Source organism: Podarcis erhardii (assembly GCF_964252035.2).
Source record: "Podarcis erhardii genome assembly, chromosome: 2".
Taxonomy (NCBI): Eukaryota; Metazoa; Chordata; class Lepidosauria; order Squamata; family Lacertidae; genus Podarcis; species Podarcis erhardii.
In genome coordinates, this window is record NC_138498.1 from 70,992,255 (window position 1) to 71,234,587 (window position 242,333).

The following is a 242,333-nucleotide window of genomic DNA, read 5'->3' on the forward strand; positions in this document are numbered from 1 at the left end:
TAGCCCATTGCCCCTCCCCCGGACCCTCTCCCTTACACAGGATTACACACGGCTTGATAAAAAAACCATAGTAAATTACATTACTTGCCCAGAAATAACCACCATCTCATGCTAACTAGAAGTGGAAACAGTCTACCAAAAATTTACTAAAACCTCCAAACATAAAACTAGATGTATTGTTGAGAGCAGGTACCTTTTCAATTTATGTAGATCCCTGTACCCAGATTGCCTGTACAGGGTAGGTATGCAAATTGCATTGCCAATACTAATTCTGTAAATTGCTGTCATCTACAGTGGATTAGTATATACGCGGCATAAGGTTAATATTCAGCCAATGCAAATATTCCCTGTTTCAAAACATTTGTGGCCCCCCATGTCCTTTTTATTGCACATTTCTGATGATTTGTGCCCATTATGCTATTGGGTTTCAAAACATTTGTGGCCCCCCATGTCCTTTTTATTGCACATTTCTGATGATTTGTGCCCATTATGCTATTGGGTTGGCCAAATGTATTTCTGGTTTCAATACTGTTTGTGCCTGCAAAAGTTTTGGGGAGGTCACACTGCTTCATTTCCAGTCTGTGCATGTCCTGTAGCATCCAGCTGAAGACCTGTTACTTTTCATACCACATTCCTGTATGATTGGGGTGGGGGGGTTGGCCCATTGCACTAGAGTGCCCTTCTAGACAATAATAGTGTGATAACACTGGGGAAGCATCAAAAAACAACTAATAAAGTGGAATAATGTGCCAAGCATAAATTCACCACTAAAGCAGTGTTACTGTGTTTTCGCCATGTTGCAGAATACACCTGCCCAAAACCTGCTCTAGTCTGCAGAGGTCCTATGTGACTCTGCCCCAGGGTGTTCACAGCTTTCTAGCCAGTAGGGCGTCTTACAGCTTGGCAACTTAAGAGCAGTGAGGAAAAAGAGAAATAGGGAATCTATGCCAGGTGGCCTCTGCTCAGCAGAGGTTTTGAGCTCTAGCTTCTTGTTCCATTGCACTGCTCTTATGTGTGAGAGACGAGTATGTGGTTCTGCATAGCTAATGCAGAAACAAGGGGGGCTTTTTGAAACTAACTGGAACTAAAAAAAACCCGCTTCCAGCTTTCACTTCTTGATTGAAGCTCTCATTTATTTGTCATTCTGGGGTAACCAAAGGTTATACCTGTGGTTCCCATGGCCCAGCTCACCTTACCTCAGCCAAGAGAATTTAAAAGGGAAGACAGATACACAAATGGGGCATCCTGATGTTATAGAAATGTCCCTGCAATAGAGCTGTCAGCAGATTAAGGTGTCCTTCTTTGATCAACTCTCTGTATGTAACAAATGGGAGTGATTAACTGGTTTACTAAGTGTCATTGAACACTCCTTAACATTCCAAATGCCATCCTCTATATATAACACATTAGTAATCAATCCTTGCAGTTGTATGCTTCATGGGAGGGTGTCCAAGTTTCTTCTGACCCACCTCACACATGAAAATTGTTGTCAGTGTTCAGTGTGGTTTGATGGTAACATGTCATCAAATTCAGGAAACATCATGGTGCACAAAATAATATGATGCTCTCAATACCACACATGCCAATTTAGGGCATTTTGTTCAGGGAGCTGGGTCAAGAGACAATGATTCATTTGATGTTAAGGGCAAGCCACAAGGCTGGCTCCAAGTTGGGGTGGGTTTTTTTTTGGGGGGGGAGCTATTAGGAAAGACGCACCCAATAGGCTCTGCTCTCCTCCTCTTATTTTAAAGATAACATCTTAGCTCTTCTTAGAACATAATGGAAACACACAAATTTAGAACTTGCTCTTTGACCTGTTAACCTCCCTACCCCTAGTATTAGATATTTTGGAAATGGTTGTGCTAACTTAGTAGTTAGTCAAAGAAAGGCTTTCTATACACAATCAAAGGCACATCCTTTATTATGGCACAATTTTCACAGAGAACATAAGAACACAAGAGCCCTGCTGGATCAGAACAAAGTTCTAGAGCAGGGTAAGAAACAAACGTAGCAACCCAAGTTGTCAGATCTTGAAGTTTATCAGATGAAGACTAGCAGGAGGAAAACAGCTTGCCAGTGAAGAGGCTCTTAGAGGCTTCTCTGATTCCCCAGGAACATGCACAAGTCAATGTAAACAATTAGGGGCACGTGATAGGAAAGGCTAGTTGCCAGCCCAACATAAACAGCAGGTAACAATTTTTTATATGTATATGTAAATAACAGTATTGGTGCTGTGCAGAAAACCCTGTTTCTCCTTTTTATCTATGTACACCTGTGCCTCGCTCCTTAAGATGGAATAGGGCATACTCACACCCAGCGCCGTGCTCCAGTGCTGCTGTCAAACAGGTAATATTGGCCAGTGACTAGGGACATAAAACAAGGAACAACATTTGTCCAGTTTAGCTCCACGTCCCCATCCTTTGCCTTCTCCATCTGCCCAACAACAATCCCACACTGTGCACTCACACTGTCTCTGCTTCAATACTTCTAGCCTGTTTTCTGCAATGGTTTCATTCATGCCTGATTTTGTATGAAATAAATTTTTTTTAAGCTACAAACGTGGAGGTTATAAGTGGCCTTGCTCTGTGGCATCTGTAGTTCATACCTAGCATTTGTTTCATTTGGAACCTTCAAACTTCCCAGTTATGGCATCCTACAGGGATCTACACAGCCTGATAATATCATTAGACCCACATGGTTCTCAGTCTGTCATCTTTGCCAGAGAGCCAGTTATAGATTATGGGTTCGCTGACTGCTATGACATGTAATCTTTCTGTCTTATTGCAGATCCAGGTCATCAAGCCTGAGCTTTCACAGCCGCCATGAACCACTATTGGCAGGATTGGCAGCAACAGCAGCAGATATGTTCTGTGCTTATGATAATATTTCATGCCCCTGCTAATTATGCTGTTTTGATTGTGCATTTTATATGTGACTTCCTTTAGCAAGGTTTTATTTTGAATCTTATAAGTTCATATTTTAGTTTCCTGGTCATTATGCTGCTTTGAATGTATACTTGACTTTCTTCTGTAATATTTTATTCTGGATTGTTTTATTTGATGTTTTAATGTGGGTTGTAAACCGTTTTGAGTTTTTTTGTTAAAAATATAAAACGGTTTCTCCTGAAACCATGCCCACCTCTTAATCAGGTGGCATCATCCCACTGAGCAGCTGGCATCAGCTGATGAATGGGGCAAATTGATCCCTAAAGAAGCAGGACTGAACCACCCACTTTTAAGCTGCTGAACTGCAAGGTATGGCTGAATGTGCCTGTTCCTCGTGGGAACTGATGTGTACAGTTGGTTCCTGTAGTAAGTAGTATTGGCTTCCCCAACATCAGTTGATATGCAAAGAGGTCAGCCCTGCCCAGTTCAGATATGCTCCCAATCCCTGCAGAAAGCAAAATTGCTGAGGTGTGGGGAAGTCAACCCTGCACTCTTCCAATGCAGGAGGTTGTGGCATTATTGCCCCTTTAAGTCTGGTTTATGGGAATGGGTTAGAACCTCAGAAATTATGAGCTTACATACAGCTGTCTCTCGTTAAGGTTTCAAGGCCGGTGTCACAAGGTAATTAGGTGGAAGAGGTGAATGCCCACCTGTCAACTATCCAACAGTATGATAATGTCATGTGACTGATGGGTTGCCCTACTCACCTGTCAAAATTGGTCTTTGGTGTTGGGTCCAGAAAAGGATCTGGCTCACACAATCTAAAAAGGTTGTGTTCTCACCCATGTGCTAATGAAATCAGCTCTAGCTGAGGGAAGCATGGCATGGCCGTTCTTTCAATGACATGAAAAAACATGTGCATGTCGCATTGATTGCTTGATGATTGATAAACTGATTGAACTGCTATACTGTCCCCATGCTATACACCCCATGAGAGTGCTTTGAAACAATTACTAAACAATGGAGAATGAGCTTACCAGGGTCCTGGGCACGACCATCAAATTGGAGTTGCTACAGCAAGAGAGGAAGAGAAATAGATGAACTAACGTTATAATCATAGTCCCAACCTTGGGTACCAAGGGCAAGGAGCACTATGAGGGAAGGAAAGCTGCTTTTGAACTGAGCATTTCACCAAGTAGGCAGTCTGCACATTTCTGGATCCCAATGGACACAAGACATGCCAGGCTCTATGTCATGCTCTATAGATTGTACACTGTTAAAACAAGTATGGTTGGTCACAATCTAGAAACATTAGCACACAGTAGAGTGTCACACAGCTACTGCTGAGCATAAAATCCCTGACAAACTCATGGCCCCATATCAGTTTAGACCACTCTCTCCCAACCTGGTGCCCTCCAGATGCTTTGGACTATAACTCCCATCATCTCTCATCACGGGTGATGCTGGCTAGGGCTGATGGGAGTTGTAGTCCAAAACATCTAAAGGGCACCAGGTGAGGAAGGCTGCTCCACACATGGAAGTGCAGAATTGCCACAATTGCTGGTGACTGATAGCAGCATGTAGAAGCAAGCTAAGTACAAACCAACTGGGGAAATTGAAAGTGGACTATGCCCTACCAGACTCAGTGGCTCAGTGGAATCTTTCCCTTTCTCCTTGCTTGGCTCTTCTGTTGTGACGTAATTTCTTTCCACTCCTTTGTCCCTACAGAATGAGAAATGTGGATCAGAAGGAACTCAGCATCCTTGTGAGAGTCCATCAAGGCTAATGGCAGACAAAGCAATAGTCTGGATTAATCATTAAGATGAAGCTCTGCTCCACTGCAGGGAAACCAGGCTGTGTTATTATTAGGCTTAGCCCTCCCAAATCTGCCCAATTAACTCTGCCAGCAGCATCTATAGTGAAGGCTTTGGACAGCTGAGAGAGGCCCATTCTTGAGAGCTGCATAGGCCTTCAGTCTCTTGCTGGCCAAGGAAACCGTAGTTCACCCTATTGCTTCTGATATATTAAGGCTGGATACAGGAGTTATAAGAGCTTATCACTGAGAGTGACCAGAGGTGTGTGTTTTGACAGTGAGCACCTCACACAAGTTCAGTAGAATTCAAACTTCCCTGTTTGATGAAAGAGACAGAGAGAAAAAGAGAGATAAAACAAGATCCCATAAAGCTGTGAAACCAGGCTCAAAAATATGCAGAACAATGTCTGGTGAAACTTAAAAAGCTGGGAGGCGTGAGGAAACTCCGTAGATTTCCTCACAGCCATATGGTGAGGCTTTGGTGCACAGCATAGCTCATTATGTTTCTCTCCATGACTGGGAGAAGCAGCAGAATGATGGCAAATGAGCAAATTTAATGAATCTGCATAAAGAATGAGGAGTGATATAATTTGTTTTTCTTAGTGCAGTTTTTGCATTGCTAAATTGGCACAGAATTTTGACAGTCTGTATTTGCTGTATATACATAAAGTCCCTGAATGTTGAACAAACTATGAAACCCACCCCCCACCATAGCAATGACATCAGCTGGGCCCTTACAAGTAGTATGTGGTCAGTGGCTGTTATAACTCCATCTTCTTAGCTGAGATGTGCTTCAGCTCATTTCTGTACCTCCTACAAGACTTTGCCCTGTAAGACAGACCCTTCCAAGGGGTGGGGTGGCTAGCTGGGGTCTCAGCCTGTGCGAAGCCTCTAGAGGGGCGCTTCTGTTTTTGGAACTGTGTGTGAAAGAGAAATCCTGAAGAAGGTTGCTCTCCAAGCAAAGATGAAAAGGGGAAGTTTTGTTGCTTTTTTCTTTTGCTTCCCACAACATCTCAGAGATCAATTAAAAGAGCTCTCTCTCTCTCTGTGTGTGTGTGGATCTAAAAGACAACATACATGTTTGCACCATGTGAATACATAAAGAAGGCACTGCTGCATACAATCAGCTATAAAAACTGAGTCCTCTTCATACTGAAAATAAAATACCTGCAATGGAAGAAATGTGATGCTGGCATATGAAGCACTTTGTATTTATCCCGTCCTGTAATTTGGAAGGAAAATGTAGCCAATCCACTTTAAATTATTTAATTGCAATGGTTCAGCATCCAGCATATTTTTAAGGAAACCTGTGGAGTATTTATTCTTTTATTTCACTATTTAGAACCTTAAACTGCAAGTCTTTACTACTCAGAAGTAAGTCCCACTGAATTCAATGCAGCTTACTCCCAGGTAACTGTGATTGCAGTCTTATACTGCAGTCTTAAGCATTTTTACTCAGAAGAAGTAAGTCTCACTGAGTTCAATAGGGCTTATTCTCTGGTATGTGCCCGATCATTATCACAGCTTCCATTGTTGTTGTTGTTGTTGTTATATCATACAGTCATAATACTTCTTATAATTCCTCAGATCATCTATTACTCTCTGAGGAGATCTACTTAAGGCTGAATGAAAGCCAGATACACACACAGACAATTTTACTATTTGGAGAGATTGTCTCTTCTCCAGCCTCTTTCAAACTACTTTTTATTCCCTTTATGAAGAAATGTGTTGAGGTGTGTGTGTGTAGGGGTACGTGACAAACTGGGTCTTTGACCCGAGTAACAGAAAGCCTAGTTTCGGCCCTGTCCAAGTGATGCCATGAAAATCAACACTCCCCCAAGTTGCACAAGGCTCTGTGTCATGGATACGGGTTCTTACTTGTTCTGCAGTAGGGGCTGAGATGTCTCTCCTGGTGCTTTCCTGAAATACAAACAACAGTGAGAGTTCTGAGAAGGTACTTAGCAAGCCAAAATGTTCCTTGAGCTCAAGAGGGCAAGAGAAAGGTTTTGGTGGCATGCAACAGATTGTAAAAGCTCACATTTTTCAAGGTAGCAGGGAGGGCAATAGAGCATTGTCTATGGGATCAGTTCAGGCTCTTTCTTGTTAAAACGATTGTTCATATTTGGTTATAGATTCGACAGGTCCCCTTCCAGAATATGCCTGGGTAACAGCCACTGCTAATGAAGACACCACTGACATCAAAGCTGAGTCAGGAATTGATATGAAATAAGGTATAGATAGAGAAGTTTCACTGGAAACTCACCTCCAGCAGAGTCGCCAGAACAATAAACCCAAGGCAGAAAGGAGGAGAGCTCCAGTGAGCGTAAGAACCACCACGAACCAGGGATCTGGTGCCCAGTACCTCAGAGTTCTGTGCAAAGTGATGGGCTCCTTGGGCACTGTCTGAAATCAAAACAACACAAATCTAGTATGCAGAACCACACAAGCTCAGGCTTGTCAGACTCCACTTGAGAAAGCCCATCAAGTCATTGGAACAAGTGGAATTATTCAAATCTAAACCTTCCCATAATTTTTTCTCAATCTGTTCCTTCATCAATGAGTGGGGATGCTCTTAACCTGTAGTAAGAGGCTACTGGACTAACTAAGCCCTTCTGACCTGTTGACAATGTACTGAATATTTTTCCAGCATGGCATGCCGTGAAATAGATTTATTCCCAAATTATGATTAATGGAGGCTGCATACCCATGTACTCCCTGTTCTAAAGGTTCTTAAAAGCATTTTCACTTGAACCTGGGAGCTGCTACTATTGACTCATGGGAATATTATTCCAAAATATTTACCAAAGCATTCTGCACCAATAGAAGCTTCCAAACCATCTTCAAGTCCAGCTTTTCATAAAGTGTGTTATTATGAGGATGAAGTAAGATGTCCCATACTCATGAATGCCACTCTCAACTTGGGCACTCTAGCAATTATTTCATCACGTCTGCTCTGAAAAAAAGTCCTGGAACTGTGTGTTCTCTGTTCTCACTGCACTGCAAATAATCAATGGATCTCAGTGACTACTCAGAAACACTGAACAGTAAAGAGTTAAAGGTGGAATGTTGCTATAGTCCATGCAATAATTGCAACTCAGCAGAGCTAGCAGCCATCCCTTGCTACTCTGAGATCACACAGTCACTAATTTCAATTTCCAATTCCAATGTCTAATTTCAGATGATCCAGGTGGCTTCCAAATGCTGTCAAATTCAAATTCAAGGTGTCAAATGCTGCTAAAAGGTCAAGTCATATTAGGAAGGTCGCATTCACCTATAAATGGAACTTATTAAGTAACTTATTAAGCTACCATAATGCAAGCAAGCACCCTATAGCAGACACACTTCATAGCCCAGGGAAAGAGCTGTGGGTCTAGGGGCCCTGGTGCAAGTGTGACTACTCCTGTGAATCAGATTGACTCAAGGCTTCCTGGCAACAGCATGTCCTTATCTGCCCCCTCACCGTGGTGGTGGTGGTAGTAGTAGGCACTGTCGTGGTCCAGGGAGTCACGTAAACGAGAACGGTGGCGGTGGTGCTGAAGCGAGGTGTGCTCCCACCGTCTGTCACTTCCACCAGCAGCTCAAAAGTGAGGGGATCAAAAATGCCAGGACGGTCATAGGAGAAGGTATTATGGAGCATACAATTTCCGTTCATGCGAAAGCGCCCATTTGTGTTGCCTGAAAAAGAGGGAGGGGAGCACATCTACACTGCAAACCTTACTTACATCAGCTGTATATCACTTTAACTTGTTTTGGCTTCCCCCAAAAGAATCATCGGAATTTTGTAAGAGTATAAGGAGGTCCATTTGAGCTCCAAAGCCTGCTTCACATAACTACAGTTCTCAGGATGTCCTAGGACAGTGGTTTAGTGCACTTCAGAATTTAAGTGCAAGCGTTCATTATTAGCTGTCATAGACTGGGGGCGGGGGATACATTGCCATGACCCAAAGTAGAGTCTAATTCCCCCCCCCCCACTGTGCTGATTTATTTATAAACAGCATACAGAACAGCAGTTCAAAGCCCAATACCAGTTTATTAGGATAAGTGTGACTGTAGACCTATGCATAATTACCTGGGAGTGAACTCATTGGTGCTTACTGCATAGGTGTAACTTGTAAAACACATCTGAGCTGAGATGTAACTTTCAGTTTTCCATTGTGAATGCAAACCATCTATCTAAATTGTAACCATTTACCTGCTAATGTGAAGCAGGAATCTACTCAAAGAAAAAGAGAGAAGTATGTAGCCTCTGTGCAATTATTTTCCTCGTTCTCTGATCTCCTCCCATGGTGATCTGTCAAACTTGAAAACCTCATTATCACCTAGTCCCAGTGGCGTAGCGTGGGGGGTGCCGGGGGTGCCAGCCGCACCAGGCGCAACATCTGGGGGGGGGCGCGAGTCCAGAGGGCCCAGCCCCGTCGTGCCCTCGGCCCGCCCCTATTGTCAGAGCGGCCGGCCAGCCTCCGCCTGCTCCTACCTTGCCCACCCGAGGACTGCGGTAGCGCCCGCCCCCGTGGCCACCTACCCCCGCCTCGCCCATTCGCTTGCTTCCCTCGGCCCCGCCTCTCTCCGATGGCCGCGGGGGTGTCCTGCTCGGCGGCGGCGCCTTTTTTCAGGAGGTAGGGAGGCTGGACGGGGAGGTGGGGTCGGAAGCGGGCAGAGAAGGAGGGGAGCTCGTAGCCAAAAGGGCTGCGCCGGCCGGCAAAGGGCCGGGGAAAGTTTGGAGAGGAGAAATGCACCGTCATGATTTCCCGGTGGAAGCGGCAGGATTAGGGATGGCGAAGCGTAATTACGCACGAATTTCGCTGGGTGAGAGCTTGGGGGATCGATCGGCCGAAATGGGAATCAATTGGAATATGAGAAAGAGAGAGAGAGGGGGGCCATCATTCATAGGCATAGATTTGTAGGGTATTGGGGCGCAAATCCACGGGTTAGGGGGCGCAAATTACTTGCCTTGCCCCGGGTTAGGGGGCGCAAATTACTTGCCTTGCCCCGGGTTAGGGGGCGCAAATTACTTGCCTTGCCCCGGGTGCTGACAACCCACGCTACGCCGCTGCCTAGTCCACTTGGCAGAGCAATGAGAACCAGTCAGTTATTCCTGGCACTCTGGCAGGTTATGCCATTGCTCCAGCTCTGAAAGAAGCTCCAGAACTATGCATTCCCTCCTTCTCTACACCACTGACCTGAGGAGGAAGGACTATTAAACCTGCTTAAGTGTATGGTGCACACTCAATATTTGCCATCAGAAATGCAACCTAGAGCGGTCCCTTGCTGCCCTCTTTGCATAGGCTTGCACTCTCAGGCAGACCTTCTCATGTTTTCTGCTGCTTCAGTTCTGCTTTGAGAGTTCCAGCTTCAGCACACCATTAAGTTCCTGTTTTCCAGCCCATACATACATCCCTCCACTGACGGCTATCTAGCTCAAACAGTAGCCCATATCTGCTAAATCCACCTCTGTCCTTCAGCAGCTTCACTCAGGAGTTGGAACCAAAGAATGTCACAGTTTAGAGTAGCCTCTTTGTTGCCTATTCCCTAGGACTCTGCCTCAGCCATTCCATACCTCCAACAATCCTGTAGGCGAGTTCACTTCGTTCATTTTTTTCCGTGCATTGCAGATTAGTGACACACGTAGTACTTGTGGAAAGTATGAAACTCTGATAAAAGGGTGGATTACACACAGGGGGCTCATCATTTATATCCTAGGAGCAAGGAAAGGGGTCGTGTTTATCGGCACAGAAGTCCTGGAAAGGATTGTTCCCAAACTCCCATCTCCCATTTGCAATTATCACTGGTGCTCCAAGAAGCGAGGTTCCATGCAAGGACCCCTTCATGTGCTGGGCTTCTCACATTACCCGAAGTGTTAAGAAGCAATTATAACCCATGCTTTTGCAGCATTCTGTGTGAACCAAGCAACAGCCAAAAGATGGCATAGAGCAGGTGTCTACAGAACACAGCACTTGATTTTGGCAGGAAAGGGTTTACTTTCTGCAATTTCATTTCCCAAAGTTCATTTCAGATTCCGGTCTGAGCCAATGAAAGAATAATTTAATGTCTTGAATGCTAGGGCCTCAGTGGGTTGATCATTTCATTACCCATAAAACTACCCATTGGCACCAAGGGGAGCTTCCCTTTTGGGGCAAAAAAACTGTTTTGAGGACCATTGATATCCATTAGGACTATGACCTAGGAAGAAACAATTAAGCAACTTTCACTGTATACTGAGGTCAGGATCCTGAGCAGGCTGTTAACAGCTGCTGCATGTACTGTAGTTTTATTTTTATTTTATTAAAAAAAAAATTCCCAGTTTTTCAAATTTTAAATAGTAACCATCAAATTTGATCACATACACAATTATTTACACTTCCCTATTCCCCTTCCTTGGTTTTTTATACAAACATTTTCAAACTGCATTTCCTCCTTAACTCAACTTCCTCCTTAACTTGTAAAAAGTGCCGATTCTGCCAATCAAAGTGGTTGAGTGGACACATGTGGGGTAAGGTGATCTCATAGATGACCTAGTCCCACTCAAAGCTTTGCAACAACCTCACTCTACTCACCCACCTGCCAAGTCCAGTTACCTGCACATTAATGGTGATGTTACACAGACTTGTCTTCGGCGATTCAGGATTTACGCCATTATCAAAGTCCCTTAGGTGGATGACCAAATGATATGACTTCTGCTTTTCATAATCCAGTGGTCCCAACACATAGAGCTCACCTGTGCCACAAAGATAAAATTGTGCGTTTATACTACAGTGGTACCTTGGGTTACATACGCTTCAGGTTACAGACTCCGCTAACCCAGAAATAGTGCTTCAGGTTAAGAACTTTGCTTCAGGATGAGAACAGAAATCGTGCTCTGGCAGCACAGAAGCAGCGAGAGGCCTCATTAGCTAAAGTGGTGCTTCAGGTTAAGAACAGTTTCAGGTTAAGAACGGATCTCTGGAATGAATTAAGTACTTAACCTGAGGTACCACTGTACTTTGTAATAACGGCCACTCCCAGGTCCATATTCACAGCTGCCAAAGCTGAATCCCCACTTCCATTCTTCCACCCCTTTGATGCGAGTATGGTAGATAGTTAAAAGGGTGTTAAATGATATGCTTGAGATGATCTTGAGTATGGGCCTTGGGAAAGTAGAAGGCAAAGTGTTGTGAAGCATGGGCCATTATTCCCTAGTAAAATCCTCTGGAGTTCTCTAGGCTGATGGGATCAGTCCCAATCTGGGTGTGTGTGAGAGGGAGGAACCTTCACCTAAATCAAAATGCAAGAAAGCCCAATTAAGTCAAGAGCTGAAGAATAAACCCAGACAAGTGGTGTGTTATATAAAACCAGGGAAGTAGGGCTAAGAGCAGGTGACATAGGTTTACCTGGATACGTCATACAGGATTCCAATCCCCTTCCTTACCTGAGCGACGGCCAATGTAGAAAACAGAATCCTCTGAACCCAGGATGCTGTATATGATGTTGTTGAAAGGATAGTCTCGGTCAGTGCCATTGATGCTGCCAATGAAGTATCCAAAGGCTGCATTTTCTGGAACACTAAAGAATTGCCTTGAGCACTTTGGTTTGTATTCATTCACTCGGCTTACTGTCACCAACACCTGCACTGTGGCTGCAGGGGACAGAAACAAATCTGAGAAGCCTGCGTGACTAGGGACACTTTCAGACTTACTATTTTACAGGTGAGATTCAATCACATACCGGCAAATTCAAGTTGCACAGCTACAGTTGATTTGATGCTCTTGCACAACACCTCCCCCACCCCTGGGGAAAAATCCTAGATTTGTTGTAGTAAGGAAAGTGATGTGGAAATGCACTGGGAATTATGGGATAAATACTGCCTGATATGACATAACCTCCCCATTAAAAAAAATCAGGGAGAATACTCAAGGAAATGGATGTCATAGCAACTCCCCATATAATTTGTACAAACCAATCAGGATGCTCAATAAATATGGAAGCAAAATCTCGAGCTTCAGGAGGCGTTGGCTAAGCATTGGCTAGGAACTGAGAAACCAGCCTACATAACCATTAGCAAAATGCCCGGCTCAAATTGTACAAGATAGCTGCAGGCTTGCAGGTTTCAACTTTAATTTAAACCCAGTTACATGTAACCAGAGGAAGTGGGGTCTGATTTTTCAAGCAAGAGGGATGTGTGAACAGAGCACTGCATACCTGTCACTTACCTCCCTGTAGTCTCTCTTGTCAAGGTCTTTTGCCCCAGCTGGGAGGTAGCCCTTGCGTAGAGGTACTCAATACAAACACACACACCCCATATACCTACCCCATTCACTTTAAAAACTGTGTCCCTCTAAACACTGCTTGAAATGTGATTGGGGCAGATCCAGATTTAAACCAATTGGTCATCACCTCGTGTGTAGTTTTAATTATTTGGTGATGGGCCAGAATCTGGTGTGGTATGGCTCTCACAACCACCCAGTCAAAGAGCTCACTGTTTTGTTCTTACAACCTGCCTCCGTGACCCTCATCTAGCCGGTTTATACACTTATATATTCAATGTTTGCAATTATTAGACATTAACTGTCTATGAACACATCGTGGATACCACATTTCTCTGCACATTCATTTTAACTGTTTTTAAAAATCCAGAAAATTTTCCGAACAATTCTCATGTTTGTGTGCTTTAATTATTTCCATTTTATTGGATGTTTGTCAGTTTGCTATTTGTAGTGTGAAGTATGTGTCCCTTTGAGGGTGGTCCGTGCTGGGCTTTCTGTTTGATCCTCTGTTTATTTTTTGACACAGACCACATGCAGTTGTTGCTTGTCCATGACAAATTTGTTTAGTAACAGTCTGCCTTCATGTACCACAGAAGACGTTTGTGGGACTTCTTCTAAGGTCAAATCAGCCAACAACTGTAGTACATGACTGTAGTCAACAGCCCTGTAGTACATGACTTACATTTTCTCTATCAAGAAATATCAACACAAGTCATTATTATCTTCTTTATGCTATTGATAAAAGTATGATTATTTATCAACCAGCCACAAGTATAAGGGCAGATGATTTGCAGAATTTCTACAGCTGCTTTGAAAGTTTCCCTTATTGTTTAGCCATGACTTTTATGGTATACAATAATTGGTGGTTCTTATCTTCCTGTACGCCCAGGACACAATCAAATTAACAATAAGCACACTGATTTCAATGCAGGGTGGCAGGCATAGTCTTATGTCATGTTCATTGAATTCAATCAAACTTGAAAATACTTTGGTTGGATGGCACCTTTGGTTTTCAGTGGTAACCCGTTAACAAAGTTCATTGTTGAGCTACTACTTGGTTTGTTTTCAGTCAGGTTTTTACAAATTGTTCATTAACCAATGTGGTCAGGCAACTAAAATGTTCAACCTGGAGGCTTCTTCCAACATGTTTTCTTCATTGGAATGCTTTTGAAGGCACTTGGAAAATGTAACAGAAGGATTGGTCACTGTGTCAGTATTTGCTATTCTCTGTAGGGTTGTGGCAAATCAATGTTCACTACACTTTGTTGCCTCTTCAGGCTTGTGCAGAAGTGGAATGTGGATTGCAGCTTCACACAAACACATCCTTTCCTTGTTCAAACATCCCCAAAGGAAGAGATTGTTTGCAAATCTGTTTCTTTATTCCTAGTAGATGGCTGTATCAAGATGGGCCCACGATATGGGTGGCCAAGTCAGGTGAGGTGGTACGGAGAGGATGCTCTTAAGAACAGAGCAAAATGGTAACAATCAAGGCTGTGTATATTCTGTGATTCCACTTTTGCACTAAAGAAGCACAGAATGTGGGCTCAGAATTTAGCACCCTAAGGCTCTTACAGCACCAGCCTAACTATGACTACACAGAGGTAAGTCCTATTGAATTCAGTAGGGCTTACTCCTGGGTGAATAGGGTTAGGATTGCTGCCTTAGATTTCTTTTCTTTTTCTTTTTTAATTAAGGGAGATTTCTAGTTCATCAGGCTGCAAAGTACAGAATCATAGAGTGACAGAATTGGTGCTTCAAAGGTCTATAGCCCAACCCCTCAGCTGATGCAGGAAACTGTCTGCTACAGCATCCTGGACAGATGGCCAGCCAGTCTTTCCTTAAAAGCCTATAATGAAGGGGAGCCCATCACCTTCCAAGGCAACCTGTTCCACTGTCAGGTGGCTCACAGGGTGAAGAAGTTATTCCTAAAGTTTAATCTAAATTTTATTTTATTGAAATTTGAACCCATTGTTCAGGTCCTAAGTCTCTGGAGCATCAGAAAATAAAAGTGCTTCATCACCTATGTGACAACCATTCACATAGTTGAAAGATGGCTATCATATTGCCTCTGAATCATCCTCAAAGTGTCTGGTAAAAATCTCTGAAGCCAGAGCAGAAGCTGAGTAGAATTTGCAGTGGTCAGCAGCTGACAACAACAACAACAACAACTTGTTTTTTTTTATCCTACCCATCTGACTGGGTTGCCCCAGGCACTCTGGGAGGCTTCCAACAGAATATACAAAAACACAACTGAACATAATACATTAAAAGCTTCCTGATACCTGGCTGTATACAGATGTATACAGAAGGTTGTATAATTACAGTGGAACCTCGGTTTTCCAGTGTCTCGGAAGCTGAACAATTCAGAACCCAAACGCTGAAAACCCATAAGTGAATGCTTCCATTTTCAAATGCACCTTGGAAGTCAAACGGCTTCTGAGGTGTGTTTCTCCTTTTTTGCAATGGAATTTGCTGACCGCCCATTGTGCCTCTGTTGCTGAATGTTTTGGAAGTCAAATGGTCTTCCGGAATGAATTACGTTCGACAACCAAGGTTCCACTGTATATCTGAAGAATATCTGAAGAATCTGTGCATGCACACGTGTATCTGAAGAAGTGTGCATGCACACGAAAGCTCATACCTAGAACTAACTCAGTTGGTCTTTAAGGTGCTACTGGAAGGAATTTTTTTATTTTGTTTTGACCAAGGTTCCACTGTATCTCTTTGACATCTCCTGGGAAGGCATTCCACAGGGCAGGTGCCCCTACCGAGAAGGCCCTCTGCCTGGTTCCCTGTAAATTCTTGCAATGAGAAAATCACCAGAAGGTACTCAGAGCTAGAGCTCAGTGAGGTCTGAGCTGAGATGGGACTTTGCATAGCTTTTTACATAATATACAAAGGTAAGAGAACTCAAGTTTCTTGGTACAGATTTTGGATTCATAAAAGCCAAAAGCACCCAAGTGGTGTGTGTGTGTGTGTGTGTGTGTGTGTGTGTGTGTGTGTACTAACAGAAGCCAAAGCCGTGAGGTACAAAAGAAATGTATAATGGGGGGGGGGGAATGCTGTCTTCTGCTATAAATCCGAACTTCAACTTCTTATGAAACATATGCAAACAGGCTCATTAAAACACTGTCACTGCCTACTGAACACATACCATCTGGCCTATAATTTAGTTCTGATCCTCAGCAAGTACTTGCTTTGTGCCTGCATTTCACTGGGTTCCTAGGTCCTGGTACTAATCCAGACAACAACCATAAACATGATAGATTTACCTTTGCCAACAGAGAGCTCCAATAACTGTTTCTGCAGCAAGGATTTTACCAGGGGAAGTCACCTCTGCCCTCTGATTCCTACCATACCTTAAAGCAAGCCAATCCAGGAGAGATTTTGCTGAAGTCCTGATTTCCCATGACCTTCTGTGTTCAGTATCAAAGAAGACCAAACCCAAATAACATTTGACTGACAGAGCAGTACGCACTGTTTTGTGGAGGACTTCCATCATCAGTCACTAGAATGGTGGCTTGGTACTGGAAGTTAAGGCTGGCCATAGCTTCAGAGTCACAGTCCAAAGTGGTGTTCACCTGCCAGGACCCAAGGACAGAAAGGTCAGGACCATATGGGCACATCTTAAACTAATAGCATCCTCTGCCAAGGGGAGATGCTTTGTCTGGGAAAATGGTAAACTCATTGTTAATTAGAGATACCACACTCATTATCTCTCAGGTACCCAGAAGTGACTGAATTGGAATTAAGCAGTACCCTGAGACATTTTGCCCTAAATTCTGGCAAAACTGAGAGGATGGCTAGGTATGTTGGAAGCTACTCAACCCTTAAGCCTTGCCCACTCTCCACACTCTTTCTCCCTAACATATCTGATGAAAGAAATAAGTCCATTCCAAGGGCTTACCTGTAGTTCCGAGTGCCTCATTTGGAAGCTATAGGGAGGGCTCTGGCTGCCCTCCATTATTTCGTAGTGAAGCCTATCGCTGCCACTCTCTACATCATTACAAGATGGAGACGGCAGTTGCGTCCCAATGGGGGTCGTCTCTGGAATCTCAGTCCTAGGATTAAGCAGCAATAGCCACAAAGAGTAAAAGATGCAGAAGGGTAGAAATGGTGATTTGAAAGGAGAGAAAAATCTCCTCCTCCCTGCTTTGCCTATGTTTCTCAATAACCTCTTTTAGAGCTGATCACTGATGACAAGACAAACAGAAGCTCAAGCATGTCAAGGCTTCTCCATAGGGCTACTGTTCTGTCAGTGGAAAGAAGACAATTCTTGTGCTCTGATTGCTCTGACTCATTAGCCCTTAAGATCGTTCTTACTTCTGGATCAGGGGTGGGAGACCTGTGGCCCTTCCAGATGTTGCTGATCTTCAACACTCCTCATACCTGTCTGGAGTTGATAGCAGCTGAGGCCAAATCACATCTGGAGAGCCACAAGTCCCCACCACCACTCTAGACCCAATTCTCCTCTCAGAGGCATAGTTAATCCAGGGGTCAGCAAACCTTTTCAGCAGGAGGCCGGTCCACTGTCCCTAAGACCTTGTGGGGGGCCAGACTATATTTTGGAGAAAGAAAAAAAAAGAACGAATTCCTATTTCCCACAAATAACCCAGAGATGCATTTTAAATAAAAAGACACATTCTACTCATGTAAAAACACGCTGATTTCCAGACCATCTGCGGGCCGGATTTAGAAGGCGATTGGGCCAGATCCGGCCCCCAGGCCTTAATTTGCCTACTCATGGTTAATACCCATGGATCCTCTTATACCCTAAATACTGCTATACCCTGCTGTGCATAGCAGGTATGGAGAGACCCTCAAACTCTACATTTCTTTTGCTGGCTCAAGCTTGAGTAAGATCCTTTTGCTCTATGGAGACTTACACAATTACAGCAGGGGTGCACAGAGGTCCTTGCAGGTTCTGCCGCTTTACTGTAATGTTGACGGTGATGGTGGCTTTATCTGTGGGATGCAGCATGTTGTAGGCTTCCACTGTGAGCAGGGTTTCAGTTAGGTCTGGATAGCGTCTCAGATTTAGGTCATACGTGTTCCTGATTATGCCTGTGTCTGCATGCAAGCAAGAGACTGTCTGTGATCATTCAGCTCCTTGAGGGTAAGATGGCTGACATAGTTTGAAGACCATTGTTGATGACCACCACGGAAGGCCCAGCCCTCCCTGAGGCTGTGTGGGTTCCATGCCACATTCCTGGATTCTCCTTACCTGGTTCAATGATGAAATGCCTTGTGGGCAGAGAGGAGATGATCCGGTAAAGCACATTTTCCCCACTGGCATTGACTCTTACAATAGGCTGGAGGGGAATTGTGTTTTCTGATACCGATATTGCTAATGATGACTCCCTAAATCATGAAGAAAAGAGTGTAAGACCCAGGTTCTATAAGCCACCCCATCTACTCATAGTTGAATATTCCTGTTTGGGGATAATACAGGAAGCAGAGCATTAACAGGACAACAAGGACTTTTAGAGTCATGTTGAAAAATAGGGAAGTGAGTTAAGGCTGCTCCATGCAACTCCAACAATATGTGTGGCATCAAAGGGAAGAAAGAGAAAAACACACCTGAATGTCCTCCCTGCTCTATGCTTCCTTCAAAGAATTTGACGTAGTGCGGTGACCCAGTCCCCAATACAATGGTGGCTGGTGGTGTTTCAGAGAAGCTCACACTCCTCACTGCTCTTGTTGTGCTGCCCAGGCCCATGGGACAGAGGAGACAGTAAACCTGTCCTGACACTAGAGGGGATTTGCACAGCTCCCTTACAGCAAGTCAATAATCTCTCCTAATTCAGTTTCTGCTCTCAAATCCAGATCATCTCTACCACCTCTACCACCAGGGACTGGCAGCCACTAGTCAGCAATAGCCTCTCTGGCATGGCACTTGGGTGGGAAAAGCGACACTCCAGGTATCACAGGGACCTGCTGTTTGTCTGCTCAAAAGGCTGTCAGAGCTAGGGCTTTCATTCTCTGGTACAAGTTAATGAGAGGGGAAGTGGATGGGTCCCACATGTGCCCTGGAATGGGGAAGCCCAGATCAGTAGCCTCTTGCCCTGGCTCAAATCTCTGATGGCCTGAATGTACATTCCTTACATCAAAAGTGATTGCTTTGTGAGAAGGCGATATTTTAGAGGTGCCAAAAAAGCACTATTTTAATCCTTTGCAGTGTCACAGAAGTGCAACTCTCAGGTTAAGTGTGACCAGACATGATCTGGGAGCAATGCCCCAGGACTCTCTACTCTGTGGTAAAAGTTTCTTAAGCACACCTTTCTTATGATATTGCATAACCATCAGCGCTGGCGGAACATATTGGGGCAAGTAGCCCATGCCTTAAGTTTATGCTGTGGGGAACTTGGAGCCCAAGAGCCTTTGTATCCCTCTCCCCACTGTTTATTCATAAAAGTGCCCTATACCAGCATATCATAAAATATCAGGGTGGCATATAACCATATAACACCATTAAAAACAACATAGTACAACTCAACTCACGTGAAATTGACTTGCTTGTGGTAAACAGGCAGCACCTTCACTGCCAGAGTCCTGCGGCAGCTTCTCCCACCACTGTCCGTTACCACAATGACCATTGAGAATGTCTGCAGGGAGAACGGCATGGCATGAATTTACAAGCAGAAGGGATAGGTCTAGTCAAAAGCAAGTTCTTAGTATGTTGCTGGGTCCAAGAAGAAGAAGAAGAAGAGTTTGGATTTGATATCCCGCTTTATCACTACCCAAAGGAGTCTCAAAGTGGCTAACATTCTCCTTTCCCTTCCTCCCCCACAACAAACGCTCTGTGAGGTGAGTGAGGCTGAGAGACTTCAGAGAAGTGTGACTAGCCCAAGGTCACCCAGCAGCTGCATGTGGAGGAGCGGAGATGCAAACCCGGTTCCCCAGATTACGAGTCTACCACTCTTAACCACTATACCACACTGGCTCCTAGGGAGGGAAGACTGAAGTGCCACAGAAGCCCCAGGAACAGGAAGGCACAGTGCCTTGAAATGGAGAATGTCGTGTTTTGTCCCTACTGCCTTATCATACCAGGAACTGGTTGAGTCAGCTTTCTCAAGCACTATGCTTTTAGTTACAGTTCTGAATGAGAAGCAGAAACCTGCTGCATGGTTTTTCCCTCCATAAACCGTTGTGTGTGTGTTTTTTAGCATCATTTGTGTGGCCCCATCCAAATGATGCCTTTTAATGAAAAGAGGGCCTGGGGTCAGGGAGGTGGGAGTCACAGGGCTAGGAGGAAACGTCTGGTGAGACAAAGATCCACACCATACACTTAAAGCACATCAAATGAATATTTAAAGTGCAGGTTGTCCTCTGAAGAATCCTGAGGACTGTAGTTCCTCCTTCACAGAGATACAGTTCCCAGCTCCCTTAACAAACTAAAGAACACTTTTGAAAGTGGACAGAGCTGGGGAGTGACATGTTATAAGGACAGTGACATTGGCAGAACATATGCATACAGTAAGCAATGGAACACACCTTGCCAGCTTGCTCGCGACTGAAACCCATGGCAGGTGCCAGGACTCTTCCATCTCCAGTTATGATGAAAGGCAGAGAGGCATTCTCTATGGAGAACTGTATAAAAAGAAAATAAAGTTGGCTGGGGAAATTGTTTCTTTAATTGTTTTAAAGAAAATCTCATCTCCTAAGACTTAGAGCCAAAATTGCTATCTTCCCCTCTGCCTGGGACACTGTTAGAATATGCCACCTTCCAAATTCTCAAGCCTTCTCTCCATGGCCAGACACACTACTTGAAAATTCCCTTTACAAGACACCCCCTCCCCAACTATAGGTCAAGGGACCCTTGACCAGTAGGTCCAGTCGTGGCCGACTCTGGGGTTGCAGCGCTCATCTCGCTCTATAGGCCAAGGGAGCTGGCATACAGCTTCCGGGTCATGTGGCCAGCATGACTAAGCCGCTTCTGGCAAACCAGAGCAGTGCACGGAAACGCCGTTTACCTTCCTGCCAGAGCAGTACCTATTTATCTACTTGCACTTTGACGTGCTTCAAACAGCTAGGTTGGCAGGAGCAGGGACAGAGCAACGGGAGCTCACCCCGTCGCAGGGATTCGAACCGCCGACCTTCTGATCAGCAAGTCCTAGGCTCTGTGGTTTAACCCACAGCACCACCCGCGTCCCTCTCCCCAACTATAGTCCTTATTTATTTAAAAGTATTTATTTAAGAATAGTTCATAATGGTTTTATTTTTATTTTTTTAAGTCTTCCAACATTCCTGCTTTTGCAGCAACAAAGGTACTTACAGTCAAGTTGCCTCTGCCTTCTCTCTTCAGTACAATTTGGTAGATGAACTCTCCAGGGCCAACATCCTCTGAAACGCCTACTGGTTTCTCTCCTGCAGCAGTAAAAGAGATGGGAGCAGTCAGACTCTTGCCCTAGTTAGAATCTGCCTCTTTGACAGCACTGGAGCCCTCTGCAGGCTGAGCTTCCCACTGGCACGGGCAGCCCCAGAGTCCCTTCTTCTAGCACTGGCAAGTCTACTATTCAAATCTGCCTCCCCATGGTTGAAAAAAAAACAGCACCCTCCTTGCCATGCAGGATCTGCCACATGTTGCTAGAGAACTCACTGCCTCTCAGTGCCTGGTAGCGAGACCACCACCCCTACCCTCACCACACCGCAGTACTGTACCATATTAAAACTCTTCTCACCATGGCACCCTTGTCAGGGCCTTAGGATGAAATACCAGGGCTATTGTCAAAACAAAATAAAAAAATTCCTTCCAGTAGCACCTTAAAGACCAACTGAGTTAGTTCTAGGTATGAGCTTTCGTGTGCATGCACACTTCTTCAGATTGGTATCTGAAGAAGTGTGCATGCACACGAAAGCTCATACCTAGAACTAACTCAGTTGGTCTTTAAGGTGCTACTGGAAGGAATTTTTTTATTTTGTTTTGACCATGGCAGACCAACACGGCTACCTATCTGTAACCAGGGCTATTGTGATAGCCTTACCTATGTATTCAGGTCCACTGCCACACTCCAATCTGTCTGCTGCAATGACTCGAATGAAGAGCTTAACTTCAACTGGCGTGCCACTTGGGCAACTTGCATTGAATGTCAAAACATACTGATTCACCCGTCTAGCATCCAGGGCAGCACTGGGACTAAGGCTCACCTGGAAGCCAAAAGAAAAAAAAATCTCAGCATGTGTTGCACCTCTCTTCCACATGTTCAATCCTGTTGAACAGCCCAGTGTTGGTGTTGCCATGGGCACCAATCAATAGATGTCCATATGCCAGATAGGTGCCCAGGTGCCAGGTGGGAGGACGTGGCATGTTGGAATGGCCTAATTAAAGTAGCAGCAGCAACTAAAAGTCTCCCCCTTTGCATCCGTCAGTAATATTTGGGGAGTAGTTTTGCATACTTGTGGGAAGGAAAGCAGCTAATTGCTGCTGCTTCATATCGTCCTAATGTAGGCACCAATGCAGTGAAACAGGTATGAAACAGTTTTACACTTGTAGTGAAGACATGCTCTATGCTTCTGCATACTAGTTAAATGTTCACATACATTAAAAATCAGGTTACATTTGCTAAACAAAAGCTGTATTCCATGACACAATACTAGTTAACAAAAATGACACTTAACCTGTTCAATTCTTTTAGTATGTTTAATTGATAGAATTTATTAAACATTCTAGTCCCACAAGAGGCTGGTTCATCTTGATTGGATTGAAATATCTGATGTGCAGTGCAGCAGGACAACAGCACTGTTGACTCACGAATCCCAGTTCAAAAATCCCCACTAAAATGTGTTTTAAAATGCCACGGAGGGAAAGAGTCCCTGTACTCTCATAGAACATGATGGCAGGAAAAGCTTTCCCCTTGCGTACACACACACACACGGAATTGACTACAAATTTATAGGTCTTTTGTACCTCATAGATGTCAGGGGGTACAAAATTTGGCTGATTGAAAAAAGATGTGGTGGGGCTTGTGGTCTTCAGATTTACTGCGGGTGGATCGCTGGAGTCTGTACAGTTGCCGGTGAAGTTGGCCACGGTTGTACCTGGTGTCAAGCTGTCTTCTAGCACCACAGTGTCTGGGATGCCCTCAATCACTGAGACAGAGACAGCAATGAGAGTATTGGTCCCATGGCACCATTAACTACAGCAGAGTAAAGCCCTCTTTGATAAGCATGCATATGACATGGGTAATTTCCATGTTTCTGAAATATAGGCAGCTTGCTTTCATAAATGAATAGTAAAATCATAGAACTGTAAGAGTTGGAAGGGGCCCTGAGGGTCATTATGTTCAACCTCCTGCAATGCAAGAATTGCGATATGGCTCCAAGAACAACTCAGGTAAAATGTCATAAACAAATAAACAAGGCTGAGGATAAAAGAAAGAGAGAAGAAAAAAGATTTGCAAGACACCCAAAAATGGAGGATGAATGAGCAACAGGAACAGATCCTAACAGCACTGATAGTGATCATTCAGCAAACATCAATAAACTGATGCCGTTATGTTCTCAATAGCGGTTTGGAATTGGGCTGTTCATGCATTGTTATTGCTGTGTATGCATTGTTAAATGGTTATGCCAACTCTTTTAACTAACTGTATAAAGGAATATTATTATTTTTTGTATTCATTCAACTCCAAAGCAATTACAGTCTGTCTCTTCTCATCTATAGTGAAGATCTGGCAGCCTAAGAGCAGCCGCTGTTCAAAGGCTTCCTAGGGTACTACAATATTATGTTTGCAGGAGAGGGGCTGCCTTGCTCTGACCGTAGGCAGCTTCCCCCACAGTGTATCATAACAGCATTTTAGGCACTCAGGTGTCTGTATGCCCATCTGGAGGTGCATGTGCTCAAACATACACGCTTGGCTATAACCTATGTTTGCCTGCATTAAGAACAGCCGACTTTGTTTTCACAGCTGTTGTGCATCAAAGCCTGCTTTTGCACTGCATAGGGTGATCTTCCTTCCCCTGCCACTGGTCATAGGTCTGTTAAGTAGGGAAGTGTGGAGGTTTCCTCTCCTTACCTACATCTCCGATGGCTGGATCTAGAGCAGTGGGGTGGGGGGTGGGGAAACACAAGAGAAAATACTGTTATTATCTACCGGACATTCAGTTCAATTAGTGAGCAAACATTCCCTCAGCAAACATACTCCCCAACCAAAAGCAAAGGAGCCTGGGGTTCCCAGATGTTGAAAGAGAGAACTGAGGAAGAAGCAGGTTGTCATATGGAAGAAAAAGCTCTGCCTGTGGAAATGCCACCTTCTACCTGTTATCCCTTGCTTCTGGAAGGAATCATGCATATTTCTGTTTCAGAGAGTACTCAGGCAAACGCATGGACCAATCTCCTCAGAGGGAAGGATTAGGAAACCTTTGACGGACTGGGCTGTGGTAATGCTCTCATGGCGTCTAGGGCTGTCAATTCTTCCCCAGCGCCATGTAGGTAGCCGTGTTGGTCTGCCGTAGTCGAAACAAAAATTAAAAATTCCTTCCAGTAGCACCTTGGTCGGTGCTACTGGAAGGAATTATTTTATTTTTTATGTTACAACATTTTGTGGTTGAGCTGTGACTTTTAATAATACATTGTAAATGGTTGTAACCTTCCCGGGGGCCTCAGGTGAAAAGCTGACTAATACTAACAACAACAACAATAACCCATAGGGACACCAATTCTCCAGTCTCTTGGTTCCCATGTCCTAACAGCGAAATCTAATTTGGGAATGGGGATCCTCTATTGAACAGATATGGAGCAGGAGCTTCATGCATGATGGAGCTGAGACCCCCTCTTACCTATAGTACAGATGCTGAGGAGCAATGTGAGAGGCAAGGGCCACCCTGGTTCCATTTTGCAAGGACGCTCCAGTCCAGCCTGTGTTCTGTGCCTTTGTCTCCCTAAGTTGCCAGGTTGGGTTGCTAAGGACATTGGGCGGGGCAGAGCAGGGCACAGCAAGGCTCAGCTTAGTTATGGGAATTGCCCAGCCCTTCTCAACACATAGTGAGGAAAGCATTTTTTTAAAGAAGAAGAAGAAACCTTGAGGCTACGAGTCAGTCTGGAAAGCACAAAGAGAAAGAGACTGAGGGCTCAACCATACTTACCCTTGCTCTGCTTTTTCTAGGCACAGTGTCCAAACAGGCTTTTTTTCTCATTGGCTTTCAGGTGACCTCTTTATTGAGAATTCAGCCAAATTTGTTTCCACAAACATTAGACAACATTGACTATTTGTTTGTGGGGAGGCCCTAGAACATTGCACCAAGTGTTCTTCCATACTTCTCAGTGCATTTTCCTGTCACTTTATCCCCAAAAGTCTGGTTTGGGGGAGCAATTCTTGTTTTGGTGCACGAGTGCCAAATCCACTTTGATTGTGCTGCCTTAATTTGCTAGTATGTGACCAAATCCCACCCACCCCAAAGGGACAAAAATGCCTTTCTGGCAAAATGGATTTCGTGGCACGCAAGCAGAACTGAAAGCAGAACTGCTTTCAGACAGCGGCTTAATCTGCAAAAGGTTCATTGGCAACAGATTAAAGCACGGGAAATGATAATCCAGGAAATGATAGATCTGGATTATTATTTCTTTTTCCCTGGGGTGGGGATATAAGACGTCTTGTGGATGCTGCAAAAAAAGGGGGCAAGAATGAGGATAAACGCAGCATTCCGAGTGTCACAAGAGGCAGCCCCTGAAGCCTAAAAGGGAGACACGAAGCCCATTTCTCCTGCAAGAGTTTTCTGAGGGAAAAATGAGTTGTGAACAACAGGTCGCTAGGAAAGGACACGGTGGAGATCGGGGCCTGTCCTGCTCCGACTTCTGCTGGGCCACTCAGGCCTCCACCTACTGCGGCCACAAGGGCGCAGCCTTGCCTCATGCTGCCCTAGTTCGCGCGTGCATTTTCGAAACAAAACAGCGGCGGCTCGCGGCCAGGGAGGCAAGGCTGTCGCCTGCTGGGCGTCGTCCCCCGCGAAGCCTTCCTTGCCACTCGCTCGTGCCCGCGCCTCATCCACCCTGCGCCCACCAGAACGGCGAGGGAGGGCCGAGGAAGCGCCTAAGAAATATATAACTAGGAATAAATAAGGGGGCGGGGCGACCTGCTGCTTCCTCCACGTCCCATCCCACTTTGCACAGGGTGGAATAGCCAGAAAAGGTTAAAGCCAGGGCAATGAATAGAGTTTCTGCTCCCAGCTTCATTTATCACGTAGGTTCAGGGTTGGAGTTAGGTTTGATGAGGCCCTAAGCTCCTGAAGGTAATGGGGCCCTTTATATGTCCAGCTGTCCTTTGTCAACAACAAATTGTCGCTGTTTTTAAGTGTTGAATATATGCAATACGGTAATTTATGGACCTCATAGATCCAAACACAACACTAAACACTGTTGCTGTATGTAGGTTTTATTTTATTTGTTTTTTATCTTATATTTTGGAAATGTATATCCAGTTTTTTTCTTGTTTTTTTGGGGGGAGGACCCAAGAGAGTGGGGCCCTAGACTATAGCTTGGTTACCTTATACATAAATCCGGCACTGGTCAGTTGGGCAGGTTCAGGAGGATGCTATAGGTAGGTGCTGCTTCTCTCATTGGCTGCTAGATGGCGCTGTTCTGCCAGTGATACTAGAAGGGTAGCTGTACGCCTCTCTTTGGAGTACACGGGCATCCTGAAGATTCTTAGAAGCATAGAATTGGCAGGGACTCCGAGGGTCATCTAGTCCTACCCCCTGCAATGCAGGAATAGAATCATCTCAATTAAAGCGTCCCTGACAAATGGCAATCCAACCTCCAAAGGCTGATCTAGGGGAGTGTGCGGCCACACTGGGTGCTGAGCTTTGGGAGCATCGCAGTGGGTGCCGCAACCGTAACATCCAATGGAATGCGAGAAGCAGGGGGTGCCAGATTTTGGCATCACATAACGGGTGCCACTGAAATTTGAAGCACAAAGTTCCATCGCTGCAACCTCTGCTTGGAAACCTCCAAGGAAAAAGACCACCTCCCATAGGAGTCCTTTCCACTGTCAAACAGCTCTTACTGTCATAAAGCTTTTCCTGTTTAGTTGGGATCTCCTTTATCGTAACTTGAGTCCTTTGGCTCAAGTCTTGGCCTCTGGAACAGGAGAAAACAAGCTTGCTCCATCCTTCGTGCGACAGCCCTTGAGATATTTGAAACGACTAGCATATCTCCCCTCAGTCTCCTCTTTTCCAGGCTAAACATACCCAACTCCCTCAACTGTTCCTTATCAGGCTTGGTTTCCAGACCCCTGATCATCTTGTTTGCCCTCCTCTGCACACGTTCTAGCTTGTCAATATCCTTCATAAATTGTGGTGCCCAGAACTGGATACAATATTCCAGGTGCGGTCTCACCAAGGCAGAATAATGTGGTACTATGTCTTTCCTTAATTGGGACACCATACTTCTGTTGGTGCGGCCTAGAATAGCATTAGCTTTTTTTGTTGTTGTTGTTGCTGCATCACACTGCAGTCTCAGGTTAAGCTTGTAGTCTACCAAGACCCCTAGATCCGTTTCACATGTACTACTGGCAAGCCAGGTGTCCCCCATCTTATATGTGTGCAGCTGGTTATTCCTGCCTAAGTGTAGAGCCTTACATTTGTCCCTGTTGAAATTCATTTTGCTAATTTTAGCCCAGTTCTCCAATCTGTTAAAGTCATATTGAATTCTGATTATGTCTTCTGTGGCATTAGCTACCCCTCCCAGTTTGGTGTCATCTGCAAATTTTATCAGCATCTCCTCAGTTCCTTCATCCAAGTCATTTATAAAGATATTGAGCAACAACTGTCCCAGGACAGGGCAATGTTTAGGAGGTTTTGTGGGTGGGTGGGGGGAGGTTACTGCTGTTTTATTACCGTAATTCTTTGTTTATTTATTTGAGATCTTATTATAATTTATGTGGAAATTGTTTAATATGGTTGTGTACTTTTTGATGTTTTATTTATTGTTTATGAATGCTTTTGTTATTTTTATAATTGTGATTTTCTTCATGTTGTAAGTTGCCTTGAGCATGGTTTTTTAATCATGGAAAGGTGACATACAAAGAAAAAGATGTATGTATGTATGTCTGAAGAGGGAGGGGGGTGTAGACATCAACCCCTAGCAGCCGCTTCTACTGCTTTGAGAGCTCAGAAAGCAAGATACCCAGAGGATACTGGGAGAAATTGAGAGGGAGATTAGAGAGTATAGGGATGAATACACATCATACATTTAAAGCTCATGACTTCCCCCAAGCAATCCTGGAACTGTTAAGGGGTAAGCTATAGTCCCCAGGATTCTTTGAGGAAGCAGTTTGGTAAACACATGGCATGCAAACAGCCTAAGAATGGAGGGAGGGGAGCCTCCATGGTGCAGTGAGGGTCTGCAGGATGGAAGCTGCCAGGAGAGCAGAAGGCAGAAGAGCTTTGGGGCCTGCATTTTTGTGCATAAATTCTGCTTCCATTTATGGCCACGTTTCCAGCTACTTATTGTTGCACACATTGAGGGTCGAGAGGGGATTATTCTGTGAGCCAAATGACAGTCCTGAACACGATTTGATCTTATTTTTAAGAACCACCACATTGCCATGGGGAGCGTCTTGTGACCTAACAAAACTTTCTTATTTGTACACTGAGCCACCCCAGTCCCTCCCAGGTTTTCTCTTTTTGGCTTTTATGTATATATAGTAAATGTAATTGGAGATGTTTGCAAGCCTGTGATGTATTTTAAAGCTTCAGCGGACTGGATAAATATAGCTGTACAGTACATCTATGCACACGTAGCTGTGACCTGAGTTGATGGGCACCATTGAAGCTTGATGTGTAGGAAATCCAGGCCAGGACCATGCGGGTGTGGGGAGCAGGAAAGGAAACCCTGTAGGCAGGGGTTGAAGTGGACAGAAAATATGATGGAGCCCTGGATAAACATTTCATCCACATTCATTGCTGAGTTTAGATATTATTGAAGTTCGATAAAAGCATGTTCCAACCCTCTTACATCACTGCTTGTAGAAAGAGATTGAGGGATTTAGCCAAAGTGAGATGGCAGGAATATGGGGATGCAAGGAGTCAGCCTAAGCAATGGGTGAGGAGATTGCAAGGCTGGTGTAGAAGTGGGCTGGGATAATAGGCGCTTATGGAGTGCTGCTATTTTCAGGTGGGATTCACTCTCATCCCGGCAAATTCAGTTTTCACAATTATAGTTGACTGGGAGGTCTTCCCCCAAAGATAAGACTTTTTGCACCGGAAAGTGTGGCGTAACAACTGCTTTGATGCAACATCATCTAAGCTCACTGAAAACAAATCTGGATGAATGCTCAACAAACAGATTGTCCAGAAGTACCTGCAAGTAGAGCATGAAAAAAGAGTGAGGAAGTGGGAGAATTGAAATTGACAGCTCATGGGAACTGCTGGCAAGTTGCTGGGGGCTACAATGAGGATCAATGTGAAGGGACTGTGACTTGGATCGTTCCCGTTCCCTGCTTCTCTGTGTGTGTGTGTTTTAAGTATTTATGTGTCCTGCACACATGTGAAGTTGTGGCTGAAAGAGGAAGTTCTCCTGGCCTTGGCTGGAGGCCCTTTGGGGGGATGGGGGGGGGGAGTCTGCACTGGGAGAGGATTTTGTACAGGAAGAGAACTGCCAAGGAGTGGGGGGTGGGAGAGCTGCGTATCCGTTTCTGCAGTGAAGGAAGTGCCCAGCTCACAAGATACATACATACCGTGCAAAGTCTGGAAGGAAGACTTGGCTTAGCCGCTAAGCCTTAGGAAGTCAGGAGACTCTGGAGAGGAAAAATACATCCAGCGAGAAGCTGGAGAACTTGATAAAAAGAGGATGGCTGGTTGGCTAGAACTGAGAGGTTTGTTCTTGCCATGTGCCCCAGGTACACTTGGGGCACCTCCTCACTTCACACAGCAAACACAAGTTCTATATGCACACCAGTGTTTCCCCAGCAAACGTGTAAAGTGTGAATAATTTGCTAGCTGCACTTTCTGTGTTTACTGCAGGAAACACTGGCGTACACACAGCAAAGGTGTGTTAAGCTTCCTTTTCTGATCTTCTAAGGAAAGGGTGAGGAACCTATGGCCCTCCAGATGTCCTTTCTGGGCATTGGCCGTGCTAGGTGGGAGTTGGCTGATTGGAGCTAGAGTTTTAAAACATAATGGAAGTACACCACTGAATGAACACCTGCATACTGAGTCTGTGTATACACATGTACACAGCAACTTGTTTGTAGCACAGAAATGTGGTTTTCTGCAATCTGGAATCGTTCATGTTCAACCTCAAAATGCTGCTTGCTTCCATTCTAGATGGATTCTAGATCCTGCCACTCACAATGGTGGGTGTGGTTACGTGATATGCATTTGAAAACCTTTGCCTTGATTAGGTTCTCTAGGTTATTAGGTTATTTCCTCCCTTAACATGCCCTAGCTGAATGAAGAAGGAAATGGTGATTGCGATCCTGGCATGCACCTACCCATTATGTCATTGGGCAGGTGTGGATATCTCGCTACCATTGCCAGGACTGCCTACACCTGTTTTCATTTGTTTTCAGACGGACACACTGCAGGGTAATGAAGAATCAATCTGCAACGAGCTTTCATTTTCAGAATGAAACCAGTTTTTCAAGGAGTGTTTTTCAGGGGCAAAAAAAAAATTGCAATATTTCTACATTGTGTGTAGACAACATAGAGAAACAAGTACTCAGTCTCCATTGATTCTAGAATAAAATCTCATGTGTATGTTGCATCTGTTGAGAGAATCTGTGTATACCTAGAACCTACTCCTACATTACCTGCATGTTATTTTTAGAATTGCCATTTAACCAGGCGGGGGGGTGGAGGACTGGCCAGTCCTGCTGTTATGCCTTTTAACATCATCTGGATGCACAGAAAACAGCAGATTCACACTATGCAGATAACTACTATCACTTACTAATGTCTGCGCACACACCACACTGCTGTTAAAGACCAGTTGAAAAGTTGCTGACCCTGCATTTATTCTGCCTGAATGTGTTACAAACAGCTGTGGCAGAGCCAGAGGAGGACCCATAAACACAGACAAGCTTTGCTGCAAAGTACATTAGCAAACATTTGTTTTAAACGTTTTTAACAGCAAGGAGAGATTTGGTAGTCATGGAAGACTTCAACTATCCTGATATCTGTTGGAACTCAAACTCCATGGACAATATAAGATCCAACATATTTTGCAATTGCCTCATTAACAATTTTTATTTCCCAGAAGATGGAAGCAGCAGCAAGGGGATCATCTCTCTTGGACCTGGTCCTCACCACCTGGGAGGAACTGATAAATGAAATGGAAGTACTGGGAACCTTGGGAGGAAGTGATCATGTCCTGCGTTTCATGATACAAAGGCAAGGGAAAGCTGAGTGTAGTCAGACACACACTCTGGACTTTAAGAAGACTGATTTCAAAAAGCTTAAGGAACTATAGGGTGTGATGCCATGGTCATAAATACTCAAAGAGAAAGGAGTCCAAGATGGATGGGAGTGTCTTAAAGGTGAAATATTGACAGCACAAAGGCAGACAATTCCAATGAGAAATAAAAGTAGGAGGCATCTAAAGAAACTGGTGTGGCTGCATATGGAGCTTACAGATGAGCTCAGATGTAAGAGGAGCATGTATAAGAAATGGAAGAAATTGGAAACCATGAAGGAGTATATAGTATAAAGGAGCAGCCAACTGTTGCAGGGAGAAGGTCAAGTGGGCCAAAGCTCAGAATGAACTCAGGCTAGCAAGAGAGGTTAAAAATAATAAAGGTTTCTTTGGCTATGTTTGAAGCTAGAAGAAGAACAAGCAAGTAGTACACCCTTTGTATGAAGAAGACGGATAATCAATTTACAGTACAGGTTGGAAATGTAAAGAAGCAGCAGGAACCTTTTTTCACATGTGGTGGACATGTAAAAAGGTAAAAGTATATTGGAAAATGATTTATAATGAGTTGGGGGGAAAATGTTTAAAATTACTTTCTCAAAAAAACAGAGTCCTTTTTATTGGTAATAACCCAGACAGAAACTCCTAGGTGTCAGAAAAGGTTATACATGTATGCAACAACTGTGGCCTGTGTTTTGTTAGCCCCCAAATGGAAAGTGAGTGAGGTCCCAACTAAAGAGGATTGGCAACTTATGCAAGAATATGCAGATTTAACACATTGAATAAGAAAGCAAGAAGAACATATATTTAAAGAAGAGTTGAAAACATTTATTGAATATATGGAAAATAACTGCAGACAGCTGAGAACATTGGCAGCATTAAGATAAATTCAGCCATGTAATTTGATTGATGTAAAAGTGGAAAACTGATCTGAATGGTTACAGTAAGATATGCAGGAATGTATGATATGTAAAATGAACCATGGAAGGAGAAGAAAGGAAGTCACTGGATATTTTAAAGTTTGTAATTTATTTTTTTTAATGTAAAATCGAAAACTTAATAAAAATTATTGTAAAAAAGAGAGGAGGAGGAGACGGATAATTGCTATTGGGAGACAGAGAGAAGGAGGAACTGCTCAACATCTTCTTTGCCTCTGTTTTCACCCAAAAGGAAAGCAGTGCCCAGCTTGGTGATAACAGAATCCAAGTCTCTGCTTGGAAACTATCTGACCAAAGGATTCTGGTCTGAAGACGCTGGCCAAGCTAGCTCTTTCTCAAAAGATTCCCATTCTGTCATAAAGTTCCCAGATGCAATTATATCCATGAAAGGTTTATGTGAAACACGTTGAGTTTTAAATGGCAATGCAGGCACCAGGGTGGTATCTGGAGTCAGGATCTAAGAGAATGAATTCAAGGGCCGGAAGCATCTTGTCAAATTGTCACAGTGGCAAACGTAAGGGCAAGCCTGTCCCAAAATAGTCCCATAAGGGAAAGCAAAACAACCCATGCCAGCAAGACCCATGCCAGCAAGACCTACCTACAATGCAGCTCATGCCCTTCTCTCCCACGCACTCCGCCCCGCTCACAATCTTGTGAGGAAAAGGCCCGACTTCCTGCTATAGAAATGGCCTGAGCCCAGCTGCCCTCAGTTTCTCAGTGGGTGTGTACCAGGGAGCTGCTGCAGCTTGCACCTGACAGCCTGAACCCTGAGGAACGAGTAGGAGGAAAGGAGGAAGAAGAGCCTCCAGTCTGGGTGGGGTACCCAAAGTGCTTCAAGCAGCCTGCCAGCTGGATTTGGAAAAGTGCCCTTTCCCTGTGATAGGGCGACCCAACATTTAGCCACCACCCATCTTGAATGGCACAAGCGAGGATCTGAATTCAAGCCAGGAATAGGGATTGTCATTGGAGGTGGAAGCTGATTATATTACTATCACCAGCAGGGGCATGGGCATAACCGTGGGGGGGGGGGACAGGGAGGTGCAGCTGTGGGTTAAACCACAGAGCCTAGGGCTTGCTGATCAGAAAGTCAGTGGTTCAAATCTCCGCGACGGGGTGAGCTCCCGTTGCTCGGTCCCTGCTCCTGCCAACCTAGCAGTTCGAAAGCACGTCAAAGTGCAAGTAGATAAATAGGCAGGAAGGTAAACGGTGTTTCCGTGCGCTGCTCTGGTTTGCCAGAAGCGGCTTAGTCATGCTGGCCACATGACCCAGAAGCTGTACGCCGGCTCCCTCGGCCAATAAAGCAAGATGAGCGCCACAACACAGAGTCGGCCACGACTGGACCTAATGGTTAGGAGTCCCTTTATAACTGACGTTCTTCACACAACCCAACAAAAGGCCTGCCCTCCCCCACAAAAATCCTGGCTACACTCATGAGCAGGGGGATGAAGTAGTTCCTATGTGATCTTCTATGCTCAGATCAGATGCTGCTGTTGCTACAGCCCCAGCAGACAAGTACCTCTGGGACCTCAGGTATGATGAAGCTCACTGACATCAGATAGTCTTTAAGTAGAAACACGTGTGGTGAAAATTCCCTTGGTTAAACTGCTGAAGATGAGGTCAGTCAAGAGAGGGATTGCATGTGAACAACCCTCCATCTTAATCCTCAGGATTTGCTTCACAGAGCCAGTGGCCAATGTGTCTCCAATTTAGCAAAACACTAAGTACACAAAAATTTGTTTGCTGAATTTGTATCTCACCTCTCCAGTAAATGTTACTCAAGGCTCACATACCCTCAAATATTTATCCGATGAAAATAGGGACACCCTATTCAACAACAACAACAATTTTATTATTTGTACCCCACCCATCTGACTGGGTTGCCCCAGCCACTCTAGGCAGCTTCCAACATATATAAAAACATAATAAAATATTAAACATGTAAAAGCTCCCTTATACAGAGCTGCCTTAAGGTGTCTTCTAACAGTTGTATAGTTAGTTATCTCCTTGGCTCAGGGGGTCGCATAGCCCCAAACCCTCCAAAGAAAATAGGGGTGTCCTGCCACACCCTCCAACATTTTCCTGATGAAAATATGGACATCCTAAGGAAAAGTGGACATTCCAGGATCAAATCAGAAACCAGAACAGTTTCTGTAAATCTGGGACTGCCCCTGGAAAACAGGGCTCCATTTTTGACTGGGGTCCTACACTGTGGCAAATTATTAGTATAATAATTCACTTTTTCATGACAGTGAAATGCTTTCTGTTGGACCAGCTTCTGTTGGTGGAAGAGCATATGTTCACGATTTTTCAGTGACTGAGCAAATTAGTATGATTTCCATTAGAAATAATCCCCCTTTCCCCAAAGACAGGGTGCGAGAAAAAGTACGTACATTTGCAGATAACAAATACATAGTTTTCCAGAATTCTCAGGTGAATGCCTTCTTCTGTTATGAGGATTAGCTAATTATTTTAAAGCTAGCTTATGATGTGTACATAAAGATAGTTTTAATGCTGTTATAAATATTTGCATAATACCGGCAATGCAAAACTCTGGTGCTTTATCCATTGTTTGAGGTAGCATCTGATAATTGAATTGAGGTCAAGCTTTAGCACTGCTCAAATACCTACTTGGGCAGATAGGGTCTGGGAAGTTCCTAGCCTGAATGGTCAAGATAGAGGAAATGACATAGGGATGGATGTGTAAGACTGCACACATTATCCCTTTAAAGCACATTCAAAGCTCACCCCCCCCCAAAAAAATCTAGAAAATGTAATTTTTCTCTTGCAGAGCTACAATGCCCAGCACCCTTAACAAACTACAGTGCCTGGACTTGTTTGAGGTGGAAAATGTACTTTAATGGTATAGTTTGTATGCATCATAGATGGCTCCAACTGGATAGGTAGGATAATCTAGGTGCAGAGGAAGGGAAGACACTGGAATCCAAGGGAATTAATCACAGGAATTCTGATGCAGAAGAAGGAAATGATTTTCCCGGTGAGCTCAGCTCCAAATCAAAACTAGAGGAATCTACCGAACTTGTCTAATGACTCTGGCATATGATGATAACAATACAGCGGCTGACTACAGCAGCTCCTGGAATCTGGTTAGTTATTTGATACATGCAAACATAGAGTACCCTCAGTATTCATGATGCTTTACAGAGTTGATAAATAACTTACAGTAGTTCTCTGCTCCAAGGAGGTTACAATCAGAAACAGACAAAGGGGGAGATAAGAGGATGGCAGAAGGAGACAAGAGTCACAAACAGTGAATGTGAGCAAAGGCAGTTCTACCTACATACAGGTCATTATTGTTCTATCACGCATAGGGGGAAACGGGCCGCATCATGTTAAAGAGCATGAAATATTTGGGCAGATGAAGATGGTGGAGTTGGAAAAGCAAAGGTCAGGAGTCGATAGAAAACAAGACTAATATCAAGTGTGGGGCAAAACCAAGGAGGCAAGGAGGGCTTTTGTTCTGGAAACGGAAGGGGACAGAAAGCCAAGTGGAAGGATTTTAGGAGCACTGCACAAACTTAATGACAGGAGAAGTGAGCTCCTTTTTCAGTGGGATTCTGAATATGCTTTGCTTGGCATGGTCAAGTTAGCCTGGCCTCAGCTTATCTTGGCAAAGGAGCTGTGTATATGTTCTCTATCCTATCACCCTTGTGGGTACCACGCAAAGAGAGCTGAGCAATGGCATCTGGACCTCTGCTGCCAATACATTCCTATCACTTTCCCTGCTTTGGACCAGCAATTTGCTCCAGCTCCCAGCACTAAGGGCCACATTTCACCCATAATCCATCCACTAAAAATACATAGAGATTTATGTTGTTGAAGAAGACAACGAGAAGGCAAGAGTCCTGCTGGATCTGACCCATGGCCCACCTAACCCAACATCCTCTTACCCACAGTGGCCATCCAGGTGCCTTTGAGAAGCCCACAAGCAGCACGTGAGCGCATTTGCCCTCTTCAGCTTGTGATCCCCAGCAACTGGTATTCAGCAACCTTCTGTCTCTGATACTGGAGGTAATATATAACCATCAAAGCCTGTAGCGACTGTTAGCCTTATTCCTCCATGAACTTGTCTAGACTCCTAAGTTGGGAGTTACCATACCTCTTGTGGTAGCAAATCCCACTGTTTAACTATGTGCTGGATGAAGAAGTACAGTGGTACCTCGAGTTACATACGCTTCAGGTTACATACGGTTCAGGTTACAGACTCCGCTAACCCAGAAATATTACCTCGGGTTAAGAACTTTGCTTCAGGATGAGAACAGAAATCATGCTTTGGTGGTGCGGCGGCAGCGGGAGGCCCCATTAGCTAAAGTGGTGCTTCAGGTTAGTAACAGTTTCAGGTTAAGAACGGACCTCCGGAACTGTATTTTCTTGTGTCTGTCCTGAATACCCTAGCATTCAGTTTCTTTGAATGAATTACCGGTAAGTCTTTTGAGGGGAGGAGAAAAACTTTTATCTATCTGCTTTCTCCAGAGTATGCATCATTACATACCTGTATCATATCCGCTCTTACTCACTTTCTGCCTAAATAGCCCCAAATTTTGTAACCTTTCCTCATAGTGGAATAATCCCAGCCTCAAAATCATTCTGTTTGTCTTCTGCCTGCTTCCCGGCACCAAAGTATTCTTTCTGAGATGTGGCAACCGGAACCGCTCACAGTATTCTGCAGTTATTTGTTTGCAAAGAAAGTCGACAACCTTGAGTCAATGCAAGCATTATCTCATACTTTCCAGGGCATTTTCCCATCACTTATCACAAAAAAGTCTGATCTTTTGAAGAATTGGTTTGTTGCGCAAGAGCCTCAGCTTAGTCTTAATTGTGCAACCTGAGTTTTTCAGCATGTGATTGAATCTCACTCAAGAATAGCAACAGGCCGGAAGTACCCAAAGACTCCTTTCCTCCAGTTCAGGCATAGATTCCGTCCATGCATCTTTCACAGTGAAGACAGAGAAGGAGCTTCTGACAGCAAGGCACAGGCCTAATAGTGTGCATATCTATTTGGGACAGGAATGCTTAACTAAAAGCATTTAGAACCCCCAAATCTGCAATTTTTGTCACTGTGAAAATGATTATTTAGACCTCTCTCCCTTTTTTTGCATTTCATATAAATCTGGCTTGCCAAACTTCTAAGATGAGGATTTCAAAAAATTAGTCTAGAGTTCCATGCCAGTTTAGCTTTGGAATAGGTGGAATTTTATTGTTCCAAGCATGTACAGAATGCAATTCTGTCACATAACTGCATCCAGACCTTCCCCTTATCTGGTTGTCTTCTTGAGCAATTAGAGCACTGCCATCCCCCTTAGAAATTAACAGCCAAACTAGACTGTTATGGGTGGTACAACAGGAAGAAAACTGATATTCTCTGCCACAAAAGCATGCCCCAGAATTAGGCACACTAAATACAGTGGTACCTCGGGTTGCATATGCTTCAGGTTACATACGCTTCAGGTTACACACTCCGCTAACCCAGAAATAGTGTTTCAGGTTAAGAACAGTTTCAGGTTAAGAACGGACCTCCGGAACGAATTAAGTACTTAACCTGAGGTACCACTGTACAGAGGCTAATTTAGGGAAGTGCGACTAGTTCAGTCACACTAAGCACTGAGCTTAGGGGGTGTTGCAGGGGGCGCTGTAACTCTGATGGAGACGGGAAGGTGAGAGGTGGGGGGAGGCACCAAATTTGGGTGTTGCACAGGGCACCGCTGAAATTTGAGACCTTAAGATGCTTCACTGTTAAATATCTAAGAGCAAGTAGTACATATTATAAGTAATTTCCAGTAGATGGTGAAGGTAGACATCTCTTTTTCTGGCAGGCTCCTACGCTTTTAAAAGCAGCAAGGCCATAGAAGTTGAGAACGTAAGAGGTCTGCAGGATCAGCCCAAATGTCTATCCAATCTTCTCTCTTCTCCTAGTGCCAACCAGACGCCTATGGGAAGCCCAACAAGAAAATCTGTTGGCAGTAGGGCCATGCAATGTGGGAAAGCATCACCTGTTGGATCTCTGCCTGCTGCTCCACTGTTAAATAGCACAGGGACCCTGCCCAGGAAAAAAAGACGACAACCCTATATGGAGAGTACGCGCTCGATGACAACAAAGAACTTAGGGCTGTGCAGTAGTGGAATCGTTTCTTTTGTGACTTGGCTTGGCCATCATAGCGCTGCGGCAGCTGCAGGCAATCTCCCTGCCGGAGGTGGGCTGCAGCAGCGTAGCAAGCAAAATAACAGCGGCAGTTGCTCCGTGCCCAAAAGGGTCCCGACCCCCGAACAGCCCGTTTGCTGCGCCGGCCCCCCGTCTCTCCACCCGCAGCACCTTTTGGCTCCTAATATGGGGCTCTAATTAAATTACAGAAGACCCGGGGAAGTTCGGGTTACAGGCACCCACCTCGCCTGCTCATTGGCTGTCGGCGGAGCAGAGACGGTGCCGCGGGCGCTCATTGGTCCGCTCGCGAGACGGGGGCGGGGCTCGGCCCGAACCAAACGGGCCGCTCTGCCCGCTCAGGACTGTGCTGGGGAGAAAGTCGGAGTCTCGCCCAGACAGCGAGAAACTTTCCTCGCTGGCGCGCGGGTCTCTCGCTGGAGTCCTTCGGACAGCAGCCGCCCCCTTCCGCTGGCAGGCATCTGAGCGCCCCGGCTCTGGCATGCACAGCGCCCGCCTCGACGCCTTCGTGAGCCACCTCCGCGCAGAAGTGGTAAGTGCAGGGAGGTGCCTGAAGCAGGGGGGAGATCGAGGTGGGCTGGGGGGGGGGGAGAAGCCGGGGGACGCGCCGTCGGGGGGCTCCGGGTGTCGAGAGAAAGCAGCCTGGACGAGGAGCGGTGCCTTTGATCGCGCCTACCTTGCGCCTGCCGTTCCCCCCGGGAGAAAGCCTTCTGCACGGAAAGCGCCGGCGCAGCAAGACCGGGCTTGCGGCTTCGGCGCCTGTGTGCAGTTGCGGGTTGCGTCCCGCCCTGGCTGGCTGGCTGAGGGAGCTGTCAGCGCCGCGTTGCCTCTTTCTTCGGCCAGACGTTGCTGTTCCGTCCTCCGCTCTGGCTAATGAGGTGGCGGGTCACCCTATCCTGGCGCCGATGCCACTGTAAGGCTGTCCCTGGAGGTGACCTCCTTGGCCTCAGAGACCTGATCTCGCTGCGGAGGAGTCGGCATCCCAGCCGCTAAGACTACCATCCCGGGCGCGTCTACATAGGAGTAAGTCCCGTGGAAGTCGTCGTGCGCTCTTATTACAGTACTAGGGGACGCGGCATGTTGGAAGTCCATCCCGTGCAGGGTGACTTGGGTGCCAACCCCGGGGAAGTCGGTGGGGTATGTTTCAGAGTGACGATCGCGCTGCACAACGGACGCCTAGAAATCCGTGCCCGCTAATCCCAGAAGGGGAGGGTCTGGTAATTTTAATAGTGAATGAAATGGGTTCTGCGCGCGTTTGTGCGGTGCTTCGTACGTTCCTGCCAATCAGAATAGATTCTGGGGTTGAGGAACCCGGGTGATCCCTAGTTCAGCTTGGAACAGATCTCGCAGAGTGAAGATGAGCCTTGCGTGCTGAAGAGGGAGGCGGGAGACAAGGAGGCCTTTCTCTATGGGGGGGGGGGAACATGAAACAGGAGGAAGATATGGAATCAGCTCTGAAAATAGAATTTTGCAAATCCCCCATGTATGGAGGAGCCTGCTTTTGGACAAAGGAAAGGCTTGCTTTCGAAGTTTCTCATTTGAACAGCCCAGCTCACTTTCACACTGTTACTTGTGGTGGACAGAGGGAATAGGACTCTCCCTGTTGGCATCCTGAGGTCTTCTAGAAACAAGTCCATCCATGGGGCTTACCCTCTAGTGCTTGGTCTGGGTACTGCAGACTGTAAACAGTCCCTAGAGAAGATTCTGCCACACTAGAGAACTTGGATGGTTTATGGATGTCTCATGTGTGTCTGGAAGGAGAGGGCTTAGGCTTTCTGTATGCACCCTTATTTCTGTGTAAGAAATGGCTGCATGTAGTCTACATGTGAAGTCTCGTGCTTATGCCAGATTAGAATAGTTTCTGAGATTCCCCTGATATTCTGATGATGCGAGTCTACTAGAGTCAGCTCCAGAACTGAAGGGGCCTTTGAGTATATCTCCTCTCATGGATCTCTTCATGCATTGGTGAGTTTATCCTGGAAGCAGTGAGCATCTGCCGGCTGCCATTTTAAATTGCTCGCAATGGTCCCAATGTAGAGGTTTCAGGGCATTGTAGGAAGTCAAAATGATGGCCTAAGACCCTCAGGGAGCTTAGTTCAGGAATCAGCACTGGTGGGCCTTGCTGGAGTCCTGGCAGCTGGCTAATGGTACCATGTCCCAACTGCACCAGGATTCTGCCCAGGCTACCTCTAGTGTTCCACACCCTCTTTGTTCTCATCCCAGTAGGAAATGCTGAGCTTGACCATTGAAGGGCAATGTTAGATAGGTTTTCTTCCCCCAAATCAGGGTGTTCCTAGACTGTGGCATCTCCTTCACAATCCTGAAAGAAACACAGCCAGACAGATAGAGTTCTGTATCATATTTGAATAGGAATCGCAGTTTTCCAAGGTGACACACACCTGAGTATGCCAAAACACAGAGGCTCCATGTGGACCATCCAAATTGTTCTGCATAACAATATGAGAGAGGGGAAGTTCTCATACAGGAAGTGATGTAATGGTGGAAGGAGTTTTGAGCTGCTTAGCTACTGAATTCTCCTCTGAGTCAGAACCAGAAGGCCAGCAGATGTCAGCTCTCTTCAGACTTTCTCTGATAGAGTTCAGTAAACACATGAGGGGGGGACAAGGCAGGCTTTCTCCCTCCCCATTGTCCTGTCAATCGATTGCTCTCCACAAGTTGGAGGGTGATCATCTGACAAGGGGAACTTCCTGTCACCATCCCCATACATTTTAGAACCCTGGAAGATCAGGGTGGGGAACCCACAGTATGTACGAGGGTGAAGCTGGTGTGTGTCCCCTCCCCAGTGTATTTACTGAACTCTGAATGAGGCTGTTGTGAAAGATGAAAGTCTCTAGAAAGCTTAATGAAGTCTCTGTTTCATATTTATATCAGGGAGGGGCACTTTGACAGACACTATGAATGCCGTTCTTATAAGGGGCATGGCAGCTCCCTTGCAAAAGCCATACTGTGAGGCTTGCAGCAGCATTACAGTGGTACCTCAGGTTAAGTACTTAATTCGTTCCGCAGGTCCGTTCTTAACCTGAAACTGTTCTTAACCTGAAGCACCACTTTAGCTAATGGGGCCTCCTGCTGCTGCTGCACCGCTGGAGCATGATTTCTGTTCTCATCCTGAAGCAAAGTTCTTAACCCGAGGTAATATTTCTGGGTTAGCGGAGCCTGTAACCTGAAGCGTATGTAACCTGAAGCATATGTAACCCGAGGTACCACTGTATTTTGTTTTGGAAATCAGACCACTATAGATATGTGTGATAGCTCCTGCAGTGCCCACCCCCCATGTTTCTTTTTGGTTGAAGCTTGTAGGCCATGGACATTACCCCAGCATGCATCGCTGAAAGGCATTCTCTGTATTTTGTGATGAAGGGAGGTTGTATGTGTAATGGAAATTTGTTTTGCTGTATTGTATTGGCAGTTGGAATTCTTATGTGCACTGCCCTGGAATCCATGTTTGGATGAAGGTATGGTTTAGGAATTTCCTAAATAAATAAAAGCTTTTTTCCCTGTAGTGTAGCATTGGCTGTTTTGCTTCTGGCCCAACCCTGGTTTTGACGGTTAAAGGCGCTGCCTATAACGGTTTGAAGTTTTATGGTTAAAGTTTAACCTTTCGAGATGTACACATCCCGAGACCCATAGGGTTGATGTTGCTGGACTACAACTCCCATCACCCCTGAGAATTGCTGGCTGGGGTTGATGGAGTTTGCAGTCTTAACAACATCTGGAATGCCACAGATTCCCTATACTGTACCCCTTTCCTTCATTCAGGACTGCTGTATGCCATTTAAGAGTGGGACAACAAGCTCTGGGCTTGTAGATAATAACTGCAACAGCTAAGAGCAGGACCTTCATGATGATTGCTCATAATCTTTGGAACCCACTGCCAAAAGATGTTATGTAGTCTACGTATTTTGTGGAAATTCAGGGGAAGGTGTCAAGCCTGCCTTTTAAGATGAATGCAGCTGATAGCAAACTGACAGAACTACAGTGGTACAGTGGTTTTCAAACTTAATCCATTCCGGGAGTCTGTTTGACTCCTGAAACCGTTCGAAAACTGAACAATTTGTTCAGCAACTAAGCCATTCGAGAACCAAAGTACCACTGTATAATAATAAAATCACATCAACAAAAACCAAGCATCAGGTCTTAAATCATTCAAGCTTCTGCTGAAAAACAGAACAAGAGTGCCTTAAACGTATTGAAAATAGATAAATAAATGTGAGGACTGAAATGGCTAATGCTGAACTTGGAAATCCGACACCTTTCGGCTGCCAGAGGGAAGCAACGTTTTGCAGGAATCTTGTTTTTTAAACTTGACTTCAAGGCATTTGCAAACAGCTGATTGCTCAGAGATGGTCTAGCGGCAACAGACCTAGTGGAGCCGACCTGTATGGAGCCATTAGTCTCCCATTTGGATGTGCTAAGCTTGTGGATCGATTTCTTGAGTTCTCCTCTGGCATCTGGAGGCCTTGCCTGGGAAATTGTCTGTGCTGACTGGCAGTACATAAGAGGCTCCAGGGCTTCGCAGTCATGAATGCTCAAGAGGCCACCTGGCTCTTTCTTCCCCTTACTCCTTCCCAAACTTGTCCAGCCAGGCAATGTGACATTAACATAGGAAGCTGCCTTATACCAAATTACGTAACTGGTCCATCCAGCAGCTTCAGCAGTATATTTCCCAGCCCTACCAGGAAATGCCAGGGATTGAAACTGAAAAATCAGATGCTCTGCCACTGAATTATGGCCCTTCCCCATAGCTGGCCATGGATGTTGGTCTTGGGAAGGCATCAAGCACCCATGTGCTGTCCTGTTTTTTCCTTCACCCCCAATTAATTATTCTGACTGGTCCAGAAAAGGTAGAAGTTAAGTGGTTGCTAGGCAACTGGAATGCATGCTTCCACAATTGCTTCCTGGCCAGAGATGCAATGGCGGTGGTTCAGGTAAAAGGAGGAGGCATGGCAGGAAGAGAAAGGAGACACAAAGCACAGGGTGGGTCAAAGAGTTGGTTCTCTCAAGAATTGCAACTTATGGGCCTGATCCACAGGTTAGAGGGAAAACATACTGCTTGGGAAGGGACATAGCTTGTTGGTAGAGCATCCGCTTTGCATGCAGAAGGTAGGACTGGAAATGTCTCTTATCCGAAACCTTCATGTTGCCAGTCAGTGAAGACAATACTGAGCTATGTAGACCAAGGACCTGACTTGGTATAAATGACTTGATATAAATCTGACTTAGTATAAATCTGGCTTGTTGGCAGCGTGATCCTTTAGCCAGATCCCAAGACAGGATTTCAAATCTTGGGGGAGCATACTGAGTCATAGCCTATGCGCATGTGTGATACTGACTCAGAAGAATTCCCTCTTTGCAGCTGCTCCTGAGCACTGAAACAACCGTTGTTTCCTAACCTGTGTGGTGTTCAGATAGGGGGTTGTCCTCTCATAAAATCCCATCAACGGCTGACTAACCGTCGCTGTGTAAATAGAGTTTATCTGATGCGGTGCCTAAGAAAGGAGTTTGTGTTTTTCCTTGACAGGAAGTGTTATGCATAGGAGTTGGGGGAGGAAAGAGATGATCTATGGGCATTTCCCCCCCTTCTTTTTTTATGGCTTACATGGTTAGCCTTGCAATTGCGACTGGAGCCTAACCCAAAACGGACGTCTTGATGGGTTCCAGGTTTTCAGCCCAGCCGCTGGGGGACTATTGCAAGCTGTGTCACCATCGGACTGACTAAATCAGTTGTCCACTACTTTGCCTGGAGGGGCCATGGGGACTCCTTACGGCACTGCTGTTTGCTGAACCATGGAGACTTTAGAAAACGACAGGAAGTGGGCCTGGAGGAACAGAGCGGAAGAAGAAATAAGATACCAGGACTCTGGTGGCCTTAGCATTTGAACATTTACCTCTGCACATTTCAACTGTTAGGGATAACCAGGGTTCATTTGTGGGCTTGTGAGAAATCTGCCTTTATATGCATCTCTTTCTGCAGTGATTTCTCTCCAACACACACAGGGACCCTGTAGTAACTTCTGACCATCTCTTTCATGCTGACCCACATTTTCCTTAGCCCCTGGGAGGGGTCTGTCACTATTCAATATGCTTGCCTGTTAGAGACTGAACATATGCACCCCTTGCTTTCCTATGGATTTTTTTTTACAAGTGAACACAGGAAACTGCCTTATACTGAATGAGATCACTTGTCCATCTAGCTCAGTATTGTCTACACTAACTGGCAGTGACTCTCCAGGGATCTCCCCCAGTCCTATCTGGAGATGCCAGGGACTGAACCTGGGATCTTCTGCTAGCAAAGTAGATGCTCCACTCCTGAGCTATGGTCCTTCCTGAAAAGATGGTTTGCATCATTCTGGCTTGCTTGGATGTCCTGCCCTTCTCCTGTGCAACAGGGGGGGAAAAAGAGAGACCCCCAGGTGGTTCTGGGTGAAAGGGGTGCAGGATTGTAATGCTTGTTATAGCTCCCAACTGAACTTCACACCCTTGTTTAAACTGCTGCAAATTAATACCTGCCCCCATTCCAGGCCCAGCTGATTACTCCTCACATTTCTGTGGCCTCCTCTCCCGGCTTTTCCCTCCTCTTGCCTGGCTGGGGGGGACGGGGACTGCTTGTGCAATACCTGGAGACTTCAACACACCCTCTGTGTGTCATCTTCTGCCGGGTAGGGCGGCTCACTCGCTGCAACAAGCTGCTGCTTGCACAGCCGGGGATGGGCTTGGAACGTGCAGGAGCTGCTGAAAAGCTCTGCCTCGGGGCTGGGGGCCTGCCGAGACGAGACGGGGCAAGGGCTTGCGCGTGCGGCTCCAGCTCCCAATTCCACACCTAGGCTAAGTCAGATCTGTGCCCCTCACACATCAAGGTAAAAACTGCAAGGAGGCTCGTGGCATTCGGCAGGCCTTGGAAACGCTGGCACATGCTGGGCTCGAGAGAGAGAGAGAGGCTTGGGCTCCTGGGCTGGGTAAGCCGAGTGCAACAGAGGGCTGCTTGTGGGACACAAGTACGCAGTGCTAATAATGTTACCGGGGAGCCAGAGAATAGATGTGTGGAGGCAGAGGACAGTCATTGGCATTAATTCAAGCAAATGATCTGATTTTTGCCTGAGGAGGCCTGGGTCATGTGGGGTCAGGAGCTCATTTCTCGGCAGTCAGTGATCCTCCAGTTTTCTGCCTTTTGCATTATTTGGACTCATGATCCACACAGGGCTTCCTCTCTGGGAATGTAGCCTGTAGGATTAAATCTACTTGGGCTAATAGTACAACCCTATACAAGTATACTCTGAAGTAGGCCACAGTGGGCATGTAGCAGTCTGTTTGAAGTATGTTTGAAGGCTCCAATCTGAATGCAATTTTGTGTTGTGCCATTTTCCCACAATCTTATGGGCAGTAGATCGTCTATTATGTTGTGCTGGTGGCAGTGGTAGGAAGATGACCATGTGTGTGTCTTCTCCCCTCACAGCTGTGCATGAAGGAGTCAAGCGAGGTGCTGCGGGGCCAGATGCAGTGCATGATGCGGACCCTCCACGACCTGAAGAGGGTGCACGACCGAGACATCCGACTGGACCCCCAGGAGATGAGGCCGCTCTCCGCCATGCCTTCCCCAAAGCAGTGTACCAGCCCACGGGTATCCGCCATTTCGGAAGCAGACTCTGCCTGTTGCCTGGAGACGGCCGTAGAGGAAGAGGTTGCCTTCTCTCCTCCGAGCAGCGAGCGGAGCTTGGAATTTGATTCGGGCTATTCTGAAGTGTCTGGGAGCAGCTGGCGGGATGAGGAAGGGCCCCCACCCCTGCGAGCCAGCAAGCTTTCCTCGGGGGGCTTTCTGCGCCGCCGGGCACCCGCCAGGAGGCCTAGGCCCAAATCTGCTTCAGATGCCTGCTTGGAGCGGTGGCGGGATGTCGAGCCCACAGACGCCGGGGACTGGACCGTGTCCCTTTTGTCACAGAGCCGCAACCGGCAGCCATTAGTGCTGGGGGACAATTGCTTTGCTGACCTGGTTGAGAACTGGATGGACTTGCCTGAGGAGAGTGGGGAACGGGGGCGGCTGCAGCGCTGGCTGGCTAAGCCCCATGGCTTCCTGCTCAACCTCTCTGGCAATGTACGCCGCAGGCTGGCTGGCATCTCGCGCACGGAGCGGGCCAAACAGGACCCTGACGGCACCAAGCGTTTTTCTTGCCCTGCAGGTCTGGGAGGGCGACCTCCATTACCCTACTTCCACCAGTCCTACGCCAACATCAGTGAGCTTTCTACAGACTGTAGCAGCTTTGCTGCCCTCATGAACTGCCGGAGCCGGCAGCCGATCATTTGCAATGATGTGATTGGCTACATCTAGCCTTGCCTCTCTTTTTTTAATGCTCTTTTTCTTAATGGAACAGATTTATATTTTTTACGGTTGTCTGTAAATAAATGTCTTTTTTCTACATTAAATCTGTCTGGTGTGTGTGCATGTAAATGGCATTGCTTGATCCAAACTACATTTTAGCTGTTCTCGGAGTCAACCCCAAGTAAGTCAACACATCCAGTCTTGTCTGTAGCGGAAGCATCATTTAAAATGCCAATGTAATAACATGAGTAAATATAAGAAGGCAAGGAACAATGAACTTTCAGCCCAAAGTATTTCCCCAGAAATTGAGAATACCGGTATGTCATGTTTTGATTCCTTGACATGGGTTGGCCTATCTTAAACTACAGACCTCAAATCAGTCTGGCAAATATCAGTATAGTACCTTTCGATTGTTGGAGAACATGAAGTTTGAAATACAGGATAGTCTGTCAATGCAATTGCAACTCTTGAGGGATTTGATGTTGAGAATGTGCCAACTTGAAACTGGAAGGAGTAGAAGCTACACTCCTAAGATAGTTAATTTAGGTTGATAAAATGGTGCAGAACGTTTTGTGCTAGATTTCAGTACAATTGTTGAAAAGCAGCCAGGAGGAGAACCAGTTTATGCTTCCATCAAGGGAGATTTCAAAAGGGCCAAGACAGGAGCCGTAAATGATGTCAAGAATCACTTGCTTTCCGGCATACACCTGCGATTATAGTGGGTACCATTTGTAGAGCAGGCCGCTAGCTAGTTCTGGTGCCCAAATAAAAATGGTGAAAGGAATAATCATAGCATGGCAATTAGTGCTCACATAAAAATAGGGACTTCATCTGTAAGGGATGTTCATTAGTTGCAGTTATGAAAGAGCAGAATAACAAACTACAACAAATCCAACCAGTTATTCCAAACCAATGTTTGCTGAAGCTTTCAAATTTACCATGTGTCCATACTCAAATGATATTCAAAAATACCTAGAACTGATGGACAAATGTGTTCGCTTTATCATTAAACATAATTGATGGAGCTAAGAACAGATAACAGTATGCAAAAATACTGTCGAACCACAGTAACACCTAACAGTGTTGATTAATCCCATCAGCAACATCAAATACCTGTGAAGAATGGCTAACAAGGACTACTGAAGACTAATTGCATGTCAGAGCCTTTCTTATGTTTCCAGGTTACATGAAAGCTGCAAGATCCAGTTGTTCCTACCCATCCCTTAAAATAATAGTGGGAATGAGTCAGAAAGCACATGATAACACAAATTACAGGATGTCTATCTGGGTAAATATTCCTGGCACAAAATATCAAGGACAAGGATGAAATATGTCAAAATTAAGAAGCATGGAGAAGTTGTGATAGCATAAACATACAGGAGAATCTGCCTTAAAAAAACACACACCCCTGCATATAACAATTGCTTTGCTGGATCAGACAAGATGCTTCCTTCATCAAGCATTTTGTTACCGACAGAAAATTACCAGATGCCCCACGAAACCTACAAACAAGTATGGCTATGATGGCTATTCTTCCCATTATCTTCACTGCTTGGTCCTTGGAGGCTGGCTGCGATGCTGCGGATCCATTTCAACAGCTTTCCCCGATCTGATACCAGCAACATCTGGAGGGTACCAGCTTCCCCATCCACTCCAATCCCTAAAAACTAAACAAAAAACCCCACTGTAAGCTACAGGACATCGCCAGAGTGATTTTCATTGCTTAATTATGCAAATAAATCAAGGGAATTTGGATGTTATGCATATTTCATCAGTGTCCTTAATTTGCATGATTCTGCATGCAATTGGTTTGATGGAGTTAGGAATTGTTTAACAGAGATTTGAGTAGTCAAACTTAAGCTACTGAAGTTAAGTGGTCCTGTCCCCTGACAAAGGAACACCCGGCAATGAAATATTGTTGATAGCTGCCCACAGGCTTCTCAGTCTCATCTCTGCAATCACGAGGACTAGAAAGATAACATTTAAAACAGATTAACAATGCAAGCCCATGCATGCGTACTCAGGAGTAAGTGTATTTAGCGAGGGTAGCCAACATGGTGTGCTCCAGGATGCTGCCGGACTCCCAACTCCCATCATCCCTGGCCATGCTGGTTGGGAGCAAAAGTCATCTGGGCATTGGGTGAAGAAACACTTCCTTTTGCATTTCCTGAATCTTCTGAAGTTCACCTTCATTGGATTGCCCTGATTTCTAGTATTATGATTTGAGAGGGGGACTATCACCGTTCTCCACACCATGCATCTCTTTCACATCTCCCCCTTGCTCACATAAAAAAAAACCACCCACCTAAATGTTGTGGGCAACTTTTCCTTGTAGGGGAGTTTCTCCACCACCTCGATCATTTGGGTTGCCTCTTCCTGAACCTTCTATCTTCACAATATCCTTTTTGAGTTGAGGCAGCCAGAACCCAGTGTTCCAAGTGTGGCTGCCCCACAGAGCCTTATGATGGTAGCAATTTTGTGTTTCAGATGTTTAATTGACTAAATCCAAATATATTTGTGCACATGTACCTATCCAGTCCCATGGACTGCAAGAAGATCAAACCTATCCACTCTCAAGGAAATCAGCCCTGAGTGCTCACTGGAAGGACAGATCGTGAAGCTGAGGCTCCAATACTTTGGCCACCTCATGAGGAGAGAAAACTCCCTGGGAAAGACCCTGATGCTGGGAAAGATGGAGGGCACAAGGAGAAAGGAACGACAGAGGACGAGATGGTTGGACAGTGTTCCTGAAGCTACCAGCATGAGTTTGACCAAACTGTGGGAGGCAGTGGAAGACAGAAGTGCCTGGCGTGCTCTGGTCCATGGGGTCACGAAGAGTCGGACACGACTAAACGACTAAACAACAACAACAACCTATCCAGAGAGGTGTTCTTTTTTTAATTGCTTCTTTGCTCTCTTTGGTCATTTGGATGAGCGTCATGAAATAAGAACGAATGTGAACGTGTAGGCCACAACGACAGGGCCGGAAACTGTGGGAGGACACATCACAAAAGAAACCCAACAAGCCTTAGCATGTACGCTCAGGGTACAGAAATAGCACTGCATTGTTCTCCTAGCATGATACATCCCTGGTGATAAGAAAAACTCATGCTTTTGAGACTCCACTTGTCTGTAGACCCCTGGTATCTGGTTGCTGAATGAAGCCTCTTCTCTTTGAACAGCACCTCTCTTTCACCAACTTGCGACTGAGGGATAAGTGCTAAACCCCCTTCTTTGTCAGTAGCATTGTCCCTCTTAGCACACTTATGTGAATGAGCCCTAAAACAATCCGTTTATGAGCCATCACCCTGCTCATTTTGCTCGGGAAGTTGCATCACAAGCCAGCGAGAGAGCTCCAAAAACAAACCTTTTTCTAGTCATTACACGCCTCTCCCTTGAATCAGTAGATCTAAAGGATTACAAGAAAACACCGTCTAGTCTGACCTTCAGTGCAACACAAGCCAAGGGGATTTTTCTTCTGTTATTTACAATAGCCAAATGCAGGCTATTGGGTGTAATATATCACTATTTCCTCCCCCTTCATCGCAGCTATAGGGCTTTATAGCCAGGATCTGACCCCTGCACCCATGGAAAAACCAACCTCACACCTTTGTTAGGCTTTTCCCTCAATTGTTAATCACCTACCCTGTTAAAAATAGCACCTTTTCAAAATAGCATACTTGATCAGATTTATTTCCCAGGTCTTATCTTCTGCCTTTATCTTTTGCATATTTGCACAGATTGCAGATGCTTCAGTCTCTCACTTTTAGGGGGGACTTCCAGGAGCCATCCCTTACTACTGCCTCCCCCAAGCTGGTGCCCACTATGATGTGCTGGCTAGGGTGGAGGGGAACTACATTCCAGAACATCTGAAGGGTACCAGTCTAGGGAAATCTGCCTTACTGCAGTTCCTCAAATGTCTTCCTTACGTTGTGAACAGTGGAACCATACAGCCAGCTGAACAATACCCAAGGGTGAGAAAATACAGTATGTTTCTCCAGTGTGGTGTCCAGTTAATACTACTGACGACTGCATTTTCCCTTTTCATGTGAATATGAGCTTAGCATTCAAAAGCTATTTACTGTGGCATATTTTTGTATTTCTGCATGCTTACACAGACACACATTGCAGACAATGTTACAGAAGAGTGGTTTCTGAGGTCTGAGCTCATAATGGAAAGTAAAAGGGAAATGTGATCTTCCACCATGTTTATACATACAGTATGTATGTATACATTATGCTGGGTCAGGATGTTGTTTCATCTGACCTGATGTTTCTCATGCTGGTCGGCAGTGACTTTCTCAGAGGGGAGTCTTTCCCAGTGTGTGAGGCTTAGATTGCAAGAGCTACTCAGCGGCGAACACTTATTCACACAGCAGCACATTTTATTTTATTTTTATTTTTAAATCTGTATACCTCGCTTCTTCTGTAGATCTCGGGGCATGTAGTTAAACTAGGGAATTCATTACTATGAGATGCAGTGATGCCCCAAAATTTATGGAAGCCTGTTGCCAAATATGTGATTTTTATTTCAAACTTTCCCATTAATAAATAATTTAAGCTGCTTTAAAGAATGGCAGAAGGATATTTCTAGATTTTTATGGCAGGGGAAGAAACCAAGAATTAAATATAATATATTGATTGACACTAGGGAAAGAGGAAGCTTCTCACTGCCAGATTTGCGTTTATATTATGAAGCAGCTTGTTTGTGCTGGTTACAAGATTGGATAAAGTTGGAGAATACTCAACTGCTAGACTTGGAGGGGTACGGTGTTAAATGTGGTTGGCATGCATGTCTATGGTAGAGTAAAGCTAGAATACATAAGAATTTTATGAATCATGTAATTAGGGAAAATATTTATCAAGTCTGGGGGAAAAATAAGAATCTGCTAGAAATGAAAACACTTTTATGGCTTTCACCCATTGAAGCAATTGCACTGAAAAATTGAATACAGAAAAAGGATGGGCAACATATAGAGAACTAGTGGACTTTACAGACACAAGTGTAAGCCTGAAGAAGACGAAAGAATTCAGTAACTGGATGACAGACTGGTTGCAATACTGTCAATTGAATGAAATATTTAAAGTTGATAAACAATGTGGTTTTTATAGAAGAGATGTCAGAATTTGAGAAAGAGCTGCTAGATAATAATGAGAAGTAAATTTCTAAAATGTATAAGTTACTATTAGAATGGGAGAGAAAGCATGAAATGGTGAAAACGGCAATGATCTATTGGGCTAAAGATGTGGGCCACAATATAGATTTAGATTTGTGGGAAAAGCTGTGGAAAACAGGATTAAAATTCACAGCCTGCTATGCTCTTAAGGAAAATTATTGGAAAATGATTTACAGATGGTACCTGACACCAAATAAATTAGAGAAAATGTATAAGTCAGAATCAGGTAAATGTTGGAACTGTAAAGCTATGGATGGAACCTTATATCATATGTGGTGGACCTGTAGAGTAGTTAGAATATTGGGAAATAATATACCATATTTATTCAAATCTAATGCTCACCTTTTTTTGGCCAAATTACGTTGCAAAAATTAAGGTGTGCATTAGATTTGATGGCACATTTACATTCACCAGCAAATACTTTTTTGGTTTCAAGGTTCTGAAAATTGAGGTGCACATTAGATTCGATGACACATCAGACTTGAGTAAATACGGTATAATGAATTGAAAAAAATATTTTGGAAGCCCTTCCCAAAGAGGCCAGAGGCCTTCCTGGTGGAATAATAAAGTCTCTGAGGTACCAAGTGAACAAATAAATTTGTTTATGTATGCCACTACAGCAGCAATAATCCTATATGCACAAAGATGGAGAGAGGAGATAGTCTTTACAAAGGAGGAGTGGCAGATGAAATTAATGGAATACGCAGAATTAGCAAGCTTAACCAGCAAAATTAGAGGGCACAAAGAGAAAGGTTTTAAAGAGGAATGGAAGGCATTTGTAGACTACCTAAAAAACATTGTAAAAATGTTAGAACTTGAGTCAGTTTGGAGTAAGCTCAGGAGTTATAGTTTATAATGAGAAGAATTTGAATGTTTAAATAGTTAGAAAAAATAGATTATGCAGCAGGAATGGGAAACTTTAGGGAGTCATGGAAGGATGGATGAGAAGTCGATGGAACAGAACGATGTAATGTATCTATTTCTCTTCTTCCTTCTTTCACTTTTTTCTTCTTCAGTTCTGTATTTTGTACTCTTATAAATTCATAAATATATATTTTTAAAACTTAATGGAAGCCAAGACTATTATCATTGGCTACTAGTCATAACAGTTATGTTATACTACATCCAGTATTGGAAATAGTGACTTATCAGTGGCAGAACAGGGGGCCACTTACCTCTGCATCATTCAAAATGCCCATTTGGGCACCTTGAACCATTGATGCACATCCCTGAGAACAGTAGCAACACAATGGGGCTGATAGGCCTGGATTCAAATCAAGATGTCCCTAGTTCAAATCTGGTTGCTTCCTCCCCCAGAAATGTTGTAGCTCAGTGGCAGAGTGTCTCCTTTGCATCAGAAGGTCTCAGCTTCAATCCCCATCATCTCCAAACTCATTCCATGTCTGAAATCCTGGAGAGGCACTTCCAGTCAGCATAGGCAGTGCTTAGCTACATAGAAATCTATGGACTGACTCAGTATAAGGCAGCTTCCTATGCCTCATGGTAGCTGTAGACACCTTTTGGATCTGAGTCATTCACTGTGATCAAGAGAACAGGGAAATTTTGTAGAGGGAGTGGGCAAGGGAGCAGATCCTGATTTTCAAGGGAAGTTCCTGGAGAGCATTTTGTAATGTTGACTTCTTGCAATGCCCAATCTGCAGGAGAGCTCGGAAAAGAAGATGGAAGAGCAGGAGGATATACTGTCCTGCCTCGGCTACAAAAACAGCTTCTGTAGGTGTAGGGTCACTGTTAAAATCAAAGGAGCTTCATTTCCCCAGCAAGCCTGACTCATTACTCTAATGTGTTGCTCAAGGTTTACTGTAAACAGGAGATGCAATCCATCTGAGGGCACGCTGCCATAATGATCCCAACTTAACGTAAACACCAGGGAGCTATGTCACCGAAATTTGATGTGAAAAGGCCGCCACCAGTTGCTCAGTTACCCTTATCTGATGGTATCAGTACTGCTGCTGGAGGAAATATATGTGTGAGACCCTCCCCCTTCTGCTCCTGAAAATCAAACCAAAAGCGTGGAATAGTCAAACACGTTAAGAACAGCTGCACAGTCTTATAAGAATTTATAAAGAGTGATTCTCAGCACTAGCAGTGGCAAACCTAAATGCAAATTCTGTGTATCACTTAGACTCCCTTCTGTGTTATACGTTTAAAGCAGAACCCTACCACTTTAAACAGATGTGGATGCCCCAAAAAAGAATTCTGGGGAATGCAGTTTGTTAAATATCCCCAGAATCCGTAGGAAACCCTTCTTTCCCTTACAGAACTAAGACCTGTGGAGCAGTTTAATAGTTGATCTCTCTTCCTAGGGAACCCTAGGAAGCAGCATATGCTCTGTTGCTGAGCTGTGCCCCTCTCCCTACCTACATAGTTCCTGGCTCCATGCAGAGAAAACGAAATTATCCCATTCCCCTGCAGCTGCTCTGTCGGAACAAAGCAGGCTAATGCCCATAACAGGGGTGGGGAACCTTTTTCAGCCTGGGGGCCATCTTCCATCACAGGCAATGTTCCAAGGGCCACATGCCAGTAACGGGTGGGGCCAGATGGAAAAAGTGGGCGGAGCAACAGATGTGACTCATCCTTTTGTGGCTATATTCCAGCCACACAAAAACCAGAGGGTTTTTTCTACCAACACGCAAACATACTTCTCCCTGTCTTTTGAGCCAGAAGGCACTGAAGGAGGGTGCAGAGCAAAGATTATGAGAGGTGTATCCCAGGTCTACAGAGTCATTTGATGGCTGTACAAGGAACCACATTTGGATCACCCCCACCACCTGGGCCTGAGGTTCCCCATCCTGTGTTACAACTTCATTGCTGCTACACCTTTAATAGTACTGGGAAGAAAATGCTTAATTTCAAAAGAAGCCTCTGGGTTGCACAGTGAGCTCATTCCTATTTAGTCCTCTGCTATGCTCAGACCCCAAGAGCAAGAAAAGGCCTGCAGGCAGACACAGGTTAGTCCCTGAAGAAGATGCTTCTTCACTTTCTTTGTCAGGCAAGGAGCGTGTCTCTGCTTTAAACAGAATTTGGGTTAATCACAGTCAGTGTATACACATTACTCATTCCATATATTACCCACATTTATTAAATTAGTCTGCATCCTGCCCTTCCTCGCAAAGGAGCCCAGGGTGCCAGACAACAAATGGCAACACCACAAGAACATTTGAAAAAACAATTCCAACATAGAAACAGACTGGGAAAGCTTCCAGCTTAAAACCCTTGCTGGAAGGTCTTCAGTAGGCAGCAAAACAACAACAGAGGCTGCCTCTGCCTAACATCCAAGGGGAGCGAATTCCAAAGAGCAGGTGCTACCACTCTAAAGACCCAATTCCAGTGGTGCCAACTTGAATAACATATTTTGGGGGGGGGTCAGGTAGGCCCCATCCTGCATAATCAATTAAATGATGTGGTACACGAACATCATTTGAATGGCAAAGCCCATTATCTTTGGGGGGGGGCTCGGCTCCCTCAAATATTTTACTGGGGGGAGGGCAGAGGGACCTTAGCCTCTAGGAGTTGGCTCCTATGCCCAATGCATACATTGTGAACCTCCAGATAAGAAGGCAGTCACAGGAAGTCACAGGAAGTCTTTGCCTGCACAGCGCAATGATCAGCCGAGTATATAAGGGATGAGACTAGCCAGGGGTCAGCAAACTATTTCAGCAGGGGGCCGGTCCACTGTTCCTCAGACCTGGTATGGGGCTGGACTATATTTTGAAAGGAAAAAAAGAACCAATTCCTATGCCCCACAAATAACCCAGAGATGCATTTTAAATAAAGGGACACATTCTACTCATGTAAAAACATGCTGATTTCCGGACCATCAACGGGCCAGGTTTAGAAGGCGATTGGGCTGGATCCAGCCCCCAGGCCTTAGTTTGCCTACCCATGGACTAGACGATCTTGCAGGTATCCTGGTCCCAAGTTGCATAGGGCTATACACACCAAGGCCAGCACCTTGAACTTAGTCTGGAAACTAGCTGGCAGGCAGAGCAATTCTCTGAACAGCAGGGTAATGTGTTGGTCGTATCCTGCCCCAGTGAGCAGCCAAGCAGCTGCATTTTGCATCAGCGGCAGCTTCCAGACCATCCTCAAGGGCAGCTCCACATCCAGCAGATTGCAGTAATCCAGTCCAAAGGTTTCCATTGTATTACACATATACACAGTTCCCTTTACTCCTCATTGGTTGGATCCCTCGGTCGGAGCCAGACATGAACAGGCGGTAAGATGCTATCATCCTCTTCATCTTCACAGACTATTTCCAACACCAAGAGCCGGCACTCCTTGGATAGAGCCTCTTTGGTGGCACAGCGAACCAGTTCCGTCAGTCTGAGAAAGTGAAAGCGAAGGGTGAATAGGAGGGCAGATGCAAGAGGGCAGGTAACAGGCAATCTCCTGTCACTTACAGTACTGATGTTTGCCACACATCCTTCACCAGGTATGCTCAGGTCCTGAAACAACTGCAGAACCACACCCAAACTATCGTCTCAAATCCAGCAGCTGCAACCATAGGCAGGAATGGCCTAGCTAACATTTCCCAGGGACTGCTACTCACAAGACCTTTTGCGGGTGGGGTGGAGGCATATATATACCAAAGAAGAAAATGCCTTAAAGATGTAAGAAGAGATCCCGACCAGATCAGACTGAAGCCTGATCTGTTCCAGCATCCTGTTTCGCTCAGTAGTTGAGCTGAGACCTCTGGGGACCCCATAATAAGCAGGACATGAAGGCGAGAGCCTGCTGTGTAGCACCCAGAAACTGGCACACCCAGCTTGCCAGTGCTCAATGCTGCCTCCCTGCCACACTGGCCTTGTTCTTTTCCCCTCTCTGAATACAGCCGGAATGGTGGTTCAGAAGTGGGAGCTAAAATCAACGCAGCTTCTCGAAGGAGGGATGCTAGCACTTCTTTGCCATCTCCCCAGCCTCCTCCTCCACTGCACCCATCCGTACCAGAAAACTAAGCACACTTTTGCTCTCTGCTTAAGAAATGGCAGAGGCAGCCAAAGTGAAACTATCCGTCCTGAGCGAGCCTGCAGCCCAGTTTGTTTTGGGGTGGGAATGGGGGGTTGGAGAAGGCGGGAGAGTGAGTGGGCAGAGAGCAGGACAGCCTGCCAAGGAGTCTGGAAAGATCATAGAGTAATGGACTCTTGTTGCCTCTGGATGTATGTGGATGGCAGAGGCCCAGGAGAGCCTGCGTTTGGGGGGTGGGAAGAGCTTGGTCTGCCCCAGGAAGCAGCGGAGGAGGCACTGACAGCAGGATGTTTACCCAGCGTGGAAGGGACAGGACGCAGAGGCTTTGCAGCTGCTGCAGATACAGTAACCCAGGCTGTTCTGGCAGGGGGCCTGTAGTGGGGGCAGCTATGGCCTAGCTATCCCACACTCCTGAGGGTCCCTCTGCCCTCTTCCAGGTCAGTGGCTTCCCAGCCCCTAGAAAACGGGCAAGCAGGGAGGAAAACAGGGCAAATGCCACTTCCAACCCCACGGCAGGCCGGAGGAAATGTGGAAGGGCTCACTGAGAGTCTGACTGCTTCCGGGGTGGTGTCAATGTTGCAAAAATGATATTCAGGTATTGCAAGTGGGTCACTGATAAGAGTTGTGTTTTGTTTTTTAATAAACCCATGTACTGGATTTTCCTGAGAAAAGGGTACACCTGGATTTAGGGGCAGAGGGGAGGAATACAGGCTGGCATTTTGATGTTGAAGGTGTTGTGTGGACTCTGTAAAAAACAAACCCTGCATGCATCAGAAACAGCTATTGGAAGGTTCTCTCTGCCTAAGCCATGCCTTGAGAATACCCGGGGCACTGGTCCCCCTCAGGCTTCATGAGAATCAGGAGCAGAAGGTGGAAACAAGAGGTTTCCCCCAGGCATGCGGTTGGCCACTGTGAGAACAGGATGTTGGATGAGGTGGGTCATGGGCTTAATCCAGCAGTCAGGCTCTTCTTATGTTCCTTTGTGACCCCCAAACTCTGTTCCTTTGGATTCTCCTACCTGCTGGATAGCTTCTGCTCTTTTGCCTTTTCTTCCCAGAAGCCAGCGTACAGAAGAGCTTTTCCATATAGTAGCATCTCCAGCACCAAGGAATGCTCCATCTGTGAAAGTGAGCAGGAGTCAGCACCACACAGAGAAGAGACAATCAGAACTCTCAACTGAAAGAGCTCCAGGAGCACCAGGTTAAGTACAAGTTGTGAGATGGTGGCGTTCAACTAGTTATTCTCAAAATAGATCCACTGAAATTAACGAACATGGTTAAGTTAGGTCCATTAATTTCAAAAGGATGACATGGGAGCGCAGTCTTGGGAACCAGCAGAGGATGGGGTGGGACAATCAGGGCAACCAGAAAAAAGAGCAAAGTAGGAGCAGGGAGCAAACTGAATTGGATTATGGCAATGGGGTCTTTGGGACAGAACAGGGGCATCTCACTGATATTGGAGTGAATGAGGGTACCTGGTAAGGGATACCTTTGTGTTTGTTAATGCTGGAAGGTGCAACATGCCCGTTCAAAGTGCTGTGCCCACTGGCCTCACATGGACCTCAGGATGCCGCAGAGGAGAAGACCCACTGCTGCAACCCTGGCATGCATGGTAATGAGGAGGGTCAGTGGCATGGGCCATCCCAGCATATGCTGCCTGGGTTCCTGATGGAACCTGCCTATGAAACGTTTTACTTGGTCATCCTCTTCACCTGGAGGTGTTTGCAGAGGTCTCTCAAGGTGATCTCCTTTCCCTCGGCATCGACACCTGGCACCTCAATTCTGTCCCAGCAGTTCCATGCTTTCTGGCGATACTGAGATTAAAGCAAAATCAGTGAGGAGTGTTGGGGCAAGACTAATAATAAAACGAACATGCTTATTAGTGCATAAACTTTGGTGGACTGCAGTCCACTTCACCGGGTGCATGAGAAAAGAGCAGATACCCAAAGAAGGTCAGTTCTAAAATTAAATGCATCACCCAACCCAGCAGGTACCATGTCCCAACACGCTTGCAGCACGAACCAGGTAACCTATGAAGGAGCCATTTCCTGTAGAGCCAAGTGGGTCAAGGCCTTAGATCTAGGGTTGCCATATTTCAAAAAGTAAAATCTGGCCACAAAAGTTGTTGAGCTTCCAACGGCAGCATTCTGGGTATGTCCGGAAAATTCTGGACATAAGGCGACCCTTTTAGATCACATATTTTAAAATGTCATGCAGCTAAAACCTTTGTGTGCCGGGCTTACATCCAAGCAGGTTTGCATAGGATTATAGCCTAAAGGCCCATATTGGTAACTACCAATGGCCACAGACTGTTAGTACAAAGTGATTTGAATAACTAGACTTGCTAGGATCTTTTTATTAAACGAAAGCCTTAATACCCTTAACGTTGAAGACACAACTGCTAGATCACAAGCGTGTCTAATTCAGGCTCCACAGTTCATTTACGATTCAAATATTAAAAAACAGAGCTGTTTGTAGCAAAGGAAACCTTTGCAGCAAAGGATTGTAGCAGCTCATTCTGTTCACCTTATCAGGAAGAAGGTTAAGAGGTGAACTGATTGTAGCGCACCTTCAGAGAGGAGAAGTTTTTAAGTGCCAAAAGGGCGGCGCTTTAATCTAGCCAAGAGGAACATGAGAACCTCCAATAAAAATAAAAGATAAAACCAGACAAATTCTGATCTGACGCGGCATTTCAAACAGCAAAGGCAACTAACAATTGCAACACCCAATGCCAAGGATGTGGGTGGGTTCTCCAAAGCATGGAGAGCATTGGATCTGGATACGGGAAACCCAGATTCAAATCAGCCATAGAGTTCACTCTTCTTTCAACTTAACCCACCTCATATGGCTGTTGTGAGGCTTAAACATCTTGGAGGAAGGACAGAGCAGAATTCTAAGAAGCAAAGCAGCACAACCCTCACAGGCTCCAAACAAAGACCAGCCCTCTCCTCAAAATATGTTTTAAGTGGAGTCCATCGCAACAGATGTGGCATATAATATGAAAGGGAAGGGATGTGGTTCAGTAGCACAACATCTGTTTTGCGCACAGAAGTTCCCATGTTCAAGATCTCAGAGAGCTGCTGCCTGTCAGTGTAGGCTGCCAGCGGCCAGCATGAGGCAGCTTTCCTATGAACCAAAGGAAGCCATTCCTCCTGCACTGCCTATAGGAAGTCAGATCTGGATGAAATGATTCTTTCCTGTCGTGACGGCTCTGAATGCGCTAACTGTCAACGGGCCTAACGGAGGAGACTCTTTAAGGCTGCCTTCTGTCCATTCATGATCTGTGGCTCTCTGCTGCACAAAGACACATTGAGATGGCGCCTTGCCTATGCACAATTGTCCTTTTCTTCAGAACAAGGCCCAGGATGTTGTGGAACCTCTTAGCCCCCTGCACTGTTGACCCTGCCTGACTGTTTTGGCCCTGGGCAAGGAGAAGGAGAGAGAGAGGAGGAGGACAAGAAGCAGCCAGTCCTCTTCACAAGGAGCCCTTTGGGGCTAGTTAGCGGTTCATAGCAGGAAGTGCCCTGACCAGAGAGAACTTAGTGGGGTCAGACTGTCGCACAAAGGGATACTGTCCTGGACTAACTCACTGGCCAGCAGGGGAGGAGAAAAGCTGGCCTGGACGCTAGCATTCGCCTGGGTCTCCAAAGCAAATCTGTCTTCTTGTCAAAAATGACAGAAAAATATATAGAGACACATGGACATATATACCACCCTAAATCTGGGGACAGAAGCAGCTGCCAGAGGTACCATCAGACCCCTGCCCAACACTCTCACAAGCCTATAAAAGTGAAAGAACACTTCCCTCTGTTCCTGCGCACAACACTGTGCCCCCAATTGCCCTATACATTTAAAGCAGTGTCATAGAACTTTAAATAGCCATGGCTTCCCCCAGGGAATCCTGGGAACTGTGTTTTGTTACAGGTACTGAGTGTCGTTAGGAGACCCGTGTTCTTCCTCACAGAGCTACATTTCCCCAAGTTCCCCAGAAAGAGGGATTGTTTGTTAACCCGCTCTGGGAATTGTAGCTGTATGAAGGGGTCAGGGCTCTCTTAACAACTCTCAGAACACTTAACAAACGTCAGCTCCCAGGATTCTTCGGGGAGGGGCATGACGGTTAAAAGTGGTATTATACTGCTTTAAATGAATAGTGCAAATGGGGCCCGTGCCCCAGAGCACTGCCTTCTGTTCTGCCTGCTTCTCAACAGGATGGAGACAGAGCTCCTCTGTCAGCCAGAGAAGGACAGGGCTACTGTTCTTTCATGCTAGCTTCAGGGCACAGGCCTCCACACCACTAGGTCTCATCAACTCCAGTCGCAGCAGCAAAGCCATGGATTGTAGGAGGGAACTGCTTTTCTCCCAGAGATACTGTACTCACCTGGGACTCTGTACTTGGGGAGGCTGTACAGCCATGTCCTCTTCCACTAGTCTCCACCCCAAAGTATACTACTAACCCCTTTTCAGATTACAGGTAGGTAGCCGTGTTGGTCTGCTGTAGTCGAAACAAAATAAAAAAATCCTTCCAGTAGCACCTTAGAGACCAAATAAGTTTGTTATTGGTATATTCCTTCCAGTAGCAACTTAGAGACCAACTAAGGTGCTACTGGAAGGAATCCCTTTTCAGATGTTCTGTCCACATGTAGACTGTGGAATGAATGGGGGAATGGATTGCACTGTTTACCCCCCCCCCCCACGTACAGGCCCAGCAGGCTGAGATTCCTGCATTGCAAGGGGTTGGACTATAAGACTGTTGGTGTCCCTTCCAACTCTACAATTCTATGATTTCATCTCTGAAGGGGGTTTCTGTATGTGTACAGCTGCATGTACACACGTTCTCGCATGGGAGCAAGAACCCTGATCAGATAGAGGAGCCAAACAGCTGTTTGCAAGAAGCCCTTTCAGTTCTTCTGCTGAATACAAGCAGATTGATAGGTCTGGGCGGGCTAGCAAGGCCAGCATGGTCGATCCCACACCCAGTCCATGCTTTCAGAGGGAAGGTCTGATCACAGCCACCCTTTGCTTGGGATCTGGGGTCTTGTCCTTTGCTCTGTTGAGATGCTGTTTCTAGTCAACTCAGCTGGAGGGCCAAACATTCTCTCCCAGCTTATTTCAAATTTACACTGAGGTTTTGTAGATTTCATGGAAAGGAGGGGTGGATGCAGAACAATGGAAAACAGGAGCACCATACAGTACTCACTCATGCTTCCTTAAAGCCCTGGGAAGTGCTGTTGGTATTCTGAAGAACGGAAAGCAAATTACAAAAAGGAACAGAACAGAAGCAGGAAGGAGGAACTCATGTTTTCAGCTGGCTGGTGCAGCAAGATGGACAAAAGCTCAGCTGTAGTGTGGTAGCAGCTATGTAGTGTGGTAGCAGCTATGCCCTTCCTATTGTTTTAGACACCGGCTGAAAACTTTTTATTTCAGCAAGACTATCCAAACACATCATTCAGTTATGAATACTTCTTTTAAAAATGTTTTGCTGTTGCAATCTGTGCTTTATTGATAATTATCTTATTATGTACACCTGCTTGGAGAGATTATTCCATCTGAGTGGCCATTTTTTCTGAAAGCATTAATAAGAGCGTGCATGCAAAACCCAAACCCCTGTAAACGAGAGAGGATATGCTTTGGTTTGAAACATGCAAAGTCTCGCTCCTGACCATACCTTCTTTTTTTTTTTTTTTAAGAACATGAATGGGAGGAGGAAGGCTAGAGTTGGAAATTAAAGTTGCCTCCCCGCAAAAAAATCATGGCCATTTGGGACCATATGGTCCATCCCATTTGCTCTTCTATGTTGTTGCCAACCCAGAGGGCAGATTCCCATCCTTCCAAAAGAACCATATGGTTGGGCTTGGCCTTTCACACTGACAGGGGACTCATTAGCACCTTTTGCTCAGCTCTTCACCTTCCAGCACCTTAATGCTGCTTCCACAGCAAAGCAGAACCGAAGATATTCTGGGTGTCCCCCCTCCCCTGAAACCAGCCAGCTTCATGCCGGAAAGGACCAGCCTGCAGAGACTGGGGCAACAGGAGTTGGGTTCTGATCTAAGCAATGCGTCCCCCAGCTGGCTGGATGTCCCAATGCAAAGAAAACCTCCCTTTGCCTGATTTTTTTCCTTTGCTCACGCCTGCCTTACAGTGCCCTGCAAACTTATTATTCTCACACCCACCCGACCCAAAAAATAATTTTAAAAATCGGCTCAGGCACTAAGGAGCAAAGGTCCAATGAATCTTATTCTGGGGGGGTTAGGCGTGAATCCTTTGGCGCCAGGGCAAGAGCTCCCTTCCCCCAGTCGCCAGCCCTTGCTAAGTAATGACTCCCATATGCTGCTTAATCAGTTCCACACGTTCCCGGACCCGGCACTGCTCTCGATTCCCTTTTGCAAATCAGCCCCGTTCCTCATCTGGAGCTGCTCCCTTCCTCCTGATGCTGCGCTCTATTCACTCCACCGGCTCCTCTCCTCTCCTGGTTCCCCACCCACCCAGCTCCGAGGGGAAGCAATTTCAGATTCGCTGCTTTCAGGAATGGATTCATGATTTCACTTGGGGGGGGGGGGGCAAACTCACTCCTGAAAGTGGAAGCAAACCGTCCTTTGCCCCAAGTGGTCCTACGACTGCAAACCCAACCACCGCTGTTCTGGTTTCTTTTTCCTTCCCCTTTTTTTTCCAACGGAGGTTCTATCTATAGCACCACCAGAATGCCCTCCATTCCCAGAGGGCTGACATGGGCAAACTGGGCACGGTGCCACTTCGCTGCAGCCAGGCCCTTTCCTCTTAAAGACTTTAGGGGGGAGAGAGCGAGCTCACACACTGCACAGCTGCTCCAAGATTCAAAAACTCACACACACACACAAAAATCATTTCCCACCCCCGCGTCACAAGGGAAGCTTTGAAGTTCCTGCTTATATAGGGACCGTTCTGCGGAGCTGGGCTGTTAAGAAATCTGAGATGTCCTTTAAAAAAATATAATCACAGGACGTTTGGGGCCTGCGTGCGCGCTCAGCAAGCCCTCGGGCCGTGCAGCGTGATCTGAACTGGGAGCGATGGAGGGGGCGGGTGTGTGTGGAGGAACAGAGGCGCCGAGGAAATCAGTGGCGATAGAAGAGCCGGCCTCCCCCCCCCCCGTCTTTCCTGCCCGCCCCTCCACCCCGCTCCGGTCCCACCAATCTGGTTCCAATCTGCGCTTCCTGTGTAGCAGGAAGCCCCAGCCTCGCACTCCATAAACTCAAGACAAAAAGGCTTCTATTCAAACAGACGCTCTTAATTTAGCTTCTTGCTCTCCCGCCCTCCTCACCGATTCCACAGCCCCCCCCCCCATCCAAGCTCTGGTTTCTTTCTCCAGAAAAGGGAGGGTTTTTTTGCAAGGAAGCCAAGGCTGGCCCTAGCCCCAACAAATGGGAGGAATGTGAAGTCTTGGGGCTGCCACAAAAAGGGGGGGAAGCACCCCCAAAGCCTACGTCTGTGTACATGTGTGTGTTATGCATACATGTGTGCAGGCTCATGCGTGCACATGTACACACATATGCATCCACATGTATACAATGAATGGCAGAATGCCTTACAAAGAGGCAGCTAGCTAGAAGCCATCGTGTAGGACAGTTAATGGCACTACTGGTAAGGCAACCCTATGGAATAAGCGAGGGCTGGCTTAGGGCATCGCCCAATGTGCCGTAATTCCAACTCTGAGCTAAGTAGGTCTGGGGAGTGGATGGGAGGCTGCCCAGGAATCTTACAAATGCAACCCTGAGCTCATTGGAGGAAGGGCAGGATACACAAGTAATAAACAAACATCCGCTTATGTCTTGCTATGTCCTTTCCTGGAAAAGGCTCACCACTGACAGTAGTAAAACAAGATACAGTGATCCAGTCAGCACAAAATAGCTCAGCACAAATGTATGGTCTCCTATAGATGAGATTGTGACCTCTGCTTCTCATCTGATCCTGCTACTGCTAAACCACGACTTAGCGTACTGTCCAAACCCTGGCTCATGTTTCATCGAGCTCCAGATAAAGCACGACCTATAACCAAGGTTTGTCCTTGGCTTAACAAACCATGGTTTGTCTGGAGGAGATAAACCATGAATCCAGGTTTAGATTAAACCCTAAGCTGTTCACATCAGCATAGCAGCAGCAGCAGCAGGAGCAGAAGAGTAACAAAGCAGCTGCAATATCTAGGAGCCTACCACATTTACACTAAGCCATGGTTTGGCTTAATATTACATGGAAACTGAAGCCAGTGAACTGCATCCAAAGATATGTAAGATGTTACAAACGTGAACAGATAAACATGAATTGCAATTCCTAATTGTCAGCATGTATGTCTGCTCTCTATTTCCTTGGCTAGTCACCCTGTTGTCAGAAGATGCACCCCCCACCCCACCCCCCATATATATATATGAAATTTTATAAACCACTTAATAAAAAAACTTAGTGATGCATATTTAAACAGTAAAATAATTATCAATAATATGGTCAGAATTAAAAAAAAGATTAGGCATACCTTAATTGTATGTCAAAATAGGCTCGCTGAAATAATTTTTTAAAGCAAGTCTAAAAGTACAATGAAGGCGCCTGACTGAAGTTAAATGCTAAGGAGTTCCAAAACTTCACAGAAGCCGAACACGTATTAAATGGCACTTGTAAAAGTGCGTGTTCTGTTGATAGAAGCTGCCAAGTAGGTACATATGGGGCAAGGATGTCTCAATTAAATCGGTCCGAAGCTGCTAAGAGCTTTATATACTACCAGTAAAACCATGACCTTGGCTCAGTAGCAAATTGGCAGCAAGTGAAGATCTTTAGGAAGAGGTATAATACGTTGGCACTCCTGTCAGCAATTGTGTTGCAGCACTGACAACTGCACTTTATGGGCCAAGTACAGGGCAAGCCCCACAAAGAGTGCAGTGAAGCAAGCCAATCTTGAAGTTACCAGTGCCTAGACTACTGTGGCCACGTTACCCAGGTCTAGGAGCATATGCAGCTGCCACTCCAGACTGCATGCTTACTCCTTCAGAGGAAGTGCAGTCCCATCCTGGGAAACTCCAATTTCTTGGACACGTGAACCAGGGTCTTGCCAGGATTCCCTTGTCCAGCTCCCCACTACATCTTTGACAGTAATGCCAATCCTACCATAATTATTCATACACAACAACTTGTCTATCGGCTGAAGGTAATACGGCTGGGTAAATTCTATCGCCTTATGCTGCTCTCAAGATGTCCACCAAGTATCTACTGCATGCCTGCAAGGCACAAGGGGAACAAATGTTCACTGCCTTGCATGAGGGCCCATTCAAAGCGGTTCAGAACACCCAGTGGATGCACAGATGCCTGTGCGGAAAGGTCAAGAACCAGCATCTGGGGCTGAGGCTAAAGGAAAGGGGTGTTGAGTTAGGCCAGGGCAAGAAGAGCCAGAGATCCAGCTTGGCACCAGCTGTGTGTGTCAGCTGCAGGTTAAAGACCATTTCCTGTGTCTGACAGCTCACAGGCAGCCTCGTCTGTGCCTCTCCTTCCACACTGCTGCTAGCCTGATACACACGCCAGGCACCGGCTTCTGAAACTAGATCTCCTTCGCCTTCTGCCTGCCAGAAGGGGCTCAGGAAAGGCAGGGTCAGCAGCTGAGTGGGAACAGCCGTCCTCCCCCACACATCGGCTCCTGGCAAGCTGCTCAGTACCCAGCACCCAGACAGGAGAGATGGAGTAGGAAGTCTCCCCCTCAACACAGTCTGGGAGTTGCTGACATCCCTACGGGGCAGCCATTCTAGCACCAGCTCCAGCTGACGAGGCTTGCGCAAGTTCTGACTGCGTGGCCCACTTCCAGGGATAAGGTATGGCTGGGCACCCTGGGAACGGAAGGCAGTCAGGCCTGAAAGCATCACAGCACCATCATCACCGTGGTGCTCAAGGGCTACAGTGGTTGTCCCACAGCTGCTGTAATGTCTTAAGGGGAACTTGGTCAGGAGAGGTTCACAGGCTGGACATGCAAATCTTTCCATACCTGTTTGGCTTTGGGCATCACAGCAGCAGCGTAAGAACTAATGGCATGAGGTGCTCTACATCTGTCTTGAAACGTCCAAAGCTGCTCTTAGGTGCACTCTGCAGCACAGGACAAGAGCAAACCATTGCAGTTTCATTTAGATTTTTAAGAGCTGGAGCGGGAGGGAATTAAGGAGGTACCTGTCTGAATCAATGCCTGTGCCCACACAGAAATGCTCCTAGGTACAGAGCCTCTAATCCAGCTATATGGGATACTGCACTAGCCTTGGGGAAGGCAGATTCTTGTTCCTGAATGACTTACTCTCCACACTGCAGCACTCCATGTTCTCTCTTCTAGAGACTTGGGAACCTCCAAGTCTGTCCCTTGCCAGCCACGGCCCTCTTCCCACGGCACGTCCTTCACCAACCCTGCCTCACTCTCTCCTCAAGCAATCTTGCTTAGCTAGGATGTGTCCTTGAACTCCAATAATGCTTTTTACTTGCCTGGATGGAGGATAGAGAGGTGTGTGTAGACTGGACAAAGTGAAAATGTACATCTGTTGGTCCTCCTCCTTTTGCCTCTGGTTCCACCCACCTCTGGCATGTGGCCCCCAGGTGATTGTCCAGAACAGAACACGGCCCTTGAGTTGAAAAAGGTCCCCTGCCTCTGATCTACAACCTCAACAGAGTTAGCTCTGAGTGTAAAGAACAGCAGCCCATCTAAATGCGCATAGTGTCTCTTTCCTTCCTGCCTTCCCTGCCAGTCTGCTAGGAAAAGCAGGCCCTACTGAGCTTCTTTCTACCTTCAAAGCATGATGAGCCCAGAGCCCAGGCCTCACCTTGTATATTGGTTGAGACGACAGAGGCTGGAAGCAATTGAGCAGGGGCTCCGAGAGCTGCAGGAAGCTGTTGCGATAGGAGCTCAGGCGTCTGTGTCGCCACACCAGCTTGTAAAGCTCCAAGCACACCAGACCAGCTACAGCTGTTGTGGTTGTGGCAATGGCAGGCACAATCCTCCCCACGATCTTCATCGCCTGTGGAAATCAAACTGGGCCTTCAGCATGAAGACAGTGAATGGGAAAGGGCACCAGAGGTTACTGGAGGGAGGGATGCTGCTAGGCCAGAGACAGACACATGAATGTGTCCCGCCCCACTTTATTTCCTGAAGCTGGCAGGCAACTGGGGAAAATGACTCCCAAAGTCCCGCCTCCTTTCCTCACCTGCAGCTTATCAGCCGGAGGGATGCCATAGTTCTCAGCTCGCAGATTGGCTGCTGTCATGACGAAGTTCAAGTGAATGTCGTTCCCCTGAGGCCAGAGAAGGGTGGCAAAGACAGAGGGGAAAAGAGAAGGGATCTTAGTGGAATGAGGATGAGAACAAAGGGAGTGCAAGGTCTACATAGGGTGGCAAGGAAACTTAACAGAGGTTACAGCCAGGGTTTGTCTGCATGGTGTGATTTTTTTTAACGATAGAAGAGATGGGGTGGGGAATCTAGTTCTCCGATGTTGCTAGACCGCAGCTCTCATTGTGACCTGGAATTGGAGTCCAACAAAGTCTGAAGAGCCAAAGGCCTAGAGTCTAGGAGGCAGAGCTTCAGTTCCCTGCAAAGCTCCTTGCCTTTTCCCATGAATAGCAGGAGCAGAATAAAATGTGCTAATCACAAGCAATTATACACAAATTTGCACCACGTGCACAGGCACAGAATCTGACTAAGTAATCATCTGAGTAGCCATGGTACAACATAAGCTTCCCCCAGTGTATGAGGGAGACCACACTACAGGGCAGAGGCCATCCTTAGCAGACAGAAGGCCCTTGGCATCTGCTGCTAAAATCAGATTGCAGGTGAGATGTTAGAGAGCTTCTACCAGTTTCGGAAAGCAGCACTGGGTCAGCAAAACAAATAATCTGATGAGGCAACTTCCTAGTCCTTACGTACGATGATTGGAGAAAGCCTTGTTTATAGAAATAATATGAAAGTGACAAAAACACACAGTTCCTGGCTAAAGGACTCCATTGCCTGGCTTGATAACCATTTTGTACTCAAGGAACAGACTCTTCTGATCCTTCTTGGCTCGTTTGTTCTGCACTCAGAAAAGAACACAGCCTGTAGGAGGGTGGGTCATGCGCTGCAAACCACAAACAGGGTTGGGTATAAGGCTGTGTACGCATTAGCACTTTAAAATATGTCTAGGTTGTCCTTTTTCTCACTTTGGATTGATGTTGGTTGTGGAGGAAACACATCAAAACACATAAGAAATTACAAGATGCAGGATAGTTGCTTATGTTGTGTGTACACCGCTTCCCAAAAGAGTGGTGGGAGTGTGCTGGATGTGGAGTGAACAGAAGTGTGTACACAGCCTAAGAGAGTAGTAGGCTAGGTACTACACAGATTGCGGGAGGGATACTGACCCCAGGCTCATCCCAACCCATTCCTGGCACTCTGGCACCTCCAAAAGCTGGACACAAGCACTGCAGCTTACAGCAACTGTCAAATTCAGGGACATCTTTGGCTGTGCCGACACCCACCCTCCACCTCCGTTTACATCCAGTGTGCTCTCACCACTGGTTTGGGAAGTGCTGTACATACAACGTTCGCCACAATCTGTATCTATCCTGTCATTTCTTATGAAATACTGCATTTTGATGCATTTTTGTCCAGACCAGTTTCTATCCAGAGAAAAAAGTACAACCTAGCTGCTTTTTAAACTGGCAAAGTGTACACAACCTTAGGAGTTTTAAATATCCACTCAAACTCTTCCCACAGGAATCAGTGAGACTTGGGTACTTAGTTCTACTGGACCAGTAAAGGCAGAAATGAAATTCATACATTCAAGAAACCTGTGGCAAGCAGTGCATATGTAAATCCTGAATATTAATCTACACAAAATACAACTTTAAACTTCAGGCACAAACCTCCCCCACCCCTCAAAAACCCTTAAAAGGTCAAAGCAACAAAACATTCCATACAAACCGGGTTTTTTTTTATTAGGGCTGTTCGACAGCAGCTTTCAACTTAACCTCCAATATATGGAAAATATTCTACCTTAACTGAAATCTGGGCCCCAATCCTGGCAGCTGATGATATATTGGGATATAATCCCCACAAACTCCCCACATTACATCTGCAGTTGTGCAGACAAATGCTCACTGTATGAAGAAACTTCTGTAACAGCAGCTGTGGAGTAGAAATGGGCCAGCTCCCAACTCTACCAAACACATTAACAAAAAAACCCCCCACAATTCAGCTACTAGTGTCATTTTAGCTGAATAAAACAGTCTCTCAGCTACAATACAGAACTAAAAGATAGGGGATGGCAGAACACATGCTTTGCCTACAGAAAGCAGCTCCTCATTCAGTGTCCAAAAGGGGCTACAGAACAAGTAGTCTGGATTGTAACATATTAGCCTGGTTCAGACGTAATGACAAATCATGATTTCCTGTATCTTCCTTACTTAGGGTTGCCATATTTCAAAAAGTGGAAATCCGCATACAAAGGTTGTTGAGCTCTTTTTGGCAAAATTGCAATAACATTGGTTATACAGGGCATTCACATTTTAAACATACAGTGGTACCTCGGGTTAAGTGCTTAATTTGTTCTGGAGGTCTGTTCTTAACCTGAAACTGTTCTTAACCTGAAGCACCACTTTAGCTAATGGGGCCTCCTGCTGCTGCTGTGCTGCCGGAGCACGATTTCTGTTCTCATCCTGAAGCAAAGTTCTTAACCCAAGGTACTATTTTTGGATTAGCAGAGTCTGTAACCTGAAGCGTATGTAACCTGAAGCGTATGTAACCCGAGGTACCACTGTAGTTTATTCCTTCAGAATACTTCTTATCTGTCTATCAGGGTTGTCGTATTTCAAAAAAAAAATTAAATTAAAAAAAATAATTAAACAAAATCCGAACTTCCAACAACGGTTTCCATTCATCTGGTTTTCCCCGGACTTTTCAGCAATTTCCGCCCAGACACTGCTCCCCACTGTGGTATTCTGGCTGTGTCATGGAAATTCCGGATGTATGGCAACGCTACTGTCTATTCATCATTGCTTCTTGTAGTAATCCATATACGTATCCTGCAAGGTAGGCCAGTATTCTGACTCTTATTTTACAGTTAGAAGGCTGACCCAGAGACTGAGGCTTGTTGAGTATCAGCGAGTTCATGCCAGAGATGAGATTCAGAACAAGGCATCCTGATTTGTAGCTCAGCCTCTAAGCCTCTATACTCAAACTTTTAGCATATGATGAAATCAGATAGTAATTTTTTATTTGGGCATCTGAACCCTGAACATAAAATATCTTGCCTGTGCCTGCCCTTTACAGATACTGGGGCACTGGGAAAATTTGTCTGTGAGTCATCTCAAGAAAGCACTGTTGATCTTAACCGAAATTAACCTGTTGAGGATTAAGAGGCATAAGCAGAGCTGCAGGAGGGGAAGTCATAGCTGGAACAGCAGAGTCACACACCACACCCTCTCTCCTCCAAGAAGGGTCATGCTCTTCCGCCTTTGGAAACCTGGAGCTCAGAGGGAAATGCAAAGAGAGGTGGAAACACGCAGGAACGTTTTTTACCTTCTCAAAGTGAATGGGCTCCATAGCATTAGACATGAGGGAATTTTGCTCTTCCAGCTCTTGCCTCAGTGCTGCCAGTTCCTTCCTCAGCTCTCCCACCTCCGTCTGATCTGAAAGACACAGTTAGGGGTAGTAGGCGGGGACACAGCCCAGCAGTGGCCTGAGATGTGAGCAATGCAGGCAGAAGCATGTTATCCACTTCTGGCTTGGGTCTACTCTGTGGGAAGCCCAAGTCTCATCTTACCCTTAGAGATCCCATTGCATTTCCTGACACTCCATTCACAGATGTGACATGGTTGGCAGACTGCTCTAAAGAAGGATGGGAAACCTGCAGCCCTCCAGATGTTGCTGTACTACAGTTCCCATCATCCTTGACCACACTGGCCAGGCTGGCTGGGGCTGATGGGAGTTGGAGTCCAACAACATCTGGAAGGCCACAGGTTCCCTGCTAGGGCCTGGTTGGAACGGTTGGGATACCTGCCCTTCAGCAAACTTCTTACCAACAGAGTCTTGTGGATTCTGCATTTCTTGGTCAGTGAGGGGGATATGCACTCCCTGAAGTGGCTGGAAAGGTGGCAGATGCGAGCCAAAGAGGACTTGGGAAGTGACAGAATCTTCCTCACTCACACACAGCTTGTGGGTACTGGCAAAGAGGTGACTGGCAGCCAAAATGAAGGTCTTGTGGGTGGTCTAGAAAAGCAAAGAAGGTGCATCAGAGACAGCAGCACCCTTCCACACTATGGACTGTTTCCTTCTCCTGACAACCAGTAACTTGCTCTACTGGCTGCTCTTCCAGAAATGTAGACCCCTTCCAACCTCAGCTAAGCATCCTCTTCCCTCCTACACAGTCAAAACAGCATCACAACTCATGAAAGCCGCTGCCAGATTCAGACCCAGGGGCCATATCCAACCTTGCTCTTCCACTCTACTCAAACAGACTTCCGCTTGCACAACAGAACTTCCTCTTCCTCTCCTCCGTGCTACAGCCACCACCAAAATCTGTTCCAAAGGGTTGAGGGAGCCTCCAGAGCAGATTTTGGGAGTGTGCAGAAGAAAGGAAGCAGAAATCTCACAGTAGAAGTGTATCCATGCAACACTGGATACAAGCCCAAATTGGTGGGAACAATGGTATCGGGAATCTTACATGCCAAATGTGCTGGATCCTGGGTCATTTGCAACCCACACTTCTACAGAGGAATAAGATGGGCTTGGTTCATGGTCAGTTCACCGTTTTAAACTAGGCAGATCAATCAAATGAGAAAAACAGAGCCAACCTCCTGCTCATCAATTAGGGTGTCATGGAACATGTTGGTGCTATTTTACACAATAAATAAGGTGAAAAACAGATAAGGGGTTTCCACCTGCTCTAGACAGCAAGAATAAAAAAGGCACTAATTTCCATTTATTGCTTTTTATTTTCTTTTTCCCGAAAAGTTACATTCGCCCCTTTCTTTGACCATGAGACTAGGAAGTGGTGAACCTAGCTGTGTAAATGTCCCAATCTCTCCTAGATGTTCCTCACTGAGGGTGCAACCTCCATTGCATCCCAAGTTCCCCCCACTTCTCAAGCTGAGCTCCCCACTCACATGACTGCTGTCAAATTTCAGCGGTTGTGGGCATCGCTTGGGCCCTGACCAGAAAGGAAGTCCAGAGCTTGTCTCCTGGGGACAAAGACAAATGGGATCAGTCAGGAAGCAGCATCAGAGGGGGCGGGAGGAGAAGTTGTTCAAGGAAGGAAACTCTACAGGCCAAGCAAGGGCTGGGAGAGGGCCAAAAGTTTCTGCAGCCTAAAATGATGGGAACTGGAGAGAGAGAGAGAGAGGGAGGGAGGGAGGGAGGGAGGGAGGGAGGGAGGGAGACTGTGCACAGCCAAGGAAGAGAGAACAAGTCAAGGGCCAAGGAAAAAATATGTAAACGTGCATGTTGTTGATTTTCCAGAGTTCAGACAGCAGTACTAGGTTCCTTGTGAAAGCTAACATTGGCTCACTCATATGCCAAAACCATATAATTTCGCTCCACTAAGACACCTGGGACAAAACATAACCACCAACCACAAAATTATTTCAGCCAATCATTTGTGACTAGTGCTGTCCAGTCACTGGGACTGCAAGGAGGTCAAACATCAGCCTGTGTTGTGTGCCAGGTCCAAAGGAAGGAGCCTGATTCATAATGGAGGGAGGGGAGCAACTGACTCAGTGCCCAGAGGATGTACTCTAGAACCCATGGCACCATCATTAAGAAGGGCCCTGCTGACCTTATATAAGAACTGTCCTAGGTTTAACAACTTGTTGCTTGAGGTGTTACACAGACTGCTTAATCCAGCCTGACCGTCAGGCTTTCCTGGACCAGATTGCTTGCCTTTGGCCTCTCGGTTGCTGTTTCAGGAACTGACCATGCAGTTTGCCTCCGACCCACAGCCAGCCCTACCATTAGGCAGAGTGAGTAACTGTGTCTGGGCCCCAGACGTTCCTCCTGAGCCGTGACTGGAGATCAAAGCTATGAGTACCACAGGCCTGTCACATACCCAGGAAACAATCCTGCTCTTCTCAGGTGCAGTGGCGACACTACCCCATTGGCTGTGTTGAACTAAGATTCAAGTGCAGTCTAGTCATCTTCTGGTCATGGAGTGTTTATGTGATCCTCAAGCAGCAAAACGTCTTGGGCCAGCCCTGCTGTGACCATCCTGTGCCTTGCTGTGGAGCCAAAAGCTATAAGCAGCTGGTTCTTTGTGCAATTAAAGCCATTGGAGATGCTGTATGTGAACCAGGTCATATAAATGGTGGTGTGGGTCCACCTAGAAAGAGCCCAGAGTGAGAACTACAGGTGTTGAGGCTAAGGGTGAGTAGGAATCTCCCACAGGAGGCTTAATGTTACAAGTGGCTGGAAGGCAACACCAACCAACTGAAAGATGGGCTTTGCAAAGACTACCACTTGGTCTTAATATATCTCACATTAAGCAGCTGCCAACAGAAGTCTGCTGCATTTGGTTCCAGACACCTGGATTGCAACTCTCAGAGCCAGTGCTGAGTGATTGTAACAGAGAAAGGCAAAGGAGTGCTTAGAAAAGCGCCACACTAGGAGCCAGGAAATGGCCAGGGAAAGAGGCAGGGCCCTTACATGTTCAGGTGGGAAGTTATGCAGCAGCTGTTGGATGTCATGGGAGAAAAGGCGCTCCCAAAGTCTCCGAGCCCAGACCACGCAGTCTCTCCAGTTGCATGGCTTCTCCTGAAAGCTGATGCGCACTGACTCCAGCATCTTGACAGCCTCCATTTCTTGGGACTCTAGGAAGCTGGGATCCCTGTGGACAACAACAGACCTCGTTTGTGGCAGAATTTGGAAATAACAAACTACCTACTAGGAAGACTAGGAAGAATTAACAGCAGTGTTATCAATTCCATGCTTAGAAATATCTATGATGCCTCTCCAAATGCCCAGGGCAGCTAACAGACACCAATCTGTCTGTCTTATGTCTAGAATAGTTTAAGACATAAGAAGAGCCCAGCTGGATTAGACCAAAGCCCCATCTAGTCTAGCATCTTCTTCTCATACTTGCCAACTGGCGGTTGGCTCTAGAGTCTTGGGGCAGTGAAGGTCCTTCTTTGAGAGGTATCAGAATTCCAGCCCAGGAACCTCACCCTTGTGGATTCCCAACACAAGCAATCAGGATGGGAATGAAGTGGCCAAGTGCCTTTTGACATCAAGTAAGTTAAAAGGCAAGAGCAGGGGGCAGAGGGAGGGAAACATTTCTGAATATGTTTGTCTCATGTATTATCCCAATCATCCCCCAAGGAGCAGTGTGAATGGGGGTTATTCCATTAACACCAGCAGATTAGGCTGAGAGGCAGGGACTGGCCCACTATGGTCACCCAGTGAATTTCATAGGGCAGCTAGGATTTCCCCCATTCAAGTCTGATACTTTAACCATTACACCACACTGGTATAGCACACCAAAATGGCACCACTAGGAACAAGGAAAATTCCACCTGTGCTCATCATGGGACTCAGATAATGATCAATATGTCTTCAAGGCAGCTGCAGAGCCCCCTTTTTTGAACTGAATGTATAACTAGTAATTTTATGCATGTGGAGCTCTGAGTGGGTCCTGCCACTAGGCAGTTCCACCTTCCACCCCAGATGCAGCAGCTTCTACTACAGCTCAGATGTGGGATATGAATGTGTGGTAAACTTTCCTCTACCTCACCCAGAAGACTCCTTAACAAAATCCACTCTATTCCCTACACAGCCCACTCTAAGCTTTCCCTCCTGCCATTTATCTACCACATCACCTCAGTCAAGATTGCTCCCCATACTCACTTCAGAAATGTGTTGACGTTTTCTGCTTTTGTCTTGAAAAGACCCTCAAACTGATCTCGGGCCCACTGCAAGAGAAAAAGATGGGGGCAGGGGAGTTTTTGTCAGCAGTTACTTGGGGTCCCTTAGAACAGGGGTTAGGGACATTTTTTTCAGGCAAAAGGCAGGGCTTACTCTCAGGCAAATGGGCACTGGACTGCAGCCTCAGAGCACCTTTTCCTTCCAGTTGTTCCTTGGTTCTAAGGCAGTATACACACTCTCCTTCGGCCTGAAAGCGAGATAAGTGCCACAACCCCATAGTCACCTTTGACTGGACTTAACTGTCCAGGGGTCCTTTCCCTTTTACCTTTTTTACCTTACACACGTAACATTAAAGCACATTGAAAGCGCATTCTTTCCCTCAAAGAATTCTGGGCACTGTAGTTTACCCCTCACAGAGTTACAATTCTCAGCAATCCTTAAAAAACCACAGTGCCCATAATTCTCTGAGGGGAGGAAATATACTTCAAATGTGCTTTAAAGATATAGGTTGGAATTCAATACCACACTGTGATGAATGTCTTGTCAGTGCAGGTACTGCAGTTCTCTTCCCATTATGCGAAGTTCTGGAGGTTCTCCTGACCCCCCCACCCCAGAGCCAATCATGGTGGGCACCAAGAGGAAAGGAAGGCCCTGTGGTGCAAGTGGAAGCCCTTGAGCAGGGCTTGTGCTGCAGGGCTACAGTGCAGTCTAGGAACTCTGGTGCCATTCCCTAAAACTGAACTCCTGCCCCTGTTGCTCCTCAGGGTCCTGATGCTACATAACAGGCCCAGCCAGACAGCCTCCCCATCAGGATCTCCTGCTCCATGGAGTGAAGGAAGCAGGGGCATGCAAAGGCACCAGGGCAGTGTGAGATAAAAAGAGAGAGAGGTCTGTCTGGCCCTGCCACAGAAAAAGGAGAAGCAGCTGAAGCTCTGCAAAGGGCGAAGGATTTTGGCCTGGCTTCTGGGCGAAACAGCTGGACCCCATATCCTGCCGTCAACGCTGTTAACAGCCCTGGCCCTCATGCAGCTGCCTGGAAAGAGTAAATGAAGCCAAGGGGCCAGGCAAGGAGTGAAGAGGAGCTTGGCAGCTGAGAGTTTTCCCTCTTTAGGCATGGACCAACTGGAGAGAAAGGCAGGAGAGGGGTCTCTTTGGCAGCAGCAGGCACTGCAGAGTGGATCTGCGGCTGAAAGAATAAGTAACAATATTTGAGGAGGCCAGGGAAAAGCCAGCCTCCTGCCCCCCCACCTGTAGTGTGTGCTGGATGGTGCTGGGGAAGTGGCGCAGGGTGCAGAGAGGATACTGCGTCTCTTCCTCCTCCTGAGCTTGGCCAAAGGACTCTGTCAGAAAGGGCACAAAGACCTGGACGTGCCCACGGGTGCCTTCCGTTCCGGAATCAAGCAGAGGCTTGAGGTACTGCACACACCTTTGGCACAAGTATTTTCCTGCAGGAGGTAAGGGGAAGAAAGAGAGGAGGTAGACGGGACACAAGATCCTTTGCAGTGCCCTACCTTCTTCATCTGACACACACACAAATAAGCAAACACCAGCAATTTCCTGTCAGAATTCTCTGACATCCCTACTCAGGGAGAAATGGCAGCTGACACACACACACAAATGGTGGAAAAGAGCTGGACAAATTTCTGCAAAGTGGACTTCTTTTTCTGATTGGGTGGAGAGAGGGAGGGAGGGAAAATAAAAGAGAAATCTCAATATATTATTTTCTTCAAAAAATGTATCCCAAGACATTTTGGTCCAGCTCTACAAAGAGCCTCTGTCACTCAAATACACTCTTCTGTCTGTATGGTCTGCTGGCTCCATTTTTGTAGATGCCAAGCCATTCCAGTCTCCTCAGCACATACAAAGCCTCCATTTTTTATAAATGTGCAAAGCAGGAGATAATGGCTCAGTGTGTGTTTGGTGGTCTGTGGCTTGAACCCCAACAGGGTATTATGACCGTTAATTAATGACGGTGACACTTGCAAGTTCTTTAGCACATACCCTCCAACATTTCTCCGATGAAAATCGGGACACATCCTAAGGAAAAGCGGGACATTCCAGGATCAAATCAGAAAATGGGATGGCTTCTGTTAACCCAGCACTGTCCTTGGAAAATAGGGACACTTGGAGGGTCTGTTATCAGTGTTCGCATGCTATTAAAAGCACACAAAGCTATTTCAATCATCCTTACAACGATCCTGTGTGGTAGGCCAGGATTATCACAGCACAGATGAAGGTGATGAAGCAGAGAGACTGTGGTTTGCCTAAGGCCAGCCAGGGATGTTCACAGCTGATTCAAGATCTGACTTGGGGACTTCCCTGCTCTACACAGCAAGAGAGCTTTCCTGTTTATCAGCACTGTGTATATTTTGTGGGCCTGCATTTGCAAGACACTTCAAAGACTCTGGACTTTGGATTTGGTCTGGGATGCCTCTGGCAGTTTCGGCAAGAAGTGAGAGCAGCTCTGTTTATTATGCAGGCCTTCTAGCTCCTTGACTTAGCCAGCCCTGCCTCACATACCCATAGGGGAACGGCCACAGCTACTTCGCATGCAGAAGGACCCAGGTTCAATTCCTGCCCTCTTCCAAGTCTTGCTGGACAAGAGCTGCTTCCTGAAACCATGGAGAGTTGCTGCTACATAGTCAGTAGAGAGGCAATGCTGATCTGGGTGGGCCAACAGCCTGACTCTAGCTTCCTAGGTTCACCTCCCCTTTAATATCTATCAGCAAGATACACAATGCAGTCAACCACAAAGGAACATGGGATCTCTTCCCCCAGCAATGGATCAACTTTCTGTGTAAGAAGCACCAGGTGGCTGGCCCACAGCAGCAGCAGGTCCATCTAGTCTGGATCCGGTTAGAGGGCAGCCCACAACGCTCACAGGTGTCAATCTCTCAACATCTGTTCCTTTTTTAAAAAAAAAAATGCTTGTTTTCTGTCTGCCAGTTCATAGGATAAAGCTTGAAAAATGTGTGCAGCAGGTTATGTTAATGATTCATTAGCTGACGTGTCCATGAGCAAAGTGACCAGGAGACAAAAAGTTGAGAGTCTTCTGTGTCCACCTATACAACTCCCTGTCCTTGCCTTTATCATGATGACCTCCAGCTTATGTATGCCTGCCCTGCACACATACTGCCTTTGCCTGCAGCTTCCCGCCATCCCTTCTGCGCTACACTCTAGGCCAGCCTGCAAAAACTGTCAACATCCTGTGAGAAAACAACAGTACTAGAATTTTTATACATTATTTCCCTGTTCCCCCACCCACAAGGAAATCACAGTGTGGAACAGAGGCTATGGCTACAACCCTATACCCACTTACTAGGCAATTCAAGGGGCTTACCTCCGAGTAAATGCACAAATGATTGCACTGTGAATCAAGGTTTCTGATTTAAATGTCATCTGAGCTCACTGCATGACCTTAAGCTAGTCTGCCTCAGTCTTCCATTTCCAATATGGGGGTAATAAAAAATTACTAACACATTATTATTATTATTATTATTATTATTATTATTATTATTTACAAAAACTGGCCTACTTTGCAGGGCTGTTGTAAGCAAACATAATGTCTGTGTGGTGCTTTCAATACTTGAAAGTAGTTAGGAAAATGCTAAGTCAGTGATTAATCATATAAAATAAGCACTTTCAAAGAAGCCTGCGTAACGTAATTCATTCTGAGCATGGAATGCTTATTACAGGGAGCTGGTGGCTACAACACAGGCATTCTGTATGAAACACTCACTGGCTTGCAAACTGTCCAGGGCACTGGCAACGCCATCCAAGCCAAGGAAGAAGTCATCCCCATAGAAGTGCTCTGTGTCTGGTCCAACCTGGTTCTGCTGTGCTGATACATTGATGTGGCGGTTCATGAGTTTTACGGCAGCTGCTGCCACTTCTGACTTCTGCTTCTACAGGAACAAAGGGAATATTACTAGGGAGATCCAGGGTAGAAAGAAGTTGGTTATTGCCTGGGTTCATTGGCCAGGGGCACTTGTTAGAGAGTGAAGTCAGAACCCACCCTCTCCCCTGTAACATTACAAATAGGTTTGTGAATATTCTCGCGTCTGCTGAGATTTATTCCTTCGGCAAACTGTCCCCAGCACCGCCTCACCCAAACCTCTTTTCCACCATATTCGCTGCAAGACTTACTGACACATCCCCTGGTCGAAAGAGGAACTGCCTGTTGAGGTTGGAATATTCAATGGTATCCATGTCCGTCACAGTGATGCTCCCACCCTCGCTAGCAGCCAAGCCAATCATGGCAAAATTCTTCAGGAGCTCACAGCCAATGGCACCAGCTCCCACCTGAGGAAATTGTAATAAGATTGGTTGAAGGCCCATGGCACTCTGAGCCAAGATGACCTCAGTGACTCAAGTGACAGGGGAAAGGGGACACAAGGAGATACCTCTTCAAGTTACATGTGGCTGGTTCAGATACAGTGGTACCTCGGGTTAAGTACTTAATTCGTTCCGGAGGTCCATTCTTAACCTGAAACTGTTCTTAACCTGAAGCACCACTTTAGCTAATGGGGCCTCCTGCTGCTGCCGTGCCGCCGGAGCAGGATTTCTGTTCTCATCCTGAAGCAAAGTTCTTAACCTGAAGCACTATTTCTGGGTTAGCGGAGTCTGTAACCTGAAGCGTATGTAACCTGAAGCATATGTAGCCCGAGGTACCACTGTATAACGTTTTGCTCCACATGGGTGCTGTTGGGCTGGTTGCCATGCAGGAAAAACACATAGGAATCAGGGCACTCCCTGATGACCCATTTATTTACCTGTTTATTGAGCATTCATCTTGGTTTGTTGGCCAGGGGATTGGCTGACATTGGCAATTTAACAAACATTCACTCTGATTTGTTTATAGGGAGGTTAGGTGTCAAGCATTATTCCCAGGGCATTCCCCCATTGGTTTCCAAATTCAGATCTTTTGGGGAAGTGGGTTTGTTATGCAAGCCCTCCCAATCGACTCTCATTGCATCAACCTGAATTTGCTGGTACGTGATTCAATCCCACCCCAAATTAGTCTGGAAGCCCCCTAAGTTATGCACAACTTCAAAATACACACATTATTATTTTTATTATTATTATTATTTTTAGGGAAAGGCTAGACATGAAATTCCAATAGCCTTTCCCCCAAGGAATTCCTTGTTGGTTTTCAGTTCTGACAAAAAGTTTTCTATATGACTGTGTATTTGTCACATCGAAGGAAACCTTATGTTCAATGAGGCCTGAAAACAGATGGAACATTTGCACTTCTCTCAGAGAATGCATTATAATTACAGAGGCTGGAATAGGCATTTGCAACAGCACCCGAGAACTGTTGTAGAATCTGAAACAGTTTACTAACGCAGTTCCAAAGCATGGATGCTCACTTTATAAGAAATGACAAACTGAACAATCTCCCTCAGGGTCCTTTCCAACTCTACAGGTCTATGATTCTATGAGTCTAAGTGAACCTCTGGCCACAATTTCTACAACAGATGTTCATTAGCCAAAACATGTCAAGGCAAGGGAAAATATTTGACTTCGAAATACATTTTGACTCCATCTGGCATTCTGTACCAAGTCTTAATTTTGCTACAAAACAAGAACTAGAAAGAAAACCCACAATCTCATTAGATCCATGTGCCAATTCTTCCTATGTTTGTAACATAGAGAGAACAATACAAGGCCTTCAAACAAGAAAAAGGAGTAAAACAAGGATGTAACATCAACCCAACCCTCTTTTATCTTATAAATCAACTATCTACCAGCTCTTTTTGAAACTGTTGTGAAGTGCAGGATTACCAGAACATGACTCAGCGGCACACTGCCTGATATTTACTGGTGACCTCACCATGCTCTTACCTTTATAAAAGTTAACTGCATGCTACAATGGTTCTATTTATCTATCTCTATCTATCTATCTCACAAAATTGATACCCCACTTGATTGTAAAAAACCTCAAAGCAGTTTACAAAAAGATATACATGGGATGCACAGATGAGTTTGGCAGGGCAGGAGGACCAAATTCCACCTTTCACCAAAGGTAGCAATAAATCAATCATAATACAGAAATGCATTCTGCGGGTGTAAATCATACATGGCCTAATAGCAAACATATTATGAAACTTTAGGGATGGTTTTCTAAGAATTTTGGGTAAGAAAGAATACTGAGAATTTTAATCTAGTCAGAGTTTATGCACTACAGTGGTACCTCGGGTTACAGACGCTTCAGGCTACAGATGCTTCAGGTTACAGACCCCGCTAACCCAGAAATAGTACCTCGGGTTAAGAACTTTGCTTCAGGATGAGAATAGAAATTGTGCTCCAGCAGCAGCGGGAGGCTCCATTAGCTAAAGTGGTACCTCAGCTTAAGAACAGTTTCAGATTAAGAACAGATCTCCAGAACGAATTAAGTTCTTAACCCGAGGTACCACTGTAATTACATATATTGAAGGGTGTTTTTATCTGCACCATAATTTCTGGATTCTGCACCCAGAAGACTCCAATTCTATGGTGAAAGCGTAATAAACAAATCAAGAATGGTTACGCAAAGTGGAGTATTTTATATATACAGAGAGAATGTGCATTCTTCATTCTTATTCTGATGGTTGAGTTGAGCTAGAAAGAGGCATGTGGGCTGGAGACGTTCCACCTCCTAAAAACACAGGAGCTTTCTTCAGATCCTACCTGCCTCTTTTTAAATATTCCCTTCGAGCCACAGAAGTTTGAACCCATGTCCACCATTTTATTTTCCTTTCCTTTTTCCTTTCCTTTTTCCTTTCCTTTCCTTTCCTTTCCTTTCCTGGGTCAAGATTCTCAGGGATGCATGGCAGAGTTGCCCACTTTTTCCTAGACATTCAGGTCTACAGAAAGTGGCCTCTCGGAATACAGCTCTTAGTGACCGTTGCTATAATTGTTCGCACTATAATCCAATGGTATAATAAACAACTGGGAATCCACCTTTAACAATTGACTCTGCTAACTGGGACAAAATCCCTGCATTGGCTGTTATCTAGCAAATGTTATGTTTACAAAGAAACTTCAGTAACAGCTGCAGAACAAATCTAGGTCAGCTACTCATCATACAAAAATCGTTCTTCTAGCTAGTGTCATCGCTCAAACTAAAGGAGTCAACACTCCCTCTACTGGAAAACACTGGAAAAATAAGCACTACAGTTAAGTGAAAAAGTCAACCAACTCTCATCAGTGGCTGGATTAAGGGGGGTGGCTTGCATGTGAGACCAGTGCCCCTCATGTGGGCAAGTATTTGGCAGTATCCACACAATGTTGTTGACATCAAAAGGCCAGCCTATATTTCCCTACCACCATCTCCTCCATTTAATTCAGATTTACCCTTTCTACAGAAAATCTGATACACTAAAAAAAACCTCTGTTGCCAACAACCCATTTGCAATATTCAACAACGCGTTTTCAGTATTAAACCCTAGTCCAAAATACGTAATCCAAATGCAATCTTAAATGTCAGGGTCATTAGGAAGAACTACATATGTCAAAACTTTATTATGTTTACACGTCACCTTTCCTCCAATTTTATCAAGGTGGCACATGTCTTTCTTCACCAATTTAACCCTTGCAACATCCCTGGGACGTAGGTTAGGCTGAGAGACCTTGTGGCGGAGAGTTACATACATTCATGATGCCTTGTGTGGGAAGAACCTGGCTTCACCCAGCCTGCCCCAACTCACCACAAAGTATTTCAGCTTCCCAAGCCATTCCTGGAAGGTATTCCCAAAGACAGCAATCTGCCCATCATAGCGGCTGCCACGCTGTCAAAAGGGAGAGATGACAGACATTAGAGACCCAGCAGGTGACAGATGGAGAGCAACACAATCCCTGTAGGATGGCCCTATACCCATTCTAACAGATTTAGAATTTGGGCACTGCGTGGGTGTTGAATCAAGTAGGAGAGAGGGCGGCCTATATGTCAGGAATGTAGAGCCTGCAGCTTCCCATCAGCCCTAGCCAGCTCCAGTAAAGAGAGATCAGCATGAGAAAGGGCATGTAGATGCACTGCCAGAAGGTTTGTCCATGTTTGAGCATTACTGAGCTATTAATCTACTTTTTCCACACTTGAATTGGATCAGAGTACCCCCACACGTCCACATATTTATTTGAATTTGGATATGAGGAGAAACTTCTGTCTTTTCCAGTCATTCCCTTTTCTATTTATTGCTGCCTTCTAATTTGTTGATTCAATTATGCCAATCAAGCAATACAAGGCATACACACAGGTAGCTGCACACACACCTTCCCCGCCCAAGAAATGTGCAAAAGCACCCTTTCAGGCAAGCATAAATTCTCAGTACACACTTCTGCCGTTTTCTGCTTTTGTGTAAATCTGAGGGCTCAAAAGGGCGGGAAATACCACTGTTCAGAAGCATGCTGGAAATAGCACGGCCAGAAAAGAAATGAAAGCATGGAGGAGTTAGTGGGTTTTGAAAGAGGAGCAGCAAAGAGAACTGATCCATTCGTCCACAAACACCAAAGCGAACAATCTGCAACCCTGATTGGAGAGGTCTGGAACACAATTTTCCTCAGTTTAATCAGATTATCTCCAAATCAAAAAAACTTGAATTTGTAGGGGAAAGCATTATGATTGGTGCTGTTTGAGGGTAACATCATGCGGACTACACAAATTAAATAGGAACAAAAACAGCTCTAAACACACAGTAAACTCCTTTGTGGAAAAGTCTGGAATGCCTTGGAAGAGGCAGAAAAAGAGCTGTGATTCCATCCTATCTCTAACGGAAAAGTACAAACTGCAGAATCTGTCACATACTGGAGCACAGTCTTCCTCAGTCAGCTGCACAATATTTTCCTCTTCAGGCAGACATTCATAAGCATCGAAGTACAGCCACTGGTCCAAAGGAGTGAACTTCCCTGAGGCAGCCTGCAGACAGTGAAAAAAAGGAGGAAACTGCTCAGCCCTTCCTATAACTGTAGGTTTGGGTTTGAGAAGCAGCCTCTCTTAATGAACACAGAAAACTCATGAAACATACTGTTCAAATTTTCCTGCTTTCCTCCTCTGGAGGGGGCTCCTGTGCTTTAACAGCTGCACGTCAGGCCAAAATTCAACAGGTAATGCTTCTCATGATCTCATCTACGTGTCAGGAAAAGCTGCACATTTCTGTTTTCTATGTTTTGCACCACTGTTTAAGGCACAAGAGCATTGCTGTGGTAAGGAGATGGTAACTTGTCATTCTACACCACTCTAGTCATGTTGGCAGCTGCCCTGTTGGGCTCCCAGACGTCCTGGAAGCTGACAGAATGACCTATCTCTGCAGCAAAGACAAGCTGAAAAACATGTATGAAAACTACAACGGAAATTCTAAAAACAGGTATTGCTCCAATTATATCCGAGGCATTTCTTCTCCCCACCCCCATTATATTTTGGATCCATTCAATACAAAACACACATGCGCAGAACATAGTTGAAAGTATGGAACTCGCTCCCACTAGAAGCAATTGTGGCCACCAGTTTAGATGACTTTAAAGGAGGATTAGATAAATTCATGGAGGGAAAGGCTATCAGTGGCTACTAGCCACAACTGCTATGTGTCAGGGGCAGTATGTTGCTGTGAATAGCAAGCATTACATCTCACCATGGTAGGGAAGAATATGACCAGGTGATCCTTTGCGCCCGCTCAGCCTGCTGCTCACTGCTGATGGCAAACAAGGCCTCTCCTGCTCTCCCTTCTTACAGTTCTCTGTATCTTGAAACCAGACATGGGCTGGACAGTTTTTCAAACAGAGGACACCTTCAGACAGAGGCCTGTTCCCTGCAAAGTAGGTCACATGGCCACCCTTCCTGGCAACCCATATACCCTTCAGCTTGTCTTGTCATTTAACACCTCAAGAGAATCAGATATTCCACTCTGGAAAACAGCATGTTAATATCTTGCCCAACCTGTGCTTCAAGATCTTCAGAAGTCAGTCACAAATTTGGCCCAGACCCCAAGATATTTGTCAACCAATAAACTTTGCTTTTCTATAAGTGTGGAAAGACCATTCAAAGCACTCAAATGAAAGAATTTCTCTCCCAATGCAAGTTGCAGGCGCACAATCCAGAATGCGACCACAGTGTGAGGAGCGGGAAATTATTAAAACCCACTCCCTCCCACCCACTCCCACCACATGCCAGTCTCCCAATCCTGATTAGGTGCTCTGCACTGGTAATTTGTGAAAGAAAAGGCAAACTCAAGGGAAAACTATATGATAAACATCACACTGAGTTCGGCCTCACTCGCTAATGTCTACAAAAACCATGTAAGGCACACATGGAAGGTCTGTGTGGCCTTCCAGATGTTGGGCTCCAGTCCCCAGCCAGCATGGTCAATGGTCAGGAACGATGGGAGCTGGGGTTTAGCAACATCCGGACTTTTACAGGTCCCAAATCCCTGGTCCAAAGTACTACCATCTCCTCACAGCTGCAGATGGAGCTTGCAATCTCGTGGTTTGCCTAAAGCCACCAGTGAGCTGAGAAAGCAGGTGTAATATTCGACCCAGGGATTTCCCAGCTGTCAACGTGCCCTTTAATCACATTTAATTGGATCTGCTCCTGAGAAAGCAGAAGGGATGGGAAGAAGGTGCCAAGATGAGGAAGCTCGGTGCCACAGATATGGAAATGAGCCAGTAATGAAGTAGTTATTGAAGTTGTGGCTGCCAAAAATCACTGACCGTACAACCCATCTACTCTACTGACCGTGCACATCTACTCAGGAGTAAGTCCCATCATGGTCAATGGGACTGACTCCCTGGTGATTGTGTAAGGATTGCAGCCTAAATCTCGAGGTTTCTATCCGCTTTCCTCACACCAAACATAATCTTATACAGTGGTACCTCAGGTTAAGTACTTAATTCGTTCTGGAGGTCCGTTCTTAACCTGAAACTGTTCTTAACCTGAAGCACCACTTTAGCTAATGGGGCCTCTTGCTGCTGCCGTGCCGCTGGAGCACGATTTCTGTTCTCATCCTGAAGCAAAGTTCTTAACTTGAGGTAATATTTCTGGGTTAGTGGAGCCTGTAACCTGAAGTGTATGTAACCTGAAGCGTATGTAACCCGGGGTACCACTGCATACTTCTATCATGCCCCTACTTATTCCTAAACTAAAAAGTCCCAAGCATCATAGACATTCTTCATAGCCCAATGAACATTTTGATTGCCTTCTTTGCTACACCTCTGCCAGCTCTCCAATATAATTTTAGAGATGAGGTGGCCAGAAACTATACATGGCATTCCAAGTGATGACATCAGGATATGGGCAGTTTTATTTTCAAATTCTCTTTCCTAACCGTTCCCAAGATGGAATTCACTTTCTTCACAGCAGTTGCCGTTCACTAGGTCAACATCTTCATCAATTTCACCAAGACCCCAAGATCTCTTTCCAGGTCAGTCACCAACAGCTGACTGAACAGAGATAAGGGAACTAGCTGATAGAAATCTAACCTTCAAGAATCCTCAAAGCTTAAGATGGCATTTGGTGGACACTGTAAAACACACACACACACACACACAGCAGCAGCAGCAGCAGCAGCAGCAGCAGCAGCAGCAGCAGCAGCAGCAGCAGCAGCAGCAGCAAAACACTACATTCACAAGTGAACAAAAATAAGGTCTCTGAATTATAATCCACTGCATATCCTTTCTCTGATTTACCCCCTAAACTGAAGTTATAGCAAAAACTACCTATGCATGACAGATGAAAGACAAGTAGGTAATGGTGTAGGTAGGTTCCCATGCAGATTGGATCTTGCCAACCTTTCCTTTCCCCCTAATTCCCCATAATTTCCTCTGAACTGGCATTGCTCTGGAGCATTGTGGGGAAGCAAAAAGTAGACCAGGCACAGGTGCCCACTGCTGGCTTAGAGAACTGTCACTGTAATCCAATGAGCCCCCGAGGGCCCTCTGAGAGAGGAGTGGGCCCACCAGGAGACACTTTGCAGAGAATCCCCTGAAACATGGAATCAGCCCTGAGCATAAGGCATTTGGACAGTCACCATCTGGCACTTCTAATAACCTATAAAGGGACAGGTGTGCCCTGTCTGACGATTCCCAAGTTAACACTGAAACGAAACAGTTTTCTTTCCTTTGTATAAGATGATCCAAAGTAGTAGCTGTTGCAAAACTGCATGTCAGCTGCCTCATACCTGCTCTCATTTAAAACTGCCTAGCTGGGCCTGTGAGTTGATAATCCTAAACTGGCAAATCCAGAAGAAAACCAGCTAGATTGGTTTACAAAAGAGGGCAGGCAACAACCTGAACTCAGCAGTGACACAGAAGCAAATGGGTCACAGGGGACAGGGCAAGTGCCTTTCTGAGCATGAAACTCAAGCACCTGCCACTTCTGGGCTCAATCAGGAAATGTTCAGGTGCTTCACTCATACCTGATGGGAAGCCTGTCTTTGGGTAGCTTCAGGATGCTCCTTGCTTCTTACTTAAACGTTATACCCCCCCACACACACACTCTCTCTCTCTCTCTATATATATATATGGGACGTGGGGGGCGCTGTGGGTTAAACCACAGAGCCTAGGGCTTGCCGGTCAGAAGGCCGGCGGCTCGAATCCCAGTGACGGGGTGAGCTCCCATTGCTCAGTCCCTGCTCCTGCCAACCTAGCAGTTCAAAAGCACGTCAAAGTGCAAGTAGATAAAAAGGTACTGCTCCAGTGGTAAGGTAAACGGTGTTTCCGTGAGCTGCTCTGGTTTGCCAGAAGCGGCTTAGTCATGCTGGCCACATGACCCAGAAGCTGTCTGTGGACAAATGCTGGCTCCCTCGGCCACTAAAGCGAGATGAGCGCTGCAACCCCAGAGTCGGCCACGACTGGACCTAGTGGTCAGGGGTCCCTTTACCTTTACTTACACACACACACACACACACACACACACACACACGATATCTATTTTTTAAAATCTTCCTTTTATTGGTAGTTTTATTGGTATTTCCTTATGAACACTTTATGTAAACTTCTGAAAAGGATTCTTTTATGAAGTGGGGTGTGTGTGCATATATTAAATAAATAACAGAAAAATAATAATCATTAACATTTGTGCTGTGATGCATTCAAAGAATTTCACATGTGTTATCTAATGGAAATTCTTACAACAACCCTGTGAGGTAAATCAGTATTATTACTGCAGACGTTTGCTCATATTGGAAAACAGGCTGGGTGGTAGTGATTTGCCTAAGGCCACCAAATGAGTTCATTGCATAGGTGAGACTCAAAAGTGTGTTCACAAAAACACCTTAGACGGCAATGAAGTTCTTGGTTTTTCCCCTCAGGAGCATTTCATACCTCCCCCCCCCTTGGGCTGCTCACGCCATCACAGCTTCATTGTGTGAAAATTCATTTCTGTTTGTACACACCAGGGGGCGTGGACGGGCAGGGATATCTTTACCCTATGCAAAGGTGTTCACACCCTGGCTAGAGATGGATTAGGAATGACTAAAGGGTGCCAGCAAGTGTGAAGTTGGATGTTGAAGCAGATTAAAAACCAGGCACCGGAAACACAGTGAGTGTATACTATATGGAAGTGTGAACACAGCCTCAGACTGGGGCCTCCCTCATTCTCTTAGCTACCACATTATTATTATTATTATTATTATTATTATTATTAACATTTATATCCCGCCTTTCCTCCAAGGAGCTCAAGGTGGCATACACACTTTCCCCCATTTTATCCCCACAACTATGTCACAACTTGTGAGATAGAATACACTGAGAGGCAGTGGCTGTCCAAAGGTCACTCAGTGAGCTTCATGGCTGAGTAGGGATTCGAACCCTTGTTCCACACTTGAGACGCAGATGCCTCATGGAAAGTGTCCTCCAAACAGCTCAAAAAACTGCCTTCCTTCCTCACAGGAGTCTGCCACTCACCTTCAGCACCTCTTGGGCAGCCAGGCCTCCGATGAAGGCATTGATAGGGCTCAGGTCACCAGAACATCCGTAGGAAAATGTCCGCACCAGGTCCTCTTGCAGTTCCTCCTCCTTGCTCACAGAGACGGTCTGTGCCAGTTTCACCATCTTGTCTGCATCTGCCTGTTGAGGAGTAAAGACGGATGAGGCTGGGGCTGGGGAAAGAGTCTTATCTGAGGAAGCTTACAATGAGCTACTTGCAGGAAAAGTAACGACGTTCTCTGCAGAAGGAGACAATATCCTGCTCAGGGTTGGAAACATGAGGAAGCCTGGGAGGCTGGTTGGGATTGCTAAGAAGAATGAAGGCAGCTGGGGAGACTTGCCTGATTCCTGGGCCTAGGCAGCCGCTTCATCTCCCTCTGGAAGACATGCAGTGCCCAGAAGGCCGCATGGAGGGAGCGACAGCGAGGTAGTTTCCCCTTATCCGGGATCCTGATTTTAGGATTAGCCCTGGAGGTACGCAGGGATTCCTGGGAATACAGAGAGGTTAGTGGACAGGAGTAGAACTACCTAATGCACATCCTTCTCTTTGAGGTAGGAGGTAGAGAAACTCAGGCCCAGGAGCTGAGTATAGCTCCTTAGACATCACTGTCCATCCCTCAGGACTCTCTCAGGCTAGGCCTCCTCTCCAAGTCACCTCCCCGTACTCTCCTCAGGCTATGCTCTTCATGTGCCCTGCTCTGCATCCTCCTTGGGTGTGGAGACCTTTGTGTAGCCTGGGTGTACCCTACTGTACAAAGAAAACACCACACAATCCATTTCCCTACCCACTTTTTGAGTCTCAACCCACCCACCACTGACATGGGGGCCTCAGAAAGTTGTCCAGGAGGTAATGTGACCCGTGGGTTGCATTTTCCCATTCCTGCCTTAAGGCAACACACTTCAAGAAATGCCTCTCCTCACCATAGCTGAACATAGGAGCTATACCAACCATGTCAGACCACTGGCCCATCTAGCTCAATACTGTCTGTACTGACTGGCAGTGGCTCTCCAGGGTTTCAAACAGGAGCCTTTCCCAGCTGTATCTGCAGCTGTTGTGGACTGGACCTAGGATCTTCGACATGCAGAGCACAGAGCTCGATCCTCTCCCTAGCTGCTTGGGCTGGCCTTCTGCACCCAGGCTCTAGAACAGCAGTTTTGATGTCTCTTCCCTGGTGAAGCAGTCCTCTTTAGAGTCCTCCAGCTAAAATGCTCAGCCCTGGCAATAAGCTCACCCAAGACTCTGCTCATCTTGGCCCCCTATGAACTAGTTGGAAAAGAATAACCACATTTTTTCACCACCGCCAGAGACGAGAACATACATAGGAGTGTTTTTGAGGTATCTTGGCTTGGGTGATGACCCCACCACATTTGTATGGAGAAAAAGAAGACGTATCTCCAACTTCCAAGCTGCAGGTTCCTAAACAGACACAGATCACAAACATTAGGTCTGTTCTCTTAGTCGTTCAATGGGACTGAAGTCAAATAAAACGATATAAACCCATTCTCTGCAAGGTAGACACCTGCATTTCTTCTGGAGGTTTCTTATCCTATCAGGTGCTTTAATACTCACTAGTGAAGTCCCACAAGGTTCCTAATAGGAGAGACATGATGCTTCTTTCCCCACAACGCCACCCCAGCCTTCTGTCAAACTCCACTCTCATAATCTTTGCCTGTCCATCTTCCTGATCCACATCTGTCCCCCTATTTTCCTCTGGACACTTTCTGTGTGCAGGCAGGCACTGTACCCAGAGACATGAGGAGAAGGAGGAAACAGAGGGCCTATTACCTTTCAGACGGATGAGGCAAGGCTCGGAGGTGTTGAGTTCTGTCATCCCCTCAACCCCGGAGAATTTCACCCAGTCACCATCCTCAAAGTGGTGGCCTTGTCTCTCCTCATTGTCACACGCCACAGTCACTATGCCAGGGTTACTCTGGGGGAAGAGTATATTATTATTATTATTATTATTATTATTATTATTATTGCTACTACTACGGTTAAATACATCACTTAATACTAAAGCAAGCTGCTAGGCAGTTTACAAAGCAGAAAAAAACAGTTACATTAAAATATAAATACTCATAATTAAAATATGCAATAAATCAATCCCATTAACACATTAAAATATAATTGCCCATAATTAAAATATGCAATAAAACAATCACAATAAAACAACACAGCAATGAAAACAGGAGACTCTGGTTGAGAGATCAAAGGATTGCCTGCATCTGATTAGATGGTTACTCCATCTTTTTAGGGAAGTTTTTAATGTTTGATGTTTTATAGTTTTTTTAATATTCTGTTGAGAGCCGCCCAGAGTGGCTGGAGAAACCCAGCCAGATGGGTGGGGTATAAATAATAATTGTTATTATTATTATCCAAGCTTGGAAAGACATCTTGGGGCTCCTTTGGAAGGAGGCATGTTCAATCCAGGGTGTGAAGGACATGAGCTCAGAAAGGGTGACACAAGCAGGGCAATAAAGTGCAGGAGACAGATGTTATCTGGGTGAAGAGACATTACCTGGGTGATGTGGTGAATGGCAGCAGAGACAGGTTCAGCCTCTGAAGGATTGTGCACTATGAAGTCTTCTCCAAAATCACAGAAAAGTTGCCTGGAGCCAAAAGACCAAAGCTCAAGAAGTCAGACTTCTACTTTGTTTTCCTCCCTACACTCAGCCACTGCTCCACCCTGAGAAACCCCCTTCACTTCCACCCATGGGGTCTACCTGCTCAGAGAACCTTCATCCTCCATTACGGAAGGATGAAGGCGTCAATTTCACTTTCTATCCATTTTCCAGTTTTAAGTTCAGTTCTCCACATTTTCACCTCTGTTTGCAAATATTTTTTTGAAAGCCCCCACAAAAATTAATTGGAATATTAGTGCAAATTCTAATATACAGTTGAGAGTTTGGAGGGGGGTTAGTCTGCATGGTGCCTGAGTCCCTTCTAATGCCTGGGGTCCTAGATCCAGCAAAGGGTTAAAATCTAGTGGAGGATTCCATTGTTGAACTAGCCAGGCAAAAGCCAGGGGAGAATGAGCTGGACTAGAAACGGAGTGAGAGTCAGGCTTGATTTCTGTTGGAATGTAAGGCTATAGTTATGGGAGAAGCAAGACTATATTGGGCTGCTAATGCTGTGAGTCCCTCCATCATAGTCAGGATGTATTAACCGTATTGAGGTGGGCATGCAGCGAGCTCAGAGCCAAGCGTCAACACTGGCTTGGGTTTAGCGCAGTAGTACCAGGAGGCAGGCCGCACCCACAAAGAAGCCTTAAATTTTAAAGGTGCAGCTTATTTGCGGATGTGGCTTACAGTCGGGCTAATACAGTATGTGTAAATAAACCATATCTCATAAAGACACCACTGTTTCTGCTGTCTCTCATTCCAAGAAAACTGAACCCTGGGTAAGCACGGGAACCCCTGGCATCACACAGCGCTTGGGGATTGGGGCAGTGTGCAACAATGCACACTTTTTTACGAAACAATTTCTTATAATATAATGCCTTTTTGTCATTTAAGCTAACATATGCACAATTTACCCTAGGACAGTTGATGACCATTTTGTGCGCAGGTTCAATTCCAGGCCCCTATCCGTGTTGGGGGGAGTACATATAAGCTCCCCCCTGCCCCCTGTTCTGCCTTCTTCTGGGTCCAAAAGGACCCATGTGTAGGTATCACACATTAATTGGATGTGCCTAAAATGGTCACCACCAGTATATGCATTTTTATACTCAGTGCTTGGCTGGAAAACTTCATGGCAAAATTCAAAGACATGCCAATTTTGAAGGATGGCGGTGCTTGGGTTTATATCTTGTTTCAGAAAAAAATGAACTCAATTGAGTTCACCCTTAAATGCAAATTGAATCAAATCTCTCCCCCATCCCTACCCTGCAGAGCCCAACCAGCATGCTAGCAGCTTATACAAATTCTTAGTCCACCTCTTATTCCACCCGGAATCACTGCACCACTCCAACATCCCAGTTTTGGGACAAGGACAGAAGCCCCCAACACCTACCCAGCCAGGCCCTTGGTGTCAACTAGGACAAAGCAAATGTTCTTGGTGTGGCAGAAATCACTGATTCGCAGCTGCTCCTCCAAGGGTGAGTTACTCAGGACCACAACCTGTAAAGTTTGGTGCAGAATAGTATCAGAATAGTGATCTGCATAACATAAGGGGTTAAGAAACAGCACAACAGAGTGCACTTTCTGAGCAGATTCTCTGTTCCCCATCAATGACAGCAGGTCACGTAGTGGTAAATCCTGGAGTATGGGCCCTTTGCAACAACTTCCATAGTCATGCCTCTTCCGAGACTATACAATAAAAGTGATTTTTCATCAGTGCAGATATTATGGCTTCAATTATTGATGGATCTTAACTATAACTCTTGCTACCAGCTGCCAAATCAATGAATTCCAGGAAGACAAAAAGGAACAGAACTTGCTGACTAGTAACTTGATTTTTGTTTCATTTTATTATATATAGCAGAATAAAGCACAGCTTTGTACAAGTTACTATATATACACAGACAAGATTCATACTCCTATTTCAAACTCAACACTCCAACAACAAACTGCTGTGTCATACTGCTTATAAGGGAGAACTTAGCCAATCACCACCTGTTGCTAGGCTTCCTTGTCTCCAAGCAGAATTTCTCAACATCAGTACTAAGCCAGCTTTCCCCCCACCCCATCTCTCCCATCTGTTTTGCTTCAACAACCAATCTGGTGAAGATCTCTGGTGGTCTCAAAAGCTTGCTCAGTTTATGACATTTTGGTTGGTTATTTCTGAGCACCACTGCTTATGTAGATAATTGGCCCCATGAGATAACCCTGCTGTGAAACAAGCCGTGGTGCTTCTGTCCCTGCTTGTTCCTGATCCCTCACTCGCTGGATCATCACCTGCACCATCGAATGACAGGCAGTTGTACACCACCCAACACACTGCAGTTATCCCAACCAACCACAGACATGAGAGCTGATCCCCACTTTGAGCTTCAGGTGCAGCCTCAGAACAAAACAGTTAGTGGCACTTGATGATCACTAGGCCATAAATTACCACTATGAGAAACAGCTGGGCATGGGCAACAGGCTTGTTGCTTTCATTGGGTTAAGAGCAAAAGCTCTCCCACTAATGTAGGTCAGAGCCTGCTGAAGCACTGGAAACAGTGGTCACATTCACAGCACCCCATGGCTCCCCCACCCAAAGAATCCTGGGAACTGTGGCTTCCCCTCAAGCACCCTTCACCAACTACAGTTCCCAGGAGTCTTTGGGGGAAGTCATGTGCTTTAAATGCACTTTAAATGGATGGTGTTGATGTGACCAGAGTTTGATTTTTTTATCATCACTAGAGTCACTCCCATGACATGAGACACACAGCTCTGTCCTTACCTGGAAAGTAGACAAGAAGCTCTCAGACAGCCCATTGGTATAGGCATGCACAGGGACATGTGTGTTCAGTTCTGCAAGGCGGCACTGGGAGACCAGAGCTCGGTTTTGCCCCACGTCATTCTCCGACAGATAGAACTGCAGAGACACAGCAATGCTAAGAGTGAGGATGGTGGGGGAGGATCGCATTGTGGAGCTGAGTGGATGACAATGGATTTCACCAGTGCTTTTTTTTTCTGGAGGGTACGCATACCCCTAAATGTTTTGTGAATCTTTGTACTTTTGTCCATTTACTGTATTTATTTCCCCCCGATTTGAACTATAAATCGGTTATTTTCTTGAGTCAAAATGAGAGTACCCCTAAATATATTTTTTTAGGGAAAAAGCACTGGATTTTACTCTTTTACCCACTGCTCTACCACCAAATTCAGGACTCAGCTACATAGAATATTAGCAATGCCATTAGGAATCATGTTGCATGTTTAAAAAATATTCAATCCTGAGCACAGGTTTCGGAAATGGCAGCATGCAGGGAAGGCAGGTTTAAGTACACGTTGGAGGGGGGGGGGAGTCACTCTTTAGTATCAATGGGAGCTTTTTTCCCTAATGGTAATTGACACAATCAGGGAGGCGGGTTTCAGAGAGATTATGGCTGGAGAGAAGGCTTAAACCTCCCCTTTCCATATTCTGTGATCTATGAAAAAAATGCCCCTCCCCACACATTGTGTGTTGCTGTTGTTTTAAAAAAATGCCACCACAAACCGCATTATCAATGTCACACGCAGTTAGGCCCTCAGTACTACATTGGCTTAGAGCAGACTCCGAATTTGGCTTCCAGCTCCATTCACAGACTCCATCCATCATCAGATATATGCTTTAAAAAGGGAGTGTGCCTATTTCTTCATCAGCATAGGGCGGGTTGCAATTCATTATGTGATTGCACCAGAAAACAGGGTGCAGAAAAGAGCATTGTGAGAATATCAGCTTTTATTGACAGTTTGCTATTAAAAAAAACCCAAGCATCTTGTCCTAATTGTTGCAAGCATAGGCTTAAAACTGTGAGAGCAATGCTTAGTGAAATCTCAGGAGTTCCGAGAGAAACTTGTCAGGGATTCCAGTGGCCAAGGGGCAGGACTTCAGCACCTTGCACTGCTGCTAGCTTTTCCCATATCTTCAATGAATTATGCAAAAATGTGCCTATTTATTCAGATCATTAATTCCAGTATGTTCGGGCTCAATATTTCAATACTTTTAGCTTAGGATATAGGTATGTTGTTAAACCAACATTGCAAACATACTGCTCCAGTCTTTGAAGCCAAATATACTGAAGGAGACGTTGAGAACATTGGGGGAGGGCTGTAGCTCATTGGTAGGGCATCTGCCTTGCATGCAGAAGGTCCCAGGTTCAAACCCCGGTGTCTCCAGTTAGTACTAGGAAAGACTTCAGTACAGAAACCCTGCAGAGCAGCTGCAGGTCAGTGTGGCCAATAATAAACTAGATGGGCCAATGGTCTGAGTCAGTATAAGGCAGCTTCTTGTGTTGCTTGTGAGAACCAGGGTACCACAAGGTGGAGTTTTAAAATTAATTTCAAAACAAGCTGTTGTGAAATTCATAGCCTAATGTAGCAGCATTTCCAGTTCTGACTACTTTTAATAATAGCAGCAACTGACTCACCAGACTTCCCAAATTATGCAACCTTGTTTGAATCTCATGACTAGATTATGCTGGAAGCCAAGAAACTACCAATAATTGTTTTTTTTTTTGTGGGGGGCATCTAATTGTAGTTATTATTACAGTGGGCTATAGACTGGGATCAGTCAAGAGTTCAGGTGACTTATGATTTAATATAGTGTTGGGACATAAAGGGCAAATGAAGCAAAATTTGCTGTATGTGATAGATTTTAGCCTTTGTCACGACAGGATATGGATTAATTTATTTCGACTAATAGTATGCTCTGCCTAGAGTTCTCACAGGGTTCTGGGTTTCAGAATAAAATTATATGAAAACAATATAGGATTGACAAATACATGCGAATAGCTTGGCACAAAATCACTAGTGTCAACAACAAGGTCACCACAGATACACAGTGTGAGCTGTTAACAAGACTTGTTAGTGTGTGTGTGTGTGTGTGTGTGTATATATATATATACACACACACACACACACACACACACACACACATGACCTTGGTATAGAATCCTGGGCTCCTTTTACTAGGTCCTAATTTGGAAATTAGTGTTGCAATCCTATACACTTACGGAGGAAGATGGGGAGCTTGCTTCTGACTTGGCACGTATAGGATGTTGCCTCAGAGAGGCACTGCTGCAAATATATATTAAGGAAGTGGGAGGGATGGCCCAGAGGAATGCAACAATGATAGAAAAAAGCCATAGGGTATGTTAACAGTGCCAACGAGGGAAGAGGACTTTGTGCCACGTTTCCTTGTTTGCTAGACAAAGCCTCTAACATGTGCAATCCTACGCATGTAAACTCAGAACACCATTGAGCAGGTATAGGATTTCACCCTAGGCAGCATACCTGTGAAGAAAGGTCACCCCACTGAGTCTCACTCTGGTCATGGACAGTGACAGATTTCACTCCTGCAAGGATGACGTTCTTGGCAATCTCCACCCCCAGGCCCTTCATTCCAGAGACCAGCACAGCTGCTCCCACCATCTTCTGCATGGCCTCATAGCCCAGAACATAGCTAGGGGAGGAAAGCACAGCTCTGTGTTTGAAATATGGTGAGTTATGAAGCCCTGGACAGTAGCATTCTCTCACCAGCTTCCCTTAAACTCCACCTCTACTTTCTCCTTGCCAGCCACTTGTACCTGCCCCCATCTCAGCTATGGTAGTCACTAACACATTGCCCCCAAAGAGGAAATGGGTCACAAACAAGAGGACACAGATTTGCATAAAATGTACACATGCTAATTTATATGTGCAGATTCAATTTTAGGATGGGAGTAGCAGCAGAATCTTGCTGCTCCAGCCCCAGATTCTTTAAAAGGCATCTTCCAGCTGCCCTAATCACCAATAAACAGTGGAATACTAGAAGGGGGCATGTTCTGGAAAACACTCTTAAAACTATAAACACACCTATGGTTCAGAGTCCCAGTACAGCCTTCTCATATGATTGTGGGAACATCCGAGAACTACTGGAGGCATTATGGGAGTAAGGGCACATACATGCGTATGTGATGGCAATGTCCAACAGTGGTACATTTTTGGTCTGCAGCAATGCAAAAAATGTCAATCATTTTGAATGAGCAGGTGGATTTCTCATAGTTTGTTTGAACATGTTTGAAAATTACAATTTACACATGCATCCAAGGATCTGCTACTGTACCTGGGTATTGCAGTGCAGTTAGCCATTGTACAAAGCTGGAAGACAGTGGAGGGTTTGGACCTGGACTTATGGTATTAGAATGTATGGAATACAGCAGTGCCTGAATGACTAACACATCACCACCAGAGGGTATTAAGAAGTAAGGAAGCATACAATTATTATTTTTTGCCATTTGACACTGCTTGATTGAATCCTTTCACAGTCTGAAACAAAGCTATCCTCCCTTAGAAATGCAAATATGTGTTTGGCTCATGGGCTGACTGTTCTTGTTAAACTATTGCTCTGGGACTTCATGCCTGGACCCAGGGTACCCTGATCTTGAAGACTGAGAATCTTCCATGTTAGTCTGGTGATGGACTGGGATGACATTGACTGTATCCACTACTGGAAGGGATTGTTCTAACTTGCACACTTTCATGCTGATGTTTAATTGATTTTATTTCAGACTTTTGTTTGTTGTCATCTATTCTAATTAAAAAAACCTGGGGCACTGGCAGCAGAATTAGAGATAATCATTGTAATTTAGCTATAAACAAGTTAATTTAACTAGACCATGGTGACTTGTGTGCTTGCTTGGTCTGCTAGGCAGGTACTAACTGATGATAGGTAACTTCAGGTCTTTACCATTAGCCTGGACGGCTCTTCAAACAGCAACACAATCAACCAGAGGACTCTTCTCTGCCAAGTAGGATATGTGGCCCCCATCACACATACCTTAGTTCAGCTTAGTCTGCCATTTCCCCCCAACAAAATACATTCATATCACTGCTCACTCTGTAACATCTTGCCCCAGTCATAGCACTGTGATCATTTTCAGCCACCCAGGCCTCCTCCTGACAATCTGTTTATTGAGCATGCATCCCGATCTCCATGCACAAGGATGGCATGCAGGTTATACAATGCCTGCTCTCTGCTTATAATTAATTCTGATTTTTTTCTGGGGAGGTTATATGTGAATGAGCATTCATCCTGATTTGGTTGTGGTGGTGACTGTGGTGTATTTTGCTCCCTCCCATCAGGCAATCATTATTCCACACTTTTTAGTGTATTTCCCCATCACGTTCCTAACTGCAAAAAGTTTGATTGTTGTTACAGTGGATGTCTTGGGCCTGGGTGTTTTAATCCACTTTAATTGGACAAACCTAAGTTCCCAGTATGCTGTGGAATCCCTTCTCAAAAAAACAGTAGAGGTGTGGAGGTGATCCTGGTCGATATCCCTTTTCAGCTCTGCTAGAATGCTTTTATGTAATGTGTCGCAAGACTTACAATTGGCGAGAGTACAGGTCCTCGTCGATCTCAGGAAGGCTCTTTGAGGCACTCATTCTGCTCCTGCCCATCGGAAAGAAAAAGCTGAGTAAATTCCTTTCTGCTTCCACAGCCAGATGTATTGTGCCTCTGAATACCAGTTGTTGGGAATTGCAAGACAAGCCATTGGCCCATCTATTCCAGCATCCTGTTCTCAGACTAGCCAAACAGATTTTCGTGGGTAGCCTGCATGCAGGACCCAAACACAACAATACTCTCCCACCTGCAATTCCCAACCAATGGCACTCAGAGGCATACAGTGGAACTAAAACGTTGCCCTCATGTGTGTGAGTGGGTGTACAGTATGTGTGTGCAATGGACAGTGCAATGTTATGCATGTCTACTCAAAAGGAATAATATCAAGGTAAATGGGACTGATCTTTTATGCTGTGAACTGCCTTGACATCTTCGGATGAAGGGAGGTATACAAATTTAATAAATAAAATAAATAAATAACCATAGCAGCCTGAACATAGCCGTAAAATTGATGTGTGAAATCCACCTTTCTGTCTGCCGCTGCGACATCTTAGCTTAGCCCAAACCTGACCAGGTAACACGAAGTTAGCCCAGAGAAACCAAACAGAGAAGGGAGGCATCCTAGTGTGTAAGTGCAGCACCAAGCAATGCAAAGCATGAGAAAGGCTGCTTTTTGTGGGTTCTTCCAGATCTGCAATCCCCCAGTGCCCACAAGAGGCACTGCAGCAGATCGCCACAGAATTCATATTTCTTTTTCATCTTAAAATAAATGCTCATTAACTTGGTTCTTAGTAGCAGCCATGGGCATAGCCAAAATCCTGGCTACGCCCATGGTAGCCACTAGATTGTCTATAGCTCAAAAGTGGGAGCATCTTCATGGTTTATACCTTCAACCATGATATGAAAACTTATGGAATACCGTAATCACCAAGAAGATAACTCATAAACTTTGCCTTATGAAAAGTGAAGAACCTGTGGAACATTTCTATGCTACATCATTTCTTATGTTTCAGGTAACAACCTACTCCTTTCCCATACCATGGAGAGAAATATGATCTTCCTGATTAAATACAGAAATGCAATTATACTTACCTGCATAACATAGACATCTCAGTACTGGCTTTCCACATTGACATGTGTCATTCTTTTCCTTTCATTGATTCACAGAACTGCAGAGTTGAAAGGGATCCCAAAAGTTATCTAGTCCAACCCCCCCCCCCCCGTGATGCAGGAATCTCAACAGTTTACCTTTTATTCCACGTTGTATTATTGCTTGTAAGGATAAAATGCGATATTGTTCACTTGCAGCACCACCCCGAAAGAAAATTAATGTTCTTTTCCAAGGGGAAATCAAAGCCTCACCTGAACTTGGGTCTCTAACGCAAAGACACAAGCGCCTCAAGGGTTACGACAACCCCACTGAGGATCCTCTTCAACTCATCAAAGCCTGGCTTCTCCCTCCCTAACCGAGACAAACGAAAGTGAAAGTGACAAACAAGGTCTTTTCCCGGCAGCCAGGGGATGGCGCAGCGGTGGCTCAGTTTCTTTGCAGCAACTCGGAGCAGGAATTGAAGGCAGACAGTACTGTATTTAGAATGGTCATTGCCCACGTTCATTATTGTTTTATTTCCTTCCTAGTCCTACTCTGAAACCGAAGCAGTATGAGTAGATTTCTACAGCCCTTGAATCAAGGGGCTGGCGGGGAGGAAAGAGAGTCAAAACCAGACGCAGCCGATGTAGTCAGGCCGCGGGGAGGGTCTCCCGGTAGCGGCTTTGTACTTTCATTAAACTGGTTGTCCAGGTCTGCTTGATTTTCAGTTACTGGGGCGGCGGGAGGCTGACCTCCTGGTTCATGAACCGGGCGCGCTCCCACCCTATGTAGGTCCACATAGTTCAGTGCGACTCTCTACACTGACTGGCAGCAGATCTCCAAAAACAGCGACGAACATAGGAGCCAATTCCTTAGGGCCGTGGGGACTTTGGCCCCTACAATAAAATATTTGAGGGGGCCGCGCCCCACCAAAATTGATGGGCATTCCAATTCAAATAGTGTGTGCGCGCTGCGTCATGTGATCGATTATGCGGAGCGGGGTTTATCTTGGGCCGCCCCACAATATTTTATTCAAGTTGTCCCCCCTGGCTACGAAGAATAGCGAAGTCATTTCAGGAAAAGTTGCAAAAGGTTCTCATGGAAGGGCGGGGGCGTTGCTTCACGGTAGTGTGGTGCCTTCTTTCGAGCAGTTTCCTAAGATTATACAGCACCTGCCTTCCCTCGTCGCGGCCCCCCGCCTTCTAGCTCACGCCGGGCCTGGAAGGTGATGCCTTGCAAATGCCGCAAGCAAGCAAAAGTAAATAACAATATATCGGGAAAGTTGTGCAACTCAGCCCTGCGCCCATTTCACCTGCACCTCTTTGAAAGCCGGGGGGGGGGGGGGAAGGAGAAGAAACTACTCGCGGGCAAAATAGGACAGGATCGGGTTATAAGGGTGAGATCCTAACCAGACCCGCTCCAGGAAGAAAGTCTCATTGAACATAACGGGGACTTGCACCCGGGTAAACGCGCCCTGTGGAAAAAGCGGTGCAGGCGGGGTGGGAGGGAGGGAGAACTGGGGGCGGGAAGAGAGCCTCGCGGGGCGGGGCCTGGATCTTTCCCTGGGGCGCACGCGCGGCGCCGCTGACAGTTTCCCCGGGGCTTGTGGCGCAGAGCCTCTCCCGCCGCCTTTGCGAGTGGGATGGCGGCGGCCACGGCGGAGGAGGCGGTGGCGGCTGCGGCGGCTGCTGCTGCTTCTGGGCCGGCGGAGTGGGAGGTGCCGACGAAGGCGCTGCGGGCTTTCACTTGGCTTTGGCAGGAGTTCATGTCGGACTGGGAGGCCCAGGACTTGCGCGCCGCCCTCTTCCAGCTGCTCCTGCTCTGGCTGCTGGTGAGCTTGCTCGGCATCCAGGTGGCCTGGCGGGTCTACGGCAACACCGTCACGGGCCTCTACTACCGGCAAGGTAGGGCTCCCTTCCGAGGCGGGCGCTGCAGCAGCTGCCGCCGCCGCCGTCGCCGCCTTCTTTGTTTACCTCGCGTGACCCACCCAGCGCAGCGCTTCCTCTCGCTTCGGCGTAATCCCCACCCCGGGGTAGCTGCCTCTGGGTTGCTGCTCCGCTTTCGCTTCCTACCCCGTGGCTACGCCTCGCGCTTCTTCTCCTGGCTCTCTTGGGTCCCTCGAAGCCTCGACCTTGCAGGTTGCTAAGGGTCAGTTTCCGAGTCCCCAAACCAAATGCAACCCTTATGGACGAACAGTGGCTGCCCCGGTTGTGATGCAGGCGCATATTTGCTGAACCGTGGGAACTGGACTTGGAGGCAGACCACTTTTAAGACTAAAAAAAGAAAAAGAAAGAAAGGATGGGCTTTGGAGATGGCTGCCAAGCTCTGTTGCAACAGCCAACTATTCTACTTGGTGGAGGCTCCATCTGGATTAAGGGCCCATCCTCTCTTCGAAGTGGTCCTTTCTAAAACTAGTTGCTGGCCAATTCTGTTACCGTCCAAGTCTGTTAGATGGCCCTTTTTGTCCTGTCATGTTGGGCCACAACAGCAGCCGTTCTGGGCACTGTTCCTAGTGCCACACTGAATACCAATTCTACCTATCCTGCTGCTGACTGACTCCAGAATTGTACAGTAATTGGATACCATCCAGGTCCTAAACTGACCCTGGTGAGATAGTAGATAGGGAGCATGTTTTGAAAGGTACTTTGCTATGTGCATGGCACCCAGATGCAATTGTTTACCTGGGTTTCTCTCTGCTGACATCAGGGACCCCATGGGCATAGCCCGGGGGGGGGGGAGCTCCCCCCCATGCACAAAAGGAGAAGCCTGCCCCATAAAAAGCCCAACAAGCAGATCCCCTAAATACACCTCCAGAAAGATTCTCCTTCCTTTTGTAATACATGACTGAGACTGCTGGGTGTTTGAATAATAGTATTTCTTCTGTCCTCCTCCTCAACTGCTGAGATGCATAATCACGACACAAAGAGCTGCTTAACCATTTTTCTTGCGTGAAATAATGGTGTGTGATTTGTATGCTGCTGTGATTTGTCTTTGGAACCTGCAGTATAAAGTGGCTCCCAAACAAGTAACAGTAGCTATATTGCACCCTCATTTTTTGGCATATGTCTTGAGCAAGAGGTAGAAAACTTACTACACCATATTTGCAACGTATGTTTGCAATATTTGCAGTATGTTGCAAATATTGTGTAGTATGTTTTCCACCTCTTTCAACATCTGTTTTGCTCCTCGCACCCAAGTTAAGAGTCATGTGTCGAAGACAAATGTCACAGAAGCTTATGACTGCAATCCACTAACTGGTTTAACCAGTGCCTGGATTTAAGCCAATTTAGTTCTACTGCCTTCAGTGGGACATTCACCTTAAATCTATTTGCTTTAATTTAATAGGGTTTGTGTGAACTGGACTAAAAAAAAATCATATTAAAAAAGACCTTTACTATCCAACCTTTCTCTTGTCAAAAACTGAGATCATGTTAATTTGGGAAGAGTTTTGGAATAACTGACTGGCATTAATTTTTATTTTCATCCATTACATACTTTTCTTGTTAATATTTTTGGTCAAAACTTTTCAAACTAATGATCCGTTAATTGTCGGGATTAAACTATATATCCTCTCATGTGTCTAGGAATATAGGAAGGGGTCTTAGAGCAGGCCACCCCATTGCTTCACCTGACTCAGTATTGCTTACATCAGCAGCATTTCCTTTGATTTTGAATTGTGTTTGCAAAGGAAGCGGGATTTGCAGCCGCCACTGATCATCAGCTGATCTACTTGGAGTCAAAGAACTGCCAGGTGAGAAGTCTAGCTGACTAACAATATTCTCTTCTCCTTCCCAGGTCCGGGAGGGCAGAATGGAGGGACGCCAGATGGATCCTCACACTTCTCAATGTGGTGAGTTGATTTATCCGTTGCCTTCCAGATGATGGAATCGGTGCTCATGGGGATCTGATGTTGGAGGAATACAGGATGTGTAATCCCTGTTAATTCATCATTTAAAGTTTCGGTCTGTTTTGTTTTCATTTAGGGAGAGTTCAAGTAATGAGAGTATGAAAACGCATCGGGAGTGATGGCAGAGGTTACTAAGCCAAGCTCCTGCTGCTCTAGGAGCATAGAGGACGCTGACGCCCGCCTGCCTGCCCAGAGGCCTCGCTCTTTCAGTGCTGAGGAGACAGCAGCTATAGTCGCCCTTTCTCTCATCCTGTGGCCTGAGCTGCTGGTCAACGCTGGTGCTGTGAAAACTGTTCCTGTCCATCCATTTAACCAAGCACTGAGTCTCAGGATTGCTCTACTCAGGTTGGGAAGCTGCAGTTTCCCCTCTTCATTAAGCTGTCTGCATTTCTTCTTCTTCTTCTTCTGCCACAAGTTATTTTGCAGACTGACCTTGAGCCTGCCTCTCTTCAATGTAAATATCAAACCCATTGCTGGCCTGGAACTTGTTTCTTTCTGCAGTGGTGCTTGGATTTCCCTTGCCTTGAACTGGCCTCAACTCGTAAGAGAAGCAGATGCCAGGGCTGATGAATAAATTATTTCTCCAGCTGAGCTTAAATTGCTCTTTGCTAAGTATCCCCAATCTTGTGTTGGAAAGCTACAGAGACTTGCTTAGTCTGACAGATTCAAACCCTTGCTGGTTCCTTGCCCCTGGTCAGATTTTGCAGTCCGTGCCAATCTTAGAGCTCACTAGTTCTAAAATAGTTCTGCTCCGAAATCATACTACTTGGTGCTCAATCCCTGGAAGAGTCAGGTGATTGTGTGTGTTCTGTAGCTATGTAATGCTGGAGCTGCTGATGTGATATTGAGCATCCCTCTATTTTACCATCCACTGCCCTCTTATTCCCCGGTTGTGTGTAATGTATGGGTTTAATGTATGGGTTATAAAAGAGTGATGGAAAAATTGAATATAGTCTTGACTCTTATTGCAATAGCTATTGAGTACTTGTGTACATATGCAGAAGATTAGGGGGTTTTTTGTATTTACTTTAAACCAAAATACTTTAGAGTTCCAAAATATTAGAGTTTGCTCTGAAGTAACTCAGAGCAAAACTGTTGAACAGCATTCCTGCTCAATTATGATAGGTGCCCGCTATCTGTACTTTCCATAAACAACTGAAGATCTTTTTGTTTTGACATGCTTTTTCAGTTGGATGAAAATGTCTTCACTCAAGGTTTTAAAACAATGCAAAAGGAACATCCCTCCTAAGTTGTTGTTTTTTGTACTGTTTGAAAATTTCCTTGAGATGCATATAAATACATACTATTTCCCCAAAATAGCTGCTGCACAAAAAGTATTTTATCTCCATTTATATGGAGCAGTTCATAGCAGCTCTCAATATTAGTGTCTTCAGCATCCAAAGTAAAAAATGGTTCCTTCAAATGTAGTTCTGAATCTTCTAGGCTAGATGGCAGTAAGAAAACAAAGGGGTTTGCTCAAGCTGAAACACTATTTAAATATGCCCCCTCCAGAAAAATAGTAAGAAGAGCAGGCCTTGGGCTAAGTATTAATTGGTGTAAACATTATTTGGAAGAAGAAGCCCACATCAGGGCATGATTTCTCTTTTTTGAGAAGTAGCAAGTACATCTTTCTTCCCCTACACTACAGGGAGAATATTTACCAAACTGGTAAAATGAATGTGCTGAGCCTACGTATGGGAAATAGAAGGAAGCTTGTTCTTTACTTTTGTTGCAATATAAGGGTCTTCTTTCTGCTTCTAGCTGAGCATGCATCAGACCATTTCAAGAAAAGGAGCAGATTGAAAAGGGCAGGAGAAAATTCATTGACTTTTTAATATTTGGGGATAAATGCAAAAGAGGGGTGGGTGGAGTTCTGGAGATCAAGTCATTGGGATCTTTCTGCTTTTAGCAATAGGCCAGGAGGCAGATGAAACTGGAGCATGTCGTCAAGTCTTGCTCATTTGCCTGCCTCTTCAGTTGTTAACGTCCCCAACATCCCCTGAAATAGTTTATCTCTTTTTAGGGCTGTTTTCTTTTCAGTAACCACCTTTGTGGCAGAGCCCTAATGGAATTGAGGGGCCCTTTATAGGCAGGCCAGAATACAAAACTGAAAGCCAGTGCCAGCAGCAGCCTATTTCACTGTATAGTAATTGGTGGCTACAAAGGGCATCTTGGTCACTAGAGCAGGGCAGCTCTTCTTCCTCACTTCTACAGTGAGGGCTGTGCTCAGTTTGCTGTAGTCACTCTCCACGTATCCCATGGCGATGTTCTTCTGCAGACAGGGGGAAGGGCAGCCACTGGTAACCTCACCTAGCGCATGGGGGAACAGACAGAGCACTTATCAAAAGCAAACATACAATTTCTGCATTCAATGATCAATAAAAATTGCTGCCAAAAATGCGACTTCTTCCCAATTTCTATAAGTAGGGTGGAGAGCCTAGTTTTCTACTCACACCAATGGCCCTAAGAGCAATTAACATGCATGGCCCTTTAATGATCCACTAAAGACAAGAAAAATGCAAACAAGCTATGGAGCGTGTATACCTCCAGAAGGTTTGTTGCTGCTTTCTGTATGCAGTTCCAATAGAACACCTCTAAAAGGCTGCATTTTGCAATAATCTTCAATGAGGCTCACTTACTAGAATGTACTACTCTGCCGCCTGAAAGGGGCAGGGAGTTAATAGAAGAAATACACCTTCTCAATACACCTTACCCAAATTTTGCATGGTGGTTTGAGAGATTAAGGAGCAGGTTTTCATCCATGTTCATATATAAATGGACACGATTTTGAAGCAAAATGATGGGCAGCCTTTCAAAACTGCACTGGTTTTGTCTCCAATAATTTATGAGCAACACTGGGTACAAGGCTGCTAGTTCTAAACAAAGTTGTGCACCGAACACCATTGCCTGCAGTATGACCAAGCACAGCAAGTATTACATGCTTATTGGGGTGCTTGTTGTATCAGAGGGCTGATATGTCATCTTCCTAGACAGTACTCAGAGAAGCTTGGAGAACCTACCAATGGCCTTGTCCTCTGGGCTGAGAATGGGCATGTGCTGCCGGATGGGAGGCCCTGAAGAAGTCAGCCCCACGCGTTTCCTTTTGGGTTTCTCTTTGATTTGGGCCAGTATGATTGATGCACCGGGGAAATCCATGGCAGCACGGCGGCGTTTCCCTGAGAAGCAATTGGAAATAAGGTGTCCTGTTAAGGCCAAGAGATCAAGAATTCCCATGCTTGTGGTCCAAATTACCCTCACCACATAGTGTCCCATCACCACTGAAGGCCTAGTGCAGCTTCTCTCCCATTCAAAAAAAAAAACACCCTTGTTCCATGTCCAGTCTACTCTGGTCTGGGGTGCAGGAATGGGTGACTTTTTGCCTATTTGATATTGGCCAGGAATGTCAATGGGTAGGCAGGCAGGGAGAGAAATCCAGAATTGCAGCTGGCACCTACCAAGGGTCCATATCAGACTGGCTTCCACAGGGGTTGTGCTCTCATCAATGTCGTTCCCATACAGACACAGACCTGCCTCCAAGCGCAAACTGTCCCGGGCTGCGAGTCCTGCCAGCCACACAGTGGAGTCCTTAAGCAGCAGCTCAGCCAGCTCCACAGCTTGGCTTGCAGGCACAGAGATCTGGGTACAGAGGAGCACAGTGATTTGGTCAGTGTGATTTTTGCTACCGTTCCCCCCCCCCACTCCCAACTTCAGGTCACCTGGCCCGATCCTGCACGCTAGCTCTATCTGAGGCTATGTCCAGGCTTGACTGACACCCTTCTCGCCCAAGCCAACCTGATTCAATAATCCCCTTTATTAATACGCTGCCCTCCTAGCCTGAAATAGCTTCTTGCTTCTCAGTGCACAACATCAGTGCTCCTGCTCCTCCCACCTCTTTTTGGTTAGCTGAGCTGAGCCCTGACCGTGTAAAGGTAAAGGTAAAGGACCCCTGGACAGTTAAATCCAGTCAAAGGTAACTATGGGGTTGTGGCGAGGGAGATGGTATTTGTCCACAAACAACTTTCTGGATCATGTGGCCAGCATGACTAAACCGCTTCTGGCACAACGGGACACTGTGACGGAAACCAGAGCACACAGAAACACTGTTTATCTTCCCGCCACAGCAGTACCTATTTATCTACTTGCACTGGTGTGCTTTTAAACTGCTAGGTTGGCAGGAGCTGGGACAGCAACGGGAGCTCACCCCGTTGTGAGGATTCAAACTGCCAACTTTCTGATCGGCAAGCCCAAGAGGCTCAGTGGTTTAGACCACAGCACCACCCCCGTCCCATTCCCTGACCGTGTACCTCTACGCCATCCTCGCCTGTGTAGCCACAGCGGGTGACCCTGCAGCCTGGCACTCCAAAGACACTCATCACTGCACTGGTCATGAAGGGCAGCTTAGCCAGGTTGTCTGACACCCCAGCCTGTAGCACCCGGGCCATGGCAGGACCTGGTAGAAGGAAGAAGGGAATTGGCTATGAGCTTGAAGAGGTGTTAGTTATCATGCCCCCCCCCCGCAAAAGGAGGTGCAATAAGTCCCAGTTAAATGATGGAGGAAGGAATTGGGCATTTCAAGCTGAATGAAGTGGGCTCAGCCACATAGAGGGTGTTGCCCTTGCTGATCTCAGCCAAGGCACATCATTGCCACCGCGGCAGTAGGATAGAATTCACTGCCACATGATGTGGCACAAGCTTAGTCTCTCAAAAGGCTAGGGCAAACTCATGGACGAGTGATCTACCATTAACAGCCACAACAGGTAAATGTAACAGTCTACACTCCTTCCAGGACCAGCCCAAGACATTTTGCTGCCTGAGGACAAGGTAACACCCCACTCCCTAAAGACCTTAGTGAGTGGACAGAGATACAAGGAACCAGGTGGTCCCTGATTCCACCCCCACATAGAATGGCAGAAGGGCTCTATCTTGTCCTGGCGTACCTATACATCTCTGCTATTTAACCCCTTGCTGTTGCTCCTTGCCCTCACAGGATCTGCTTGCTGGGAAAGCTGCCTCACTCTGCCTAATGATAGGACCAGTCCTCTCCCCTCTGAGTATCAGATACTGGGGACAAAGAAAAGGGCTATTGCCATCCTAACCTGTTGGGCTGGGCCACTGGTAAGAACAGGGTGTTGGATGAGATGGACGATCAGATGTAGCAGGGCCCTTGGGTTCTTATGGGTGCAGAGCAGCACAGGGGAAAGTGGGTTTGTCATATTCAAAGGCCCTAGGCGAGTCAGTACCACACCAGCTAGCAACAAGCTGGCCTTGCAATGCCCCAAAGAGCCTAAAGATGCAAAAAAATAAAAAGTGGGGTGGAAGTGGGGAAGGCTTTGGACCAGGGGTAGGCAACCTAAGGCCCAGGGCCCAATCGCCTTCTCAACCCGACCCACGAACCATCTGGAAATCAGTATGTATTTACATGAGTAGAATGTGTCCTTTTATTTAAAATGCATCTCTGGGTTATTTGTGGGGCTGCCTGGTGTTTTTCACATGAGTAGAATGTGTTATTTTCTTTAAAATGCATCTCTGGGTTATTTGTGGGGCATAGGAATTCGTTCATATCCCCCCCCCAAAAAAAATATAGTCCGGCCCACCAAATGGTCTGAAGGACCGTGGACTGGCCCACGACTGAAAAAGGTTGCTGACCTCTGCTTTGGACAATGGGATTAGCTGTCCCAGGAAGATCAGCAGTAAGGCTATTGATTGGTCTGGGAGATGCTACTATATTAAAGCAATTAAGCAGCAGTTCTGTGCATTCCCTTAAGGCAAATGCCTGGGTATTTTGTCTGCTGCTTCCCACAGTAGGGGCAGTTATTTACATAATATTTACCTTGCAGAGCAAGCAAAGCATTGTCTGACACTTCCAAGTCCACATCGCAGCCAGCTGCTTTCATTTCCTTCACCTTGTTCTGCAAGCAGAAACAGAGAGCAGCAAGGTCATGACCCACTTGGGGGTGGGGGAAAGCATCTTCCTCTCTTCCATCCCCTTCTCTCTCTCATTGAGTCCAGCATCAGCTGCAGCAAGGGACAAAGATCAAGTTTCCCAAAGGATTGGAACTACCTAACTATCGTCTGTGTTTCTGCTGCTGCCTTCCATCTAGGAACAATTCCCTATAGGATTGGATGGTGAGAAACACATACCTTCATGAGGGCAAAATCCTTGTCCCTGCAACCTGCATTGGAGACCACGTAGAGGTGCTGATCTGAGGTGCTGGTCACAATCAAGTCGTCCATGATGCCTCCTCTTTCATTTGTGAACAGAGACAGAGTGCCCTGAAAGTAAAGCGCAGTTCAGTTACTGGTCGCCAAGAGTGGCTACCGTTTAACAGAAGCCAGGTTTTGGCAGACATGCAGTAATAATAATAAAGAGTAATAATGATTTCCCTCTGCATGTTACATCCCTTGTTTTGTGACGGCAATGTGGAATACAGTTGTATTAAGACATGCAAACCCATATTGGCCAGTGTCTGTGGCCTTGTGAGGAGCAAGCAACTAAACATCAAGAAGAACTTTCTGCCAGTAAGAGCTGTTAGACAGTGGAATAGACTCCCTGGAGGTTTTTAAGCAGAGGTTGGATGGCCATCTGTCATGGATGATTTAGCTGAGATTCCTGCATTGCAGGGGGTTGGATGAGATAACTCTTGGGGTCCCTTCCGACTCAATGATTATATGATTCTCTCCCTCATGTCTACATAATTGTGCATCACTACAAAAAGTGATTTCTGCAGTGATCCCTTCACTCTTCTCTTTCACAAAGCCACCACCTCTATTATTTTCAAACAAGAGCAGCTAGACAATTTAAATGTCTTGCCATTTTGTGAACCTTTAATAATTTAGTTTTGAATGCTGAGTGTTTGGCTCCTGCTATTCATCCTCTCCCCCCCCCCTTTTTCTATTTTAAAGGGAAGTACAATAGGTTACATGGGACATGGGTGGCGCTGTGGGTTAAACCACAGAGCCTAGGACTTGCCAATCAGAAGGTCGGCGGTTTGAATCCCCGTGACGGGGTGAGCTCCCGTTGCTCGGTCCCAGCTCCTGCCCGCCTTGCAGTTTGAAAGCACGAAGTGCAAGTAGATAAATAGGTACCACTCCAGCAGGAAGGTAAATGGTGTTTCCGTGCGCTGCTCTGGTTCGCCAGAAGCAGCTTAGTCATGCTGGCCACATGACCCGGAAGCTGTCTGTGGACAAATGCCAGCTCCCTCGGCCAATAAAGCGAGATGAGCACTGCAACCCCAGAGTCGTCTGCGACTGGACCTAATTGTCAGGGGTCCCTTTACCTTTTTACAATGGTTATATAGCTATCCCTCCATCTCACCCCCTCATCGATTAAACGGAAATAGTGTTTTACTGGTGCTAGATTACAGTTTGCAGGGGTAGCATGCAACAAATCACATGCATTTAAGAAACACTTCAATCTTATAGAAAAGCCCTGTAAAAGTATTACTTTTACTTAGATCTGTGTCCTGTCATTGCTCAATGGTGCTTGAAAAGTGGCAATATTTCTTTACATCATTTCCCCCTCCCATCCATTCTATAAGGTGGCCCACTGAGCAACAGTGATTTGTCCAAGATCACGCAGTTGATGGATTTGAAGTGGGATGTTCCACATCCAAATTCAGCATGCCATCCATTGTGTTACACTTGTGTGCAACCTAATGGATGGGAATCCTGTGGTGCTGGACTGGACTACAACTCCCGTCATCCCTGACTCTTAGCTATGCTGACTGGGGCTGATGAGAGTTCAACAAGATCCAGAGGGCCGAAGGTTTCCCACCAAGGGTGTAACCCACTGGGTTCCAACATACCTGATTAGGCTTCAGCTCTGCTATGTCCCCAACTACTAGGCTCTCCATGAATTTAATCCGATCTCTGCCAAACACTTTAGTCTGTAAAAGAGAGTCACCTCACATCACCAGGGTGCTATGCAGGACCAAGGACAGCACACTTGAACAAAACATCTGAGCCTGGTGCTCCCATGCAGCTAAACTGCTGCTTTGGTGCGATACAGTTGGGCTTTATTATTTTTCCATTTATTAGGCACATTTCTAGATTGCCCTTCCTCCCCAGGGGACCTAAGGTGATGTATAGTAGGATATAAACACACAAAATATGTATCGTAAATAAAACACAATCCTAACCAACATACTACAGGCCACCCCCTATTTATGCAGGGCATTGCATTCTGGGCCATTGCGTGCTTGTGTGAAATTGTGTGAAATCAGAAACCCATTGAAAAAGCCTGCAAACACCCCATTCTGCCCTTTTAGTGACGTTTCAGTGACGTCTTTATGACACTTCTGGGTCACTTCTGGGTTTGGCACTGTGTGCATGTGTGCGATTCCACACATATTGGTCATGCCTAAAACGGGAGTTGCCTTATGAAAGGACAGACTGAGCATGGGGAATAATTCCTTTCTTCAGTAGGCTTAACTCACTGATTGGTCCGAGGCCACCCAGTGAACCTCATGGCTGATCAGGGGTGTGAACCTAGGTCTCCCCAGCCAAAGTCCAGCATGTTTCTTACCACACCACCCTTTGCCAGTTCACGAATCTTAGATTGTCAGCTGATACTTATAAAACTGAGTTTTATGCTATGTAGTGATGCTCTTTGGGACCAACACAACTGCCCACATTTGTGGACTATCATTGGGGATCTAGCTGCAGACTCTCTTGGTGTGTTATGGTGGTGGTGGTGGGGGGCTAGGAGGGCTGTCACGGTGAGCTCCTGCGCTTCAAAACTGACACTGCCCCACTGCTGAATATGACCCCACAGTGGAAAGACTGGGACTTCAATGACCTCTGGCTTCCTCCAGCATTACCTGCAGCATATGAGACACATCGAAGAGAGAACAGTGTTGGCGGGTGTGCAGGTGAGACTCCAGGTGGCTGTGCGTATACTGCACTGGGAGGCTCCAGCCGGCAAAGGCCACCATCTTCCCACCATGGTGCCGGTGAAAGTCATAGAGGGGCGTCTGCTTTAGGCTCTCCTGCAGAGGAAGGCAAGGCATGTTTTGACTGGCAGGTGCCAGCAACCCATCTGAGATCATCGCAAGGTCAGCAGTCTTGAGATGGGCAACCAGGACTCATTATCAGTCGCACCACTGCCATTCCCAACCCTGGCCGCATCAGAAGCAAGAACATCCTGCCCTCCCCCGACTTATACCTGTTCTGCTTAAATTAAGCACTGATGTGTGCAGCTCTGGGTGGCCTCAAAGGCTAGACACTGACCTCCAGCTGTCTTGGAGAGTGGACCCATCACCTCCTAGCTGAGAGCCAGCCCCAGGGACCAGACTTTTCCTGTTGGAACAAGGGGTAGCTCTGGTCTCTAAGCTCCCTTTGACCTTTGTGATTAGTGCTTGTTTGCTTAGTGCTTTATCAGAAGTCCAATGTCAAGAGGAAAATAAAGCTGCTTGCCCTTTGTACCCAACCCCCTCTTGCAGGTCTGCAAAGCCTTTCCTGTCTCACTTTCCCACCTGCATAAGCTCTGGCCTGCATAGTTGGGAGACAGTCACCATACTCTCCAAAGGAATCACATTTGCTTTTTAACACCCTCCCCGTGACCGTGGCTGTGGTGAGCACCTATTATGGGGCAAAATGTTGCTGTTTCTTGCTCACCACCGGTACTGATCAAGGGGTTCAGTAGGGGAGACTCTACCAACTTCCACTCCAACCCCCACATATGGAAGCTTTCTTCCTCCATTCACCCCCCCCCGCATCCCCCCACTTCATAGCAGGAAATTCTTGGGTCACCACCAGGGAAGAACTTTGGTGGAGAAGCCACTACTACTACAGCCCAAGTGCTTAATGCTGAGAATAGCATATTACTGTATAAACTCTTTCTTTCGAAGCATCCGCTGTGAAATTGCCCTGCCCTTCGCCATTAGAATGTCCAGGGAACTGCGCCTGCCTCTGTCTCAACCAAAAGGAGGCGAGGGGTGCGCGGGCGGGCGGGCGGGCGAGGGCTCTGCCGAGACTCCTCAGCCTTTTCCACCCCCAAGGAGATCCCTTGATTTCACCCGGTCTCCCCTCAAAAACCAGGCCAAGATCAGCGCTCCCTTTCTAAAGCGGGGAAATGCTGGGAATGAAGCCTGCCTGGGAAAGGCAGCCTCCTCGGACCCCTCGCTAGTCCTGTAATCTCCGATGCGCGAGAGCTAGTGCGAAAGCAATGCACTCTGCACATGCTCTGGGACTGCGCAATTCATATATCCCCCGGACTTTAAAACAGTGACAATAAGCAGGTTGTGCGCTTGACCCGTTTCAGTCATGAACTTTTGAAAAACAGAGCGCATCTCTTCCAACCCAAGGTCCCCCGCCTGGCCCCCTTCCCTCCTGCTTCCCTGGCTGCCCGGAGCGAGCCAGCCGCGCTCCGCCACTTCCAACTCCGCGCAAGGCTCGCCTGTTGCCGGGCTTCCGAGCGCACACCTGCAGCCGAGTGGGAGGAGAGGCGGGTGTCCCCAGCTCACCTGCCCGGAAGCGTAGCCCCGCTTCCCGCGCGCGCCAGCTCCGGGGGACCCCCAGCCCGGAGCCGAGAGCCGAAGAGCAGCTCCGACGCCGGCCCGAAGCATTTTCCCGGGCGCCCCTACGACATGGCTGGAGAGGACAGCCCCTCCTCCCCTCCCCTGGGCCCTGAGCTCAAGCCCCGGGGAGGAGCCTGGGAAATGTAGTCCCGTTCCGGCGGCAAGTGACCAGAGGACTCGTCCTCCCCAGCCGAAGATGAAAAGGAGAGGAAGCATCCAGGCAGACCGGACTCGCTGTTGACCCCAAGATGAACCGCCATCGTCACCGAAGCCCGTGCGGTCCAGGCGAGACGCGCACGCCGCTTCCTTTCTGAAGCCAGTCTTTTCAGTTGGAAGATTGAGGAGTATGCAAAATGGACAAGGGTCTTGAAAGGGTGCAAGGTAAGGGCTTCTCAGCAGAAAACGTAGGGATCTCTCTCTCTCCCCCTTAATTTTTACGCGCACAGAAGATGCCCAGATCACACAACTGGAGCAGGGAATTACCCTTTAGTGCTGCTTAAGGTTCATTCTAGATAGTAACTCTAACCAAGTGAATCAATATGTAAATAGCAGACTACAAGACAGAAAGGATAGCAATATTAGCTTAGGGAACAGTGGTGTTAACAAACATGAGTGCATGAGATGTACTGTGATTAGCTGCTTAAAAATCCAAAGGATACCATAGCCAGTTACAGGTCTTTCAGAATACTTACTTTTACTTTAAAGACAAGGGAATATAGAAGCAGAGCAATGGTTACTAAATCAGGAAGGGCATTTTTTTCTTTCCAATTAAGCAGGCATGCATGAATCAGTTGGATTGAATAAAAAACAGACTACATAAGATCAAAGTAGCCTGGAACACCAGAAGGTGTGTTGGTATTTCCCTCCCTTATTTTGCAGGTTATCTGGGATGTTTGCTAAAACAGGGAAGGTTTTGGAAGCAATTGGCTTTTCTTTTCTTTTTTTAAAAAATATCAATATTCAGCTGTCATATTCAATTCAGAATTAGACAGTGGCCTTTGCTTCTATTCTCCTTCCCACTCCCCCTTTTGGTTGCTCGGCATCTAGCATGGGAAAAGAGCATTGGCCCATGTACTGCTAATTTTAGATGCTATTACAGGTTCATAAATAAACTTAACAGAGGTTTGACAAGTACAATCCACCAAGCACATACAATCAATACAACACATCAATCTTTTATTTGTGATGCATTTGGGCTGGATAATCATCCACTGAAAAAATACTTCAAATACAATAATCCTGATTTAATGCAATGGATTGCAATGGGTAAGGGTTGCAGCTCAGTAGCAGAGCACATTATTTACAAGCAGAAGCTCCCAAGTTGGGCATCTCCAAGTTAGGCTAGGAAAGATCCTTGTCTGAAACCCTGAAGAGACATTGGTGCTCAGACAATACTGAGCTAGAGGTACCAATAAGGCAGCTTCCTGACATCATTTGCAAAGGTCTTTCACTGTATTCAGTAAAAGTTTATTATACTTGCAATGGGTTAGAAGATCACTGTGGCTCTTTCCAGCTATAAATAAAGTAGCACACATAATTCATAATAAATAACAGAAAGGAAGTTACACAGCTATGGAAAAGAGGTTGTTCCCAAGATTTAAAGTCCAGCATTAAAAAAAAAGAAGTCAGCTACACATCCTACTGCACTAATTCATTTTGTTCTGCAGCTTGGTCCACCAGACTATTACATATCATGGACATTACTGCAGGAAGTGCCCCATACCACAAGAAGATACCCTTGCTAAGAAGCAACGTAGTGCTGTTCTGTTCAAAAAATATCTCTGAAAGGCAGTTTAAGATGTACTGTTGAGAGAAAGTGATTGTTCAAAGGCAGTCTAGTAGCTCCTTGACAGAGCAGGGATCTGAATCCAGACTTTTACCATAATCATTTATTCACCTCAGCTTTCAACACTCATTCTTGAGCATAGTAATTCATGGACTGGAAATGAGCATCTACAACCATGCAAGGGTTATCTAATGAGTTGGAAAGATTAATATGGTAATATTTAAGAATACAAAGGTGACAGCTGGTAATTCAGGTTGCAACTCAGCTTAAATAAGGGAGCTCTCAAGGACATGGCTTTTCAGGCTTTCCACCAGGATGCGATTTTCGCTACTTGAAATATCTACAGCTGTGGCTGTAAAAAATGACAAGGTGCTCCAGGACTCAGCTAAAAACCAACACAGCACAATCTGGTACTGCCATTTCACTAGGGTAAACTATTTCTCTAATGTGGCCCTTACAATATTGTAGCCAAAGCTAGTGACAGGTTGTTGAGGGCTAGCTCTGTACAATTCACAACTAAACTACTCACATCCCTCCAGGAAAAAAGAGGTGGGGGTTAACTCTTCAGGAAGCATTTCTTATTGCCACCCACTTATTAAAAACCCTACACAATTACATAGTGTAGGTTGCAAATGAGGTAGCCATAGCAGAGGAAGCAACAAGGGAGTTCTCATTCTCTCTGGAACACCAGCACATGAATTTGAGAAAGTAAAACCTCCAGTCTTGTCAGCTTCAAGACATTTCAAGTCATTTCTCTTGCCAAAATGAAGGATTCTTCTCTCCACCCTGCCCTGCCCCCATCATAGTACCAGATTCTTGAAAGATTGCTTGATTTTGCCCCCAAAAGAAACATGCACCAAACAACAGGGCTTCCAAAAAACAGACCAGGAGATGAAGAGCCCAAATAAGGCACCTTCAAGTTCAAGGGAAAGCAGCCTTCCAGGGCCCAGTGCAAAAGGGAGAACAATCTCCACATAAGACCTGGCAGGAAGAACAGAGTAGAGCTGGAGAGTTCCCAGAAAGGCCACCTCCATGCAGTGGAAAAGGGAAGGACTGGAACATGAAGGCAACAGACTTTGTCCATCATTTCTTCCTGCCTCAAGCCAATCCAACACTGTGGGGGTGCAGCTCAGTGAGTCCAGCTCTTAGGAACCTAGTCAGCTTTGAGTCCTGGGAAAACTCAAGTGTAGGAAAGGAGGTTAAGGTCATACGAGCCATTCACCTGAAACAAGAAAGATACAGAGAACTGTTTTTAGCAAAGAGTCAACATACTGGGAATGTTACAGGGTGTATGTTTCTCCCACACAGCCTTTATTCCCTCCAGTGGACAGAATACTGGACTTGAGCTCAGGGGGAGCTGAATTCAAATTTCCACTCATCCAACAGGGTAACCTTGGGGGGAGTCACTATGCTGTAGCCCAAACTGCCCCAGGTTAAAATACAAACACTTCATGCAAGCCATCCTTAAGTTCCTTAGAGGAAGAAGGATACACGATAAACAGAAATTTCATACTGACTGCCAAATTCTTTCATTGCAGCTTTCCTGATTTGCTGCTGGAAACAGGGAAACCAAAGTGGGCCTTTGGCCTGATCCAGCAGGGCTCTTCTAAGGTTAATGGGTATGCTCTGTGGGCTGCAAAGGCTGAGCCTTTGAAGTAAGTCTTCAAGAGTTCTAACTGGACTGCAATGAAGGACACACTCCCCAAACAAGAAGCAAAAGTAATATGAAACTAACATCAAAGCGGCCAATTCGTGCTGCTGGCTGGTTGGCTTGGAGCATCTCGGTCAAAACCCACATTTGCTGCAGTTCAGAAGACACTTTGTCAGCATCAGGGAGTCCCTGAAAGTGAAGGATAGTTATATATTCATATAAGCAGTTTCTTTACTGCTTTTGAGGATAAAACATCACATCTCCCCAGAGCCATTCCCTGCCAGGAGCCTGTCAGCAAATCAGAAGCCCCCAGGGTCACCAACAATACTTACATCACGCAGGTTTGTTGGCCGCTCCTGAGGAGATGGGTGAGAAAGCCAAGCTGGGAAGCCTTTTTGTGGACTCTGGAAGATAAAAACAGCCCCAGAGCAAAACACTGCTGATTCTCTACCAACTGGAATGTTGCACTTACACACATTACCCTTTTTACCTTCACCAATTTACTCTCTCAGAGCAGGCTGCCTAAAGACATAAATACTTGTCTCTACTGCCCACAGGAAAGAATTCACTCTTATGAACTATTACAATCTATTTACCTTAAGCTCTCATAGGAGCATTATTTACCAGGGGACGGGGGGGGGGCGCAATTCTCACTGTAGAGGTACAGTGTCCAGGATAATGTTTTCCCCCATCTGGATTTCACAGGTGAAAGCTTACTCTAAAATCAGCTTTAGAATTGAACCTGGCAACTACAGAGTTAATAACATGGATTATGTACATGAGGGGCTCTGGTAGTTTCATTGGTGAGGATGTGAAATTCATAGCATGGAAATTAGAATGAATTGGCAGGGGGAGCCATTAATAAACTTGCTCCATGGGTAGCAGAGATCTTAACCTAAGAGAGTGAAGAAGAACAAGCTCAGTGAACAGTAGTTGAATTACACAGGAAACAATGATAAAACTCAGGCCAAGCAGCAGAAGAGAACAGGAGACTTGGCTCCACAGAAGCTGAAGGCTAGAAAAGGAGGACAGAATCAAAGAGATCTAGGTGCAGCATCTTCTCCAGTTCAGATGTGTGACATAGCATTTTGGGGGGGAATAAAGCACAGAGAGCCTGAGTTCAGCCAGTTATCAGACCCTAGACTGTGTTCTGAAGAAGGCTTCATTTAATGCTGAGCAAGCCATTACAACCATAGAACAATGGTTACAGGTGCTTTGGGGATGAGTTGAGTATGTACCTTCTGACCCCCAGGGAAAAGCTGCAGCTCCTCAATGGTGAAATGCAGCCATACTGGAGATGGTTGACGCAGGATGAGACGCATGGCAGCCACTCGGTCCACATCACAGAGCATCTGGCAAAGTAAGGGAGACAATGCATCACTGAAACTGCGCCAAGGCCCTATATCCCTTCAAAACAAAGTAAACAATGATTTGCTGTAACATTGTAAGAGCTTCTAATAACTTAGACCTTGATACAAACAACAGGGAATCATTCCAAACTAGCTAGAATACAGTATCAGTAGTGCCAGGAATTAAGGCCAAGTCGAGGTATTATCATGGTCTGGTACATATAGTAGTAGTTCAGTTCTGAGCATTGGACCTTGTAGATCTAGTTAAATCTCGGCTCAGCTATAGTTTTCCTGGGTGGATTCAGGCATACCGGCATTTCTGTGTCTCAGATTGTTAAAATCTTAGTTAAAATCCAAACTGTAAGGATCTACCTTGTTGCAAGAATGGCAAAAGTTAGACCTGTAAAGACCTTTGCATAGTAAAAAAACCTATAGAAAAAATAATAAAAACAGGCATTCATTTTGCCTTTTACTTTGGGACTGCAAAACCATTACAACTGTCAATCCTTTCCCCTCAGTGTACCTAAACCTTCACTAAGTACTCTTGAAGTTTTGGTGGGCTAGGTTGTAACTCACACTATTAAAAATGAAGTTTGGCTGGGATCCCTATCATTAATAATCTGTTTTCCTGAAAGTTACCAAGCATTACCTTGGTTCTGCATTTCTCCAATACAAAACACTCAATGTAGCGGAAGCATTTTAATAAGACTAGCCCAAATGGCGCCTGTAATAGGCAGAGCTGAAAGGTACCCTATGGGCAGTAAGAGCATGCAGACTTTTATAATTTTTTAGAAATTCTATTACAGAAACACACAGTCCATACTGTTCCCCCAATTATCATCTGGCACACTAAAGAATGGGTGGGGAACTTCTTGTTCACCAGGCATTGCAAGACTACTGCTCCCACAATCTCTGACCATTGGCCATGCTGGCTGGCGTCGATGGGAGTCCAATAACATATGCAACCCACAGGTTCCCTATCCCAGCTCTATTCAAGATTTATTCAGTGGTGGCTAAAGTGTGATGGCGCAACAAAATAAACCAGGAATGTTGTGCGGAGCACAGGTTGCCATTTCAGACAAGAAACAATATGAATTAGCAGAATAATTGAATCATCTCATAACTGAGATTCCTGCATTGCAGGGGGTTGGACTGGATAACTCTTGCATCCCTTCCAATTCTATGATTTATGTGCAATACAAACAGAAATACAGTGGATGCTCGGGTTGTGAACGTGATCCGTGCGGGAGGCACGTTTGCAACCCGCAGCGCTGTGTCCGCGCATGCGCAGGTTGCAATTTGGCACTTCTGCGCATGCGCCAAAACCCGGAAGTAACCTGTTCTGGTACTTCCAGGTTCGGTGCAGTGCGCAACCCGAAAACACACAACCGGAAGTGTCTGTAACCCGAGGTATGACTGCACTTACCTGATGTCTGGAGAGAGAGAAGTAATCCTGAGAGCCTTCTTCTGTGTGAGGGTTGGGCATCAAGCAGTAATTCTGTAGACAAGTAACCCACTTGGGAGGACTTTCGTTCCCACCATCTGCAGGGTTTCGGCGCTGCACCCGTAGAGTCAGAAAAGCTGTGTAATAGTTCTTGAATACTATTTCCTGCAACTGAGGATAGCAATATGAGGGGAGAACTGTCAAGGATTCCTCCTTTTCTTGCTCAGAAACATTACTGGAACCCTTGGAGCAGGTCACTGCTGGAATATCTAAATTACAGCTTGGAGCAAAGTAGAGACACTTGCCTAGGGTAACCAAGTGAGTTAACAAAGGTGAGTTTTGAAGCAGGTACTTCCTGGTTCACCATCATAGTTTCTTTATCAGCTTTACAGCTAAAATGAGAGATTTCAAACATAAGATCTGACAATTCCAAGCCCCACACACTTGGTTTTCTCCCATACTTACATCAATGGTCTGTGAGTGTGGAAGCACAACATCAATCACCAGAACACCAGGACGGCCTTGCTCAGTCCTCATGTCTCCCACTTGCAGTGAGACTGGGCTCTTTAAAATGCAGGGAACAGGCTCATGAGCCATGGTCCCCATGCTGGAAGAGAGCAGTGGACTCCATTAAGCAGCACATAAATATTACAACCTCCACCTCCCTACACTGAAACCCGGGAACCTGCCCCGTTTATTATTATTATTATTATTAGTAGTAGTAGTAGTAGTAGTAAATTGAATAGTAAAGCGCAGGGCAGCACACACACCAGCAACAAAGCATCCATTCAGAATTCCAATACAAATGCAGACTACTAATGACTATAACATGTATATTTGAGGGATCATATTCCACCAACAAAGCAAGTTCTGCAGATCACCCTGTAGCATGATAGCTTTGTTTCACGTATCTGATACTGCCTGCTATGAAAGGCCATGGTCCAATAAAACCAAGAAGGTACAATCCTATGTATGCTTACTTGGAAGTAAGCCACATCACATTCGGGGGTGAGGGGCACACTTCCAATTAAAGACATATGGGATCAAGCTCCTCCAAGCTTATACATACTATTTTTTTTTTTAAATAAACCAAACATTTTAGCAATAAAAACGTAGCAATAATATAATGATGGCCACACAGGCTTCCTTACTGTCAATTAAGCAGCTCGGTTTTTTACTTAGCAAAGCTGGAGCGTCCCTTAAGAAGAGAAACACGGACGCACTCACCCCACTCCCGGTTAAGCCCAAGACAAGCAACGCTAAGCCCCCTCCCCGAGAGTAACGGACCCGTCGTCACCCGCGGAGGGCGGCGGGGACGCGCCCAGGTCCAGGCCCTTCCTTTGCCCACCCAGCGCATCTCTGGGACTCGCCTGCAGCCGCTCCCTGCTCGCTCTCGCGCCTCCTCCCTCTTCCTCCTGTCAACCTCCTGCTTTAAAGCGGGTAGAGGAGCCGACAGAGAAGAGCGAAGCAGTCCCCCCCCCCCACGGCTTCCCCTCACCCGCTTAGCAAGCGCAAAGCCACTACAAACATGGCAGCGCCGCACGTCACGAACGTTGCCACTACTACGGAGAACGAGGAGGCGGAAGCCTTTGTTGCTAGGGCTCGCTTGGCGTCGCGCACGCGTGACGACACCGCGCCCCGCCCGCCTAAAGGCGGTGCTAACGGGAAAGAGGGGCGGGGCTTTAACTTGAAGCCGCCTTCCTAGAGACGTGTCTGCTGCGGCGCCTTGGCAATGACGCAAAGCGGTCGCATTTCTAACCTGTCCGCGTTGCTGCGGCAACGCGATAGCTAGCGTTCTGATTGGCCGACAAGCACCGCCGCTCTCGGCCGCCATTGGATGCTTAGGATGCTTGGACACGTCCGGCGCACTGATTGGTCGACCGGTTCGGAAGGGAGTTTTTACGGAGATGTCGTGGTGGCTGGTTCTGTCGGCTGTAGGCGGAGTGGCACCTCCGGGCCGGGTCAGGTGAGTTACGCGGTGCTGAGTGCGGAGGGGTGACGTTGGCTACGACTACGGGCTTCTGGGTCCGGTCCTGAAGAGCACCGAGGGCTCCAGGGGCGGCGGCGGCGGCGGCCGGGCTCTGAGCTCGAGGGGCTGCCGGCAAGTCCTGCTTGGTGGACGCGGGGAGGTTGGGACACCATCGAGGGGGACCTGGCAGGCAGCGGGGCCGGTAGAGGCCTTGGGGGCGGCGTGGGGTCTGACGCTTCGCCCTTTCCTCCGCCCTCTTTCAGGCAAGGATGAAGGCGCTGATCTTGGTGGGGGGCTATGGCACGCGGCTGCGGCCCCTGACCCTCAGCATCCCGAAGCCCCTGGTGGAATTTTGCAACAAGCCTATCCTGCTGCATCAGGTGGAGGCTCTGGTGAAGGTAGGATTGAGCACCAACCTTCTGTGTTTGGGTGGGTGAAGGTGAGGCTGCCGTCCGCTTAGAAGAGCGGGCAGTGGGGCGGGGGAGAAGACAGATTCAGGGGCCTCTTTTTCCTGAAAAGGGCGCTGTGCCTTTTAAGAGCTGCATGGCAGACTGGAATTCAATAGGTGAAGCTTTTGCTGCTGAGCTATTCCATGGGAAAGTCTCATGTCTGCCCGACTTAAAGGTGTTAAGGAGATACTTTATAAGTCCTCCTGCACACATCTGGGATGGCTTCTTGTGCTGTGTCCTCTGCCACGTTTCCTGTGCATTTCTAGGCATCTCCCCATCTCTGTGCTAACTGAAGATAAATAAATAGGAATGGATGTACATTTAGGATAACTTGTGCTATAGCCGGGGAAAGTGGCTCATACAAATGGATCACAGACTAATGCCTAAGTGATGGGTGGTCTTCTTCCAGATTTAGAAGTGGAATGTGTGAATTCTAACTGCTGCCCTTTTGCTGATTTAGCTTCCTTTTGCTCAGTGAGTTGATGGGGAAAGGATCAGAAATGTTTCTCTCTGTTCAGGTCTTGCATAACCATCCCTTACATCTCCTAAAAAATTATGGTCTCTGGTCCAGTTGGGTGGATATTGCCTTCCTGGGATGGCCAAAATACTTTGAAATCCTAGAGCAGGAAAGTGGTAAATTTAAACTACAGAGTTTTGAGAAAATAAAGTCCAAGGTACGAGATTGGATCCATTAGTATCAAATAATGGAGACCTTTAAACAAGACAGGAAAATTGGTTTCCAGGTGGAGAAATCGAAATTAGAAACAGAATTGTTAGAACCCAATACTAAGAATTTATCAAGAATGTATAATTTGTTGCTGAAGTGGAATACAATAGATGAGACAGTTAAATCAGCCATGATTAAATGGGCACAGGACATTGGTCATGACATTATGTTTGCTGACTGGGAACAGTTATGGACCACCGGCATTAAATTTACGGCATGTAATGCCTTAAGAGAAAATACTATGAAAATGATTTACAGGTGGTACATGACCCCAGTCAAGCTTGCGAAGATTTATCATTTGCCCAATAATAAATGTTGGAAATGTAATGAGACTGAAGGCACTTTCTTTCACCTTTGGTGGACCTGCCCAAAGATTAAAGCCTTTTGGGAAATGATTTATAATGAAATTAAGAAGGTACTTAAATGTACTTTTCATAAGAAACCAGAGGCATTTCTTTTGGGCATGGTCGGCCAACTGGTGCCAAGAAAGGACAAGACTTTTTTTATGTACGCTACCACAGCAGCAAGGATTCTTCTAGCAAAGTATTGGAAGACACAAGAATTACCTACACTGGAAGAATGGCAGACGAAAGTGATTGACTTTATGGGATTGGCAGAAATGACTGGCAGAATCCGTGACCAAGAGAAAGAGACGGTGGAGGAAGACTGGAAGAAATTTAAAGCTTATCTTAAGAACTGTTTTAAAATTGATGAGTGCTAAAATGTCAAGGGAAAGGAAGATGCAGAATTACAGCTGAAACTGTTTGATGAATTAAGATGAGATTGAGAATGAAAATAAGTTACAATTTAATTGGAGTAAAGGGTTGCTGAAAAGCTGTTAAATAAGGATGCAGAAAGGGTGAGGTATGGGGAAGTCCGAGAAAGAAGGCGTATGAAAATGAGGATATGAAATTATACTTGTTTGTATGTTTTTGTTTGTTGATGTATGTTTGTTATTTTGTTTTAAATTTGGAAAATCAATAAAAAAATTATTAAGATATTGCCTTCCTTGGTCTGGGCACCTGATCACCTCAGTTGTGTGCATAGTTCCAGTGTCTTGGAGTTACTATTCCTCTTATCTGACAGGCAGGTGTGAACCATGTGATCCTTGCTGTCAGTTATATGTCAGAACTGCTGGAAAAGGAGATGAAAGAACAAGAGCAAAGGGTAAGTTTTGAATTGATAGTTCTTAGGCTGCTTTCCTGAACCTGATGGTTAGGGGTCCTGTAGATGTGCAGGAGTTGATTGGAACTCTTCATTTGCTATAGCATTTTGTCTTAATGTGGCTCAATGAAAGCTAGTGGCTCAATAGCCTTACCTAGACTCATGCTGCTTTCACAGAGCATAGCCTTGTGAATCACTAACTCTAGTGATTATCTTTCAGTGTTCATGAGGTGGGTATTTGATAGTTCACTTTATTCTCGAGGAGTTTTGCAACTGCAAGGAAAGGGGTTTGCTTTGGACTTTGCTGAGTTAGATAGCCTGTATGGGATAGGGCCTCTTTGTGAAACTCAAGTTAATTATAGTGCAGTGCATGAGCTTTAATTAGATTACAACTATACAATATATTCTAATTTTAACTGATTCCAACCAAGCCAAAATAAGCGCATGTTGTGCAAGTATATCTACAAATGCTGCTCACTTCCTACACTGTAAAAAGCAGGGTGTGACTTTTTCTTGGCACCGTGCCATACCACTTTTCGTAGCTTCCTGTAACTGAAGGTTTATGGATTCAGTTTCATTGGCAATACCAGCTACACAAGTGTTGGTTAGAAGCAAGAAAACTGCCCTTCAGTAAAGATCTAGCTAGTGGTACACTCTTAACAACAGCACTCTCTTTTTGTGATTTGATATGATTCACTGGCAGATTACTTTGGCCAGAAACCTATTATTTTCAAATACATGGAACCTATTGTCTATAACTATTTGAAGACAAAATACCAGTAGATGCACTAGCTCAAGGATTGGTACTAATGTATTGGAAACCCCCCCCCCCCGCCCACCATACACTGTGCTGTCCTCAAATCTATTCCAGAGGGTTTCAGACCAGATTACATTGTTACATTGGGACCAGATTCAACTGATTTGCTAGTGGAAGTGCAACGGGGCTTCCCCCCTTTGCCCTGTGTGCCCCCATGCCTTCCCCAAATACGCTCTCGCAGGTGGGGAGAACCCACTGAAGAGCACGGGGGGAGGAGATGGGAGATTTGCAAAGCGTATATGCTTGTGCTGACAAAATGATCAGGTTAGTGTAACACTGAATTCTACCCGCTGACTGCATTCTTTTTATTTTGGGGCTTCAAGGGTGCCATGTGCCTATTGGCTTGAATCCTAAGACAAGACAGCTTCAGAAAGTTCATGGAATGAAGATTTCCCATTTCCTATCTACATCCACAGCCACCTGTGCTTCTCCAATAGCTTCTCTGAAGGAATGGGGTCCCCAATTGTGGGACAAAGTGCAGGCGACTTTGGGAGGAGTAGTAATTAGGAAACCTTCCTTCTATGAACTTTCTGAAGTTACCTTAGGATTCAAGCCAAATTTAGGGCAGTTATCAGCCATCCTCCATGCCCCATCCCACATTTTACAAGCATGCCCCCCCCCCATTGCTCTAGGGAGGTTTTCAGGGGGAGGAGGGAACAGGAAACTTTCATTCTGTGAACTTCCTCAAGTTAACGTATCTGAAGATCTACGCCACTGATTCTAACCTCCTCTTTGTAATTGTGAATGCAGCAACCCCTCTGGCCCTTAGTGTACCTAACTTAGCTGAAATTCTGTTGAACTTGATGGACTTGCTATCAAATGTGGCTGGTGTGTTACATGACTTTCTAAGGGGGAAAGTAAAGTTTAGTTATTTCATCTTAATTTATGCTGTTCATCTGTCACTTCATTAGAACAAGTACCCCCACAAAGCCAGGGAGCCTGCAATCTGTAGGTCACCATAAATTCATCATTGAATAATATTGATATTGTTGTCTAGTTCTATTTGAGAGGATTTATGAAAATCTGATGACTAAGGGAAGGGTATATAACCAGGTCACTGGCACACATATTCCATTGGTGGTGCGCATCTTCTAATTCTGTTTTCCAAATTCTACTTTGTTTCCTAGCTGGGCATTCACATTTCCTTGTCGCATGAGAAGGAACCACTGGGCACAGGTAACTGAAGCAGCCACTTTCTTGTGGAGAAGTGAGGTTATAGGGGCAGTAAATGTGGGATCAGAATCAAAACTTGTGGCAACCTGGAGTGTCCTGGCTATATGAAGGTGAAGGATTGGGTACTACTTATTCTGATCAGGAGCTATATAGGATGGGGTTGAGCGGTGCATGCTGGCTGTTGTTTCTGAAGGGCACATGAATAGGTGAATATTGAGGGTTCTGGTTTCCTCCACAGCTGGACCCCTGGCACTAGCGCGGGAGCTGTTGACTGAGAATGCAGAGCCTTTTTTTGTGCTCAACAGTGATGTGATCTGCGATTTCCCCTTCAAAGACATGGTGCACTTCCACAGGCATCATGGAAAAGAGGGCACCATTGTGGTAAGTATCTGAGGGGCACCCACTCCATTGCTCCATTGCCGGAGTGGCCCTCCAGAGGTTGCTGGATTCCAGCTCCCATCAGCATGAGCCAATAGTCAGGGATAATGATAACTGTAGTCTGCCAACATCTTTGGAAAGCCAAAGGGTGTACCCCTTTCTCTTTTGCTTGGAATTGCTCATGGATCCTTGGACAACTTAGTTTCTGTTGGTTGCAGAGCTGCCAGAAAGTTAAGTTTAGCAAGCCAGCTGGAGACATAGGCGGAAAGAGCTCCATCACTTCCACAGACCCTTAATACTTGGCAAAAACTGTAGTTGCAGGAACAAAGGAGAATCATAGGATTGTAGAGTTGGAAAGGATTCCAAGGGACATCTAATCCAACCCTCTGCAACCCACTTAAAAAAAAAAAAAATCAAGCCCCTCCTGTGGGTGTTATAAATGCCTCCCCTTGTTTACATGCACAGGAGCATGCTTATTAGTTCATAAAGAATTAGGGTGTGTGTTCTTATTTTAGAGATGAAGAAGTGGTCGGAGTAAAGGTCTTCTGTGTCCTATCCTTTCTTTTGCTCATGGGGTTCTTTTAAAAATAAGAGATTGGGATAGTAAACTAGGCATGGCAGTTCAATAGAGCTCTTTCTGTGCCCTCCGAGTACCAGGGCTGGGTGTGATGCCAACTTTGCCTTGCAGGTGACCAAAGTGGAGGAGCCCTCCAAATACGGCGTCGTGGTGTGCGAGTCAGATACAGGGCGCATACACCGCTTTGTGGAGAAACCCCAAGTTTTTGTTTCCAACAAGATCAACGCTGGAATGTACATCTTAAACCCAAGTGTGCTACAGCGGATTGAGGTATGAGGCCGGAAGGGTGGAACGGGGGTCTTGCACAGGGCAGACTGGCTGGGGTGTTTGGGGTTGTGGTTTTAGTTGGGCATCTCATCCTTTCATGCCGGTGAGATTAAGGATGATGATGTCCGTGGGAACAGTACATCTCTAGTCTTTACAACATAAATGGCCAACTGGTAGTTCTCTTGCCTTCCCTTAGCTGCGGCCTACCTCGATTGAGAAGGAGATATTCCCAGTGATGGCAGAACAAGGACAACTCTATGCCATGGAACTGCAGGGTAAGGGCACATGGAAGGATTTGGAATGGTACTTTGATCCTAAGGGGCTCTCACAGATGTAGGCAGTGATTTGAGGAGAGGGCATATTAGACAATTAGATGTTAAGTCAGTGAGGACCTGGAACTGGAGTTGAGAAGTAAAAATAAGATCAAGATGTGGAAGATACCACATAACATGGAAGGGCCCTCTAGGGCAATGTTTGAATGAAATACAGTGGTACCTCAGGTTACATACGCTTCAGGTTACAGACTCCACTAACCCAGAAATAGTGCTTCAGGTTAAGAACTTTGCTTCAGGATGAGAACAGAAATTGTGCTCCGGCGGCGCGGCAGCAGCAGGAGGCCCCATTAGCTAAAGTGGTGCTTCAGGTTAAGAACGGACCTCCGGAATGAATTAAGTACTTAACCCGAGATACCACTGTAATGTAATGCGGTTTCACTGCACATTTTGCTATATGCTGCCTTCGGGGAGGAAGGCTGGTATAAGGTTCATCAATGGAGACAGGTGTCTTATTAACGCAGGTTTGTCACCACAGGGTTCTGGATGGACATTGGGCAGCCCAAAGACTTTCTGACTGGCATGTGCATGTATCTGCAATATCTACGGCTGAAACATCCCGAGAGGCTGCACTCAGGACCAGGTTTCATGGGGAATGTATTAGTGGTAATTCTATTCTTGTATTTCTTTAGAGCGAGGGTGGGCAGCACTTCATTAAAGGCTGATCTAAAACTGGTAGTATATTGAGCAAGGCAACAGCAGCTCTTGATATTACATCTACCATCTTGTGGACTAGAGCTGTGAGAGAATGTTGTTCTCTCCCATCTAGTTTCCTCTGAGGAGGAGGAAGCTACTTCTCAGACCAGAGCTGTGGAAGCTGCTCAAGAAAAACCATTTTACTTTCATCCCCCCTCCAACTTCAGGACCCAACTGCCAAGATTGGATTGAACTGCAGTATTGGTCCCAATGTCACCATTGGGGCAGGAGTGGTGATAGAGGACGGGGTTCGGATCAAACGTTGCACTGTGCTGAAGGGGTCGCGGATCCGGTCTCATTCGTGGCTGGAGTCCTGCATTGTTGGCTGGAGCTCCTCTGTAGGCCAGTGGGTGAGTTATGTGACAGAGCAATCCTCATCAGTCAGATATACACTGGGGAAAGTGAAGCTGCAGCCCAGCTGCTGTAGGTTGAGGGAATGTAAACATTTTCTGCTCTTCTGTGGGGGAAATGTTACCTCTTTGGGCAGGACCAGTAAATGGAGAGCTGGAATGCAGGATAATTTTGTTTATTCCTTTTGGTGGCCCCAATGTGCCTGTTTGCTGGCCTTAACATGCCCCCTTTTTGCCTTGCACACTGGGATAGCTTGTGCCAGGAGAGCTTTACTTCAGTCAGGTGAAGTCGCCAGCTTAAGGCCACCTGAGCCACAAGGGTGGGGAGATCAGGTCATATCTTAACTCTCCCAGCCAGTGTGTCTGGGACTTAAGAATTGCACTGTTGGTCAGAGCTGCATCTCAGCAAGACTAACTAGTTCTTTTACTGATGAGTGACCTGGAGTGCACAGTCCACACAAATGCTACTGTGTAGTTTCTTCACATGCCTGCATGTTTGTTCTCTCACTCATGATGGACTTGTAGCTTTGCAGTGGTTGTGTGTTCATACTCAATACCCTTATTATTATGACAGCTTCACTCATAACAGGGAAACTGGCCCTATAAAGTCCCAATTTAATATCTTTCAGTGCTGCTTTGTGCCGGGTATCAAGCTGTCCTTTCCCTATGAGTTGAATTGGTACTAGATTTAGTGGCAATTTGAGTAAGGTTTAGGGAAACTCTACAGGTATAATTATCATGGCACCTCATTCTGGCTGCTCCTGCTTTTAATTAGCAGCCCAGAGCCAGAAAAGGAAGGGCAGAATCTGTTAGAAACTGACTCCTGAGTAGCCATAGGATTGTACCATGCAGGCAAGTAACTGCCTTAGCCTAAGTCTATCTTGTAACATACTACTTCCCCTCAGCTCAGCATAGAGTTGTCTAACTGTATGTCACGCCCTTCCTCAGGTACGGATGGAGAATGTGTCAGTGCTGGGAGAGGATGTCATTGTGAACGATGAACTCTACCTCAATGGTGCCAACGTGCTGCCTCACAAATCCATTGCGGAGTCTGTACCAGAGCCACGCATCATCATGTAGCAGTCCTGGGCCTTGAGTATTGGACCTGCTGAGAGGGCCCTCCCTGTCTTACCCTCTTACAAGGGGAATCCCCACCCTGTGCCTTGGGAGCGGGGGCTCCTTGTTGACTTTTATGCTGAGAAAATACTAACCGTCTGCTGGAATCCTAGGAGTGTAGTGGGATAAGGAGGTTTGTAAGCTGGCTGGAGTGCTCCTCAGAATCACTGCTTAGCATAAGGCACAATGACCTGGGCCAGCTCCAGGGGTTGTCCAGTGCCACAGGCCATTGAGCTACTACTGGAAAGCAACCCTAATGTGCAAAGAGGAAAATGCTTGCTTGTGTGGTTCTGCAGTAGGAGTTCAGCTGCTGCAAGAGAACAGTCCCAGGCAGGCCCGGTGAGGAGAAAGAACAGCATGCTGTGCTTTTATTTCAGGATAACATGTGCAGCTCATGTTGCACAAAGGGAAGACAGAATACAATCCTCTTCTTTGGAACTCTACTGCCTTACAGAGACTGATCCCTCTCTCTTCCCTCAATATGGCCAATAATCACTAACTATTACTATTCAAGAACTCTGGACAGGGCTTTGTCAATTAATGGGGACAGGGAATGAAATTATATTGTCATGAAGAATGGGAGCTGTGGTGTGTCATATGTTTTCTTTAACTCCTCTTGGGGAACAACAATGGCAGTTTTGTATGGCAGCTGACTTTTACCGCTGGCTTCCTTGCAGCCAATCCCATCTTGCACTGCTGCTGTGCCAATCTTTAGGACAGTGCTCCATAAAACGGAGAGAAGAATACACATAGCTCACCGCCTTAAGGAATAATAATTTAATAATATTCCATTGTATGGAAGTTAACACCCCTTCCACTTTGGAGGGTGGTGGGAGAGAGAGACAATCATAGATGCACATAAGTTAAAATTCCTTGCTTCAAGCACAATGCTTGCTGCCCTCCCCGACACTTCTGGTTACAAGTCACACACAGTTAGTAAATTAAAAAACAGCAACCATCCTTGTCTGCTCCTGGATAGTACAGGCAGCCTGGTCACACAGTGAAGGGCTGGTGCCGTGGGCACCTTCTGCTGGTGGAAGAGAGCAGTGCAATCAGGTTCACCCCTGCAGCAACCCATAAAGATCAACCTAGCTCGTACTTCTCCCAACCAGAATACAATGCATGGGACGAACTCTGGCCCCTACTGTATCTGTTTTTCTTTTCTTGGAGAAGCTTGGGAGTCTATTCAGACTCATTCCTCTGGTTGTTGTGGGCTTCATCTCTGCACTTCTGTTAGTCATGGCATAGTGTGCCTGCTGTTGCATTCACTAAGCTCCCCAGACCAAAAACTGGGCCTTGTGTCTTTGCTATGCGTATCTAGCAGTCCCTACCTGCAAAGGAAAGGAGCTATATGCACAAAGAGCAGAGTCTAATGTTTAAGTGGACAGATGGTACAATCTTTCACTTACCAGCGCATCTGATTGCAGGTGGGAGAATGGCTTGTCAGTTTCTCCCTCCGTCACCAAAGCATATCAGGTGGCACAGCTGGGTAGGCTGCTGCACGATATGCCCATGTAAATATCTCAACCAACTCTGAGCAACACACACACTTGTCAAAACAGCTGCTAAGCGCTGCAGCAAAAAACACACTTGGCTTGTGGCCAGCTGGGCCCACAGGAGCGATGTTGCCTGTGAGATCAGCTTTTACCCCATCGAGAAAAGCACCACACCAAAGGGGATGTGTCCCAGTTACAGTACGAGACAGGCTTCCTGGGGCAAATGCAGAAAAGGAGCTACAGATTCAGGCTGAGGTAGAAAACCTGAGCATGTTCAGCCCCCTTGTACATGCCCCATGGGAAAAGCCCAGTGCCTGCTGGCTTGGAGTCAATGACAGCAACAGGAAGTGTACCTAAATTCAGGGGGGTTGAAGGATATGATGTGGCCGAGGGGATGCATATGGCAGTGCCTGGCCTGCAAGAAGTGTTATAAATTAAAAAAACACACAACTGAGCTCAGCTGTGCTGAACAGCAGCCGCCTTTGACAGAGGTGCTCTCGAAGCAAGGAGAGTCCATCTTGTGGAGAAGCTGCCTGGGCATGCGGCCCTGCCCTGCAGGGTCCAGGCACTAGGAGGTGGCTGGCTTCATGTAATCATCCACACCCGTGATGGTGGCTTTGCAGAAGAAGCAGTCCTTGTTGTTCATCAGGTGCTGGTTGATGCAGGCTCTAGAAAGACAAGAGCAGGAGGCCTTGGACATTTGTTCACAGCTACAGGCCGAGCTTTGGCCCAACAATACGTATCTAGTACCTAAAAGCCCCTTGCTGGGTCTAAATGAGTGCAAGTGTCCTGTGCATGCAAGATAATGCCCACTTTCCTCTTAAAATCAAATTCTACAGCTTCTCTATAAAACAAATTATACAAATTTGTTTTGGGGGCATGTGCTAAGCCATGGTAATGACTTAAGAGGAATGGGAGACACTGAAGTCTTCCCCTGCCCCCAACCAGTTTGAATCCTGATCAGCCTTCCCCATGGTTTCTAAGATTTAAATACAAATGGCACACTTTATCAACCAAACTTTGCAGCCCAAAAGGTTAAAATGCTAGCTTTAAAAAACAAACAAATCAGTTGAATCTAATCTGCATGCGCAGTGCAGTCACAGCCTTGCATATGGGAGAGCTGGCCTAAGTAGCTATTCAGAAGCATCGTGCTGCTGTGTCTTTCCATTAGGGCAACAAGTGAAAAGGAGATTTCAGTTAGGAAGCTTCAGAGAGTTCAAATGGCAAAATTCGTTAATTAAATCTCCAGTTATGGTCTGGGGCACCTTCTAGGACCCCTTCCATCCAACCAGAAAGCAAAAGTAGAGAAAAGCCCACATCCCCCAAGGGATTACTCACTTGCAGGACTTGTGGGAGCATGGCTTGAATACGGCAGATATGGGATGCGCGTAGCAGATGGGGCACAGGTCCTCCTCACTGGTGGGCTGCAAAGAAGCAACACACCACTCAGCTTATTGGCAGCTGCCAACACCCAGCCCACATCATGGGGTAATGCAAGGCGTCTCACGGCAGAAGAACAGCAGCTCATTAGCAGTTAATAACATGAAGGTTCTGCACTAGCTGCTTGAAACTGAAATGGCTGGTTGGCTTCGTACACTTCATGCCAGGGCTTACTTAAGATACATGCTGCAAATCTTGGATCAGAACCACTTGTGTTGCTTTGATCCATGCGGCAACTCTCTAAGAGTGTTGCCAGTGAGGTAGGAGGGGAAATGGCTCCAGGAAGATTCCACTATCAGCTATGAGGGCTCTACTCTCTCAGGAGGGCTAAATGAACTGGAGGGCTACCTCTACCTCCATGGCCAAGGAAAGAGGAGAAAACAGGAATTCTAGCCTCCTGTGTCCTGTTCTTCACAGGGCAATGTCCTAACTTTGATTGCTCCTCCTCATGGCCTGATTAGGCCCCGGGTGTCTAAAGGGGAAGTGTGATAGGTTTGTCTCGCTCTTGGTGCAAAATGTTATAGGAACATTAGCGGATGAACCTCTCTCCCACTGCCACTGCGCTGTGAAGCCCTGGCCTGTGAAGCCCACGTTTCCTTGCCAACTATGCTCTGTAATCAGGGGAAGGGTGTTTTTAAAAAGTTAGCTATTAATTTTATTTCCTCTTCTTTTAAATGTAACGTCTTTCACTGGGGAGTTCTATAAAAATGCTGATGACCATAGGGACTGCACTCCTTTGGGTATTATGAGGACTCCTCCCGGATGATGTCATAATGGAAGGGAGGGCCTTGTCTGTCCAAGAGGAGAGGGAATCCCAGTGAGCAGACTGCTGCCACTAGGGGGAGAAAGTGAGATTTTTAAAAAGTTTCGAAAAGATAACAATATAAATGTATCTCTTATGAATCTCCCCCTTGGAGCACGGACCATGAGCTCTGCCTCTAAAGAAGACTGTTAATTGCACCTATACATATCCTGCTATCTTTCAATATAATTTTGGGAGAGCTAATAATCTCAGCAGCGGAAGCAGTAGTAAAGAATATACGGGACTAGTCAACTTCTCTGCACTTGTCTCCCTGTGCAAAGAATGTACAGAGTTCAGCTTAGCTTGAGGTGCTTAATGAAGGTTTGTTTCCTGCCCCGGGGTTGGCCTAGGCTAAGAGCATGAGTTCCTACTGAACCCAGGGACAGTGTGTTCCCATCCCATCAGCTCTCTCTCCCACCCCATCCCCACCCTGTCCTCCTGCAGCAGCCTTTATGCAGCTCCAAACTGCAGCTGGAAGATGAGCAGCCACATTAATAATTCAGATCCTACCCCTGGCAGAGATCAGGTTGCTTCCTGGATCACAGCTTCTCTCTGGAGGTCACCCAGACAGAGCAACATGCGGGGGCTGTTTCAGCAGCCAGAGTCCATCTGGGTAGCTTCTGTGGTGCTTAAGCTCCTCCTCCCTCCATGCCCATCCAGTCCAATTTTTTTCCAACAAAGAAACCCAGTTCTGTGCCTTCAATTTCGCAAATTCATCTTGAACAGTTTATTCTGCTTCCAAGGTTCAGAATTTCAAAAGAAATTGGAATTGTTTGGGCAAATATTTGGGTTGGGTGGGGGGGGGGTAGGGGAGGGAGAATGGAGCTCTAAGGCCTCACTTCCCTGAAGACAGTGGAACTCCTTCCCACTGGGATATCTGCTTGGCTGCTGGGTGTTTGCAGATTACAGATGGTGAAGAACACACAGAACAAGCATATTTCAGTGGTCATAAGTAAGTGCTGTACTCGGTGACCTTGTAAAGTGAGCACAAAGCAAAGGAATTTTGACTCTCATATTCATTCTATGTTGTACTACTGCTGGGCTGGCTAAACCCTGGTTTAGGGGCCTGTTCTGACCCCTCAGTCAGTTTTTGTCTGACTCCCCACCACCAATTTTGGCAGTGCCAGAAAAAGGGGGGAAATAGTGAAATACACTCGGTATGAGGTAGGTGGGCTTCAGAGCCTTCGATGTTCCCCCTTCCTAGTCATCAGGCTGATCATTTGATGGGGGATGATAATAACCCAATTTCCTCAGTTGATCAGCATGGATCAGCTGGTGGGGGGGCTGTGTGCCTCTTGAGTGTGTTATGTGTGTGTGCATGAAAGTGCTAAGGGTGGGCACCCCCACAACTGGCATGTAAACCTCAGAGCAGGGGCCAAGGATGAATGGACCCTCCGCCCAAAAAAAGAAGAGCCACCCCTGCTTAATCCTGCTTGTTGAGGATATTATTAGCTTAGTAAGTGTGCTTTAGCACCTGTGCATATGTATGCTACGCATCTACCTGTGCCCATTCTCAGATCCTGCTTCCACAGGAAAACACACTGTCCTTACAGATGGCTCAGAACTAGCCCTAAAGCAGGGGTGGTTATGAGGGTGATGCCAATATATTGCTGGACTCCCAATGGTCAGCAGTGATGGGAGCTGGAGTCCAGCAGCAGCTGGAGGGCACCACATTGGCTATTGCTGCCCTACAGCATTAGAGGTCAGCATCAACCTTTGCCATGGAACGTGGACATTTACCCCATATGGTTTTAACATGTCCAAGCCAAACCAGGTCCCCAAGAAACAGAGCCACCCAGTGTTGCCAAGCAAGGTCAGTAACGGCCCTAGTATCTGCAGGACCCTGTGAATGCTGCACCTTCACTTCCCTCAGGCAATGCAGCAAGGGCTGGTGCTTGATCTTTTGCCTCGGTTGAGGTCCTGCGAGGGGTGGTGCTATGGAGGGTGCCTTGGGCAAGTGGCCACACACATTCAGTTCATTAGGTGGAAGCTTACCAAGGTGGAGGCTGCAGCCTGCTTGGACTCTTCGCTGAGGTGGCCCAGCATTTGCTCCACCTTGGCCAGCTCTTCCTGGCTGATGTAATCAGTGTCTGCAGAAAAACAGAGAGATTAATGATAAAGGAAGGACAAGTGGCAGCAGAGTGGGGGGGGCACAGGTTCTACTATTACTATGCAGAGCAGGGGGTGTGGGGGGCCTTGCCCCGGATTTCTTTTTTCAGCCCCATCCCACCAATGACTAGTTGGGAGGGATTAAAATGAAGCTGCGGTGGAGGTGTTTGGCCACATGATGGCAGAGCCCAGCATGAGCTGATCTGTTAACCAAGTGAGGCACCTTGTTCTCAGTGTTATCACAGGACAGAGGAAAACGGCTTTGCGCAGTAGTGATCTATGGGACAGGGACAAGGGTAGAGTTCTCAAAAGCCACCAGATGACAGCATGCATGGAAAGCATTATGCAGGTATAGCTTCCCTGGGCATATTGTGGCCACAACTCTTGCTACAATTAGACAACACAAAGATTTAGAGTGCTGATGAGAAATACTGGTCTATGTTTTAAAATATGCAAGCTTTGAGAGCCCCATAGACCATGTGATCAAAGATGACCAAGTCCTCAAGACGATGCCAAGGAAATGGAGGTTAAGTATTGCATCCGGAGTGGCAAGGCATCCATGAAAGGGGTGAAAACTCTTCAGTTGTCACAAGGCAATCAAAGCTTCCTATCTGAGCAACCCATGAGGGGGAACATAGGAGGGATCCTACAAAGGTTAAGCAACATTATTGTCAGTGCCATTAAGGGCTCCAGCTGCAATATGTGAGAAAGATCTTCTGAAGGATGCATACTCCTGCATAACCCTCCCCCGCTTCTCTCTCCACCCCTGACATTTCTGATGAGCACGTGTTTGTTCTGGGGGAGCCTTCATAAGAATGTAAGAAGAGCTCTGCTGGATCAGGCCAATGGCCCATGTACTCCAGCATCCTGTTCTCACAGTGAACAACCAGATGTGAGAAATCCACAAACAGAATCTGAGCACAAGAGCAGCTCCCCCTCCTGCGGTTTCCAGCAACTGGTATTCAGAAGCATTACTGCCTCTGACCTCTGCCTCTTTGGATTGCTTAGGCCTCTGGGATTTGACACAGCAAAGCGCCTGCGAGAACTAGCATAGTTTTCCTTACTGGGTAGAGCAGGAAAAAATGGTTGGCAGAGAAGGCACAGGGCAACTCTGGCCATGCCCATACACCCGAGTCTATGAAGCAACCTTCAGAAGCGGATCTAATATTTGCAAAGACTGCCTATGGCAGAGAATATCAGCCGCTGGGCCAGCTCAGTATCAGCATAGGTGCTGCTGCTGGCAGATACACAAGGACATGCATTTTTGGAATCAGGCTTTTAGACAGACACTCTCTGGTGGGTGGGGCGGGAACATTCCCTCCACAGCCCAGAAATAGGATGGGAACACAAGCCCTTTGCTGCAGGGTAAGGGAATTCAGAGCGAGGCGAGAGGGTGCAACAGTAGGGAATGCTAGGCTGGCGGGGGAGGGGCAGGGGACTCCGCATGCTCCATTCTGGGAAACAATTAACAGTGCCTCTTTAAGATATAATGCACAGTGCATTGCGGAAAACAAAAGAGAATCTGCCTGTGGTGTCCTCTGCAGGCTACTGCCTTCCCTCTAGCACACGTTTTCACACTATCAGCAGGAAAAGGGAACCTGCAGTTGGCAGGCAGGGAAGTCCCACTTAATGATGACACTAGCGGGAAGGAAAGGACAGTGGTTATAATCCCTGTAGACTCGAATACAGCAGCAACCACCCCAAGGCAAAGCCTTGTTCCATGTGAGGCATCCCCCCAGCTTTAGGGTTCCCAGTTAACAGTAAACCTAGAGCACTTTCTAATATTACTTTCCTTTTTTTCCCCAGCAGAGGATCATCATCAACCTGCCGTAGTACTGCTTCAATTTTTTTTCCAAGCACTCAACAGTGAGCATATTTGGACATGGTAGAGTAATTGTCATTACCCCCTTCCATTTCTCTTGGATGTAGCTTTCCTGGGCTCAGCAGAGATTCACAAGGGAAAATACCAGAGATCATACTTGAGCTAAGATGTGGTTTATCATATTGGCTAAATGGCCTAAGATGCCTCAGTTCTGTAAAAACCTGGAAGTGTATTGCTTTTTATCAAGGCTGGACTAAAGACGTTTTGTTGCCTGAGATCTGAAGAACAAGATGACACCCTCCTTCCCATGCCATGTATAAAATCCAACCAGACTGGCAACTGAATCTTAGTTCAACAGTAACAATGGGGTCCTCCACTGCACCCAAGGACAGCAGCCTAGCACAGTGGGCGTAGGGCAGATTGCACGGCAATCACACAGGGCCAGTCCTACTATTAGGCAGAGCGCAACAGCCGCCTTAGGCAGCAGATGCTGGAGAAGCAACATCCCCTGGCCAGTCCTCCAGTGTCCTTTTGGCAGCTCCCCACCTTGGGAGGACAGAGCTGTGTGTGCCATGTGGCCTGTCTTGCACCTTCCTAAGTTAGCTTGCTGCCTTCAGGTGCTGAAATATGCTATCCCATCACAAGTGCTGATGCAGCTTTCAGTCCAGTCAACTTCTGTGCATGGAATGGTGAGGGAGGGGAGAGGCTATCATCTAGTCCTTTGACTCAGGCAGCAAATTATCTTGAGCGGGCCCTGCACACAATGGCTCTCCCCTTTAGCACTTTGCTGTTGCTCCCTATCCCACAGTATCTGCCTCACTCTGCCTAATGGTAGGGCTGGCCCTGGTCTGCATGCATTCGCAGATGGAGAACAAAAACTGGAAATGCCTCCCCCCCCCCCAAGCCTGAGGCAAGGAGGCCTTCAGCCAGCCTTTCATAGAGAGAGTGAGATAAATCACAATGGCCACAATTCAGCAGAGGTTAAAAGAAAAAGATTTGCTGCCTGCTGCAGTAATCTTCCACAGTTCTCAATCACTTCAGCAGCTCTGCACCACTACCCCAGTCACATAATGCCTTATTTCGTCATCAGCTCAAGATCTCCATGGAACTAACAGTTTCTAGAGGTTGTGTAAATAAAGCCTGCACTATTCCTTAGGGATCACGGTTTCCTCCATCTCAGCGCTCCAATTGCTTTCCTCTATCTCAGCAAACTTCAAGGGCATGGGCAGAGCCAAGGACAGGAGCTTGGTTCTCTCTCTCTCTCTCGCTGGACACACATTTCTTTTAAGAGATGGCATGTGGCAGTTTGGTATGCAAATGCATACATAACAGTACGTATTTTTTCGCTATAGAAATTTTTTTTGCTGCCATCCTACCCAGCGAATAGGAATGGATCCTTAAAATGGGCTGTGGGGCAAAGTTAAGTGAAAATAAAATAAGAAAAGATGCAAACTTCTTCTTCTCTGAAAACACACACAGTGGGGCGGATGCACAGTGTGGGTACTCTACACAGCCACGACGGGTCCCTCCGGGGAACCATAAGCAGTGCCATGTGCTGCTCTGCTGTGCCACAGGACAGTAGGCCTGAGCAGCTGAAGAATAAGCTGCCTCTGTTGCTGGCATTGCTGATGCAGGAATCTGCCTTCTATTGAGGCAGGCCCTTGAGTCAATCCAGCCTCGTATAGTTTACTGTTCTAACTGGCAGCAGCTCTAGGGGGTCTTGGGCAAAACTATTTCACATCCCTTTTTACCAGATCCTTTTACCTGGAAATGTAAGAAGGCTGAACCCGGAACCTCCTTGCATGCAAATCCTGTGCCCTACCACTGGGCATCCCACAAGTCCACATTGCTCTGCTAAACCCCCTCAAGGATACCCTGCACCTGCTCTATGCATCGAGCTACAGTCAGCTCACACCACCCAATTTGTGACTTATCTTGTTTTATTGTGTTGTTATTTTACAGCAGATGCATTTTAAGGTGTGGCTTTATTTTTCCATATGGCTTTATGGAAAAGCAGCTTTGAATATTTCTTAGAAGAGAGGCTAATTAGCTTACATATTATATACACCCCCCCTTTTAAACCTATTCTTTTGTCTGAATTCTTAGCTGATCCTTCTTAGGAAACGTAAGAAGGGCCCTGCTGGATCAGGCCCATGGGCTCATGTAGTTCATCATCCTATTCTCAGAGTAGTCAACCATATGCCTGTGGAAACAGGATGGAAAAGTTGTTGCTGTTGCTGTTGGAGAGCAGAGGCACAGCAAGAGAAAAACAGGGAGTTATTCCCATGTTGTTGCCACTGGGCAAATATATTTGGTGGCCTCAAATACACAAAGCATCTGTGAAGAGCAGGGACAGGCAAGGAGGGAGGAGACACAAGACAGCTGTTTACAAGCTCTGTAGCGGAGATCTCAGTGATACCCTTTCTACAAAAGGCACCTAGGAGTTACCCAAATGGCAAAGTGGCAAGCAACAAGGAGCCATGCAGGAACAAGCAACTCATGGCTTATGTTAAGCACAGCAAATCAGAGGAGATACTTACAGCTCTGCAGGGAGAAATGTTTCTTGTCAGCAGAAGCTGATGTCATCCCCAGGACTAGAGGCTCCGTGTTCCCCAACAAGTACTGAATAGAACGGAGCTGGAAACAGGGATCTGCCAGCAGCACAGCTGTTGCCCGCTCAGCACTGGAAAGGCAGACAGAAAGACATGCTTTATGAAGGCCTTGTCTTGGAATTACAGGTAGGTAGCCGTGTTGGTCTGCCATAGTCAAAACAAAATAAAAAAATTCCTTCCAGTAGCACCTTAAAGACCAACTAAGTTAGTTCTTGGTATGAGCTTTCGTGTCTTGGAATGACAGCACACCTCGTTGCTCTCAGCAATCCCTGTGTGACATGTTTGTGTTCATGAGAACTGGCATCTTTAGGAGTAAAGGACACACTCTCTAGTCTTTAGAGCAATATTGCTTCATTAATATTGTTGTCAGACCTCCTGCCCTGAGGCCATCAAAAGCTGCTCCCATTGCTCACTGGTGGCCTAGCACAGCAATGGATGTTACAGATCCAATGGCAATGGGAGAGGAAAAGGCAGGAAGTCAGAGAATGGGCCCGTATGGTGCCTCCTAAGAAACAGGGTCTTAGGGTCAGGCTGGCTGCTTTATAAAGACATCTGGAACTCCCTCTTGGCCACAGTTGGTGGTCTCAAAGTGTAGTACATCTTGACAGGTCCACCTGACTTAACATCGTATGAGTTATTTTCTAGGTTGATGAGGCTTCATTAAATGGGGACTGCTTAATTCCAGAGGCTGGTCCCTCAGAAGCCAACGGCTTTTGTACAGACACACAGCACAGCTTAATGAGCACCAAATTTTCCAGCCACCTTGGTGTACAAGTTGCACACAATCAGAGGGCAAATGTCTCCAAAAAGCAACAGCATCCTGGCAAATTAAATAGGTCTTGAACAGCAGAAATTGCATTCTTCATTTGATTGATATTCAACTCAAGAGCAAGAGGCAGCTGTTTAGCAACTAGATTGACTGACATACTGCATTTGCTATATGCTGCAGCCTGGAAGAACAAGAATGGGTGCAGGCGGGGGGAGGAAATGTCACCATGAATTGTCTTGACTAGGAAGCAGAACCTCCATACATTTTAAGCACCTCTTTCAGCCATTTGTTGGGTCAGGTTCAACAAACAGGTCCTACTAGTGGAAGCCTGAGCAAAGGCTGGTTCTCTTCCCAGCATGCACCCCCAAATTGGCTTGGGGAGGGGTCAGAAGAACCTCCATAACAGGGGGTGGAGGGGAGATTGTTCTACCAGAAAAGCAGAAATGCTTGCACTGATGGAATGATCTCCTTATCACCATGTTGAATTTGTCCCACTATCTCTGTTATGAGGGAGATGATTAGGACAACCAGTAAATCCAAATTATGCATATTTATTTTCATGCTGACGCCAGGTTGTCTGTTTATAAACAAGCACATGTGAGAGGAGAGAAAGCGGCTGTCCTGAAGAAGCAAAATAATTAAAAACGAATTCTCAGGCATTTAAAGTTATACTTATGAATTCCACCATTTAAAAAAAACCAACCCTCAGTGTGAAAAAGGATTTTTATTTATTTATTTAATTCATACACCACCCTTCATCATAGGATCACAGGATGCTTTACAGCATAAACACACACATTTTTTTAAAAAACAAACAAACGAAAGAATAACCCCCCTCATCACATTTGTTATCATCTTGTTCCCATAAACACCTGATCATGTTGAGAGTCCAGCTGCTGTAATGATTCAAGAGAGCTCTTATCTGCACTGACTACTAATTATGAATTTAAAGTAATGACTATGACACCTTACTTACACTGGATCAGCTGTGATGTATTATTTCTCACTAATTAGTTGGGGTTTCTGCTACATTCTTGCAGCCATTTTGACTTACCAAATACATGTAGAATTGCAGCTTAATAATATAATCTTTTATCAAAATGACCATTCACAACTTTTAATTACTTCCTCCTACTCTTTCCATTCAAAGAAGATTAAATATGGTAAGAACTGCCTTAACAGGTGAACACAATAGTTGGATTAAGAAGTCTTACAGACTACTTAAACCCTCAGATTTCATGATGGTACACGAAATGATATGTTCATGATGGAACATATCATTTGCAATAGGAGTTATGTTTCTGCCAGTTTTTTACATAAACACACACACACTCACAAAGGTTAATTTCTTGTTATTAGCTTTTTTGTTCTTTGTTTGTCTTCTTGTTATTATAGATTTGTATTATTACAATAAGAATTTAATAAAAATTACTTGTTAAAAAGCTCAATTTTTCATGTTCCCTAACTGAAAGCCAACCTTTGTTCATCACAAAGCATTAGAAGATATGTCTCATTACTTGTAGCTCCCACAATCAGCAAATGAAGCAGTCACAACAAGACAAGCAGGCTAATAGTACAAAGAACTGGAGAGATGAAATTTATGGGAAGTATTATGCAGCCCTACACAGAACTATTACAACAGCTACCAACGTCATAAGAGTGAAATGTGAGAACATAAAGTGGAATCTCAAAAGATTAAAATCAGAAGGCACAATTGCCCTCCTCACATAAAGGGAGATGGTGCTGTGTTCCCCTAGCCCTGCCCCTGATGTTGCTATACCTCTGACACTTGCACACTGAGTGGGATTCTGCAAAGGAACAGCTATGCATGTACATGGAAAGGCACTTTATGTGAGGACACCTCGACCATGCAGGGGTCCTTGTCATCTCAATTGTCTATTTGCATACAATTGTACAATACCCTTTTCTGGTGTCCCACTCAATGCCCAGATTTCAGATATGCAGCAAAAGTCCTGGCCCTGCCTTTCTCCTGCCCTCCATTTTTAGTGAATGTGTACGGTTCAATGCTAAGCCCATGGCAGCCAGAAGCAGAATGGGCAGCATTTCCTGGTAATCCAGTATAAACTCTTGGAGCTATTGTGATAATCTGAAAGCATGAACTGTGCTAGCACTGTACAGAGAAACACACCGGGCCCTTCCTACCCTCAACATACCAAATAGCAGAATTAAAGTCACATCATTTCCTGAAGACCACTGATTTGAAATTGAGGTTTACGGGACACTGCGCTGAGGTACTTTAGGAGTGGTTCACACTCTTGTCTCTCTAACTGCTACTCCCTTGTCTCGCTTTCTCTTTATCCACATCTCCCTCTTCCCCCATTTTCCTCCTTCCTTGTCCTATGTGGACCTGGGGCTGCTGGTTGCCCCGTCTGCTCTGTGGGTCACTGTTGGACCACCTCAGAATACAGGGATTGGTTACAGATTCAAAGCAGCACTTTCCGTCCTTGTAAGAAGAAGTGAGCCTGCTTCCTGGGATGCAGCCAGTGCATTTCCAAGGAACATGCATTTGTTTCTACTGTACACTTAACTTTATGGCTGTGCAAAGCTGCCAGTGGGGACTACTGCTGTCTGGCACTCCTTTCCTCCAAGGAAGACTAAGTCAACATTCAGAAAGGGCCTTTGTGAGTGGTTTGTCAAGGGCCGGATGATCCAGACTGCTCAGCAATGCAGCACTTGGGTGTAGAGAAGCAGGGGACCGAATTGCTTTAGAGCACTATTAGCTTTCCTACTCATAAAGTGAGGAAGGACGTCCCCTTGCCGAGAAAGGAATTAACACACAGTCAGGGTGCTGCCAAAACACCACTCATTTGAAGACATATGTAAGTCTCTTACCAATACCAGGGAGAGCAGCCAGAGCACTTTGAACTGAACTGTTTCAAGAGACAGGCCTCCTGCTTCATTCAACCTGTGGGGCCCACAATGGTGCCATAACTGTCCTGAGGACTCTGCCGTGAGATGGAGAGGTTGCTCACCTGGAAAGGAGGCTGCACATGCTGTGGAGAAAGGGGCTTCAGGTGACCTTCTCTAGGAGAGTGTTCAGGATTTGTGTTTGTTATAGGGAAATCAGCAAAAACAAAGTGGTCCTGTAAAAGACTGTATGTGGCATGTCTACTGCCACATACATGTATGATACAATACCAAAGTGCAAATCCAGACATAGGCAATTGCAAAGACCTCAAAGAAATGGATGGTTGAGCTAACCCAATGTTTTGTGTTGAATTTTGACTATTTCTACTGAGGAATCTTATATCGTTCCAGAAAACATCTGATGCTTTAATGGTCGTGTTGTATTTTGCTAATGGGTTTTGTGTTGTCTTCTCCAGCTGCTGAGACTGAAAAGCTTTGCATAGCTTGAAAAAAATTGTGAGAGTCAAGTCCCATTTAAGCATGTTAGGCCTAATGGAATTACAACCCACAGATCACTTCCTGATGGCTAAAACTAATTTGATATTAATTGAATTACTCTTCCTGCTCAGCCTGCCACATAGCAGTGACCTAGCTCTCACTGAAGTGGTAAACATGTGTCTCACTTGTACCAGTTCACAGTGCATTTGGAGGCTCACATGGTGGGATGCTCCCCTACACATAGAAAATGAGCATGCCAGAGAGAAGAGAAGACCAGAGGCCTTCTTCCTGACATGCTAGTTTTCTAGGTGAAGGGATATTTTTTTTCATGAACAAAGGAAAATTCAATCACATGAATCCCCACTTGCTCTCAGAGAGAACTGGATATTTTTGTTCAATTTCTTTAATAAAATAAATGCTTAAATCTGCATCATCTCAGATGACGATTTTAGCTCAATGAGCTCAACATTCAAGCCTACGTCATCAACTATATGGAGAATGTAAAGTTCATGGGCCTAACCAGGTCTGACTTCACATACTGTTGGATATATAGATAAAGGATTAGGAGCAGCTCAGTTCTTGTAAAAGTTTTGCTGCTTTGCATCATCCATTTTGTGGAGAAGAATGTTTGACACTGGGTCTCAACAACACTTTCACTTCCCTTCCCTGGAAAATACACCACTTCAAGATCAGAGAGGAGAAATCAATTCATTTACAGCTCACTTCAGGGCATATGCACACACTCTGGAATCACAATTCAGGAAAGACATGGACATAGGAAAAACAGAACACTTAATATTTGCTTAGAGGAAAAAGATTGCAAGTGGGGGCAGAGATTAATTTTACATATATTTACAAGGTTTTCAGGAAGAAAAACACAGTATCACCAGAGGACTATTTAAATTACAGAAAGGCTGTGTTGTTGTTGTTTTTAAATTAAATATTAGGAAATTTGAGCTAACCCTGTCTATGGAAGTTACGTTAGGATTGCCATATTTAAAAAAGTAAAAACCAGGACACACTGAAAGTTGATGAGTTGTTTTTTGTTTCAATTGACATGCCTAAGATCCAGGACAAAGCACCTCCTTTCAGACATCAATTCCACCTTTGAAATCCCAGTAATGTCTGGGAAAATCCAGATGTATGGCAGCCTTAAGTTACCATATCACTCTCTTTCATGCAACATTTTCATGAAAAGTGCCGTCTGTCCAGTGTAGCCTTCCTTTTTTCAGATCCAGGAGAGGCCTTTCATTTCAACCTGAAGAATGGGGAACTCCCTTTTAAAATCCATTTGCAGCCTGTCTCTTAGTTACCATTGGCGTGATCCACCTTCTATCAGACCCAATTGTGGCCCATGAGTTGAAGACCAATGGCATAGCACAGAGGCAGGGAATCTCAGGTCTAAGGGTCAAGCACAACCCTAGTCTAGACTGCTCTCTCTGTCCCCAATAATTCTTCCCAGGCTACCCCCTCACTCAGAGTGTTTTTGCCTGGCTGGAATGTGTCCTTGTACTCTGATAATGCCTCTTAACTTGTCTGGATGGAGGACACAGAGGGTTTTGTGTGTCTGTAGAAAGTAGCCTACTGTAAAAAGGGCACAAACACATTCATTGCTCTGTCCATTTTTGCCCCGATCCTACCCATCACTGGCATGTGGCCTTCAGAAGGTTTTCCAGAAAGGAATGTAGCCCTCAGGCTGAAAAAGATTCATCACTTCTGGAATAAGAGTACACTGCCTTAATATACTGCTTGAGTCATATGATCAGTGGGATTAGGCACAACTCTGAAGTTAAGAGGGAAAAGGGAGTCTTGTAGAAGTGACAGAGTGCCTGCCTAATTTCTATTTAATGGGATTGCAGAAATGACGAAGAAGCCTGCACCATTAACGCCTAAGAAGACATCTGTCTTGGCTGCAAAGTTCACTTCCTTTCCCTTTTCAGACCTTGACCTTCAAGAAAACTTGTCACCTTTAAGAGATGTGTCAGTACAGTCCTATTGTTCCAACGGCAAAGATGAGCAAGACAGCTCAAGGTCATTACATTTTGGGTTGCAAAACAAAAGCTAAAGTAACGTAGTTCTTACAGATTTCAAATGCAGACTACATCAGGCCTAAATCAGAGCCCTGAGAAACACTGTCGTTCAGTAATTTGTCAGGAGCACAGCTCAAGGCATGTCTAACAGCCAATAGTAATGTCACCATGGAAAGTTACCGAGAAAATATCTCCTTTTTTAACAATGAAAAGGCAATTATCTCACACTCCCTGAACTTATAAAAATGCAGCAGTTGCTACTGAATCTTGCTGAGAGTGGAAAAACACTGGCCATTAAATGGCAACCCCATATACAAGCTAGAGTAGTGCACTCAAAGGTCTTTGATTAACCCAACATCTTTGCATTCAACTCATTTGGCAATTCGGAATAAGTTTAGGGCACTTGCTTGGATGTAGTCAATTTACCATGCACTTGCCACACCAGCTTATGCAGATCACTTAAAATTGATGCATATCACTTAAAAGCAGAGTGTGTTGGTTCCCAACCACATGCATTTAGAACTATTTAGACCTTTAAAATATGATCCCTTTAGCATATGTAGTGGTTGTGAATGAATGCACTGTTTCCTCAGGGTTCTTACTTCACATGAATTAGATGCTACACCTTTCATTTTTTGGCTCACACACATAAATCTTTGTTAGTTTTCTGTTGGGGGGAGGAAGGTATGTTATTTTTCCATTAGTTTAAATGTAGGATACATCTTAATTGTACTATTGTTACAGAGAAAATGAATACGTCAAAGTGCATCCCTATATTTGAAAATGAATTTAAAGTATTTTTTTTTAAAAAAATGCTCCCAGCTTCACCAAAAGAAAGCCAATCTTGCATTACAAGTAAGAGGCAGGTTTCAAAAGATTAATGTTTCAAAGAAAGACTTACATAAAAATCACATGTACTAATTTATATGTATAGCTGCAACATATACATTTATTATTATTATTATTATTATTATTATTAACATCAGAAATAGTTACTAAAATTTAAACAGACATACAGAGCTTCCTATTTATGCAGGGGTTATATCCCAGGCCCCTGCACCGGTAAGTGAAATTGTGTAAAGAGGGAAGCACCCTCTAAAAATCCTTTAAATGCTTTCTCTTTAATTCATACCCAAAATACTGCATGTATTCCAAAGAACTGAAGCTCTGGGGCTGGCAGGAGGCTAGAGGATGCATGGGAAAGCTGCTGCTGCTGCTGCTGCACTACCCCCCACACCAGCTGTTAAGTGGGGAAGCTGAGCCCTGCTGTGCCTCTGGTCTCTTTGGGGCTTCCTCACGAGCCGAGAGGACTCTCCAGCTCTCTCCTGCCACTTCTGGGTATGAATTGAATGACTTAATTACTTTCTTGTGCTGCACATATACACAGTCACACACAAGTAGAACACACGTAAGTTGGGGGATGCCAGTATAATACACCTAATCTCACCATAATGGAGAGGAGAAGGACTTGCGTGCCTGCTCAGTCTGCTGTCCACATGCTAACTGCTGGTGGGCAACATCAAGGCCTCTCCTGCTCTCCTCTTTCATGGTTCTTTATCTTTAAATTGGACTTTGAATTGAGAGCCCTTTAAATGGAGGATGACTTCAAATAGAGGCTGGCCCTCTGTAAACAGAACACATGGCCACTCTGATTCAGGAGTATTTCACCTCTGGAAGAGACAGAGGAATAAGCTAGGAGCAATAAGGGGTCACTTAAGATATGCAGTAGGGATCTCTGATTGCACATTTAAAAGCAGCTGCACAAAAACATGCAAGCAACTTTACATAGGGAAGCATCTAGCAAATATTTTCCCCAAAACATCTCCCTTGCAGCTTGTAAAATAGAGGGTTAAGCACCCACTATGTCCTGCAGCTGCTGCAGCCAAATTAGTCATTTGCTGTACTAATGGAAACCAATTATTCTGCTTTGATTTTCACTTTCCTCAAATAAAGCAGCCTGGGTCTCCCAGGAAATTGCCCTCCAGCTGCTGCTCTCTCTGCCCCAGCAATTACTCTACAGACATGCCTGGTCAACTTTGAGCATCTGTTCAGGGGCAAAGGGTAAGTCAATGGCATGCAGTCTCTCTCTTGCACTCTGTCCATTGAGGAGAGCAAACTGTGTTTCTACAGAGTTGGAATTACTGGACAAATCTCAGTCACCTCTGCCTCTGCTTTGATCAGAGATCACTTATTGCAGTTGGACCTCTCTCCAGCCCAACAGTCTCACCTGATGGCTGATGGCACCAATGCAGCCTCCAGTTCAAAGGATGCAAGTTGAGGTCACACTATTGGTTCAGCCACAGGTGACCATGAAGTGATGAAAATCCAAGATGGTCAAGTAAATCAATACCAAAAGTATAAAAGCCTCAACAAATGTCAAATATGTAAATGGGGATGAAGGGAGGTAAATCAATAAATTGTGCCTCACCAATTATGTAGATACAGACATGCAGCACAGACTAAAAAAAGACAATGGTTGTAGGGAGTTTGATCTGGCTTCTGAAATCTATGCATCTGCCCTTGAGAATTCTCTCATTCTCCCTCTCCCTCCCTCCCTCTCTCTCACACACATTTGCTTCCTCCACAGGAACAACACTACAGCTAACACCTTAGCAAGATCACCCACACAATAAGCAGCCAATAATAATTGCATCAGCACACACAGAAAATGAAATTGGAGAGAAGGGGCAAAATCTGAATGGAGAGCCAACTTTTTTTTAATGCTGGCATTTTGAATGTTGCTCAACTTTTGTGCCCAGATTTTTGCTTTTTGAAATAAGGTAACCCTAGGTGTGAGGAATCTTTGGCCCTCCAGATATTGCTGAACTACAATTCCCATCATCCTCAGCAAGCATGGCCAGGGATGATGCGAGTTGTAGTACAGCAACATCTGGAGGGCCAAAGGTTCTGCACATCTGCTCAAGGACAATGATTTGCTGTATAGCTAAGTTGTTTAGAGCACAGTGTTGATAACACCAGGGTTGTAGGTTTGATTCCCCTACAGTACAGTTGCATAGTCCTGCATTGCGGGGGGGGGGGTGGACTAGATCATCCTTCCTCAGGGGTCCCTTCCAACTCTATGATTCTATGATCACTTTCCTTATGCAGAAAAACTGAAAAATGCGATAAACTGAAAAGCTGGATAACCAAAAGGACTTGTGAGGGCATGGAACAGATCTGTTTGATCTAGTACAGCCAAGCAAATTATAATGCATGACTTCACCCCAAAGTGTAAAGATAGCACTGATCGAATTCAAAGCCGAACACTCTACTGCTATCAGGGATTTGGCAGTGACAGAAAGTGTGGTTGTATACCACTACAGAAGCATACTGCAAGGATAATGAGGCTGTACACTGCTTGTACGAATTCACTAAAGCCAAGGTAACAACAAAGGATGAAGGTTGGAGAAACAGCGAGGTGATAATCTGGCATAGCAACAGAAAGGATGTCACTGCCTCCAGCCATAAGCCTTCCCTGAGGACACCATATCCTGGGGAGGACCACAGTGAGGAAAATTTCAGAACTGTGCCAGGGGAGTCACTTGTTAACTTCAAAAGGCTGAAAGACTCAAACACACCAGTCGCAATGAAAACAGAAGCCTCAAGCTCAATTTGCTTTCACAGAATCAAGGAGTTGGAAGCTGAAGTGGCTGGCAGGGTGGACACAACCTCCTAACGGAGGCAGCACTGCTGCTGACTGGGACAGAGAGTCCCAAGCTTGCCACTGCCCTGCCCTGTTGTGGGAAGCAGCAGCAATGCTGCTGCTAGGAAGCTGCTTTCACAGCCCCGGCAGCTGTTGCTGGTTGGAAGGGCACCCCACTGGTCAATACAATATCTGCATCTTTGGCAGATAACTATCCAGTCTCTGCTTAGTTACCTCCACCTTCGTTAGTCTGCTATTACCATTCAGAAGGTTCTCCTGAGTTTCAGCCAAAATCTACATTCTAGTATGAATGTGTATTTATACATTATGCTGTGCTTTGGGTATTAAAATACAAGCTTTCAGGTGTGCATACACTGAAAGTCTGTGATGCTGGCCTAAGGTTTTTTAAAAACTATATTTTTAGTTAAGAGGCCTAATCACAGAAGTTGTCATGAAGGTCACAAAGAAACTATGATCACATGTATCACAAATGTAATGTGTGAAGTTCTAGGCAGACAAAAATGACTAACTCTTGGGGGGCAAACTATCCAGAACAATAGGGTCACAATCTTGGTTGTGGTCCTTTGGTGCTACGGTGTGATCTATTCTTCCACGCCTACTCCTAAAAAAAAAAAAATTCAATGAAGATCCAAAGATTACAAAATTGCAAAGACTTACATAGATGCCCTGAGAAACTGTAAACAGCAGAGGAGCTTGGGCTGCTTCGCAAGACTCACCCCCTCCTTTTACTAAGCCTGCTTCTTTATCTCCCCTTGCAATAGTGCTGCTGGCGCAAATTGCTGCAGCTCTCATGTGCCACTCTGATGCCCAGTCCAAGGATAGCTGTGCAGGATTTTTCTGCCCCCACATGGCACAACAAAGAAACTACATGCCATTCAGAAAAAAAAACCCTTCACTACTGTCCTCCCCTTCCTCTCTCTTCTTATCACCACTCCCTCTTACACAAGCCAATAGGATTTCTTCTTGGTCCACAAAGCTTACCCTTCAGTGTTCACAGGCAGCTTGTAAATAGGAGCAGAAGAGGGTGAAAGTGTTCACATACAGTGCTGTCGGCTGAAAGATGAAACAACCGGCAGGAAAGAGTGATGCTGCTCAATATAACCCAGAAAGGAAGATATCCGGGTAAGAGCTGCTTTCTTTGGCGTTTCTATATGAGATTACAGAGGTGAAGAAATGGGCTCGTATTGGCCCTTTTATGATGAATCTGTACTGGAGTTGCTTGGCCTCAAGATAAGGATGCACTAATGGAAACTTTGGGATCTAAGGACATTTGACTTGGCAAAGCAAAAAAAAAAAATATGGATCCAGCTTCTCCCTGGACCAATGTTACTGAAGGAGCAGCCTCAAATAGATGCAAGGTTGGGTTATTTGGAGAGGGACACTTTAGAGGCAAATCCTGTAAACATGCTCAAGGCTTTTGAATCAGATCTCAAGATCTATATAGACATACCTTGTTTTTGAAATTATTTCAGGCAATACATGCACACAGACTCCTGCCAGTTTCTACAACTACCAAGAGAGGCATGCAGAACAGCAGATACATGCTGGCCTTTGATTACAGCATATTTCTTAAATGCCTGTTTATTCTGAGTGAGACAACCCAATATTTTAAGGAGCATAATTCAGAGTCTTTAGGCACCATCTGATTTTACCGATTCATTCTACTGTTGCCCTTTCACACATCAGTGTCTTGCAAGAGGATTATACTCAGTGTGAATTTGACTTTGAGAACTTATTTCCATGCTAGTGACAAACCAGGGTGAGCTCCACTGTTACATGATGAATGTACTGACCTTGGCTTTATTTATTTGGAAACTGCTTGGAAAGCTGTTAGTTTTCTTTGTCCTGTGCATTCAAGTCAGCACCTTAAACAACTGCACTCTCAGAAGATGTCCTGAAGTTTGCATTTGTACTGCTGATCTCATGAGTTGTGCCAAGAAGGATCTTGAACAGGTCCCCAGCACCCTGCTTCCCACAGCCACTACCTTGGACCTCAGCTACAACAACATTACTCAGCTTAATGACTACTGGCTGGCTGCCTTACCACGTCTCCAGACCCTCAGGATCAGCCACAACAAGATCCACAATATCACCCGGCAAGTGTTCCACAATGCCACTTACATTGTACACCTGGACATGTCTTCCAACTACCTGAGCACTGTGGAGAAGTATTACTTTGATGGCCTTGTGAAGTTGGAGGAGCTCTTGCTATACAACAACAAGATTGTACAAGTCGATCAAAATGCTTTTGTCAAGTTAATCAGATTGCAAAAAGTCTACCTGAGTTGGAACAGGCTAACAAAATTTCCATTTGAGTCCATTCAAAGACTTGAACACCCATATCTGAGAACCCTAGATCTGTCTGCTAACAACCTAAGCAGCATTCCAGTTCAAGTAATAGCAACTTTGCCTGGGTACATAAAAAATGGCTTGTACCTTCACAACAACCCTGTGATATGTGACTGCTCTCTTCATCTGATGCTCCAGGAATGGAAGCACCGCGGTTTCAGTTCTGCGGAGGATTTTGTAGAGGAGCACACCTGCAAAGCTTTCCCCAATGTGCCACGTTCCTTAGTCAACACCTTCAATTACAACAAGTATATTGGAGATTGCTCCTGGAACCAATTTGACATTCCCCAAATCCTCTGCCAAGTGGGAGAATCCTTGGTAATAGACTGCAACACGAGCCTCCATAATGACAATGCCACAAACTACAGATGGATCTCTCCTAGACATGAATTATTCATGTACCCTGAGCACAGTAATCAGGAGCATCAACCTTTCAGAAATGGAAGCCTATTGATCAGAAAGGGTAACCGTTCCCATTCCGGCGTTTATGTGTGCATAGCCATCAACGAGCTCCAACAGATCAACCAGACGTTTGAAGTCAACATCACATTTCAATACCCCAAACCACCCGAGTCTTTCAATACTGGCCTCACAACCCTCTTAGGGTGTGTTGTAACTCTGGTACTTGTCCTCATGTACTTGTACCTCACACCATGTCGCTGCTCCAAGTGCTTCAAGAAGCCCGCAAGCCCCCCTCCAGACTGCAGCGCCCAATCGTCCATCCTTAGTACCACCCCGCCAGCCACAGATGGGCCAAATCGCAAGATCAGCGCAAACAAGCATGTTGTTTTCCTAGAGCCCATCAAGGAAGCCCAGAATGGCAAGGTCAGGTTGGCCGTCAGCGAGGACTTTCCAGAAGCTAAAAGCCCCAGACTCTTACAGCTGAAGCTGGACAGTGAATCAATCAGCTCAGTCTTTTCAGATCCTCTCATCATGTCCTATGAGGAACGAGAACAGACACCGGCAGATGGATAGGAAGCAATCCACAGGAAGGATGCAGCCAAGGTGGAGAGTGGGGAAGGAGTGGGGTCAAACCCCATATCCATTGTGGGAGGGAGAGGGAAGACATCTCACTGAAAAGCACAGAGGAATTCTCTTCATCTCCCTTGCATGGACTACTGTGGTTTATTCTTAATTTCCTTCATCTCCCCTAGAAATTATGGAGGCCTTTTCTTCTAACAATTCTAGTCTGACCGTCCCAGAATCCATTTATTATGCACAACAGAAGCAACCATCTTTTGACAAAAAAGAATTGAGTGCTCTTTACACATCCCAGATGACTACAGCCTGCTCAGTAGTAGAGACAGTAACTTGTAGCAGAGAGTACCATCCCCTTTTAGAAAACTGCTGTGGAATACAAGATTGTGTAATGGCTTTGACTTTCAGAGAATAAACATTTGCTATATAAGCAAGCCTGTTTTTATTTCTGGAGAAGAAAGAGTGTCCTTGCTGGACCAAAGAGAGGGCCATTTCTTACTTTTTAACTGCTTTAGTCAGCTACTGCTTCTAATATTAATTTGGAAAGTAGGTTCCCGAGCCCATACTTTTCAACTTACTTCTAGGCTTCTTGGAACAAGTCATAGCATGGCTAAAAACTGAAGCAATGCTCCCTTTACAGAGGTCACAAGCCCTGCTCCAGATGACCACTTCGCCCTTTTGGATATGTGCAGTCAGCCACGTAAGTCTCAGAAACTGTAAGAGTCAGTCTTCTGCTTGAATCAGCTTAACAAAACTGCTTGGTATTACTAGACACACTGCCTGCCCCTTAAAAGCACCTTGTTCTGGGTTTGCTTTTAATGAGGAACCTTTTCCCCAGGTTGAATTCTTCGTATCTACAATAAAATTCTAATAGCTCGGGCATCCTGTGCTTTTGGATCACTGTGACAGAAAGCAAAAATTGGTGCCAGAAAATTATCCTTGGGTTAGACTTGAGAAGGGCAAATTATTTATTTTGCTGTCATCACAGCAGAGGGGAGTTTGATCTCAGACAGGGTTAAAAAGGATGCTATTCTAGACACAGTGCTGATGTTGTGTTATGTTTTTTAAATGCACAATTAACCTATGGCTGGCCAATTCAGATAACTGGATTAGATAGACAAGAACACTGCTGTGGTTAGTGTACCTTTTTATATAACTTAATATTGCCATTAAAAGTTAACTTTGTTTCTCCCCACTCACCCCTGCCCCAAAAGCTGCTGTAAATAATCAAATTCAGGAATGCATTAGATTATTCATGCACCTAGTGTAATTACAACAAGCCAGCTCCGCTCTGCTCCGCTCTGCGCTTAAATGAACCATCTCCCTGCCTTTTTTCTCCTTGAGAATGGCAGATGTGCTTGGGAGAACGAAGCATCTAGCTATTTTGGTAGTACTTTAATCCATGTAATGATAATAATTGTAACCTGGGGGTAGATTTCCTCTCGGGTTACATTTAAATAAAAACGCCCTTTTATTTTAAAAGGTTGTTGTCTGCATCTGAAATTGTCTTTGCCCTGCAACGGTGTGAGACAGTGCAGGCTTCTTCTCCCTTGTCTGTGGCCAGGTAAAGCTCCATATACAAAGTTCTAGTTCTTTTAACACAAAAGGAGCTCAAATACCAGTCTAAACCCAGGCACTCTAAATATTACAGATGTCTCTGATATTAAAACCAAATTACAACACAGTTTAATTTTGGCACAGTAAATGAGGCTGGAAGGTGCAAAGAAAGAAATGCAACACACAGTTCGAAGTCTGTGGGCAAGAACTTGACACATTATAGCCAAACAAATATTTACATGTATGTGTATGTGGGGGGGGGTGTCCAAGACTGAGGAAGGAAGAAAACATATGAAATTCCATTAAAACTAATTTCTGCAAGGCTTGGTGCAAAAAACCCACAAGGATCCCCCCCCCTCCCACACAAATGGGCCATCTCTTTGGAGCAAAAGAAGATAGAACAGAGTGGTTTCTCCCTTCTAATACTTTGGCTTGCTTACTTTGCACACATTCAGACACTGTTTTACCTTGCAAAGATACTCTTCCAGGAGCCATAATATCAAACTACATTTGGCCTTAATCCCTTCTCCCGATGGCTAGTAGTTACTATACTACATTATTTCATTACAGGCCAGCTATACTGCAGCCCAAAGTACAGCTTGAAGACTGAACAGAAAACTGGGCTAGATAAGTTGGCACACACCAACATGAACATTACAGAGCAAACTATGCACTGCCAGAGGTTCTCACAAACTTGTATTCTGGACAGCCACAAATGTTGTTGACGTGAGGCTAGAAAAATCCAGGGAAGATATTAATATCTTCCAAGATCATCTGGGTCGGGGTGTTTCTAAACCAGAAGCTAAGAAAAATAACCAAGATTGTTTATTCTATTAACATTTCTTGCTTGCATCTTGCGAAGCATACATAGCCACTGACAATCCTGAATCAGGATTCCTGATATTCAAAACATAGAGAGATGTGGATCTTTAGTTTGGCCATATTTTTATGCTGTGGTTCTGCACGCCAGGGTCAAAGCAGAATATGGGGAAAGCAGCAGGAGATGTCAAGCCATGATTTCCAGAACTTGAGATGTTCTATGCTGTTGAGATGCTCCTACTATGCTGTCTGTGGACAGAGTCAACCTGAGCCTGGGAAGAGTAGCACACCAAGCAACTGTCGGAGACAGCAGCATTCTGTATCACAGCCCTACTCCCCCCAGTTCTTTGCCAAGAAAAAGCTAGTAAGTCACTTGACACAAATCAAAACTGAATTAAGCAACATTTGCTTCTTTTCATATGTGCACATGCCAAACAATATTTAGCTCCTTAAAAAATCCATATTTAAAAGCCAACTTGTAAATGGAGAGGCATTGAGGTAGTTAAGATACAAAAACAAGTAACAAGAGATCAAAGCAGCAGCATTTTTAAAAATCCTATTTATCTAATTTTGGAGGCTAAGAAATGTGTGGTTGGGAGTTTTTATTTGTTCTAATCTGTTCATAAATCATAAAATTACTGCTACATAACCCAAACCTTGGGATGAAATGGGGTAGACTACCAAAAAACAACAACAATTTTTTACAATTTATCTTTTATCCAGCAGGAAAGGATGTAGGAATGCATTTGCTGCTGCTGACTAACAAATCACAATAGACATACTGAGCTTCAGGGCAGAAATCTTAAAGTGCAACCTAGTTCAGTACTACTCACTCCCAGGTAAGTCTACATAGGATTGCAGCCTTAGCTACTGAGAAGCTAATCCCACAAGAAAAAAGGCAGAGGATGAGTGGTGCTCATATTACTTACTCCCATGGCTGCTCTCATAGATATTCTCAAATTGAGAATAAAAAAGGCTACAGTTTTTGTCCACTGAAGTGCTCCTTAGTAAAGAAAGAAAGAGGGGGGAAGTCATCATGATACATGCAATAAAATGGAAATTAGTTATTCTGTCTGTCTGTCTATATCTAGCTAGCTAGCTATCATTACTTCTAGTCAAAGGAAATAAACTGTGCAGATACTACAATAAAGTGCATAAAATTCTTCAATAACTTTCATGTTATTCTACAGTATTCCTCACTGCTCTACAGTAGACCAGGGGATCAGTTAAATTTCAGAACCTCTTAATGAGTACAGTCATGAATTTCCAATTACCAGCACTTTACAAAAAAATCAGTCTGCTCTCTGGGACTGCCCCTTCTCCTAACTACAGACAGAATTCTCCTTCAATCACAACATCATCCTGCATTAAAATCTGCCTGTGAATTATGGCCAATGTTCTCAGGCCCTGCTCACATTCCGTCAGCAAGAGAGATGATTGGTAGAGGCACAAGACTGTGTCTTTTCAGTAATGGAACCCCCACTGTTGAACTCATTCCTAAGGAAGTTAGACTTCTTTGATGTCTTTTGCACGAACCGTTAAGATTGTATTCTGTCAGAATTTTAGTGCATTTTAATTCATAGCAGCTGTAGATCTAGCTTCTAGCTTTTGAACGTCCACTGGTTGTGATGGGATTTGAATGGTTCAAAGCTGCCTTGGATTGGATTGGAAGGCACTATATAAAAATGTTTCAATATGCAGTATAAGTACACCTTTCTCCCAAGCCCAGATTGTGCCTGACCCCAAAGACCTTCACCACAATGCAATATAATAACTGAAGACACAACTAAGCATAGAGAAGATGAGTAAAAGGACGTGGTAGAGATATAGACATCCCATGGTGTTCCTGTATTATCCAACCACCTAATTTAGACAGAGAGCAACAAGTGAAGGGCCTCCCTCAGCTCAGAGGTGGAACACATGTTGTGCATGCCAAAGGGCTCAAGTTCAACCCCTGGCATTTCCAGTGAGGGCCGGGAAAGACTCCTGCATGCCTTGATGGAGAGATGCATATCAGTCTGTGTAGACCAGGGGTCATGACCTTTTCTGAGCCCAAGGACCACATTCCGTCATGGACAACCTTATGGGTGCCTAATGCCATTGGTGGGTGTGCCAAAGGCAAAAGTGGGGTGAGCAACAGGCGTGAGCCCTACCTTTGTATAGTAGGCTGCAGACGGTTAGAAGTTTCTTTACACACTCCCATGAACATGTCTCTCCATCCAGGCATCCAAAAGGCACTACGTCAGTTCAGGAACAAGCAAAAGCACATGGGGAGGTGTGGAGCAGGGCTGATGTGATGTGTGACCTGTGAAAGGGGTTTGTGCTGGGTAGAGTCTCAAAGCCTCATTAGAGAGGTCTGGAGGGTGAATATTTGGCCTCTGAATCGGAAGTTCCATAGCCCTGGTGCAAATAATACTGAGCTACATGGAATATTCTGAAGCGGCATATGGCAGCTTCTTGCATTCCTACAGAATGAAGAAGGTAGGACAGACTATCTTATGTCCACTAGGAAGAACCGGACATCTGCAAACAAGTCAAAACCCCTGTTTCTCCACAAAGTGGCCTTCGAGCCACATACTTACTGGGAAGTAGAAGAGCAGTTCCATTCTAAGTGACTGTGCCCACTCTACACCCATTAAAAAAGGATGAGAAAGCATGAAATACTATCCACATGCTCGCTTCTACACATTTCTTCAATGGGAAAACAATCTCATAGCTAAGGAGATGGCCAATTACTCAGAAGCAAAGTTCAGAGATCATGCTAGAACCCAATTTGGCACCATGTGAATGAGCCTTAGTAAGGGCATGTAACCCCCTGCCCCAGCAAAGAGTGGTTTGGAGGCAAAAGTTTCTGTTTTTGTTAATGACTGGTTATTTATTGCTTTCCAGAGCAGTTTCCCTCATCATTAAAAGCAACCCAATGTTTCTGAAAGCACATGCTTCATTCCCATCTGAATTAATCTTTAATTTAAGACACCCAGCAATGAGGTTTGTTTTCAATCTAAAAAGGCAAATGAAAGCATAAGTGCATCTATGAGTGCATTCCGCCACCTGTGCATTGCCTAAAGACATCCAATCTCAATGCCTTTGATGCCTTCTGACCAGAAAAGGGTGTTGCTAAACCTTCCCAGCTTTGACCTGCTAAGAACATAAACATAAGGACATCCCTGCTGGATCAGGCTAGGCCTATCTAGCCCAACATCCTCTCCTTACTCTTGATAGCAATCCCTAGCTAGCAGGACCAGTGGTCAGGGATGATGGGAAATGTAGTCCAAAAACAACTGGAGACCCAAGTTTGGGAAACCCTGCTCTAGATCATCCATGAACAAGTTAAACTAGCACATCCCAAAACCATTTCTTGGGGGACTCTACTTTCTACTACCTTCCATTGGTAGAACTTTACACTTATTCCTACTCTCTGCTTCCTTTTTCTTAACCTCATCCACAAAAGAACCTCTCCTCTTATTCCATGATTTCTAAGATTACTCAGACGTCTTTAGTGAGATACTTTGTCAAAAGCTTTTTGAAAGCCCAAATACATAATGTCAAATGGATCACTTCTATCTAAGTGCTTGTTGATACTCTCAAAAAACTCTAATAGGCAAATGAGAGAAAACTTACACTTGCAAAACCACACCGGTTCTGCTTCAGCAAGACTTACTTCTGGTATATGCTTGATTACTCTGTCTAACAATGCTTTCCTTTTTTTCTGGAACAGATGTTAAGCCAACCTCACATTTTAAGAGGAGAGCCCCAATGCTGCCTCATTTGCTCCATGGAGAGCAGTAGCAGACATTTACAACATGAGTACCTAGGTGGCACTCGTCATGATGTCCCGTAGTGCCAGAAGCAGTTTACTCATGTTGGCCGCATGACCTGGAAAGCCATCTCGACCTGAAGCGAGATGAGTGCCGCACCCCATAGTTGCCTTTCACTGGACTTAACCGTCCAGGGGTCCTTTACCTTTTACCATCCCTAATAGTCCAAAATTAACTTACATATTCATTACACACCATTCTTCTTAAGGTGTGTATAAAAGCGCCCCCATGTGGTAAAATCACATTTTTTTAGTCCCTGAAACCCCTGGTTTATACACTTCTTTCACCACAGGAGGGCACTTTTGTCTTATCATTAACCACAGTGCCAAATGTGTGAACTCGCCCTGTGACAATACAAAATTAAGCATATACCATCACCTGCTCTGAGCCCTTCGGATAAAACAGCACAGTACACAAATGTCTGCCACCAAGCTCTCCACAGTTTAGTTTAAATTTTCCCTTTAAGCTGCTGTTCTTACAGTGGCCAAAATTATGCCAGGGGGAAGCCTGCAAGGAGCAGAAGAAAGCAATATAAGGGCATCCAAAGAAAACCACATAACATGGAGTGAAATAGCCAAGCTTGGCAGATTGAAAGAAACCTTTTGCATCAATAAAATCAGCTGTTTTGCTACAACCACCTAGGTAGCCTCGTTAACAGCAGCTGCACTTAAGAGACAATTTTTCAGAGTTCAAGAGGCTTAAATAGACAGAAATCCATCATTAAAAATGGGGGTTGCCTTAGTAAAAATCCAGCTTCTCTGACAAAAAGGACTTTGAAAGCTTAATGAATGTCCCTTGGGAATGGACTCCGCTGTCTCTTAGCAAACACAACAGCAATCGAGAACTCACACTGCTGCCAAGTTTGGTGTTTCTAAACTGCCTATACATCAAGCTAATGGGTCAGCATAAAACATTTACGTTTTACCAAAAGAAAGCAAGAAGTTGTTGAGTCATTCTGCCCCGGCTCCCACCCCTACTCAGCACAAAAGTGGTTGTTTTGTAGAGAGATTATTCCTAAAGAATGAGAGCTGATGGTTCCATTTTCTACTAATGCTCCATATTTAGTAAGCCACAACAGAAGAGGAAATAACTCTACTTCAGCCAAGGACATGAATCAGACTATGGAAATTGGACAGTGACCCAATGGCCCAGAAACAACTAAATAATAGCAGTAATAATAATAATAATAATTATAATAGTGATAATAATAATAATAATAATAATGATGATGATGATGATGATGATGTTACAACAATTAAAACACAATAATAAACAACTAGCTGCTCTAGCAGGTGCTAGCACAATGAGTCCCGCTAGAGCAATGGGGACTGCCCCCACTCTCCTCCACCCATGCCCCCCCATAAATTGGCTTGGTAGGGCAGTCGGGAGACCCCCAGAACAGGGCACAGAAGGAGAAGAGGGGGAGATCCGTTACACCAGGGAAGCTGAAATGCTTGCACTAATGGAGCAATCGCTTCAGCACTACTTTGAATACCACCCTATGCCTTTGGCCAAGAGTCACTCTTGCAATTCCTGCATTTCTGTCAGACTTATGGGGGAAAGACAAAACCTGCCTGCTGAATGACAGCATGGCAGCACAATCTGCACTCCAGTCAGATAGCCTGTCTCTCTCATGCCCAGGATGTACAGTTAGAAAAGGCAGGTTCTGAACCAGCTCTTCTGTTAATACCTTATAAGCAAAAGGAGTCTGTCTGCACCAAACCCCATTTATAATCAGTGGCTGGTATGTTAATTTAGTAGTACAGGGCAATTTACACTGCGGCTCCTCATACAGACCCAGTAGAGGACAGTGGGGTAGCAGCACTTACCTGACCTCCATTTGGTTGTGTCACGGCTGCTTACTGGGAGATGGAGGGGTGAGGTGACAGTGAGGTAGGCACGGTGCAAATGCACCAGGCAGGAGACCAGATAACTCTGAGTTTGAACCATGCCAACCTTGCCACTGCCTTCTCCTTCCCCTCTACCTCTTACTAAGGAACAGTGACACAAACAAGGTTAGGTGAGCACCACCATGTCATTCGCTACTGTATAGACCCCTGTCAGTGATACTCTATTGATTAGCCATCACATGTAGCACCAGAGTTAAGTGATGGCTGACCCACATTAACAGCACTTAGTCGCCAAGAGAGACAAATCCATATAACGGATCAGTCCCACTCTACCAAGTTGCTCTTTGACTGAATTGTGCATCTGACATGTCTACAAAGGGAGTTATTAATTTCACCAGGTGTGAGGCAAAGGAGAACTACCAAATGCCAGATTAATGCAATGAGATTGTAATTAATTAGTGTTCTGAACACTTTGAATCTTCAAAGGTTTTAGCAAACATTTGTTAATCCCCAGCACCAGGAGAGAAACAAAGCTTCTGTGATCACAGGATCACCCCAGGACAAAAAGGGCACCCTCATCCTTATCAGGAGGAACAGCCCATGCACAGAGACTATATGCCACAATGCTGGAAGCAGACTAGCTTTAAAAGCCTAATTATAAGAGTAGAAAGAGACTGAAGACCTACCAACATTTACATTGATGTATTCTGCTTTTCCTGATTTCCCCTGAAACTAGAATTTCCCATTTCTCAAAGTTCTATAAGCTCCACCCCCCAACCCAGCATGTTGAGCAAGTTAAAACAAGCTCTTCATTTGACATTTATGTACCAAATGAAACCCTGCCCCATCCTGCTCCCTGAGTAGACCTCCGTATCCAGTAACTCTAGAGCACCTCAGTCCCTTTTAGAACCAATTAACCCTGAGCACTCAGTTAAAGATCTACTCTCAAGGCTGCAGAGATGCAGAACTGGTGTCTGCACCTAGCAATGGCTTGGATGGGGGCCAATAAACTGAAGCTGAATCTTGACCAGATGACAGAACTATGGATTGACAGTCCCTGGGTCCAGGAAATTATTACCTGCTCCAGGTGAGGTTACACTCCCTCTAAAGGAACAAGTATATAGCTTAGGGGTTTTCCTTGATCCAACATTGCCAATAAGGGCAAATGTGGCCCAGAACACCTTTTAGCAGTTTAATTTGGTTCATCGGTTGTGGCATTTTCCAGGTTACAGACAGTCAGGCCACATTGATACCTGTGCTGGTCACCTCCAAACTGGATTAATGTCATTGTGATATGTGGGGCTGCCTTTGGCACTGAGGAGTCAATGCTTCTCACAAACTGTAATCTTTGTATGTATCTATTACCACACAATAATCGTAACACCATACTATTATTATTATTAAAATTTCTACACCTTCCTCTGAATATCACAGGGAGGTTTACAATATAAAAACACAAAAATACATACCAAAATATCATAACAAACAAAAACAATAACCCCACACAGTTTAAAAGGCCATAAATTGCTTAATTAGCCAAAGGCTCAGGAAAACGTACTCTTTGTCAAAAAATGTCAATATATACTGAAGATATGCAGTGGATAGGATTTCTGGACTCCTCAAGCCAGTGACAGAGCAGAGAACATCTAAGCACTGATTCAGAACACCACATTGATATTTTTTATGAATAGCAGAAAGCAAATATTTTTGTAAATAATATAGTCAGATATTATAAGGGCTAAATGGTCTCCTATGCACAAACTTAGGAAGAAAAAAACAAACAGATCACCAGTTTAGAACTAATCACACTGTGCACAAATGTGAACTTTGCAGTTGAGCCATTTTCCTCCATATTTTTAGCCACAGGCTAAAGTGTCTGATGTTCTCTGAAAGGTACAGCTTATGAATACATATTTATTCAGAGAACATTTCAGATGTTTTCAGAGTAATAACTATGAATGGCACACAAAGTCAAAACATGAAGATTATTTTCCTCTGTTCTTCAAAATATGAGAGCTCTTCATAGGTGCTTCATTTGGCAGAATTACGTTTAGCTGGGAATGTTTAGTCTGGGGAAAAAGGACACCGAGAGGAGATATGATAACCATCTTCAAATATCTGAGGGGCTGTCACAGGGAAGATGGAGCAAGCTTATTTTCTCCTGCTCTGAAAGGTAGGACTCAAACCAATGGCTTCAAGTTACATGAAAGGAGATTCTGACTAAACATCAGGAAGAACTTTCTGACAGTAAGAGCTGTTCAACATTGGAACAGTCTCCCTCGAAGGTTGTGGACTCTCCTTCCTTGGAGGCTTTTAAGCAGAGATTGGATGGCCATCTGTCATGGATGCTTTATCTGAGATTCCTGCATTGCAGGGGGTTGGATTAGACGACCCTTCAGCTCCCTTCCAACTCTACAATTCTATGATTCCTTGCCCTTCTAACTGCAGAAAGCAGCTCACACCCTACCTCCTTTCCATAACAAAGCTCTTCTCCTCATATAATTTACAATTCCCACCCACTGCTGAACATTCCTAATTAAATTGGGAAAGCCTAATGATTATTGCCATCTGTCCAACAGCAACACTTTCTCCCAACTTTAGATATATGAACTGAAATGGGAGCCATGTGATGCCCATCTCAAGATGCATTACATTGCTGCTGCAGCTTTGTAATCGCACTGGGGTATGTGCTGACAACAGCACGGGCCAGTTAAGACAAGAACTCAATGGCTGGTGACTGATCACAGCCATGGCAACCAGCAAATCGCTAGGATGCACACTCACATCCCTGCCTGAGACTATCATGTTGACATATTAGCTGTGTGTGTTTTTTCCAAGAGGACAATCTGCCAGTGGGACAGAACATCTGTCAAGTGCAACTCAAGATGCAGAGAATGAGGCATGTGGAGGGTGCCAGTTTCCATAGCCCTTATCCAAGGCTCAAATGAGAACACATGGGACTCTCTTCAATGTTAGCACAAGCAGATCAAAAGAAACTGATTCTCCAAGCAAAGGCTATGCTTTGTATTGTGGTCTATTGCCTAGTGGAGGTGGAGGTTAGGGTTAGGGTTAGGGTGGAGGTTAGGGAGGTTAGGGTGGAATCAAAACTCCTATTAGGCATGCATGGCTCAGGCCTTAGGGCATGCCTAAAGCAGCTCTTTGAATCCCAGGTCATTATGTATTTCTAACCAGGGTTCTATAAGTCCACTCATGAGAGGACATGCCCCCTCGCCCTATACTACATGCCCAGAACAAAGATCCTATTCCTGCTGGGTTTTTGCAGGAGGTAGCAGTAGTGAGGTGCTACTGGTGCTTCCTGCAAAAGCCCAGCATGACAGAAGCAGTACCCTTCCTTCTTCCAAGGACAACTCAAGGGATGAAAGTTGGAGCAGCTTCTCTTCCTTCTTGCTAGGCTTCTGAAGGAGGGTGGCAAGTGAGGAGAACCACCCTGAAGGGAATGATCAGTGGCAACCACAAGTTATGGTTGTGTAATAAGCCACACCAAGACTCGGGGATCCCCTTTGCAAACCCCTACATGGGAGATCCCCACTTCTCAATTCTGTATGCCTGCTTTAGATGTTATTAAGGCCTTTCAGTATAGTTGTCATGGTCTGGAAACCATAGGAATTTATAGTAATACAACTGAGCTCATTGAAAAGGATGGCATGTAATTGTCACCAGCCCAGTTTTCCAGCCAGCCCCAGTTAAACAAGCATTCTGACAAGTTTAAATGCCTCCCAAGCCACTAAGAGTTTGGTGAGTTACTGATTGCTCACACCCCTGGCCCAAGGTCTCTCCCAGTGTGCCTTCTTGTTCTCCATCTACCAGTCTAGATGTCTAGAAGTGGTTAACACATTTGTATAGAAACAAGAACATCCTTACTGGAATACCACATCTCATTCTGGCACACATACCTCCAGAATAGATTCCAAAATAATTATCAAATAAACAGCAATTATCAGACTTCACTGGAAGGAAATCAGTACCATGACAGTTAAATTGGCTTAAAGCAGTTTCACTTTGTAGTGTAGATCAGGGTTTCCCAAACTTGGGTCTCCAGTTGTTTTTGGACTACAATTCCTATCATCCCCGACCACTGGTTCTGCTAGCTAGGGATGATGTGAGTTGTAGTCCAAAAACAGCTGGAGACCCAAGTTTGGGAAACCCTGATGTAGAAGAACCTTTAAAATTTTTTAGTGTAAGTTTGTTAAAGAGCAAATGTATGCTGCAGTTCAGCCTAATACTCTGGGGCTGCTTAAATGATATCCATTTAGCGACTAAATGTTCACAGTGCCCCCTTCTGGTCTGACAGTAAGTCAGCAACTGGAGTTCTTAAAGGCACCCAGACCGTTTCCATCTAAACCAAAGCAGCTCAGCCTTCCATAGGAAAGTAACTAGTTGGCACTATGCCTGGCATTGCAGAAGAATGGCTGCCATTTTATAGGTAAGCATCAATGGGACTTCTAACCAAATGTACCATTAGTGCACGGCAGGTACAGGTCTGCTATGAGGATTTCTCCCGGGGGTATCTACAGCAAGTAAACTGAAGAAAAAGTAATGTAAGTAATCAATTGGTGTGATGCAAGTCTCCCCTCTTCAGATGATCTTTGCAAATCAGCTGAGGGAGGGATAATTTGCATCAACAGGAGGCTGCTAAACTGGAAGAAGAGGTTTAAAGCCCAGCATCATGCTTTTTTCTTTCTTTTTCCTGTCACTGCTAAAATTGTTGGGGGCTTGGGGATCAGAAAAATTTGCAGCTGGAGATCAGCCATCCCTGTTATAGACTCTGTTAATTGCCCTAGGCCCTTGAAAACTCTTGATTCATCCATGCATTTCTGCAAAAGCATCTCCATTACGATTTCATAGCAATTACAGCTATGAAAATACTATTGCTCAAGTCACAGAGTTAAGAGATAAAGACCCTAGATTCACGCTCCCTCCATAGTCTTCCAACAGAACAAAACCCCATCCCTCTTCAATGAAAGCCAGCAGCATCAAGAAGCTACAGATCACAGAGACGGTAATTAGCCCCATTCCCATCCACTGTTCATGCCTCAGAAACAATTTAGAAGTTATATGATACAACAATAGTCCAAGGGAGGCCTCTATGATGAGCTGCAATCACTGCTGAGAAAAGGACCATATTTCACTACAATTAACAAACAAAATCTGTTGGAGGTTATTAAGCAATGTGCTGTTTTCACTTGGAAAATGCAGCCTACTCTGTCCTCAGGCTGTTGATTTACTCCTGTTAAATTGAAATTTGTCCAGGAATTTGCTGTAGATCTCATATGCCATTTTAAAAATGCTTAATAGTAATATATCATCATTAGTCTGTTCCTATCAATGAAAGCGCAATACGACCTTTCCTCAAAAAGCAATGTGTTATTGAGGGTGCTATAGATGAGGACAACATGGGCAAAAGAAAAGAAACAGCTAGTCTGCCCCACAGAACAGGAAGCAAATGGGGCTGCAGAAACAGGGAAGATTATGATTGCATCTGGCTGTCAGCATATCAGCTAGGCTCAGGTGGTACCTCAGGTTAAGAACTTAATTCATTCTGGAGGTCTGTTCTTAACCTGAAACTGTTCTTAACCTGAAGCACCGCTTTAGCTAATGGGTCCTCCTGCTGCTGCTGCACCGCCGCTGCACAATTTCTGTTCTCATCCTGAAGCAAAGTTCTTAACCTGAGGTAATATTTCTGGGTTAGCGGAGTCTGTAACCTGAAGCATATGTAACCTGAAGCATATATAACCCGAGGCAACACTGTAGTGTAGAAGCTAGATAGTGTACAGGATCAATGATGAAAGGAGTTCAATCTGGCAAGAAGGCAAACTAGATGCTGTGGTAGATCCAGAATCCCTGCTGAGGCCACTGTGGCTGATATAAAGGTAAGGGACGGAGGGAGCTTGTTACCCCAATTTGGGTGGGATGGGATTGGCCTCTATGGGGTTTCCCACAACCAGATTCAAAAAAATAAAAATTCACTTTAATATGGTGTGCTTGGCACATTTATATTTAGGGCTATGTGGCTTTGACCACAGGAGGGAGGATATAATTAGGTTGATTTGTGTCTATCTGGAAGGCCTTGGTGGGGGGTGGAGAGGATCAGAAATAGCCTGTTTATAGAACTAAAATGCCTAGCCACATGGAGCTCAGTTGTCTGCAAAACAAGAACAACATTGTGGGGAAAAAAAGACATGCCAAATGAGAAATTGAAACGTGACACAACAGTTTCATATGGACTGCATTTCGGTGAGAAGGATTAAACTAGATCAGGCAAGATAAAATCAATCTGAATAGAGTTGCCACACTGGATGGCTGGTTACCTATTTAATTTTTTGAATCTAAAAGATTGTCAAATATTCCAAGTAGCCGTGATACTGGTGCTGCTTGAAGAACTAACCTGCTAATCTAGCATGTGCCTTTAAAACTGCCATTTGTTATTAAATAGTTGTTACTTTGCTTTATTTTTGCTTTAATTTCCTTTATAACAAAAAAATGCAACTGCAGACTGGCCCTGCTGTTCCAGGATAGAAGCCAATGAGGAGAACTGCTCAGTAAATCATTCACTTTTATAGAAACCTTATGTAACAATTTTAAAAGCTGTAATTCAAAGCAATGCTTTTAAAAAGGTAATTTCATTCTTTCACAGTTAACAGTTATCTAACTTGTTTTTGCAGTTAACGTAAGTATCAACCCACTTGAGAATATATTTTTTCCTTATACAATCTTGACTGATCAAATGGGCCAAATCTTTTTGACCTGTCAAATGCCTATCCCTAGACCTGAATGCAATTAAGGCTCATTTTAGAAGGAGGCTATGCACATATTTCTCCATGATCATCATGGGTATTTGCATGTGTTTCACAGGGGAGTGAATGCACCCTTCTTTTTAAAACACCCCTCTGGACCTTTTTCAGGAGCTTGATGTTCCCATTTTCCTCCCCAAGTTGGAAAGGTCAGGAAGTAAAATATGTCCTTTCCCAAGTGAGGCAGAGGGGTGAGAGGAAGTGCTGATAGCTGTTTTTAATACTACTTTAAGATCCACAGTAGACATCAAAAAGAGTGGAATTAAATGCAAAAAGTATTTATTGACTGCCTGCATTTGAGAAGTTGTTTACCTCATTCAGATGATTGTATCAAAACTTAATCAGCCGAGATATGAACAAACCTTATGCCAGCCAAACCACTTCTTCCTGTCTTAGCATGTTGCAATTAACCCCAGAGGTCTTCAATTCCCCATAATTTCTTGCTATGTCTGAACCATGAAACTATGACAATCAGGATCAGAACAACCAGGTTCTTAAACCACCTTCCAACTATGGTTTAATATCCTGGCCTGGTTTCCCCCCGTCCTGGTAACTACAGGGCAGGATTCAACTAACGTACCCTGCCTGTTAGGAGACATGATTTTTTCTAGGTTGGAAATCAGAAGAGTAGCTACTACCGGTACCTAATTTATAATGGAAAGGCTAGTTTCGTTTTTTCAAAAAACACAACAGGATGGGAGAAGAGATTATCAGATGACAAGCGAGTGTCAACCCACTGTCTCTAAAAGTACTGAGAGCTCTGGAAGGGACTTGTCCATCACGTCTGTCTGAGTACCATAACAAGGGCAATGAAGGCAAAGCAAGAATGCCATCAGCCACACTGCAGTAGATCTGGAGGGGCATGTCAGCAGCCACCTTCCCTTGGGACTTGGCTTATTTTCCACTGTCATATGCTACTGCAGCTAGACATATTCACTGTTTAACACAACCAAACACAGCATGCCTTTACAGTTTTATCTGTCTAAATGATCTGCTGCCAGCATTGCTCAGTTTAGAAAGGTAACTGCATATGTAGAAAGAGTATTCTATTGCTACAGCATGATGTGAGTGGTGCCTATGCATAAAGGTAAAAAGAAATGGCCTGCTTTCCTTTGGGCAGGACCATTCCCAGATCTAAATCCCAAAGCTTGTTCTTTCTAGAAAAAGAAGAACAAGAAGATGAAGAGAAACAGACAGAGATAGGACTGATCTCCCTTTAAAGTAAGAATAGAGTAGAACTAAAGATCATCTTGTCCAACTGTCCACCCCCTAAGCAGAATCTGCCACGAACCCACACCACACAACAACCAAGGAACATAATATAGTATAGGTTGCATGAGCTACACAGCCATGTAAGCAGAGAACAGAAGCAAGCAGAGAACAAAAGCAAACAGAGTTACACCAGGGAGTGGCTAATACTCTAGATGTTGTTGGACTCCAACTCCCATCAGCCTCAGCCAACAAGGGCCAGGGATGATGCAAGTTGTAGTCCAACAACATCTGGAGGGCACCGTGTTGGCTACCTCTTTAAATGATTCAATGGAAGGTTTAAATTGACAGGATGTCTCCCCTTTTTTTCTTTTAAATAGCTCTCAAGTACACTATAGTCGCAGCACAAAGCACCCAGAGACCAACGTACAGGACAGAAATTATTTGGGGATTTACTATCCTGCAACCAGACTGAGCATATGAAAACAGGGGGCAAAGACAAAGACTGCATCATTACCCTAATACACAATGCTGCCAGGCTGCTCATTTCAGAATAGCAAACTAGAACACAAGCAATGAAATCTTCATCGCCATGGCGTGGAATTAAGCAGCACTTACCCTTGGAAGTCAGTATCAACAAGCAGCCGGACCAGAATTCCTGTCACAGCCACAAGGATTGGATAGTGATCTACGCTCTCCAGTCCTAGGGAAGAAAACAGGTATTTCAAATTACAATCAGTACTATGAAAAGTTAGTTTGTTGACTTCCCCTGAGCACCCCTTTTTATCTTCTTAACTATAGCAGAGGACAAATTAGCATAGCACTGCACTGAGAAACACCACCAGCCTAAGTTTTCAGGAGACCAGGAGGAGATAAATGTTTGTATTAATTCACTTAAAGATTTGTACTACTACATCCATCAGCTTCATCAGGTCTTTGCTAGAGCACCATAAGCTCAAATGAGTCCTCCTCCACCACCACTCCCAATATGGACAACCCTGGACAAAACAGAATGAACCTCCTTGGCAAACAGGAAATCTTAGAGGTAAGTGACAAACACTAGAGAAAGCACTTGCTCATCTCTGCTAATGCCACTGTCTGGTTTTCTATTAGAAGGGCACTTAAAAGAATTGTGCAAAAAAATTGGAATGGTGCAAAGCCCTTCAGTAGTGGCCCAGCATTCCTCCACCTTCCAGTCAGTATACAATCCTCCGAGTCACCCAAACACAGAGTGTTTCTCAAGCACATAACCTTGAAAACGGCACTTGAACACAGGTCTGAAGAAGTACTGAGTGATGATTCCAATTTTCTCCTGCTTCTAGGTGAGCATGAAAGTAGCCAATGCTTTGAAATGTGGAAGACTTGGTGGTGGTCACACATGCCAATATGCCCCATGTTTCCAACAGGGCAGAGGTGCTCGAGCTGGGATAATGGGGGTATGACTAAAGCAATGCTCAAAATTTTAAGGGAAGCGGAGGGAGGTAAAACAAGCTTGTCCAAATTTAAAATTAGGCACACTTCAGAGACAACTTTCTTCAGGATGACAGCTATTCATATGGTCCTTTACTCCACATGCTTATGACCATACCTATTCCAGAATGCTCTTTCTATCACACTACTTACGTCACACAGATGCCAAATAAATAAATCCATCAAAGAATAGGAAAGTGTAAAAATGTGTGGAAGTGTGTGGATCTTTTTAAGCTGTCTTCATTCACAATCTCAATTTTCAATGAGGGTTGAGCCCTTGTTCCCCAAGAAGGAACACAAAGGCACATTGACTCAGCAATATTGTTTACTTCCTAATACTGATCAGTATGACATAGGTCTGCAGCAGTGTGTGCCACAGCAGTTATTTAATAATGCTGTGTGAAGGAAAAGGGTCCATGCTCTGCGGGAGGGTGGGGGGACAGGCAGAGAGTGCACACACTGCTATCACATGCTGTCCTTTTCTCCTCATAAGACACCAGAATAACCAGCCAAAATGAAGAGCTAAAGATAATGGAGCTATAGCGTAAGTGGAATCTAGTCAGCAATTTTGCAGTTAAATGCAGCTCCTGCTCATTCACTGGTATCACTCTCTGACAGCTTTTAGTGCGGAAGGAGGACATCTTGCCTCCCTAAAGATTACTTTGCAATTTAACAAGCTCTGTACAAGAATGGATTCCTTCACCCTGAGTAGGTGGGCACACAGCCATCACTTAATGACTGCTTACTGTTTAGAGCCAAAAGATCCCATTTCCCATCATTGCAGGTTTTATGCATTTCTGTAAGCAGCGAAGGCCAAGACCACATGGGGCTTCCTTTTGGGATTGGATGCCATCTTTCATTCTCACGTGTGCTCTGCTGGGCTCCTACCTATCTGAAGAGCGGATGGGAGGGAGCAGTGGCATCAATGGAAGTTGCACTGACACCATAATCAGAGATAAAAGGTCAGCACAGAATTCTCCCCACAGATATTTCCTCCCCCCCCCCTTTTTAATATTTTAAATTTTATTAATTTTATTGAGTACAAATTATCTTGTTGTTCAAAGGACTGGAAGTGGGTGAAGCCCCTGTGCAGACACAATGAATGTCCACAACCATTGGAAACATTCATGTGAGTTTGTAGAAGGAGAGAGCACTATTTCCTAGGAATGACGGGAGAATTTAGATCACGTAAGAATGTAGGAAGCTGCCTCACACCAGGTCAGAGTTTTTGTCTTTCTTACCTAGCTTTGCCTGGCTCTGCAAGGTCTCAGACAGCTTTGCCATCACCTTTGAGCTCCTTTGAATTAGAGCTGCCAGGGACTGAACCTGGAACCTTCTGCATGCAAAGCACATCCTCTACCACTGAGCTATGGTCCCTCTCCCAAAGCAGGACTGACTGCAAGGTGGCTGGGAAGGAAGCTCACCTGGCAGACGAAGATTGACCACTCTGTCAAACAAGTTCCGCTCAGCTGTCACACGATTCAGCACCTGATTTAGCAGCTGTGGGGAAGGAAGAAGAGATGGCAGAATGATTAAAGCAGAAGATGCAAGTTCTCTCTCTGCACACTTGCAGAGATGCACATATGTTACTCCTGATACTTTCCAGTCTGATCATCAGGGTTTAGACAACTCAATTCCCTCGGATTCAGAAATCTCTCTACAACAGCAGGCACAATATTGGGCACTGCATGGTAATAAGGTGTGCTGGGATACAGAAAGGGCCTTGAGGGTTGTTCCTTCCTTTATGCCCTGGAACTATCTGCCTTTCAGACCCACAATAGCAGAGGACGGTCTTCCAAGAACATATATTTTACAGCAAATGGTGAGATACTAGATGGATGCATGATAACGCTCTGTGTGGCCTTAGATTTCATGGCATGGAGGATACCCATCAGCAGGGCTGCTCAGAAAAGAAATATGACAGGCCTCTCTGTGAACCATGAGAATGACAACAGACCTGAGCCTTCAGCAATAACAGACTGAAAATGTGGCTCGGGTTGCATCAGCTCACATCTCAGGCTGTGGACACTTTCAATGAAAAAACTCTTAGAAGGCAAAACAGCTCTTAATTCCATGGATGGATGGGGTCTCTTTCTAATAAGCCAAATTTCCACATGCATACAGTGGAACCTTAGCACAAAGGTACATGCAAGGCCGTGCAGAGAGGTATTTGATTTAAAGAAGTTGGGCAAAATGAGGAAATAGCCAGCAGTGAGTCATCATTCCAGAGAGCAAGCTGATGCTTCAACTAGAATGTGGCAGAATTCTGAAAATGGCACCCAAAGAACATTTGGCACACTGTTTTCCCCTCCAGGGATAAGTACTGCACTGTTTTAAGAAACAATTCATAAAAGCCTTTCAAAGAGTTCATTTCAAAATTAAAACCTGACATTTTTGGTCAACCTATTTTCAAACACTGCACTGTAGTTCATTGTGTGAACAGATGTGCTCAGAACAAATATGAGTGGTTTGGTCACTTCATCTGCATGTAACTGCTTATAGGTGGTTCTGTTGTGCCACAAGCCTCTTTGCATGGCCAGTCATCGCATGACAACTCAAACTAGGTTTCCAGATGGATCTGCTACAGTGACCCATGCAAGCAAGTCCCAAGTGATGTCACACACACCTTGCCCTCCCCATCTTTAAGCATCAGTGTCTACATCTATAGGTTTCATGTTCTCTATTGTTACCCAATGGCTAATGGCTGTACGATTTAGCAGCTTCACTCAAGTGGCCATGTAATCTTGCCAGGACATCTGCACATCAACTGTCTGGTCATATGGTGGCCAGGTTGACCAGGGACAATGGAAATGGAACATGCAAGGCTACCTGTCTGGGCCTTTGGAACCTGATATTGTTGATGCTGGTTGGTGTTTCGGCTTTGTGTTGCTATTTTTCCTTAATGAACTTATGATTTTATTCTGTTTTATTTTATATTTATATTACATTGTAAGCTGTGCTGACAGCCACCTTGTGCTCCAACCTGGAGCAAACAGGTGGAGGGATATGAAAACATTGAAATAAATGAATGAATGAATTATTCTGTCTGTACTGTATGGGTCTGATGCATGGATAATGTAAACATGTCAGTATGAATTGATGCTTGACAGAAAAGGTGATTTACTGATACATCATGCTTTAAAAGCTTTAAGTAAACCATAGGGGGCATTAAGGCATTTGAAAAAGGAAGCAAGGGCTGAAGCTCAGAGAAGGAGATTCTTAGGAATATCATCGGGAAGGGGTACAGATTGGCTTATCCTTCCACTTCTTGAAATGTATGGCCGTCTTTACTCTGGAGTTCTTTTCCAGGAAGAAATTAAGGCTTACCAAAGAAGAAAAAGGGCAGTGAACTGGAGAACTTTATCTTGCTGCACACATACAATCTCTGAATAATCACTAATAGAGTAAGACAGTAGTGGGGGAGGGGAGGGGAGGGGAGAGCCAACCTGCAGTTTGTTAGCCCCTAAACTTGCTGGTGACACATTCTTTTAGAATAATATAGTTCACACTGGTAACTGTGACTGTGCCAAATGACAGCACCCACATCCTCAGCTAAAAAACTTTGCCCCTTGCCATGTACCCAACCTAATGTTTTCCTGCGGAGAAGTGAGTACCTGTGCAAGTCTCCTGAGTAATAGCTCTGATGAGGGGCGACTCCAGTCCAGGAAGATCTCAGGAGCCAGTGTGACCGTCATTTCCAAGACCCTGAGCAGGCTCACTGACAGGTCAAAGCACGTTGCACACACCTTCAACTGGCGACTGTCTACAAAGTTTCTTTCCAGGCGCTCTGCAGCTTGCTGGATCTGCCCAGGCAAAACAGATGCAGCTTAATGTAAGAACTGGAAGGGGGGCAGCTGTTCTCTTCACACCTGCCCCTAACCCTCCCCCCTTTCCCAGTTCATGCACAAGTCAGCTCAATCCCAGCATCCCACAAGAACTGTGCTGCAAACTGCTACTGGCACCTAGTAAGGAAAGGACTTTTGTTTTTATCCTCCAGGATGACAGGCAGAGGCTTACTCCTTCAATCAGATTTATTCCGGATCCAAAACTCTCACCTCCTGAATCATGCCAATGAACTCTGAGAAGGCCCAGTTCAGCTGGTTAAGCACACTGTTGAGGAAACTGGGTGCCATTTCACGGTCACTCCGCAGCAGGTCCGCCATGTGTCGCTGCAGCAGGGTGGAGGGACAAGGCTCTGGAATGAAACAACAGCGGCTTCTTAAGAGGCCACACTACCGGAAGGTGCTGGGCAGCTGCTGCCCAAGCCCAGCCTGTTTCACTGCCATCGTGTGGAAATGGGGAACAGTTTATAAGTTTACAAGTATGTGCCCCTTTCACTGCATTCAGCTTCATTTTGTCTCTCAAAAATCACAAGGAATTCTTGGAGCCTCCTCCCAGCCGAGGCCCTCTTTACAATAAGTAGAGGCGGCAGCTGCCCTCCAAGGCCAGCTCTCACACATGGACTATTCTGAGCCTGTCCCGTCTCCAAGGCCCGGAGCTCTTTGCCATAATGCCGGTCTGAATTAGCTGGGATGTGGTCATGCACATTTGCTGTCTCTCTGCAAGTAAGAAGCTGTGCCCTGCAGCTGAGCTCAAGCCAAGCATCCCTCCTGCTCATCCCCACAATGCCCTAGGTCAGCTCAGCACTAATCTCTCCTGAAAGCAGCATCACAGTAGCTCCCTAGCAGGGAATCAGCACCCAAGACAGACAGTCCCACTCCTCTCTGCCAGCATGGCACATGTTCACACTTGTTTGCCCATTTCCGATCAGGGCGAGAAATCTAAAGGGGAGGGGGAATTAAACCCAACTCTTTTCCAGCCTGCCCATGGAACCCAAAAGCAAGCCTGAAACAGGGGTGCATTTTAAATGTTCTCTCTCTCTCTCTCTCTCTCTCTCTCTGTGTGTGTGTGTGTGTGCGTGTGTGTGTTAGCTACAGGAACTTTGCTAGCTCTTATTAATAAGTCCTCCTCATCAGAGTCTTAAAGCAGGGCCATTTGTTTCCTCACTTCCCTTAGACACAGGGAATAAGGTAAAACTTTTCACAATGGAACTATAACCCAGCAGCAGATACTACTGACATCACTAGGACTGCAGCAGTGGAAAAAGAAATCTGAGATACACTGATGGCACCCCACCCCAGGAGCACACCTTACATCACTTTTCCCTCCTTTGGAACATGCTAGAGATCAGATGTAAACCAGGAGGAAGTTGTCAGGCAGAGCCGGATTATTGAAGCTTTAGTTTTGCACTGAAATGAAATCCCTGCCAAATGAGAGTCCCAAAGTGACACACATGTGAGAGCACTGCTTGCTTTCAAGAGAATGCAGCTGAAAGGCTCACAACTGTGAGAATAAGCTTTAAGAGCTCTTCTAGCCAACCTCTTAACAGCAGGACCTATAACTCAAGGCTCGAAAAACTAGCCAGTAGAGGACTAAGCTAGAAGGATGTATGTGCATGTTCTCCTCTCTTAGGAGCCAGCCAGTCCCATCATCGCTTTAGTTACTAAAGGGGGCCCTAGACAGGAAATGAGCATGAGTTGTCCCTTAATAAACTGAGGCTGCAGAGCAGATGACGACTAATCATTGGTGTGCCCCTAAATTGCCCATCAACATTGGGCAAGCATAGCAGTAACTCGGGCACAAAAGGCGAGGGATTGTAACAGGACAGGCAGAGAGGTGAGCTGACTTTCACATTCAGATATTCCATCCCAAGTAATGGCCAGAGCACACCTGATATGTCTTCCATTGTCTGTGCTCCAATCTCTCCCTGCAGCATCACAAAGACCTGCGAGAGGGGGGTGGACTCAGCCCCTCTAGGGCAGTGTCCCAAGGACAGCTGGTAAATAGGCTCCTTTCAATTAACTTGGTATTAATTATTCATTCAAGTACACCTCAAAATAGCAGAAAGCAGGATCACTAGCCAAAGGATCCTGTGCCCTGTCTTAGACCTTTCGGAGCCACATGGAGGAAATCACTGGCAGACAGTGATGACCTTGCCGACACCTAGAAAAGTGAACCCAATTGCATAGGTGTCCCAAGGTCATTCAATGACCGCACCCCCAGGGATGGAGTTTCATGACAGCCTCAGCAAAAACAGCCAGCTTATTAGCCTGCAGAACTGGGCCAGAACTGGAGCTAGCAGTTTCAGGGAAGCTGTATCTGCTCAACCTTTCTGTTCCCTGTTGTGTCCATCTTTTCAGAAGGAGAGGTGTAAAAAAAAAAAAGGTGGAATGGAGAAGAATAAAGAGGAAAAGGACAGTTGACACCACAGCCACAAGGGAAAACTGCTATGGAGAGCACATTAACAGCACCTACACATATTTGCTGCGGACTCGTAATATTCCCTCCACACTAAAGGGAGAGGCATACTTAACCACCCACCCTGAGGCACATTTGACAGGTCACCATGACAAACATTTGGATGGCTCTTAGGACCATCACTTGGTGCAGCCAGACTCATCCCGCTTTATCTTTCTACCCCATCGTTTCCAAAGGACCGGCTTGTGCACCAAGGGTGGGAGGGGAAAAGGCTCTACTATAGGGCTATAAAACTATGTCACCACCATACAAAGGGAAGACAACAGGAAACTTACTCTGGAAACTAGCAACAGAGAGATCTCCTGGGCCCCCAAAAAAGCAGAAAAGAAAAAAGCAAAACAAAACAAAGAGAGAAACATTATAGATGCAAGTTTTCTTAGAAGGGTCAAGCAGGTGTTACTACTGCCACCTTCTGCTGGGCTGTGAGGTTAGTCATTCTGTCCTGGCATTATATGCTCTCTCAGAGAAAGAGTGCAGGACCAACTCATAACTTGCCATCCACTCAGCAACACAGATGCCATCATTCTCTTCACTAGATCAATAACTACAGAGGAGAAGCCAAAGCTCCCCCTACAGCTTGTAACTGGAGTCTCTCAGAGATCCTTGCCATGCTGGATACAAAGCCATTCTGAGTACTGTGGTAACACTGGAAGACCAGCCTGATTACTAAACCATGGCTGCCATAAGTGAGTGGCAAATACCTCAGAACAAAGTAGGACTAACATTCACAGAAGAGGACCAGCCCAGAGCTGCAAGAGAAGCAGTGCCTGCTGGATCCAATGTACCACCAATGCCGATCAACTTGAAAAATCAATTTTACTCCTTAAAACTATAACCTGGTGTGCCTTTGGGGATGCTTTCACACTTTGTCAACTCATGTCTGCTCTGGCCATATGCTGCTAAAATGTTTTGTCTCCTATAAATATACACCAGAGCTTCTTTGGTCATCACCTAGTGAACCAGTGAAAACAACCAGGGTGATCACAATTATATGGAGGTGGTTTTTTTTTAAGGTTTTGCACTCAAAAATAAAAGAGTGCTGGGTCAGGAAGTTAATAAGAAACTTTTCACCCTGAGTTTGCCACACACATTTAAGTTAGGGACAGAGACAACTTATTTATATTACATGGCATCAGAGGCCCTCTAGCTCCCAGACATGCTGGGTCCCAGCAGTTACACAGACAGGATCCACTGGTGCCGATTATTGTGCCAACAGACAGCAGCAGTGTGGGGGCACCACACAACAGGATCCTGCCCTTCTGGTGCCAGAGTCAACAGCTAACCAGATTAGGATAATCTCAGTTACAGGACTGCATTTACCCACAAGCTGTAATGGCAAAGCAACACATCTCCACTCCCTATCCCCCACTCACTCTGCAAGCTGGGGAGATTGGCATCTTCTGGCTTGGTTTTCAGGAGATGAGGAAGCCGTGTGTACCTGTATCCAAATCCACAGCCCTACAGGAGAGGGGGGGAAGGGAGAAATGTCTGCTTAGAAGACCTCGCATTATCTCCCAACAAGGAACATGGAGACCCTCTCGCCAGAAGCAGGTAACAAAGTTCAAACAAGAAGTTAAGGGAAAGTTCAAACAGAGGGGAAACCACTGGTTTTAAAACTACAAGCTGGAAATTCTGAACAAATGTGGAAGCAGAGGATATCTGTTCTTACTCGCCACAGTCGTACAAGGATCCAGTTGGTCTGGGCCCAGGGTCTTTGCTCGTAGGGGGCCAGCAGGTTCTTCATCATGGATATTCGCCTGCCAGAGTAAAACAAACAAGTCAGCCAACCACCATGAAAACAGCACCAAGGTTAAAAAGTGGGGGTTTGGGAAGGATTCAAGGCAAGATGTTTAGTTTACTTGAGAGGGAAGAATCAGAAGTGCAATGTGAGGAAATAAGGGGAGCAGCAGCTTCCACACAAAAGGGATTATAAGTATAGGAATCATGCCTGGTTCAGGGAAGAAGAGAGAAATAATCCTCTTCCAGGACATATAACATTTTTCAGGAATGGTGAAACCAAGAACTTACTGTAGTTCTGGAATCCTCTCTACAGCACGGAGTGAGTGTGGGTAGCAAACATAGCTGGCCAATGCCTGCATTAGGGAGTCTCTGATGTCTGAATGTGGAAACAAGACAGAATGTAAGTGGAGTAGGGATAATAGGGACATAGATTGCCAGAAAAATACTTCAGATATTGTGGTGCAATTGCATACTTAGGGTTGCCATACGTCTGGGATTTCCTGGACATATTCAAAATACTGCAGTGGGCAGTAGTGTCTGGGCAGAAATCGGAAAAATGGACAGTAAAATTTGGACGTATGGCAACCCATGTCAGTAGTGCCATTGTTGCTGATTTTTCATAAGTACAGCTCAAAAACAGAAACTTCTGTCCAGATTTTCACTGTGTGAAATATTGCAAGCATAGTTTACTACAATTACAGGACTAGTAAGCAGGACAGGATATAAAGACAAATGTCAAACCCAAAAATAATAATTGAATTTTGCAATGATTTGAGGTGTTAAAAACATTAGAAACAGACACCCTTACTATTCAAGAAGTATCAAGTAGAAATAAAATTTAAAAAACAGCAAGCATGAGCTTAATTTTCTTTCCCCCAATCACATATGCATGTGTGCACGCATGCACACACATAACACCTACAGCCCAACATGACCTTTGGAAAACAGGAGCGGCCTTACCAGTTCCCACAATCCTTGAGTCAGCAAAGTGCTTGGCTAAAATGGCAGCGAGGTGAGTCAAAGTCTCTTCGTAGCCTGAAAAGAAAAAGTTCAGAATATCAGGATGCAGGGGAAAAACCCCCACAGCTATAGGATATAGCAGCTGCAGCCAGCGGCGTAGCGTGGGTTGTCAGCACCCGGGGCAAGGCAAGTAATTTGCGCCCCACGCCGTGGTGCCCCCCCACCAAGCCTCTATATTCTGCGCTTGTGAGGCTTGGCTGCTGGCCCTCCGTGGCCTGGCAACAGACTCAAGAGACCGGCCGTGGTGGCGCTGGAGGGCTGGTCTGGGGCCCGAGAGAAGCCTCGGAGAGTTCTCGCTAGGTTGACCTCGCAGCCTGGGCTACCCTGCGGGGCTGTTGTGAAAGGCGAAGGCGAGCAGCAGCGTGGCTCGCAGCGGAGCAAAGGGCACAACCACAGCGCCGGGACGTGCCCTTTGCTTGTGCCCCTTTGCTGGGGAGGCTGAGAAGGGCGCCCCTTTGCTGCGCTCCCCCAGGAGGTCCCCCAGGAGCAGAGCCCGCTGCCTGCGCTGGCAAGGAGGATGAGCCCAGCTGGCAGGCCGGCCAGAGAGGAGCCTCGTGGGCAGTGAGTGGCTGGCTCCTTGCGGGCGCCGGTGGTGGCGGCGGCGGCAGCGCAACTCCCTCCGGCCGCGAGAGGCGGGCAGCAGCCGGGCCTCGGACCTGCGGCCAGGAGCGCTGCCTCTTCCTGCGCCCCGAGGGCTCCCCACGCCCAGCAACCCGGGGAAAGCGCCGCACCACCTGTGGGTCCGCCGCCTCGCATCCGCTCGCCTTAGTTGCCGGGCGAGGCAAGCGCTCCTGCCTCGCATCCGCGGGGGGTTCGCGGCCAGGCCGGCCGGCCTGCGACTAGCCAGGCCCTGGGGCGGGGGGCGCTCCCTGCTTCCACCACTGGCCCCTGAACCCCAAGGCTGAGGCTCATGGCGCGCACCCCGGCTTGCAGCTCCTCCACCGCCCTTCCAATGGGGCAGCGACGTGCAGGCGCGCTCTCTGTCCCCAGCCGAAGCCGAGGGCGGCTTCTGGTAGCCCCGGGGCAGGCGGCGGAGGGGGGTCGCTGGCTGCAGCCGCCTCGCCTCGCCTCCGTTCTCCTCTCGAATCAGACACAGACAGCTGCTGACAGCGAGAAGAAGGGGCGGGGGCGGAGAAGTGCGACGTGGGCAGCGGGAGGCGGCTGGGGGGGGCTCGCAAGAGAAGCGCGCCCCGCGGGACTGAACCAGGTGCCTCTCCTCGGCTCCCGCAAGGTGACGTGCCCGTCTTGTGCTCTCCGCAAAAGGCGCCAGATCAAAGCGGCGAACGGTACAGATCCACGCCACGCCCCCCGTGGAACAGTTGTGCCCCCCACATCACAGGCAGCTCAGAGTTAAACTCTGCGCCCGAGGCTCTTCGGCGACTCCGGAGGCGGCGAGTGCGCCCCCCCAGATGTTGCGCCCGGTGCGGCCGGCCCCCCCTGCACCCCCCACGCTACGCCACTGGCTGCAGCAGAATGAATTTCTAGAATGAGCTTTCAGATTCACAGAGAGAAAACACGGTCCAAGTATGGAGGAAGGGCTACCACTTGTCTGAGTCTCTAGCAGGCAAGTCAGGAATCAAGCTTAAAGTTTAAGAGAATGAAGGCAGGAAGTCTGCACAGCAGCATTTGGTGTTGCCAACTTTACCTTACCACTTAACCAGAAGCATCAGAAGTAAGTGGGAATGTCCATAGAAGTTCTTTTACACACCTGGTTAGAAAGCAGCCATGCAGGCTGTGGACTGGGTTCATCTCTTTGACTAGTATAGGCTTTCTGAGACATGCATATAATCAATACAGGAATAGCAGTTGTTGAATTTGATAAAATTAGCCTGGACACTTCCCTACAGTTAAGCAAATTCTTAGCAATAATATACAGTAGTCCCTTTGTATAGGACTAATACCCGCATAACACAGCTAAAATAGGAATACTGAACTGTGTTATGGAGCAGCTTTGGGTAGACAGAAGAATAAAGACTGGGGAAATTGTAGATGGGATGGGGGTTAAAAACCTATTCCCCAGTGCTGTAGCTCTGATCTAAAATCCACCACAAGCTTTTGACATTTGAGGTGGGCGGGGGGGAGAGTGGACAATCCAATCACAGATCTCCTGGTGTCATATCTGGTTTCATCCCCAAAATGAAAGAGATTGTGGCTCTCATAGAGTACCACCTACAGAGAAAAACAATATGCTGAAATACAGTGCCTCACTTCCAAAAAGCTTGCAGCCAAAAAGAAGAGCTCTTGGCAGAGGAATTTCAGATGGAGGAGTTTGGAATAACTACGAAATAAGAAAATAGATCTTCCAAACCAGTTTTCATAATTACATCTCCAGGGCCAGACTGCACAACACCTGCTCTGACACAATGACAGTATTTTCTCACCCTTCACAGTACTTCAAAAAGGAGGAAATGTATTTTGCATATATTTCCAAAACAACGTAACTGCAGGCTGAGGGAAGAAAACACAACACAATCCAAAACCAGGGACAGCAAACAAGCATAACCACTGGAATTTGAGGAGGCAAAAAAATGATGTAAGCAGGAAGGCTTGATTTGTATGCTTTGCTTGAACAGTCCTTAATAGTCAATATGATGCAGTTGTCTAACATAATTATGCCATGCAGTTGCATAGTAAGAATGGCGATTTTCTACATGTTTTGCTCCTCTTGCCTTGCAAAATTGCTAAATGACTTTTAATGAAATTCTAAAAACTGTACACAAAGGTCCTTTATGACCGCAACTCTTCAAAAAGGGGATCAGTATAATTACCAGGAGCTGCAGTGTTTCAGGGTAACATCACTCAGATAATGTATAAATACTAAAAAGTTATTAGGCATAAGGGTAGGCAGTCAGGCTTAATAGCATTTAATCAACTTCAGGATGCAGGGGCAAACAATGCTTGTTATAGCTTGCACTAGGCATTATCAAGATGAGAAACCCGGGGACCCAGACTGAAGTTTTGTGTGTGTGGAGGGCAGGACAATTGTGTGAGCAAGTTAAACAGCACCTAATGTGATTAGAAAGTTGAGTACCACTCAAGAGTATCACCAACTTTTACTCAACAGTAGACCTACTGAATTAATGAACATGACTAAGTTAGGTCTATAATTTCAATAAGTCTACTCTGAGTAAAGCTTGGTTGAATACTACCCCACAACACAGCCAACATATTTTCAAAACACATCTTTACAACCACTAGGGCACGTTAAGCTAAGGTTCTTTGCAACCCAAATTCTGTGCAGCATGCAATATTCTGTGTGGAGTTCTTATCCCTTTTCTCTTGCGCATTGACTTCTATACACAAAATTACAGATGGTCCTGCTCAGAGGCCCTCTCCGGTTCCCTCCTTCTCCTCCTCACCTGGAAGCTCTTCCATGCTGTTGACAGGACTGAAGTAGTTCTTGAGAGCACTGTAGCTATTCATAGCCACACTCAGATAAAATTCTGGCATAAAAGCAAAGAGCGAACCAATCCTGTCTCCATGCTCAATAGTGCGGATGCATACCCGTAGCAGCCAGTATATATCTTGCATCTTCTCCTGAAAAGGAGCAATTCCTAGTCAGTTTGTATCTCAACTGGCATGAAATAATATACCTAAGTGCAGGGGCAGGGAACCTGTGGTCCAGCAGATGTTGTTGGACTCCAATAACCATCAGCCTCAGGCAGCATGGCTAACCATCAGGGATGAGGCAAGTTGTAGTTCAGCAACATTTGGGGGGCCACAGGTTCCCCGCACCCAGATCAGAGTAAATACTACTGAGGAAATGAAAGAAAAGGAGGTCAACAATTTTGTGCAAAAGCAGGAAAAATGCAGATGAATTTACTGCTAAAACCCAAGATTTTTCTGTAATAAAAATGAACTTTACCAGGATATATTAACAGAAGCACAACATATAAGACTTGGGAAGAAATGGTGCAGTTCCATTCAGCATTGGCCAGGCCAGAACTGGAATTTATGGCCCAAGCTTAAGTGAGGCACCTCACTGATATTATGTGTACTACTTTCCTTCTCACCTTTGAATAAATGGTAACGTTGATCCAAGCAAGTCGGCGACTCAGGTGATTAAGTTTCTCTGAGAAAACCTTCTGACTTTTCACCAGTTCATCGTGGATGTCTCTTCTCTGAATTGGACACGGGGGGGGGGGATGAAGAGCAATGGTGCATATGTTTTCCTGCTTTCAGAAGCATGTACACAGCAAGTCCAGTACTTCACAAAAGCCTTACCACAATCACAGGATGTTCTTCTAATGTGGAGGAAAAGCATGAGCTGCCATGGTCTGCTTCCCAAGGGGGTCATCCTTACACAGAGATCGGGTATACCATGGAGCCCCAGGCACACTTTGGCTAGCTACAGTACACACATTACACCTAACAATATCCAAGGAATCTTAACAGGAGGCAGTCTTGACACTAGTTCCACATTAGACACACCACCACAGAAGTTGAGAATCTATTCCAGTGGTACCTTGGAAAGCAACTTCATTTAACAACTGCTCACTCATGAACAGTGTAACAGAGGAGACAAGAACTGATGCAAATTCATGACTCCCCTTCCACAAAGATAAAAACCATGTTTTGATGGAAAGGGAGCCATGATCTTGCAGAAGTGTGTGGCTCCGAAGTTTACTTTAACACTCAAGGCGTTGTTGTTGTTTTAATCATTAATCATTAACCACACAAAACAACCATCCTATTTTTGCTAAATGGAGAATTAGCCACCATTACTTCTCAGTCTGCCTTCAGAAAATCAGTGAGAGCAATAGAGTGCTGCTCAGCACCTGAATGATTCTCAAGAAAGAGAACAGCTTGCAGGCAATATAGGCCTATTTTAAGGGAGAGTGAATATAACTATCCCCGTGTTATTCTTACCCTCTTTGGGCATCGGCTAATCTTTTCTTCAGTGTCTTTCAGTGCCATAGCATACTCATTCACATCATCGGAAACACCTACCATCTAAAACACAAATAAGGGTCAGTAGTACCAGCTAGAGCTTTTCTGTACAGGTTATAGCACATACTGGATTATTTTCCAAACACTTAACTTGTGGCAGCATCAATACATTGTAGGGCCCAACCCCACAATGAGCCCCTCCCACCAGTCACTTTCCTGGAGACAGATTTTCAGCTGACAGCCTATAGCAGAACTACGTAAGATGGCAGCAGACAGACCCACACCTCTGAAGGTGGGGGATTGCCAAACGACAATAAAGCAGCAGGAGGCAGGGCAATTTCCAACAGAAAATTGGCAACTCTTGTTCTGTCAGCCGCTATCGCTGCTGAAGCTCTTCTCCCTCAAGCCTATTCCCTTGCAGCTAGCCTCACTGCCGATCACAGATCCCTGCTTTGGGACGGAGGAAAGAAGTGGCTGCAAGTGGGATACCAGTGTGGGGAATGGGGATCAGCATCCCTTCTCGCACCTGCTACTTCTCAGAAGGAAATACATGCACATCTATTTTGTTACTGCTGCGTGACGGTCAACCATGTTCAGAAAGTGCAGGTCTGTCACCAAAGGGTGTAGTTCCACCCAAAAGCAGAGTGCAAGCAAGCACTGTGAGTTGGTATGGTGGCTGCAATCAAAAGCGCCCCACCCTCTCCCAGTGGGCCATGGTGTCTTTGTTAGTGTGAGTTCCAATCCAAGTTGTGCGAATGGGAAAGGACTGAAAACTCCCCTGAAATGAATCCTGCTCACCTTACCAAGCTGCTGGTGCACGCTGAGGTTGTACATCATGACTATTCCATCCAAGATTTCCAAAAGAGAATTCTCAGTGATTGGTTGTTCTGGCTCTTCGGCAGGTCTCCCCAATAAAAGGCCCTCATTTCCATGGCTGCCTTCAACTGTCATAAAAACAATGAAACATCCATCACTGTGAAGAAAATGGAACTATGGCTGGTTTGGTATTCTCTCTTTTTTAACCATGAAGTTTTGTTAGCCTTTCTGTTCTGAAGGAAATCTTGAACAAACAGCTACCTCAAGTCACCAGACATCTTAGTTTAGCTGGTTCTGTTTCGAGTATATGGACTATGCCTTTAAACCTACATTTATCCTTCTGAGCCTCATCATCCTGCAGTTTTGTTTATTAAAATAATTAAATATAACCTATTTAACACTGTTTACTCCCAGATCATTTGCACTGGCTACACAGTTCTCAGTTGCTTAGTCAGAAAGTACATAGCCTGAATTACAATTGTAGTCCTTTACAACAAATCCAGACATGGGCTAGCATGCAGGTAGAAATCCTTTTCCTCAGTTAGAAGGTAGAACTTCAGGCTGAATGAATGAATTTATTTTATTTTATTATTTTACTTACTTACCTACCTACCTACCTACCAACCAACCAACCAACCAACCAATAATTATTAGAGGATCACAGAGCAATTTACAGCATAAAGACACAAAAAAATGCCTAATGACAACGAAAACAATAACCACTATGACCCTGCATTTGTTATCATTTTGTAAACACCTGATCATGTTGAGAAGTCCAGTTGCTGTAATGATCCAAGTGCTGTAAATGATTCAAGAGAGCACTTATCTATGGTACCAATTATGAATTTAGGATGGCTGACAACAATGGAAGAGACCTGCAAGAATATTGCTACCTTCAGATCTGGACCATTGTTTAAATAGAAAACGTTAACAAAATTTACCCTACACAACCTGAAAATGAAGGACAATTTAGGAAAGTGTTACATCTGTTTACTGAATACATTAAAATTAAGGAACATGATTGGCATCCACTCTCTTCTCATGGATTTCTTTGGAAAAACATTATTGCATAATATGTTTATGAAGAGCAACTGTCTGGAATTATAATGCGATTTCTGGAATACTACTGCTCCCTCCTCTCACCTTGTATCCTTCTCCCCCCTCCCTTTCTTGCTTTGATCTTTTCTCTTTTGTTGTTGTTATTATTATTATTGCTTTTTGTGTATTAGAAAGGATTATATATATATATATATATATATATATATATATATATACACACTACTCACTGTCCTCCTCTGTCCGTTGTTCCATGTTCAACGTACGAACTTTAACTTTCTCCAAGGCACCTGGTGACCGCCTTGGAGTCATAAGGCTAACAGCTGCAGTGCTGAGAAAACGGTTAGCCCGCCCCAGGGTGGGTGAACTAAGCCAGCTTGGTCTGGCCAAGGCACCTCCGATTGCCAGTGCCGCAGCTGGACGCTGAGAAAAAGAGAGATTGATAGATATGAAGTAATATTTGTTCAGCTCTTTCTCTAACAGGAAGAATCAAGCTGGTTTGAACCATGCACAAATCTCCTTTGTTCTAGTTAGGCTCATTTGTAGGACAAGTAGCCGAAATATTTCCTTCTCACTCATGGTAACCTAGAAGAAGAACCAGGGTCTCATACAGGCAAGCATAGCACAGGCAGACATTCAGGACAGGAAAACTTTTACTAGAAAGCACAATTTGTATCCTTATCAGTTATTTCAATAGGGTGGTTTTGAACTGACACACAACCCAGTTTACACAATCCACACTGCAAAATGCATCAGCTTGATTATGCATCAGCTGATGACTGGAATCGATCTTTTAAGGGTCCAAACAGCAACCGGAGTGAAAGAATCAGCACTGGGCCAGACGTAATGGCAATACTGGGCTATCCTGTGCTGTATAGTTCCAAATTCAAGGGGCACAATATTCTTTACAACATGGTCTTATCAGAGGGTGCAGTCACAGATGGCGAAATTGTGCTCACATTGACATCCCTGTGAACTAGCAGACAAGTATCAACCATTCAAATTTCCTGGGCCCAGCATGGGGTATCCTTCCATATTTTAAGGAGTGGGAAATCCTGACCACCTATAACCTTGCCCTTGAGAATCCCAAGGAGATAGAACTTTAGCCTGCAGTTTCTAAAGAGGAACACAAGACAAGCTGCAAGGCAATGTTTGCCCACGACGTGAAGACAAAAAATGCAACTGAAGCCAAGCAAAACAAAAGAACTTTTTTTTCTTTGCACAGAGTACTTTCTTTAACAAACTGAATCCTTGAATTCCTCATCTTATCAGGCCTTGCATCACATTGTGTCAACAGTTCTCAAAGTTCTCGAGTAGTAGCTGGTCTTGAGTTTCCACTGAACTTTTCCTGGGGCATATATAGATGAGGCCTGAAGCCTTAAAAAGCACCCCCTGCCCAAGCTTTTCCCACACTTTACTGTGCTCTACAGATTTAGTCACCAAGTCACTATGGTGGCTGCCCCTGCCAACCTTTGGGAACCATCCTTCCCCCTAACATAAATATCTGTTTTCCTGAGTTTTCTGCAAATTACAGATAATTTGGAAGGGGGAATCTTTTGCTTCGTAGCAGGCTTTTTCATTAAGCAGAAGATGGAAGTAGAGGCTGACACTGCTTCTCATGTGAAATGAGATAAAACCCACCCTCTGCTAGCAAGGGCAAGTGAAGTCTTGGGACAGGCCTTTTCTGTCATTTTACATCATGCTTTAGAAAAGGCAAGAAGTGACGGGATCCCCCTTCATTGCTTTCCCCTTCTATATGAGTTTGTGTTAAGTGATCCTCTCTTGTTCCACACCAGTCATTGGGGAAGGAGAAAGCAACAAGAGGGCCTCCACCCTGCTTCTTTCATTTCCAAAGTCTTACATGCTTCATGCAGGATTTTTGTAGAAGGCACTCACTACTTCTGCAAATCCTGCCATTTCCCCAAGTTCTCTGTGTATGCCAGGAGATTCAGGACAGGGGGCAGGGAAGAGGAGATTGGTGGAAACCATAAACAACAGATGACAACTGTGTCAAATGAACACATGGGGCCTTCTATATAAAATCATATTGCAGTTTCCCTTATATTTGTTTCTGATATTAGAACTTCCCGAATCAAACTGCAGAGTCATCACTACAATCTTTGGCAAGCCCAGATCCTGACTCAGATGTCTGTGTTAGGACCAACAGCAACTAGCGTTCAATCAGCATTCTTGGCATTCTCAGGTTAAGAGTGTAACGCTGCTGACTAATGAGAAATGCAGAGCTGTTGGAGCTTTAAGTGACCATCAGATCTTGCTAAACAGAGAACTCTCCGTTAGCCTGCAAAATTCTGGGCCTGCAGTAGAACCAGCAGGGTTAAAATTAATATAAAAGACCTGAGAAAATAAAAAGGTCTTTGCTTGGCACTGAAGGACAACGAAGCAGGTGCCAGACCAACTGCTTTGAAGAGAGCATTCCATTACTGGGGTCCAAACACTGAGAAGTCCCTCTCCCTGCTAGCCTCCCACCTCAGGTAACTTTGTTTACAGAACTGTCCCCTGACCTAAATATGTCTGATTATAGCCTCTGAGAGTCAGGATTTTGGGCTGGATTCCAATGTACACTTTGCTATGGCACCATTAGACTGCTGTACAACCAATACGTTCAACACAAAACTTAGAAAGGCGAATTTCTTGGGTACAACGCATAAAAGTCTCTCTTTACTTGCTTCTCCCATCCATCCAAAACAAATTTCTGCTTCCAGGAGGCTCAGTGCTCCTCCTTCCTTCCTTATAGACTTCATTGACAGCTGGCTAAGTTAAAACTCATTGCACATGGCATTGTTAGGCTCACTTGTGCTGTTGACACTGCTGACTCTTCATCTTCATCGAGATCATCCATTGTCACCGCCTGAAGTTCTGCAGGGTCAATCAGAATATTTGCCTTTGAAGCAAGCTCATCTGTATGAATAAAATACCAAATACATTCACTGCTAGGTATAATTACCTATGCACATTCCATTTACCACATGTCTTATTTGCAGTATTATTATTATACCCCATTTTCCTGGTGGGACTCAAAGCAGCAGTACAGCTACCAGAAGCTCAAAGTGTAACACATCAGAAGTGTCAATATTGCTACTGTGTCTTCACTAAGGCTGCAATCCTATGCACAGTGGGACTTGCTGAATTCAGTGGGATGTACCTCTGAGTATACATACATAGGACTGCACTGTAAATGATCAGATCTGGTGCCAAAGGCATAGAAGAGGATCAACGCTCTTCCCAGCCATTTGCCCACTCAAAAACTCCTCCAAAGATAAAATATACTAGAACCTGTATTTTTTTTTATTTCTCAGGAAGAAAAGCACCTGGAGAGGCCAAATTTGAGTGGAGAAATAGCTGGGAATGAAAATGCTAAAGCATCTGTTATGCACTTTTCAAAAAAGGTATTAAGTGGTGTGGGACGACCCATTGCCAGTAGTCATTCTATATAGACTTAGAACATGCTGTGAAAAATCAAATATGGTTTGGTATGCATTTTTGGGTACAGAAAGAATTGATCTAATGTGTAGAGACCTTTTCTATTCTAATCAATTCAAGAAGTTTCTGGAAGCTTCTCTGTGTGATACAAGCTGGTGCAAGCTGGAAGTTTGTAGCTGACAAGCAAGATACTATTCTGTCTAGAGACAAGCAGAAGATTCCTGATGTTTTGGTTATTCCTTCAGAGAAGTTGAGCAGCCCTTTCAATCTGGTTCTGTTCTCTTTTTCTGTCATGCTGACTAGAAGAACAGGCCAGAAGGAGCCTGAGTTTCTCTTTTCTTCTGGTGTGGTGGTTTGTATATAACATGCTTAGTGCTAAGGTTTCAGTCTTATTGTAAGTTATTGTAAGTTTAAGTTTAGTCTGCTGCAACTGGATTTCTTATGGATTGTGCCAACCTTGAAGATATATGGATTTGTGACTATTATGCTCATTTACCTTTAGTACTAAAGCTCTGCTGGATGAAGAATTAATTGCCTCTGGTCTATTTTTTGGGAATCCTGCAATATGTTTAAGTTTTTACTCTGCTAACTTTACAATGAAGTCTGCTCTAGATCAATATGAGCAGTACCAAATAACAAATATGCTTTCTGACACCTATACACATACACACATACACCCACACCGTATTGTTATGCTTTATTGTTCTACCTATAAACAGACAACTGAAGAGCGGTATTTATTTTTTTTAAATGACTAAAATAAAATGCTCCCGTATGCAAACTGTACTTTTTCCAGATCGTGTTACTAATTCTAATAGCTATTTCCTTTTGTGTATGTTTTGCCTTGGAGGCTGCTCCCAAGGCAGAGAAAGGAGCATCCAGACCCTAGGTGGAATGGACAAGTCAGTCCATTAAGAGCCAAAAATTGGGTAGGGAAATCTTGGGTCTCCCCCAGGGTGAACAAAAACAAGATTCATAAAAGGGTCACACACAATCTTCAAAATGTAATTTGGAGCTTGTATTTCATATTCTCTTATCTCTACCAAGCAGATGGCCAAGCAGCCCCAGTGCCCTAAAGCCTGGCTCTGCTGATCTGAAGAGCACCTGAAAGAGGAAAAAGCAAGTCCTAATTGGAATCTCACAGGCCAAGAGGCATCAGCTGCCACTTTATCTTCAAGTCCCAGGAGAGCAGTTCTTGTTTTTAGCTTCAGAGGCCGTACACATATCCTTGAAGAGGACTGAGCTATTTAAATTAGCTAGAATAGATTTGCATGTAAATTAACAAGTCAAAAAAATTACCACACTTATGTCATGGCTGCTATTTGATAATCAAGTTAAAATACATAATTTTAAAGGAAGGTCACAAGTGAAGACAACTAAGCCTTTGAAGAAGATGCCAAGTTAGCATCTGCCTGTTTAAGCAAATAAATGACATTCTGAGTTTCCCAGTATTCCTAGTATTTAACAAAGTGAAAATAGAAAAGGACCTTTCTCACCGGGATCACTTAGGGGACCTAGAAACCAGCAGGCTTCTGAGTCCAAGTACCAGGCAGAACCAAAGCTTTCACACACAGATACGTAGCTCCACAAAGCAATGAAGCTAATTCTGTGACACTCCTGCCCCATCTTTTACTTCCCTCAATAATTTGCTCCTGCAACAGATTTTCCACATCATATGCTTCCACATGAATTAATAGAACACAACAAAACAAGCACTTGCCTTTGAGGGTCTTCTTGAGATGAGACAAGAGTCCCCCAAGTCGCTGGAGGTCAAAGTAATCCACCTTCCCATTATAGAAGAGCTGAGGGGGTACATATGCATCTGTGGGAAAAGATGTTTTATATTTATTTACGGAGAAGGCCAAAGAAAGCTAATCTTCAATGAGTACAAATAATCAGGGCCGCAGTTACAAGACATCCACCTGCCCTAGCCAACTCTCCCTCTGGTATAAGGGGGAAGAGAAGTCAACAGAGCACTGAAAATTGGTACTGAACAAAGAAAGCTAAAATGTATTCACACATAGCCCCTTTGAGGGGGTATGGCAAGGCTGGCATACTGATGAAGATGACTTTCTTCTCTGCTACATGTCTGCACAACAGTGAGGACTAGGTCCACTTTTGGATGGGCACTGTTTCACTGTGGGATGCAAAATGTAAGAAACATTGTCTTGAATGTCTCTAATTTTGCATTTTTGGGTGAAGAGATAGAATTTGGTTACACACAACTCCAGAAATTCCTGGATGATACAGCCTTCTTCAAAATGCAATCACATACAAAGACCAATATTCCCATTTGTGCATCTTTTGAAATTACCTTCACTGCTCATTGCTAAAGGGTTCTTCATGTTGTACTCATCCCAGTAATGTTTCAAGGCCGAGATGAGTCGATGCAAGAAGCACACCATATACTCTGGAGGACACAGCACAGTCAGATTCTAAGGACAAAAAACGACAAGGCTCTACTGTTAACAGAACAGTTGAGGAGCCATGCTGAACTGAGCTTCTCCATCCCCTCAGATGTGTGTGATGCACACCCTTGCCTATAGCATTCCCCAGGCAGCACAGAACATTTCCAGTAACTGACAGAGTCAATATCCATCACTGATTCTCACCTGTTTCCCAACAAGAAAGAGCAAGCACATATCTTCCCTTCAAAGCATAGTAGCACAGTACATCAAGAAAAGAGATGATGAGGCAACCTGGTGGCCCCAAGGCATGTTAGCAAGCGCCAGTAAGCACATTTCCCTCACTACCAGAAAAAACTGGCACTGAAACAACAGAACACTCCCAGTCAGGAAAGAACTAAAAGTCCATATCAGAGAGGTGACACCTTCACTTAGAAGATTTACTGAGAGACCTTTAAGCCATGGCTGAGTGTGCTCTGCTAAGCAAGACTCAAAATGACATGCTAAGAAAAATTGAATTCAGGAACCTTCAGTAAGTTATGCAAAATTTTAATTAATTGCATACAAATAATAATTCATTCTAGTAATGGACAGGGGAATCAAGTTATATAGGGTGACAAAGCCCTGTCCTCTGACTATTGAAAACTCTGACAGCTGCATTATCCCACTTTCCTTCAGCTTCTGTGATTTCACCATGATTTGCATTTAGGCTTCAAGACCCACTTTTAAAACCAAGACTTCTGTTCAAAAATGTGCCATCAATACAAAGTATGTGTTAATTCCCCACAGATACCATTTCTTTTATGAAGTTATAACTTGACTGCTCTTCCCTTCCAGGTATCTTAAGCTATTTCTTTACATTCTGTTAAAAAAGATGAGATTCCTAGCATAATTATTCTGCCACCAATATCCTAGGAAGGCAGTCAAAGGGGAACAGAGGTATAGGGATATAAGGGGGGGGGGGAGAGTGTCAGAACTGAAGCCTGGCTTTGCAGATCTGAAAAGCATTGTCTGTCAGAGTGAAGAGAACTGACATTGTCAGATAACAAAACCAAACTGAATACAATGTAAAGGAGTGACCGTGTGTTCGTATTGCATGAGTTGAGGGGCCTTGATAAAGAAATCATTCACTATGAACTAGACACCTTGGTAAACCACTGCTGTGTGGAAATTTCCTAATTTCTGCACAGGACAAATAGTAGCATGGAGTCCATCAGCCCAAAATTTAAGAAGTCATTACACACTCAACAAGGCACCTATAGTGTCCAAGCTGCAAAGATGTCTGCAGCTACGGCTTCTGACAGATATAAGATTGTGTCCTTCTTCAGACCCTCCAACAGAAAGTGTGACAGAAGTCAAAGTGGAATGAAGATACTGTTCTCAGCTTACCCCTCGGTTGCTGGCATTTTCCTGAAGAAACTTGCGGAACTTATTTAGAAAGATGTATCTGGAAGCTCCTCCCTGAAACAACCAGTGTTTAAAGTCAGTTGAGTTCCATCAAGGTGAAAGAACAACCTAAAATTACAGTATTTCTTGGGTTTGCCTGAATTATGATTACTTGCTCATGTGATGTGAAATTTGCCTTTACAGGTAAGTCCTTAAAGACAAGTGTATACATGTATTCTCATAACTTGCTAGACTTGCACTAAGCTGAGGGAAATGCTGTTTACTGCTGTCTTGTTTCAAACGGCTGTTTTAAAATAAACTGGAGTTCAGTTTGAATTGCATATCTGGTTTTGTTATTACTTATTACTGCTTGTTTCATTATGAGCTGCCCTGTGGGTTCTACTGGGCCACATAGGCATTATATAAATCAGTTTTAAAAAAAGAATTCTCAAGAGCTGCAACATCAAGTGATGGCCATCACAGACCAAGAACCACACACAGTATGGGTTTCAAACTGATTTTGTTATTAAATTTTTCATATTCTAGATGCTTTGTTGGATTTTTTTGATGGTTGATGTGTGTTGTTTTGTGCTTCTTGTAGTATACAACCCCCAACTCCTCTAGAAGTTTGGTGATTTACAAATATCCTAAAGAAATAAGTCACCCGTCATTACTTCAAAGAAAATTCCTCTTCAATGGAGGCAGCTCACATGATCAGTTGTGAGTCATTTAGTGATGAGGAGTGTGTGATATACTGCACAAGCATGCATGAAACCTATCCTAAGTCAAGTTACATAGCAGTATTCTTTGGCTGCCTATCCTCAGAGAAGTCACCTTGTATGAATGCCCTGCTCACCTCCATTACTAGCTCTTTTGGCTGCTGTACAGAAATCCAGTTCCCTAATCAAGAAGTCCATTCAGGATATGTACAGTTCCACACTGCCATCATTTGGTCACCAGTGCAAAGGAGATGTTGATAAATCATTTATCTAGGCTTTTATTAGGAGTCCCACCTAACCGCATTAGCTCTTAGAAATTCCACTCATATTCTTAGCATTATCATTTCACACAGACTCATGAGATGCCAGGGTACTGGGCAGGAGTCATTAGCCTGTGTGCCCTGTATCCAATAAACAACGTTGTCAGGTTTAGCATTGTATCCAGTAGAGAAGATAAGCTGCTAATAGCCTAATCTGAGCAAACAGCTTCTAGTGTACAATAGTTTGAGCCTCCTCACTACATTTAAAATCAGGCTATCAGAAATGAATGTGGTATTCATTTGTTACTATTACAATGATTATTTATTATACTTCTTTCCCACCCAGCACCAGAAGGTACCAGGACTGATTTACATTGCATTATAACAATGTAAAAGGCAAGACAATTTACAATCAGAAGAACACAGTGGGTACAACAGAATATATAATTTAGGTGCTAGATGCCAGAGTAAAGGGTTGAGTCTTCAACATATGACGAAAGCTATATAATAAAGAGTGTCAGACACATCTCTGCAGGGAGGAAATTCCACGGCTCAGGGGATGCCACGGAGAATGCCCTCTCCCGGGTTTCCACCTCCTGAACTTCCAAGTGTCAATCTTAACAAAAGAGGTTTGTACGGACGAAGACAGTCTTCCAGATATATGGGGCCTCAGTTTTCATGCGACTAAATCTTGTTTTATGGTGAGATGCAGGCAAGGCCATCTGAGGATACATGACAACCTCAAAAAGCAAGCTGCTCTCCAGTGTGACTGAAATACAGTGGTGCCTCGCAAGACGAAATTAATCCGTTCCGTGAGGCTCTTCGTATAGCGGTTTTTTCGTCTTGCGAAGCAAGCCCATTGACAGCTTAGCGGATTAGCGCTATTAGCGGTTTAGCGGCTTTTAGCGGATCAGCTGATAAGCGGCTTATCAGCGGATTAGCTGATAAGCGGCTTAGCGGCTTAGGAAAAGGGGGAGAAAAGGGGGGAAAACCCACAGGAACTCACAAGACATTTCGTCTTGCGAAGCAAGCCCATAGGGAAATTTGTTTTGCGAAGCGCCTCCAAAACGGAAAACCCTTTCGTCTAGCGGGTTTTCCGTCTTGCGAGGCGTTCATCTTGCGGGGCACCACTGTACTCTGCAGATAATATATGCAATCATCCTTACCCCACCATGGTCTTTATTGTTCAACAGCAACTTCAGTATCTGCACTTGGAGTTCCTCCACCACTAAGAATAAATAGAACAGTAATGATAGACACTGCTTCGGGTAGCAGCCACCGCCACATTGCCACAGAGAAACTGACAGTGGCCATATTCAAGCTTTGCATAGAAACTCCCAAGAAGAAACTGACCTTCCCAAATTATTATACATATCAGTTTGTTGAGCTACACTCCCCAAGTGGCTCTGGACAGTCTTTCGAATGACAGGAGGTAAAAACATTATCAGTGGGAAACTTAGTGCTGTTTCTAAATGAAGTTACTAGTATTGCATTTGTAAGCAGGGGTGCCAATGGCACCTGTAACACAGCACTGCTCAGCTAATATTTTACAGCATTTGTTTATTCAAATATTTCAAATGTGGGTGTCTTGGCACAAAAGGCAGTATACAAATGCGATAAATTAATTAATCGTGGCATGCAATTATTTCTCCATTCTCTGCACTGATCAATATGGCTTCATGCCATATTCTAAATTGCCCATGAGATTTTGAATGCCGCTATCCCATCCTCAGACCTTCAATGCGTTTCTTGAGCCGCTGGCATCCTCTTTCATACGCTCGCCTCCTCAGTCTCTCCTCAGCAGTCTCATCTTTTACCTCTTTACTTTCTTTGCCCTGTGTTTAAAAGATAACGAGGATAACAGAGTTGTTAGCAGAAGCCGAAAAGGATGGACAGGAAGGGCTGCAAATGCTCATGAATGCAAACACAGCTAATAAGAGAATGCAGCTGTATAAAGGTGCTAAACAAAGGGTTATTTGCATAACCTATTATGTGCAGAAAACACCTAGATAAAAGGCAACATCTCTGCAGTTAAGCTAGGACAGTCCTTAAATCTACCAGCAGTGGACGCCATATTCCTCACCTCTTTGTTGAAGCGGTTTGGCCACCAAGTGGTGGGAATGAGCTCCTGTAAACCAGCCTCCTCCACACGCAAAGGGCTCTTGATGTAAAAAAACACAACTGAGCGGAGCACATCAAATCTGCAGAGAGTTAAGGGAGTTGTGTGGTAGTTCATATAGATGCACCTGTGGGATCTATGTCACAAGCAGCATCCCTGCAATAAGTTAAGAATAACTCCACACACAGGACCATGTGAAAAAAAATTAGATTTCCTGAAAACAAGTCAACTCCATAGGGTACTTGGAAACTGTAATGACTGTATCGTGCAGCAAGGAGGGTATTTGGGGGGAATGAAAGAAGAGGTGAAAAACTGCGAAAGGAACTTCTGCAACTTTTTGCTTATTTTCATCAGCTTCCAATGCATGGGGACATTGAAGCAGCTATCCACCCCACTTCCCCCATGTTAGCAATCTGCTGCTGAGACCACCTTGTGTATGTTCTCAAAGCAGTTATAGAATTTGTGCTATTATGGTCGGTCTTGAGTGATGCTACTGAGACAGAAGCCACACCCTTCCAAATAATTGGGATAATTACAAAAGGCACATGGGGAAGGGAAGCAAAGGAATAATGATCAGCTCATACATAGATGTTATTTAACTATTGTCAATGAACAGAGCATTTATCTAGCAGGGTAGGCCAGGTAGGTGTATAGTGTTGGAAGAGAGAATAAGTGAAAAATAATCCTCTGGGCATGCTGGCTGTTCCATGAATGCAGGCAGTCTACTTTTGGGGAACACTGGGATCAGATTTGAATATTAAGGGAGAGACCCCAGCTCCATGGCACAACATGCACTTGCCTGCAGAAGGACTCGGGTTCAATCCCTGGCATTGCCAGTTAAAATATCAGGCAGCAGGTGATGGAAAAGACCCTCTCTGCCTGACAGCCACTGCTAGTCAGAGCAGGCAATACACAGTAGGCAAAAAAAGGTGGTGGCAGTGGTGAAGTTAACAAGAAGCAGGGGTTATTTTGGCTAGTCTGGCTGCCTTTCTCTGGTCTCATGGCACAGAATACAGGCCATGTTATCACAGTTATATTTTTCCCTGAAAGTGAAAGAAACTGAATCTGAATGTATGCAAAGAATGGGTGATACAGTAAAGTGTGATCTCAAGGACCTCACAGTGAAGATGCAGCCATTTTGCCTTGGTCAAACCCTTCCTCTCCAATTTGTGCAGAGGCGCACCTGAGCTGCATCTGGTAGTAAGGAAATAGCAACACTAAGATATAGAAGCGACTAGGGCCTCTTAAATTTAGCTGCAGGTGTGTGCAGCCACAGGAAAAAAAGAAACCACGTCCTGTTACAGGGTGATGTTTCTGTAGGGCCTACACATGAATCTTTTTGTCTGTCTAAGCAAGTTTGTACCATCAGGAGATTTGGATGTATGTGAAAAATATTGTGTTTTTTAAAAATAAAAAAGGATACAGGACATTGTGAAGCAGGTACTTCCTGGATTTCTCATGCTTCAGGATAGCAATAGTGAGACGGAGGTAGTGAATCTGGATAGAGAAGAAGAAAAAAGGGAAATCAAGATAAGCTGCAGTGATACATGAGGAAGAGCTCTTAAAACAGCATATTTAAAATGTCTTTACAACATTTGCAAAGCTGTAACCTGTCAGCCAAAGCAGCTCCCCTCTCACTGCATGAACTTTGTTCTTAAGGGTTTCGACCGGTGTTTAACAGAATAATACTCACCTGTAAGCCTAGATCAGGAACAATGGGAGAGAAGCGGTATGCCCTGAGCAGGGACATCAGCAGCTGCTTGAGGCATTCATGTACTTCATAATCCTGAGGGAGGAAAGAAACACTTTCTTACTCAATAGGAAAGAAGATACTGGGTCAGTGAGTTCCTCTGGAGAAAGGAAGAAGGGTCTCTTTCCTTGAGAGTAAAAGCACTCCAGTAGCTCACCTCCATGAGAAGCCACATGAGATCCAACAACTGCTGTATAAGAGGGTGCGCTTCCACAGACCCTCCTCCTTCCAGGATGCTGAGTAGGAAGTTCATGAGCACATCTTCCACCAAGTACACTTTGCACTGCAGAAAAGAATTTATTGAAGCATAAGACTTAACAGAATAGCTTTATCATGATGCTGCAGCAGAGTCAAGAACAGTGAATACTCTGTGCTGCTGCAGCTCTGAGGGGGCTCACAGCAGCCATTTCCCTAGACTACATTGAGAACTCCAAGGACAGGTTGTCCCACATCCCAACAATGTCCCTTTATTCAGGATCCACCTTCTGGTTGGTTTCCAAGAGCCACTCCCCCCCACTCATAATGTTGCTATTTATTATTTATAAACTACGTTTCCATTTTTTAAAAATACAGTAAGGTAGTACACAGCGTACAAAATTACAGTCAGAGCAATAAAAACATCAATAAATAATGGTTGGTAAAAAGAAACTCACAGTGCAAAGCTCTGTCTGAATGACACCATTTTTAGACTTCTAAAAGAAGGTAGGAATGATGTCTGCCGAAGCTCAAATGGCAGGGAGTTCCACAGGGCACAGCCTTCCACACTAGAGTAAAGGCTGGCTGAACCTCGTGGTTGTGGGGAACCACAATAAGTGCCCCACCAGAGGATCTCAGTGGCCAAGGTGGAGCGTAAGGGATCAGATAGTCCTTAAGGTATTTGGGGCCCAAATTATTTAGTGTTTTGTGAACTGACGAAAGAACCTTGAACTCTGCCCAGCAGCAAACTGGCAAAAGATGTTAATGTTAATGTTAATGATAATATAATAATAAATAATAAATGAAGTAGTAGTAGTAGTAGTTGTTTATTATTTATACCGCACCCATCTGGCTGGGATCCTTTGCTTGCTGGTTAATCTACTCAAAAGGAGTGAAGTGCACAGATGCACATGACAGACTGCAGCACTCGCTATATGTGAGCACTGGAGTTGGAAATGCTGGTGCTTGGTGGCAGTGCACATGCTTTGCATGCAAAAGATGCCACATTCAATCCCTGGTATCTCTAGGTAGAGATGGCACAGATTTCTGTCTTTAACGGCTGAGCAATGCTGCCCGTCAGTGGGGAGCCTTTTTCATCCCGAGGGTCACATTCCATCTTGGCCAATGCTTTGTGGGCTACATACCAGCAGTGAGCACAGCCAAAGCAAGAATGGGTGTGGTCCAAGTGGATGCAGCTGCTCAACTCTATCTATTATATGCTCCCCTACATAAATACACATGTGTCTATACTTTCCCATCAGAAAACTATTTATCCCCCAGCAATCAGGCCTGACCAAAGCTTTTTTGAAACCTAATTGCTAGATAGGGATGCTAGTGATCTTTGCGGAGATGGCCGCTTGAGAGAGGATGGTTAACTCCTCTTTCCCTGGCTGCACTCTCCCCCACAGCAATTAGGCTGTAGCTTTTTTGAAACCTAATTGCTAGATAGGGATGCTAGTGATCTTTGCGGAGATGGCCGCTTGAGAGAGGATGGTTAACTCCTCTTTCCCTGGCTGCACTCTCCCCCACAGCAATTAGGCTTAAAAAGAGCCTATTTGTGCCAATGGAAGACTGCTTTCAAACTTAATTTCAGGATGGGGTGTGTATTTTCTTCTGAAAATGCCCCCCAACACCACAATTAGACTTTTGTCTCCTATTGCCATCAACAGGAGACTTTTTTCAAGCCTAAAACTTGCAGAAGGATGGGGTTCAGGAAATGGGATGGCATCATGGACCACTGGTTGTCCACTCCTGATGTAAATAACTGATCTAAACATTCCAATGGTGTGACCCTCTATTAAGTCAGAGAATTTGTTGTTAAAAATTGAATTCACTGGTGAGGAGGAGGAGTTCACTCTCATCTGTAACTTTGTAAACAGTGGTGGAGGATCCTGAAATACATGAAGTAACACTGGAGGAAACTTACCATAAGGGGAGCAAAACTGTTAAAAATGTGTGCTAGGGTGATTAAAACAGTCGGTTCCCCCTGGAGTTGCCACGTGGAAGCCTCTTTTTCCACCAGCTTCCCTTCCTGAAATACATAACTCAGGGTTACACATTTTTAACAGATCCTAATTCTACAAGAGTGTTTCTTAAGCTTGAGGAAGCCACTGGGATTCTGAGATACACCTTGGATTTGAAGATTGCAAGATTTGGCATCAGTTAGGCCAGAGGTTTTCAACCTTTTTGAGTCCATGGCTCCCTTGACCAACTACATTCTTCCTGCAGAACCCCGTGGGGGTTTCACCTGGCACCATCTTCTTCCTTTTTCTTTTAGTACCAGGGGAAACCTTATTATCTGCCCAGCACAGACTAATAAGATTTACATCATGCTCAAATTTTATCACTGCTTTGTTTTTGGTGTATTTTTATTTTTTTATTCTTTGTAAGTCCGTTGAAGAGCTTTGGCTAAACAGCACGTAATAAAGGCCCTCAACAAAATTTGAAAAATTAAATTAAATGCCCCATACCTAATCAATCCAATGTGCAAACAGTTTTTGGCAAGGCAAGTCTGAATAAACATAACATTGAAAAGATTATCTCACCGTAACATCTATTCCAGTATGAATAACATTTTTCAGGTACCCCAACAGTTTCTGCGCTTTTGCAAGATCTGCAGCTGGTTTGTCCTGTAAGGGCCGATATCCCTCCACTGGATATGTATGAAATTATTAAGGGGAAAAAACCACAGAAGGCAATCTACCCCTCCTTCAAGGAATGATCCTAAGTCCCCAGGCTTTCCTCTGCTGCCAATCCTTGCTTTCATCCACCACACCAAGCTTCTAGAATGCTTGCCACATTTATTGGTATTTCATATGCCTCCAGGTCTTGTCCCACCCTTGCAAAGCAATCTGTACCAAGCACAGCATGTATTGTAAAGGAATTCAAGGGTGATTGCTGCTTTCTCATTCAGGACGTCTTTCTTATTCACACTGACCAATAATCACCTTGATGATCATTCAAGAAGGTAGTATCTGCTGCTGGAGATCCAAACTGCCTCCTGATAGTATAACATTTCTGACATATTGACAAGAATGAGATTCAAACCTTTATTCATGCTGGCAAGAAGAGCTTCAGCTACAGAGCTAGAGGCCCCCTGTCCAAATCTTAGCATAACTACAAACTGGCCTTAGACAAAGCCACTCTCAGATTGTAATAAGGATAAAAAATAATAGTAGAATAGTAGGAATCTGCCTTATGGGGGCATTGTTAGGCTTACTGAGATAAAGTGTGTCGAGCATATAGTATTTATATAGCACTTCTCCTAACTATTATTATGTTACTGAGAACTAGTGGATGGCTGGAAAGGTTTAGCATAGTTGTGGCCTGAGAAGAGAATGATACTTTTCAGATGCCAACATTGCTTGGGAAAAATATTTCTACGGTTTGGCTAAAACTATTGTCAAAGGATATCGGAGAGGCCGGCTACCAAAGTTAAAAGCAACGGATTCCTTGAATGACAGGCTGATAGCAGGGAAATAGGCCATGCCAGAGCCTCGTGAGATGTTATCAAAAGCAGTCCCCAGAGAGACACCATTCCTGAAAAAGAAAATAAAGAAGGGAAGGAGACAAATCCCTAAAGTTTTAACACACCTTGCCAAGAATTCTATACACAAAAGACTTATTTATCTGACATTACACAAAGGAAGAAACAGTCACAGCTTAGCGGCTTGTCTTCTGTATTATGACAAATCAATAAAAATAAAAGCAGATTCTGAATCCCAAGTGCAAAATTCTCCCATTGCTTTGCCTGAGGATCTTAGGAAATAACTTCTTGCAGAGACACTTTGAAAAATATGAATTGTTATTGCTGGAGCTCTGTTCAAGGTCCTGTTCAGCTTAAGAATTCCACGCAGTGACTCAAAGTGCTCTATAGAGCTTTCTGTGTTGTACAGCTCCACACAGTCATGTTAAAAACAACCACTCATGTTGATTACTGCTTGTGTAGATCTAGTCTTATTTCTCTATTCATCTTTCTTGCACCCATAATAACATTGTACCAGGAAACATTCCCTATCAGCATCTAAACTCCTGTTCAGAAGTGATGCACTCCAACTTTATGAAACAATTTAGATGCTGTAAGGCAAAGGACCTTGTTGAATGCAATTTTAGTAGAGGATTATTGAGAATGAAGTAACTATTTACCCTTTAGTGGAGCTTGGTTTAAACTCTCAATGAATATACTTAGAAGCTGAGAGGACAGAATATAGCAGACTAGCAACATCTAGCATAGTTCTATAAGGGTGCTTACAGGCAGAAAGAAATGCTTCCCTCATCCAGGTCTATCAAGCAGCTGACAATATCTCCTGCTGCCCAAGACTGCAGAAAAAAAGAAAAGATAATTAGATGGGACTTGGGGTATGTAACCAATGTTGCTAGGATACTGTTAAAACATATAGAAATTGCTTCCAATTCAGTCAAGAAAAACTGTACAGGTCAAGAGTTCTGCTGCCATACTGATTCATTGTTTTAACTTTCTACCCCCTTCTGTTGCATATTGCAGCATGCAGAATTCTAGTTCTATATTACAGCAGGCAAGGGATATGAGATGTGCCATGTGTTTGCAAGCACACACTCAGTAGGATGGCCATTTTCTGTATCACGGATGGGATCTTTTTGGTACCGCAGGCCAGATTCCCATGAGCCAACTTTGACAGGTAGGTGAGTGGGACAACCCACCTCCCAAATCATATGGTATCATGTGACATCACATGATTGACAGGAGGGTTGTCCAACCTATGTCTCAAAACAGTCTGCAGGCTTGGGGACTCACAGCACAAGACATGGTGCCAGCACTGTGCTTGGCACTTTGGAAAGCTCCAAGCACAAGGCTACCAAAGTGCTGCTTACTCCTCTCTCTCCCCACTGGAGGCAGGGAAGAAAGAAGCCTGCATCATACAGGCATCACTGCACGAGAGAGAAATCTCTATCAGAGCCAATGTCTGCATAAACCAGTCTTCTTCCCGGTTATGGATAAACAAATGGGGGTGCTATTCAACTAAGTCTTACTCAAAGTACTTTCAATGAAATGCATGGACTTAAGTTAGAGCAGAACCACTGACATTAAAGGGCATAACAGAATTAAACATTGAATACCACCTCAAAGGCAAGCAAATCCAATTTTCCCCTGATGCTTCCTTTGGCTGTGTGACCTGTTCCTAGGAGGGACAGATGCACGCAGCCAAACTGAGCAGGGTTTAACCATTGCTCATCAGCTGCTGTGTGAGGGGTTTAAACCTGCTAGGAACAGGTACCCACAACAATGCAATAACCTGCACTGATGTCACTGATTGACAGGTGGACATGATTGGAGAAAATGGTCTCACAGGCCAAACTCGATCTGCTGGTGGGCCAATATGCACAATGGAAGAGAAATTGGTTTTTCACAGTAAAATTAAATACAAAACATGAAGTTTAATAACAAATAAATTCTGACTACACCACCCAATAAGAGTCTCCAGTTCTACTGGAGACTATGAAAACCTGGAGAGCTATTGACAGTCAGTGTTGAGATTACCAAAACAGATAAACTAATAATCTGATTCAGTGTAAGACAGATTTCTGTGTTCCTAGTTCTTGAAACAAGTGAAGTGGTTCACAGAGATACACAGACTACATGCTTAGTACAGCAAGAAAACAATTAGGGGCAGACACTCACTTTACCATAGTTGGTTGTGGTTACATTCCATTTGCGCACTCGATTCCCATCGTAAGCATATGAATCTGGAGTGTCTCCAACTCCTTCCTATGCAACATGAAAACCAAAAGCAAATCTTTACCAAAGATCACAATTAAGATTTTGCATTCCAGTAATATGCCTTCTTCAACCACTGTCACTGACATACCAAAAAGGACTGAGAAACTTGTAGGCTGGGAGAAACAGACCTGAGAGAAACAGTCATATGGGTAACATACAAGGTGTGACCGGACAGTTCGGTGAATGGTCACAGAAACCAGACAGCGAGAATATTCAAACATACAGGCCTTCATGGTAGGCCCCCTCTGATACAATGCACTGTTGACAACATTCGTAGAACTGTTGGAAACTTCTGGAGAAGTCCTCTTTTCATACTGCTTTTAGTTCCCTCGTCACAGCAGCTTGGATGTGTGAAATGTTGGAAAATCTGTGCCCTTTCAGTGCAGATTTCAGTTTTGGAAAAAGAAAGAAATCCGGTGGGGCCAGATTAGGAGAATATAGAAGGTAGGACAGCTCAGTAACCTCAGTAATGATTTCATGTGGAATATGCAATTCTTCCGCCATCATTCGGATGGAGAAACGCCGATCCCACATCAATAACTCATGAACTGTCAACATTTGCCGCCGCTTTGCTCGTCGACAGTCTGCCAGATTGCGGGTCTTCTTCGATAGTTTGCTGCCCTTCATGAAAATGCTTAAACCACTCATACACTGTCTTTCGAGTTACAGCTTCATCTCTGTACACAATTGTGGGCATTTTGTGGGTTTCTGATGCCAATTTACCCAATTTGAAACAGAATTTCATATTGACTCTCTGCTCCATTTTCAATCACATTGCACTGCTACTAAACGCTACCGCATCAACGTAGGCCTGTCAACAAATGCTGAGACATGAGCGCATATGTTAGCTGAGATATGGACCAACGTCTCCCACGTGTCTCTGTGAATCCGGCAGTTCCTATTCTCGCATACAGGAGTGATTCACCCTACTTTCTAGTCACACCTTGTAATATACCAAGCATCCATGCCCATTTCTGGTAAGTATATACACTAGTAATTAGGTCCACTACTATATCCAACTTAAGTAGAACACGAGTTATGAAAAGGAATTACAGGTTCCCTATTCCAAAGAACCAGATTATATAGATATTGTCAAGATTTCAATTCCCATCAGACCTAGCTAACATGGGATGATGGGAATAGTAGTCTAACAAGGGGCCACAGGTAATTTCTGGGATTTCCAGCCTTGGAACTTCAGGTAAAGAGTGATGTCTAAATGTCAGTACAATAAGTAAGAAAATAAATAAATAAATATGCTCTTGCATTACCTCTTGATTGAATCGGCAATTGAGAGTGCACCAACCAATTTGCATAAGGCCTTGGGATGAAATCAGCACCTCATAGATCCATTTTCCTAAAAGAAAATATAGCAGCAAATGTGGCAAATGAAAAATTCTCTGTTAAATGCTATTAACATATAAAACTAGAATAGTCTGAAGGTTTGGCAGCCAGAAGAGTTCAAAAGGATGAATTCATTTTTCCAAAACCCCTGATTGATTTGTTTAGTATCACACTACCCTACAACAAAAAGCTGTCTGGGTGGCATGTCCAGTGTCTGACATTTTCTGCAAAAACCTGAAACGAATGCGGCCCCAAAATTAAAGTCAGGAATTTGTTTAAATCTCATTGTTAATAAATTCTCATCTCAAGTTGCTGTTCACTAGCAGCACACATTATGCCACTTGGACCAGTACCATGGGTTAGTGCATATTTTTTCTAGTCCTTACCTTTATACACACAGGTAGTAGCCCTGATAGAGCCAAAGTTACTATGTCCAATTACCTGAATTGGGAAACAAAGGAGGAAGACAGTCACACACCATGATTGTGTGTTTTCCATTATCAAGGGTTTCATTACATCTCGCAAATGTGTGTGTGTTGGCGGCGGGGTAAGTAAATCAGTTAAAGAAAGTATTAGGTCACTTTCAATTAATCAAATCATAGAACTTCCACAATAGGTTGCTCTCATTTTACACCAGGATTGGGCGCACACAGAAATCAGGTCTGCAATTACACCAAACACAGATCTAACAACAAGCATGCCCACATAATGGCTTCCTGATTCCATTTCTCCTAGACGAAACACCCAGTGCCAAAAACAGAAAACTGGCTTTGAAGAAGTCACAACCTGTGCTGACCCCATTACTGGCCCAATGAGCTGCTTGGTCAAGTTGTGGAGGGAAACAGCATGGAATAAAAGCCTGGGGCAGGCCAACTGCAGGAACCAGATGGGCTGCAGGAGAGTGTGTCCAAAGATTTGTCAGAAGCAGCAAGACCAAGAAAGAGAGTGCCAAAAGGAATGATCAAGGAGTGATCACAGATGGGACAACACACTGTTTCAGTACATAATGACTATAAAAACTGACGGAAGTGCCAACAGCACTAAAGGCACTTCCTAAAGGCAATTATCAGAAACAAACCTTTAAAGACCAATAGAGGACAACTAATAATATGTAGGCAGTGTTTAAAACAGAACACTTAAGCTGAGAGTGTTAACAGGTGGGCAGCAAGATACATAGAGGCATAATAAAAGAGTGAGTGCTGCAAAGCAAACTACAGAGAAGAAATTTCAGACTTAAAAGCATAGGTGGGCTTATCAGAACATTTTATTTATTTGTTTAGAACATGTACATCCCAACCTTCACCGCATGCTATAAGGGCTGCTTCTAACAGATCAAGTTATATAAAACTATCCCAAAACATGTACATTGCTGTATCATGCCTCATTTTAAATTCAGTATACAAGTCACTTTATCTGACAGCAGTGTGAAACATATAGATTTGTGCTGTTCCTTATAGGATTGACAAAAGAGAAACATATTTACCCAACATCAAAAACCTGATTTGATGCCTACCTGATTCCAGAGGGGAGAAAGTTCCTCCACCAGGATGCCACCAGGGAGAAGATCCTATTCTGAGTCCTGGGCAACTAGAGTTCAGTTGGTGATAGCACACAACTAACAATGTGTCTCCAGCACATCTCAACTCACAGGCAGAACAGTACAGGGACAGGTGCTGTTTCAGATAGCTGAGTTCCTAGCTGTTCAGGGCTTTATACATCAGTCAACATCTAGAATTGGGCTCAGTGACACATAGATAGCCAGTGCAAATGCTTCAAATTTGGTGCTATATGATCACAGGCAGTATAGCTCTTCAAAACGTCCACAGCCCCATTCTGCATTACAACTGTGCTCATAGAACTGTGTCCTACACAGAGCAGCTAGAGAACTAGATGGAGCAGAAATAAGGCACTCCACACCACTGTGGCCACCTGGATATCAAGGAGTACCCCTAGACTACATATTTGATCCTTAAGGGAGAATGCAACTCCATCCAAAAAAGTTGTGTACCTAATTCCTGAATCTGGGAACCACCAGCAGCTCTCCCAAGAACCAAGGAACCATCTGAACTCAAAACTTAAGAAGAACCATGCTATAACAGCAACCAAAGGGAAAGGTTATAATGAAGACCTGACAAGTGTTATCAAAAGGGAGAGACCCTAACAGCAACTCTAGCATAAAACACATTTTCTATTAACCTCAAACCAATGATGGCGTGATAGTGGCTCTATGTTGACCACAATTAAGAAATAGGAAATATTTTCTTAAACATGCAATCTCTCCGCATATCACCTTCACTCCCTAAACAAAATTTTCCCATTAACCTCAGTTAAATGGTTTGTCAGCAACATCAGCAATTAATGTTTGCCTTAAATTAGAATCTCAAACTGCAGTCTCAGATTATAGTTAAATGGTAACCTTAGTTAACCTTCATCACAGTTGACATAACTGCTGACAAGCTGCTTAATGGTGAGGAAGGGGATTCGCTCCAGAAAGAGGAGTGGCAGGAGATAGGAAATGCACACTCAGCTTATTAGCCAATTATTAGCAGGGAACCAGTGTTATCTAAGCCCAAAAGCAAAAGGAGAGTGAGGACATACAGAGACCAAAAAGTGAGAAAACACCAGCACAGACTTTAAAGAGCGACCTAGAGTCCCCAGTGACAAGTTAGCCCATTCACAGCGTTTACCTCACACTCACCCCAAGTAGGTCATCATCCACCAACAGGAGCCCTTCAAAACCACTGGTGTGATCCAACACCACAGTTGAAGGGCCAAGCCTGCCCTCTACCCCCTGATCTGAAATGAAAGTTGAAGGAATGACAATGAGAAATATTTGTGAAGCAACAACATAAGAGGTAGAGTAACTGAGATGAGGCAACTCTGTGTTCAGTGGCAAAAGAAAGAGGCACAAGCATCAATTAGGATATTATATGGTTATTTTTCTTCTCCTGAACACAGAGGAAGTTCCCCAAAGATAGAGACATTTCATACATCCAATCACAGTTCTCCATAGAATCCCATGTGTGGAGGGTAAGTGACATGTGTCTTTTGACAATGACACACATTAAATAGAAAAAATACTGAATATGTGTTATCGTTGAAAGACCCATGTCACCTACCCTCCACACATGGGACTCTATGGAGAACTGTGCTTGGATGAATCAAACTGTTTCAATGAATACTGCTCTGAACATCAAACAGGCTGATATACTGCAAACCTTCTGTGTAGTTGGCCATTTCTTTTCCCCAAATAGATATTATGTTTATCTGATAAAACTTAATAAAAATACATTTTTTAAGAAAAAAAGACCACCAAGAAGGGAACTAGGTTTAAGTGGAAAGTCCCCATAATATGCTATTCTGCTTTCTCTTACGGCAATTGCAAAATGAGCAGACACCAGAGGCATCGGCCCCGGTGCAATGTCATGATATCACACATGCAAGGTCACAAGGAGCCAGGGAATGGAGCCAAACATGGTGGCAGCACAGCCTCTGTCCTCCCCTTCCCTCTGCCATGCAAGGTAAAGATGGGGGAAGCCACTCCCAGCTAGTGGCGGTAGCAGCAGCAGCAACCAATGACCACTGAGCTATGCCATGCTTGGCTCCAGTATAGGCTGCTTCTCCCGTCCCTTCCCCATACGGCAGGAGGAGGAGGAGCCACCACAGGCCACTGAAGCTGCACTGCACCTGGCTCTATGTTCAACCTCCTCCTCCTGCTGAACACTGGGGGCCCGGCCCCCTCAAAAAACAAACAATGGGGGCACAAAGTCGCTCGGCCCCTTGGAGCTGACACTTATGGCAGACATTGTATCTATTTACCTTGACCATCTTCTGAGACAGCATCTTCTGCCAGCAATCGTTCTACGTGTTCTTGTAGGTTTTGAAAGGAGAGGTGCTTTCTAGGAATAAAATGAAGTATCCTTCAACAGTTTTTATATAATCTCTCCCCATGGAGAGACTCACATGAATTGTTAACCAGAGTTTCTTCACTACTTCAGCACGATCCTCCATAAACTATTTATTTAATAAAGCTACATGGTATGTTTAATAGATAAAATAGCCCAGGGACACAACTACTTGAAAGGACCAGAAACTAAAATATTAGACAAATAAAAATAGCTTCTATAGAGAAAATGACGTCATGGATTCTCAGAGACACACTCTGGTGTTCACCAACATGAACAAATTAATTATTTTGCAACTCTTTCCTTCTACTGTGAATTTTGAACACAACGCTATAGAGTATTCAAATTCCAACTGCCAAGATTCTTTATGGCTTCCTATTGGACTGCTGTAGTGAAGCAGGCATGCACAATTTGTGACTAGGATGAATAAAACCCACCAGCCAGGGCCTGTGTCCTTTCAGCTTCTTAACACTGCTATGTTTTTACAGTTCCAGGCAGACAGAAAAAAGAGAGCTGCTGTTGGCTGCCACACGTGGCTGGTGGTTTGCATTAGTTTGGTGGATCACCATGCGTTGAGGCTTATGCAGCAGAACCCCTAAATCCAACAGGAGCTATGAATTAATCTAAGCTCCCCTTTTCAGCTTTTAAAGAATAAACCAAAGGAACTTAATGCTGAAAGTTTTGACACCCCCCCACCCCCCAAAAAAGGTAGAATGATGAATTGGCGCATTCCAACAGTACACTGGGAAAGCTGTGGCAAAGCAACAAGAAACAACTCTATTCCTCTTCCTCCTGGTAACTGCTACTCATCAGAAGGAAAAAGGGATGAAGGTTATTTTTAGTAGCACTGACAACTCAGTTGTGAGTTCAGAAGCTAAGTATATAGTGGGCGGAATTTGACCCCAGCAGATCTTTAAATACAAACATACAACAGGCGTTCTTCCAGAGCAACATTCACATGAGAGGTCTCAATACGAGGATTCCAATGTGTACAAGAAAATGCAATTAGAGGACTTTGCTAAAGGCCTTGTTTTGTGATTTCTTATTTGATTCAGGAGGATTATACATAACTGGCAAGGAACAAGTGTAAAGCAATTTTTAAAATCACAATCACACTAAAGAAATTAAAAAATAATCAAAGAAAGCTAACATCATCATTTCACATGAGAAGTACTTGAAACTAGTTTTCATAATATAAACATAACATATTGAGACACATTCATTTAAATTAATAGTGGACATGCGTCAGTCATTTTTAAGTGTTTAATAATCTAACAGTGTAATCCTAACCATGTCTACTCAGAAGCAAGTCAAATTGAATTCAATAAGACTTTCTCCCAGGTAAGTGAAGTTACAACTACAGCATTAAATATTTCTTAAATAGTGTACAGATGTTTAAAGACATTCAGCTTTCATCATTATTTGCCATTTGTAAGTGCCATTTAGCCAGATTTACAGAAATTATCATTTAGATCAGTAATTGCCACACCCCTGGCCTCTCATACATACCTTCAAAACTAAGGCATGCAAGTTCTACTGTCTGAAAGGCCCATTAGCTTTATACTACATAAACACTTCAACAGTAAAATGAAACTTTTGTCTCATCTAGGGTCAGCATTCAGCTGTGTTCCTAAGCAGTACCATTAAAGTAACACCACAATACAACTTTGCTTGCTCTTCAGTGAATCAGAAGTCCAGTACCTATATGCAGCAGTAGGCTGAGTTCCATCAGCAATGGGAAAGATGCGATGCAGATAATCATTCAGGAGTTTGCTGTTCACTATCCCTATGAGAATGAGTAAAAAGTCAAGTCAGCAAGGAACAACCAGGTATTACCTCCAATATACCAATTTTACTTCTACAAGTGAGACAAGATGAACTTAGGCAGCCCTGTTTCATTTATTTATTTCATTTACAGCCTGTCTTTCTTCCATAGAACTCAAAGCAGTTTGCATGAGGTTCCCAGGAGGCCGCCCATCCAGACAGAGCTAGCTTCCGTAAGGCAGCTAAATCATATGACTTCAGCCTATGCTGTTGCCTGTATAGCTAATACTATATCATAGTACTTAATCAGCAAAAATATGGAGATTAATAAATCAGTTTTGATAAGATCATCTCATAAATCACTTAAAATGTTTACTTGAAAGATGACCCCAGTGAATTCAGTGAGACTTACTCCCAAGTGTACACAGAATTTCAGCCAATGCCGCTAAGGCTATATCTCTATCAAATGTTTTTCCTTTAAGAGACCAACTAAGTTTGTTCTTGGTATAAGCTTTCGTGTGCATGCACACTTCTTGCACATGAAAGCTTATACCAAGAACAAACTTAGTTGGTCTCTAAGATGCTACTGGACATTTTTTTTTAATTTTTATATATATTTTGACTGCGTCAGACCAACACAGCTACCTACCTAAATGTTTTTCCATATGTCTTAGTATATACAGCAAATAGAGGATACAGCATGCCTCTTATAAAGAGTGTTGTTTCTAGCTGAGACTCTACTTCCAGGTTTTTTCATAGCAAAGTTACTAAATTTACTCCTGAAGGATTCAAATAGTGTGTTAATGTGTCTCTTGCCCCTCATTGTTGCCATGCTGCTATTTGAATGTTTGCACATTCTCTTGAGTTACTTGGCAGGAGGAGCTACAGCATGTTGCTTGAAATGACAGATCAATTTGGCCTGTCCTTGTTATCTCTCCTTGTCCCTCTGCTTCTCTTTGCACAGTCATAATGCAAATGTGCAGAGACCAGCTTACAGACAATGAAGGACAAGCCAAATAAACAATAAACCAAAAGAGCTGCACAGAAGGATTTTGTTATGCTCTAAGTTTCCTTAGCACTTTCTTTAACAGCTACAACTTAGCATTACACATGTGAGCATGGGATTCATAACAGTCCCTTTTAAAATTACCAGTACCAAGTAGCTGTTCTGTTCAAGAGCCTATATCAGTAGGAACCTTGGTCTATGATAAAATGCATTCACAAATGATTATGCTGATCTATGATAACAATCTTTTCAAACCAGAACACCTGTTAACTGCAAGTGAGGGTAGATTTGCATTAAGTTAAACCTTTTCCCACCAGGTGAATTCTGCAATTACTTTGAGTCAGAGGGCCACATTCATCCAAGTGTTGTGATTTATTTATTGCATCCCAGCACTTCAGACCTAATTTCTGTCTGCAAAGGAAATGTCCATTTACAGGTGAGCTTTGAATCCAAATTGCGCAACAGGCTGTCACCATCAATCAGCAACCCCCATTTGCCAAGGCACAACTGACAGGCTCCAGATGGTTCCTTTGCAGCCACATCTTTACCTATTCCAAACCTGACATTGCATATGATGACAGTTGGGGGGGGGGGGGTAGGAGAGCATGGTTTCAGGTTCCCCATTCCTGACTTAACCAAAACCATCTTCTCCATCTGTGTGAATTAAAAACTAACAGATAAAATAAGACAGATAAAACACCCTTTATCCCAGTTTGAAATTCCATCCATGCTTTCCCCTGCCTCTCATAGGGCAACACTGTTTTACATCAGATGACAAGCAAACCCTTTTCAACTAGGCCAACACTTGGCCTTAAACAATGCATCAGATATTTAATAGCATTGTGCCAGGGACAAGTCTGGAGTGCTATGAAAGGTGAAACACCAAATACATGTTAATTCCTTTAAGCAGATTTAGCTTTGCCATTAGCTTGCACAACTGAGCTAAGACCCAAAAAAAGTATCTGCCAATGAAGTAGCAAACTTGAATAGGTGGCAACTTTGTTTGCACAGCTAAGGTGCTGAAAACAGTGAATCTCTCTCCTAATTAGTTGCTGACAAGACTTGTAAAAACAGCCTCCTCTTCCCCCAGTCATCCACAACAGTATTCCTACCTGCAACCTTGGACTTCTCAGGCTCTGTGCTCAATCTATAGTTCTTTCGAGAAAATGTTGTTCCAGAAGCTCTTGATGTCATAATTCAGGTCAACTTGAATGGCCACTAATCTCAAAGCTGAAATAGGGGGGAAATTGACCAATTAGAAATGAAAACACTTGCAACAAAGAAGGATGCAACTCTTCACAAAACTGGAAGAAAGTAGCAAGGTAACTATACACATTTTTTTGTATTTGCCCTGCTTCTAAATGTGTACATACTCTGGCATAAAACTCACTGCCTCTAATAATATACTATAAATTTGTTAAGAAAACAAGTACAAAAACCCCAAGGCGTTTTACTGTCTGCAGCATGAATACTGGAGCGCATCTAGGTTAATATGCAGAAAATTTTGCCTCATAAACTTAAAATGATTTCATTTAAGAAAAGCTAGAAAAGAAGATCTGCATTTTTCCTAGTCATAACGGAAAACTAGCAAAACAAGAGCCAAAAATGTTCACTGAAGACTGACATACATAAAGAGAATGAATAGTTTAATGTATCTAAAGTTATGGTTTTAAAATGAGGGAATGCACAGGATAGGGATCCTCTGGGTGGGTCTAGTTAGGCCTAGCAGGGGTCCTAATACAGCCTCCTGGACCATTTCCCCCATACCACACATAAGTTGGGAGGCAGGTAAAGGTATGGCTTTTACACTGAAGCATGTTTCAAAGAGGTTTCAACATAAACCACCTGGAAATGCACTTCAAAAACAATGTCTCTTAGCACTCATCAGTACTTTGAAGTGTGTATCCATGCGGTTTCTACGGAAAGCGCTTTGAAGCACACTTCAAGGATGTTAACTGTTGTCCCCAAAGTTGAAGTCTTTGCATGGATGTCTGTCTGCTGGCGGTTCTTGGTCTACTGGACAGAAAAGTTTCCCCACCCCTGATATAGTTAAAAAACAAAGAAAGGGAGTGGGGAAGCCATCTGAACAGCAATAAATATCTATTGGCAAACACATCCCCGTTTTTAATGTAACAATCCACATCCACAAAAAAAGTTAATGCCTATATAGCCAAACAACTCTCAGGAGAGTTATATGACTAGTGTTCTGTTTTACGGGAGACTTGTGTTTGTCAATAATTGTTTCATTACTCTCTAGAGTTCAAAGTAATGGTTGCAACAGCAGCTGTAGGCTTTCTATCTATATAAACAGAGCATGATAGTCAGAACAAGACTCATATTTGTTTGCCTTAAAACAGAAACACAATGTATAATGATGTTATACAAAGACTGTGTAAGAACATGCAGTACAGTAGAATTCCTAAAGGTTTTCTGTTAATCAAACATGCATCCAAAAGATAACCTGTTGCTCTCCAGATGCTTTCAACTACAATTCTCATTATCCCTGACCATCGGCCATGCAGGGTAGGAGTGGTAGGAGTTGGAACTTAACAACATTTGGAAGGCCACAGGCCCTCCATCCATGTTGCTCCTGTATTAATTGATATGTTGCTTATATGCCAAAATGCCTTCTAAGTGGCTTATAACCTATCCTTTCCCTTTCCATGTATATTTTCTATTCCCATGAAGAACTGCCTTAGTATATCATATGTGGTCAGCTTTTTTTCAGCCTGCAATTTTCAATCTTTTTTTTTCCCCAGGTTCATTTCATCTACTACAAACTGAAGCAAATATTAAGGAACTTATTTTATATATCACTAGACACTGTTTTATCCACAAACAAAGACTATATACAACATCCGGTCACTGTCAGTCCCATAATATGCAGCAAGTCTATATCCTGAATCCCCAAACACTGGGCCATCATGTCTATCTGTTCTACATCCACATTAGCAGGAACATGTTCTTCCTTCCGAATAATATGAAAACATCAATTTACAATTCAGGATTACCTTTCACACTTCAACACAAAAAGTAACCTTGGCAACAGCAGCAAATACAGCTGACAGGCTAGATGGCAAGCATGGAGAGTATATAGTAAGACTGGCAGAATTGTTTTCATTTACACTATGAAGCAGTTTAGTTTTATAGTGGATGAATTTTATTAGAATTTGTTTAATTTAGTGAGGAATTATCTCTAAAAATCCAAAGGCTGTAAGTGCACCTGCATTATGAATGAGTTTTTTAAACAATACAAGAACTTCACAAATAAAATGGCAAACAATACTAAACGACCTTCCCATGCATCTGTTTTTGTTTGTTGTCTCAAAGTCAAAACAAACCAACTTCCGTGTATCTCATCTACCTGGTCACCTGAAGATAACCTTAGGCAACCAAATAAGTGGTTATTTTCAAGGCTACATTACAGGGTTTTGCAATAATCTTGATCTTAGAGACCTGACACTGAAAGTATACACAGATATTTCTTCCACTAGAAATAACAGAAAATGGTAGACATCTTTATGAACACTACATCTATGAAAGCAGAGATGGTCCTAGTTGCCAAGGACCTTCCCAGCACAATCCTACCCAGGCTTATTCAGAAGCAAATCTCAGTTCTGCTCGCCATATCTTTAAAAGCATATGGTGGAGCTGGAAAAGGTACAGAAAAAGGCAACCAAAGAAATCAGTGAGTTGGAGCAACTCCCCTACAAGGAAATATTGCAATCAAGAGGAAGCATGACAGAGGTATATAAAATTATGCAAGCTGTAGAGAAAGGAGGTAGAGTTAAGTTTCCCCCATCTTTCACAACACCATAACCTGGGGTCATCTAATGAAGGTGAACAGTGGGTGATTTAGGACAGACAAAAGGAAGCACTTATTCACTTAGCACATGGAATTTACTGCCACAAGATGTGGTGACTACCACCAATTTAAATGGCTTTGAAAGGGAAGCACACAAATCCATGGAGGACAAGGCCATCAGTGGCCATGTTACCTCCAAGATCAAGAAGCAGCATGCTTCTGAATACCAGTTGTTCGGTGAACAACAGCAAAAAGGAGCTGTTACTCTCATGTTCTGTTTGTGGACTTTTCTGAGCATCTGGTTGGCTGCTGAGGAAAACAAGATGCAGGGCCAGATAGGCCTTTAGTCTGACCTTTTCTTATGTTTACTAAGTTCAGGTGGTCTTACTCCCAAAGAAGCATGCATAGGACTGCGGCCTGAGCCCTTCATGAGTTATATAAAACTGTCATTTGAAGGGTACAATCTGAATACAGTGCTACCTCGGGTTACATATGCTTCAGGTTACATAGGCTTCAGGTTACAGACTCCGCTAACCCAGAAATATTACCTCGGGTTAAGAACTTTGCTCCAGCGGTGCGGTGGCAGCGGGAGGCCCCATTAGCTAAAGTGGTGCTTCAGGTTAAGAACAGTTTCAGGTTAAGAATGGACCTCCGGAACGAATTAAGTACTTAACCCGAGGTACCACTGTAAACAGATGTTATTACTTTATATTAATTTTAATCCTACAATTATCTTGATTGCTGGAATATTTTGACTATCAGATTAACCATGTGACAATATGACAACCATTTATTTGCAAAAGGATTACACCATAAATGGGGCAAAGGAAACTATGCAGATCTCAGCTTTGCTTCTAAGCAACAAATGTAGCCGAAAATCCATATGCGAATCCACTCCATATTACATTTAGAGTTTAGCACAAGGATCTGAAACAGTGCTAGTTTCTCCACAGAATACAATGCTGCAATAACTCTGGTCTTCAAGAGTTGTGAAAGCCTTGGAGCTATTTCTACACTGCATGGTAATTATTACTTCTAGTTTTCCACTTCTAATTTTTAAACCACCATGCACTACAACATCTGGATCACTGTCTGGCACCGCTGCAGCAGCTTCTACTGTTGCATATTCAAAGGTTTATTAAGAAAATTATTTAATGATCTGATCCCATGCACACTTACTTGTGAGAAAAGTCCAGTGAACTAAAGAGTGCTTACTTCAGAGTAAACCTAGCATAGGATAAGGCAGCAAAGATGCAAACCCTGAGCCTAGCACAATCAGGCTGCAGTCCCATAACACTCACCTGTGAGTATACCTCATTTAAATCAATGTGATTTATTTCTCTGTAAGTGTATATAGGCTGGCGCTATGGTGACCACAGACTGCGCTGTCTGCTCAGAAAGACTCCCAGGTTAAGCAATGTGTGCATAGGATTACAGGCTAGAACTCAGTGGGGTTTACGTTTGAGGCGGTTCGCTGAAGCTCCCACTGACAACCTCCTCCACGTAACTGAGGTTCCCCACGACACATCCGAGGTGAGAGTGGCTCCCTCCCTCCCTCCCTCCGCATTCCTTTGGCGGAAACTTGAAATCAAACTGCTTCCCCCCAGCCACCAGGGCTCCTCCGAGGTGGTGTCAGCGCTGCGCAGAGGGACGGTGCCGGGGACGGCAGGGAGGCGCGCAAAGGCGGGAGAAAAGGGGCACGGAAGATGCGCGCGCGGCGGCTGGAGGCACCTGGCGGCAGCCGCTCCCTGCCTGGAAAAGGCCTCCCGACGAACCCACGCCAAGGGCAGCGAGACCCGGCCAAGGACCGGCGCTGACCGCCGAGAGCTTCCCCGCGCGGCTGGAGGCTGCGAGGAGCGCCTTCCCTCAGCCCCGGGCGGAGCCGACGAGGCAGCCTGCAGCTCTTCTCGGGTCGGAGAGGAGCGGGCAGTTCGGCGCCGCGGCACTCTGCCCAAGCGGCTGACCCGGGCCTAGTCGCGGCCGCCGAGCCAGGCCTCTCGCAGGCGCCCCCCTTGGGCCCTCGCGCCCACCCCGGCCGGGGGCTCCCCGACCCCCGGGGCCCCGGCGAGACCCCTCCGCTCCTGCCTGCCTCTCTTGCCGCCGCTTTGACTCACCGCCGCCACCCCACGCCTGGCTCGCCCAGCCCCGGCAGCGGCTCCTCACAACATCCGCCCTGCTACGGAGCGTCGGCAGGGACATGCAAAGCGGAGGGTTCAACCGCAGCAGGAGAATTGGGGCGGATCTCGCGCCGCCTGTGCCGGCGCCGCCCCCGAGAGCAGGCGGCGGCAGGCTGCTCTCTCCGCTCCCTGGGACTGTGGGACTGACTCTTGTTCAAATTCAGACATGCACCCTCTCGTGTGCCCCTGCTTGTCTCTGCCTCCCGCGCTCTCCCTCGCTGCCCCGCAGAGTTTCTGATATTCCGAGCGCATACCCGCCGCTTCAGCTCCACCAGACTCCAACTGGGGTTTCCTGTTAATGACCGGTCCCCTCCCGCCCTTGGGTTTTACATGACAAGTACGTTTTATATTCCGCCCTTCTTCCGTAGGGTGCTTCCACATAAGGTCACCATACTGTAAACAGCTCGTTCACAAATCGCAAGCAAGATGTGGACGACAATTCTCGCTTAGAATTGTAGAGTTGGAGTGGGGGGAGCACAAGGATCATCTAGACCAGCGTTTCCCAACCTTTGGTCTCCAGCTATTTTCGGACTACAATTCCCAGCTTCCCTGACCACTGGTCTTGCTAGCTAGGGATGATGGGAGTTGTAGTCCGAAAACAGCTGGGGACCGAAGGTTGGGCAACACTGATCTAGATCAGGTATAGGCAAACTCGGTCCTCCAGATGTTTTGGGACTACAACTCCCATCATTCCTAGCTAACAGGAGCAGTGATCAGGGATGATGGGAGTTGTAGTCCCAAAACATCTGGAGGGCTGAGTTTGCCTATGCCTGATCTAGTCCAACCCCCTGCAATGCTGGAATAATTTACCAGACGTGGGGCTCGGACCCATGACCCTGAGATTAATTTTTACCATTTTCCCTCCAAAAATCAGATGAAATGATGGGGGCATGGGGATAGGCAAGTGCCAATCCTACTATAAACATCGATCTGGAAGCACCCTTAAGTACATTTTATATTCCAGCTTTCTTCAGTCATTGTGGAAGAAAGTACTATGGATTCCCAGCATCCGGGCATTAGTCAGACCCAAACATGTTGGTGGTTGCATCATGTGCCCTCAAATCTCCTTCACTAAAAAGGCAGTTTTCAATTAATTCGTTAGGAGGAGGACCTCACCTCAGTGGTATAGCATATGTTTTGCATACAGAAAGTCTGAAATTCAATCCCCAGGATCTCTATGTAAACTAGAAGAGACCAAATCCTGGAGAGATGCTGTCCATCACTGTGGATTTTTTAAATTTAAATTTTATTTTACAGCTTTATTAACCTTATCACATAAGCTATCAAAGCAGCATACAATAAGATAAAACAAGACTCTAATAAAAATAAACAATTTCTACAATTGTACATTTAATATCCCATAAAATGATTGTGTTACACTTCAGGAAAAGACATCAGTAGCATCTAAATATCAAGATGCTAGGCAACTGTCTAATTTCAGCTGGTAATGGATTTCTGTTTACAGTGGTACCTCGGGTTACATATGCTTCAGGTTACAGACTCCGCTAACCCAGAAATATTACCTCAGGTTAAGAACTTTGCTTCAGGATAAGAACAGAAATTGTGCAGCGGCAGCAGGAGGCCCCATTAGCTAAAGTGGTGCTTCAGGTTAAGAACAGTTTCAGGTTATGAACAGACCTCCAGAACGAATTAAGTTCTTAACCTGAGGTACCACTGTATTTATATATCAAGTTAGATAGATCAGTGGTCTGACTGTATGAGGCAGCTTCCTATGTTCACTAGCCTGTCAGTCCGTGGTATTGGTGATCCCTTTAGGGAGGGTCCAGAGCTCTAGTGACATTCCCACAGCCCCCCCCCTTGCAGAATTACCACTTGAGAATGCCACCAGCTAGCTACCATGTATGTAAAGTAAGTCTTGAAACCTGTGGCATTAGTTCTGGTTAAATGTGGTTAGAATTCAGCTGCTTGAGAAATACATCTGCAAAGCCAATAATGGCTCATTCAATTTATAGGATAGTCACCTAAGTTCTACGATACCCAATGCCCTCCAGATGTTGTTGGACTACAGCCTTGTCTCAGCTTGTGTTAGCAATGATCAAGGAGGATGGGAGCTGTCCAGCAATGTCTGGAGGGAATTGCAGAAGGATAAATCCATGCATTACTATGCAGAATGGTATTAAATAGACTAATGGGCTTCAGCAGAAGATGCCTTCCGAGTTCTTAACAGAGTCACTTCAGCTTTTGGCTCTGGAGCTTTAAAAATGTATGCCCCTTTGGCTTTCCTTCTGATTTTATTAGACTCCCCCACCAGGTTGCTGTTGTACTCTGTACTGTACTGTACTGTACTGTACTGTACTGTACTGTATGGAAACATCTAATTGCGGAATGAGATATAATCTCAACAGGAATAATATAAAAAAGGATCATGGCCTGTGAGCTGCCTTTTGGCACCTTTCCAAATCTCTCCCTATTAGTTTGTCTAATTTTTCCTAAGAAGTTGGAAGTTGATTTGTGTGTAGAAACACCCACACACCCACACCAAGTTGTTCTATTGCACTGGCCACATACATATATAATTAGTAAATAAAGGACTTTATTTCTGAACTGCAATTCACTTTAATGTTTCTTGCTTGCAGATGCCACCTGTCCTGCAATCCTGTTCAAAGCTCTCTGCCATTGAGGAGTAAGTTTGTGATCTCCATCTTGGTATTTCTCCACCATTTTGAGCCCTTATAAAGCCTGCAACACTCTCTTAGCAATGCTTTGGCTTTCTATATTTGTTGTTACAACCACCCTTACTCACTCACTCAATTTTTGATGGCCCTGGCCTATACACATGTGTATGAGTGGATTATGTTTGTGTAGAACATCATACATTGTTTGCTACATGGGGTTTTTTTTAGGGCAACTTTTATTGATACATTAAAACTATGTGTATTTTATGCTCTATGTAAACTGAATGTTTTGACAAATAAGCAGTGTGTGTGTGTGTGTGCGTGTGTGCGTGTAATAATGACGTATGAGGTCCTAATCATATACTACAATTATTAGAGAATGTGATGTTTGTATAGATTAACCTACATATTTAAATAAAAAAATTCCTTCCAGTAGCACCTTAGAGACCAACTATGTTTGTTACTGGTATGAGCTTTCATGTGCATGCACACTTCTTCAGATACCGTGCATGCTCATGAAAGCTCATACCAATAACAAACTTATTTGGTCTCTAAGGTGCTACTGGGAGGATTTTTTTATTTTGTTTCGACTACGGCAGACCAACACAACTACCTACCAGTAACTACATATTTAAAAACACACTAAAAATTGTCCATGTCTAATTTACAACCTCAGGGGCCACAGAAGATCCATCGCCAATCCTTATTTTGCTGAAATAATACACTGTTATAACAGTAAGAAGATTGCAATTAAATTTATCTCAGCCAAGGACAAGGCGAAATGAATTGAACTCTGCTTTCTCATTTTTCTGTTATGCTCTGTACTACATAAAAAACAAAGCTGTAATATCTTAGATACTATACTCTGCTCTTGCATCTAACATTGCATTCATGCAAATATCAGGCATAGTCTCATTTACTAATAAGATTCATTTGATTTAAATGATGTTACAGAAACAAATTGTATTTTGAAGGGAGGTTTTAAAAGATCATAATAATACATGGTATATATTGGCAGGCAGAATCTAGCTTTAAGAAACTTGGGTAGAATATAAAAGTTATTGTCTGTCTGAATACTGGATTGAGCAAAGTGGACTAGTTTGAATTAAATGTAAAAAGTGTGAGGCTGTAATGCTATACATAATTAAATGGCAGGAAGCCTCATTAAACGCAGTGAGAGTTACTTCTGAGTATAGGACTGCACTGTGAGTCATCTAATTATCTCATAACCTCTTGATGAGGGATGTGAAAGATGTAGCCATCTAAACATTGCTGGACTACAACTCTCATCATTCCTGATCACTGCCAAACCTGGCTGGGGCTGATGGGCGTTGGTATTCAGAAACACCTGGAGGACCACATGTCACCCCCCCCCCCGTTCTTCATCATGCATCCCTGTCACCCCCTTCTTGCTGGCATTCTGTGAGCCATTTCTGAAAAGTATAATCATATACGTATAGTGTTGTTGATAAGCAGCAGTCCCGTGCACAGCGGAATGATGAGGAGTACGTGCACATACTCTAAATTTCTTTATTTACACTTCAAAGCTGGTATATTACAGAAAAACATCTTGCCTCTGCCGGAGCAGAGAAAACATCCTCTCTCCTCTAAAGCACGGAGAGAAAAACACACACTGAACTGCAAAGAACAGTGAAAAACAGGAAACCAGTGTACGTCACATCCAGTCTCCCTTTCCCGTGGGAAAACCCAACAGTACAGACTGTGGAATGTAAATATTGTCTTGTGACAAGCACTTTGCTGCACAGTGAAGAGAGCAGAAACCAACATCCTCCCCCTTTCTGTGAACATCACTGGGCAGCGTGTTCGTACAATATCAGTACAAACCCAACTTCTGCACATAGGTACAGTGTTGATCCCTTGATACAATCTTGGACAATACATCAGCAGGAATTTCATTACCTGGCATATAGGACACCGTTATGAGTCCCTTCTGAATACGTTCCCTAGCATGTTGCAACTTCAATTGCAAGTGCTTTGTGCTTTGCTTACAACCTTCAGAATTCAGCAAAGCCAAACATGCTTTGTTGTCCTGGTAAACCTGGATTGGACATTTGACAGGAATTTTCATGTCTTTGCACAATTGTAACAACCATTCACAATCTTTAAGTGAATAAGACAGTGCATTCAGTTCAGCTTCACAAGTACTTAAGCTAACTGTTGTTTGCTTCTTGCATGACCAATCAAATAGACCCTGATTGTACATATAGCAAACTCCAGACGTACTTTTCCTGTCTGTAGTGTCACTTCCAAAACTTGCATCTGCAAATATCTCAAGACCACCAGACTTCTGATTGTTAAATCTCAGTCTGTAATGCATAGTGCCTTTCAAATACCGCGCTATGCATTTCAGAGCTTTCCAATCCTTAACAGTAGGATTGTTGACTTGTCTGCTTAGCAAATTACAGCTAACAGCAATGTCTGGTCTTGAACATCTGGCAATGAAGTTTAGCTTGCCTAGCACACTTCTGTACAGTGTAGTGTCAGAAAATGCTTCTTCAGTGTCATCTACCTGATAACCTGTTATCATCGGTGTGTCTACAGGGTTAGCATCCATCAGGTTCAGTTTGCTTAACACATCAGCAATTTTCCGTGACTGGTGTACTAGAATGTTACCATCTTGATCTCTCTCTATTTCTAGAGATAGGTAGTTGTTTACCTCACCAAGATCTTTCATGTCAAAGTGCTCTTTCAGTTGAGCTAGGGCGTTATTGTACATTGTGACATCTTTCCAAAAGAATAAAAGATCATCAACATAAAACAAACAATACAGTTTCTTTTGCCCCTCCTCTTTGACAAATACACATGGATCAGCTTTCCCTTGTTTAAAACCTAGAGAAAACAATACTTCAGTGAGTTTTGTGTGCCAACACCGTGCACTTTGTTTGAGACCATAAAGGGACTTCTTCAGAGCACAAACAAATCCCTGTTTTACCTGTACGCCATCAGGTGGAAGCATATAAAGTGATTCATCTAGAGATCCGTACAGAAAAGCTGTATTCACATCATGGTGACTAATGTGTAGATTCTCCTCTGCAGCTAGCTTGAGCATAAGCCTAATGCTCTCATACCTCACTGTGGGTGAGTAGGTCTCATGATAGTCTTCACTTGGTACCTGTGCAAAACCTCTGGCTACCAATCTGGCTTTGTGTCTGACTATCTTGCCATTTTGATCAGCCTTCGCTTTGAAGACCCATTTGCTTCCAAGCAATTTCATTCCTGGAACTACTGGAACTAGGTCCCATGTTTTGTTCCTTTCCAAGGAATCAAGCTCAGCCTTCATTGCATTTAACCATGGCTCAGCTTCCTTTGAATCCAAATCCTGGATTTCTTGGAAACTTGAAGGTTCAAATACCTTCTTGGAGCTTTTAACAGCTGTTAGTGCTATCTTAGCAAACTCATCAGCAAATCTCTTTGGAGGTCTGCCTTTTGTGGCTCTCTGTGACCTGCGAATTAGCCTTAAGTCTTCAATACTCTCCTCTTCCTTCTTAGGAGAAAAGTGACCTATTGTGAACAATGGTTCCTCTAATTCTTGATCAGAGCTTTCAGAGGGTCGCATAGAGGCTTTCGCACTCTCGAAATCCTCTGAATCACCCGATTCAGTTTCAGACTCAGAATCAGAACCTTCATCAGTGGGTGTGGGTTGTTGTGGTTGCTTTTGACTATCCTCAGTCTCATCACTGTCATCAGGATAACATTGGAAAATTCCCACATTCTCCCCCCACTTGGCATTGTACTCGACACTTCTTGTGAGCTTAATTGCCTTTGAGTCAGTCATCATTATTCTGTAAGACCCTTTCTGATAACCTAGAAAGATACCATGCAATCCACGCTTGTCTAACTTGGAGTTTTGTGGTGAGTGAACCCACATGTCAGAACCAAAAATTTTCATGTGTTTGATGTATGGCTTCTTGCCAAACATCTTCTCATACGGGGTACAACCAATCGCTGAAGATAACCTGCGATTATAACTGTAAGTGAAACATGAGAGAGCTTCGGCCCAATAACTCTCTGGAAGATTGGCATCATGCAGCAAGGTTTTTAACCCTTGAAGCAATGTCTGATTTGCTCGTTCCGCAAGTCCATTCTGCCATGGCGAGCGAGGACTAGACAAATCATGTTGAATTCCTTTCTCAGTCAGAAAAGCTTCAAACTGCTGAGAAGTGAATTCTCCCCCGCGATCACTGAAAAGAGTCTTTACCTTCTTACCATGCACATTTTCCAACCAAGCACAGAATTCCTTGAACCTAGGAAAAGCCTCTGATTTCTGCTTGAGATTGTACACATAAATATACCTGGAAAATGCATCAATGAGAACCATGAAGTACCTGTTTCCTCCCAAAGAGGGCGCTAGTGGTCCAACCAAATCAGCATGAACAATTTGGTATGGTTCTGTAGCTTGCCTACTAGACACCTTACCTTTCGCAGCCATTTTCACCTTGTTTGCTGCGCATGCCTTGCACTTCATGTGGTACCTGCAGGGTTTAATAGTCATACCTTCAACCAAGGCAGGCATCTTAGATACTGCCTCAAAATGCAAATGACCAAATTTTCTATGAAAATCGTGAATACATTCTGCATGCAAACTTTTGTTAGTACCTGCAATGCAACAAGTGTCATCCTGCACAATATCATCATAATACAAAACATATAAACGATCAACATATTCAGCATACAATACATAATCATTTTTCTTTGTGATGATGCACCTTTTGTTCTTAAAGGAAACGTCAATATTCCGCTCATTCAGCTGTCCAACGCTGAGCAGATTATGTTTGGCATCCGGCACATAAAGCACATTCTGTATCGATAAGTCCAAACTGTGAAGAACAACAGTTCCGTAGCCTTTACTGGGGATTGCGTGGTCATCCGCCTGGTGAATCGCACCTTCCTGCGGTGTAAAAGACACAAACAGTCGCTTATCGTTGCACATGTGGTGGGTCGCTGCTGAATCAACCACGAAGAAAGATCTAGACGTCTTCTGGACCTCTGCAACTTTTGGAGTGAAGCGTGAGACCATTGCCTTGTGCTGCGTTGTCCTGGACACCGGACCTTTGCCTTTGCTCTGGCCTCTTCCACGCGATGAGCTTCCACTGCGCTGCTCTGTCTTGGCCCTGGGATATTTGCATTCCCTTTTCATATGGCCTAGACGTCCACATGAGTAGCATTTCACTGCCTTCAAAGCTTTGGCGCCATCTGGTGGTTCCACTGCACTATGGGATGACGTCTGTGAAGTCTCCCATTTGCCCATGCAGCTAGCACCCCGGCGATCTGCTTCATTGAGAATCACGGCAGTAACATAATCCACTGTCAGCTGAGCAGTAGGCTGTACAGCAATCTGAGTCGCAACAGACTCCCAACCTGAACCCAAAGATTGTAGTATCATGAAGGAATACACAGCCTCTGGAAAGTTGAGTCCTCTCTGTTGCAGCTCATGTCTCAGATTCTGCATCTCCATCAGATGTATACGCACATCTCCACCTTCAGCAAGAGCCATATTATGCAGCTTGTTAAAGTAAAACATAGTGGATCCAGCTTCTGTCCTCAAGTGAGCCTCTCTCAAAGCGTCCCAAATTTGTCTGGCTGAGGTCTTATCACGCAATAGACAGAGCTCTTCTGGGGATACTATCAATGTAAGAGTTCCCCTTGCTTTGGAATCTTTAGCTTCCCATGCATCTGTAACTGGAGCTGGGGGGGTGTCTGTAATAACTTCAAACAGACCCTCTTTCCGCAGAATAGCCTCTGCATAGAGAACCCAGTCCGCATAGTTATTCTTATTGAGCTTAGGAATTCCACAAGCATCCTGAAGGGCCATCATGACTCTGGCATTAGCCTTCTGCGTCATGTCTGCTGCTTTAAATCATGCTGCTTTATACAAGCTGCGTCTGTGCTGCTTCATTCCAAAGGCAAGTTCAAAACAGCCTCTGCCTGTGAGCCTGTGCCACTCTGCTTAACTGCAGCTGCTTCAAACCTCATTCCAAAGGCAAGTTCAAAAGGAAAGTTCTAAAGTGCTTTCTCTCTGCTGCCATAAATAGTGCTGCGTCATTATTTTCTGCAGCTGCTTTACTCCAAGAGCACTTTTAAAAGTTACTTTCGATTTCCCCGCATAGTAACTTTGCCCGGCAAACGGCTTTAAAAGATCAAAGTCCAGCCATAAAGCCATTAATTAGAAGCTGGCAGGCTGCCCGGAGCAGTAGCACATACCTCATCAATCATCTTGACGCGCAGAGCAGATTCCGTTCCGATCTGTCCCCCTGCATTCCGATCCTTTGCCGGCACTCCGATTCGACTTCTGGAGCCCATTCTTAAGATGACTGCGTTGTTCTGGGCCCATAACCAAATGTTGTTGATAAGCAGCAGTCCCGTGCACAGCGGAATGATGAGGAGTACGTGCACATACTCTAAATTTCTTTATTTACACTTCAAAGCTGGTATATTACAGAAAAACATCTTGCCTCTGCCGGAGCAGAGAAAACATCCTCTCTCCTCTAAAGCACGGAGAGAAAAACACACACTGAACTGCAAAGAACAGTGAAAAACAGGAAACCAGTGTACGTCACATCCAGTCTCCCTTTCCCGTGGGAAAACCCAACAGTACAGACTGTGGAATGTAAATATTGTCTTGTGACAAGCACTTCGCTGCACAGTGAAGAGAGCAGAAACCAACATCGTTGTACTGAGATATTCACCAGTCTGGTTTAATAAGCAGAAAAGCATCCAAACAGCAGCTGGAGTCTAATACATGATGCAAAAATACAATGAAACAAAATTGGCAGAAGCATGTTCTCCAGAGTGCTTAACTATAGCAGTTGAGGAGTTGCATATCTGCAACCATTCACCCTAGAAATCATTTTAAAAATCAGATATGACTTAAGAAGCATAAATAGAACTGCAGACCATACAGAGTCTGGTCTGGTCTGGTCTGGTCTGGTCTGGTGGAGGCTTAATTGAGCATGCAAGCTATTTATTACCAACCTGTGTCCTAACAGCTACTTTCTGTTGGATTCTCTCTGTCGGATGTCTTTTGTCAGTGAAGTGAGACTATTTTCTAGTTCATTGTACTAACTGTGGATTCCAGATTTCTTTGCTATATATTTTTATATGAATTACACAGTCCTCCTGTTATCAATTTGACCTTCAGTTCCTCTTCATCAGTCCCTCGAAACCAGCATGGCTTTCAGGAATTTCATCTGGTATAGTGTCTTTAATGTCTGCAGTAATAGCAGATCAAGGAACATGCAAAAAAATATTATTTAATAATTTTCCCTTGTTCTAGATGCCAAGTACTTATCTTTCCATGGAAGAAGAAATGCAGTTCTCTATTTTTTTTAAAAAAGGTAATGTTTTCTTTCCTAGGACAGGTTACGTTCAACCAATCACAATGAACTAACACACACACACACACACACACAATTTCCCCACTCAGTTACAAATATCTGCAAAATTAGAAGAGTGGGTTGGAAGTTTAAACTTCCATAAAAGTGCTGGGAAGGTGGGAAGCATACTGTAGACAATAAAATCCTAATTATTTTCTCTACATGCAAGTGGGTAAGGCAGGTGTGGCAGGGCAGAGGGAATGAACAGAGAAATGAGACAGTGAGAATAATGTCCCCATATATTCCGATATATTCAGTGCTGCTGTTAAAGTCTCAACACATTGCAATACTCCCCATTGTCCCGCCCCATCTCCCCATTTCTAGGTAATGGTCTTCCTCACAGGAAGGGAGAAATGCTCTTCTTGAATCTACAGCTGTTCAGTTCAAAATGAAAGTGGGTTGTTGGCTGGCATGGTCATTTTGCTTTTGGTGATTACTGGTCCTCTGCTTAATTTTTCACTAATTTCATGCTGTATTTGGTGGTGATGTTGCGTCCTGACACACTACGATACTGCCCATTTTCAGTCCTTGATTTACCATTATTGGTGATGATCAGCTCCACAGGAACAGAGGCCGTGACTACCTTCATGATCACCTGGATGTTCAATTCTGATTTTTTGGGGACCTTGGCTGGCATGGTCACCTCGACTTTGTTTACAGTAGTAACAGAGTCAATCTTTCCTTTTTCTACTGTCAGGTTGGTGCTCGGATCTATGCTTAAATTGAAACTCTCATTTATTTGAAGGTTAGGGACTGCTAATTTGAAGCTGTGGCTTGTGAATATTTCATAGGTTCGACTGCTGGTGGTGGTGAATGTCTGCTCTATTTCTGTGGTGTTGATACAATTTATCTCATCAATCATCACATCCCTCTCACTCTCCAAGTTCATGCGGTCCCATAAGATCCTGCTAGTGATAACAGGCCGGCCACTTTTAAGGGGATACACGTGGGAACACTTATCATGGAAATGATACAAAGGGCCATAGTTATCAAGCTTCGTTCCCTCTCGAGCTATATAGTACCAACCACCTCTCCTTGGATGTTCATAGAGGAGCCAGGCACCTTTCTGGACAATATGGGAAGACGCCTTGTCATTGAAATACCCATAACTTAGGTTGGTTTCCTCTTTTATCACTTTGCTTATCCCTTCATAGTTAGGGTGCTCATAAAGTGTGATCTGAGGATCTTCCAAGTCCTCAGTGACTAGTTGGATAGAAGAAATGTTATTACTTAACTGGATGTGCTTATGTTCACCTTCTTCATATGCAAAACCCACACCTTTATAGTTTGGATCCCGGAAGACCAGCCAAGGTTGTCCAATCACCTTAAGGGAGGAAATGCAGTCCCCAAAGTCTACAGAACGTAGGTCAGGAACACTGCGAGTGAATTCTTTCCTGAACCCCTCAAAGTCTTCCTCTTCATAAACAATAATTTTATTCATCTTTAGCTGTTTGGAGAGGGGCAAATGGGCAACTTTTCTGGATCTTTAGCAGGTCAAAGATTGAGAGGTTTTCCTCAACAGGGATTCAGTCTGCATGAGAGGAAAAACAGAGAAACACACCCTTAGAAGCACACGTAGCAGGATGTACACATTTGACAGATGAATAGGGGTATGTTATTATTTATTTATTGACAATATTTTTTACACACTTTTCAGGGCACCCTCACAACATGGCCTACAAGGCTCTAAAAAAGGGGCGGCTAACCTTTTCTAACCTGAGTCACACATTGTCAGCTATCCACCCCATGCCGGTGGTAGGTGTGCTCAAAATGAGTGTGGCTCACCTGCACACACCTCCCTCACAGACATTCAGATGGGCAGGTAAGTACAGAGAGATGCAGGAACATGGGGCTGCTTGCAAAGGTTTCCAAAAACCAGATGTTCAAAGAGCAGGGGGCTATTTGAAAGCCCTTTGTAAACAACAGCTGCTTTTTAAACCTCCAATGTTCAGAAGTTTAAGGAACAGCATGGGGCTGCTTGCAAAGGGCTTTCAAAGTACAAGACTTCAAGCATCAACTACTTGTCAAATTGGACCTGCCAGGTGTGGGGAGATTAAGATCCAACCCCCTCTGGCCAGAAAAGTTTCTCCAACCCTGCTGCAGACAATACTGAGCTAGATTGACCAATGAGTCTTGACTCAATGTAAGGCAACTTCCTATGTTCCTGTGGTTACTACGCTCTTATAAGCTTTCGGTGCCAACTGAAGGCCTATTCACTGCCCCAGATTGAATCTGTGGCTGTGTACGCATTACCATTTACTCCAGCTCTACTGCGCAGCCACCATTGGTGTTTGAAGCAGAGTACGCATGACATTAGCCACAATCCATATACATCCTGTAACTACTTGAGAAATACTGCTGTTTGGTGTGCTTTCCCTCAGAGTAGCTCCTATTTGGTTTTAAAATGTAAGCTGCAGTTAATCTGAGGTACACAATGGAGACATCTGATACACAAGCGCAGATGACAGCACATGCGCAGATGACAGCTTAACTGAATACTTTGGAGGGGTTTTGCAGATATGGGGACAAATCAGATAATATGCATTGGATGACAAAATCGCTGCCCCCTCTCTGGTGTGTACACCACCATAAAAATATGTCATGAAACGCTGGGGTGGGGAGAATGACATTTAACCCACTAATAGGTATTATTTGGCCTGTGCATTTGTTCATGCCTGCTTTATAGTTTTTCGAATTACAATTGGATCATGTTTTATTAGTATTGTACCCAGCTTTGGGATTAGTTTATAATAAAAAGTGGGAAACAGAGTTTATGTATGCAGGCACAGAGCACGCAGACATTCTTACACACACACAGGCAGTCAAAAACATGCACTCATACACACATGCAGGAACACCGCATATTCTCTCTCGTACACAGACAGTGTCCTGCTCTTCTGCCCCGTTATGGGGAAGAGAGAAGAAAAAACTTTCTTTTGCATTCTCGGAAGGGAAAGAGACAGCGTCCCACCCCACAAAGATGTCCTGTTGCCAGGTTAAAGGACTGCTTAAAGAATCAGTGGAGAAAAGCAGCTTCTGCGTATGCTGCAGTGGAGCCGAGTTCTCTCTTTCCCATAGGAATCAACACACATTTAGTTTTAATATTCTTTTGAAGGTCTTCATTTATGATCAGCCTGTTACGCTCCTACCTATACGAAGGGGTTTCCTAAAGAGTTGCTGAGACAGATGCATTTATTTCATAATTCGTTTCATAAAATTTATGAAAACAGCTTGGTTGTAAAAAAACAAAAAACCCTCAAAGTGGTTTACGGAATAGGAAAGCTACTTATCCCAATGGGTGGGAAATTGCAACATTACATCTCTCTACCTCAGTTTTTAGCTACCGGGTCATATTTTTGCCCATTACAATCTGTCTCTGCTCTGTTCTGTGCTACAGGCAGCCGAACCTTCTGACATTTCTGTAAACCAAGAGAAATACATGAGTCAAGTCTCATGTTTCTGCATTTCAAACAACCTAGAGCTTGACATGCATTCATGTAAGAGCATATATCCCAGGAAGAAGTGGGGAAAGTGAGAGATGTGGAGAAGAGTGGGAAGAGGGAAAGAGGCTAGAGAGGCAGGAAAGAGTATTGAAAAGATAAAATGGAGGGAAATGAAGGGAACAAGAGAATGGAGCTGAGGGAAGCTGAGGAAGAGAAAAGGAAGCAGACAGAGAAAGTAACCAGAGGATAGGTAGACAGAAAGATGAAAACAAAGAGGTGAAAAATAGAGGGAAAGGCAGCAGGAGGATGCTGTGCTCTGGCAGCTCCAACTGCAACTTGGCCTACAGCTGCCCCAGGACTTGTGCAGGTAACAGTAAAATTATCATCATCATCATCATTAACATCACTGGTATAGCCTTAATTAATAAAAGTAAAACATTTATGTGCACATAGAGATAAACTCCCCATCCCACACTTTCTTGGCAGCAAGCTACAAGCCTGTGCGAGAGATACTTGTACCCACCTTGTTAGGTGATCTGTACGAGCAGCCAGCCTTTCTCAGCAGCCTGGAGCTCTCAGGAGTCCTCCTGTTAGGTTTATATAAGGCGGGCATGTAATAAACATGGAACCAATTAGGATGTTGTAAGGATTGCCTCTGCCTATAAACATTGCAGCCAGTCTGAAGAATGCAAGTAAAGGAAGAATTTCAGCACAGCCCAACCCACAAGCTGTCAAGAGACAAATCCTGGAGCCAGAATTTGACCGATTTATGAATTCAGTTTTCTCGCCAATCTGTATGAAAACCAACATGTGTGCAGCTCCATTTGCTTTCAGACAGAGGCCGATACATTTTTAAGTGCTGCTCACAGGCAGATTTTTTGCTCTGTTCCTCATCAGTGAGAGAAAGAAAGAAAGAAAGAAAGAAAGAAAGAAAGAAAGAAAGAAAGATTCCATCCTTCTAATTTCACTTACAGTTGAGGATAACTGGGGAAGAAAAAGAACAGTATTGAGCTTACCATATTTGGCTCTTGATGGACAGAGTTAGCTGAGGGTTAAGTCAGGAGGCAACCTAAGCCTGGGGGGCCAGATGCGGCCCAATCGCCTTCTAAATCCAGCCCATGGACGGTCCGGGAATCAGTGTGTTTGTACACGAGTAGAATGTGTGCTTTTATTTATCATGCATCTCTGGGTTATTTGTGAGACATAGGAATTCATTCATCCCCCCCCCCGGCAATATAGTCCAGCCCACCACATGGTCTGAAGGACGGTGGATGGGCCCACGGCTGAAAAAGGTTGCTGATCCCTGGGTTAAATCATCACTCTGCTGTTGCTTCCTTCCCACTGCCCTCTGACGAAGTGGGAATTTCTAGGTACACACTGCAGCTCAGCCTTTGCCAAACTGGTGCCCACTAGATGTTTTTGACTGCAACTCCCAGCAGCCCCAGCAAGCATGGACTTGCTGGAGTCGAAAAACATCTGGAGGGCAACAATTTGCCGTCCACAATAAAAGCAGGAAAAAGAAAATGAGGAAAATGACAGTAGCTGGTTACATACTTAGTATACATGCCAGAAGCAATGAAGCTAGCTGCACAATTCTGCCAGCCAAAAACGTTTTGTCAACACGTGAGGACAATCCTTTCCTGGACCGATTGTGCTTCTGCTTCCAACCCATGTGGATTCTATAAATTGTCGGCATTTCTCTCTCACACATAGCTACAGGCTATTTATTTATTTATATTTCTGCATTCATGTCCCATTATTCTTCCAATTAACATACATGGTTCTTGACCATCCCCATTTTATCCTCACACCAAATGTGTGAGATAGATTAGGCTGAGAGATAGTGACTACTTCAAGGGCACCTAGTCTAGTTCATGACTGAGAGGGGATTTGAATCTGGTTCTTCCCAGCTCTAGTCCAGCATTCTAAACCAGGGATCAGCAACCTTTTTCAGCTGTGGGCTGGTCCACTGTCCCTCAGACCATGTGGTTGGCTGGACTATATTTTTTGGGGGGAAATGAACGAATTCCTATGCCCCACAAATAACCCAGAGATGCATTTTAAATAAAAGGACACATTCTACTCATGTAAAAACACGCTGACTCCCGGACCGTCCGCGGGCTGGATTGAGAAGGCTATTGAGCCAGATTCGGCCCCCGGTCCTCAGGTTGCCTACCCCTACTCTAAACACATCACTGGCTCCCCTCCCCACAAACTTTCTGCTTGATTACTTGAAGAGAAGGCCACAATATTGGGGGGGGGGGAGAGGGGTTTCATTGAGCTAAACCTCTGGTTACTCCCATTCCTGAAATTCTGTTTGTGGAATTCATTCAGGGTCTAGACATTGGGTCACCTGAAATTTCCCACAGCATCAAACCCATTTTGGAGAAACATCATGAGTGCCACCTAGTGGGGTTGCAGATTTGCAGCTTTTTCTATTGGACTTCCTAAGGCTGTTCACATAAGAAAACAATTTTTACTATATTCCAGATAGTTTCATCCCAGTCTGTTACTGATGGCATTGTACTTGTTCCAGGCTACCTTTTGCAATGCCACAGCTAGTCAATTTAAAACATTTTGCAAATCAACGTCATGCACGGTACCTTTCAAATAATAATATTTTAGAGTAACTTAACAATAAATAACCAGGCTGCCTAGTTGCCTAGTTGTTGTTTTATTCAGTCTAGTTCGGTCTTCAGCAAATTAGGCTGATAAGAGGCGCAGCTTGAAAAAACCCCCAGCTTCTATCAGCTTCTATCAGTAAAAGGACACTGGGAGCCGACGGAAGAACTCTCAAGCTTTCCTCCCTTCCTTCCCTATCCAGCCCCAGCAAAGCCCTTCTTGTTATCTTAATGTCCGGAGGGTTTACTCCCCACGCCGCCACTCTCCTCAAGTCTGTCCGATAATAAGGAAAACGGGTGACAGCTAATTTATTGCCAACTCCGTGTTATGCTCTGAACTATAAGCTATCAAATTACAAACAGCCACCCCAAATCTTGCCTCAATTTGGACTTTAGTCTACAGCTGGGTGGAGTTTTTGACTTCCTAAGAGACATAGTTTCTGAAACAGGAAGAATAACCCCTGACTGGTAACAAAGATTTACAAATGGTACTTACTAGAAAGAAACGTAAGGACCTGGGGATAGCGACAAGTCCATTGTTCCAGGAGTGTTATGAGAAACAGAGTAAAATCACGCAATACTTTTCACATACAAGGGACAACGAGAATGGAAATGGAAATGAGCAAAAGATGACTGAGATGATTGAGTTGAAGCAGGATGAGGCCCTTCTTTTTTCCTCTGCTGCTCAAGATCACTCAACCTTCTCTAGAGGAATACAGGACTCGGAGAATAACAACCAAAATAGAAATACAATGAGCCTGGCCCATGAAATAGTCCTGGCTGAGATATTATCCTCAGAGTTACAGGAAGAAACCCGAAACTCCCAGAAAACCCAGACTTCATCTATGGGCTCCCAGACGGAAAACAATGACTGCTATCCTCAGGACTGGCTGCTCTCTATAAATCTGGATCTGGCAGCTATGAAAAAATATTTAACAATAACAAATGGGCTGCTCCTGACACTAGTGGAAAATTATTCCCTCCAAGCTAAAGGCTCAGAATCTCATGGTGCTGACCCACCAACCATCCCTCAAGAGTCAGAATATACAAAGCAACCAGCAACCAGCAAGTGCACACAAGGATCATCAGTGGAAAAACATTTACACCAAGGAAAGGACATAGGGTTGTATGTCTCTGTCCCCAAAACTGAATCTCCTACCCAAGTAAATCAAAAGAAGCGAGGTATCAGTAAGAGATCCCATAAGAAGAAAGCTGAAACTAAAAAGAAAAGTAAGAACATAAAAACTACAAGGAAATCGGTCATAAACCGACGTGCATGTAAAGTATGTTGGAAAAGACTATATAAGCTGATTCCAATAAAATCAAAAACAAACTCTAACAAACCTGCTACACACGGCAGCAGAGAGAACAACAGTGTGGATCCAGGAAAAAAGATCCAGCTGAAGTCCTTGAAAGAAACACCATTGCTGCCTAACAAAACAAGTGAGGAAACGGAATCACTACCCGGGTGCTCTATGCTGAAACCTCAAGGACCCATAAATATTAAAGAAGACTCACCCCATACCATTGATTATGGCAGATCTCAAGATGAGCCAGTAGCAGGGCAAGATCTGTCCCAGGATAAAGGATGGAAACTGATACTGGCAGATAGGAAGTTGGCTTTTCTAAACTACCCGAAGCCAAAGGGCTTCCTCACACAGAAAGAACGCTCGGTGCATTTTGTGAATACTTTAGATGATATGCTGCCAGGGAAAATAAAATTAAATGACATTATCTCAGTAGATTTCATATTCTACAATGGATACTCTCTGCGAGTGATTGCCTCCTTCAAAGATCAAAACTTGGCTAAATATATATATAGATCAAGACATTTGCTGTTAAAGAAAAGGATAACGGTAACAAGATATTTTGAAAACAGCACATGTTTGAATTTGTTTTCTGATGATCTTACGACAGCTGAGACAAGATTTACTTGTAAAGCAAAGGAGGAGAGAGGACACTCAAAAGACAAACTGGAACATACTGAGCAAGGGTCCTTGAAACTAAGACAGGAGATGAGACTGCCTAATGAGGGGACTGATAACTTCTATCCAGAAGAAAAGGCATTAATAAATCAGTTTGGATTGTTGCCTTTCCTTGCCCAATCTGAGATCTTGGGAAGATTGGAGACCCTTAGAAATAAGCTAACAGAGATGAATGTTCAGGAAAAAGTAAGAGAGAAAGATCCGGCAACGGACCAATTAAAGAAAGAGAACCTCCCTGAAAAAGCCAAGACAGACCCCATGAAAGATTACTCCTATAATACCTCTGTAACTGCAGAGATAAACCTGTTAACAATAGATCTAACACAGAGCGCAAGGGACAACAACAAACTACCATCTAAGAAGGAAACCATCCCTATGGCAACCATGAAAGACTACCCTTACAATATCTCTGCAGCTGCAGAGATAAATCTGATAGCAACAGATCTAACACAGTGCGTAAAGGACAGCAACAAACTACCATCTAAGAAGGAAACCATCCCTATGACAACTACAACGCGCTCTTGGACTAGCATGAGATACCTGGATGAGGATGAACTTGGTATCAGACAAATAGAACACCCTAAGGTAGATTCGCCAAAAAAAGGAGTACTGATCACTAATGTTAGCACGTTGCACCCTTCAATCGATTTCATTGAGTATCTGGGCGATAATACATCTATGGACATTGCCAAAATGAACGAAATTCAACCAATAAATAAAAAGATAGGCCCTAAAAACCTTTTAAAGGCAAATTGACTAAGATCAACTTTTGGCAAGACAACGTGCAACCTTGCCCTGCTAACTTGGAATATTGCAGGTTGGCAAAAGAGGACTTCCGACCAATCCTTTGCTAAATATATTCAGAGACATGACATTGTGTTTCTCCAGGAGACCTGGAGCACAAGTGAAGTGGAGTTAAATGGCTTTTCTGCGTTCTCCCTCCCAGGTCTTTTAAGTACTAGAGGGGGGCGAGTTAAAGGTGGGTTAGTTACTTTAATCTCAACAAGGCTAAGGGCCATATTTAAAAAACTAGACCCACTAGACCATCTGGCCACAGCTGTGCAAGTACAGTGGAGAACCCACAGCTTGCTGCTGATTAACGTATACCTACCCCCACAAAGAGAGAAAAGATTGATAAGAAATACCTGGGCTCAGTTAGAACAGTATCTTGACAAACTATCAAATCAATTTCCTGATGCCTCTGTAGTGGTGGCAGGCGACCTAAATGCCAGAACTGGACAATCTGATGAGGCCTTGTATGCCCATTTCCATGAAACAGCCCCCATTATAGAGGAAGCCCACTCAATACCAGCCAGAACCTCAAAGGATAAAGGCTGCAATTATGCCGGCTTATGCCTATTACACTTGGTCAACAAGTTGGACTTGGTTATACTGAATGGCCGTACTGAGGGGGAGAAGGTCGGAGAATTTACATTTATATCTAATAATGGCGCCTCCACAATTGATTATATAATCGTGTCGTATGATCTTCAAAACAAAGTTCTGGAATGCAAAGTGGAGGAGCGCTTAGACAGTGACCATCTGCCATTAAGTGCACTCGTAGTTGCGGGAAAGGATTTATCCTGCGCTGAGAAAATCGATCATTCGAGCCCTACAGCTTTGGAGCTCAGATATTCTCGTATCAGATGGACAGATGAACTGCATAAGGAAATTTCAAGTAGGCTGTGTTCAAAGGAATTCCTCATTAAGAGAGATAACCTTATAACTTCCTCAAGCCATGAATTAAAAATAAATTTATTTCAGGAGTTAATTTCACTCCTTCAAGATTCCCTGAAGGAAAAAAGGAACAGCTCAAGTAGGCAATCCTCAGTATATAAAAACTCCAAACCCTGGTTTGATCAAGAATGTCAGGACATGAAGCTAAACTTACTGAAAAAATACAAGAATTATAGATCTGCCAACTTACCCCAACTCCCCACGGTCTGGTTTGAAGATAAACGAAATTATAAAATCCTGATCAAAAACAAAAAACTCCAGGCACAGAAAAGAGAATGGAAATGCCTAATAGATGCATCCAGAGAGAGAGACTCGGCCACCTTCTGGAGAATGGTAGCAAATGGAGTGCGATCTACCTCCTCAGAAGTGGAGTATACTATACCTGCAGGGACTTGGGAGGCATTTTTCCAATCTTCATATTCAGCTCTGCCTTTGACACAGCCACTAACACAGTGTGAGGCAGGTGACGAGTGGCCTCCGGTGTCGGTTGCGGAGGTCAGGAGGCTTATTCAGGCACTCAAACACAGAAAAGCCCCGGGAGCAGATAATATCTCTCCTGAGCTTCTTAAAGCCAATATTGACTGGTGGGCCCCAGTCCTTGCCAGCCTATTCACCAGCATAGATCAAACAGCAATAATACCAGAGGACTGGGGATTGGCAATCATCGTTCCCATATTCAAGAAAGGCTGTAAACTTGATCCAGCCAATTACAGACCAATCAGTCTCTTAAGCATCATCAGCAAACTCTATGCAACTCACTTACGTGAAAAGTTTGCGGACTGGCTGGAACGGGAGCACATCCTTAAGGAAGCCCAGGCTGGTTTCAGGGCACATAGATCAACTCTAGACCAAGGACTGGTATTGCAACATCTAGTGGAGAAATACACCTCAAAGAAAGGAGGCTCCCTCTATGTAGCCTTTATAGACTTCAAATCAGCTTTCGATTTGATACCCCGGCACAGACTTTGGGAAAAATTAAATGCCACAAACATCGACAGACGTCTTTTGCTTCTTATCCGTAGACTACATGAAAATACTCGGATCCGTATTAGATGCGACCGTTATGGGAACCTATCAAAGGAAATCCAAAGTTTCCATGGTGTCAAGCAAGGCTGTGTTCTTGCCCCTATTCTATTTAATTTCTATATAAACTCCTTAGTCGGAAAGATGGAGGAAGCAAGTACTCACCCCCCAAACCTAAATAATATACCAATTCCAGTCCTTTTGTACGCAGATGATGCGGCACTTATTTCCTTCTCTTGTGTGGGCCTAAGAAAACTTTTACGAGCTCTTACAGAGTATTGCGAAGCTGAAGACCTAATAATAAATTACACTAAATCAAAAATTATGGTGTTCTCCAAGAGAAAACTCCGACATAAATGGAAAATTAATAACCAACCTATTGAGCAAGTAACATCTTTTAGATACCTTGGAATAATCTTTGACGAGAAGGGATCTTGGTGCCATCAGATTAAGAATTCCATTGCAAATGCGCAAAGATCTTCTAGAGCTATCATAAGATTCTTCTACAGAAAAGGAGGTCAATATGTTCCTGCTGCCTCCCAGGTCTTTGTCGCAAAAATACTTCCACAACTGATGTATGGCACCCAGATATTTAATTGTCAAAAACTTAAGTCCCTGGAATCTGTACAAACTAAATTTTACCGCTCCCTACTAGGGTTACCTACCTGCGTTTCCAACGCAGCCATTAGGCTGGAGGTAGGTCAACTCTCTATTAATGCCAGGATATGGATCTTGAAGATTCACCTCTGGCTAAAACTCATATTTTTCCCAGTGGGAGTGGCTCCATTGACTCTATTAGACCCGTTCCAGTCTAAATGGAGATTGTCGCTTTATGAAAAATTGAAGGGCCTGGGGCTTTCCTCACAAGAACTTATAGCCTCAGGTTTTGAAAAGGCTAAAAGGATGGTGAGCCAGCGAATAGGAGATGTAGAGCTTCAGGATCATATGAGCAAGATAGATAAATATCCAGCTATCCAAGATTATGGAAAAGGGTTTAATCTAACACCATATTTGCTGGATCTACAAATCGCAAAATACAGGCGGGCGTTTACCCTTACCAGATTTGATGTACTGCCATCTGCCTTACTAAAGGGCAGATACGAGGGCAAACCCTATGTTGAACGAGTTTGCCCATGTGGTCTGAAAGAGGTGGAAACGGCTTCACATGTGTTGCTACACTGCGACCTTTACGGGGATATTAGGTCACTGTTTATCTCCCCCA

The 242,333-nt window shown here is 44.8% G+C and overlaps 10 protein-coding genes and 1 long non-coding RNA gene across 20 annotated transcripts; 5 read left to right on the forward strand and 6 right to left on the reverse strand.

The window, feature by feature from the left end:
• Positions 1-1,890: 1,890 nt before the first annotated feature.
• CDHR4 (cadherin related family member 4) lies at positions 1,891-24,968 on the reverse strand. Of its 2 annotated transcripts, XM_081851208.1 has the most exons (20): positions 24,717-24,968; positions 23,954-23,974; positions 22,846-23,027; positions 21,923-22,085; positions 21,214-21,305; positions 20,433-20,528; positions 19,440-19,543; positions 18,163-18,299; positions 17,825-18,008; positions 16,846-16,999; positions 16,417-16,519; positions 12,104-12,310; positions 11,274-11,413; positions 10,256-10,394; positions 8,159-8,373; positions 6,962-7,101; positions 6,577-6,618; positions 4,523-4,607; positions 3,923-3,956; positions 1,891-2,363 (listed from the first exon to the last, which is right to left on the reverse strand). In XM_081851208.1, exons 1-20 carry the CDS (start codon positions 24,847-24,849, stop codon positions 2,308-2,310), a joined length of 2,427 nt encoding a protein of 808 aa, XP_081707334.1. In that variant the 5' UTR covers positions 24,850-24,968; the 3' UTR covers positions 1,891-2,307. The 2 variants fall into 2 exon arrangements, with proteins under 2 accessions (XP_081707334.1, XP_081707335.1); XM_081851209.1 differs by lacking the exon at positions 23,954-23,974.
• Positions 24,969-38,699: 13,731 nt separating this feature from the next.
• On the forward strand, positions 38,700-46,836 carry INKA1 (inka box actin regulator 1). Of its 4 annotated transcripts, none has more exons than XM_081851239.1 (2): positions 38,700-38,929; positions 45,872-46,836. In XM_081851239.1, the coding sequence occupies exons 1-2, from the start codon at positions 38,879-38,881 to the stop codon at positions 46,739-46,741; spliced, it is 921 nt and encodes a 306-aa protein (XP_081707365.1). In that variant the 5' UTR covers positions 38,700-38,878; the 3' UTR covers positions 46,742-46,836. The 4 variants fall into 4 exon arrangements, with proteins under 4 accessions (XP_081707365.1, XP_081707363.1, XP_081707364.1 ...); XM_081851237.1 differs by lacking the exon at positions 38,700-38,929 and adding an exon at positions 39,245-39,420; XM_081851238.1 differs by lacking the exon at positions 38,700-38,929 and adding an exon at positions 43,665-45,275.
• Positions 46,837-54,986: 8,150 nt separating this feature from the next.
• Positions 54,987-101,290, reverse strand: UBA7 (ubiquitin like modifier activating enzyme 7). Of its 4 annotated transcripts, none has more exons than XM_081851204.1 (25): positions 100,919-101,282; positions 99,656-99,718; positions 97,579-97,747; positions 95,042-95,176; positions 93,668-93,774; positions 92,175-92,265; positions 91,442-91,586; positions 90,975-91,072; positions 89,993-90,143; positions 89,635-89,792; positions 84,545-84,655; positions 83,451-83,531; positions 79,909-80,064; positions 79,502-79,667; positions 77,011-77,207; positions 75,745-75,809; positions 74,548-74,728; positions 73,017-73,091; positions 71,931-72,120; positions 71,431-71,540; positions 68,084-68,170; positions 67,703-67,897; positions 58,607-58,699; positions 57,914-58,014; positions 54,987-56,253 (listed from the first exon to the last, which is right to left on the reverse strand). In XM_081851204.1, the coding sequence occupies exons 2-25, from the start codon at positions 99,709-99,711 to the stop codon at positions 56,097-56,099; spliced, it is 3,075 nt and encodes a 1,024-aa protein (XP_081707330.1). In that variant the 5' UTR covers positions 99,712-99,718; positions 100,919-101,282; the 3' UTR covers positions 54,987-56,096. The 4 variants fall into 4 exon arrangements, with proteins under 4 accessions (XP_081707330.1, XP_081707329.1, XP_081707328.1 ...); XM_081851203.1 differs by having other exon boundaries at positions 58,607-58,708; positions 101,033-101,281; XM_081851202.1 differs by having other exon boundaries at positions 58,607-58,708; positions 100,919-101,281.
• Positions 101,291-102,340: 1,050 nt separating this feature from the next.
• Positions 102,341-105,615, forward strand: TCTA (T cell leukemia translocation altered). The gene is made up of 3 exons (XM_081851250.1): positions 102,341-102,664; positions 104,556-104,610; positions 104,744-105,615. The coding sequence occupies exons 1-3, from the start codon at positions 102,403-102,405 to the stop codon at positions 104,784-104,786; spliced, it is 360 nt and encodes a 119-aa protein (XP_081707376.1). The 5' UTR covers positions 102,341-102,402; the 3' UTR covers positions 104,787-105,615.
• An 866-nt stretch (positions 105,616-106,481) lies between these two features.
• On the reverse strand, positions 106,482-115,286 carry AMT (aminomethyltransferase). The gene is made up of 9 exons (XM_081851226.1): positions 115,131-115,286; positions 113,487-113,654; positions 112,473-112,553; positions 110,809-110,940; positions 110,498-110,576; positions 108,972-109,117; positions 108,123-108,303; positions 107,688-107,843; positions 106,482-106,977 (listed from the first exon to the last, which is right to left on the reverse strand). Exons 1-9 carry the CDS (start codon positions 115,230-115,232, stop codon positions 106,799-106,801), a joined length of 1,224 nt encoding a protein of 407 aa, XP_081707352.1. The 5' UTR covers positions 115,233-115,286; the 3' UTR covers positions 106,482-106,798.
• Positions 115,287-116,343: 1,057 nt separating this feature from the next.
• NICN1 (nicolin 1, tubulin polyglutamylase complex subunit) lies at positions 116,344-123,007 on the reverse strand. Its single transcript, XM_081850608.1, has 7 exons — positions 122,785-123,007; positions 121,880-122,021; positions 121,397-121,585; positions 119,860-119,973; positions 118,954-119,025; positions 118,706-118,810; positions 116,344-118,192 (listed from the first exon to the last, which is right to left on the reverse strand). The coding sequence occupies exons 2-7, from the start codon at positions 122,018-122,020 to the stop codon at positions 118,151-118,153; spliced, it is 663 nt and encodes a 220-aa protein (XP_081706734.1). The 5' UTR covers position 122,021; positions 122,785-123,007; the 3' UTR covers positions 116,344-118,150.
• Positions 123,008-123,242: 235 nt separating this feature from the next.
• Positions 123,243-132,011, forward strand: GMPPB (GDP-mannose pyrophosphorylase B). The gene is made up of 10 exons (XM_081851227.1): positions 123,243-123,380; positions 123,647-123,781; positions 125,646-125,726; positions 127,668-127,716; positions 127,952-128,094; positions 128,780-128,938; positions 129,132-129,210; positions 129,746-129,873; positions 130,131-130,313; positions 131,262-132,011. Exons 1-10 carry the CDS (start codon positions 123,252-123,254, stop codon positions 131,391-131,393), a joined length of 1,218 nt encoding a protein of 405 aa, XP_081707353.1. The 5' UTR covers positions 123,243-123,251; the 3' UTR covers positions 131,394-132,011.
• Positions 132,012-132,191: 180 nt separating this feature from the next.
• Positions 132,192-220,329, reverse strand: RNF123 (ring finger protein 123). 3 transcript variants are annotated; one of them, XM_081851199.1, is made up of 39 exons: positions 220,210-220,329; positions 215,403-215,520; positions 213,222-213,306; positions 211,435-211,514; positions 210,314-210,411; positions 208,002-208,056; positions 207,543-207,628; positions 206,176-206,262; positions 204,769-204,836; positions 203,925-204,056; positions 203,063-203,171; positions 202,444-202,548; positions 200,479-200,604; positions 200,265-200,357; positions 199,995-200,068; positions 198,536-198,653; positions 198,188-198,287; positions 197,619-197,680; positions 195,477-195,548; positions 193,997-194,117; positions 193,403-193,504; positions 191,054-191,160; positions 188,472-188,664; positions 187,168-187,313; positions 186,349-186,432; positions 185,493-185,600; positions 184,839-185,016; positions 181,420-181,494; positions 180,748-180,835; positions 180,389-180,476; positions 180,093-180,177; positions 176,457-176,596; positions 176,016-176,204; positions 173,826-173,901; positions 171,550-171,634; positions 141,639-141,781; positions 137,163-137,257; positions 134,264-134,349; positions 132,192-133,593 (listed from the first exon to the last, which is right to left on the reverse strand). In XM_081851199.1, the coding sequence occupies exons 2-39, from the start codon at positions 215,482-215,484 to the stop codon at positions 133,494-133,496; spliced, it is 3,921 nt and encodes a 1,306-aa protein (XP_081707325.1). In that variant the 5' UTR covers positions 215,485-215,520; positions 220,210-220,329; the 3' UTR covers positions 132,192-133,493. The 3 variants fall into 3 exon arrangements, with proteins under 3 accessions (XP_081707325.1, XP_081707326.1, XP_081707327.1); XM_081851200.1 differs by lacking the exon at positions 220,210-220,329 and adding an exon at positions 219,827-219,896; XM_081851201.1 differs by lacking the exon at positions 220,210-220,329 and adding an exon at positions 219,555-219,739.
• On the forward strand, positions 151,499-154,950 carry AMIGO3 (adhesion molecule with Ig like domain 3). The gene has a single exon (XM_081850602.1). It carries the CDS (start codon positions 153,280-153,282, stop codon positions 154,861-154,863), a length of 1,584 nt encoding a protein of 527 aa, XP_081706728.1. The 5' UTR covers positions 151,499-153,279; the 3' UTR covers positions 154,864-154,950.
• Positions 220,330-220,472: 143 nt separating the features above from the next.
• Positions 220,473-222,988, forward strand: LOC309335938. Its single transcript, XR_014153813.1, has 2 exons — positions 220,473-220,609; positions 222,870-222,988. It is a non-coding gene; the product is annotated as an uncharacterized lncRNA (long non-coding RNA).
• A 7,272-nt stretch (positions 222,989-230,260) lies between these two features.
• On the reverse strand, positions 230,261-234,335 carry LOC309335985 (epidermal differentiation-specific protein-like). The gene is made up of 2 exons (XM_081851351.1): positions 234,269-234,335; positions 230,261-231,833 (listed from the first exon to the last, which is right to left on the reverse strand). The coding sequence occupies exon 2, from the start codon at positions 231,741-231,743 to the stop codon at positions 230,751-230,753; it is 993 nt and encodes a 330-aa protein (XP_081707477.1). The 5' UTR covers positions 231,744-231,833; positions 234,269-234,335; the 3' UTR covers positions 230,261-230,750.
• Between the last annotated feature and the right edge of the window lie 7,998 nt (positions 234,336-242,333).

Excerpts from the sequence above, each read along its gene's own strand:
- CDHR4 (XM_081851208.1), bottom strand. The coding sequence starts at position 24,849 with ATGTCCTTAGCAACCCAACCTGGCAACTTAGGGAGACAAAGGCACAGA. Across the intron at positions 11,414-12,103 it reads CTACATTGGCCGTCGCTCAG|GTGAGCTCTATGTGTTGGGA; the intron begins GTAAGGAAGGGG and ends TTTGTGGCACAG. Across the intron at positions 10,395-11,273 it reads ACATCACCATTAATGTGCAG|GATATAAATGATGAGCCCCC; the intron begins GTAACTGGACTT and ends CCTTGCTCCTAG.
- AMIGO3 (XM_081850602.1), top strand. The coding sequence starts at position 153,280 with ATGCTAGTGACAAACCAGGGTGAGCTCCACTGTTACATGATGAATGTA.
- GMPPB (XM_081851227.1), top strand. The coding sequence starts at position 123,252 with ATGCTTAGGATGCTTGGACACGTCCGGCGCACTGATTGGTCGACCGGT. Across the intron at positions 123,381-123,646 it reads GCACCTCCGGGCCGGGTCAG|GCAAGGATGAAGGCGCTGAT; the intron begins GTGAGTTACGCG and ends GCCCTCTTTCAG. Across the intron at positions 128,095-128,779 it reads GAAAAGAGGGCACCATTGTG|GTGACCAAAGTGGAGGAGCC; the intron begins GTAAGTATCTGA and ends TTTGCCTTGCAG.
- RNF123 (XM_081851199.1), bottom strand. The coding sequence starts at position 215,484 with ATGACATCAAGAGCTTCTGGAACAACATTTTCTCGAAAGAACTATAGA. Across the intron at positions 202,549-203,062 it reads ATACTGGAATAGATGTTACG|GAAGGGAAGCTGGTGGAAAA; the intron begins GTGAGATAATCT and ends TATGTATTTCAG. Across the intron at positions 200,605-202,443 it reads ACAGTTTTGCTCCCCTTATG|TGCAAAGTGTACTTGGTGGA; the intron begins GTAAGTTTCCTC and ends TCTTTTCTGCAG.
- INKA1 (XM_081851239.1), top strand. The coding sequence starts at position 38,879 with ATGCACAGCGCCCGCCTCGACGCCTTCGTGAGCCACCTCCGCGCAGAA. Across the intron at positions 38,930-45,871 it reads GCCACCTCCGCGCAGAAGTG|CTGTGCATGAAGGAGTCAAG; the intron begins GTAAGTGCAGGG and ends CTCCCCTCACAG.
- TCTA (XM_081851250.1), top strand. The coding sequence starts at position 102,403 with ATGGCGGCGGCCACGGCGGAGGAGGCGGTGGCGGCTGCGGCGGCTGCT. Across the intron at positions 102,665-104,555 it reads GGGCCTCTACTACCGGCAAG|GTCCGGGAGGGCAGAATGGA; the intron begins GTAGGGCTCCCT and ends TCTCCTTCCCAG. Across the intron at positions 104,611-104,743 it reads TCCTCACACTTCTCAATGTG|GGAGAGTTCAAGTAATGAGA; the intron begins GTGAGTTGATTT and ends GTTTTCATTTAG.
- LOC309335985 (XM_081851351.1), bottom strand. The coding sequence starts at position 231,743 with ATGAATAAAATTATTGTTTATGAAGAGGAAGACTTTGAGGGGTTCAGG.
- AMT (XM_081851226.1), bottom strand. The coding sequence starts at position 115,232 with ATGCTTCGGGCCGGCGTCGGAGCTGCTCTTCGGCTCTCGGCTCCGGGC. Across the intron at positions 113,655-115,130 it reads GGGGCTACGCTTCCGGGCAG|GAGAGCCTAAAGCAGACGCC; the intron begins GTGAGCTGGGGA and ends CTTCCTCTGCAG. Across the intron at positions 110,577-110,808 it reads AGGATTTTGCCCTCATGAAG|AACAAGGTGAAGGAAATGAA; the intron begins GTATGTGTTTCT and ends TTCTGCTTGCAG.
- NICN1 (XM_081850608.1), bottom strand. The coding sequence starts at position 122,020 with ATGGGGACCATGGCTCATGAGCCTGTTCCCTGCATTTTAAAGAGCCCA. Across the intron at positions 119,026-119,859 it reads TTTTCCCTGGGGGTCAGAAG|AGTCCACAAAAAGGCTTCCC; the intron begins GTACATACTCAA and ends TTTATCTTCCAG. Across the intron at positions 118,193-118,705 it reads CACGAATTGGCCGCTTTGAT|GTGAATGGCTCGTATGACCT; the intron begins GTTAGTTTCATA and ends TTCTTGTTTCAG.
- UBA7 (XM_081851203.1), bottom strand. The coding sequence starts at position 99,711 with ATGAGTGCCTCAAAGAGCCTTCCTGAGATCGACGAGGACCTGTACTCT. Across the intron at positions 95,177-97,578 it reads GGGGTGACCTTTCTTCACAG|TTCTATCTGTCGGAGAATGA; the intron begins GTATGCTGCCTA and ends GTGTCTCTGCAG. Across the intron at positions 83,532-84,544 it reads CTGAGGAAGACTGTGCTCCA|CGTGGCAGCCGCTATGATGG; the intron begins GTATGTGACAGA and ends CCCTTTTGACAG.